The 288,358-nt window shown below is 37.8% G+C and overlaps 2 protein-coding genes across 3 annotated transcripts; both read left to right on the top strand.

Annotated features, from left to right (window-relative positions):
• The first annotated feature begins 66,054 nt into the window (after positions 1–66,054).
• LOC128863470 (prolyl endopeptidase FAP) lies at positions 66,055–266,863 on the top strand. 2 transcript variants are annotated; one of them, XR_008454605.1, is made up of 16 exons: positions 66,055–67,224; positions 164,449–165,319; positions 204,046–204,141; positions 209,286–209,400; positions 214,298–214,392; positions 220,476–220,603; positions 227,021–227,271; positions 227,594–227,762; positions 243,688–243,801; positions 244,120–244,243; positions 248,343–248,457; positions 248,597–248,711; positions 248,789–249,780; positions 253,427–253,731; positions 254,196–254,390; positions 259,228–266,863. XR_008454605.1 is itself a non-coding variant. In XM_054102636.1 (15 exons), exons 2-15 carry the CDS (start codon positions 165,290–165,292, stop codon positions 259,288–259,290), a joined length of 2,712 nt encoding a protein of 903 aa, XP_053958611.1. In that variant the 5' UTR covers positions 66,055–67,224; positions 164,449–165,289; the 3' UTR covers positions 259,291–266,863. The 2 variants fall into 2 exon arrangements, 1 of the variants encoding a protein (XP_053958611.1); XM_054102636.1 differs by lacking the exon at positions 254,196–254,390.
• A 15,746-nt stretch (positions 266,864–282,609) lies between these two features.
• On the top strand, positions 282,610–284,508 carry LOC128863131 (uncharacterized). The gene is made up of 2 exons (XM_054102089.1): positions 282,610–283,905; positions 283,977–284,508. The coding sequence occupies exons 1-2, from the start codon at positions 282,907–282,909 to the stop codon at positions 284,100–284,102; spliced, it is 1,125 nt and encodes a 374-aa protein (XP_053958064.1). The 5' UTR covers positions 282,610–282,906; the 3' UTR covers positions 284,103–284,508.
• The last annotated feature ends 3,850 nt before the right edge of the window (positions 284,509–288,358 follow it).

The following is a 288,358-nucleotide window of genomic DNA, read 5'->3' as shown; positions in this document are numbered from 1 at the left end:
TCATCATGACCTTTATTTCTGAACGACTTTGACGTGCTCTTTTCGGTCTGGCCTCGCTTTAGCACGATATTTGCTTGACGGGCCGGTTGTTTCTGGATCGCAAGCATTAATCCAAGTCTCATCTCCCGTAATGATGCATTGGAGCTTGTTCTGATACTCTGAAAGCATTGTTTCACACACATCAACGCGACGACTTTTTTCCAAAAAATTGAGAGTTTTCGGTACCAAACGAGATTTGACTTTTCGTAGGCCCAAATGGTCGTTCAAAATGATTTTCACAGATCCTTCTGATATTGCGATCATATCAGTAGGGTCTTTAACAGTCAACCGACGATTTTTGAGCACTAACTCCTTCACTTTATTGACGTGTTGGTCATCTGTTGACGTCGATGGTCGTCCGGAGCGCTCCAAGTCACCAACACATCGACCCTCCCTGAAGTTTTTGTACCACTTATAAACATTTTTCTGCGACATGGTCGAATCACCAAATGCCTTCTGCATGCTAAACGTTTCCGCAGCCGAAATTTCATTCCGCAAACAAAATTTGATGGCACTTCTCTGCTCAATCAAATCAGACATTGTAAAAATCGAAAAATTCACTCTTGGTCGTTGGGTAAACACAAGCGTAAACATATTACTGATAACGACATTCACATGAAAGTTGGTCCAGATGTTATTAACAGTGCTGGCAACTCATGAAAAAAATAATCCCGCGAAGTTTGGCAAATAAATTCACCTTACTTTTTGCCCACAGTATATAAGAGCGAATTTAGCCATCCGTACCTATTTGTCCTTTGAGTAGGTTATGAACGAATATTTTAAAATATTCAAGGAAAACATTCTACTACCTAAAAGCTTTCTCAAGACAATACTAGCGCTCTAATTTTTGAAAATTAAGTCAATTTATTAAAATGCCACATTTTATAAAATTTAAGCCGTGAAATTTGCGAAAATACTGGAATAGTATATTAGGCCTAGTGCATTTATACTTTAAAAAAGTTGTCATTTGGTGTGGATTTTATTCAGATGGTATCATTAAATTTTATTTCCTCGCAGATGTTAACCGAAGTGGTCTGCAAAATATGATGGACTACCTAAAGCTTTACGCTCCAATAGGAGATAAAGGAAGGGATGATGATGGCCTACAACATAACTTCACTTTAAGTTCAAAGTTCGATAATACATCTACAACAAATCTACCAAGTACCCTATGATCAAAAAGTACCATGAAGGTGATGTTGTTCATCGATTGCCAAGGCGTACTCATGGTGAACGAGTACCTTCAATCGGGCCAGACAGCCAATAAGGAATATTTTTTATCCATTTTGAAGCGTTTGAGAGATACTGTACATCGCAGACGGCGGGAAATGTGGGCAAACAATTCTTGGATTTTGCATGACCAAACACCAAGTAAATACCATCATGCAATCATTTTTGTGATTCCCAAATTGAAGTTACCACCTCGTGAAAGGAGATTTCAGTCAATAGAGGAGATCAAAGAGAATGCGACGAAGGAGCTGAAGGCCATCACTTCGTCGGCCAACCAGGGATACACGGAGAACTGGGTTAAACGTTGGCACATGTGTGTTGCTCATATTTTGAAGGAGATAAAATAAATTTGCCTGAAATTTAACTCTGTTTTGTTTTATTTAAACATTCCCGGTACTTTTTGATCATAGGTTTCCGATTTTCTGAAAGTCTTAAACTAGCCAGAGGAAGAGATTTCATTTATAATATTGCGAAAAGTCTTTCAAGTCAGACCTAGCGCTGTCTTTGTGAAACTTTTAACTAACTTATTTCTGCAAGCCACCTTAAATATCAAATTGATTTTAAATATTCCACTAGCAAAATTGAATAATCAACCAACAAATTAACTACTAAATAAAAATAAATCAAATACAAAAATAAACAAAAACTTTGATGGAATCACCATAAAAGGGTTGAGTGTTTGCTTCAATGCACTTACATCATTTGTTATGCAGAAATATTGTAAAAAAAGTGACAGTTTTGCTTGGCAAACTGTTAAATGACAAAAAGGCCACCAAAAAAAGATTGGATATAATACAAAAATGGGGTGACAAAAAAGGATACAAAAATAGGGCGCTCTGATCGAGTGTGAAAAGATTTCAAAGTAAAGCCCATGAACGCCCGTGCAAAGGACGAAAGGATTGCATAATAAATTATTTTAAAGTTGATGGATTAAGCAAAAAGGAGCTCTTCTTGTGCTAAGTATAATAAAATGAAGATTGCTTCTGAAAAGGGGTAAACTAAAATTAATAGCAGAAGCAGATACATGGAAGTTCATTTGAGTCTTTTATATGGAAATATATTTAGTGGAATTTATATATGCATAGGTATATATATTAGGGCGGGACAATTTGTATGGAACGTTTTTTACGACATCGCTCCTAGCGATTTCAGCTGCCACGTGAAGTGCTAAGGAAAAAAGCATTGTAAAGCATAGCTCACCTGTAAAGCACAGAAACCCAAAATTTTAAAGGCAACTACTATCTTTAATTAGTATGAAAATTGTACAGAATTTGTATGGAATGCATCGTTCCCAGCGCATTCCGATTTCACACGAAATGATAAGTGAAAAATTTCATTAAAACATGACTGTCCAGCTATCATTAATTACTATGAAAATTGAGAAGGAGTTATGGCAATGAATAATCGTATAGCTCTTGTTGAAAGCATAAAGGATCTAAAATTAAAGTAATTTTAAATTAAAAAATTTATTTTTGAAGTTTTGTAAAATTTTACTGTTTCTTGTTTTTTTCCATTTAGTTCGGTTTTAGTTCGATTTATATAAATACATAAAAATAAATTACAGGATCCAGCCCTTGAATTGTAACCAATTAAAAAGGCCATAAATTTAGTTAAGAAAATTACTTTTCTCAATTAAAATAAAAAATGTGTGAAAATAATACAAAATTAAGGATCAATTTATTTTTGCTCGATTTGATCACCTTTTGCCTTGACTATGACCTTGACACGGTCCAGCAACGAATCGCAAGCTGCCCTAATGTGACTTGCAGGTATTTTGGACCACTCGCGGTCAATGGCTTTTTTCAGCACCTCGAGACTGGTGAACCTTTCAGTTCGGACCTTACGCTCCAAAACGGCTCAAAGATACTAATTCATAGAATTTGCGACTGGTGAATTTGAAAGCCATTCTTGGTTCACTCCAGCTTTGTGAGACGCTGCCGAGTCCTGTTGAAACGTCCATGATCTGCCACCGAAATGTTTGTCTACCCACGGCTTCAAAGCAACCTCCAGAATACTTTTCGGATAATATTTCACATTTACCTTGACGCCAGGCTCGATGAAAATGATTGGACAGCGCTCATCTGCGGATGCTATGGTGGATGCTACCTCTTGGTGACCAATCGATGACTCAAATTGGGAGTTTACGAACTGCCCAATTTGAAAAATTAGTTCGTCAGAAAACATGATGTTCGGAAATTGACCGCTTTCAGTCAAGCGAAGCAACTCCTTCGCTCTCTCAAGTCGGTCTCGTTGCTGCTGTGGTGTGAGATCATACGCCTTTTGGATCTTGTAAGGTTTGACTCTGAGATCATACTACGATCAGATATTTTTAATTCTTTCGTCATTGGATTGGCAATTCGTCGGGGATTTTGCTCAAGTTGGTTCTTGACTTTTTGAACCATTTCACGTGACGTTGCAGTCTTTTGATGACCACCTCCATGACGTTCCGCGGTGCTAGCAGTATCGAGTAACGAGTAATATTGCGATAATCAAAAACTTTATTTACTTTAAGCTGCTCAAGCCCACGAACCAGCTAAATATAATGCAATCACCCTATTAAGTTTGAAATCCATTACTGATGTTCTTTTTTCTCGTGCACTCTCGGCGAAATGCCTCCGCGCGCTTGTAAAAAATACTCTGAACTGTCATTTAGCCAATTAACAATCAGCCGATGCCCGTGCATCTCGTTGGTTACACTTCGTTTGGCGGACCCTGTACATTCCTTACCTTTTCCTATTACATTACTAAAAAATTCCATATAATTTGCTTTGTAGTGTTGTTGTGTAAATAAGAAAAACAAATTATTTGAACTAGAAAATTTGCAAGACCAGCTTTGTTTAAAAAAAAATAGTATTAATATTACTTTACATATTTTTTTCTTCCGCTCCATAACGAAGCACAAGGCCACTGCGGTTCCAGTAATCAGTAAATTTTATTTAGGCAGCTGATTAAGCTACACATCCGATCCTGCTGCTACGGCAGTCAGTTGAGGCCTCCGGACGAGCCGTACTGTTTTAAAGGCTGCTCGTAACCCGGAGGCGGATGCCTACCTGGGAGTTTTTCGGTTGCCAAAAATGCTACAGGATTTTGAGTAGTCGCGGTTTTTGAAGGTTACACCGTTGGCCTGTTGGTTCGTCTGTTGCAGTCCATTTTTGTACAATCCTGCTCCATCATCGTTTCTCTGTTTGATTTTAGAACGAACGTAATTTGTGGTGGCTAAGAACAGATACCCTTTGCCAGGTTTATCCCATGAGTTAACAAGGTTTTCCAGAATGTACGGGTTTGATACAGAGGCGGAAAGTTATTCTTTGGGCGACAAGCTGATCCTTTCAGTGTGAGTAGAGGGTATATAAGGTGCTATCTCTACCTTCTTGGTCAATATTAACTTCGTTTTAATTAAATAAGGCCTATTTCGAAGTGCTGCAAATTCACTTTACAGCTTCGCTCTATTAGACTTGTATTAGAATTCCATGTAGAATACGAAACTGCTAGTAATGATGTCGACAAAAATTTACCCGCCCTAATATACATACAAGGTGGCACAAAATTAATCATCCATTTTTGTTTTTGAATCGCTTGGTTTGTTGGTTTAATTGGTGACTCTGCAAGAATTAAACTAGCGCTTCCGTATCATTTTGTTTTCACATCCTCGCTACCAACACGCTATACGGGTATCTGCTTCACGATTATATCCAGTCTGTGTGATTGAGAAACCTTATAAGTTGTTTACGCCTATAACATCCAGCTCTTCATGGTTTTCAAAAAACGGAAAATGGTTTCCTTTTTCTCCGATTGATTATAACTATGAAGGTATATTTAGCAAGGGATGCCCCTATTGTCTGCTTGCTGTCCTATAGACCAGCAGCCAGTTATCACTGCCGTGAGTCTTCGGGTATCCCTTAGTTTCATATTTTAAATGGTGATGATTATTTGTGGTTATAGGAGGCCAGTGTCTTGTTGAAGGATGATTAGTTTCGGCGTAGAGGTTTCCTTAATTCTCTGAAAACTTCTGGCAACAAATGCTTTTGTACCACTCATAATTGACTGTTTTAAGTAACTCTATGGGCAGAGTTGCGACGTTGCCAGCTTTTCTTGAAAAACCAGATGACGCTTTCAAGTGCTTTTTCCGGGAAAAAACTTTTGTCAGATTAAGTTTTTCTTGGAACATCCATACCGTCGATTACTGTTATGTTTCCGGCTTATATGTATAAATCGAAGATTCGTCGCCTTTTACGATATCATAGCCGTACTTTGAACTACCGCGACTGAATTTCTTCCACATTTCTTTGCACCAATCGAGACGAGCCCAACGCAAACAAATATTCTTGACGACCAGATGCTCATGCCGTATAGATTGTATGCTGGGCCCAAGCAAAGCCCGAGGATACCTCTATCTCACGATATGTCACATGACGATCTTGCCTTATCAATTGACGCACAACATCGACTACTGCTTGCACGACAATCGTTTTTGCGCTCTCCTCACGAAATTTACCCTGCGAGGATCGTCGACTATTTTGGATCTCGTTGTAGCCGTGCTTCATAGTGGCTAAGTGTGGTGCTTCAATGCCAAAAGTGAAGTAAGTCGATGAAAGCATTCCAACTTCGATAGTCCAAGCCAAAAAACGTAATAAATCATCGCACGAAAATTTTCACGAGCTAATTTCATATTTTGAGTGAGATGAATTGTTCACCTCATTGAAAAAAGAAAAAATTAAGAGGTTAGTGGTAGTCAGAATTTTGAAAAAATTTGATTTTTTTCTTTGCATTTGCTTAAAGTATCTTTGTTTTCACTGACGGAGCCAAGATGGAAACTGGAGTGGGAACGCGGGTTTACTCTAAATCAGCCAGCATTTCGGTCTCCTTTAAACTGCCGGAAACAAGCAGCGTTTTTCAAACAGAGGCCTTTGAGATCCTGCAAGCGTACAAAATGCTTCGGGATCGCTGTTGGGAGGGAGACATTAATATACTCAAGCTTCGATCAAGACCCTGTCGTCGCCGTATTGCACCTCTCTTCTGGTGAACTTCTGTAAGGAGGAACGCAAACGTCTCGAACGTGCAGGAAACATTTCCCTAATCTGGGTTCCTGGGCACAGGAATATAGAGGGAAATGAAATTGCCGATGAGCTTGCCAGAAAGAGGTCGACACAACCGGTTTCAGCTGTCCACTTCTCAGACATCGATGTCCCCTTGACAGTTGTTAAAGGGAAACTACACAATTTCTTTCTAAAAATCGCAAGACAGATGGAGGTCTGTCTCATCGTGTGATATTTCAAAAGCACTATGGCCTCAATACGATATAAACAGAACGCTTAAGGTGTTGGGAATCCCCCGTCATTCATTTTCCAAATTCATTGCGGTGTTCATGGGTGATCGGTACTCATGCGGAGAAGCTTGGAATTCCGTACAACCCCTATTGCAGAAGCTGTGGGGATCCTGCAGAGAAAGATACTGTTGAACACTTTCTCTACAAATGTCCGGCTCTGGCGGCTAGGCGCTTGAGTTTCCCTGGCGTACCCTTTGGGGATGACTTGAAGAAATTCTCCAGCCTAGATCTCTTTTCTCTCCTCCACTACATCAACAGCACTGGATGGCTGTAAACGATTTTCTCTTTTCTAAATCTTTTCACAGGTAGTAGTCCACATTATGGTATTGAAACGACTTGATGTGTACCTGGAGTGGTGCTCTTGCCATCTTACCTACCTACCTAATATTTTACAAATATTGTGTGAAAATTTTAAGTGAATCCGACAAATACTTTTCGAGTTATTCCACAATTAACAAAGGGCGCTCGTGGGCTTCTCGGGCGATAGCAAAACTTTAAATGCGTTTTTCTCAAAACTATGTTTTTTGAACTGATGATCACTGTAACTTAAAAACCGCTGGATAGATTGCAATAAAATTTATATTGCTTTTGAAAAACATAAAAAATTCTTGCCAGATCAAAGAATTTTTTTTCAAAAATTTCGATTTTTTTAACAATTTTTTTAACGATTTTTTCTTGAAAATCTGTAAAAAATTTCCTAAGGCCGCTTTATTGCTAATTTTGAAAAAAAGCTTTGATCAGGCACAAGATTATCTATTAATAAAACTATGTTCTCTTGTCCGATTGATTTTAGATGAATCTGCAAGGACTTGTGATGATCACTGCAAGAGACTTCTGGAGAAACGGACTCCACACAAACAGCGATAACTTTTACAATTATGAATTCTTTTTTAATTCAAAGTCAAGTCTATTTTTGTAAAATTAAGCAATTGACTAGCAAAAAAATATGATTCAATTAAAATCATAATAGGACTATGAATAAGTTCGTGCGGTTTTTTCGAAATTTGAAACTTTATTGACGTAAAATGGTTACAAATTTAATATTCAAAATATTGTCCATCGCTTACTACTACTTTTTCCCATCTTTCTGGCAATTCACGGATTCCCTTTGTGAAAAATTCGGTCGGTTTTGCCGCAATCCACGAATCGATCCATTTTTTGACTTCATCGTAATTACGGAAGTGCTGGTCAGCCAGGCCATGTTGCATCGATCGGAAGAGATAGTAATCGGATGGCGCAAGGTCTGGACTATACGGCGGGTGGGGTAGGACATCCCATTTGAGCGTTTCTAAGTATGTTTTGACCACTTGTGCAACATGTGGCCGAGCATTGTCATGTTGCAAAATAACTTTGTCGTGTCTATCGGCGTATTGCGGCCGTTTTTCTCGCAGTGCTCGGCTCAAACGCATCAATTGTCGTCGGTAGACATCCCCCGTAATCGTTTCATTCGGTTTCAGTAGCTCATAATACACAACACCCAGCTGGTCCCACCAGATACACAGCATAACCTTCAGGCCATGAATATTCTGCGCCGACGTCGATGTTGAAGCATGGCCAGGGTATCCATACGTTGCCCGACGTTTTGGATTGTCGTAATGGACCCACTTTTCATCGCCAGTCACAATTCGATGCAAAAAACCCTTTCTTTTGTGCCGTTGAAGCAGTTGTTCGCATGCCATAAAACGGCGTTCAACGTCTCTTGGCTTCAATTCATACGGCACCCAATGGCCTACCTTTCGGATCATTCCCATGGCTTTTAAACGTTTGGAAATGGTTGATTGATCAACTCCCAAAGTTTTTGCAACCTCTTCTTGCGTTTGAGCCGGATCTTGATCGAGCAATTCCTCCAATTCGGTATCCATGAACTTTGGCGGCGCACCCTCGCGTTCTTCGTCTTCCAAGCCAAAATCACCACTTTTAAAGCGTGCAAACCACTTCTGGCACGTTCGCTCAGATAGAGCATGCTCACCATAAACTTCCACCAAGATACGATGACTTTCGGCTGCTTTTTTCTTCATATTAAAATAATGAAGAAGAATTCCCCGCAAAAACACATTATTTGGCACGAAATTCGACATTTTCAAGTGTGGTAAAAATATTGTTGTTTACGCTTCAAATAAAAAACTTATACTGACGTTTGTGCCTTACGACAGTAGCTCTCCAATGAATGTTTGGAAATGTGGATCGATGGAATAATAATCAAGTTACGCCATCTGTTGTAAAACCGCACGAACTTATAAATAGACCTATTAATTTTTTCGGGCCTTTGACCATCCGTAATCACGTAAGTTCATATGGGAAAACTTTATATGCTAGAAAATAACGAAATTTTTATGAAAATATCGAATTACAGCTTATCACTCGTAGTGTTGCATAGGCGCAAAATATAAAAGATAGCCCTAGTAATAATACCCTAGGATGACTCGGTCTCACGGTATGTGGTATGATGATCTTGTTCAAACATTTCGCGCACAGCATCGATATTTGCTGGCACAAAAGCTGACGTTGGAAGACCCTACCGGAGTCTATCGGTGAGCGAATAGTTCATTTTAGTTCATCGAAACATTTTTAATCTACTTACCAATGCAAGCGTTAGATGGCGCCTGACAATACCAAAAGTGCCCAGAGCCAGAAAAAGAAAGAGCAACCCTCGTAAAAGCTAAGTTTTTGTGCATATAGTAGGAAAAGGTTGCAATAGGTATCATCACAAATAGGTATAAAAATAAATGAAAAATTATACGATAGTTGGAATCGGGCGACCTATAAAAGCTCGTTTGCCTGCCCTCTACGTCGAACTGCGTAAATATTTGTGTAAGTGCACACACCAACACGTGTACTAATGAAACATTTTTGTCACAGCTAAATACGTATAGACACTCGTAAGCTTTCAGATTGGATTCCACAAATTCGTAAATAAAATCTATCCACATACGCGTGTGAGTGTGCGTTTGCACACAAATTATATTAAATTTTGCATAATTTTCTGCACGACTGGCATTTGCTAAATTGACAATGTGTCATTTTAACTTATTCACAAATTGTATTTGGTTGTGTGACTGCATTAAATTATGACAATATTTCTTTTGCCTTTGGTTGTAGTAAAAACCTAATATCATTTACTCAGCTTTTAGAGCAAATGTGAGGCTGGAAATGGGCGGCTATTTGTCAATCGATATGCGAATAAAAACGTGTATGTGTATGCATATGTGTGTGTGTTTGTGTTTTAGTATAACAGATACGAATTCATAGCACTTGTGGGCGTTAAAAAAGAAAACTTTGTCAGCCTTCTCATCTGCACTTAACATTTGAAAATTTGCCTCCACGTCTAGTGATTGCTGTCGCTTAAGTAAAATATGTCATCGTTATGCAGCATGAAATTGAGTACTTTGAGTAGCATAACTGCATGGACTACATATACATACACACAAACATACATACATATATCATAGACCCTGGTTATTTATATCTCCGAAAATACAATTGAATGTGTGAAACAGCGCAGATGTACATACATACATATGTATGTGTGCCTGTGTGTTTATGTATGTATGCTTGCGTTGACTTTTAAGCACATGCAAATATGTGGTTGGTTAAAAGCATGATTGATACGCTTGTCAAAATCTAATGACATCTATTTGTTTAGCCTAAGTGAGTGTTTTTATTAACTCGTTTTTATTTGAGATGCTTCCTCTCTTCTGTCATAGACACTTCAATCTTCTAAGTGACTTTGTCCTACAGTTAAAACCGGCACATCATCGGTTTTTGCTCTGCGTAGTTGGTGGAAAGGCACACAAGCTAAACTAATCCATTTACTCTTTTATTTTAAGCTTATCAATCACAAAAAGCGTACAGTTTTCGGATGGCTCCAAAATACACTGATGTCCCTACGAAAACTCAGGATGGGCCACTTGCATATTAATTTGAGTGAAAATTTCTTCCTCAAGCACGAGAATGCCGCATAATAATTTTATTTACTTTTCCTCATTTAGATAAAGGCGGTCTTCATGTATTGCAATTAACTAAAACCTCAGGGAAGTACGTTCTGACTAAAAGGTATAACAACGAATAGAGGTAAATTATGATGACAAACCCATGTTAAACTAACTACTCTTGCAGGCATTATGACGTGTTCTCTAAACTAAAAAAAGTTTTGCTTGAATGTTTCGCAAAAAAAAAAAATCAAAAGTCTATTTATAAGTTCGTGCGGTTTTACAACAGATGGCGTAACTTGATTATTATTCCATCGATCCACATTTCCAAACATTCATTGGAGAGCTACTGTCGTAAGGCACAAACGTCAGTATAAGTTTTTTATTTGAAGCGTAAACAACAATATTTTTACCACACTTGAAAATGTCGAATTTCGTGCCAAATAATGTGTTTTTGCGGGGAATTCTTCTTCATTATTTTAATATGAAGAAAAAAGCAGCCGAAAGTCATCGTATCTTGGTGGAAGTTTATGGTGAGCATGCTCTATCTGAGCGAACGTGCCAGAAGTGGTTTGCACGCTTTAAAAGTGGTGATTTTGGCTTGGAAGACGAAGAACGCGAGGGTGCGCCGCCAAAGTTCATGGATACCGAATTGGAGGAATTGCTCGATCAAGATCCGGCTCAAACGCAAGAAGAGGTTGCAAAAACTTTGGGAGTTGATCAATCAACCATTTCCAAACGTTTAAAAGCCATGGGAATGATCCGAAAGGTAGGCCATTGGGTGCCGTATGAATTGAAGCCAAGAGACGTTGAACGCCGTTTTATGGCATGCGAACAACTGCTTCAACGGCACAAAAGAAAGGGTTTTTTGCATCGAATTGTGACTGGCGATGAAAAGTGGGTCCATTACGACAATCCAAAACGTCGGGCAACGTATGGATACCCTGGCCTTGCTTCAACATCGACGTCGGCGCAGAATATTCATGGCCTGAAGGTTATGCTGTGTATCTGGTGGGACCAGCTGGGTGTTGTGTATTATGAGCTACTGAAACCGAATGAAACGATTACGGGGGATGTCTACCGACGACAATTGATGCGTTTGAGCCGAGCACTGCGAGAAAAACGGCCGCAATACGCCGATAGACACGACAAAGTTATTTTGCAACATGACAATGCTCGGCCACATGTTGCACAAGTGGTCAAAACATACTTAGAAACGCTCAAATGGGATGTCCTACCCCACCCGCCGTATAGTCCAGACCTTGCGCCATCCGATTACTATCTCTTCCGATCGATGCAACATGGCCTGGCTGACCAGCACTTCCGTAATTACGATGAAGTCAAAAAATGGATCGATTCGTGGATTGCGGCAAAACCGACCGAATTTTTCACAAAGGGAATCCGTGAATTGCCAGAAAGATGGGAAAAAGTAGTAGTAAGCGATGGACAATATTTTGAATATTAAATTTGTAACCATTTTACGTCAATAAAGTTTCAAATTTCGAAAAAAAACCGCACGAACTTATTCATAGTCCTATTAATATAAAATATTGCTATCTGAATGGCTCCAATTGAAGCAGCCGATAACACTTGATGATGATTTCGGTCTGACACTGTCTAAGAAGTAATCAAGCACTCGTTTGACAGCGAACTAATGCCATTGTTGAGTTCACGTAGGCAATCGCTTCAGTTTAAATTAAGTTTATAAGTTTACTTAAGGATTAATGTCACGCGTACTGATTTCGACATTTCTTATTATCTACTTTTGTTATTGTATACTGCATTCTATTTGCGCATTCTATTCTTAAGTGAAGCTTTACAACTCTATCTGGTTCGTTAGTTCTTTTTGGCAATTACCGCGAGCTCTTTTCGCAACGTATTTTTTCGTAGAAGCACCATTTAAAAAGCACGGCAAAAAGGAAACCATCCTACTGCATGCCATGTTTTATCCTGCTTATACTTATAATTCCGGCATATATTGTATGACCCAAGTAGGCTCTTTTTCTGTGTTTAATACACCGTAAAGTGTTCTATCGCTATTTACTCTTCGAAGTACTTCAGAGTTGGAGACACGGTCGGTCGATGGAATTTTAAGTAGTATTCTTAGCATCTACAACTCGAAGCTTCTATCCGATTCATACCAGAAACTTTCGTCGTCCAAGTTTCCATGCCATAAAACAAAACTGACAAAACTTATTTTTAGATTAAAATTGAAATCGTGCCTTCTTAGAACACTGCTGCATTTATAAAAAACCATTGAACCATCGCATTTATCACTCATAAAGCGGCCTAGGTACTCTAATTTATTAACTCGTTCAATCGGCTTGCTATTACTTGTCAGTGTGAGATTATTGAAGACATTCCTCTGAGTGAGTGGTATGAATTGTCTCTTATTGACATTGATTTTTAAGCCATATATTTGGCTTTATTTTGGCGTATCTTATGTTGTTTATAAAGACGCCATTAACTTTAATACTCTCAAAATGCTGCTTAAACAAAATCTCAGCCAAATAGCTAATTTGTCTCCGCAGGCGAGTAAGTTATTCGTTTATTCTTATCGAAATTCACTTCTATATTCCTTGAAAGTGAACTCGATTTCGCGGTTTTGCAGTACTAAGTGCTCTGTAACCAGCTTTAGACAGAGCCAAGTTTGGGAATATGTAGAAGAATATACCAAAATCACCTAAATGAGCACCATTAATGTCTATTACTAATCTTCGTAAGAGCATTAGCTTTCTTTCAAAGGATGGATCTTTGACCAAAAATAGCGGCTAGTAAACAGAGAAAGTAGATTTCAGTAGAGAAAATAGAATTGAACTTCAAAATCAACATGTGGGTCAAGTATGTGCGTGAGTGTGTGCGTCATAATCATCATCATCTATTAGCATTACAGCCCGGGTGAGCTCTCAACATTCGTCCTGCATTTAACACGATCCACTGCTAGAGAATTCCAGTTTTTGACGCCTAATTTATTCCGGTCAACGGTGACGTTATGCAGCCAAGTTGCTTTTGGTCCACCCCGGACTCTTGAGCGTAAAGGATTGCAGCCCAGCACAAGTTTTTGTAGATGTTTTGCTGCTTGCTAAATCCAAAATATGTATATTCGTCATTCCATAGGCTTAACAGCTTCTTATTTTGCCTGATTCTGTACTCGCCATCTCGTATGCACGATTCACCGTCATTATCCTACCAGTTATACAGTCCTGCATGCTGTTAGCGTTAGTACGCTGAGATATGTAAATTTGGACGCGCGCTCAAAACTGACGTCTTCTATGTCAATTGCGCCAGACGCTTTCCTTTTGACTTTTGAGATTCTCATGTATTTGGTTTTGTTTATGTTTATTACCAGCCTTATCAATCTCTGAGTTTTTTCCATCGCTAAGAAGATGTCGTCTAGGTAGCGTCCACTACGGGCAACAATGTCTATATCGTCAGCGTGTGCTATAGTCAGAGCGGATCTGTAAAATGGATGCCCCGATCTCATGAAGTCTTTAATAGCATAATACGAAACTAGATTGAAGATGGTTGTTAAAAGGGCATCACCTTGTTCTACACCGCTGTTTATATTATATGAGTTGGTCATATTTTGTTGTACAGAAACACTTCCTTTCGTGCCTTTTATCATAGGCATCGTCAAACGAACCAGCTTTGATGGATTCCCTATGATGATGTCGAGCGCTTGTTTAAAGACATTGAATAGGAGGTGAACGTCGAAACCGATTCAAGCCATTTGTCGATATTTTCAAACTTATTATTCAGAATTTTTAGACAATTTTTGGTTTAAGTTTTAAGTAGCTTAAAAATGACCATGATCTTTTTGAATTTTTTCGGTCGCGGTCTTGTGCATTTTCTCCACATCTACTCCACATATCTTTTATATAAAAACAAGAAAAACTAAACATCAAATATACAAAAGTAAATTTTAAACGTGAAGGGCTTTCATCAGCAGCATCTTAGAAAAGCGAAAAAGAAATAAGGCAACAATAACTCGTTAAACTCACATTCCCTTCCTTACACACTGACATATTGAATTTGTGCCTGCTTTGTATTCCTTAGTCATTGTCCACTCAGCTTAAGCACTTCAGACATGATTCCAATGACCACACATATATACATGGGCACAAGTAAGCGTGATTGTGCGCATGGGTGTTGCATATGTGTATTTAACACAAATGTAGCCAATAGAGGATGCAAGGAAAATGTGTGCCAACACGACCGATGTGAGTTAAGACCTCGAAATCCTCGCACAAATAGACACAAGCAAGTAGAGAGCCATGTTGGACAAGCAAAAGCAAAAGCTTTGAATGACAGTGAAAAGGATCATTACATGGGCCGCTGAGGATAGCCATTTAGCTGTCTAACGCTACATTCGGACATTCAAGCAGGCAATTGGAAATGTAAGCAAAGAGTTCGAACATAGAAATAAACGCAAAGTTTTCGCCTCTTCTTCTTATTGCGCATATAAACACCTACATACATACACACAGTCATGTGCGCAAACATATGTAAGACATACGAGTGCTAATGGATTAATGGATGACACTGCCAGTGTACGTACACACCTACAAATGTGCACTTAGTAGGCGAGTTTTTCTACACAAAGCATCGACATCGATTGGTTGTGTTTTTCTGGGAGATACAAACTTTTTGCAAATAATAATAATAATGCCAACAATTGTCATCTTGCTGATGTTTGTAGCAGAGCGAATTGTACTGACGTTTAGGTGAAGGATGCTTAGGTGCTAGAAAGGGATGTTTTAAGAAGCGTGTGAATAATCCTTTTTTAAATAAAATAAAATTGAAATATTTTTTTTTTCATAGTAAATAAGACATGAATTTAATTTTAGACAGCCAAAGGATAATTTTGTCGGTATTTTGATAGACAGGAATTTAAATTTCTAGCAAAACTGTTATTAATATTTGGATAACCAACTGTATAAAAATAAATAAATCAAGTTGTGGTCTGCTCTGCAAAAAAAGGTTTCCCAGATAAGCTAATTGCACTGATAAAGACGCTAGCTACAACGTCCTGCACAAGGGATTGCTTTGGGAGCCTTTCCAGGTGATGCGCAGTGTACGACAAGGATGCATATGTCGCCATGTATTTTCTTCTTGCCCTTGAGGACGTCATGTGCGCTGCTTTCAGTAATGAACACCAGTATAAAGGCATTTAGTGGCAGATAAAAAACAAGTTTATCAGGTACCTGGCATGCGGATGATATCTGCTTTCTAGCTTATAAACTTTGCGACCTGAAACTACTCATTCAAGCCATGCAAGAAAAGCTTCAAGGCACTGGCAACGGTCCAAGGTCATCTCTATAAAAACGAAATCACTGCATCTGAATGAGATGACATGAGATCCAGTTACAGTGGGCTCACAACGGTAAGAAAGTGTAGATAAATTTTGCTACCTTGGCTGCATGGTCATCCCCGAAGGCGGCTCTGAGGCGCCCCTGTAGTGCAGAGCACACCATGACGTTGAATCCATAGGTATTTTGTATGTCGTTTTCCTTAGCGTGGTTCACCACAATAGATCACCGTAGAGTATTATTGGCCTTAATATAGCTGAATAGCATGCTTACATTATAGAAAGAGATATATCTCAGCATCCTTTTACTTGCATATAGTGCGTTACTGGCATTTTTCTTAGTCTCTAATATATTGTACTTCCATGATTGTTTGCTATCCAAAATTACCCCGAGGCACTTCCCATTGTCTCTAAGGGTCAGTTCTCTGCTGTACAGCTTGGGAGGGAGCCAATTCGGTATCATGTACTTTCTAGTAAAAAGTATCCTGTCCGTTTTGTCAGCGTTTATTCTCAGGCATGCTTATATTGTCCATTGATGCACTGTTGCCAGAGTCGGAGCATTAGTTCCCAGCGCCCCAGAAAATATCATAATTTAGTAAGCTTACCTGAAGAATATTAAAATGAATTTTCTCGAGTAGCGATGGGGAATTAATCGCCTCACTTATCAAATTGAAAACGAAAGTGAGGGAGGGAATAGTCCTTCTACTATCTATTATAGAATAATCAATTTGTAACAAATTTTCTTATATGAAAGCTTACAACTAAAATTGCGAAGCCATTGTTATTAGAAGTTTGCAAACTTGGGTTCATAGTGAACAGATTTTTGTATTTGTAGGCGCGGAACAAAAAATAATAGAAATTCAAACACGTAGTCAGAAAGGGGCTTCTAAAATTCTTATTCTTAATTAATTCCCGATGATTCAGTGCTTACAGTGAAAAATGTTGGTTCTTAGAAAATTTTCGTTTTAGATTAAATTACTTCGAGTTGTTTCCATAGGTATTTTGATGTTGATGTTTCTGATCCAATTTTTTTTTCTCTCATTCTACTAAGCTAAGGCATTTGTCTAGTTTGAGGTGTTAATTAGATATAGTTTTTGAACTAAAGGTCATTGTTTGTGAGGATTGCCTGTAAGAGGATATGAAGATATTCATGGCCAAGTTTGCTCTCGAACGTATCAAAATGTACGAATCAAAATCGAACGTATAAGCTTCTAAGCGGAAATGGTTTGTTCTTTCAGTAAAATTCAGACCTAAATGGGCGGTTATACCAATGACTAACGCCAGTTCATTTCCTCCAAATGTTTACATATTGTAGATATTAACAAAATAAGGCGACTTAAAAACAAGTAAAAATTTTTAAATACTTTTTTTCTTCAAAAATATTTTAAATTTTTTCTTTTCAGAAATAAATAAATTTTAATAATTAAATTTTTTTCGTCTAAAATAAATACTTTTTTTTTTCAGAAATAAATAAACTTTTTTCTTCAAAAATAAATAATTTTATTCTTCCTCTAAACGTTTACATGTTACAGATATCAACAGAATAAGGCCACTTTAAAAAAATTAAAATTTTTCAATTATTATTTTTTCTTCATAAATATATATATTATATATTTTTATTTAAAAATAAACATTTGTTTTTCTTCCGCCAAACGTTTACATATGATAGAAAAACGTAAACATTTTTAAACAATTTTTTTTTTACAAAAAAAAATATTTTTTTTTTTTGAAATAAATAATTTTTGTTTTCAAAAATAAATTTTTTTTTCTTCAAAAATAAATGACTTTTTTCTTCGTCCAAGCGTTTGCATATTATAAATAGCAACAGAATAAAATTATTTAAGAGAAAGTAAAAATTTTTTAATAATTTTTTTCTTCAAAAAAAAATAATTTTTTTATTCAAAAATAAATAAATTTTCTCTTCGAAAATAAATAATTTTTTTTTCTTCCACCAGATTTTTAGATATATTTATGATAGATATATACAGAATAAGACCATTTAAGATAAAAGTAAAAAAATTTAAATAATTTTTTTCTTCAAAAAGTAAGTAATTTTTTATTCAAAAATAAAAAAAGTATTTTTTCTTCCGCCAAACGTTTGCATATAACAGATATGAACAAAATAAGGCCACTCGAAAATAAATAATTTTTTTCTTTAAAAATAAATATCTAATTGTTTTTCTTCAAAAATAAATATATATTTTTCTTCCGCCAAACGTTTGCCTATTAGAGATATCAACAGAAAAAGGTCATTTAAGAAAAAAGTGCTTAATTTTTTTCTTCAAACATAAATCATTTTTTGTCTTCAAAAATAAATGTTTTTTTCCTCGAAACGTTTACATTTACAGATATTAACAGAATAAGTCCACTTAAAAGAACGCAAAAATGTTTAAATCATTTTTTGTCTTCAAAAATATTCAAAAATTCAACAATTCTTCTGCTCAATTGTTCTCTCTCCCGCTTTCAACACTTCTCAATGCCTCATTAAACATTTCTAATTGCAACCATTTAAAGTTTCATATTCTTCCAATTTATTTGCATACAATTCAAATGTTATTACACAAAAATTCGCCTGCGTCGAGGATGCCTGACAAGCGCATGAAAATGGAAATTGCTCGTTAGGCGCAGCAAGTAAAAAGTTTTTCCACAAAAAACTTGTGGATTTATGTGTATTGCACATTGTGTGCTGTGAGGCTGTTGTACGTCGTAGTTATGCAAGAAGGCCCTTGGAAATTGAATTCGTCAAAAGCAAATAAGTTTTGGCAAAAATACTTAAAACAGGAGTCACGCCGAGAAAAAGTATCAGGTTCGTGGCGTTGTGTGTAGTTTCATATAATAATTTATAAAATATATTCATGTAGTTTAAAAAGCGTAAAGAAATAAACAAACCATGCATGCAAATAATTCCAGCGAATTTAGTACAATTAAAAATTTCAAATAATTAAAAGTTTGGCGAAAAACTCGTAGTAAAATACAGACGACAAGGAAATTTATACTCGTATTGCACCAAATTTCTTTTGCATGTCTTTAGGCAACTATATATCTCCTTTTCCATAATACTCGTATATGAATATCCGAAAACTTATTTTCAGGCTAATTTAAATAACTATCGCATTGCGTTTCTCACTTTTTTCTTCTTGCGCTGTTAATTAAGACCAATAAAGTTTGTGCCAATTACATTTACAACCGCAATTCCAGCTACACTCAACGGCTCTAAATGAATTTCCACCATAACAGAAATGGGGAAAAATATAACAATAAAATTGCTCACTTTTAAGAGTAGAGTATATTTTTCGGCACGAAAGGCAACCCATAAAAACAAAACTTCTTTTTAGTGGCACCATAACCACAAAGGGGGGAAAAGCGCTTGTGATGGTGATAATGCATTTTACTGTTTCTGCTTTTTTCTCCTTAACGCTTTATCAAGTTGATCAAACTAATGAAATTTACCGAATACAATTTGCCACAAACTGAGTTGATTTAGATCAGAACCGTAATTAGATTAGGCTACTTGCACAATTTAGTATCAGCTTTATTTGGTTAAGCAGGGAATTGCAAGAATATTGGCAGGAAATACTTAAGCTGACTGAGTACTCATCGTACAGTGCGCTTTAAAAGTTGTTGTTAGTCAGAATGGGACATTGAAATTGAAGCTGCTAAAACTCCACAGTATTGTAGATTTTTCAACTATGATTAACAAATCCTAACCAGTGTTAAAATAAATCTAAGAACCACTTAATCTCTGTGATGCCTTGGCAGTTCCAAGATGTATAGAATGCAGAGGTGTGCTCAACATCAGACCCTTAACCGCCTCCCAGCGATTTTGAAGAACTCCGCTGATTTGCTGGCGGAGCATGACATGGATTATGCCAGCTGTCTGTTCACGAAAAACTGAGATTGTATTGGTGATAGACGAAAATAGTCAACGCAGCCAACGGTCATGTTACTTGGCTGTCGTCTGAACAACGACTGAAAGGTAGAACCTAAGAATATATGAGAAATGGGCGGGCAAAATCTGCTGGCAACTCCCCTGCGATGTGCCAGCCGAAGTTACTCTCGCAATTTTACTTCGGTTGACCACACCTTGTAATCTATAATTCTTGGTCAGTTTCGTGCTGCTAATCAAGTTTTCCGTAACTATGCGCGCTACTGCACCTCTTCACACAAATCAGAATAAGACTGCGCGCACGAGCTAATTCCGTGACTGCTTTCTACGGTTTGGTGCCTCTGATACAATAAATTTAGAAATAATAGAATTTTTAATATGAGGTTCATTCAGTAGATTCTGTTACTTGCTCCACTGTTCCACAGAACAATACAAAATATGATCCAGATTGCACTTATCCAACGGAGGATATTCTAGTCGGAACATTTTTTTTTCGTATGAAATTATGTTTGAGTTGGTTTGCGGGAGAAACAGTTTACTTTCCTTCACTGTGATGACTTAAAAAAAAAATTTCAGGATATTACATAACCTCAGATATAGACAAAAATCATAACAGATGCACTTTTAGCTCGAATATCTAGAAAACATGACATATCGGGGCAAATCTGAACTGTTCCGAACTCAGCATACGAAGAACCTTCGAGTAGTCTAGTTCTTGGATCTAAAAGACACTCAAATTTTGTCGACCTATGAAATTATTATACAAATCAGCTTCTTGTACATACAGGTTCTGAGTTCCAGTAGTGTAATATTATTATTACTATTATCAACCAGCGCTTTGAGGGGCCTCTACTTAGGTGTCCACTACCCTAGTTTCGCAAATGTGATCCCTATTTGTAGAACTGACTAAATTTCGTTTACGATGAAGCTCTCAATCCCGAGATTAATAAGATACTTGGCTCTGAGAAAACATTGTTGAAAGCTTCAAGTGCGTGCTATCTTTACTTTGTGAACGCCCTTTTGCAGTGCGAATTCCATAGAATCTCCTACGAAATGGGTATATGCGTGGTGGGTGGAAGACAATTCTACATAGCCCAGCTCTTGTGCGAATATGCCTAATAGATTTTCGGAGGTTTCAAAGATAAATGGGTTCAAAACTCTTAGGCAACTCAGGGTTCTTCCTTTTTATTTTACTAATTAAATCCACCTTCCGTTAGAGGGGAGTTAGTAAAAAATTAGCCATGTTTTAGAAATACTTTCCCGTCATGGAATCAAATCATAAGTTGCATGTGAGGGCTTCTTGTCTAAAAGTGAAGGTTAATGAAGCTGAAGAAGTTGAAAAGAGGCACAGTCCGATGAGACCCCAAGCGATTAGACTAAGTAACATCGCACATAATACGAAAATAGTGCGGTGCATTCCGGGGAATGAATGGTTGGAAGAAAAAGGTCGCGTAATACGTGAACTATTATGACAATGAGTGAATCTCAGTTTTTCGCCTACTAGCGCAATCAAATCTTCAATCTCACCTCATTCTCAAATGGTGCCTGCGTGATTTTTTGAACTTTACTTGGCGAAAATACACGAACTGTTACTAGTTACCTGTCAGTACACTGCTTTACCCACTCTGACTGCTTTAGAAAAAGAAGTCATCATAATTCCACAGCAGAATAAAAATGTTTTTGCTAAGGCAGCAAAATAAAATTAAAAAGCAAATTTTATTAAAGCAACATAAGGTAGACCCAAAAGTTAAAAATGGTAAAGAAATTTCAAAAATAACAACAATAAAGTAATAACAATAAAGCAGCGTCACTAACACAAAGTGTTTCACGTTTGTGGTTGACCAAAATGATAGTTACGACAGAGAATTCCCTCTCCCCACAGACTCCACCAACTCCCTGCTACTCCTGCCAGTTAACTCCAAATACGCAGCACCACTGGGCTACACTAAAGCGAACGTCTTGACCAGATTGCCGCCGAACATTTGTCAGTGCTGGAATTACTTAAGTGTGGTAACGCTGTTATGCCAATGATTTATTACCGACAATTATGGCCTGCTGAATACTTTGCGGCTTAGCAAAGAGAAAGCATGGATGGGGACGGTGCGAAGAAGCGGCAGATTTTGGAGAAATTTTTAATGAAACATGCTTGTTGCACAACAAAGTATTGCCAAATAAATCATGCCCCTATTGGTTTCATTTTTCCACTGTAACATTTTTGCGCTGCAATACTTGGCTGTCCGGCGCATTTTTTAAGTTATTTATTATTGGTGAAAATACGGTAATGACTGTAATTTGTAGGTAAATTGAATTTGAGTGAAATGGTAAAGGTGAAAATAATTTTCTAGAGATGATTAAATGTTTGAAAAATTATGTGAATATATTTAAAATGAATACATTTTTCAAACTTAAGTTGAAGTGATTTGTTTTCTGTCACTTTTCTGTTGAAGTAATTTTGTTTTGAAAATTTTCTCATGGTGTGCTAGTAGGGGGGAAGAGAAAAAGAGAAGAGAAGGAACCAGTCAGGTGGAAGAAAAGGAAGAAGGGGTTTTGGATTAGAGGATAACGATCAACAGTGGCGATTTACGTTCGTAGTAACTGTTTCAAGCTTCTGATGAATTTCACCAGATGTATGATATTTAAACCCGCAATATCCGCAAGTGTAACGAAAATGTGAGAGCACAGATGTCTAAATCTCTGCCCAACGAGAGCAGCGCAGGTGTTGAGATGATTCCACCTCGTCCTCCAGACAGCTTCTGCAGAAAGGACATGAAGCAATCTCAAGCCTCACCGCATGGACAGCTAACGGACAGTGTCAGGTAAGAATACTGACCAAATTTGGGAGCTGCGGTTTGGTTAGCCTTAGAAGTTCTCTCAAGCATCCCCAATCTACCCGTGTCCATAAAGATCTCACGACTTTGCACAGTTTTACACTAGCCCAGCGCTCGCTGAGTTGACGTGAAGTTCATCTTTCCAGCAGTATACCACCGGCTCTCAAGGGAACTCCAATCCTCCCGATTTGCAATGAAGCCGTCTCCAGGGTCCTCTGTCTAGCCAGCTCATCGGCCCAGCAGTTCCGTCTATGCTGCTGTGACCGGGAACGCATATGAGCCGAATATCAAAGTATTCCGTTGCAATCGAGAGAGAAATCAGGCATTCCCCGACTACAAACAACGAGTCCTCTTTTAGGCATATTTGAGGCTCTCTAAGTAGGCAATTTCGCGTAGAGTCGAATCTTTCAAATATGCATATAGATTCTATTTTGCAATGGCCTTACATAAAGTAGTTTAAATCACCGGTTTTTTGGCTGCCAAGTTGTTTGTAATAACTGATTTTTTAATTGATTTTTTAATTGACGGCTGTTGTTGTTGTTGTTGTAGCAGCATAAACATTTCCCATATTTAAATACGGGGAATGCTGCTGGAGTGACAGTCCTTGGACCGACTGTCGTGGAAACGTTTTCATTGACGGTCACACCATCTTGCTGAAACAACCTATCTTCATTGTAATGTATCTCATCGAGTAATCTCATCAAAACGCCTCGTATGTAAGCAAAATTAAACACCCTGAAGGGCCTGCGATGTTATGGTTTTTTTTCTGACACACAAAGTTTTAACCCAGACCAGATGACCAACTGCAAAACTAACCAGAATGACAAATGGTTATGTTCCAGAAGGTTCCGTGTTTCCGGTGGTTCCTCTTGTCATGCACACGAGGTTTCCAGCCACTGTTTTGGTTTTAGATGACAAGTCTCTAAAGGCAATTGTGAAACCCTGGATTGATAGTGTACGCAGTGACAATCCATACATCTGCCAACAAAACTCTGCTTCACACAGAGCGATGGCGACACTAAAGTGGGTGACTGAAATTTTCCAAGACTACATAATACCGAACTTATGACCGCCTAACTCTCCAGACCTTAATCCCCTGGATTACTTCGTATGTGACACAGTTGAGCGTGAAGCCAGTAACCATCCTCATGACACCATTTCTTCTCTGAAGACTGCAATTAATGCCATTATGGTCAATATGAATGAGAAGCATTTGGTTCGGGCATGCAACCGTTTTCGGACCCGGATCGAGGAGGTTATTTCAGCTAATAGAAATTTTATCGAATGATTTTAAATTTTTTATTTTTTAAACAATCTGGAAAGAAGAATACTGAGGAGAACACTGGATCCAGTACGAGAACGACATGGGGTATATCGCATCAGATATAACAGCGAGATAGAGGAATTCCTACAAGACGAAAACGTTTGGCAAATCGCAGCGCATGCGATGGCTAGGGCACGTTAGCAGAATGCAAGATGAAAGAATACCTCGTACAGCTCTGGATGTGCGCATGCTTGGTGAGAAGCGAAGAGGACAGCCGCGCAAACTGTGGTAAGAAAACGTTAAGGACGACCTCAGAAGCATAGGAGTGACCAACTATAATAGTCTGGCTATGGACCGAGATGCATGGAGAAGAATTGTGGAGGAAGCTAAGGCTCACAACGAGCTGGAATGCTATGAATGATGATGATGATGATTTTATAGATATATAAAAAGTTAATGTTGTGTAAAAAATTAGTAAAATTTCATTAAAATCTGATTCGAAATAGAAGCTAAATTAGTCTGAAGTTGTCTTCAACTACCGTACGCACCCTGTATATAGCATTTGAAATGAAATGATAAAGTACATATCGCTCATTTACTGCAAGAGTGTCATAATCGAAAAGCCCAAAGTGTTGAGAAAAAGGCTTTAAAGTTTTGAATTTACTGTGACTTCTTAAGTAAAAGTTGAGCCATATTTTCACCCAATGACGTACTCTTATCACCAGACATTTTTTGTGCATGTGTCTACTTATTTAAAAACAATTTTTGTTTCTTGCATTATCAGACTATTGAGGTACATAAATAAGTGATATGAGGCTGCAATAGCATGAGGAGATGTGATGTATGACATGAAGTTATAAAAAGGTTAAGTTTCATGGGCCGGTGTTGATTTTGAATAAAACATAATTTTTTTTAGGAAATCATTGTCATTTCTCTTTATTATGATAATATTAGTATGGTTCAATTACGTATGGAATGAAATATTGGCCAAATGGCCGCCGCGGCCTCGGCGGCACACCTCCAAAGACACCAAATGCAAATAGTTCCTTATCTAAAGGGTGGTTAAGTTTTAAGGGCCGGTGTTAATTTAAAAAAATACAATTATTTTAGGAAATTATTATCATTTCTCTTTACTATCATCATATTGGTATGGCTCAATTACGTATGAAACAAAATATTGGCCAAATGGCTCCCGCGGCCTCGGCGGCACACCTCCATCCGAAGGTCCAAATTTTCGATGACGCTGAGGCATAATTGGGGTTCTATGCCATTAATGTGCCGAATTATCTCATCCTTTAGCTCTTGAACTGTTGCTGGCTTATCGTCGCACACGTTTTCTTTTAAATAACCCCAAAGAAAGAAGTCCAACGTTGTCGTTGACGTTTAGGTGTGGTTTACATTCAACATCGGCCCTTGAAATTTAACCACCCTTTATAAAGGATCTTTCTAAAGAGACGCTTAGATGTCAGTGGTGAATATCTCCTATACGGTAACTTTTTTATGTCACTTTTGACATTTTTCAAGTAGACAAATGTAGAATTTTACACAATCGATCAACGCGTTAAAATTATTGAAACTTACTATGAAAATGGTCGGTCCTTAAGAACAACGTATCGCGAAATTCGTCATTTGTTTGCTGGAAATAATCGTCCGAATGAATCGACAATTCATAGATTAGTTGAAAAATTCCAGAAAACTTGTTCTGTTAGGGACAGAAAAGCGACTGGTAGACCAAGCACTGCACATTCTGTTGAGAATATTGCTGCTGTAGCGCAAAGTGTAGCTGAACAACCTTCAACATCGATATATGGACGAGAGAGTGGACTCTATGGCATTCATGCATCGGCTGTATGGCGGATTTTACCTGTAGACGTGCCACTGGTAGACATTTTAATCAGCATCATCATCTTTTGGCACTACTACTCAATCTGTATTGTGTCAATCAATCAAAAGTGAGTTAATCTATATTATATTAAAAATTGAAGAGCTCCAAGGTATTCTACATACCTTAAATACCTTTGGGTATACCTCGAAATTTCGCACTTTTAAACTAACACTGGTTCATCAATTCATCTTAGTAAATTAATTTCATCTTTTTGGACACGAAAACTGTTTGCGTGCACAAGTTGAAATATATTTACTAGTCATTAGTCATCTTCCAACCAGCTGCTGCTGACAACTTGCTTGCTGCCTTACCCCTCCAACTGCATGCTCGCAATAGCTTCGAGCACATTTCAATCCCCCGTTTCAGAAATGCCAGAATGAGTAACATCACTAAACTGAAATGCCAACAAACTTAACGCATCCAAAGTCATTAAGCACTTGCTTGCCAATGTCAGGAAGTCTTTATCATCGCACGCTTAGCGTATATTGGAGTCAGCAGTGAGTTTGTGTATATGCTTGCATGTATGAGTGGGATGCGAATGAAGGAATTGCGTGCAGTTGCTGGCATTAAAAATCAATTTAGCAAATCTGCTATAGCCAAATGCAACGAAATCGCGCCAGCAGTACTTAGCGAATTTTGTGGTTGCAAGTTTGTGTGCTTTAGCGAAGCATTTCTTTTTATAGGAAAATGGATAACATTTTAAGATAGCAAATGGCAATCTAAAATGCACAAAAACCGATGAGATGTATTTGTTTTCATACGAGTAACACAATTCTGTTCAATTTTTCTATTATACAGCAGTTGAATTTAGCTGTTCAAAAATTTGTTGTATTTTGGTTTCGGTAAATAAATTGGTTTTGCCATTACTCTTATTTTGAGTGCATAGTTGATGACTTATTTTCGTATATTTGCGTGACTTCTCTATTGTCACGTTCGCTTGAAGTCGTCTTGTCATTTTGGTTTTGTTCTTAGCTGGATAAAATTGTCAAATATTAGCTGCATTATTCACAAAATCATTGAACCGCAAATGCTGATAATTGGTTTTTTGAGCTTTCGTAACTGTAAATATATTTAGACAGCAAATGAATGTTGAATATTTATTAAACTTTATTCATGTCACATAAATAACAAGAGATTGGCTGCTCCTTCACTTGGCATTCAACGAATTGGGAAATTAATTCATATATATTTAAGGATTGTGCCAATGTCAAAATGGAATTGAAATGGATTTGAGTGGGCCAGGAAATCATTAGTGAGGACTTAAGCACTCAGGCATTGATAGCCATTACACTTAAAAACCTGAAAGGAAAAACAAGAAGTTAATCAGAACTAAAAGCGGGAGAGAGGACAGATATTACTTGGCTCACTTCTCTTCATACTTACATGACTGCTATATGAAAATGAGAAGATTGTCTAGGGATAGATAATAGAAATGTAGCACTTTCAACATATTTTACTCAGCTTGTCGAACGATGAGTCAAAACGGAGAAAATGCTCGGCATTACCAACTTCCGCTGAAAAAGAGACTTTATTTGGTTTTCGATGCTACCTACTGTAGTCATATATTAGCTCTATAGATCAATCTAATCAGCATTCGTAGCTCATTCCTTCCTTCTCAGCTAATCAAAAAATCCGTTTTTATTCATACTCTGGCCGTATATATGTCGAACTTTTCAACAAGCACTTGGTTATGATTGAGATGACACTACTGATACTGCTTTTCATAACAAATGGGCTAAAAAGTCCCGGGCCCAACGCATAGATGGCACTAGTTTTAATGCACTCACCTGTTTTTCAGTTAGTACTAACCTTAAGAAGGCAGCTGCTAAAATTTCATGGTATCAGAAACAACAATAAAATGATGGTTTGTTGACATTAAAAGCGGTCGTAGAGACATCGATGATGCCCAACGCAGTGGATGGCCAAATGAGGCGATAACACCAGAAAATATCAAAGAAAATTTTCAAAATCATTTTGAATGATCGACAAGTAAGTAGCGTGAGTTAGCTGGCATTGTAAAGATATCAAAAGAACGTCTGAGTTTTGTATTGCATGAGCATTTGACTATGAGAAAACTCCATTCAAAGTGGGTGCCGCGTTTGCTCACTTTTTTCTTTCTTCAAGACAACGCACCGTATTAAAAGTCACTCAAAACAATAACAAAACTACATGAAATGAAGTTTGCATTGCTCTCACATCCACCGCATTCGCCAAATTCGGCTACCAGCGACGACTGGCTGTTCGCTGACCAAAAAAAAAAAAGCTCGCCGGTAATAAATTTCGCTCGAATGAAGTGGTTGTCGCTGAAACTGAGGCCTTTGAGGTTTTTGAGGCAAAAGATAAATCGTTTAACAAAAATGGTATATTATTTAAATATTAGAGCGGCGCTGGAATGATTGCGTTGTTCTTGATGGAAATTACGTTGATGAATGAAGCTAATTTTTAACAAAGAAAAAGTGTTTTCTTTGTTAGGCCCGGGACTTTTCAGCCCATTTGTTCTTTAAGGTGGGTATGGGAATAAGTTTCTGTCCTCATAAAAGAGGTGTATATGTGAGGTCTCGATCGCAGTAGTTGGCATTCGTTTGAAGCGTAAAGATCCTTTTTTATCTGACGTCAGAAATGTCTACGTTCGTCCCGAAAAAACAGCATTTGCGGGAAGTTATGCTTCATTATTACCTTTTAAAGAAATGTTCAGCTGAAACGTGTCATACATTGATTTACGGTAATCACGCTCCATAAAAAACAACTTGTAAGGAGTGGCTTCGACGATTCTAGAGTGACAATTTCGACGTGAGTGATAAAGCTCGCGAAAAGGAAACGAAAAAAATCTGAGGTGAAATGAATTTGAACTTTAAAAAGGTCGAGCCAAGGAGCACCAGGAGATTTGGTGGCTCCTAAAACACTCAGGCTAAAGAGCCCATTGTATTTAAAGCTCTGGAAAGGGGGTAGATAGTCAAGGAGGGAGGGAGAAAAGTATCAGAGAAAGAGATAGGAAAGAATAGAGACAGAGATAAAGGTAGTTAGCCCTGTGAGAATTTTCCAGATTCTTTGACAAATCTATAAATATCCTCCAGTTTTAGAGAACGAATATTACTCATTCTCACAACATCGAAACCCAAAACTCGTAGCCGTGCTCTCGTAAAGGCATGACTCTCACAGAGAAAGTGCTCAGTGCTATCCGCCTCCTCCAAAAGCATGACAGGCACACTGGGCCCTCAATGATTCCAATGGTGGTCATATGGTGACCCCATGGGTTGTGTCCTGTAATAATACCGACCATCAACCGAATGTCTTTCCTTCTAAGTTTTAGTAGAAAGTTTGACAGTTTTCTGTTCGGACTTATCACAAAACACTTTGCAGTTCTGCAGCCTTCTAGACCGATCCTACATCCAATTCAGGATTCCTGCGGAACTAATTCCGATTATTGACTCTGGTCCCTGTGGGGGCACCGCTGATCCATGGTTCCCCAATTCGTCGACGATTTCGTTTCCTTGAACACCGGAGTGTCCCGGAACCCATATAAGTACAAGCCTGTTTTGTCTTGCAACAGAATTGAGCTTCTTCTTACATTCTTGAACAATCTCTCAGGTTTGCTTCGCGTTCTCCAGGGCCATCAGTGCAGCCTGACTGTCACTGACAACTCCAATCTGTTTCCCGCTCTATCTCCTCTCGATTATATATTCGGCTACTTTCACGATGGCAAAAACATATGTTTAGAAAGCAGTTGCCATTTCTCCCATAGCATAGTGATCGAAGGTACTCAACCACAAAAACTATTGGATGAAGACGCATGTCGAACTCTTGATGATATGTCTAAAGAGTGGGACATTGACAGATCAACCGTCGGTAAACGTTTGCACGCGATGGGAATGGTCCAGAAATCAGTTAACTGAGTGCCACATCAATTGAAGGATGGCGGAGAGGGATATCGAGAGACGTTTGGTGACGTGTGAGATGTTTGTGCTTCTTGAACGGCAGAGAAGAAAAGGTTTTCTGCATCGCATCGTCACTGGCGATGAAAAATGGATCTATAATGATAACGCTAAGCGTCGAAAATGTTGGAGCCTGCCAGGTGAACCAGGTCCGTCAACAGAGAAAAAAATGTTCATGCTTCAAAGGTTATGTTGTGCATCTGGTGGTATCAGCAGAGTGTCATCTATTATGAACTCCTTAAAGCATCTGAAACTATCACTGGCCATCGTTACCGACTGCAGTTAATGCGTTTGAATCGAGCTCTCAAAAAAAAGTGGCCCATGTCTACGGGCCAAACTGATTTTGCTCCATGCCAACGCCAGGTCACAGGTTGCTTAATCGGTCCAGAAATATTTAGAGGAACTGTCTTGGGAAATCTTCCCCCACCCGCCGTATTTCCCAGACACTGCATCTTCGGATTACCATCTGTTTCGATCAATGCAGTCAGCTCTTATTGGAGAGCGGTTCACTTCTTACGAGAGCATCGCAAACTGGCTCAATGAATGGATCAAGTCAAAAGAACTCGAATTGTTCGTCAGAAGAATCCGTGTGCTGCCTGAAAGATGGAGTAATTCTTAACTTTGGCTAAGAAAGAACGGAAACTTATTCCCATACCCAATAACTAATTTGGTGTCTTGGCGAGATGTCCAAAACTTAACCATTTTCGAGATATTTGATTTTAAAGATTATTTAAAACAAAAGTTTATTTTTCTTTTGTTTCTGCAACCATTTCATTTCATGTTAGCTCAAAGTCTCATTTTTTTGCTGTTTGTTTCTAGGATTACTTTAGCGGTGATTCTGTAAATAAAGGGTGGTTAAATTTTTAGGGCCGATGTTGAGTGTGAACCACACCTAAACCTCAAGCTTTTTTCTGCATTTCATTTGACATTTTTCAATTTCAGACTAATTCATGGAAAATTTTGGAAAGATACACAATTGAGCAACCCACCAAAGTTATTCAGGCTTATTATGAAGACGGGCGTTCAAATCAAAATGCATATCGCGCACTTCGTGATTTTTTCGGTCAATTTAATCGTCCAAATGTGCGTACAATCGGAGAAATTGTGCAAAAGTTTGAGCAAACCGGGTCTGTAGGCGATGTTAAAACACCAGTGCATGCTCGTACAGCTCGTACTGCAGAAAATATTGCTGCTGTTCGCGATAGTGTGGTTGAAGAGCCGTCCACCTCAACTCGTCCTCGTGCCCAACAATTGCACCTTTCTCGCTCGTCGTTGATGAACATTATGCATAAAAACTTGCATTTGCACGCTTACAAGGTGCAACTGACTTAAGAACTAAAGCCTCCTGACCATTTCAAACGTCGTCAATGGACAGAATGGTAGCAGGAAATGGCAACAGTGAATGACCAATTTTCGAAGAAAATCATCTTCAGTGATGAGGCACATTTTCACCTTAGTGGATTCGTCAATAAGCAGAATTGCCGCATTTGGGCGAATGATAATCCAAGAGTGATTGCCGAAAAACCAATGCACCCACAAAGAGTGACTGTTTGGTGCGGTTTATGGGCCGGCGGCATCATTGGGCCGTATTTTTTCCAAAATGAGGTCGGTCAGGCAGTTACTGTGAATAGTTTCCGCTATCGTAAGATAATAACGAACTTTTTATGGCCCAAATTGGAAGATATGGATGTGGACGATATGTGGTTTCAACAGGACGGTGCCACTTGTCACACAGTTAACGAAACAATGGCTCTTTTGCGCGAAAAATTTGATGGCCGAATAATCTCACGTCGCGGCGATGTCAATTGGCCGCCAAGATCATTTGTTTTGACACCGTTGGACTTCTTTCTTTGGAGTTATTTGAAAGAAAAGGTGTACTTCGTTAAGCCAGCAACAATTCAAGAGCTAAAGGATGAGATAATTCGGCACATTCAGGGCATAGAACCTCAATTATGCCTCAGCGTCATCGAAAATGTGGATCATCGGATAGAGGTGTGCCGCCGAGGTCGCGGCGGTCATTTGGCGGATATTTTGTTCTATACGTAATTCAGCCATACCAATATTATCATAATAAAGAAAAATTACAATAATTTCCTAAAAAAATTGTATTTTATTCAAAATCAACACCGGCCCTTGAAACTTAACCACCCCTTATATAAATTAATAATTTTAGTAAAACACCAATTTATTTTTGATGTAATTTTTATTAACCTTGCTATGCAAGGGCAGCCGTAACGCTGAGCGAGTTAACATAAACTAACTAATTTGGTGACTGCACCTGAATACCTAACTTTGAAATTTAGCTATTGCATGTGGACAACGCGTGACTTGAAGTTGCTGATAGAGCGTCTGCCGTATGTTGGTGATATCGGCTTACGCTCGCTGCTTGAACGTGGGATCGCTGCCTAACTGCCTGCTGCAATGTTGGTGATATCGGCTTACGCTCGCTGCTTGAACGTGGGATCGCTGCCTAACTGCCTGCTGCATTGCTTGCTCTGCGGATATGGTGGATATTGTTACATTTATTGTTGCGACTACTTTGTTATTAGAGCCGCAACATGGGTTATTGCTGGTGTTGTTGTCATGTGCCAAAAATTATTATGTGTTAACTTATACCATATACATGGCATATTTGGGTATTTTAGTTCAACAAAATTTACTTCGAATTTCAAACTTGTAGGTCGCTTAATTTTGTTGATTCGTATGCTGCAAGATGGTCATTAACGAATTTGAGCTCGTTCCAGAATAGAAGTGGTACTCTTTCACTTTACTTTATCTCTGATATCATCAGTTGTGTAATGGACTGACGTCTTCTTCTAGAGCCTATTTATTTCCACATTTTACAAAAAAAAGAGGTTGTCTGTAAAGTCGGTTTACTGACGATAGTTTAACGTGACAACATCATAAGAAAATATTGATGGAATGGTTGCAATTTTCAAAACAAAATTTTAATTTTATTTGTTTGATAGATATTTTGTATGGATATAGAGGAGGTGGTAAATGGAATTGCAATGGAATAGGTCAAGTTACATTTACACAAACGTGAAAAATGACGAAACATTTATCAAATTCATGAAAGATATCTTCAATTTCGATTGTGCATCAGACGTTAAGAAGTCAACAACACTAAGAGGCAACATCATCGATTTGCCTTTTTCAAGACGCTTTACACTCGAAACACTCCCTTTCATTTCGTACTTTTTCTATCATCGTCCTATTCTCAACAGAGAAATGGTTCATTACCATGCACACAGGAAGAAGGCATATGCAATACAAGCATATACAGGTATCCCTTGTATAACGCGGTCTTATACAACGCGGCTTCGATATAACGCGATTTGGAAAAATTAGGTTTCAGTACAATGCGAAATTTAGGCTTATATACCGCGAAGGGGAAAATACATAATTATAAAATCTGGTAACACTAATTTGCGTACCACATATTTATAATATGTAATGTATTTTTAATGTAAACCGGGAATTACCCTTTTTTGCCTTAGATAGATAGAATAGATATTAATGTAGCACCTTATTACGAAATTGATAAGGAGCTTAAAAAAACCACCCACCAAAAACTGATAACAGATTTTGCAATTATAAAACCAGTAGAAGAACCACAAGGTCCCACAACTAGTTTCTTATCCAATAGCGAAAACTATGTTGAAGAAATATCTTCTGACGAAGCTATTGCTCCCCCAAAACGCCCACGTGCAAAGATCTTTGAAGACAGTGAAACAGATTAATTACCATATGAAGTTTGAAGAATAACAATAAAGTTTTTAATAAACCTTTAATTTGTTTTAGTTTGTTTTTAAATTTTTTGTTTTTAATTGTATAAGAAAGTCTGAACTTTAGTATTGAGTTGAAATATATGTGCATCAGTTATTTTGTATTTATTTTATTTAAAAAAAACCTATTGGAACATAACCCCCAAATTTATATGAAAACTATGTTTTAGATAACGCGGAATTACATAACGCGCAATTCTTCTGGAACGTAACTATCGCGTTATACGAGGGATACCTGTACATACATATATATGCTCACTCAAGTAGGACAGAGCCAGATGGCGAACGTTGCCGAACGCGGGGGCCGATTGTGCTCTTTGTCGTTCGTCCCGCGCTCTCGCTTGCAGCTCAAGCACATTAGCTTACATTTGCTTGCGTACGGAATAGATTCGTATATTTGATATGTCCACATGACTTGTATGCATCTTTACATATAGATTTGTTCTTTTTGAAAATTGCGCGAAATTGTATATGTATATGCATGTTTATATACATATATTAGTATACAACATATCTTATAAGATATATGGTAAATATTACCATACATTTTTTCCTTCATATATAATAAAAAAATTAATAATAATAACATTAAAACAACAGGTATTATTAACAAACTTGGTTTTATTTTAAATTCTTCAAGTAAATCAAATTAATAATAATCAATAAGAAGGCATATGCAAATACAAATACGTGAATTTATATATGTATATTACATATGCGCATATACATACATATATGCGCTCACTTAAGTAGGAGAGAGCAAGATGTCGAACGTTGACGTTCGTTTGCTTTGTTCGTTCCGCGCTTTCGCTTGCAGTTCATTCAAGGTAACGGCAATGAGCAAGGTAACGACACATTTTTTCGTGCGTACAGCCGGCTAAATCGAATGATAAGACGTTATCACGTCAAAAAAACTGTTGAGTAATGACTGATTCTTTCTGGAGGCTGTTAGAGCGATTTAAGCCTCTCATGCACCGTTAGATAGAACATTAAATCAATTTACAATAATAAAACTTAAAATTCGTTGGCTTTAGACTTTTCGTCTTCTCAGCAAACTTTTACTTTGTCAGTGAATATATTTTATGTTCCCAGAGGCTTAAAAAGGTTTTTTTATAAGCTTTATAAGCATTCTCACATAAGCTAGAGGCCACCTGCAAAATCGCCCGTCAACTGTGACCGACTCTAAATGCTAAACGTACAGAATCTCTGCTAAGCCAAAATAAACTCAGTGTTAACACATTGATCTCAGTCATAACGGGGCACTGCCTTATAGGTAGACACGCCCAAAGGATGGGCTTCACATGACTCCTGTAGAAGTTGTCTAGATGAGGACGAGGAAGAGACAATCTCACACCGACTGTGCCACTGTTCTGCTCTATCCAGACGCAGGTTTACTATTATGGGTAGACAATTTTTTAAAGAGTTGGAAGCTCACAGTTCTACGGAAATCAGAGACATTTTAAAAATTTTGAAAAGCACACACTGGTTTTAGGACTGATAGGACAAGCTCCCCACGCGGTATCACAATGAGCTATGAGCCTGAGTGTGGTCCACAAAACAACCGCTTCAACCTTACCTAACCTAAATACTTAAGCTTGCGTGATCAAATTCCGTATCTTCGGATTAAAACCTCTTTTGATTATTATCTTCGCCGCAAGCTCACCTACACCGGCCATTTTCACCAAAGTACCCTTAATAACTCTGTTGGGTGCCTATTTCGTGTATGAAGTCTTAATAACTGACAGTAAAAAAACCAATTCACGGCAAATTCTTAACCCTTCCTGCATAATATGAGTTTTATTATCCTAATTTACCCAAAAGTGCAGATATACTCGTATCTTCCATTAAATTCATTGCGCCCGAACGCACATTAACATACACACACACACACACACATTCAATCAATTTTATGGCGTTAAATACCTTAAATTTTATTGAACTCATCAGCCAGCAGCTGGAGTTAATGTAAATTTGTTATATCTGCACAACCAGCCGGCAGCACTTAACCAATGACTTGCCATTTTACCGAAATATCAAACCATGAACCGGAAAAGGAAGCGGTGGCGGATGTAAATGTGCGCATTTTAATCGTAATAATATTTTGTAACGGATATGCGCATATAGTGATAGTGGTTTTAAAATATCGAAAAATGTATACTCGCGTAAGTAATAATATTTGCATTTCTACGAAATTTTATTAATTTAAGTTATGATTTTTTCAGGGCGCTGATGCAGCAAAGTGAATCCGCTTGTGTGGTCTCCGTTTATGTATTTATTTTTTGTTTTTTGTTTTTTTGTTGGTTAAATACCACTAGTCTATGTACTGTATTGTTCATGATTCTATTCAAATTAAATCAAATGCCCATTAAATGCAATATGAGAATGTTGTTGAAGCAAATAACGTAACAATGGCAGCGCTTAATGCAGCCAATCGAATATTTGTTTTCCCACTATTTTAAAAGCTACCAAGTGTCACACACATTCATACATACAAGTTTGTTAGTATATGTTAGCGGATAATTGCTAAATGCTCTAAAGTCACTTCATTGCCTGAATTTGCATTTTGGATTTCCAAAATTTTCATATTTTACGATTTGGGATTTGCGGTTGAGGCTTACGCTACAGCTGTCGATTTAAAATCCGGCAAATGATGAGGGATGAAATTCAACAAATGCCTAGCAATTGTTGAAATGTAGAGTTACATAGACAGTTAAATTGTAAATTACTTATATTTCAAAAACACGTAGCTTTAATAGATGAATACAAATACATGCACTTATGTGGCTTACCTTGAAACGGTGAGAGAAAAAGCCACTAGAGTTATGTGGAAGCCTTTATAGCAAATCATTGGGTCTACACTCTAAAAGAATTAAGGTATGAGGGGTGCCTTTTATATGTCGGGATTAGAGAACAAAAACAAATTTTAATCATCGAAAATCACTTTATTGTTTTTCAAAATTTTCTCCATGAAGATCTATACACTTTTGCATGCATTTGAACCAATTGTCGAAGCACTTTTGCCATTCTGAATGAGGTACCTCCAAAACATGCATTCTGAATGCCGCAACCGCTTCTTCAGGTGTCGAAAAACGTTGACCTCTCAGTTTGTTTTTTACGTACGGGAATAAAAAGAAGTCATTCGGTGCTAAGTCAGGACTACGAGTATACGGCGGATGACCCATTAATTCGATGTTTTGGGTGCTCGAAAATGCAGTTGTTTAAGCCGATGTGTGAGAGCTCGCATTGTCCTGGTGAAGAGTGATCCGACTTTGGCGATTGGTTTTCCTAATTTCTTGGAAGGCAACTGGCAAACAAATGGTTGGGTACCACTCAGAATTTACTGTTCTGCGTTGCTCTAGTGGTACGACCCATACAGTCGACTGCTGTTTACTTTCGGGCTCATACGCGTAAATCCATGATTCATCACCTGTCACGATGTCATAGACGTGTTTCGAAGCCTCGCGATCGTATTTTTTGAGCATTTCCTGCGACCAATCGACACGAGCCTTTTTTTGAGCGATTGACAAATTGTGTGGGATCCAACGCGAACAATTTTTTTTGACAGTCAAATATTTATGCAATATTGAATGTATGCTGGTCCCACTAATGCCTAAGATTGTCTCAATCTCACGATAGGTCACATGACGATCTTGCAATATCAGTTCGCGCACAGCATCAATGGTTTTCGGAACAACAACTGATTTTGGACGACCTTCACGAAATTCGTCTTGGAGTGAACTACGACCACGATTGAATTCACATTACCATCGATAAACACTGGTCCTTGATGGAGCTTCGTCACCAAAAAATGAATTAAGTTTATCCATGCAATGTTGCTGAGTTAATCCACGTCGAAAGTTGTAAAAAATAATCGCACGAAAATGTTCACGATTTAATTCCATTTTTGAACCGACATGAATCTTTTAAGTTACTGTAAACAACACAAATAGCGCTGGTATTTCAAAACGTTCTGAGTACGTAAAAGCCAAAAAATGTCAAACTTTGCGATACAGCTGTCAGTTGCCAGATTGCAACACCAGGGTTTAAACGCGTTTTTCTCAAAACCATGCTTTCGAAATTTCGGGGAATCTCTGACTCAAAACTATTCAACCGATATATATATAATTTTTTTAATAATAAACTACTTTATTTAAACAATTTATGAAGAAAAAAAATTAGATTTTGAGAACTTTTTTCACAAGCCCGCCATTCTGTTTTTTTTAATGTATATTTTAGGTTCGGAACCTAAAATAAAGTCTACAGAATAATAATCTCTTTGAATTTTTTATTTCAGATGACTTTGGAAGGCTGTGTGTTTCCCCGAGCCACCTCATCTTTTTTTTAAGGACTCCACTGTTTGACGTCACACATTTTAAACAAATTAATATAAAATTAACTTAAAAAAAAAATTTGTTATATACTTCAAAACACCAATAAAAACTTGTAAAAACTTTAAAACGATCGCATTTTATTTTTTTTTTTAAAGATTAATGAAAAAACGTCGAAATTTCGGTCTTTACACCGACTACTATCTGAATGTATCTCAATATGATTAGACCGCCCTTATTCGGTGGCCGAAAGTCGATTAAGCAACCAGCAAACAACTATTTGATAGTTGTCAAAGGCATGCCTGCTTGGCAATAACTGGCGCCATGAAAAACTGCCCCACTGTTGCTATGAAGCGATAGTAGGACTAATCCCACTGCATAGAACAGATATTCCTTGGCTCACTTCTCTCTATACTTTCTTGGCTGCGATATGAAAATGAGAAGTTTTTGACGAGGGATAGATAATATAATTCTGGCACTTTCAACATATCCTACTCAGCTTATCGAATGATGCGCCAAAACGGAGAAAATGCTCTGTATAACCAACTTCCGCTGAAAAAGAGACTTTATTTGGATTTAGATACTACCTACTGTAGTCATATGGTAGCTCTATCGATCCATCTAATCAGCATTCGTAGCTCCTTCCTTCCTTCTCAGGTAATAAAAAAATCCGCTCTTATTCGTACTCTGGCCGGATATTTCGAGCTTTTCAACAAGCCTTTGGTTACTAGGAAGTTATTGAGATTGCAATACTGATACCTGTGCTTTTCATAACAAATGGGCTGAACGCATAGAAGACACTAGTTTTAATGCATTCACCTCTCTGTCAGTTAGTACTAACCTTGAGAAGGCGGTTGTGAAAATTTCATGGCATCGAAAACAACAATGATGGTTTGTTGACTTTAAAAGTGGCTGTTGCTATGAAGCGATAGTAGGACTATCCCCACTGCATACTTTCCTCAAAAAATGTTCAGCCAGAAGGGCATTAAAAGTGCAAATTTTACTTGGTCATAAAAGTATCATAACAGAGATAACTTATGAAAACATAATCTGTTCATTAACAATTCAATTAAATTTATTTTTAACCGTAGGTTTGAAACCAGGGTTTCACACCACGATGAATGAGAACTGAGAGGGCCTTAGGTCGATTCCAAACGTTCGAGAAAGGTTCGAGATGGTTCGATAACAAATATTGTAGTCGGTGCGGGGAGACTAAGGTCCAACCACGAAAATCTCCTACCCAATAGGCAAATGGCTTAGCGTCTTTCAGGCTAACATTCAATCTGTGCGAGAATATTTCATAGGAGGGGCAACAAGCTCGTATCTATATCCTCGGACAGTCAAGCTGTATTAAGGGGGGAGCCTGGTTTATAAAGTCAAAAAAATTAATTTCTTTTTTCGTTTTAAGCGGTTCCTGATATATTTCAGAATATTCACACAAAGTTACAGAGCCTAATTCTCAATATTTCCGTAGATATAAAGCTAAAAGTAGGCGAGCGTTAGGTAGTTACGCTGTGACCGCACAGCTATAGTACAAACTTTATCTTCTTTTCTCGACTTTTCATTTTTATGATTTCTTTGAATTGGCACACATGAATGAAAAAAACTAATGAACCTTTTGAAATGGATCATAACTTGTTCCCTTCAGTATTAAATTCTCTTCTATTTGAACTAACAAAATAGATAAAAAAAAATTTTCAAGATTTTTATACCAAGTTGAAGTGAATTTTTTTTTATAGAAAGGCATTTTTTTCTTTAAAACCTCCAAAAAGTTGAAATTTTGGAATTTCTCTCAGTTTTCTTAGTTCATTTAGAATAAAAAATCATGATAATTAGAAATCCATTTGAATTTTTTGCTTTAGATAATAATTACGAGCTGTATCTTGTACGCCAGTTGGAAACTCCAGCGTTGCAGCGCTCTACTAATTTCTATGTTAAACATTTTTTCAACTTATTTTAACCAGTAGAAAAATTTTTTATACTTTTTAAATGTTCATTAAAAGATAGAACAAACTTTGCAGTGCTAAATTAATTTTACATTTACATTAACTTTACATTCTGTAGCCTCTAAACTAGTTTACGCATGGCCTAACTACTTTAACCAACTTAGTGGAACAAATAAAATTGTACTTTTTAGGGGATTTGAGTATTTGACACATAACAGAACATAGCGTAACAAACATAACATAACAAAACATAGCATAACGGAAAAAGCAGAGCAAAACATAACATAACATTTAACGTAACAAAACTGACATAAACTAACAGCATATACTAATTAGTGGTTTATTCAAATACATATAAAAAAATTTAAAATTTTGAATTAACATATGTAACTTTTTTATAAAAAAAAGGGCGTGCAGCGTACTACACATAACAGAAGTGAAACTTTCAAGGCAGACAAAGAAAGAGGGAGAGGCCCGAGAGAGAATGAGAGAGAGAGAGAGAGAGAGAGAGAGAGAAAGAATATATATCTAAATAAATTCACAACATTTGCAGAGAATACAAAGAGACAAAATTTACAAAAAACGGAGAAGGGTCGACCGGTGTAGGTAAACGCCGGACACAAACCGTGGCAAGAACGCGCACTACTCCGAGCGTTTATCACCCGCACAAACGCAGTGATTCCAGCACCGCAGCAACGGCACAAATTACGGCAAGGCAATACCAATAAATTCGACGCCGGAATGATTAACACTATATGGCGTACTATAACGCACAAGCACTAGCCAGGAAACGGAAATAAGCGCCTAAAAGCAGGCACCAAAAAAAAAAAAAAATCCAAACAAATTGCGACCAAACAACGCCCCAAACAGTAGGCGCCAAGGAAATACAATATAACGCCAAAAAGTAGGCACCAAAAATATATTTCCCACAAGTTAGCACCAACAGACAAGCGCCAAAGAGTAGGAAGTGTTATTTCTCTCTAGAAATTAGCAACCACAAGGAAAAACTCAGGAAAAATAGCCTAAAGTGTATCTAAGATATATATAAGATATAGCTCACTCTCTCTCTTTTTCCTCTACGTTATACCTTTTTTTTCTCTCGCGGAACGAAAATGCCCAAAACGTTGCATGGCCTTGAAATTTTACTCTGAATTCTCGCTCGTCCATCGACGCCTAAGAAGTTTCACTTCAAAAAACCGGCCGCCGTTGCCGAATGGGTTGGTGCGTGATTGCCATTCGGAATTCACAGAGAGGTCGTTGGTTCGAATCTCGGTGAAAGCAAAATTAATAAAAACATTTTTCTAATAGCGGTCGCCCCTCAGCAGGCAATGGCAAACCTCCGAGTGTATTTATGCCATGAAAAAGCCCCTCATAAAAATATCTGCCGTTCGGAGTCGGCTTGAAACTGTAGGTCCCTCCATTTGTGGAACAACATCAAGACGCACACCACAAATAGGAGGAGGAGCTCGGCCAAACACCTAACAGAAGTGTACGCGCCAATTATTTATTTTTTTTTATTTTTATTTACTAAAATGGGTTTAATAGCTTAAAACTAGGCTGAACGATAACGTTTTGGGGTTTAAAGAAAATTGAGTGATCTACAAAATTTTCATAAAAACAACCAGTAAGAAATTTTTGGCCATTTAAGTTAAAATTGCAAAAAATAGTTACGTGCCTTTGTTTATCTTTATAGAAGACATTGAAGTTTCGCAGGTCTGTGGTATTAGTGAGAGATAGTACCACGGAGTCTCATTATGTTGCACGTAACAAAGAGTTCAACATCTGTTTATACAAAAATTGAAGAACACTAAAACAAAACATGGTTCGTCATTTGTTAGGTGCTTTAGGGTGCTTGAAGGGGAACTACAAATTTGTACTACTTCTCAATAATAAGCAAATAAGTTTGCCATCGAATGATAGTCACAATCGTTACAAGGAAAAAAAAAAAGAATTTCCTTTTTCATACTTGAAGACAAATTAATGCTGGGAAAATAGTCAAATAACAAGTCATATACTTGTAAAATTAACGTCCGGTTAATCAACAAATAATGACAAGGTCAGCATAAGCCAAAGTTGGAGAGAAAAAAGTACTACACAAAGCAAAAGAATGTCAGAAGGACAATGAGAAGGCAGAAAAAGAGTAAACCACAACATTAACAACTTTAGTTCCGAAACAAAACTGAAAATAAACAAGGAAACAAACATTATTTCAAGCCTTCGAGTTGGCTAACGACTTCTGCTTTAATTTATGTACGAGTATTTATTCACATTAATTTGCGCATTTGGATACAAAAACACATTAGCCCTATGCACTGAGCAGTATGCCGCTTACTCGTATACGAATGTTTATATGTACGTATAAGCGTACTTTTGGTATGTCATTCCAAAGTGGAAAGTGGTCGATGTGAAGTTTTCAAATTTTCTATTTCCACATTTATTTTCAGACCACTCAGAGAGGGGTGCTTGCTCCGCACAAACACATACATTTAGAGCTCATTTAATTTAAATTTTTTCGTGAAAGGGAAATTTGGGAAAATTCCAAGGTTGGTAAAGTGAAGACTTTGAAAAAATCCGTATATTCTTAGCAAAATAGTCTGTAACTAAATTAAATTCATTTCTATTTAAAGTTCAAATGAGGCATTGATCATTTGATTTCACAGTTAAAAATTATCAAAGTAATGCAACAACAAAATTTATATATTTGCCATTACAATTTGCAAATGTCACGATGCTGGTGGGCGGATGTGTTGCATCCACAGAAATTTTATTCATAATTTATTTCTATTAGCTTTTCGTTATGCGAAGGAAAGCAATAATTTTCAAAGCTTAATAAATTTTAGTTATTTCAGATGTGATAAAAATTTTATTAAATATTAGTATTAAATTTTAAAGGCCGATGCTGAATGAGAACCACACCTAATCGTCAAGTTTTTTTCTGCATTTGATTTGACGTTTTTCAATTTCAAACTTATTGAATTTGAATCATGAAAAGATACACAATCGAGCAACGCGTTAAAGTTATTCAGGCTGAAAACAGGCGTTCAAATCAAAATGCATATCGCGCACTTCGTGATTTTTTCGGTCAATTTAATCGTCCAAATGTGCGTACAATCGGAAAAATTGTGCAAAAGTTTGAGCAAACCGGGTCAGTAGTAGGTGTGAAAACACCAGTGCATGCTCGTACAGCTCGTACTGCAGAAAATATTGCTACTGTTCGCGATTGTATGGTTGGAGAGCCATCCACCTGCCCAACAATTGCACCTCTCGTCGTTGATGAACATTATGCATAAAGACTTGCATTTACACGCTTACAAGGTGCAATTGACTCAAGAACTAAAGCCTCCTGACCATTTCAAGCATCGTCAATGGTCAGAAAGATGGCAGAAAATGGCAACAGTGAATGACCGATTTTCGAAGAAAATCATCTTCAGTGATGAGGCACATTTTCACCTCCGTGGATTCGTCAATAAGCAGAATTGCCGCATTTGGGCGAATGATAATCCAAGAGTGATTGCCGAAAAACCAATGCACTCACAAAGAGTGACTATTTGGTGCGGTTTATGAGCCGGCGGCATCATTGCGCCGTATTTTTTCCAAAATGAGGCCGGTCAGGCAGTTACTGTGAATAGTGTTCGCTATCGCGAGATGATAACGAACTTTTTATGTCCCGAATTGGAAGATATGGATGTGGACGATATGTTGTTTCAACAGGGCGGTGCCACTTGTCACACAGCTACCGAAACAATGCCTCTTTTACGCGAAAAATTTGATGGCCGAATAATCTCACGTCGCGGCGATGTCAATTGACCACCAAGATCATATGATTTGACACCGTTGGACTTCTTTCTTTGGGGCTATTTGGAAGAAAAGGTGTACGTCGTGTAAGCCAGCAACAATTCAAGAGTTAAAGGATGAGATAATTCGGCACATTAACGGCATAGAACCTCAATTATGCCTCAACGTCATTGGAAAGTTGGACCATCGGATGGAGGTGTGTCGCCGCAGCCACGGCAGTAATTTGACCATTTGGTAATTGAACCATGCCAATATTATCATAATAAAGAGAAATGACAATAATTTCCTAAAAACAATGTATTTTATTCAAAATCAACACCGGGCCTTGAGACTTAACCACCCTTTATAAATATATATAACAGGCGTACACCCTTTTTGGGTGTTTGGCCGAGCTCCTCCTCCTATTTGTGGTGTGCATCTTGATGTTGTTCCGCAAATGGAGGGACCTACAGTTTCAAGCCGACTCCGAACGGCAGATATTTTTTTATGAGGAGCTTTTTCATGGCAGAAATACACTCGGAGGTTTGCCATTGCCTGCCGGGGGGCGACCGCTATTAGAAAAATGTTTTTCTTAATTTTGGTGTTTTCACCGAGATTCGAACGTTTATTAACAAAAAATGGTTACAAATATAATCTTCAAAATAATAGACATCGCTAGCGACACATTTTGCCCATCTCTCAGGTAATTTGTGGATGCCGCGCCAAAAAAATTGGCCGTCTTTGGCCGCAAACCAATTATCGAGCAATTTTTTGGCTTCTTCGTGAGAATTGAAGCGCTGCTCGGAAAGTGCGTGGCCCATCGATTCAAACCAATGATAATCGGAAGGCACCAAGTCTGGTGAGTAAGCCACATGCACCAGCGGTTCCCAATCGTACGTCTCCACCAATTCCCGGGTCGCTCTTGATCGATGTGGCGGTGCATTGTCACATTGTCAGTTCATGCGGCACCCATCTTCCGACCTTTAAAATCATCCCCATGTCTTTCAAACGTTTGGAAATGGTTTTTTGGGTCACTCTCAACTGCTTTGCCATCATTTCATGCGTTTGACCATCATCTTCATCCAACAATGCTTGCAATTCGCCGTCCTCAAGCTTTTTCGGTGGGCGGCCACGGTCCTCGTTATCCACGCTAAAATCACCACTTCGGAATTTTTCAAACCACCTGAAGCACTATGCTCTACTTAGAGCATGTCCACCATAAGCTTCTAGAAGCATTTGATGAGCTTGAGAAGCGTTTTTCTTCAATTGATAACAGAAAATCAACGATGTTCGCAAATCGTAGTTTGAAGGCACGAAATTCGAGAGCGACAAAAATGCATTGTTGCATGAAACGTAACTAACAATGAACTGAATATTGTTGACAGATGACAGACGAAAAAAAGCAGAAAGTCTCATTTCATAGGTATATAGTACACCTGGTAAGCACTTGACTCTTATTTCTTTAACTGGAATATACCACATAGATGTATGCATGTACTTATGTTAGCACATCCGTCTAAGCGTTAAATAAATTTGTATTTGCCTATCATCTGCACCAACACTTTTACAGTCCAAAAATGCCCAATTGGGTGCATCTCCGCTTTTTGTTATTCAAAATCGATTTCCGCTATACTCGCTAAAATGTGCTCTGAGCACAAAAAGCCGCAATGTCCACCAACATCACAAATGTTAATGAGCATAAGTTAAATGCATGCGAGAGCCACCGAAAGCATATGTGTGTGTGTGTGTCAATATGCAAATACATTTGCAATTGTTGGTGTTAATGAGGGGGAATGCTATGTAGAAGAGATGTGTGTGTGTGTGTGTAGCTTTCTCAAATATGGTGCATGCAATGCCTCACTTGACCCAGACGCCAGATGTCTGCTTGCTTTTTTGCTGTTACGCTGCGATACGCTGGCAAAAACACACAGTAAATTTGCAAATGAACACAAACGCATACATACGCATATATATGTATATATGACTAGTTATGTACTCGTATGATTATAAAATATCCATCTGCATGGATGCTATAAAACTCAACATGGTTGGACTGATTAGTGCCATTTGCCACATTTGCCAAGCTATCTGTGTACTATGTATTTACCCCCTCAAGCCACTAATTTGCATTGCTCTTGCATTAGTGGAAATAACATTCCACATGGTACAATTGCATACATACAAACGCATGAAGATATTTGCTGCAAGTCAGCATGACTGCTGTGGCATCTCTGCTTGTTGCTAATCTCATGAAAATAACATTCTAATGTGTAGCGGAAATTAGATTGCTCGTAGTAGATGAGTTTGATGTGTTTTAATTCCAAATTTAAAAGCGTTCTGTGAGAGAATTTACTAGGATGGATCGTTCAAATATGAAATTGTTCGAAAATAATCTGAAAATAAATTTAAAAAGTTTATAATTTTTTTAACCACTTTTTTACTTTTTCAAAACAAAAAAAAAAAATTGGAGGGGAATGAAAAATGTAGCGGACCATTTTTTAGGCGCTTAAGATCTTAAAATGATAATACAAGTCAGAAAAATTGTTGGAATCAATTTTATTTTCATTATTTCACAAAATATAGCATTTTATTCTAGTACAAATTTGCATGTCATTTAGTTTTTGAAAATTATACCTGGCTTATGTCCGTCGCGGCTACGAGTTACATGTTCCATTCGATCAGCTCAATTTTTGTCTACTTTTTTCAATAAGCCTGGCCGTATGACAACAATGGTGACTTCAATATTGTCTTCCAATGATTTCAGAGTTGCTGGTTAGTCGGCATAAGCCAATGACTGACCAAAGCCTAATACAAAGTAGTCCACATGCATTAAATTGCACAAGCGATATAATTTGTCTGGTCTGGTAGTCTGATAAAGGTAGCTGTAAAACACAAACTAACTGACGCAGAACGTTCAAATTTTGACAGGAGTCAACTGATAGATGCCTGTTGACAGGAGCAGTATTTCTTTTTCAGTAAAGAGGTCAGAAATACAAAAAGTCACGGACTTATTTACCCGCCCTCGTACATACCTGGAATTTTCAAAAACCTGATGCGGATGCAGAGTGAAAGCTCAAAATTCCAAATTATTCGTACTTAATTATGTCTCGTAAAGTCACCCATCTCATAGTATGATGATAATATTTAAGTAGGTGGAAAGATATATGCTTGGACTGCTCATACAAGCCAAATACTGCCATCGTGCTTGATACCTAAGAAAAATAGTAGAAAGTAGAAATCTTATAAGGCTATTTCCACTCCAAGCTCTTGACATTTTAATGAATTCAAGAAATCTGTTGATCTATGGATAATATAGCAGTTCCATTTTCATAGATTTGATCTAAATCTCCTTCAACTAAGGAATGCAGGACAAAAACAAAGGTGAACCGCATATTCACAGTTCGCCAATTACTCAGCCAGTTCGTTGCCTTGTATGTACTGTAGTACACTCACAAGTATAATCTTGTTCCTCTTCCCGAATGATAATATTTCTTATATCCAGAAAAATAAAATCTTCAAAATAAAATCTTTATATATAAAAATGAATGTTTGTCTGTATGTCATCGATGACCTCAAAAACTAGTTGACCGATTATTATAAAAATTGGTATATATATGTATTTTTCCACGGAGAAGGTTTGTAGAATATACTCATTGCTGCCACTCGCCACCAGGTGGCGCTGCATAGTAGCAACTTCTGCCCCGTTCAACCGATTGTCATAAAAATTAGTATGACCATGTATTTTTACATAGAGGAAACGAATATGACATGTTCATAGATGTAATTATCTGTTTAATGATTCTGACGAACTGGGGTCATTCGTTAGAACAAACTTCGCAGTTGATTCCAGAACAACGCATTGCGTTTGACAAAATTATGCATGCAATCACAGAACAAAGCGGTGGATTGTTTTTCATAGATGAACCGGTGGTACAAGCAAGACTTTTCTTCTTTCACTAATTTTGGCAACCATACGATCACAAATTAATATTGCACTGGCTATTGTATCATCTGGAATTGCGCCAACTCTTTTAGATGGTGGCCGAACAATGCATTCAGCATTGATACTGCCGTTGAATTTGCAAAACACTGAGGCACAAAAATGCAACATCAGCAAAAACTCTGGAATGGGAAAAGTATCATATGGGACAAATGTACAATGTATCGCAAGAAAGCATTGGAAGCGCTTGATCGTACACTGCGAGATTTGAGAGGAAACAGACGGATCTTCGGTGGTGCGCTCATTTTATTGTCTGGTGATTTTCGACAAACACTGCGCATTATACCACGTTCAACACCCGCTGATGAACTTAATGCATGTCTTAAATCATCACTTCTATAGCGTCATTTACAGAAATTTACAATACTTTGAAAAGTAACATGCGTGTACAACTACAACGGGATGCATCAGCTGGAAATTTTGCAAAACAATTATTGGATATTGGAAATGGGCGAATAGAAATTGATAAATCTAAACAATGTATCACCCTGCCAGCAAACTTTTGTAAGATCACAGAAAGAATCGACGAATTGGAGCAAAAAGTTTTCCCAAACATTGCACAAAACTACAAAAACCATCGGTGACTCAGTACGCGAGCTATAAAAGCAGCCAAAAACATCGATGTCAATACCATCAACTTCACAATTCAGCAGGGAATACCCAGTGAAACGACAACATACAGGGTGGCGCACGAATCGTGCTACAAAAACAAAACGTAATAACTTTTTTTCTAATCAATGTATTTAACTTTTTGTTTTTTTATTGTATAGATAATTCAATTTTATTTTATGTATATTAACTAATTAGTTTTGAAAATAATAGAACGTAAATGACCTCCATGCTCATTCACGCATATGCGACACCTGATGAGAAAATTGTTCATTGCGCACTGAAGGGTTGAAGTCGGGATCGCCTCAATTATTGTTGTGATGGACTGCTTCAATTCAGTCAAATTACTTGGTTTTGCTTTATACACCTCTTGTTTGAGATAACCCCATAAAAAAAAATCTGGTTCAGTGAGGTCAGGTGACCTTGGGGGCCAGCGGAAAGTGGAATTTCTGGATATCAATTTATTTCTAAATTTTCGTTGGAGCTCCTCCATAACCGGTCTGGCTATATGTGCAGTTGCTCCATCTTGCTGGAACCAAATGCTGTTAAAAGGGATACGTCTTCGCCGCAGTTCTGGATAAAAAAACTCCTCCAACATGTTTAAATAACGGTCCCCATTTACAGTCGCTGTTACACCGTTTTCTTCGAAGAAGTATGGCCCGACAATGCACCTTGATGAAACTGCGCACCACACTGTGACTCGTTCTGGGTGCAGTTCCATCTCATGGAGTATTTGCGGATTTGATTGACTCCATATACGGCAATTTTGCTTGTTTACATTGCCGTTTAGATCAAAATGGGCCTCATCAGACATAAACAAGCAATTTATGAAGTTGTTGTCTTCTTCGCCCATTTCAATAATTTTTTGGCAAAATTCCAGGCGAATAGGCAAATCCAGAGGGTTTAATTTGCTTGTGATTTGAACTTTGTACGGAAACAAGTTTAAGTCATCATGAACTATCCGCTGCAATGACCGTCTGCTAACTCCAATTTGCGCCGACAAGTTACGAGTCGAAACTCTTGGATTTGCCTGAATTGACGATGCTACAGCCGCGATTGTGGCTTCGACCCGAACATGGGGATCTCGATGGTACGGTCTCCGTGCGATGCTTCCAGATTCAGCAAACATGTTCACCAGCCTCATAATGGTCCATCTGCTCGGGGGAGTGCCGCCAAACTCCCGCCTAAATTCCCTTTGGACGGAAATGATGGACTGCAAAGCATGGTACCGCTGCACTATCCAAATCCTCTTTTCGGTATCCTAAGCCTCCATTTTTTGTAAATCTAAATACTAATCTGCAAAATAAAAAAAAAAAAGCCGATTACTCACACAGAAAAAAAATTATTACGTTTTGTTTTTGTAGCACGATTCGTGCGCCACCCTGTATAAGTCCATCGATACTGTGGAGAATCAAAATGAGGTTGTCAACTATCCAACTGAATTCTTGAATTCGCTTGATTTGCCAGGCTTGCCGCCGCACGTTCTTACATTGAAAATTGGCGTACTCATCATTCTTCTTCGAAACAAAAATCCACCACGACTTTGTAACGGAACCAGACTCTCAGTCAAGAAAATGATGAACAATGTTATCGAGGCAACAATTTTGACTGGAAAATTCAAAGGTGAAGACGTACTGTTGCCACGTATCCCAATGATCCCGACAGATATGCCATTCGAATTCAAACGTTTACAGTTCCCGGTGCGATTCGCTTTCGCAATGACTGTTAACAAAGCGCAAGGACAATCGTTACAAGTGTGTGGATTAAATTTAGCGAATCCATGCTTCTCACATGGACAGCTCTATGTAGCTTGCTCACGTGGTGGTAAACCTTCTGATTTATTTGTCTAAGCATCAGATGGAAAAACAAGAAATATTGTGTATCCCACAGTACTTCAATAAACATCGAATTGAAACGAAACTTTGTAATGTCACATTTTTTTCGAAAGAAACAAAATCAATAAATCGGTTTAGAATGAATTGAGTATTTGTGTACTGATTTTTCTTTAAAGTTATTTGTCTTAAATTTATTTTAGTTGTTGGCGTAGCAACGCGCGCCGGGTACTGGTAGTATATACATATATAAATAAAATGAAACAAACCAATTTTATAATATTTATTCTAAAAAAGCTGCATAATATTTTGTTGAATTGTCTTATAAGGTATATAAATGTGTGTATTTTGCCTCAAGACTCTTTACGTTTGAGCGCCGTTTGAAATTTGAATTTCTTGAAGGAAATAATTATAAGGAGCAAGTGGTTTCGTTAAGACTTTATTTCTTGTTGTCGCAATTGCGTGATATTTTTATAAACATTTCAACGTTTAAAAAAATCCTTACCGTTTAAAAAATTCCACTTTATTCTATCCATGATGTAATCTCTCCAGTACTTTCATTTCCTTAAGGTGTGATTCGACGTCATCTAACCATCTCTTTCATGGGAGCCATCCTTTTCTTCCTCTAATGGGTATTAAAATAAAAGCGTTCACGGTGACTAGTACCAGCTACAATAAATAACGGAGGACATCTAGGCTATTAAATTTTTTTTTATTATTTTCTTAGGTTCAATATTAGTTTTGTCCCATATACCTATTTCCTTTGACGTCCTTGAAAATTATTAAGTTTTATTTTTACAATAAAATCCCTTATTCTTACTCTTGGTTTCTTCCCTTTTGCCGAGAGGTAAAAAGATTTAACCTCTGATTATTTTATCACAAAAAAATTGTTTGATCAGTATTCAATATAAATTTGTCGCTTAGTGTATGACATCGCGAGTGGCAGTCGAGCAGTGACTGGAATTTATAACCGACCAAGTATTATAGACTTAAGCTACGGACACTCTAGCATTCTCAAAAATTTTGAGTTCATCTCCATGGTGCTGGATCATTGTACACCTACGCTAAGTCCGAGCGGAACTTTTTCCACTCATATTCCTTCAAGGGATGAGTGAGTGAGGTGTAACATTTGGCGGCAAGGCATGGCAAATATGTTCACGGATGGGTCAAAGTTAGACGGAAGGGTCGGGAGTATTCTGTGAGCAGCTCCCCATAAAGCTCAAATTTAGGCTTCCAATGTATTGGTTGCTCTCTTCGGTAATTACCGTTAAGGAAGTAAATATTTACGCCGACAACCAAACGGCAAATACGGCCTTGGGTTCGTTGTTTGTGCGTTCGTGATTGGCCGAGGAATGTCTGGCTTCTCTCTCGATTGCATCCGAATACTTCGATATCAGGCTCATTTGGGTTCCCAGTTACAATGGCATAGAGGAAACTGCTGGGGTGATAAACTGACTAGACAGGGATCTTTAGAGACAGTTTCGTCGCAGAATGAGACGATTGGGGTTCCCTCGGGAGCCTGTGGTCTGCTACTGGAAAGATGGGCCTCGTGCCAACTCAGGGAGATCCTTCTGGTCACGTGTAGATTGGAAACGCTCGAAGGAATTCCTAAGGCTAACAAAGCCGCAGCTCTTGAATTTGGTGGATATCCTTACCGGACATTGCTCGTTAGGTGTTCATGCGGTGAGACTTGGGATTGCCTCTAGTCCATTCTGCAGAAGCTGCCTGAAGGACGAGGTATAATCAAGGTATAACTCATAAGAAATCAGCAAAACGCCCAAATGCAAAACACCCTACTCGCTTATTTACTCTATTTAGAGCGAAAACTCTTATTCCAATATCATATTCAGGTTATCGGGACTCACTCTGACTCCTTGAGTACTTTGTGAAGAGTCTCGCTCGTTATTCTAATATGCAGGCATTGTGCACACTTCTTATGTACTAATTTGATAAGGCAGTTGTAGGGTGGGTTCATACTAGTGTTAGGCAAATGAAATCATAAGCAAGTGGCTCGCAGAGAACTACATACCTACGAGTACATTTGAGAAAAGTAACAAGCACAAGCAAACAAGCTTAAATAATTGCTTTAAAAACAGAATACATTTTCCTACTTACCACCCAAAGTGCATCCCTTTTTGTTGCATTTTTTCTGCAGAATTTTAATTAAGATTTTAGAAATGAAATGCATATTTTCACATGCACTGACCTACCTAAAGTCGCAATCATTTATAAAAACTAAAATTTACACATACTTTACTGAAAGTGCTGAAAACAACTGCATACAAAAAACTCCTTCGAGTGCCCTAAAGTGGCACTTCCATAAAAGCTTAGCTTCGCCTAAAAATGTATTGTAACTACCATCGATAGTGTCGGCACTTTTTCGTTTAATTGCTTTCTGGTACATTTCTATTTATTTTTAACTACAAGTATTGGCGTGCACAAGAAATTTCTAATTTAATTTGCACTTAGATAAGTGCGAATGGAGTTTTCACTTCCTCTCAGCAGCAGTTGTAAATTTAATTAAAAACACAAATTAAAAGTTGTTGCTATTTTTGTTTTCAAAGTGTGAAGTGCGCTTTTATACATACATATACTCACATATACAAAACTGGCAAGGAGAATTGCTTTTGTTGCATTAGTATTGGAGTTTAGCTATTTTCTTTTATGTATGGTGCTTTAAATTTTGGTCCGCTCAAGCGACGGGTGGCTTATTTTAGAACTTTTTAGATTTTTTAATAATTTAATACATTTCTAGCTTCATTAAAATATTCTGATTGTTCAAAAACAAAAATGTGTATGTATTCTTTCAAGAGTGCATAAGTAAGCATAAATAAATATTACATTTTCGTCAATAAACTACATAAAACTAGGTATATAAGATTGATCACATAAACAACTGGTAAATTGTGGATTAAAGTAAGTTTTTTGTTTTCTCCTTTCTTAAGGGGGAAGTCTACTGTGACAAGGGAAAGAACAGGCTTATTTTCCGGATTTTATTTCTAACAAAATATTGCTCGTACATAAAATTTATTTACTCTTATCTTTATTATATATTTAAGTTTTTGAAAAAAAAATTTTAAGTCAAAATATTCAAAATGGCCGCTGTGGCACTTCTGCAAGCGCAGGTCCGCTTTTCTTAGGTGCCTAAACGGTGTACATGAAATCTTACGTTTCGGTGATCTAAATCAAAAAAACAAAATATTGTTATCATATACATAGTATTGACTCTTGTCTGACGTAGGATTATGTCGACAAAAAATTTTGGCGTTGAAAAAAAAATTCTTGACATTTTTTTCTTTTTTTTTGCCTAAAATTGATGTTACTATTGTTTATAACAATTTAACAAATAACGATATCAAAAAAATCCTATGTCAGACGAGAGACACTATTACAGAGAATATATAATTAAATTTTTAAGCTGATTCATTTATCAGAACTCGAGATATCGTGTACACCGTATACAAAAACTTATATTAGTTTCGAGAAAAATGCGTTTAAAGTTTCAGTATAGCAGGTACGCGCTTTGGAGCGCTTCGGGAAAAGGTCGAAATTTCAACGAAGAAAAATTTAGCCAGCTGTAACACATATTGTACCTTATTTAAGAGGGTTCAAAGTATTTTTTAAGCTAATAAAAAAAAAATCGATTTTTTGAAAAATTCACAGTAGACTTCCTTAAGCATTCGAAAGCGGTAAAGTCATCACTGCAAAATCGCTTTAAGTTCAAAACTACATTCAAAGATTAGAAAATTTCTTAGGTTCTTCGGTAATACCCTCAGTATCAGTACTATTATCGTCAATAGTTTGCACGTTTCCGTCAGTAACAAAATCCAATCCGAAATCTAGGTTTTCGGTCCAAGTCATCATAATCTGAATTATATCCCTCAAAGGTTTTTTCATAATTCAAATAACGAACGCTGGCTAGGCACAAGTCATCTTCCGAGTTCGGTTGACATCTTTATATTTTTGTCAAACTCTGCTTTTTGGAAACAGTTTTTCATGAGCTCTAAGATATTTATAATTTTTTAGCCGGGCCAATCTCTAAGCTTACTTAGATATGCCTATCTTTTTATTCTGCCATATTTGCACAAAATAGGACAGTAAGCCTTTCCTTTCGTGGAATAGCGTCTATTTCCTCACGGATGTTGTTCTTGAGCTCTTCTATGGCCTTTGGCTTATTAATATAAACCTTTGATTTTAAATATTCACACAAGAAGAAGTCAGGTGGCGTTAAATCGAGCGAACGCGGCGGCCAGTCAAAATCCCCATTTTTCGACATCAAACGACGAGGAAACAATTTTTTCAAAAAATCGATTGTGGTGCGAGCTGTGTGTGGTGGAGCGCCGTCTTGTTGAAACCAGAACTGCCTCATACGCTTTCGATGAATAATTGGCATCCCAAAAGTGGTTATCATATCGCGATAACGCTCTTTCTTCTCCTTCTTCTTCTTCTGACTTCTTTTGTTGAATGTAAATTTCAACAATTTGGGAGCGCTCGCGTGGCATGTACTGTTCCATGGTAAAAATCTGCTTAGACTGACGCTTCCGACGCGGTATGTCATTAAGCGATCTGACGTCTCTGTCAAGAGATACAGGGTTGCCATATGGGTCCGTCGAATATGGGCCACCCTGAAAGTAGATATATGTAAGCCGATAGCCGATGCAGCTAGTGGTCTCGGCAGCCTAGCGTAAGTGCACTAGCCTGCCATCCCAGAGGTTGTGGGTTCGAATCCCACGTAAAGCATGGTCCTCGCACTTTTCCAAACTTACCTACTTTCCTAGTTTCTATAAAAAAAAACTAACTCCTTATCCTTCCAATCCTTACTCCCGCACAAAAGTCAGCGCATTTTTTTCATTGCGGCTGCTAAAACAAGCAAAAAACAAAGAAAAAGACACAGTTACACATTGCATCAGTGGCGCTAGCAAGAGGAAGCGAGCAATCGCGGTAATACCGCAGACACACCAAAACTTAGCGAAGTCCTCTACCATCTGTGTGATCCTTCTGACAAAAAAATGTCAAACACAGATGGCGCGCTAAACAGTTAGAAGGCGTTGTTCCTAAACAACGCCAGGTGGGGCATACCCATTATTTAGGACTGGTAGCGGCAGACTAATCACCTACCCTGCTAGGAAGCAAAATAGATTAAGGAAACCAACCCAAGACTGAGTCTTGTCGGGGCCCTATGTTCTCGAGTGGAGTGAACAAGGAAAAACAAAAAAAAAAAACATAGCCGATACTGAACAAATTGCATTTCCACAGCGGCGCTTTGAACGGTGACTGTTTATGCAATCTGCGTAATAACTAGGAAGATTCCTCTGGACCTCGTGGCAGATGAACTGTATCAGCTCTATAACGTGCAAGGAGCCCGGCCCACACTAGTACAAAAATCAGCTGAACAACTGTTGACAATAAGCCGGTGGCAGCAGCAGCGGTATCAGTCACAAAACGGACGTTGGATCTTCAAACTCATACCTCGTGTTGATGAGTGGTTAATGAGAAAACATAGAGACACCGACTATCATCTCTCGCAGTTGCTTAGCGGACATGGCTGTTTTCAGGAATACCTGCATCGTTTTAAGCTGACAGATAGCCCTTTCTGTCCAAACTGCCCGAATACTGACGAAAACGCAGAACACGTCATGTTTTATTGCGACCGCTTCAGAGAGGAACGAATTACGCTCGAACAAGCCCTGGGTCATCAACCACTCCCCCAGCACCATCATATGAGATATGTGCGCAACCAGCAGTACGTGGGAGGCAGCCTAAATGTTCGCAGGCAAGATCATGACGCGACTTCGCCAAATTGATTGGGAACACAAAGCGTTGCAGCAGCAGAGAAGGCGGACAGTTTCTGACGAACCGACGACAAGCACAGACATTTGAGTGAAACACTCAACACAGTATCGTACAGAAGATAAGATGGAAGTGAGTTAATATAACACTACTGCAACATTTCCGATGTCCCTTTTGGAACCACCTATTATAACAGTGGGAGTAATTGGGACCATTGACGGTGTACAGCCTTCATATGCCTGCAGGAGAGAAATCTGGACGCAGGCACCTGCTGTGTCTGCGGACATAAACGCGGCTATACCCAGAGGTTATACCTTTGTGGTCCCAGGAGAGAATTAGCCACCAGTCGATTGTTATGGTATTTGTGGGAGCGTGCACTACATACCCATATACCATTGGTGGGACGGCACTGGCTATTGCCCGCATTTTTCTCATAAGAGTTAATAATTAGAATTATTTCTTTCGCACTAAGGTTCAATCTCTCCATCGTATTACGTTTATCCGCTGCAACTAAACGCAATTCATTGCGCAAGCCAAACTAAATACCTGCATAAAATAATATCACGCTTTATCCGGGAAGTCCCTTTTATCCATTTAGTAAGTATGTTTACTTACAGTAACTACACTAACTTCCCCTATGAGGAGTTCGCGTACGTTCAATAGAGACTTTTGTGCCAGTTTTATGAATAATAACTGTCCTCGCCCGACCAAGAGAGTGCCCGCTTAAGAAAGAGTAATTTGTTCCGAAACTTATGCTAAAAACTCGGTATAGGAAAAAGTTCTGCCCAAGAGAGTTGTTCGTCCAATAGATGTGTCCATTAGGAGAGGTTTTACTGTATTAATGTTTTAAAATCAGCTATATATGATCAAATAGGGTTAAGCTTAATTCAGTGAATTTGAGACTTCCCTACTTTTTTTTTATCGACACTTGTACACAAGACTTATTCACTTTAAACTTTTCACTATTTTTCTCCAAGAAATAAATTATTTATGCAGAGACACAATCACTTCAAAAATAACAAAAATTTACCTAAAAATGTTCACTTTACCAATAATATGTTTATTAATGTTCAACCCATATGTCTCACATTTTTGGTAAACTCTCCCTGATTGTGGCCAAAGATATAACAGTCCCTCTCTTTGCTCTTAAGCATTTGAATACTTTAACTGCAAGAAGAAGTCATTCCCAGAGTTGGCCACTGCTAGGAGATGCTGAAGGAATGCTTTAACTCGTACATCATCTCTCGTAAAATACATAAATTATTGGCGAACTGAGGTTAGAAGGTTTTGTAGGCACTTTCTTTTGGCTACTAGAAAGGTAGCCAACCCAGGCCATACAATCAACTCCACTTCACATTTCATTAGACTATGTGACGCACCTGAACTATAAAGTGCTATCTAAGTGTAATCTATTTGAGTACATTTTCTACATAAAATTCCTTTGCTGATTGTTAAAACAAAAATAAAGGCTGGAAAAATAGGCTGCAGGCCGGTAGCTACCCACGCATAGTAGAATTTGGGGGAAAAACAAAAACACGAAACACACAGCAACATAAAGCTGAGTACGTACACTCATTTCCGCTGGCTCGACTATAATACTGTACAAGTCGCCCTTCACCTTCGTTTCCTGTTTTTAAGAGGCTCAACTTTTACACACTTAACCGCTGAGTAAGCCAACAGTTTGCTATCAACATGCGCCGGTATGTGTATGTGAGCATCACCTGCGGTAGGCGGCACCTATGAAATGCGGTGAATGGAGGAGAGCTATTTTTTGCTAAACAAACAAAAAGTGACAGACTGTATGTGTGAAGTGTTGGGCAATAAGGATAACATTGATGCTAAAGGATATAACGAAAGGATTAGTAAAGGGATTAGCAAAAGGCTTAGTGAAGAAGAAATGCAAAAAGTAAACGGAGGGAGAAATAAGAAAAACAGTAGAAGAAAAGTTTGTGTAAAGTTATGCACATGCGAGCATGTCAAATACTTGGAAACATATAATATAATATTAAATATGAAAAAAATTAGGTGAAGTAAAAGATTTTTCTAATAGCGGCAAGCAATGGTAAACTTCCTTTTGTGTTTTGCTATGAAAGAAAAAGATTCTCATAAAGAAATTACCTTTCGTTCGGAGGCGATATAAAACTATGGTCCAACTATGATAGTACCAGCCACAGTACAAATGGAAGATTAGTCAAGATAGCTCAAAGACCTAGTTCCGGGTCAGACCTGTATAGTTACCTGCCTAGTTACCTCTCAAGTGCGCCTTTTGAAACATCTGTTGTTGCACTCTTTTACAGAAACTCACCAAATGTTCCAAATATTGTTCGAAGTTTAAGGACCGCTAATTCACAGAGTTTATTATCCCCAGCAATTTTCAAAAAAAAGATATAATTTTATTAAAGGTAATAAGATAATGTCAGTGAAATTCATTCGAACATATTATTAGATTGTTTGGCCAATTATGTATAGCAGTTTGGCAGAGTATTTCAGTCTTCGTAATCTAAACTCAATGCTTAAATGTGCCAGACAAACAGACAGTCCGATAAAAAATCGATTGTGAATAAATTTCTGGTAAGAACAATTTGATTATTTCATGGCACCATTGACCACGTTCATCTAGTTCCACACACTGCAACTTTCCAGTACTCCAGAAACTGCATTACGCATTACGAATCGATTGAAGTCACTCAAGCCTCTATAGTTTTTTTTCCTTATTCACTCCACTGGGGAGCATAGGGCCTCGACAAACTCGTTGGTTTCGTAAATCTATTTTGATTTCTGTAGGTGATTAGACTACCGCTACCAGTCCTAAGTACTTACGTACTGATGGGAGCGCCATCTGTGTTTCACATTTTGCTCGCAATAGGAACGCACAGATGGTTGAGGACTTCGCTAAAGTTCTATTACCGCGGCTGCCCGCAATGCTATTGAGTTTACTTGTTTTATCACTCACAATGCAAATAATGCGCTGATTATTGTGCGGGAGTAAGGATGAAAAGGATACGTTTTTGGGGTTGAGGGATGAATTGTTTTTTTTTTTTTTTTTTTTAGAAACAAGAAAAGTAGGTAAATTTGAAGTGCGAGGACCATACTTTACGTGGGATGGCAGGCTAGTACACTTACGCTAGACTCCCGAGGCCGCTATAGTTATTATCTATTATGGTTACTATCTCTATAGACACTATCCTCAAATCATGTCCAGCAAGGCATAGGCTATGTTAGGTTATATGGTTCCTCAAAAAGGATCCACACGGACGATAAATTAATTTCCTCCATTTCAATGGAAATTGGAGTCAGGAAAAGAAAAATCGGTGGAGTGAAAGATGGAATGATGACACGACAGTCGGTTCTACGTTACCGGAATAGCCTACATTTATATCCGGCCAATGACTACTACAGCACCATTCCCAGCAGATATAAGGGTTTCCAATAAGAGATGTTATTTCCGTAAAAGATCAATGGTTTCGTTGCTTGTGTGGCACGTAGCGCCGTCTTGTTTGAAAAAACATTGTCCAGATCAATACCATCCAGTTCCGGCCATACAAAATCGTTAATCATCTCTCGAGAGCGCAATCCATTCACCGTAACTGTTGCTCCAGCTTCATTTTCGCAAAACTAAGGTCGAATGATGCCGCCGGACCATAAACCAAACAGTCACACGTTGAGGATGGAGAGGTTTTTCAACAATAACTCTTGGATTATTTGGGCCTCAGATCCGACAAGTTTGCTTTTTGACGAAGCCACAGAGATGGAAATGGGCCTCATCACTCAAGATGATTTTTCGATGGAATTCCGGATCATTTTCATGCATTTCAACGACCCAATCAGCAAAGACACGACGTTGTTGATGATCGGCCGGCTTGAGTTCTTTTGTTAACTGGGCTTCATAAGCCTTAAGACTTATGCAAAATACGGTGTAATGACGTTTATGGAATGCCTAATTCCAAGAACGACGGCGAATGGACAAACCTGGGTTTTCTTCAACACTTTCGGCTACAACAGCAATATTTTCGGCTGTTCTCGAGCTACGTGTACGGGTTTTATTCTTTACATCACTAACTTGTCCCAACAACTCGAACTTTTTCACCTATTTTTTCCGATAGCGTAATAAATTTTACGCCACCTTGCATAATCACATATCTTCGTCTATTGAATATCTTTGAATGGGCATAAGTGCAGAAATGTGTGATTCGATATACCCAGTTTTAATATTTTTACATGCCTACGCACCTTCTCATATCTGTACGCCTGCACACAGATATAATATAAAAGTAATACCACACTTTATCTAAAAACCATTTGGAAAATTCTCGGTCCACTACTTCTTTCACCTTTTTCTATTAAACTTTATGGAATCTACCTAACTTAAGTTTATCAGCAACCGAACAGTTGCCAAAATGAACGAGCAACACGTGGCAAAAGTTTTGTTTCGCATACCGACACTAGTCACTATGTACTTGTACATACACGCACATATACATACATGTATGCTGGGATGTAGATACAGCATTACAAGGATGAGTATTGAAGGTAGCTCACTTAAAATTTCAAAGGCTGCCATAAATATTCACGCAGCTAAAGGAGAAGAGTGCATGTGGCATATGTGTGTATGTGTATATTTAAGCATGTGTGTTTTTATTATTTAATATTTAGAAATATATGCAAATGAGAAGATACCGCATACGCACACAACTCATCAAACTAAAATGTGGTCAGATTTTTTCAAAGTATCCCAAGCGTCGCTAGTGAGTACCAATTATTTATATATGCGTCTATAGCAATGTATTGTATGTATGAGTGCGGTTGTAGAAGTTTCGTAAATAAATTTGGTTTACTAAAATATGAAAATATCAAATATATGTCTGCACTTATTAGCCGCCGTGTATTTTCTTCAACTCACTTACTCTCCCATCACTTAAGGCCTTAATGCTTCTTTCATGTCCTGATTTTTACGATATCTGATTTTTGGTTTGTGTGTGCTTTTTGTCTCATTTTTTGTTTATCAACAATGGGTCACCTGGGATTGGTGTCGAACATAACAAACCTGAAATGTGAATGCATACTTCCAAACTCTTCCCCACTTTCGTCTTTATAAGCAGCCACCTGCTATGCCATAAGTCTCCACTCTCTCTCTCTTTCTCTTTCTCTTGGCGGCAATAAATATTACGACAGCACTGAAAGCAGATGAAACAATTCAATGTCCGCGCGTGAGTGGGTATATGAATGTAAGTAGAAGAAGCATACAAATGACGGCTCTGTGAAAAAGCCAAACGGAGAGTGATTTTGGATAGCAAGAGAGCTTATGTGGTTTGCGTGCAATGCGGAGCGTTAAAAAGGGTTGTGAGAAAAAATTAAGCATTATTTAGAAAATCTTTAGTGTGCAATCATTTTTTAGAAAATCTTTAGTGTGAGATTCTAATAGTAAAATTTAAACGAGAAATTTCAAAAAATCGATTTCTTGTTTTTTCGATATTTCGCGAGCATAGTATCTTAAGAATCTTTATTCGCTCCGCGGAGCGAATAAAGATCCAGCGGCTTCGTTGGCTGGGTCATGTCGTCCGAATGGATACAAACGCTCCGGCTTTGAAAGTATTCGATGCGGTACCAGCTGGTGGTAGTAGAGGAAGAGGAAGGCCTCCTCTGCGTTGGAAAGATCAGGTGGAGAAGGACTTGGCTTCACTTGGTGTGTCCAATTGGCGCCGGTTAGCACGAGAAAGAAACGACTGGCGCGCTTTATTAAACTCGGCCAAAATCGCGTAAGCGGTTATCGCGCCAATTAAGAAGAGAAGAAGAGTATCTTAAGAATATACTGCGAAATTTTCATGCGGAGATTCCCAATATTATAGCTTTTACAGCTCATTAGCTAAGTAGAGAGCGGTCCGCGCGTCCCTGTACCTCAAACTTTAAATTCATGTATCTCGAAATGACTTTTTTCGGTCTGATGTTGTCAAAAAAAAAGCCGAATCGTCTGAAATTTTATTACGTTGTTCACAATATTAATGGCTATTGCCCGTACTAGACCGAATCATATCATTATTTGAACTATTTCGCATTTTTTTTATTAAAAAACTGACAACCCCCGATTTTTAGAGTCAAAACCGCAGAATCAAATTCGAAATCGCGGAATTTTGTCAATGTTTATTTTTTTATACTAGTACGGGACATAGCTACGGTTATACTGATTAATAACTTTCTTGATTTTTGTGTTTCTGATAAATAGAAGAGCCCAAATGGACAACACCGACCGGGTCCAATTTTTCGGGAGGGTCAATCTCAGCGGCATTTTTAAAATTATTAAAATAAAAAAAAAAATTTTTTTTTTTCATTTTTGTATGTAAAAGAAGTTAAATAAAAATTTGAACATCGTTTTTAATTTTTTTTATTTAAAAAAAAAGTTCCTAAAAATACCCTAAATTTCGAGCTCTAGATCACCAGGACCCCTTAAGAACTTAAAACTCAAAAATATTGTTTTTCGAATGAACGCGAACGCACAAATTATTTTATAGAATTTCGTCTTATCAAGATTTTTTTTAACTAATACAATTGTGTAGCTGATTCCGTAAATTCAGCTAAATACTAATAGGACTATGAATAAGTTCGTTTCGGTTTTACAACAGATGGCGTAACTTGATTATTATTCCATCGATCCACATTTCCAAACATTCATTGGAGAGCTACTGTCGTAAGGCACAAACGTCAGTATAAGTTTTTTATTTGAAGCGTAAACAACAATATTTTTACCACACTTGAAAATGTCGAATTTCGTGCCAAATAATGTGTTTTTGCGGGGAATTCTTCTTCATTATTTTAATATGAAGAAAAAAGCAGCCGAAAGTCATCGTATCTTGGTGGAAGTTTATGGTGAGCATGCTCTATCTGAGCGAACGTGCCAGAAGTGGTTTGCACGCTTTAAAAGTGGTGATTTTGGCTTGGAAGACGAAGAACGCGAGGGTGCGCCGCCAAAGTTCATGGATACCGAATTGGAGGAATTGCTCGATCAAGATCCGGCTCAAACGCAAGAAGAGGTTGCAAAAACTTTGGGAGTTGATCAATCAACCATTTCCAAACGTTTAAAAGCCATGGGAATGATCCGAAAGGTAGGCCATTGGGTGCCGTATGAATTGAAGCCAAGAGACGTTGAACGCCGTTTTATGGCATGCGAACAACTGCTTCAACGGCACAAAAGAAAGGGTTTTTTGCATCGAATTGTGACTGGCGATGAAAAGTGGGTCCATTACGACAATCCAAAACGTCGGGCAACGTATGGATACCCTGGCCATGCTTCAACATCGACGTCGGCGCAGAATATTCATGGCCTGAAGGTTATGCTGTGTATCTGGTGGGACCAGCTGGGTGTTGTGTATTATGAGCTACTGAAACCGAATGAAACGATTACGGGGGATGTCTACCGACGACAATTGATGCGTTTGAGCCGAGCACTGCGAGAAAAACGGCCGCAATACGCCGATAGACACGACAAAGTTATTTTGCAACATGACAATGCTCGGCCACATGTTGCACAAGTGGTCAAAACATACTTAGAAACGCTCAAATGGGATGTCCTACCCCACCCGCCGTATAGTCCAGACCTTGCGCCATCCGATTACTATCTCTTCCGATCGATGCAACATGGCCTGGCTGACCAGCACTTCCGTAATTACGATGAAGTCAAAAAATGGATCGATTCGTGGATTGCGGCAAAACCGACCGAATTTTTCACAAAGGGAATCCGTGAATTGCCAGAAAGATGGGAAAAAGTAGTAGTAAGCGATGGACAATATTTTGAATATTAAATTTGTAACCATTTTACGTCAATAAAGTTTCAAATTTCGAAAAAAAACCGCACGAACTTATTCATAGTCCATTAGTCCAGTATATAATCACGGAAACAGGTACATAAATATATAAAATATCCTTAAAAAAATATTTGTGGAGTGAAAAATAATATTTTTTCGAAATTTTGTTCCACATTTTGTAATATTTCTGGAATATTTATTATCACTTGATATGACCTGTTTTGGGATAAAATATCCTTACAAACATGTTTATGGAGACAAAAGTTTTATTAAAAAAAAGATGTTTTATTGTAATTCTTGAAATTTTGGTTCCGGTTCCGGTTTTTGTTTAGACCGGTTCGATTCATAGCGGTACTAGATGGATCTCGTTAGCTAAGCATTTTAGAATCGTCCACCCGCATGGTGTCTGTTTCTATCGCGAATTTAAGTAGACATTTCCAACCCACTGCTGAAACGTCTTCCAATCCGTCAAATTGTCATGGGCACCAATTATTTTGAGCGAGCTCCTCGGGGGACATCCGTAAAGGAGGTGCTCTACCGTTTCCGCTTGATCCCTGCTTCCTACGTTTCCTAGTTTCCTCGCTGCCCGAGTTTCCTGTCTTATAAGCTCACGCTGCTACTGAGCTATGTTCCGTCAGCATGCCTATCACAGTTCTACAATCTCTTCGTGCTGGTGATAGTATAAGTTGAGTGCGACTATGATCGTCTTTTTTATACAATACATGAACTTTGCATTCCTCAAATGGACAGACCATCATTCGGCTAGGGACCCTAGGCTAACAACTTATCTCTCCTGATTAAAATTTGTTACTGAAACCGAACGAAGTACAAGAAAATGGAATCAAGGCCTGGCGGACGAATTGGAATATTCCGGCACAATGCGCTCAAACTCCAACTGAAATTTTCTGACAAATACTTCCGTGGAATATTTTAGTCCGATTTAAGATGACTTTCTGAATTTTTCTTAAAATAGGAGTCGACTCATAAAAGCAGAAAGAAACAAAAGCTAGGTACCAAAAAAATTTAATAATAATATACTATTTATATTATATAAAAGAATCCACTTTTCATAACAAAAAAGAATTTTTAGAATAAAAAATTAGGCATTTAGAAACAGAACCTAAGTTCTAAAAAACTAGTAATAATATTTATATTCAAAATAGAATTTTTATAACAAAAAAGAATTTTTAGAACAAAAAAATTAGACATTTAGGAATAGAACCTAGGTACTAAATAACATTAATAATAATATTTATATCAAAAATCGGCTTTTTAGAACAAAAAAAGAAGACATTTAGACATTTGCAAATAGAAGCTGGAACATAGAACATTTATAATAATATTTATACCAAAAATCGACTTTTTATAACAAAAAATAATTTTTAAAACAAAAAAATTTTGATATTTAGAAACAGAACCTAAGTACTAAAAAACATTTATAATAATATTTATACCAAAAATCGGCATTTTGTAACAAAAAATAATTTTTAGAACAAAAAAAATTTGATATTTATTATATACATTTATTATAATATTTATACCAAAAATCGATTTATTATAACAAAAAATATTTTTTAGAACAAAAAAAATTTTGATATTTAGAAACAGAACCTAAGTACTAAAAAACATTTATAATAATATTTAGACCAAAAATCGACTTTTTATAACAAAAAATAATTTTTAGAACAAAAAAAATTTTGATATTTAGAAACAGAAACTAGGTACTAAAAAACATTTATAATAATATTTATACCAAACATCGACTTTTTATAACAGAAAATAATTTTTAGAACAAAAAAATTTTTTATATAATATAGAAACAGAAGCTAGGTACTAAAAAACATTTATAATAATATTTATACCAAAAACCGACTTTTTATTGTATAACAAAAAATAATTTTTAGAACAAAAAAAATTTTGATATTTAGAAACAGAAATTAGGTACTAAAAAACATTTATAATAATATTTATACCAAAAATCGACTTTTTATAACAAAAAAGAACTTTCACAACAAAAAAAACCAACATTCAGACATTTAGAAATAGAAGCTAGGTGATAAAAAACTTTAGTAATAATATTTATGTGAAAATTCGACCTTTTATAACAAAGAATAGTTTTAGACCATAACTTTAATCTTTAAAAATGGTTTGCTTATAAAGCACTCTCAGCATAACTTTGCCGCTTTTCTGTTCCCAAAATCCTGTTGTGTTATTCTACATAGAGAACACCTTTAGAATGAAATTGAGTTAATTATCATCAATCATCTTTTTAGTTACAGCAGCGAAATTTTTGGTAACAAACAATACCAAAATTCTGTACAGTTGGCCACACTACTCAGCTGCGCTACTCTGTCACACAACTCTCCATACTCCTTGCGCAGTCGCTTTTGCACACTCTCTCTTTCACACACACACACTACTAATTCGATACTGTTACACGCTCACTGGCTCCACAACGAATGTGCTGGTGAACTTTTTGCCTATTTTCACTTTTCCCGGAGTATTTTATCTCCAGCAAATCGCACAGCTGGCTCAGTTTCTATTGAGACGTGCGACAAAGCGGTCGATAAAAGGAAAATAAGCCAAACGGAAAAGCGCGTGCCTGGGAAAAAAAACCAACGGCTAGAAAAGGATATTTTTGAGAACAATTAAGGAATTGAGGCAAAGCAAACAAAAGTTTTAAATGAATATTTATGTGCGTGTCAAGAGTGGAGTGGTTTTTGCGGTGAAAATTGTATTCGATTGCTATTTCGACAGCTTCTTCGCTAACTGTGACGTATTTTTGTGCGAACTTTTGCGCTAATTAAATACGGTGTAGAGAAATTTGTGCACATACATATCGAGTAGAGTAACTGTCACTTACGGACATATGTGTATGTGTGTCTGTGTGTGCCCGAAAGGAAAAGTATTTCAGGCCGTCATGCGTTTGTGAAATTCTTTGGCTTACGCTTTTTGTTTGGGATTCCCTCAACAGCTGCAGCGCAGTCAAAGGCGCACAAACGTACTTATATTTACAGTGACAGCATACATTTATGATATTTGTAGTGTTATATATGTATATATGTATGTATGCATGCACATTGTGTTTCATTAACGTTCGCACAGCTTTTGGCGCAGCTAAGTGGTTTTGAAGTGTAATTCGCAAGCGATTTCCGTGCATCCGTTTCCGGCGGTGTTTTGTGTTTTAGCCCGTAGTGTGCAACTGTATGTGCGTGCGTGTTTATGTGCGCTTGCTATTTGTGGCAAACGCGTGTTACAAGTGTACTAAATACCACTACTACACCACGGACTAAAAGCAAAAACGTGTTCCATCGAGTTGGCGCAATCCGCATAAAAGGCGTTTGAGCCAAAGCGGGGCGTGCTATTGTTTTCCCAACGTTTGTGTCGCCAACGTGATTTCCGGTCGCCCATTGAGTGGCCGCGTTGCACTGCTTTTGATATACTTTGCAAGCATTTTACTTATTTGTGTTCTTTTATTTTATGCTCAATGGCCGGCGTACATGGCGTATGAGTGATTTACTTACTTTTCCACCCCAATGCATTAGAAGCGCTGCAGTGAGCAGCAAGAATTTTTTTGCTTGTAAAGCAAAGCAACAAGCAATAGATAAAAGTAAGTGACAAAAGCGTGTCGGAAAGTGTTCCGGTCTTTTGGATTGTTATCGCATAACTGTAAACGGCGGAAGTGATCAGCGACAAGTAGGACGGACAATATGACACGCGTGCGTCGAATTGTGGTAAGTTTAGCGGACTTGAAAATTTATTTTCTTTCTATTTTTATTCTTTGTGTAAATATGTGAAATATAGACTAAAATTTGTCATCTAACTATTTACCATTTGTATTGCGAAAAATGTTTGCTTTTTGTTTTTTAATGTTTTATTGTTTGTGTCTGTTTTTTTTTTGTATTTATATTTTATTTTCATCAATTTTGTTCTCATTGCTGTGCACTGCAAATATCTTCAAAGTTTCTGTTTAATCAAGACTATTTTATTGACCAGCTTTGCATTCACATTTCGAGCTTCTTTGTACAGCTGATTGTGTGCGTTTTCCATATCCGTCCTGACAGTTCAGAAAGCCTCTACAAAGCGCATGTTGATAGCATTTCACCACTGTTTCAAAGTGGAATTCCGATAGTTAATTTCTTGTCTAGCGTGATTTTAATTTAGACAATATTGCATGGTCGCAACCTTATACTGACACTAATCTTGTCCCCAGTCAAGTAAACTCTAGTAGTGGATTATTTCTTGTTCATAGCGTTTTGAGTTTGAACCTCAAAAAAAAAAAGCGAATACAAATATTTTAAATAAACTTATAGTCCACTCATTTGGTAAAAAAAGGGAGTTACCTGGAAAGTTTTGTGGAGTTTTGAAACTGAATAATTTGTTTAGGTTTTGGGATGCTCTTTTCGAATTTCAACTTTGCCACCTCGTATCTGCGAGGCTAGCGCCGCCATATTGAAAAAATGACGCCTAAAAACCGATTTTTTACAATATCTCGCATTTTATGAGAAAAAAAGTATGTATGCAAAATTAAACTAGAGATCATTTCCTACATTTTATGTTAATACGATTTTTTTATAAAATCGATAGTTTTTGGCGTACGAGCGCCACAAAGTAATATTCACCTACACCACCAGGTTTTTTCGTATATTTCCACTTTCGCTCTACAATCTCTGAGACAAAGCATTATCCTCCATTCGATATTCATTATCCTCCATGCTCCATTTCCTTTATCGCTTTTCAATAATGAAGGCATGCGTACATGTGTTGCATCTTCAATGTACAAGGCATTTAAGCAACATTCTGGAGACATAAATGTTGGCGATGCAATGTATATCATCGACGGAGGGAGGGAACTTATTACACCGAGTCATTTGGCATCGTGGTGAACCATTTTCATCTATTTGCAGTAGCTACATCACGTACGTTCGATCTAAATATAAATCCAATGCCATAATCGTATTCGATGGATATCTTGAAAATATAGCAAACTGTAGTACTAAATTTGCGGAGCGATCCCGACGATCACGAATAACTGCTTCAGTAGACATACTTTTTGATAAGACAATGATTCCAACTGTGCCACAAGATAAATTTCTGGGAAATGATGCGAACAAGAACTGCCTCATTAAAATATTGAAAACAAAATTTGAAGCTTAGAATTTCATGGTCTTACAAGCCACGGAAAATGCGGATACGCTAATCATCAATACCGCAATACGTGTTTCACCAGCGTTCGACACCGTAATAGTGGTCGGCGAAGATATAGATCTTCTTATTCTTTTGACAGCTCTATGTACGCGATCAAACGTGTACTTTCTCAAACCAGGAAAATGGTAAAATTACCCAACAAATATATTCCACTGAAAGTATTATAGGTAGATCAAACAGCTGCCGATCATATTCTATTTCTGCATGCATTCAGTGGCTGTGATACAACATGTGCACTCTTTTATCAAGGAAAAATGAAATTCTTTAATGTATTCCGAAAAAATCCTAATTTAAACCAGGTTATTCAGGTATTTAAAAATCCAAACGTCGATCCAGAGATTATTGCTAAAGCAGGAGAACGTTTTCTTCTTGAATTATACGGTTACAGTGATGTGAAAAGTAAGAAAATCATGTCTTTAAATGAGTACAAGTATGCAGGCTTCACAAAATCAGCATATAAAAAAAAATTTAATATTCCGTCCCTACCACCAACAGAGGCAGCAGCACGACAGCATTCATTCCGAACCTATCACCAGATTCAGCAGTGGTACGGGAATGAACAAAATGCAGAACAATGGGGATGGAACAGAAACGAAAATGGGTTAGTTCCTGCTACGACACTCGAGCCCGCAGCGCCAGAATCCGTGTTAAAACTTATTTCTTGTAAATGTAAAAAGGGATGTCAGAAGGCCTGTGGTTACAGAAAAGCTGGGTTAAAATGCTCCGTTATATGCACAAATTGTAGTGGTGCTTGTAAAAATTCGCAAGTGCAATTGGATTACGATGAAGAAGAAAAAAGTGCGACTATTATAGAGCAAACGTTTGATGAAACGGACAACGAAGAGGATTGTGATGAGTCTAATAATCGTATCTCAGATGATGCGGACAAGATTTCAGTCTGCGACGTCTTGATCGGTGCCCAAGACGAACTCGCAACGCCTGGTCCATCAGGAACGGTAAAACGTAGAAGATTGCGCTAAATTTTCGAAAGTGTGCATCACATGGGGATTAGGGCTACAAGGGACTCCGCGATAAAAACAACGCGCCGCTTACTCTACCTCCAGGTGATGTGTAAATGAATTTTTTTTCGAAAACGCTTATTAAAATGTACTTTGCAGCGCGCATACGCCAAAAACTATTGATTTTACAAAAAAATTATAATAACATGAAATGTAGGAAATTATCTCTAGTTTAATTTTGTATAAATACGTTTTTCTCATAAAATGCGAGATATAGTAAAAAAAACTGTTTTTAGGCGCCATTTTTTTCAATATGGCGGCGCTAGCGTCGCAGATACGAGATGGCAAAGTTGAAATTCGAAAGGAGCATCCCAAAATCTATAAAAATTATACAGTTTCAAAACTCCCGCAAAACTTTCCAGGTCAAACTACCAGATAACTGGACTATTAATAGAATCTCGGATCTTATATTTACAAGCAATAATGTGAATTATGCTCTCATTGAAAATTTTTCTCCGATTTCTTCTTCGAACCCTCACTATGTTCCCAACTTTCTTAAAATTGAATTTTATGAGTTCTTTCGGTTACCTGCGAAAATGAAAATCTCTATTTTATTATCTACTATTTATTGGGACAAGTATTAGATGTCGCAAGTTGCAGTCCTGCAGTCAGGGATCACATCAATGCCACCAACAAAACGTATTATGCCTACCTTAACTTGTTCAAGTCCCGGCTCTTGTTTAAAACTCAAATCTTACTGTACGAATGTGAGGTATGCACTCTTAAAGTAATCGATTGTACGCTGATTGCTAGCATGGAAAGACAAATTTTAAGAATGATGTTTGGCCCAAATTGAATGGATGATGGCATAATCACATCCTGTACAACTCAAAACTAAACGATTTCACTCAGCCCGAAACAGCTGTGCCTTTTGTTAAAGCTCAACGTACAAAATGGCTGGGTCTTCTTACCGGTATGCCGGCTGACTGTGCCGTGAAGAATGTCATGACAGGAAAGGTATTGATCGTAAAGGCCAAATGCAGACCGAGGAAGCGTTGGATAGACGCAGTGGAAAACGATCTTAAGGATTTGGGAAAGAAGAAGCGTGATCTGTTGGGTTCAATTCTTGTGGTGATTGCTTTTTATAAGGGGCCAAATGTGAATCTTTATGTAAAATCCGCCAAATAGACGATTCATGAATGCCATAGAGAGAGTGGAAATCGTTCAGATATCGATGTTGCAGGCTGTTCAGCAAAGATTATCGCTACAGCAACAAAATTTTCAAAAGAACGTCTAGTTTTTGGTCTGCCAGTCTCTTCTTTATCCTCGCTAAAACCAGTTTCTTCAAATTTTTTCAGCAACCTTTGAATTGTTGACTGATTTGGTCAATTAGTTCTACCAAGAAAAGAATAAATTTTGCGCTATGTTGATCGACTATTCCCATAATAAGTTGTAATAATTTTAAAGCGTTGTTTTTTCGAGTAAAATTATATATCTGCCTACTTGACAAATGTCAAAGATGACCTTCAAAAAGGTACCATCTAGAAAATATTCACTACTGTCAACTAAGCATTACGTTTGAAAGACCAATTATTTCTCTTGCTGCTACTTCTTCTAACCGCAGCTGTGTACGAAAATGTACCCATTTGCTGGCTTTATTTATTTGAATAGCGGCGATTACGACAATCAACCAAAGGTGCTTTGTAATGCTTACTGGCATAATAATTTTTGTTTCTTATTCATATTACAATTTTTTATTCATAAAAATACTTTATATGTGAATGTATTGCCCCGTGTATAAGTACACTAATGTTAGAATTACTACTATTTACATCTACAAATAAATATAAAATATGATAATACTGAAATTGCATGTCATGTCATTGCGACGTGGATAACTTTGTGTGATGGTGCGGTATTTACTTTGAGTGCCTGTATTTTGCTAAAAACAGATTTGTGTGCTCTCTATAAATTTCACATACACCCAAATGGTTATGGAAATAAAGTTGGCGTCGTTTATTCTTTTTTATATGAAGAAAACTAAATTTAATGTCAGTTTTTATTTCATCCGATTAAATTTTATGAATTTATTTATTTTTCCTATAAATTCGGTTTAACTCTGGTTTAACTAAAGAAGTTTTTTACCACATTTTCTTCAACTTGCTTACTTGTTTATGGGAAATTTCAGTAGATAAATTGCACTCAATAAATATAAAAAAAAACTTTCAATATACAGAGTCCGGCACGCGAAGTGTAACCAATTAAAGGCCATTGAATCTATTTACTTTTGCTCGATATGACCACCTTTTGCCTTGACTATGGCCTTGAGACGGACCAGAAACGAATCGCAAGCTGCCCGAATGTGACTTGCAGGTATTTTGGCACACTCGCGGACAATGGCTTTTTACAGCACCTTGAGACTGGTGAAACTTTTAGTTCGGACCTTGCTCTCCAAAACGGTCCAAAGAAAATAATCCATCGGATTCGCCTCTGGTGAATTTGAGTGCCATTGTGTGGACGTTATAAAGTTCCGAGCGTTGTTGTTTAGCCATTCTTGGTTCACTCGCCTTGTGTGAGACGGTGCCATGTCTTGTTAAAACGTCCATTGGTCTACCTCCGAAATGTTTGTCTGCCCGAGGCTTCGAAGCAACCTCCAGAACACTTTTCTGATAATATTTCGCATTTACCTTGACGCGAGGCTCAATGAAAACGATTGGAGAGGGCCCAACTGCGCTTACATCGGCCCAAACTATTACCTATGGCGGGTGCTGCCTCCTGGTGGCCAATCGATGACTCAAATTCTCGTTTGAACGGTGGGTCAAATAAACTCTAACGTTTTGGGAGTTTACCAATTGCTCAATTTGGAAAATTTTCTCGTCAGAAAACACAATGTTCGAAAATTTACCGCTTTCGGTTCTCTCAAGTCTGACTTGTTGCTGCTTTGGTGTGAGATCATGCGCCTTTTGGATCTGTGAGGCTTGACTCTGAGATCATTTTTGATTATGCGCCGGACCCTGCACCATAGTTCAAATGCTGGCTGCAATTCAATATTTAACAGTTTGTTCCAGGTTTCATGGAATTTTGGAAGACATTATAAACGATTTCGATTTCACAATTATTTGAAATATAGTTGAATCATATGTTGAAATATGTTTGAATTTGGTACAGGGTGATTCGATGAAAAAATAATTTCTGCTGCTGCTGTTGAATAGCGTTGTGCTCAATATCTGCATCACCAATACTGCAGAAACCTTATTTCAAATGCTCTACAGACGTCAACTGTGAAGGCTCATGTATACAAAAATTGTTTAAGCAAATTAATGAGGCAAACATATAAAAACAAGGTGGCGCAAAATTAATCACCCTATCGGAAGTTTTTTAATTTTTGCAAGTGGCATCGTACGACAATTCTATTTAAAAATTTGTGAGCTGAACAGCTGCAGTATACAAAGAGCCAAGCAGTGGAGCGTGTAGAAGCCAAAATAAAGGTTTCCATCACTTAAAATCATTTATTTTTTTATAATTTTTAATTCTGAAAAAGTTATGCAGGAACCGAATTGTATTTCCTACTCGTAAAACATGGACTAGTGTTTAGACAAGACTAAGAAGTAGAAAATAAAAATACAAAAATTGTTCGCTAATATTCCACATTTCTATAAATGGGCTAAAAGGTAAAGAATAGTTTTTTATAAATTTTGTTTATTCAAAAAAAAGAAACATTTCTGCATTGTCCTTTCGCTTTTCAGAATTTAACAGGACAATGCAGGAATGTGTTTGTTTGGAATAAACAAAATTTATGAAGAACTATTATTTACTTTTTCAGAATTTAAGATTACAATGCAGGAATGAATAACCGCGCCAACATCGCTACAAAGTCTTTAGTTTTTAATAAATAACGGCCCAAAAAAAAGTATCTGGGAGGAATATATTGAGACAAATTCAACAGCCAGAATAAATTTCGACAGGTTTATTTCATTATTTGTGTTTTTAATATTAAGTTTTTTTTTTCGTATTTAAAAAAAAACAATTTTTTTTTAATTTTTCTTAAATTTTTTTTTTTATTTTTATTTATATATTTTTTTAAGGTTCATTTCATTATTTGTGTTTTTTTAATATTTAGTTCTTTTCGTATTTAAAAAAGAAATTTTTTTAATTTTTTTTTTAATTTTTATTTATATATTTTTTTAATGCATACAAACACTACACACACCGTAATACATAAATAAATTCATAACGAATTGAAACTCATCCTATTTTTCATTTATTCGGAATCGGCCACATATCGTCGACATACATTGACAATTTTCATGCCAGAGAATAGAAGTGATATAATTCATTGGCAATCTCATTAGATTTAATTGATAATAAGTCTGTATATGATGATTTGATACGAACGATTTCATTCAACATTCAAACAATTAAAATTTTCTAACTTCTACTTAGACTAAAAATATCTACTGCATGACCACCACTTTGAGATCGATTTTAAGCGAACGGCATTGCGCATATACCCTAAGATCAGGTACCGAAAATGTTTAAATAAAACAAGATGGAGTTAAATTTCAGGCAAATTTATTTTATTTCCTTCAAAGTATTACCCGTCTAAAGCAACACACATGTGCGAACGTTTAACCCAGTCCTCCATGCACCCCTGGCAGGCCGACGAAGGGATGGCCTTCGCATTCTCTCTATCGACTGAAATCTCCTTTCAAGAAGTGGTAACTTCAACTTGGGAAACAAAAAGAAGTCGCATGAGGCCATATCAGGTGAATACGGTGCTTGCGCGATGGTATTTACTTGGTTTTTTGTCAAATAATCCAGCTCTAATTGGGCTCGGGGCGATGGCGCGTTATCATCATGCAAAATCCAAGAATTGTTTTCCCACATTTCTGACCGTTTGGGAAGTAGAGCATCTCTCAAACGCTTCAAAACGGATAAATAATATCCTTTATTAACTGTCTGGCCCGATGGAAGTTACTCATGGTACACTACGCCTTGGCAATCGCCGAAAACAGTCAATTAAATATTCCCGGTACTTTTTGATCATAGGGTATTGCTTTTCATATCAATTGTAGTGTACCTATTACATAAATCTCAGATTTTTCATTTTAAATTTCACAAATTGTTTGTAATAACTTTTCTTGAAATTTTAAAATTAAAGCTTATCCCGACGAATTTCACGTCTACGGGTCTCAGAGTTTTTCATTCGACTCATTCAATGTGCGTTTATTGGTATAAATACAATAATTTGTATAAATTATTGACTCGCAGCAATTGGTCCAATATACTACAGTAATGATTGAAAAAAATATATATATAATATATAAAAACACCCCAATTTGGGATTTTTATTTCAGGTTAGCAAAGATGATATTTGTAGAAAACAAGGCATTGAAAAACGAAATAGTACAATACAAAACCAACTTTGTGCCACCTGCGAGATTTACGATGCTGCTGTTGAATTAGGAGTTTCTAAAAAAGTGGCTCAAAATTAATCTTTCGTAAGGGAGCTAATGCGTTAAAATGTCATAAAAATTATTCCTCGTAAAATTTTACTATATGCACCTCAATAACATACTTCTCTCTCATATACGTTTTGGCTCTTTTTTCATTTATTCTAAAAACACATAGGCTAAATATTGCAAATTCAAAATGGCCGCAGCATAGAAATTTGAGCAATGAATGTAAAACGACTTAGAGTTTTTACTAAGTAGGTTTAGGTCTTTTAGCCTGCTTTCGAGTTATTGCGCACCCAAAAAATACTATTGCACATTGTAATTCAATCAACACTCAATCACTTCGAAACAAAATCACACTAAGTGTCAAATCTTTAGGTTAGGTTAGTTAGTGGTGGCTGATCTGTAAAAAAAATCTCACTTAGAGCGCTAGGCTCCATTGTGTTGCCAGTGCTATGTATCTGGAGCCGAAGATATCATTTTATAATGCAGCCGTTAGCAAGCCGTTCAGCCTTTTGTCAGTACTATCCTTCAAGGAGGAGAAATATGCTGATCCTAGGCACATTTTTTGAGCCGTACAGCCGTACAGGGGCAAAGTAGGTATTCCAAAGTACCCCAACATTCACTTCGTTGCACGTGTTCTACGCATCGCTCTGGAGTAATCCCATTTTGGCTGCGTAATGTGTGAGGAGACAGTGCCCCGTCAGTATTCCAATCAGTATTTTGTAATAAAGTTTGCAGTTTGGGTATTCCAAGTCCTTAACATAATTTTTGTAGTTTCTATTTATTTTCTACTCCTTTATGTACTGGTATCCAATAAATAGTGGCCGGTCCATAGCGGCAGAGTTCTTCTGTTTTGGATCTACTTTGTTTAATACATTCAGAGTTAGTGCAAGGAGATTTAATAGTCGCTTGAGTATCAAAGAAAATGTTTGTCTGAGTATTAAAAGGTATTAATTTCAGAGCTAATTCAGCTACTTCTGTGGCATGGATTTCAGCTTGAAATATACGACAGTAATTTTGAAGTCTGAAGGACTTTTGGAGACGGAATTACGGTCGAATCTCTTAAAACAAATTTAGTTTTATAGAATTTTCCTCAATATATTTGTGGCGATAAGTAGCTCTTTAATCAGTTCTCTGAGCCATAATTGAATGCTTTATGGTCATTTCCAGGAGGAGAAACTTTTTTTCTAACCAACAGTGATAAGAATTCAGAGGTGGTCTTTCCAATGGTTTGCAAATTTTTAATTCTTTTTTTTCTAATTTTTTTATATAGAATTAATCGAAGGGCATCGATGTGTGCAGTAAATTTTTCTGCCTAGTGTTTCCTGGAAAAATTGAAAAAATTACATTAAACTTTTTATAACAGTTTTGGCATTCATGCATTGGAAAGCACGGAAAGAAATTTTTATGTTGAATCCAAAAAGAAAACTGAACTTGAACTCGCTTTGGGTCGCAAAATGGCGTAAAGAGAGTTAGACTTCTAAGGATTAGAGTGCTCCTAAACATCATGCCTGCATTGAAAATTAGACATTTTCCTGAACTAACTGTAAGCCCATTGCAAAATCAGCAAAAGTAATTTTAAAAAATGTAAACTTAGAAATTTCCTTGAGTTCTTTCTTTAGTACGGAAAAAGCAAATAAGGCAAGAAAGATACACAATTTGAATAGCAGTACATACAAAAAGACAGTACTTAAGCCCGAACGTACCAAATGCACAAACATACATACACACATACACACATACATATATGCATACATGCCGTCATATGTGCACAAGTGCGAGTAAAACTCGTTATTGTCAAGGACGACATGCCGTCGTTTAATGTTGCCACTCAAAAGTAAGGCTAAGGTTAAGGATAACGTAAGACATGACTGTTGCTGCATACATATGCACACACCCACTCACACACATCCAGACTCAAGCAAACACACTCGTTTAAAGTGAAAAAAAAAATAAATAAAAAAAGCATACAAAAAACGATGTCATTAGCATACGAGCAAGTAAATGACTGAGCAAGGAGGACCTGTGCCAAGGAATAGTGACTCAAGTGAATGTCAGAAATTGTCGATGGTGTTGTTGTTGTAATGTCATGTCACATTTTTGATTGCTGCTCGGCTGCTTATTTATGCAACTGAAAGTTTGATTGAAATATTGTAATTGCCGGTATTTCTCAGCGAAATTGCATAAATAGGCAGAAAATGGAAATGAAGAGATTCTTGTGTACATAGAAATCTTTACACTTTAAGGTTCTAGCTCATTTTAAGCTTGCAGTTCACAATAGAAGTTGGTAAGAGACAAGAAAAGCCAATAGTAAAAAAAGAAAAATATTATAGTAGTTTTCATCATTTTCACTCTACTACATTTTTTTAAATTAATTTATTTTATTTATAAAATGACTTATAATTTATTTAATTTCTTCACTTTACTCTATTCTCTTATTCACATTTGATAATCATCTGCTGTGCAAATTTGAGCAAAATACATTTACTCAGTAGATTATCTGTACACACAACTATTCGCCGTAGTTGGCGTAGGCGTATGAGTGACTTCGTTCGCCGGCAATGCGCCGCCTCTGTTTCTTAATGTGCGCTTGTAAGTGTAGTTCTTACACTGAATATCTCTCAGAATTATCTTGTGGCGCTCATATTATGAATATGAATTGCTCCTTCAGTTTTATTAAAATTTCTTTTTGCTGTGATATTGGCAGAGACAGCAAGTAGTTATCATACTTAAATTCATTCCTTCGGGCTGTTCTTCCTCTGTCAACTCGGGCTGAGAACAGCTTCCAGTTTTCCAGTTCTTTATAAATTTTTGCACCCTAATTTTTTTTAAATGAAGGAACGTTTGATGGACTCACCATGAAATTCGATTTATTTTATAGACGGCCGATTGGTATTTTGATATAGCCGGTATTTACCACCAATGTGGAGCGAGAAAAGAAAAATAAGGTATAAAATCTATAGAAATGTTAAAAACAGCAAAATATCAATTTGTATTGAGGTACAGATAAATTCAAGCAATCAAGTTCACTTTCGTTTCCTGTGTTCGCACGCCTCGGAAAAAATTAGAAAGGCTACAAACAGCTTTTCGAAAGACCTGGGCATTATTTTATAACAAAATATACTACATATTTGAATCTATTGAAAAGCAATTTGTGGCGTCAATAAAACTCTAAAAAGTAACTCAATAGTGGGAACTTCAAACAATAAACAATATCTTATTTTAGGCATATAATATCTCTTATCACCGGCCACTGCCTTTTGGGCACTCACGCACGTCGGCTCGGGGTTCCTCAAACCGACCTGTGCAGATACTGCGAGGACGAAGATGAGGAAGTATCGAACAGGCATTTGCTGTGCAGTTGTCTCGGCCTAGCCAGAAGTCGACTCGCTCTTCTAGGCTCTCCAACAATTGACAATCTTTCAGTACTCTGAAAATCGAATCTCTCATTAAATTCTCGAAATGAATTCATATCTTGGACCAAAATCTATAGTAAAAATCTCGTTTAGGTGGGGAAATCATATAATATAATGAGCTCTAGGGCAACACAACGGACCCAACTTGCGGTCTATGTGGGACTCCGATACGGGGTCACCCTTAACCAACCAACCAACCAAGATTCTAGAATACTTCACTTTGGTAAGTAATTTTTTTGTTCAATTTGAAAGTAAAATTTTGTTTACATATTTGTGCAGATTGAAAAAAAAAATGTGTGTCGCCAATAAAACTCTACAAAATAACACAATAAAAAAATGTTATAAATTTAAAAATTTTATAAATTAAAAAAAAAATTCATAATATTAAAAATTTTTTTTTTAATATATTTAAAAATTATAAATTTTTTTAAGATTATTGTTTACTTCACTTTTATTATGGTCAACAATTTTCAATTTAAAAACAAAAAAAAAATTTATTTAAAAAATGTAAGAAAGAAAATTTTTGGAAAAAAAACGTTGACAAAAAAAAATTTTACAAAAAAAAAATGAGTTGCTTGAACTGAAAAAAATTTTGAAAAAAAAATGTTTATTGTATACTTCACTTTTATTTTGGTAAACAATTTTCTGTTCAATTTAAAAGTAAAATAAAAAATTTACTTAAAAAATTTAACTAAAAAAATTTTGGGGGGAAAAAAATTTACAAAAAAAAAAAATGAATTATTTGAATTATATAAAAACAAAGTTATGTATTTAAATAGAGGCACGATACATCATAAGGATTAAACTTTTTGAAATTATTAACATTAGTATTGACAATAGAAAATAATAAATAAATTTCATTAGTGCAAAGTGAGCAAAAGCTGCAGAGAAAGAACTTACAGATCCTTTCAAAAACCTTTTAAAGAGCCGCAACCGTACTTAGAATGACGGCAATACTTTGACTAAGTATATTATATTTCAAATGTGGGATAGTTAAAGCTAAAACTGCGTCCATTATCGAACACATAATCAGCCAGAGGAAGAAATAGAAATATAAAAAAAATAAAATAATGTTAATCTCAGTAATATTTCAGCACGAGCTCTATTTGGTAGAAAATTTCTCTTTCTCTCTCTCTCTTAGCTTCATTGTCTGTGGTGAATCATAGCTTCAACAACAATCCTCCTCCAATTCAGTCGCTCTCTTGCCTCGTTTCTCCAATTACGAACGTTCATCGCTTTTAAGTCAACTTCTACGTCATTAAGCCATTTCTTTCTTAGTGGGCCTCTCTTTCTTCCTTAGCAAAGTAAACACCCTTTCCTGAATTCTTTCGTTGGGCATTCTTATGATGTGGCCCATCCATCTAATCCGCTGCGCTTTAATAAAACGTATTACATTTTCACCACCTATAAGGTTTTCAATTTCGTTGTTGTAACGGCTGCGATACGTGCCGTTTTCAAGCTGAATAGGACCGTAGATGTTTCTCATTATGGATCTTTCAAATCGCAATAGCTGGTTTATATCATTAGCTTTCAGTGTTCAGATATCAGCAACATAAGTAAGAACCGGACGTAGCAAAGTTTTATACATCTTGATTTTCTGCACTCGTGATAAAACCTTTGATCTGAACAATTTTATATTTGCATAGTAGGTTTTATTAGCAGATTTAATTCTTTCATCTATTTCAATTGATGTGTCTTTACTCGCTGATAGAACGAATCCTAAGTATTTGAATTCATTTACACTTTCAAAAACAAAATTATCTATGGCTAGATTGTTGGCATCCATATTAGTAGAAAGTTTAGTAGAACATAAAGTTTAGTTACTTTAACAGATTTACTCCATTTTCTCATACGAAACTGAATATTTTTGCTTTTACTTTGGCAAAGCTTTTCTGAGCTGATTTCTTTTTGATTAGAATCATGACAAACTTGAATTGTAAAAAGCAATTTGGCGCTATTCAACACCAAAAAAAAATGCAAGTCAGCTATGTTGAGCCCTGAAAATCCTTGCACGTTTGTTGTTGATATCAATTCCGCGAATTTTCAGTTGCAAAAAATGTCTGTTTGGAAATCTACCTCTAATCTGTTCACTACCTAACAATGTTGTGAAAAGTGAAAATACCGTTGTAAGCCCGCACTGATATTCTTAGTGTGTATTCTACCTGAACAGCGTGTCCGATTTCCACTGAATTCTTGTTCTTGCCTTCTCAGTGGCAGCCCGTCAATCTATTTGCTTTTTCTATAATCTAGCACCGTTTTTTCTCTCACTACTTCTTCTTGCATTCTTGGCTTGACTTTGCAATTTCTTGCACTTCCATTGTATGTATTTTCTCCTCCTTCGCTTTAATCTTTTTGAAACTTTTATGAAACCAGAAATTTTCAAATGGCATGGCAAGTCACTGAAGTGGTTAGTTGCCTTAGCGCTTTCTGCTATTTTTTTTCCACGTTTTATTGCGCGCAATTTTAATTTCGTTGTCTTTCTTCTTTCTATTGTGGCGCACTGAAATGAAATTTCTTACACAAATTTCAAAATCTTCTTTTAATATTGCCCTGTTTCCATTGCTGCAGTTGGAAGTTGAGAACTTTATTGTTATTCTATTCTCCTCTCTGCTCCTCGCTTTCTCAGCTTTTCTATTTCTTTCATACTTTGATTGCTGTTGTTGGTTGGTTTCATTATTCCTTGGCTTCTGTTTAGTTAGAATTGTTTACGCGACTGGTGGTAAATTTATTTCGCATAAGTTTTTCGATTAAATAATTTTGCTGTTGTATAGTTTTCACTTTCAATTAAAGTGCTTTGTTTGTGCTGCTTTCATCAACGGCAAAAGGAATTCCGATTGTTATATTCGTAATGAAAGTCGGTTATACGTTTTGATGAAATTCGACTTCTTGTACATTTATTGGATATGTCAGATAGTAACTGAGACCACTTTCGTCAATTGTCGGAAGGTATCGATAATTACACGACTTATTTTCCATTTTATTTGAAATTCAAGTGATGCCAATATTAACGTCAATGCTTGATAGGGGCATTTCAGGATAATCTCGGTATTTCATTTATTCCAGGTTTAAAATATGATTACAATTTTATAGATCACTTAGAGCTAAATTACTACAGACAATTATTAAATAAATGTAAAAACAATTTAGAAATTCATGTAATTCATTCTTTGAAACCGAAAAGTCAAGGTTAATTGAACGCGAGATCTCATTGAATTATCTAATTATTATTTGAGATTAAATGGGTAAGTATTGCGTAGAAATCTAGTAGAAATATGAAAGTGAATGATCCGCAATAGGGATGAACAACCAATTTCTTCTTTAATCAATTTCTTTCACTACAAAAAAACAAAAAACAATGTGAGTATAGACCTTCTATTCTCAAGAGGTTTTAAGTTGATTAAAATCAAACGAGAGTTATAGGAAGGGATAGGATTTGAGAATTTTATGGACCTAAGGAACAACATCTGTACATATTTAATTCTCTCAATTGGAAAATGATGGCAGGGTCCCCAGAGAAATCTAGATCGAACAAAGGAAGAAAAAAGTAATTTGACAGTGCAGGGGTCCGAGAACATCGAGCTGTTACGCCGTACGAAACCTATATTTGAGTAAGAAGTGGATAAAATTAAAGTTAATGTGACTATTAAATGAAAAATGTATGTCAAAGATCACACCTAGATCTTCGAATTCATGAACGGATTGAGGTAAATGCTATAAGATGACTGGAAAACATTTTGAGATTTGGCGAAAGTTATATGAAAAAATATTTTAATATAGGGTGGGCCATGTAAAATTTGCTTTTTGAATCGGCTATTAAAAAAGACTAATTAATATTTTTTGAAACTTTTTTTTTTTATTTTGAAGATTGAACACTGTCATTTATGAATGAAAAATAGTATCGTTCAAATGACTGCCACGACTGACTTTACAGTAGGCCATTTGATCAACCCAATTTTTAAGCACATTTTCGATTGTTTGGGCTCCAATTTCATGAATGGCAACTTCGATTTCGTGTTTTAAAGTATCAAACGTCTCTGGACGGTTCGCCTAGCATTTGCCCTTAACGGCTCCCCACAAAAAATAGTCCAACGGGCTTAAATCACAGCTCCGAGGCGACCAATTGATATCGGAATTTCGGCTGATTATTCGGTTTTCAAAAACTTTGGCAGTGTGACATGTTGCACCGTCCTGTTGAAACCAAATGTCGCCCATGTCATCCTCTTAAACTTTTGGAAACAAAAACTCGTTGAGCATGTCACGGTAACGCTCGCCATTTACTGTAACCGCGGCTCCTCGCTCTTTTTCGAAAAAAAAATGGCCCGATGATGCCGCTAGAACAAAACCCGCACCAAACTGTGACTCGTTGTGGATGCATTTGCTTCTCTGCAGTAACGTGTGGATTTTCTGAGCTCCAAATCTGGCAATTTTGCTTATTGACGTAGCCACCGATGTGAAAATCAGAAAAGAAGAAGGAGACTCACCACTTTGGAAATAGGATTTCAATATTTCCCAATTTAGTTCAAGCGTATGACGTCCCATTTCGTAAATGTGAAACCTTTAGGTAAATTATGAACACATTTGACATGTCATTTGTGTCACCATTCTCAAAAAAATAGGTGGTTCAAAGCAAACGCTATATGACCCACCCACAATATCTTCATATCTCCATGGTACACCATTTGTAAAATGAGTAAAAATTCAATAGATGGTGTTTCCAGATCCCGACATTTTCGGTATTAGTGTTAGTTAGTCCCGAAATCCTGAAAAATTACAAGTAGCGAATACAATACAAAAAGAGGACCAAGAAAGTGATGGCTTGATGATGTCGAAGCAGACTTATAAGCGTTGAACGTTCGTAAGAAATGAGGCCAGAGAGAGACTGAATTGGAGGAGGATTGTTGATGAAGCCATAGTCCACCACAGACTGTGAAGCTAAGTGAGAGAGAGAATGCAATAAAATACACTGAAAGTTTTTCAATTTCGAAGAAACTTGTTCCATTTTACTTATATATATGCCAATCCTACATTCCTAGTATACAGTTTTAACGATTCTCTTCTCAAAACATATAAATGCCGTGAAATTATCTACGAGATTATATTAGAAAAAGAAATCATTCCAACAATATTTCTGCTTTTTATTATCATTTTAAGTTCCCAAGGTCTTAAAAAAATCCGATATTAGCAGAATCGCCAAAATTACCTGCATTTATTTCAACCTCACTTGCTTTCTATGGTCTAATTTGTGATATCTTCCTATTCTAAAAGAAATTCTAAAAGACTTTTGCTTTGTATCTGGAGATGTTAACATAACAGGTGTTCTCTCATACATAAATCATTCGCGATTTAAAATATTCAATTAATTGAAGTGTCTGTTTTACCCAATGAAAAACAGACTGTCTATGAGTTATGTTCGCCTTCTCCTTATGGTATCCCTTTTAAGACGTATTAAAACTTTTAAAAGGTGCACGTCTTGCCAGGCTTTGTACCAGGGAATGTCTTCGTACAGGTACGCGTGGTGTCAATACCAACATTTCCTCTGACAGTCAATCAGCTCTAAAATCGCTGGATAGCTTCTCATTTCAATCGAGGTGGGTCAAGGAATGTTTTAAAATCCTCGAAACCCTAGCATCAAGAAACTTTGATACTCTGATGTGTGTACCGAGACATGAGACAAAGGGAATGAAAGTGCGGACATTTTAGCGAAAAAAGGTGCAAAGGTAGGTAGGTAGGGTGGTTGTCATAAAGACGCACTTAGACCTTTCACAGGTCCATGCATTTACCTTTTTGATGGTTTCCCTGTCTATAAGTAATTTACAAGTGGCTATAGGCATGCGTATCAGCGCCTTATCCGGCTCGAGATCGAGCGTTGTACCGCTTCGTGCAAGTTCATCCGCCTTGCAGTTTCCTGAAATGTTCCTGTGGCCTGGCACCCAGATAAGGTGCAACTTGTAGCACTTAGATACGTCATTTAGTAGTTTAAAACATGCTAGAACTGTTTTTGACGAGTGCGTTTTTGATTCAAGCGCTTTTATTGCCGCTTGACTGTCCGAGTAAATGAAGGCTTCATTTGTGGATAATACGCTCGTTTTTATTTCTGTAAGTCCCTCTTTTATGGCAGTGACTACCGTCTGAAATACACTGCAATGGTCAGGTAGGCGAAATGATTGGCATACTCCGAGTTTATCGGAGTAAACCCCTCCACCTACTTTGTTGCCCAGTTTTGAGCCATCTGTGTAGATGCTTAAATAATTTTTCTTAACAATAAGCCCGTTATCCCATTCCTCTTTGGAAGGAAATACAGTGACAAAGGGTTTATTTAACTTGATGACCTTGGTTTTACAGAAATCCGTTGTGCCAGGAATGCAAGGGAATTTTTCTAAAATTGAAGAGTGTCCTCTTTGGTTCGTTCTGACTAGAAAGCTGCTTTGGCAGCTGTTTGCTTACCGAATCGCTCTATTGGTAAAATATTAAGCATAATATTTAGTGCATCTGTGGGTGTGGTCCTAAGGACCCCGCAGATGCAAAGACTGGCCATTCTTTTTACATGTACCATTGTTCAAATACTTTAAGGTGCAAATATTCCCTTCAGTGGTCTTGAACCTTTCGAGTTTGTATCTGGAAAATCGGGTAAACAACAGTTTTAGAAGTGCCTTTTTACGTGAGCGCGAACTACGATTCTAAATCGAGTACTGGAGAGCCCAAACGGGCATGCGGCAATCGAAAAGACTCATAGATCCAGAACTTATCAAGGTATAGGCAATCCTTAACCTCAGCAGAAAGAACATAAAATTCTACACTGAACTGCTAGTCACCAAGCGATATGAATGATCAACTATGCATATCTTCGCCAGAACTTCGGTAACATGCATACATTATGAATTTGCACCAAAATGAAGCACGAATATAATTTTTAGAAATATCTTATATTCTGATAATTTGAACTAAAACGGCGCCGAAATACGAATTCTCGAAATATTTCGATTCCAGCGCATCCAAGCCAGATATATAACATTTTTTAGAAAAGCATTTGCTTTCAGAAATAAGTATTAATTTATATCTACATACAACCCACTGGTTTCCACGTAAGCTTTCTGTAGAGCTATGCATTTTCAAATAACTTCACTCGTACTGCTCATTCTCACCGTGAAACAGATGTTACTCATGCGCAGTGTTGTTCATGTAAATCCCATGCGTTCTGTTTATTTTATTAACAAAATCATCATTACAATGAAATTATTAAGCTTGGTTTAACACGAAAGAACAAAAAAAAAAAAAACACGAAAAAAAAAACAAATAGCAGTTAAAAAAATGTAGCTAACAAGCATGGACTTATCCTCTAACGATACCCATTACTCTCAAAAGTGTTTAGTACTAGACATGTATTTTTCGCATACGAGTACTTCAAGTATTTAAAATATTCAGAATACGTTATGTGGTGGGCGGATGAGCAACAAAAATAACAGTCAGCGGAAATGACAAGCAAAAATGGCTCACTCAGAGGCATACAAATGCTTTAAAATGCCACGCCAGCGGAGCGTTTTGCATGCATGTATCTCGTTATGTAAAAGTGTATGTATGTATTGGTATAGACACAAGTTAAACACGTAAAAAAGTCAGTATGTGACAAGCATTTGCTTCACGCTAAAATAGCGGAAGTAGAAGTACACAGATAGTGAAACGGAACAGCAGGCGGATGTGTTGCTAAAAGGCAGAGATAAAAAACAAATTTGTACGTACACATAAAAATATTTATTATATAAGTATGTATGTTTATATGTACTGGCTACGCACGGTAAGGTGTGGACATTTTTTTTTGTCTGGCAAAAAGGTAATCCATCAAGAATTCGGAATAAAATTGCTAAAGAGACCAAAGGTGCAATTCGGTTTGGAGCTCACACAATTTTCAATATACCTAGTGCGAGCTTGTTTGTTATGCGTTAACAGGTTTCCTTTCCCCAAATAATATTTTATTCATGTCTTCCAGTTTGCACCTGCGTCTAGTATGCTCATAGATTATAAAATTAGGTGAAGTAGAAAGTTCTGAATGTTCTCCACTAGATGTCTGCAGTGAGCCTTATCGCAAGATGTATAAATTGTGAAGTACCACACTATGATTTAAAAGTGGCATTAAGCTTGAAGAAAACTTCTTAAACTCTTTCACATTTAGTGTACTCAGTTGTGTGTTACTGCATGCTGAAATAAAGTCAAAAAAGAGAAAGTTTGATACGTTCTTCAGTACCTCTACGACTTAGGGGAAAACCGGAGAGAGTACCCGACATTTTTTGTTTTTTTGTTACATAGAGAAAGTGCGAAACACCGTCTGAAAACAAAATTATCAAACATTTATTTATTAAACTAAAATTCAGTGGGCTATAAAAGCGCAGTCTGACTAAAAAGTTCGCAAATTTGATGAACATTTTGCGAATTTTTATAAACCTTGTACAAACTTTGAGGCGTGGATTAACGTAATCTTAGATAAAGGATAATTCATAGAAAAAATTACTATAATTAATTTGACATCACACGAAGGCATTAAAGTAAATGGTGTGCTTATTAATAACATTAGATACGCCGACGACACCACACTTTTAGCAAGTAACTTGAACGATTTGCAAACGATATTAAAAAAAGTTGTTCATCACAGCAAAAATTACGGTCTTAAAATTAACATTAATGAAACGAAATTCATGCATGTCAGCAGGAGTCACGCAGGAGCAGGCACTAATCAAACACCGATGGTTCATAATGTAAAAATAAAAAAGGTTTCAAATTTTCAGTTCCTCAGATGCTGGTTGAATGAAAATTGCGACACATCAGCCGAAATAAAAACCAGAATAGAAATGACTAGATCTACATTTTGCAAACTTAGAAAGGTCTTAAGCTACCATGACTTCGATATAAATCTTAAAATTCGTTTTGTGAAGTATTATGTGTGGTCTATGCTCTTATATGGCATGGAATGTTGGACACTCAAAGTCTCTGATATGAACAGACTCGACGCCTCCGAAATGCAGATTTTTAGACGAATTTTGAAAATTCCGTGGATCGAACTGGTTTCAAACTTAAATGTTCTACGACGAGTTAATCGAGAACGTGCACTTCTGCAAACAATAAAACGACGCAAGACAGCTTATCTTGGACATATCATGGGAAGCACCAAATACCAAATGTTACACTTAATACTGGAATGAAAAATTGAAGGGAAATGATGCATTGAAGGAAATGAGCATGGTTATGAAATATATGGCATTGGATGAGTATATGCCATGTTGCAGATTTATGAGATGCAGCTAAAAATAGAGATATTTATAAATAATATGTTCTGAGTAATGTAGTTAAAAAGCAAAAAGATATAAAATATTGTATGATCGCTATACATGCGTAAGCGATTAAGCAACACAGAAGAAGAAGAATTAATTTGGAAAAATATAGCCAAAACTTATTACTATGAAGTGATTCTATTATTATGTCACGAAAAATGGTTGAGCACTTTTTATTGTCCCTAATATTTGCCTCATTTTGTATATAAATAAATATATACCAGAAGAGTTATATTTAGTTAATTTAGGTTTTTGAAGCAACAAAAAAATTTTGTTTCCTTAATATTAGAAAAAAAATAGAATAAATCCATTATTTTTGCGTACAATTTTTGCGCAAATGGCTTAAAACTTGTTTATCATGGATATTTAGCTTCTGGGCGATGCCACAAAAATGCTACGACTACAAAAATGCTGGTCAATTTTGAATATATCTTAAATTTTTCGACATTATCGACATTTTCTTTAACATCAAAAATGTCTGAACGGAATCGGCAAAAGCAAAATTGCACGCCATTGGCTGTAACAGTAACGAGACCAGAAACTCCCTTCAAATTTTCCGAGGCCTGGTTTATCAAAGAAAAACTGTGAAATGTACCGAATTTTCTCTTTGTTGACTTCCATTGTTAACACCCTGTAACACACAACTGAATGGAACAAAAAAAAAAAGAACAGCATAAGAAGTTTTTAGTGTGAAACGTCAACTTGGTAATGAGCATAAACTTTAAATTGTTTGATCGGTATTTCACGAAATATCGATCATTACAGCCATCTACTGAGAAAGTAATGAATGTTTTCCCCCAAATTAATATTTTATCGTATATGGGACATTTTTTTATAAATTTTCGTTTATTGAGTCACTGAATTCTCGCAAAAAGCTGTTTATGCGCCGACATTTTTTTGTATTACTTTCAAGCGATAATGGGAGATGGCCATTCCATCATTAAAATCAGCCTCTGTATCGACCTAACCTAATATTCCTTTAATTTCATTCCACGAACAGTGTAGTTCACCTGGTATATGGAACTATTTTGATTCAGCTTTTCACGTAGGCCATTATGCGAAGAAGAAAGGTGTACGTTAGAACACCCTTTGCCACTATCCTGTTCTATGAAGAACTCGTTACAAATGCTCGGCATCGGTATGCTTTTCATCTCTGAAGGATGTTGCTATCAAAAGTTTACTCTGTCTACTAAAACTCGTCAAGAGATGAACTCGCCAGAACATGTATCACAAACTATGTTTAGTACGACTTCAACAACACTGGTAAAACTACGGTCTAGGGAAGGTAACTTAACCTTCTGACGTAACCAAGAAAGTTTGTACGTGGCTATCATTCGATTGCCGCGGGTTCGAAGACCAATGTTGGCATGAAACATCAAATGTTGAAGTGATAAAATGAAAAAGTTCTCCTAATAACAGTCGCTTTCAGCAAAAGGAGGCTTAAAACTGCAGGTCGCTCCATTTATATCATCTGGAGTTCAAACCAAAGATTGTCGAAACAACTAATAAGGGATGTATATTACCTATCAAGAAATTGTTTTTTCTGAAAGTGTAAACCTTGCCATGGAAATACTTACAATACTGCGAATTAGTATAAAGTCGGGCTTGGTTGTAGCCTGTTTTATCAATCTAATTTTTCCGTATTTTTTCTCGGGTTTCGACACGGGCTATTTAGATTTTATGGTTCAACTTTTAAAGTGTCTCTGGTAGATTTGCAATACATTTATTTTTAACGGTGTCCTGCTTAACATAAGTAAGTCTCAGCTTTTAAGTTGTTCACTGCTCTCAAAGTTTAGTGTGAGTATTCGGTTTTCGAGGATTTTTAAATTTTTTTAACAGTCCCCAACTAGATTCAAATGAATATTAGGGATTTTTTGTAAATTCTAGCAAATCACGGATGCTATTAGAGCTGTAAAAAAAGTGGTAAAAGTAAAAAAAGGCTCATTCAAATTTCAATTGAACCAAAACGAATCATAAATTTAAATCTTGAAATAACTTTTTTCTGCAGCAATCATCACAAATTAAAGCGCATAGAAAAATATAATTAAAATAAGTAAAAATAAGTTACATTTCATTAACTTCTTCTATATGATCGGACCGTTACTCTCCTAATAATTTTGTAAATGAAAATAAAAAAATCAGAAGATATTTCAGTGATAAACAAAAAAAAAAATGTACATATCCAAAGGAAGAGTTGTACTCTGAGTTACAGTTCTTTCTCTTTTATCAACTTTATAGCAATCTCTGCTCCGGGTGGGCCAGTGCTTCCATCACAATCACACTCCATACGGATCGATTCATTGCGTCGCTTCTCCTAGCATTTATAAGGCGTAAATCGGCATCAAAATCGTCTGCTTATCTTCTTGGCGATTTTTCACGTTTTTTGCTGCCCATAATAAGAGAGTTGAAGGTATTTTTCGTCATTCTGCTGTTGTCCATCCTGAGTAGTTGCACAAACTCAGTCGCTGAGCTTTAGCGAAACGCACAATGCTTTCACCTGATATCAGCTGTTCGATCTCTTCACTTCATCTGATTCTATAAGATCTATCAGCTTCCCTCATTGGTACAAATATCATTCCTAGGGTTTTGCGCTCAAAGCGGAGAAGGCCAATCTTTATGTTAATGTCAGTACCCACGAATTGCAGTCATTTGTTGCTACTGATCTTATTAGCATCCTGTAGATTTGTAGCTCACACGACCGTGATAGTAATTTATTTTTGAAAAGTTGCAGGTGAGCAAAAAAACTTCTATTGGCAGCCTGTAGTCTACCATTCACGCTAATTAGGGGGTCTCAACGCTGCTAAGATTTACACCCAGGTGCTTAGAACTCTGCACTTTGTGAAAAATATATGTGCCGACCTCCAGATTGCTATAGCGTATGACTTTTAAAAACCCAAAGAGGTATTTTGTCATATTGACATTAATTTCAAGGTTTTAGTTATCAGCTTCAGCGTACAGTCAGCAAGTGCGCATTGGTTTCTCGCAGTAAGGTCGTCAGCATAGCAGCAGAGCTGGGCGCTTTTCGTGTAAATGGTAGCTCCAAAGTCGATATCGCCTATTAAAAAATTTAAAACGAGGTTAAATATGACGGGAGAAAGTGTGTTGGCTTGTTTCACATCTGTGACAACATCAAAGGAGTCTGAAGTTTTTCCTTGTATTACCATCGTGGATGTTCTTCATGCCAGAGTCATTGATACTAAAGACGCGAGTTTCTTCGGCGCTCCTTGTCGACGAAGTGTTAAAGGCAGTTTGTTTCTATCGATCCTTTTTTTTCAAATCCACAAATATACAGTGAATGTTCACAAAATTTCTCAAAAATTTGCCGCATTACAAAACATTGATCAGTAGTTGGTCTGTTCTCTCTCCTTTACATAAAAAAAATGTCATATATCATTAAACTCAGTCACTTTTTTCGCACTTTTAAGCTGGAATATCTCCCAAACCTGACTTGCTGCATCTCAATCTGAACTCAGAATGGCTTCTTGCTTCTTGCTCTAAAATTTGTGTGAACCTGTATTATTCCCTATAATTCGAGGCACCCTAATGCATATATGTATGTATGTATATATCCACAATAACTATGCACACGAAGTTAAGCCATGTACTTCTGGTTTTCCGTTTCGTTCAACCCACTTTTATGCATATCAAATTTCATTTTTGTTATGCAAATTTTTCGGTTGCAATTCATGTCGACGACGATGACAACGACGATGAGACTGTCAGCCGGTTGGCTGCCTCTGCGCCAGCTACTTTGTAGCAAATCATTTCATATTTTCGTTTTGCTGCCTAAACGAGATGTTGCAGTCAATTAGGTTGCAAGTAGTGTGCACATAAACGCAGACATGCAAAGGAAAATTATTCTCCATTTCTATTTATTTATTTTATTTTTATTTTGCCTCATATGTAAAGTGTCAGTCAATCACCCGGCTGACAGCTGCTGTGGTTCTCCGCAAGCCAAACGGGCAACCAGCCAAGTCGTGTGTGTGTGTGTGTGTGTGAAACATGGCAAGCGCCTGAAAAGCGACAATCAAAATTTTATTTACTACATTTTGCATGAAATTTGGACTAAAAATTAAAACAAACAAATGCTGTGAAAGTACGCCAAATACCTACATAAAAGTTGAACGCAAGCTGGTGATATGAATTACAAAAAGTGCGAACTAGTTTTTTATGGCTGCTGAAATAAAATTTTTAACTTTGCAATTATACTTTCGAGTTGAAGTGCATTTTTATACTTTCAACTGCCATTGGCAATTCAATTGAGGGTCTTGTAAAAAATTTGCAAAATTCTCATAGTGGCAGGTTTTTTGTACTCAGTTGAAAGCAGCTACATGCATTTCATGGTTTAGTGAAGTTGTATCTACGCGGTAGGTGCCAACTTTTTTTAGTCTTCAGTAGATAGTCTGAGGTTTCTTTTACATATTTTTATTATTAATTTTATTGTTAAGTGGACTTCTGTGAGCATAGAAGATATTACCGACTAGCCAGTCGTACCTCAGAAGGGTTAAACTATAGCTCAGTACAGCCAATTCTGTGTAGATACTTTAGAAGCCGTTAACTTTATTTCAGAAAATGTCAAATATAGTTCAGGGAACGTAGGTTGATATTCAGAATATATCTAATGTACCAGATATATACCTATCAAATGAGACTTTCAGCTATTAGTTCATAGATGTCGCTAGGAGTACTTTTAAACCTTCCCAAATATCTTATTTCTTTCGTCTGTCATCTGTAAACAATATTCAGTTCATTGTTTCATTGTTTGTTACGTTTCATATAACAATGCATTTTTGTCGCTCTTAAAAATGTCGAATTTCGTGCCTTCAAACTACGATTTGCGGACATCGTTGATTTTCTATTATCAATTGAAAAAGCGCTTCTCAAGCTCATCAAATGCTTATAGAAGCTTATGGGGGACATGCTCTAGTAGAGCACTCTGCTTCAGGTGGTCTGAAAATTTCCGAAGTGGTGATTTTAGCGTGTAGGACGAGGACCGTGGCCGGCCACCGAAAAAGTTTGAGGACGCCGAATTGTAAGCATTGTTGGATGAAGATGATGATCAAACGCAAGAAATGATGGCAGATCAGTTGAGAGTGACCCAAAAAACCATTTCCAAACGTTTGAAAGACATGGGCGTGATTTTAATGGTCGGAAGATGGGTGCCGCATGAACTGATAATGTGACAATGCACCGCCACATCGAACAAGAGCGACCCGGAAATTGGCGGAGACGTACCGCTGGTGCATGCGGCCTACTCACCAGACTTGGCCCCTTCCGATTATCATTGGTTTGCATCGATGGGCCACGCACTTTCCGAGCAGCGCTTCAATTCTCACGAAGAAGCCAAAAAATGGCTTGATGATTGGTTTGCGGCCAAAGACGGCCAATTTTTTTGGCGCGGCATCCACAAATTGTCTGAGAGATGGGAAAAATGTGTCGCTAGCGATGGCTATTGTTTTGAAGATTAAATTTTTAACCATTTTTTGTTAAGGCCGGCGGGCCAATTAAAAGGTAAAAAAAAATCGATTTTTTGTTTTTCCTGAAATCAATAGCTTAGATATTCAAGAACATGAGACACAAATTTTCAGAGTTAAATTCCAAGTATTTGCAGAGCTACAAAGCCGAGCGTAGTGCGGCGTCGAGCAACCGTGCGCTTATTGTTGTAGTTTGAAGCGCGTTTTCTCGGCTTTTCATTTTCACGATTTTACCTAATTTATGTACACGATTGCAAAAAAACTAAACGAGCTATCCATTTCATTGAAAATGCGTTATCTTCAGTATTGTTTTCTCTTCTATGTGAACTAAAAAAAACATCCAAAAACTTTTTTTAAGCGACTTTTTTACCCAGTTGAAGAGTTTTTTTTTTCCTTGAAAAACCACTTTTTTTCTACCTTCCCCAAAAATTCGAATTTTACGTGTTTCTCCCAATTTTCTTAGTTCACATCGAAGATAATTACATCAAAATTAATAATCTTTTTTTTTTTTTTGTTTTCAGATGAAAATTGCAAGTTGTATCTTGTACAGAAGTTGGATACTTCAGTGGCAAGGCGCTCTGGGAATCTATTGATAACTCGGCTTACAATATATTGTTGGAGATTGTACACTTTTTTTTTTTTAGTTCAAATATATATTAAACTATCCCCAAAACTTCATTTGGCTAATTGTTTTTTTTCTCATCCTACAACGCTTCGCGAAAACTACTGAATTTAGGACATCTAATTGGCCCGCCGGCCTTAATAAACGTTTGAAATTGAAAAAAATGTCTCATGTGTTATGAGATACAAGGTGGCATAAAGCTAGTCCCCCTATCGAAAAATGCATAGTTCTTGCAATTAGCGTCGTTCGTCAATCATATTTGACACCTGTGAACTAGACAGCTGCAATATACAAAAGCTCCGCAATAGCGCGAAATAATTGTGTCGATTTTTTTGGCCAATAATCGGTGTGTGGTATTGGCGCAGTGCCAATATTGACGTCGATTTCCTAATCGTTTCGTGCCAACTGGGAAAACGGTCCGGCGCTTAGCGGCTCGACTCAAATACACGTGAAACAGCACGAGACTTTACAGGACGTACCTGCTAACGGACTGGATGTTCAGCCAAGAATATCGCGGCTGTGACTGCCAATGTCGCTGAGAACGAAAAAATATATGACCAGACGATGGGACATGTAATTGAGCACCATCAGACAGATTCTACAGCGAATTTTAGTGAAGGACTTGCACATGTTGCTCAATCTCGCTTTTTTGAGGATCATTACGGATGTTGCGTATCTCAAACTTGCTGGTATAGCCAGCTTTTTAAAGGCCACACAATGGTTTAGAGAGAACCCAGTAGCCTTCAACTGGCCTAGGTGCTTCAAAGGATAGCTGCTTCACCTAATCTAACCCAACCCCCATAAAGTGCAACAATGCATCAGTTGTCGCCTGCTGACCGGCAGTCGCGTGTGAATTACTGTAAAGCCCTTCTCAATCTCAACAACAGCATCGAAGGTTGTTTGTCGAAAATCATCATAAGCGACGAGGTGCATTTTCACTTAAGCGGTTACGACAATAAGCAAGATCCTCGGTTGTGGGGCACTAAAGAGCCATTACCTCCACTCTAAGTCACAGTGTGATACGGAAGAAGTGACTGGAACATATTTTTTTGAGGATGTCATCGGGAGTACTGCCACTATTGCTCGCGAACGCTACAGGGCCATGATAAATGGTTTCTTACTGCCGGAATTGGATGAACGAGGCCTGGTGGAAATGCGATTTCAACGAGATAGTGCAACCGTACACACAAAAGGGGACACATTGGATACTACATTATGAAGGAAGCGCCTTTTGGTCGCGTAATCTCCCGTTTAGCTGATTTAGCATGACCAGCAAGTTCGCCCGATTTAACCATCACAGACTGCTTCCTTTGCTGCTACTCGAAGTCGCGGGTTTATGCCAACAAGCCTCAGACAATCGCAGCTCACAAGGAGAATATTTGATAGGAATGCGAGCAGTTATTACCGAAAATCTTGCAAAAAGTCATGGAAAATGTGATAAAACGGGCAGAATCGTTTATCAATACTAGAAGCAGCCACTTGACGGTTCCCATCTTTCCCACTTAAAAAAAAATTTGTAAAAGACCAAATAAGAGTTTACATTACTCAAAATTACTTTTTTTATTAAGTAAAAAAGTTATTTTAAATTAAAATTGGGTGCACTATTTTGCATAGAACACATTTCATGTTCTCTGAAGTTAAACATTTCGGCTCGTTTAATCCTCTTGCATCATTCGACGGAGTAATCCGCAAACAAAAACTCTCGCTTATCACCAAGAACGGAATAATCTTCAATAAATTATTTTTTTATTAAAATTTCAGGAACATTTTTTTTTCTGCGAGTTCCGGATGGTAGTCACGCACCAACCAATTCGACTACGTCGGCCGCCGTATTTAATTTTCTAATTACATTAGAATAAACAGCATTTCGATGTAAAAGGATTAAGAACATCTTCCAAAGGACTCTGAAGTATCACTGAACATTTTTGAGTGTCTTTAAAGCTCTCTGAAGTTAGCTCTCTGAAGAAGCCCCCTAAAGTAGCATTAGCAAAATCGTTAGCCTTTATATGAGCTGAGGATGCCAGTCTTGGTATCCTGTACAACTAAAATCCCGAAATTTTCGGCTCCGAAGTTTACAAGTACGGAAAATTATAGGAGTTCATGTGTTAGGAATGAAAATCTCGATATCCCGATCCCGATGTTTATTAAGTATGGAAAAATACTTACTACTTCCAAATTCTTCCTATAGGTCAGTGCTGGTCTGCCTCTACGACGGCTGTGTTGAGGGTTCCAGTCGATTGCGCTACGGGTGATGTCAGTTTGGTCTCTTCTCAACACGTGTCCGAGCCAGCCCCATTTTCTTTTGAGGATTTCCAGGCGCATTGGTGTCTGGTTACAACGATTCCACAGGTCAGCTTTCGAGATCGCGTCGGGCCAGAAACTTCTTCATATTTTGTGGAGCCAATGGTGAAAATCTGCAGCGTTTGAAGGTCAGAGGATTCCGTGATCCCGAAATACCGATCCCGATGTTTATTTAGAATGGAAAAATACGGGATTACTTTATATAAATCTTGTCATCATCAATTGCTAGCGTGCCAAGATGGAGCATAGGGCCAAATCTCTTGATAATCTGAAGCTTATGGGTGATTCAAAATAAAATCTTATTGAAAGAAAGTTCACATTAATCCAAATTCTGAAGTTTTCTCCTTTTGTAGGGCAAAAATTGGGTATGCGTATATAATATTGGCAATATCAGAACAAATTTAAAATTTTAATGAATCATCAGTACCCAAGTTTTCAGACTACTGTTGCTGTTTTTATTTGAAAGAGGAACTTAAAAATAAAATAAAATCTTTTGTACCCATAAATATGACTTTTCTCCAAATGTGATGTATTTTTTTATAGAATGGAAAATTTTTGTTCATTCAAGTTTATATTTATTTATTTTTTTATATTACATTTTTAAAAGGAACGTTTTTACTGTACTTAATTTGAATTATTATTTTGAAAAGCACTTATGTCTTTCCTCTGCCTATTATCTCTAAACTTAGAAAAAATTCATTAAAAATCTGCTAGTGAATTTATAAAGTTATTTCCCGAAATAAATCCCGTAATTTGGTGACTACAAAAAATATCCCGAAAATACAGGAACAAATAATTACTGGCATCTCTATTAAGCAAACATCCTGACAATGATTTTTCTTCAACACCCAACAGCCAACCCATTGTACGGACGTTAGTCAAAGAGCCAGAAATGCAAATTAAATTCACCATCGATGCGCAATCATTTGATAGCCGACCTCTCCTGTGACTTCCGCATTCCCCAACTCATTCGCCTTTACAGCTAAGTAACCGGCTTGTTCACGCCTAAAATGCTAAAAATGCTAACGAAACTCAATGAAGTTAACACACAAAGAGCGAACATAACTCGACCAACGTCAAAGGCATTCATTGCATGGGCAGTGCAGTTACAAAACAATTTCCGCATTCATTTTTAGCGCTTTTTGTGAAATTTTTTATTCAACAATTTTTTACTATCGCTTTGGTACAACGGCTGTCCTCGAGAAGAATTGAATTTTTTATCTGCGTTTTTATTGCACTCAGTTGAACAGAGATGCTCTGCGCGTGCATAGATACACACATACACATACACAACACAGTTACGTATATAAGTAAGTTTATATATATATTTGGTGTACTATGCAGTTTATAGCTTTAGCCATATCTCACTTGGCGCTTTAATATTATTTGCGTTTTTATTTTAAACCATCAGGCATTCGATGGTAGAAAAGCAACTTTTTACATTACAGATAAAAAACGAGATATTCATTTATTAGAGATAAAAGAGTTTATCGCACTTTCAGTTTCGTAACTTTTCAGTTTCGTAATTTCGAGCTCGTAATGGACTAACCATGGAAATACTCGCATTCACGAAATGGGTGAGGAAAAAACTGAGGTTTTAACAGCTCTTTTTTATAACAAATCTTGAGAAAAACCTTCGATGGTAGTACATTTTTTGTTATTTGCGTTCTTTAACTTATCCTTGGCGCTTTCTAATGCTTACGAGTGTTGCCTTTAATACATCTCTCGCCTATAAGTATGCAATTTTAACCAGCAAGCTGCATTGTTTCGTTCGCTAAACACTCGCCTGTAACTCTCAACCGGTTTATAAAGTATAAAGCGGATCCTGCTTCAATACTTCAACCAAGCCGAAATATATTGATCTCCCTTAACGTGTTAACGCCAGATAGCATCTAGTCAACTGCCTCCTTAAAGAAGGCTGCCTTTGCTTCAACCTCTGCTCAATACGAGAGCCAAAATTTAAGAATATTGCAGGCATTTTGACGCATAATTCTCTCTCAAAATTTTACATTAAACTTAGGACCATCTTTAAATAAGTAACCCGCTCCTTGGTTGCATTTGTAATAACTCCGAACTCACCCAGTCCTCCTTTGAAGGTGTTTAGGAGAAGACGTATTCCCTGAGTTTTCAAATTTGGTTAGGTTTTGATTGCGAAATTTTGCTAGAAATGTCTATAGGTGCGATATTTAATGTAACAGTAGAAGTAAGAGCGGTCTGATGCCAACAAGGAAAGCTCTTTTCACTAACAAACTAAGCAAACAAAGGCAAAGTTTCTTATTTTGGTCCCTAGAATATGATTTTCACAGAGCAATGGGCGATTTTTTTGCCTCCCCACAAAAGCCACTAAAAGCTCGACCCAAATTGGGGGACATCAGAATTCGTTTTAGAGGTATGGTTCCTTAGGCAAAGTTTCTTATTTTGATCCCCAGAATATGATTTTCACAGAGCAATGGGCGATTTTTTTGCCTCCCACAAATCGACCCGGCCTAATGAGTACCGTTCACAATATACTTACAGCTGCGATTAACAGCAATGAATACCGCCTTCAGAATAAAAGAAGATGGTTTTTAGAATGCTAGGATGTTTGGTCATAGTGTGATTTTAGACAGTCAAAGGCTTACTAACAACTCATCAGATTTTACTACTTCTGCTCTAGACTTTTGAATAGAACTTAAGGTAAAGTTTCCCACGTGAAAGACATGGAATTTGAAGTCAGTAGTCAAAGAAAATACAACTACACTTTACACGGAAGGATCCCAAATGGATTGCGGTATCCCTGACGATGTATATTCGCAAGATCTCGAAGCTCACAAATATTTTTGCCTGGGAAATTGGAATAGTATTTTTCAAGTAGCAGTTTTCGGGATAGGGAAGCTTGCAGGAAGTATGTATTTTTTCAGGCAGTCAAGCTTAGCTCTTAGCTTTAGAGTCATCTACAACTACTTCAAAAATCGTCCGACAATGCCAAGAAAAACGACGTTCATACCACTTTCATTTGTGTATCTGAAACATAGAAAGACAAGTCAAAGCTGATAAACTGGCAAGACAGGCGTCCTCCTATAGGGAAAACGAAGCGGTATGAATAGGCTATCCCTAAAGAGTTCGCAAATGGGAGATCTTCTCGCTATTCGAGAAGCAGGCCGGTGACAGATGGACTAACACGGATACCTGCAAAATAACTAAACAAACGTTGCCCAACTTCAACGAATTCAGAAGAGAGGAGTTGTTAAGAAAACCATGAGCAGATATATTCGGAATGCCACGAAGATAGAGTGACTGTACAACAATAGATGTAGAAGATGCAATCAAGAAGAATCAAAGGAAACAGTCCTTCACTATACATATATGTGAGTGCCCAAATCAGGGTGATTTACGACATAGAATACTGGAGGGATTCTCGGTGATGAACTCGAAAGAAATTGTAGAAAAGAAAATAGACGACATAGGCAGATTCATAGTCAAATCAAGATAGTTCAACTAATAAAAAGCGGTGGTGCATGAATATTGCAACTTTTGTGCTAATTGGGTACGGGCTGTGTCACTCAGACAACTCCACCACCACTACCACCACAACCATGGGTAATTTAGGGAATCGCTTTGCAACAGAGGTAGTTTGAACTGATTTTTCACTAATACTGTGTGCGTATTAGAATATAACTCGAAAAGTTATGACACTAAAAAACATTCAGGGATTACTAAGCATAGTTCCCAGCAAAGGAACTAAAGATATTCATTTCATTTCAAAAATCTCACCCTACGCCAAAATTTTGAACATTGCATTAATTTCAAAATAACTAATGCTTTCCAAAATTTTTTTAGCATACTTATAATAAATTCTCAATTTTTAGAAAAATCTGCGACAATATCGAAAGTACGTGGCTACGTGGATCACTTGACACGGTATCGCTCTTAGTAATAGACATTCAGTAAAGTTTTCCGCTTAGAATAGCTTGTCGCTGTCAGAAAACCTTAACAAAATATCGCCAATTGCGGAATGCAACTAAGCTCAGCGACTAGAACCAGCTTTCTATACTACTACTACGACTAACGGCAGCTCCTGCTTCATTTCGAAAGAAATAAGGACCGATGATGCCGCCAAAGTTCTATGAACTCCGCAAATAGATTTATTTTTTTCTTTTCTTTTCAAATTTCCTCAAATCTTTTCAAATTTCACGTTGGCTGCCAAACCTTACTGAACAGAGATGTTAACACAATTTGTTGTCAAATCACAGTTATCAATATCGATAGTTCTCATGTTCTTCTCTACTTCTTTACTATAGAATTAAGTCCTGTTCTTCAACTATTTTTGTACAAGAGATAAAATTTGTTTGGATTATATTGTGTGTGAAAAAATATTCGTTACCGATAGAACTGGATGTCTCATTCCAGCGTTTGAGAGGACTACGAACGGAAATCAGCCACCGTCGGCGTCGTCGTAAAATGTATGGTCATCATCGTCTCTAATCCCAAGGCTCCTTCTTCCTTCCCATCTCCTTTCTCCTCTCCCATGTATGGCACCACAACGGACGAATTTCTTAATATTTGTCCAAGTGGGTCCTTAGCTAGGGCAGCCATTTAACCTAACCTTGAGAGGGCATCCGGGTAGCCTCTTCGTCATCGGCTTTACCGTCTTTACTGTCATTACCAACGTATTGTCCGCCATGCGTAGCATTTGATTTTCCCACTCCCTTCTTCGCCTTCGGCTCTACCTAACAATGTTTTGCGTGTCGCATATTCTCCTAATCTCTTCGTTTCGCATAAAATCACTGCAAGCATGTCCTGTATTTGATCGTAATGCTGCCATCTCAACCCTATTCGTTGTTTGTTGTGTTGCTGTTGTATCGGCTCGGGTTTCAAAGGTATAGGTGAGCACTGGTTGAACGCATGTTTTATAAATTCGGACTTTGCCTTTTAAAATTAGTTGCCACATTATATCGCGTAAGCATCCAGAGACTTGTGCTGCTTTATTTATATGGTTGCTTACTCCAGCTGTTAACTCTTTCTATGATTAGATTATGGCACCCAAGTAGCAGATCCTATAGCCTGCTTGATACTATTTCTATATACTGCGAGTTCACACCTGAGAATTCACACCTGCTCTACGTCTTGACTACCGATATCTGCATATTAAATCCGGAAGCGTCTTTATCGAAGGCATACACCAACCGCAGAAGGTCGTCTTCGTTGTCCGACATTATAACTTCGTCATCGGCGTAGCACATTAGCTTGGCTTCATTTCTTTGCTGTGTACTCTTTCTCGTATAGATTTTATTTAGCAAATATTATTTCATCCATAAGCAGATTGAATAGGTTAGGATTTAAGCCTTGTCGCCTTGTCTTATCTCTGTTGCCACCAGCATTTCGGTTGATATTTCATTATTAGTCTGGACGGAAGTGGAGTTTTAGGTATCGATATTTCTAATATATATATTTTTTTCTTTCCTTCTTTACTTCTCCCGGGAGCATAGGGTCTCGACAAGACTCATTCTTGTGTTGGTTTCGTTAATCTATTTTGCTTTCTGGCAGGGTAGGTGATTAGCCTGCCGCTATCAGTCCTAAGTAGTGGGAATGCCCACCTTTCGTTGCTTAGGAACAATACTTTCATACTGCTTGGAGCGCCATCTGTGTTTCACATTTTTCTACCAGAAAGATCACACAGATGGTTGAGGACTTCCCTAAATTTAGGTGTGTCTGCGCTATTCCCGCTGCTGCCCGCTTCCTCTAGCTGGCGCTACTGATGCAATGTGTAACTGTGTGTTTTTCTTTATTTTTTTCTTGTTTTCCCGTTTATTATTAGTGCGTATCTCCTTGCTTAATATTTGACTATAACTTTAACGGTGGTGAATACGCGTTACTTAATCCTGCTTTACATCTCTGTGCGCCGTAAAGTGTGCTTTGGAAATTGTATAGTACTTTATACAGGTATATAAATGCATTCAAATGTGTGTGTAAACATAAGCGTCCCGCTGGGAAAATTAAGTAGTTAAACACCAACTGTTCAGCTAGCGCTCGGTGAATGTGCAATAATAGGAAATATCGGTGTTTAATTTAAAGTTGAATTAGCTCATATTACGGCGCTAAAAATTGCCCATTACTGAACTTTGTAGTTATCTTAAGTAGGTGGGTAGAAAATGGTAAGAAATGGTTGAAGAGCCAGCCTGGCACTCCTCAAGTAGCACTGAAGCGCCGTTTTGATACCATTATGAGACCTCCAACAGGCAGATATCTGCAGCCAGTCAGAGCTGTTGATGTAATGGAGAAGATTGATGGAATTTAGGTTGGCGCACTGCCCCAGGCTGTCGAAGAAAGGAGCAACCAGTGACCTTAATCGTCTAACTGCAAAACCCAGACATTTACAGAGAATATCCTAAAAGTCTCTTTCTCTGAAAGGTCTCTATGGCTTCTACAACGGGGGTTAAATGGTAGCCCTAGCTTTTCCGCGTTAGTGCCCATCGTCCAGCGACCGGTAAACACAGTTTACGAGTTTGGAAATTGAATGGCGAGGAGTTCAAAGCACTTTCTGAGTCCTCCGTACATTATACTGCGGCCAAAGGGTTTTCGAAATAGCACATGAAGAAATGGAGCTCCATCTTTTCTGCGCTTTACTGAGAAATAATTTATGCAGTTTCCCTTTAACAACTGTCAGGGGGATGCCGATGACCGGGTAGGAGGTATTTGAGCCCAATTCGGTCCCCTTCTTAACAACCTCATTAGCTATATCATTCCCCTCTATGTTCCTATGTCCGAGAACCCAGATCAGAGAAATGTTACCTGCGCACCCAAGAGAATTGATCTCCTCCTTACAGGAGTTGACTATCTTGGATCTGCACCATGGTGTCGTCAGAGCCTTGATTGCGGCTTGACTATCAGAAAAAATATTAATATCTCCCTCGCTTCAGCGCTCCCTAAGCATTTTGCATAGCAGCAGGATCGCAAAGACTTCTGCTTGAAAAACATTAGCAATATTCGACAGTTTAAATGAGATGGGTAAATTGAAGCTCTCTTAGTGCAACTAATGTAATTAGAACCAAAACTGCGATTATTGTTGAGATTGTGGTTGGAGAATTCCTGCAAAAAATTGTACTCAAGCACACTCAGATTTGGTATTTCTCTTCTACATCTACCCAAATGGAAGTTATTTCGAATCTACCTAAGTATAATTAATCTAATTCAGCATAATTCGTTGAAAACATTACATATTTGTAAACATTTGTTTGCCATACAAATAAAGCTAGTTTATTCCATATAAAGACGCAGCCCCAGCAGAATATATTTCTAAAATTTCATTGTGAAGAAATGAAAATTTAACGAGTGACATTGGATCTACAGAACTGTTTTACGATGCCCATCATAACTTCCAATAAATAAACTTGAAGCTAAAAACAAAAATGATTTGATGAAGGAGATGTTTTTCGGGGTATCCCTGGTAGATTTTTTTTACCTTTAAAATTTTTCGCAACATTTTGTTATTTTCATAATTTCTATGACTGCTAGATGTGATGTGAGCTAAGTCACGTTTTGGCAAGAGCCCTAAACCTGTGATGAACGTCACTAGAGGGATGATCCATATGCTTCCTATGTGTTCCCACTAGGCAGTGGCCAGTGATGATACCAACTACTCTACTCATAGAAGGTCAGTCAAGATAGATGAGGAACATAGATATGTTTGCCGCCCGCATCTGCCTAGTTATCTCACAATTTATCTCCGCGGTCCATCTATTATTGGCCTATGCGATGTATACCTATTTAATCCAGAGATTTACAGAGGATAAAGGGATGCCCACCTACTTACTTACTTACTTACGGCTATCCTGATCTCCTCGTGGAGCATAGGACCTATAGAGAGGGGATGGTTGTAGCCTCTAGAGAGCCCGTCGCAAGTGGCGGATAACGAATGCTTCCCATATATGGGTCATAGGAGAGAAATGAAATATCTCACGCGGCCCAAACAAGCCCGAAGAAGGAAAACTTCATTAAAAAACTTGCTAAGCCTCAGTGAACAAGCTCACAATGTTAGGTGTGGCTGGAGCGTGTGTCTGTCTTGAATCAAGCGGCTCGCTACATAAATGTGCTCAACGGTCCTTGAACTCATCAAACATTGACTGCTTACCCAATACTGGTGTTTAGGCATGGATCCAAACCCTTAATGGAAATATGTCTCCATAGAATAACAAATTTATGCAAAAATGTCCGCATGATGATCGAAACCCACCTACAGGACAAGGTTAACTGATTTTAAGAGCTTGATTTTCCTGCCAGCCAGTTCAACTGCGCTGCAAATTCCAGAAACGTGGCTGCGTCCAGAGATCCAGCAAATATCCATAGGCAAGACTTGGCTAGCGGTGACGAGACTTCAGATTTCCGAAACGATTAAATAATGGACAAGGGAACAGCAACTCTCACTGAGAGAAACATTCCCACTTGCAGGCTATTCAATGTTTCCCCAGCCGATATTAGTATCCTGTAATCATGATAGACCTACGTCCTTCACAACTTGGTTTCTTTGTAGATAAGCCGGGGTGTGGTCAGCATACTTAGATGGGTAACATGAAATGTTTTAAAGAATATCTAATAAAAAATAAATAAATACTTGACGCGTACACTTCTATTAATTAGTTACAAAAAACTTGTTCTATTATTTGTTGCTCATGCGTGGAGATTGGAACCTACGCACTCCCGAATGGTGTCTTGCACTAACTCATCCGGCTACGGCGGCCGCCCTAGAATGTCGAATATATATATTTTTCCATAGTTCCTAGATGAAACTTAGGTCCTCAATAAACAAGTTATAATTTCGTTTGTTTAGAGCTAGATGTTCATTTTTAATTCCAGGAATGGCCTGCTCTGTCCGCTTCTGCTGCTACTTGTCGCCTCCATGTGTTGGCTGGTCACCCGCACCTACAGCTTCCTTGGGGATTCCAGTCTAGCGCTTTCCTTGCGATGTCATTATGTGGTTTGCGCAATGTGTGTCCGATCCATTTCCACTTGCGACGCTTAATTTCTATGTGAACTGGTGTTTGCCCGGTAGCCGCCCAAAGATCATCGTTGCTCATAATATCAGGCTAGAATATCCGTATTATCTTTCCAAGGTAACGGATTAGGAAGGATTGCAATGATTGTGATATGCTTGTTGTTAAGTTTCATGTTTCACATCTATACAGAACTACCGACTTCAGGTTGGCATCACTTCACGTTTCCAGTTTTGTGGGCCTGGAGATGTGAGTTGATCTCCATACCTTGTCTTGCATGCCAAATGCAACGCGGTCCTTAGATATTCGATTGCGTATGCCAGTTGTTGATCCGCCGTTTTTTGAAATTATTTTTAAATTCATTTACATCTTCAAGCGGCGTGTTGGCAATTTGAAAGACTGCGTTTCGGTGGTGTTAATCCGCATTACTTTGGTTTTTACTATGTTAATTTTAAGACCTGTTTGTGCTGCTGCATGGCATACCGCTTGTAGTTTAGCTGATGCATCTGAGTATTTGTGCGATAGTAAACAAATGTCTAGGTCTTCAAGCCGGCTGCACAAACCCTAAGGAATACCCCTGCTAACCGCGCACGCTTTTCGCATTGCCAGGTGCAGGACTAGGTTGGACAAGAGTGAAGAGAATACATACCCTTGTCTACCAGCGGCTTGAACTCCGATGCTACCAATTAGACTATTTTCTTATTTCACGCGGCATGAAGCGCCCGAATACAATTCTTTTATGATGGTGACAATTTTCTCAGGTACTCCTTTGCATTCAAGAGCTTTCCAGATTGCTTCATGACTGAGAGTGGCGAACGCTTTCTCGAAGTTGATGAAGCAGAGGTAAAGAAGCGATTGCCGACTGCTCCACGATCATCAGTTTACATCGACGCAAGAGCAGTGGGGTCGAAAGCCTGCTTGTTCTTTGCGTAGTCCCTGATTCAAATAGTTGGACAACCTTTTGTGAATTACGTGTGCTATTACTTTGTTCACCATGCTCAGCAATGTGCTTCCTCGCCAATTTTTGCACTCAGATAAGTTACCCTTCTTCGGGAGCAGGATGATAACCCCCTCTTTTAACTCAGGTGGTATTCTTTTAGACTTCCACATGTTTTTCAATAAGGGCAGAAGGATCCGAGCGCCTATCTTGGGGCCAGCTTTTAGTAGTTCCGGATTGATGTTAACGGACTCGGGAGCTTTGCAGTTTTTTAGTGACTTTATCGCACTTTTATCTTACTCTCATCCGGATATATCGTGGGGATGTCACGTCTTGCAATGTGACGTTGGAAGCTACACGACAGAATGGGCTGCAAGGGCGGGACTGACTGTAGCTTCTTTTAATAGCGCTCCCTGATGTTGAATTGCTTGTCCTTAGATGTTGTTGGCTCACCGTCCTCATCTTTGAGCGGCTTGTTCGTTTTAAAATTGGTGTTTGTTAATTGTCGTATCGTGCGATAAAGTTCTTGGGCACGGTTCGTTTCCGCAGCGTATCCATATGTGATTAGTACTCCTATGAAGGGTGGTTCTATATCGATCAACTTTCGATAATCTAATATGATTTAGGGAAACGTTAAGAACTACACCAATTCAAGCTTTAATCGATATTTGTAATCACGTACTTAAAACCTGCTGGGTTACTCTTGAGTGAAAGTTTCAGTGGGCTCGTGAAACCCTGAGATACTCGAGTATCCTGCACCTGTCAGGGATCACATTTTCTGAATTAACTCTAAATTTAGCACGAAGCTCATCCATTTCATCTCACTCGCCCGACCATTTGGCTCCCTTCCATGCTGGCAAGGAAAATGCGGCAGGTGAATTTGCATGACAGGTTATTATTTTCTTGAAAAGAGCTTTTAGCAGCTAGGAAAAGATGAAACCAGAATCCGACTTTCCAAATCTCGCGAGTATGTTTTATCTACTCGGTGCCCTTAAAGAGCGCTGCCTAATGCGGAAACCCGGAAAATCAGAGTGTATAAGATTTGACACAACAAACATTTCAAGCGAATGTGGGCATTTAAATCGTACCATCTCTGATGCCACTTGCTGGTATTTCAGTCGATGTAATAAACTATTATCCTTTCATGCTGTCCGAAGGAAGAGATTTACAGTGCAAAAACACTGATTGATGATGGCCCATTTTTTTAGTCTTTATGCATTTTTATCGTCGTCCAAAGCTGCTTTCGCTTTGTTTCTGACAAGTGCATGCACACTCCACAAGCAATACCCTCACCTCGATTATTAAACCAGCAGTTAGTACAAAGAGACACCATGCACAACTACAGTGCAACAGCGACTCACCCACATACACATCCGAGTACAACTGCATGCACTTCTATGGATAAACAAAAATGAATGGAATGAACATAAAATACAACAGAACAACTGAATGTAACGAGAGTGCCACCATCAGACTGCGCTCGAGTGCATCTGGGTGCCAGCAACACCAACACCAGCTGCGACTAAATGAAAGCGCAATTCTTCTTCTTTCATGCCAACAAAAAGATGTAAAAAAATTGCGAAATAAGAAATAGTATGCAAAGCCTAAAAGAAAACAGAGACATGGCAACAATTTGTGCAAAAGACAACTCGCTACGTGGCATAACAAATAAGAATAACAACAAAGAGGTGTTTTCGATGCTGGTGTTGGTGTTGGTGCTGGTGATGGCTGTGTCCGGGGCGTAGCACATCAGCGACCCAGCAGCATGGGTTGGAGCTTTTGCCCCAAAGCATGCCAAGGTGGTGTAGGAGGAGAGGCAACAGTAGTTCAACAGCTCAACTGGAAATTGTGTTGCATGCCCGCTTCGGCAGTTGGAAATAAATTAAAACTATCAAGAAAACAATGTAGGGGGATGGGCGAGGCGGAGCACAGGTTTTGTTGCAGTAAATCATGGCGGAGCATTATTGGCACAGTAATAGCAGAGACAGATGCGGCAGATTGTGGAGTAAAGCGTTAGCGCCGCAACTGGTTACTGCATATTAAATTTTTGTATTTCCTGATGTAAATAAATTACTTTCATTCAAGATTTGGACACCAAAAAATATACTCAAATGTAAGTTGAGTATTCCGTTTGGTATTTACAATGATTTTTGAAGCATTCGAAATAGACAGAATTAATATTTTTTAAATATTTAATATCTCGCAATAATCCGCATCAAAGCCCGTTTTTTTTAACATCTTTCATCCCACATCTCAAACAATTCCTTCTTTGAACCCCTGGGACGTTCCTAAGAGCGCTGCCCCCGCCATTACATAAAAATCGAGCTTGGCGACTTCAACGCCAGGGTGGGCAAGGAGGGAATTTTTGGTCCCACAGTCGGAAAATTCAGCCTGCACAACGAAACATCCGGTAACGGACAGAGGCTGATCGACTTCGCCGGGGCCCGAAACATGGTAGTCTACAGCACCAGTTTCCAGCATAAAAAGATACATCAAGCTATTTGGCTGTCTCCTGATCGAAAAACACGAAACCAGATCGATTATGTTGTGATAGATGGAAGACACGCTTCTAGTGTATTAGATGTACGTACGATCCGAGGACCCAACATTGACTCGGATCACTACCTTGTTGCAGCCAAACTGCGCACACGCCTCTGTGCAGCAAAAAACGTGCATCTAACTACGCAAAGAATGTTCGACATCGAAAAGCTGCAATCACAACAGACAGCCAGAAGATTCGCCACTCGACTCTCACTCTTGCTCTCAGAGAGTACTGCCCAACAAACCGGCATGCACGAACAATGGAGTAACATTTCTACTTCCCTACGTATCGTCGCCGAAGAAGAAATCGGATTCCGGCAAGCCCGAACAGTTGGTATGACGAGGCGCTATAGAACCACCAGCGATCGGGCGCAACGAGAGCCATGTGGGATCACTACCGAGAGCTAAGAAAGGAAGAGAGACGTATTATCCGAAAGAAGAAACGAGAGTCCGAAATACGTGAGTGCGAGGAGCTTAAGATGCTGGCCAACAGGAACAACGCCCGAAACGTCTACCAGAAAGTTCGGCGGCTTACAGAAGGTTTCACGACCGGGGGAGATGGTAAGGTGCATGCATCAGCTTCTATGCAAAATATGGACGGATGCAAGCATGCCTGCCGATCGGTTACCGCGCCAATTAAGAAGAAGAAGAATATTTGTTTAAATTTAAATGTGTCCATCTGCAAACTTTCTACCCCTGGCAATCTAACATTAATTCGTTGTTGATATTAAAATTTGAAAATTTAACATCTTATCCGAAATATATTCAGTGAATTCAAGATACTAGTTCATTCCTCAAAAGTGATATTATCGCCTTCAAAGTACTGCCTATGAACTGCAACGCACTTATTCTTGCCTTTGATCCAGCTCGCGAAACATTTCTGGAGCTCTATTTTCGGTATAGTCATCAGAGCCGTCTTCGATTTCTCCATTACTTCCTTTCGGCTCTTAAAACGCAACCACTACGAGGTTTTTTGACTCGATCAAACGGAAAACAAAACGCAGGGAAATCGATGACAGTTTGATAGCATTCCTTTCGTTCTTGGTCAAATATTCCCGGATAATGATGACTCTGCGCGACGGAGTGTTTTCATGGTGCAAAATCCACGAGTTGTTTTCCCACAATTTTTTTCTTTTTTGGCGAATTGCTTCATTTCAACGTCTCATAACACCCAAATAATAGTCCTTATTAAACGTCTGACCTTTTGACAAAAATGTGTGGTGTACAATAATGCAACCAGTCCATAAAAACCGTGAACATCTTTTTTAACTTAAAACGACGTGGTTTTTTTTTCTTCCATTAACCTACGTCTCGTTTCCAGTAGTGCTGTGTTTAATGAATGTTGGGTCGGTTTCAGCCTTGCAAATCATGTATGTATTTGGCGATACCAACGCGGTCCTTCTATTGCATGGAATATTCAGGTCCACTGGCACCAACTTCGCAGCAACACGGCACAACTCCAAACCATTAACTACAATGTCATGAAGGGATCCATAAGTAATGTTCAAGCTCTCTGCCCGGACTCTGATGGTTAATTTGGGATTATTGATGAACTTTTCTTTCACTTTACTGATGTTTTCATCAGTTTGCGCTGTTCACGGCCTGTCACTATGTTTATCATCTTCGTAAACGACTGTCAGCTGTTTTCTTTAGAACATCGCTATCGACGCAGTTTCCCAACATTTCTACGGTTTTCGCATCATTGCTTGGTATGCAAAATGCTTAGGGATTGCGGAAACGAGAAAGGTATTCACATTTTTTCCGACAGTCAGGCTGCGATCAAGGCACTGATGAGCCCATGATGCAGATTCAAGCTGGTCAACTCCTGCAAATAAGTAAGTAAGTAGTAGATCAAATATCTTGGGTGTGCAGGTAACATTTCTCTGACCTGGGTTCCAGGACATAGGAGCATAGAGGAAAACGAAATTGATGTGGTTGCCAAGAAGGGTCGACTGAACTGATTTCAGTGGTCTCCCACCCAGTCCCGGTCATCGGCATCCCACTGACTGTTGTTAAAGGGAAATTGCACAACTTGTCTCAGGAAAGCGCAGATCAGATGGAGCTTTATTTCTTCGCAAGCTATTTCGAAAATTCTATGTACAATAGACGCAGGATGCAGATAGTTTCGAAAACTCCACGCCATTAAATTTCTAAACTATAGCTGTGCTTACCGGTCATAAGACGATCGGCACTCCCGCAGAAAAGCTGAGTTTCCCATTTAATCCGCATTGCAGGAGCTGTGGGAACCTTTCAGGCAAGATGACTGTTGAGCACTTTCTCTGTAAATATCCGTGTTTGACAGCTAGTTGATTAAGGCCACTGAGTGCTCCTTTCTTCGACAACCTGAAGCAGTGTTCCAACCCATATCCCCCACCTTCTCTGTTACATCAACAGCTCTGGTTTGCTGTAGATATTTGCCCATTGGAGGACTCAAACTAGTATCAATACGGTGCTTTAGGCTAATTGGGGAGTGTCAGTCTGGTATTTCGAAAATTTCACCTACCTACTACCATCATTGCCAGTCAACAGTTCCTTTTAGAGGTCCATGTCTGCGCAGGCCAAATTCATTTCCAAACCTACTTTGCACAAATCCAGTATTTGCTTATTTTATTTACTGGAGTTTTTACTGACTTATTTTTGAGCGCAAGATTGTAAGAAATATGCAAAATAGTTTATATTAATCTAATCCAGGCATGGAGTGTGGGAAGGCCGTATTGGAAGGCGTCTTCGGTTTCGGGTTTAGAACAAATTTTGTTCAGATTAATCGTCTCTAAAGGTCGAGCTCCGCATATGCTAAACACAGAGTTCAAGCTACCAGTTAGTATTTGGACAATTTTTCCATCAAACCTGGTCATAACTAGTTCAGATTTGACACAACTACAGCGCCATCTTTGCTTATCAGTGATGCCGCAAGCTTTGCTATTTGTCTCTTGGTATTGTAAACAGTTCCTTTGGTCTGATGTGAAGTTTCCTCGATAAGTTTTATGGAGCAGAAGAGAATGCGGTATTTTGCTTGCAAGGTTTGTTGATAAGGTAAGCAGTTTCCTAGCAATGAATAACCTGACACCTGAGATATTAATTACCTGGCAAGAGCTCTTTATATTCGTTCTGACTAAATGATCCATCACAACCCAATTTAAGTTATAACTTCATATTTCTCCATCCTAGTTTGTATAATGAATTAATTTAAGGAATCCGAGCTGTAGTATTGGGCTTCAAGATAGAAGCTCCAATTTCATTAATTTCAATACTTCAACTTGTGGGATGACACATCTTTTTTGCAACGAATATCACGTAATATGACGAAAAGTTAAACACTTTCCCTAGTAGAAGTTATAAATCTTACCCTGGGGTTATGTGTAGCCATCTTCGTTACTTTAGTGACTTCAACAGTAGGCCACCAGAGGATGTAGACTAATGGGAGCTAGTCGCCGTATTGAGCCATAAATCGTCAAAAAGGTACAGGAAAACTTCAGTGAAAATATGAGCTTCTGTGCAATTAGCTGAGTCAATCATACAAGTAAACTCATCTTTTATAATTGACAGGAAAGTACGCCCCGCAATACAACTAAATTGAAACATATTGGAATTTTATTTTTAGAACTAACAAAGTACATATTCACATATCTTATGATATCTCAGCTGTGTGAAAAACTCCAAGCCAAGTATATAAATACTCATCTCGGCAGTCTTCTGAAAATGTATTTGTATTTTTTTTTTTCTTTTTTTGTCTTCATCACAACCATATTCCCTCTTAACTTTTACGTCTGTTCAAGATTGAAAAATTCTTTAGACCTAACACAATTTTTTCGGCCGGCAACATTTTGCTCATTGCCTTCATTAATTCTCATTTATTCAGTTAACTTGAAGTTTCTTGACTTCAGCGCCCTGCTTAGGCCCACACCAAATTAACGAAGTGTGTCATGGCGCCTTGGCCCTGATTGCCATGGTCGAGTGAGTGTCAATTTTACGTAAGTACAACAAGCATTCAATAACGAACAGCCTAGATAAATGAGTGGGTACATAACAACTGCGCCTGCAAGCAGACAACGAATTTTATAGGCGTAGTTAACCGAATCAAGGCTCATTGTTGGATGTTCGTTGTTGAATTTACTGTCATTGTGTTGTTTGTTTTTTTTTTCTCTAGGAAAGACTTCTATTTACTTCTTATTGTTCGTGTATGTGTATATATTAGTCTGTTCTGATTTTTCAACATTTATTGCCTTCAATTTGTTTACTTCGTAAATTTTTATAGATTTTTCTCACAGCGCTGCTCTTGCCGTTACTCGACAAATGTTCGTAAGGTTGGCCTTGGTAACACTGATTTCGACAATGGCCATGTTGTTGACACTGATTCAAATGGTGGCAATGTCATGAGCCACAGATATCGGGTGGAAATTAAATTTGCCGTTATTGAAAGAAAAATAAATAAGCAAACGAATGAAGTGTAAGCAATGCGATGCCAAATTGGCTGCGCGGGTGTATGGGTGATGAAATTAAATGCGAAATTTGGTAGCGCAAATGGTGGAGCGGAAAAGGATGTGAGGGAGTGCAAATTCAGATGTTAACATTTGATTCAAAATAAGCGGAAGGGAAACTTGATAATTTTTTTTTACTTGACATAAAATTTATTGCTGGTAGTAATACCAAAAATAATAGTTTTTTTTATTATTAATATTAATTCTTTACGACATCTATAGAAATAAACTCTTGAATGACAGCAATGTGAGCAAATGACCAGAAAACAAGCACGAAATATTTAAACCCACATATTTTCTGTTTACCATAAATATCCGTAAAACCGTGAACCCTATGATGTAGTGAAGTCAGTTGGAAATTTCTTGAATACAGTGAAATCTACATCCTCGTTTGCTCATATGAGCCAAGCATGAAGTTATAATAAGTGACAGTACGTGAATGGAGTAGCAGAGTAGGGGGAAAAAGCTTATCGCTGTTTATGACATGACGAAAATTACAGGATTGTTAATCTGAAAAATTACAGGATTGTTAATCTGAAAAATTACAACAAAAAAATATGATTTATAAAATAATTTGTGCACGAAGTCTATTTACCAAAGCAACATCGTGAAGCAAAGTTAGTTTGAGTTCAGTTGGGCCAGGTTGAATTAAATTTGTTTAAATTAAGTGGGGTTAAGTTAGGTAGTTGAGAGGGTGTGAAAAGTTTCGATTTCGGTTGGTCGGTTAGGTTAAGTTAAGCTAAAAGAAGTCGGATTAGTTGATGTTAAGTTGGTCAGACTTAAGTCAAGTTATGTTAAGTCAAGTTATGTTAAGTTAAGTTAAGTTAAGTTAAGTTAAGTTAAGTTAAGTAAGTTAAGTTAAGTTAAGTTAAGTTAAGTTAAGTTAAGTTAAGTTAAGTTAAGTTAAGTTAAGTTAAGTTAAGTTAAGTTAAGTTAAGTTAAGTTAAGTTAAGTTAAGTTAAGTTAAGTTAAGTTAAGTTAAGTTAAGTTAAGTTAAGTTAAGTTAAGTTAAGTTAAGTTAAGTTAAGTTAAGTTAAGTTAAGTTAAGTTAAGTTAAGTTAAGTTAAGTTAAGTTAAGTTAAGTTAAGTTAAGTTAAGTTAAGTTAAGTTAAGTTAAGTTAAGTTAAGTTAAGTTAAGTTAAGTTAAGTTAAGTTAAGTTAAATTAAGTTATGTTAAGTTAAGTTTAATTAGGCTGCATTTGTTTAGGGTAACACATGCTAGTTGCGTTGTTGTTGTTGTATTGTTTGAGTATTACTGCTGAAAAATTCGTAATTAGCGACTAGCACCGTTTTACTACCACTGTAGTTTTTTATTGTTTGGCGCTAATTAGACACACCAAGTGACACCAAGTCCTTCTCACCTGATCTTTCTAACGCAGAGGAGGCCTTTCTCTTTCTCTACTCCCACCAGCTGGTACCGCATCAAATACTTTCAAATACTATTTTTATTGTGAATATTTGGTCGATGGTAGACTTTTCAGGTCTAAAGCCACACTAATAAGGTCCAATCATTTGGTTGACAGTGGGCTTCAGCCTTTCACACAATACGCTCCCTACAACCTTATAGGCGATATTTAGAAGACTAATCCCGCGGTAATTGACACAGATTGCAGGATCGCCCTTCTTATGGATTGGGCAGGGCACACTGGAATTCCAATCGGCAGGCATGCTTTCATCCGACCATATTTTGCATAGAAGCTGATGCATGCACCTTACCAGCTCCTCGCTGCCATGTTTGAATAGCTCAGCCGGCAGTCCGTCGGCGCCCGCGGCTTTGTTGTTCTTTAGCCGCTTTATCGCTATTCTCACCTCGTCATGGTCGGGTAGCGGAACGACAATTCCGTCGTCAACGGTTGGGGTATCGAGATCTTCACATTCTCTGTGACATGCGCAGCTGTCACTATTTAGCGTGTTTGAGAAGTGTGTTCCCTCCAAAATTCAAACACGCCCGAGATGTCAGTCATCAGATCGCCGTCTTTGTTTTTACAGGAAAATGCCCCGCTGTTAAAACCTTCTACAATAAAAACCTTAAAATTTTCGGTCGTTGTTCCTATTGGCCAGCATCTCAAGCTCCTCGCACTCACCTATTTCGACCTGTCGTTTCTTCTGTCGGATAATACGTCTCCATTTCATTAGATCTAGGTATAACAGCGAACTTTTTATCTCTATGCCTGAGATTTCATTAATTTGCTGTAAAAAGGGGTTGCCGAAAAAGCGAAGTCTTGCTCTAGCTGTACCTGGACATTCGCATAAATAGTGGGAGAGACGTTCTTTCAGCCCTTCCGCTTCACAGCTTCTGCATATGGGATTGAAAGGGAGTTAAGTTTGTCTTCATGATCGCTTACTTTCCAGTGCCATGTAAGAGTTGTAGCTATATGTGAAATTTTTGACCGAGAGCATCCTAACATATCGCACCCTAAATACAAAAGGGTCACAACTCAAAATGTACTGTCCGCGGATGACATATGGCAAAAATAATTTTTTTGTTTTTTGGTAGGACTGTTATAAGCTTACATGGCAAATTTCAGCGTGATATGTCACATAGTTTGTTTTCTGTGCTACTGTAAACAAGTCAAGCTCGAGTGTGGAAAATTTTGAGTTGTGCCCCTTTTGTATTTAGGGTGCGATATAATTCGCCCTCTGGATGTTGTACGATGGCAATGTTTTTCTTGTAGTACTACTACAGTTAAGTTAAATTAAATTAAGTCAGCTTAGGTGATGTTAAGCTGGGTAGACTTTGTTAGTCCAAGTTACGTTAGGTTGTCGTTTTACTTCATTGCATCTTAAGATAGCCGGGGTATCCATAATTGACAACGTCAAAGTAAGTAGGCAATTTACACCACTTCTATGGAAGGTCCTGCAGCTTCTTCAATTACATCCGCCGAATTTTCAATCTGTCAAATACGGTACGATGAACTCACAGCAACAATTGAGTAGCGTAGCAGCGACGAATTCAACTTGAAATGGTTTTTAAATGTTCCAATACTTAATTTGAAAAAATAATTTAAACAAAACTGCAGTAAAGGGTTAACTGGGTAGAAATTTTGGTGGGACTCAAAATATTTGAAGAATGACGGGCGAAACCTTATGCTCTGTGCTCCTCTATCCTTACATAAGTCACAAATTGAGTTCAGAAAGCCAGATTTTAGGGTACTCCCGAGAGATAGAGATAGAGAAAGAGAGAGAGAGAGAGAGAGAGAGAACATTATCAATCAGTAGGTTTTGCAGCAGACAAAATACGTCGAGAAATGATTCTTCCATAAGAAGGTAACATAGAATTATCGAATAAAATTAAAATACACAAAGAGTGTGAATGAGTAAAGGAACTACCGTAGTAACGGTACAGGCAAAAAGAAGCTGCCGTAATAACACATAGAACAGGCGAGTACAATTTTATGATAGAGAAATAAAAAAAGTGGAGTAAGTTGGCATTTTGTGGGTTTCCATTCCTCCATTAAATTATAATCCAAAAACAAAAAAGTAGATAAATATTGTTTTTTATTATTTGTTCTTTCGCAGCTTAAAATAAGTTGCTCCATATAATATGCATGGGTGGCACAAAATTAATCATTCAGTTTGGTTTTTGAACAACTTTTTCACTAAATAAAAAAATATATATACATATTGAGTCAACCACGTCAAGTGGGCACCGAATTTTCCATCAAATTCCCGATTTTAAAATCAAATGCATTTTTGGATAGAGAATTTGTCACATAATAATTGCTGTGAATAGTTTTTTTTTATTTCGCTTTTTGTTTATGTTATTAACAATTGAATTTTTTTGCATGATATTCTTGTAAAATCAATATCTCAGAAACTGAAGTTGATAATTTGATGAAATTTATATCGGTTACCGAAAAATGTTTACTCTACCGATTTAACGTCCAAAGAGTGTGTATTTGTTGAAACAATAATTTTTAACAATAAGTTTTATAAAAAATCGCAATTATTTTTGCGTTCTTCACGCTCTAAATGGACAATATTACAGTCAGATTAAGCGCACAATGCTCACCTTTAATAATCTGTAAAAAAAACTTTGTTCATCCAATCCGTTCTGAAGATATCGAATTTTTTGTCAGTCGAGGCGCTACGTACGAAAACGAACTTGCATGAACATGGCTTTAGACTGCAGCTGTCCAGTTCTCAAGTGCCAGCTATGATTGGCGTACGACCACATTTGCAAAAATTATGAATCTTCCAATGGGGTGATTAATTTTTGATTAATTCTTGTATAATCAGAACAATGAGAAATGGAATTTTTTACAATTTTTATACACTCTTCACAAATTGTACATAACAGTATCTCGTAAATATGTATTATGTGCTGAAGTAATCAAACCGACATTTGTGCAATTCGAATTTAATTCAGCTCTTTCCACACTTTTTACGCGCAACTCCCTCCTTTAGCAGTGCGATGAATCGTTTATTCTGCTCGAAAATAAATGGCGCTTTTGCAAAAAAAACAAAAACCAAAACAAAAATCGTTCGCCATTAAAAGCCTGGGAAAATGAATGCAATTATTTATAGAAATACGTGCACATCGATACAAATTTAGTAAATGCAAAAGCAAAATGTAAATAATTGTCAACTATTTATTGTTATTGTTGGGCAGAGAAAATATTCCTTTTAATGGCTGATTTATTACGCGACTTTCGATGTGCGATTGTTGAATGGCAATGACGTGCTGACATGCAAGGATTGCGTTGACACATTGTTCTGGGTCTATGTTGACATTACACATGCATACTATGTACATACCTATGTACCTACACCTGTATTGTATGTGATTTTTATAACCTCCTCAAATGGCAATAAAGCTTAAGTTAATTTAACACAAATTGCAAAGGTAGTGGCATTAATGCGCCACAATTTCATTGTATGTATGTTCAATTGGGAATTACGCGCATTTATTTTCTCTCTAAAGCAATTTATTTATTTATTTAATTTTGCACTCTTTTGTAGCAGGACACGTGACTAATTAAAAATTCCAAAAATATTAAGTGTAAGTTAGCAAAAGCGGCATAAAGTCTACTATATAAGAGAAAAATAATTGCTGCACAGCTGGATATATTCTAAAGGGTGGTTAAGTTTCAAGGGCCGGTATTGATCTTGATTAAAATACAATTTTTTTAGGAAATTATTTTAATTTTTCTTTATTATAATAATATTGGTATAGCTCAATTACGCATGGAACAAAATATCGGCCAAATGGCCTCGGCGGCTCACCTCCATCCGATGGTCCAAATTTTCGATGACGCTGAGGCATAATTGAGGTTCTATGCCGTTAATGTGCCGAATTATCTCATCCTTTAGCTCTTGAATTATCGACGTACACCTTTTTTTTAAATAAGATGATTTTCTTCACGAAGTGCGCGATATGCATTTTGATTTGAACGCCCGTTCTCATAATAAGCCTAAATAACTTTAACGCGTTGCTCGATTGTGTACCTTTCCATGATTCAAATTGAGTTAGTCTGAAATGAAAAATGTCAAATGAAGTGCAGAAAACAACTTGACGTTTAGGTGTGGTTCACATTCAACATCGGCCCTTGAAATTTAACCACCCTTCATTATCCATTCATTAAAGTCATAATTTGCAACACTTGTCGTTGCTTGGACTACTCGAATATTTCTAAAACTGTGTGAAAGTTTATGTGCTTAAAAAATTCGCTATTTTAACACAATTAACTTTACCATTGTTGAAAAGCATGCAACAGAGAAGCACATGCCCTTCTATCGTCTAGCTATTATCGACCAAGAATAGTTTTCGAGTTCAAATACTTAGGAAAGCACAAGCTTTGTGCTTACTTTTGTATAATACTTTCTGCACTTTATTAACCCCCTGAAGGCTGACTACATTAAAAAGCATTCCAGGCTAAAGAGCAGTACTCTAAGTGGCTTCTTACTAGAGAAGTGTACGGACTTTTGAAATCACCAAGAAAGCGACTTCCGTAAAACAAAATAAAATTTCCAGCCATTCTGCTGAGAAAAGTGAAAAAAGCTTGCAAATTTATCCAACCTTCGTTTCCTTTTCAGTATTTGTAGTTGAGGTGAAATTATTCTAAGATCACAGTTAGGTCTCTGTATGTGCAACCACTCCGTTTGGTTTTAAAAGGATTTTCTCAACAAATTAGAAAAAAAGCAATGACGAACCACTGAGTGCAGTGCTGCCTAACTGACATCATGGGTAGTTAGATTATTGCATGGACAGTGACCGTTGTCAATAATTTTGAAGCATTGCAGGTATTCTTTGAGGAACCCATGTCCTGTCAGCAATTGAGTCATCTCAAAAGTGGTGGTCGAATGACTCTCGATATATTTTGGCATCTTCTGGAGGTCGAAAGAGAACTTTCGTTGACGAGCCAGTGCAAACTTCCAAGCCACTACAACTTCTGTTTGTATTAGACGCTTCGCGTAGCTTATTGGAAGATCTGCAAACTCTATCTCTTCATTATCAGTTGCTGGTTCTTTGGTGTAAGTGTCGCCAAGCTCATTCCCCTCAATTCCCGCATATGCTCTTATCCAGAAAAATTCGACCGGGCACCGTTGATAAGCCCGTAACAGACATTTATGGATAGATATGACTAAGGGCATTGCGTTGACTCGATATCTCGAAAATAACTGAAGCTTACAGTTAAGGGGACAGATTCCTGTAAAATTTCGAAAATAATTTTTTTTTTCATAAAATGTTAATTCATATAGAAATTATGATATTGATAAACCAAAAAATTTTTGGTTTTTTGTATTCAAGTCACTGATGCCGATGCTACAATGCCCGCCCAGTACAAGCCACGAACGATGGCAAGTGTTTCAGTTTGAAATACTGTGCTAACTTCACGAAGCTTGATTTTGTGATGCATCCAGCTTTTATTTGGGTAAAAAATTCCAAAAGCAGCGGCGCATCCTCCAGCCTCCAGTTTACTACCATTTGTGCAGATTTAATCCACCAAATAAAATTTAGCAGTAATAAAAAGCAAACAAATTTTCTATGATTTTGTGACATTTCGATATAACCTCACTTTTGTGCAAGTGGGTGAAAAAGCAGAATTGAGGGGTGATAACATTCTTATTTTCATAAAACGATAACAGAGTAAAACGTAAATGCTTCTTGGCAAAACAAATATTTTCATTTAGTCGATATACTCATAATCCACAAAATAAAGGGCAGCATTAGGAATTCTACAGACTTAACCGCCCATACCAAAACTTCTCTCGTTAGCAAGAATTATTTAAATCCTTGACAAGGGATCTTAACATCGCATTGTTCTATCGCCAACAACAATAATAACAGCTGCTTGAATAATTTATATGCATTTGTACTTTTAGTTTCCACGAAAATATTTCGCACACAGGCGTATATTGATTGCGGCATAAACGTCTGATTTTCCACTTAAACCAGCCATAAATGCCAGAGATTATGATAAATATAGCATTAACTTTTTACACGAAAGGCTCATAAAACTAGAATTTTATAATCGAATAGAGAACACAATCGATTGCGCAAAGAAATCAAGTGAATCTATGTGTGTATGAACGAGGGGCGTTCAATATATTCTTGGTATTATTACGAAAAGCTACTCGAACTAAGCTCAATCATCCATACCCTCAAAATACTTTTCATACTTTGAAATTAATTTTTCAATACCCTCTAAAAAATTTCTTTACTCTTTGTGCCAAAAACTTGCATTTATTGGCGCCATGAGACGATGAAGAAACTGAAAATTTTTCCATGAAGATCTTTGTTTTCCATGAAGATGTTTTGTTGTTTTAGATTTGGAAACAAAAAGTAATCACTAAAGTCTCGAACTGGGCTATACGGTGGGCGATTGATTTCTGCGAAGTCACAATCTCGTACAGCTACCGTCGAAACATACACTGTGTGAACTGGAGGCTTGTCGTAAAGAAGCTATATACCGGCAGTCAGTTTTCTTGTATTTTTTCTGTAGTTACTTGCCTTAAATTATGCGAAGTGATAGCGTAGGATGCTGCATTAATAGTTTCATTCTTTCTCATGAATCAATGTATCAATAGAATTTCCTTCGCATACCAAAACACTGAGCGCGTGATCTCTCTGGCGAGATGACTGATTCATTATGCCCAAATGTCATTGTGAGATCGAGATGCGTTTTAGGGTCCATTAACTAGCAAGGCTCACTAAACATCCTTACGAGTACATCATCATCATATAGGCATTACAGTCTGGGGTGGACCAGCGCCTCCTCTCATATAGGTCTCCATTCGTCTTGACAGCCCGCCTTCGCTCTATGTTTTGAGACCATCATCGCCTTGCTCCTTCAGGATTTGCTCCAAAAACTTGTATGCCGCTCAGTTTTAGGATGTGCCCATACCACCGTAATCTTTGCGACTTTATAAAACGCGTTACATTTCGTTCCGCGATCAAGTCACTGACCTCGTGGTTATACCGTATACGGTATCAACCATCTTCTAGTCATATAGAGCCGAATATTTTTCTGAGATTTTTTCTTTCAAATCGCATCAGTAAATTCACGTCATTAACTTGAAGGAACCATGATTCACAGCCGTAGTGAGAACCGGTCTTATTATAGTTTCGTACATCTGAAACTTTTGTTCCTTTGATATCAATGCAGACTTCATTAGTTTGATATGGCCTGAATACGGTCTTGTATTGATAAGGACGGAGCCTTATTTATGTCGGTTTCATTTCGAATTCGTTAGTTATTTCGCCATTCATTATTACTTTATCTTTGAGTGTATAAGAGTCATATTGATGAAATTTATGTATTTTTGTGGTATACCCAGTATTTTTAGGTGATAATCGATATATTGGGTTGTTTGGAAAGTAATTTCGTTTTTTTGTGGATATATCGATGTTAAACCCAGGCCTTTCAGGTGGTCATAAACAATTGAATTCGATAAATTTAATCTTTCACTCATCTCACGTGTTGTTATTCACCGGTTTGCATCAACGAATGCCTTTATCGCGCCTTTATCCGCTTCGACCGCCCTTCCAGAACGTTGTGCATCTTCGACATCAAAATTGCCAGATCGAAATTTTGCAAACCAGTTCTGGCACTGGCGGTATTCTCAACGGATCTTCTCCATACACAACGGTCAATTTCTTTCTAGCTTGAACAGCATTTTTACCTTTTCTATGGGAAAAAAAAAAATATGACGAAAATGCTGCTTATTGCTCTCTATATTTAAGAGGACACCGACCAAAAACTACTGCGTAAGATTAATTGAACTTATTCACACACAAGCCTTGCTATATCAGCTGTCAAAACATATAATGACAATGCCACTTAAGTGCGAAGTTAGCTGTGAAAAAATACAATTAAATCCTCTGTCGGGAAAAAACGAAATTACTTTCCGAACAACACAATATTTTTTGTTGAGTTTATCAAACGCTTGTTTAAAGTCTATAAAGAGGAGGTGTAGGTTAATGTTGACATAACATTTTTCGAATATCTGCGACAAAATACATTCATCTGTTGTCGAGCGTCCGGTTCCAAAACGAGTGCAGAGACAATCATAAAGTTATAGCCTAGCATTGCTACTTATTTTTGAGAAATTTGCAAGAACAGCGAACGAAATCGTCCGGCAATTGCAAAGATGTTTACCTACTTTCAGGATCATACTGATAAACCTTTTTCTCATCTCCAGTAACAATATGGTAGAAAAAATTCGTTGACTTTTCCTCACAAAGCTCTATGAACTCTACAGCACTTCACTCGCACTTGTTTCTGAGTTTCCGTGAGCATTCACGGTAGCCACCGTGCACTAACTTTTGAGAGATTAAAATGAGCATAAAGAATAGTGCGGATGGTAGCAACAGATAGGTTAGTCTTCTTTGCTAATAATTTTACTTTTAGTCATGCGTTCTCCAGTAGAAGTTTCTGATTTTTTTTCCACATTTTCTTTTGTAGCGGCCGTAACGGGGCCACCTGTGCGTGAGTCAACTTCAACACTCTCAATGTCCCTTTTAAACTCTCTTTGCCGCTTTTGAATTCCAGATAATGAAGCAGCAAAACCGTGGTAATCAGCCACTATTTCTTCGACAATAGTTTTTTGACTTTTTCCTTGTTTTTTGGAGTAATGTAATCACAGCGTGCTGTTCCATTTCCTTCAACATTGGCACGTCAGTCTTTACGATATTTTTCCCCGAGGATTACTAGATAACTGATGACAATAATTAGTATATATTTCCTACTTCCACCGTCAAGTAATGCAACTATTAATTGCAATTACTAAACTAGCCACCTTCCTAGTAGATGTCCTCGCTACCAAGCATACATTGAACGCCCCTCGTGCGCAGTGCAACAGCAACAGATATTTCACTGGATGTAAATTTATTTATGCATCTAATAATAATGCAAATTTAGGTATGTTTATTTACTTTGATGTGCATATCTTGTGTGTTTGTATGATTGTATGCATATATGTATGTTTATTTGTATACGTTTCCTCAACTTCACCTTGTAAAATTATAGCAGCTGCGTAAATTTTGCTCACGATTTACGTACAACCAACACAAATCGAAAAAGCAGCGAAAGCCAGTCCAGAAAATCAAGCATACATGTAAACATATTACAAATGTGTATGTATGTATGAAGATATACCCCTGCAGGAAAAATCCAAACTATTATGAAAACATAGCAGTGCAGATACTGGTATTTAATAGATGAAATCATACTTGTTCGTCACTGACTAGAATAATACCAGCAGCAAATTATGAATTTTTTTGCAAATCAGGTGGTTTGTTTCTTCCAATTTGTTCGTAAAGGTTGCTTAAATTTTGTTTTCCTCTAAACTGTTTTCCTAAAATTTCGTTTTCCTAAACAGTTGTGCCGAAAAACTGTACTATGATGATCTGTATTACCTTCGATCACGACAAAAATACATAGTGTAAAGTATTAAGTCTATTTTTGACACATTTCTGCAAAAGGGCATCTGGTGCATTATTACCAGCTTTAATAGTACCGATGAACCAGAAATACAATTAAGAAAATTACTTTAATAGAAATGGTCTTGGCAAAGCAATTGTGAGCGTATTCACGAAGTAATTTGCCATGGCACCATAAGCGGCGATTAAAAATGCATGTCAATGATGCTGCATCCAGCTTACTATGGCTGAATCCTTCTGGAAGACGATTAAAACGCACAGCGTAGCAGACCTTATGGAGGGCAAATAGCGATTATTTTGTAAAACTCATCATACAATGAGTGAAATTATCAAATGAAAATTGTGTTTACATCGCTTCTAAAAAATATCTAAAAATCGTTAGAAAAAACGAAAAAATTAAAACAAATTGAATAAACAACTTTTTTTCTAAAAAAAAGTGCCACACAGAAACCGGACACATAAAATTTACAACCGAAATTTAACTAGCATTAATTTCATTTTTAAAAACTCTAAATGGTACGATGACGATTGCCTAAACGCGATAGCAACCAAAAACCAAGCAAGAAAAAATGGGCTGGATAAAAAAACCCGCGCTGCCGAAGAAAGCTACATCGAAAAAAGAAGGATTTGTAGCAATCTCTGAAAAAAAGCCACGGAGAAGAACGTAGAGAACATATGCGAAGACTTTATCTCTAATAAAAGTCGAAAGATCTACAGCCAAGTCAAAGTGGGAAAACGTGAATATCAACCCCAGATAAATATTAGCAAATCCAAAAGCGGTAAAGTACTTACAGAGCAGCATAAAATTATTGAAAGATGGGTTAAAAACTTTAAGGAACTACTTAATGTGGAAAGTGCAGAAGGAGTAAACCAGGAAGAGATGACTATTACTGTAATATTGTGGAAAAATCCCAGGAACAACTACCTCCAACATTAAATTAAATTGAAGACTAAACATATGAATAAACTATATGAAAAATTACAAACTACCGGGGGGGGATAAGATCACAGTTGAAGTTTTAAAACACGCAAGCGGCATGTTTATCGAAAGAATAAAACATTTAACATCGCTATTAGGGGACGCTGCCAAAGGATTAAAATGTAGCGCTTAAAATACCACTCCATGAGAAAAGTGAAAGAGGGAACTGTAAAAACTATTGCGGTGTTTGGGTGTTTGGCCGAGCTCCTCTTCCTATTTGTGGTGTGCGTCTTGATGTTGTTCCACAAATGGAGAGACCTACAGCTTTAAGCCGACTCCGAACGGCAGATAATTTTATGAGGAGCTTTTTCATGGCAGAAATACAGTCGGAGGTGCCTTTTATATTTCGGGATTTGGCAACCCTGGTGTTGCAATCTGGCAACTGACATCTGTATCGCAAAGTTTGACATTTTTTGGCTTTTACGTACTCAGAACGTTTTGAAATACCAGCGCTATTTGTGTTCTTTACAGTAACTTAAAAGATTCATCTCGGTCCAAAAATGGAATTAAATCGTGAACATTTTCGTACGATTATTTTTTACAACTTTCGACGTAGATTAACTCAGCAACATTGCATGGATGAACTTAATTCATTTTTTGGCGATGAAGCTCCATCAAGGACCAGTGTTTATCGATGGTATGGTGAATTCAATCGTGGTCGTAGTTCACTCCAAGACGAATTTCGTGAAGGTCGTCCAAAATCAGTTGTTGTTCCGAAAACCATTGATGCTGTGCGCGAACTGATATTGCAAGATCGTCATGTGATCTATCGTGAGATTGAGACAATCTTAGGCATTAGTGGGACCAGCATACATTCAATATTGCATAAATATTTGACTGTCAAAAAAAATTGTTCGCGTTGGATCCCACACAATTTGTCAATCGCTCAAAAAAAGGCTCGTGTCGATTGGTCGAAGGAAATGCTCAAAAAATATCGCGGGGCTTCGAAACACGTCTATGACATCGTGACAGGTGATGAATCATGGAGTTACGCGTATGAGCCCGAAAGAAAACAGCAGTCGACTGTATGGGTGTTTCAAGATGAGCCAAATCCAGCAAAAGTTGTTCGCGCACGAAGCACTTCCAAGCAAATGGTCGCCTGTTTTTTCGGAAAAACTGGACATGTCGCAAGTGTACCACTAGAACAACGCAGAACAGTAAATTCTGAGTGGTACACAACCATTTGTTTGCTAGTTGTCTTCCAAGAAATTAGGAAAACCAATCGCCAAAGACGGATCACTCTTCACCAGGACAATGCGAACTCTCACACATCGGCTCAAACAACTGCATTTTTGAGCACCCAAAACATCGAATTAATGGGTCATCCGCCGAATAGTCCTGACTTGGCACCGAATGACTTCTTTTTATTCCCGTACGTAGAAAACAAACTGAGAGGTCAACGTTTTTCGACACCTGAAGAAGCGGTTGCGGCATTCAGAATGCATGTTTTGGAGGTACCTCATTCAGAGTGGCAAAAGTGCTTCGACAATTGGTTCAAACGCATGCAAAAGTGTATAGATCTTCATGAAGAATATTTTGAAAAACAATAAAGTGATTTTCGATGATTAAAATTTGTTTTTGTTCTCTAATCCCGACATATAAAAGGCACCCCTTCAACCTTAACTCGCAATAAACTTATCTGCCCCAGTAATATCACTCATCTACAAGCAACCATTTTCACACGTCTAAGGATCGGCCATACGCAAAGAACTCACCAACATCTTCTCACCGGCAGTCCAAAACCAACATACCCTTTTTCAACAATATTGTGTCCGTCGATCATATATTCAACACTTGTTTGGTTTTAGAGAGTATTAGGCAAAAACATTTAATTACTTCTCACTATAAATATTTTGAGAATATTTAATTTTTAGTAGAATTTAACTTGCGTAATTTAATATAATTTCAATATTAAGAACTTAGGCTAGGCCACGTTACACAACTCATATTTTTCCCTGCAGGGCATTCCACAAGCAGACAAGTGCAAGTTGTGCAGCGTCTAAATAATGTAAGTTTGTTTGTTTTCGCTTCCAAACGAAACACTGCAAATACATGAATATTAAGTAAGTCAAGACACTTTGAAAGTCTTGTGAATATTTATGAATTTTTCCGAATAATGCAGTTGCATGCCAAAGACAACTCAGCAGAATACAAAGAAAAATAAATAAATTGCCGATATGAACTAGTATGTATGTATGTATGTGTGTATGTATGTATAGGAAAGTGCTTGTGCGCCAAATGGCGAGGAAAAACCAAAGAAGAAAAGTATGAAAAGTAAAAGTTTACATTAGCAGGAAATATTGTGGAAAAGTTTAGCGTTTACATTTTACTTTTTCTTGGTTTTACTTTTTGCCTTTTTCTTGCTTACAATAAATCAATAAATCAATCTGGCTGCAACTTGATGGGCTTATTGCAACGACCAGCAGCGAAATAGCAAACTGGCGCGGGTTATTATTAATTTTACCTACGTAGACAGTTATAGGTTATGGCAGTTGTAGGTAAGCGAAATTTCAATAAGTAGGCAGATGGGCATACAAACTTACAGAAAAGAACGTAAACACACTTGGATGCATATGTATAAATGTATATATGTACATACAAAAGCAACGGCACTTTAAAAAATTAAAGGAAAACGCCGTACCCCTACATCTGCACCTTCTACTAAATGGGTCCTAACAACTGTCAAATTCCTGTTATGTCTTGGTCCCTTTTCTCATGTGGGCTCCAAGCTGTCTTACCATTTCATTTTCTTAATTGCATCAAGCAAATTGGACGGTTGAACTCAAGCATGCAAATGGCGGGAAAATGAAAATTGAGCTGTCAAACTGCGAAATGACAGCGGATGTTGAAACAGTGATGGCCAGAAAGACGGCCAGTAAGACAGATATGTTTTAACAGTGAAATACCTAGTCTCCATCTGACAACAGAGTGTTTTTAGATTAATAAAAATTGATTGATTAGAAAAGTCAAATTCTCATAAAAAAAGTGAGCTCTATAATATTGCCAGCATATTAGAAAAATAAATAATTTGAGTAAGAAAAGGTTATCTAAAAAGTTGACTTCATAAGGATACTTTACATTGAAAGGACTTATTACACTTACATTGGTCACTTACACTCTTTCTTCGGTGTCTGACAGAGCTTCTCCCCCATTTGTGGTGCGAGTCTTCATGTTTTGCCACAGTTTCATGCCGCCTCCGAATGGCAGATGATTTTTTATTAGGAGCTTTTTTGTTGGCAGAAATAAACTCGGAGGTTTGCCATTGCCTGCCGAGGGGCGACCGCTATTAGAAATCCATATTCCATCATTAGTTGTTGCATGCCCGCTACTACAGAATGGGAGTAATTCATCAACCCATTTGTCTATGGCTCCCGCCACGTATAGGCCCCCAAAAAAGCAATTTACCATAGGCTACACAATATGGGGAAAAGAGATCCACTGGTTTTATATAAAATGTTTTCGCAAATGGTTTAAAATTATTTTATAGTCGATCTTTAGCTCCTGGACGACGCTGCGACTACGAACATTTCGGTCAACTTCGATTATTTCTGTGACTTTATCAACATTTTGCACATTATCGACATTTTTTTTTAAGGCCCTCGCCTCATTTGAAATGGTGTTCTGGCTGTGTAAAAGCGTGTAAAATGGGAACGGAAAAAGATTTTTTATTTATGTTTTAAGTATTTTATTTTTTGATTCATTCAAAAAGTCTTCAGCCTTCAAAAAATGGTATTCTAAAAAAAGGTATGTCGTTGGCGACACAGATTCCGGGACTCACAGGTATCTGATAATAAAAAGGTTGTTGTTCAGTATGAAATGATGTTATTGCATGAACTTAGATCTTTAACAAAAAAAAAATTGACAAAACGGCGGACGCTCAAAGATGAAAAATCGGTTTTTGACCCTTTTTTACTTTAAAGTTCCGAATAAAATACTAAACATTTTTTTCCAAATGAACCTACGGATGACCGCACGATAGCGACATCAATTCTACGTCATTTAAATTTTATTTCATCAAATTCAGTTCAGCAGAACTGGCTATATCTGTGTCCATTGCCTACCCAAATTGCCTAACGCAATCGACGAAACCAAAATTGCACTTAATTTTCTGCTACAGTAATACATACCATAAAAGACCATCACGATTTCAACGGCCTTGGCATTTTTGCCTTTATTAAAGAAAAACTGTAAAATGTAATTACCAAATTTCTCTTTGTTGACTTCCCTGTAATTCACAACTGAATGGAGCAAACAAAAAACAGCAACAGAATTTTTTTAGTATGAAACCTCACCTTGGTAACGAGCATAAACTTTAAATTGTTTGATCCTTCAAATTGAAATTGCAATTTGAAAATGTCGAGCCAAGGAGCACCAGGAGATTTGGTGGCTCCTAAAACACTCAAGCTAAAAAGCCCATTGTTTAAAGCTCTGGAAAGGGGGTGGATAGTCAAGGGGAGAAGGAGAAAAGTATCAGAGAAGGAGATAGGAAGGAATAGAGACAGAGCACATTGGGTCCTCAATGATTCGAATGGTAGTCATATGCTGACCCCATTTGTTGTGTCCTGTAATAATACCAACCCCTGTAATAATTCCAAGTTTTAGTAGAAAGTTTGACAGTTTTCTGTTCGGACTTGTCACAAAACACTATGCAATTCTGCAGCGTTCTAGGCCGGACCGTCGCTCTTTATATAGATTGCCTACATAATCGCTGATCCAATTCATGATTCCTGCGAAACTGCTTCCGATTATTGGCTCTGGCTCTTGTGGGGGAACCGCTGATCCACGGTTGGCCAATTCGTCGACAATTTCGTTTCTTTGAATACCGGAGTGTCCTGGAACCCATATAAGTACAAGCCTGTTTTGTCTTGCGACGTAATTACATACTTGAACAATCTTTGAGGTTTGCTTCGCGATATCCACGGCCTTCATTGCATCGTGACTGTCACTGAAAACTCCAATCTGTTTCCCGCTCCATCTCCACTCGATTATCCATTCGGCTACTTTCAGGATGACAAAAACTTCCGTTCGGAAAACAGTTGCCATTTCGCGCATAGCGTAGTGATACTTATTACTATATCTTAAGTACCATCCGGCTCCAGACCCTATTTCATTCTTGGACCCATCGGTAAAGAAAATATCCGTCAAACCTCCCTGCATGTATTCTGGATTGCTCCATTGCTCACGCAATGAAAATCTGACAGCAAATTTCCTTCCAAATGAAACTGTGGATATCAGATACTGCTCAGATAGCTTCTTAAAGATTTCTCTGTGCCCCGAAGTTCCGTCTTCGTGCCAGAAACCATATTTATGGAGCTTTTATTGCTTCCTGTTGTATCTTAAGATCCAGGGGGAGCAAATCGAGCATAACATTTAGGGCATCACCAGAGGTTGTACTCATGTCACCCGTGATGCATAAACATACACTTCTTTGCATCCTGTATAGTTCCCGTAATGTGGACTTAACCATGCTCCGTCGCCACCAGACCACAGAGGCGTAAATGGTGATTGGTCTGATAAGTGCTGTGTATATCCATAGGACCACAGCAGGTTTCAGGCCCCAGGTTTTACCAAAGGCTCTGCGGCATTGCTGAAAAATCTTTAATGCGCGATTCACCTTCAGTGAAACGTATGTCTCCCATGTCAGCTTCTTATCCAAGATTACTCCTATATATTTAACTTCATCGGAAAAACCAAGTGTCACACCTTTCCGTGTTGGAAGACTGAGTCCATCCAATTTCCGTTTACTCGTAAACAAGACTATGGTTGTTTTGTTCGGATTTGTTTGATCGTTACTTTATGAGATATCGACCACTCCAGCCAAATGTAATGGATTTCTTTTCCCCAAACTAATAAAAACTCGAAATCTTCGGTACTCTGATCCGTCCACATAAACATAAATTCATGATTCGCCGATTCCAACTGGCATACTTCGCTCTTTATGCTTCTGCGCTCGCACCTTTCACATATAACTACTAAGTAGTCCACATAGATTTAGATAAATTAAAAGCTTCTAAGAAACTCCAAGTACCCCTACCCCGAGCTAAACCTACGCCTAGTACCTATCAATTAACCTAACAGTCAGTCAGGCTGCAATATACATATTTCCTTGTTATGTGTTGTGCACAATACTACTTATATATACATATAAATATGTTTACTTAGGTACACAAACTGTTTTGGAGTTCGAATGTCGGGTGAGGTGTTTCGTGTCAACCCACTAATTCCAATAATAGCAATTGTTTTCACGCTCTCTAACGGCCGACCTATGACAGTCAGAAAATGTTTATTCCGCATGAATACGCACAACAGAACACAGGCATTTCGGTTCGAATATGTGCAAGTCTTTAGGTAAATGAATGTGTGGATGTCCACGCCTAATGGATTTCCACGGCTGTCGAGGAGGTATGCATTTGTACCTACAACAATTTACATTACTGCAGAATACTTATAAATTTCTAATATATTTATATGTGCACGTGCTCTATTTGCATATGTCTGTATATGTGTGTATATTAGGGCTGGTCAACTTGTAGGACCATTCCGTTAAGAGCGACTATTTTTTAATTCGCAGAACAAGTTTAGAGTTAAACGGCAGATATACTGCTTTTTATGGAGTTGTAATACAAAAAAAATATATATTTTTTTTTATATCCTTGTTCACTACGCTCGGGAGCATAAGGTCTCGACAAGACTCTTCCATCGTACACGGTTCTGGGCTGTTGGTTTTCCAATGTAATAGCGGCATCTGCTAGTTCGCGCAACATTGACCTTCCCCAAGTGATCTGGGGCCGACCTGTTCCCTTGCGGGTTCCAATCAAGTACCATTCTCATGATGCTTTCAAGTGGTTTTCTAAGCGTGTGACCTATCCATCGCCAGTTTCTGCGTTAGATTTGCCGTAGGACGGGCTCGTCATTCGTTGATCTCCACATTGCGTAGTTGTTGATACTGTTTGGCCAGAATATTCTACAGATCGTGCGGAAGCATTTGTTGACGAAAGATTGTACCGCTGTTGAAGACCAGCCATGTTTTAACTTGCGTACAACAATACGGACTTCACGTATCAGCTTAATATTCGCAGTTTAGTGCACTTGAAGATTTGCGAACTCGCCCCTACTCTAGGCATTCGCCTGAAAGTCGCCCTTGCTTTGTTTAGCCTGCAGTTGACATCTTCATCTGCTTTGCCGACTGTCGTGATAGTGCAGCCGAGGCGGCAGAAGCTTTCGATAAATTCCATCGAGCACCCGTCAACCTTTACATGTCTTGATGTATTGTGAGTGACTCATTTAGCCTTCGTCGTCTTAGCGATGCTGACCGCCAGCCCGACAGAGCGTGCCAGCGTGACTAGTCTGTCTGCCTTCGCTTGTATGTCAAAGGAGGCAGATGTCATCGGCGAAATCCAGTTACTCAAGATGTCTGGTGAAAATCCATACGATGCCTTTTTTGTGCAGGGTCAATTGGCTCATAACGCTGTCTAGGACGATGGCGAAGAGAAGAGGGGACAGGAACAAGCTTGCCTCACGTTTGTGTTGGTGGAGAACGGGTCGCTGATGCTGCCGTTGTGGAGTACGGCCAGTTCAGATTTCTTGCAAAGGGTTCTGATGAGGCGGATTATCTTAACCGGAACTCTCTTTCTACTCAACGCCAGCTATATTGAGTCCCGTGTGATTGTGTCGAATGTCTTCTTGAAGTCCATGAACAGCATATAAAGCAGGGAGTGCCACTCAATTGATTGTTCTACTATGACGCGAAGAGTGTTGGCTTGGTCAACACAGCTTCGATGAGGACGAAATCCAGCTTGTTCGTCCCTTAATGAGCATTCGGTACATTGGAGTCTGACTTGCATGATCGTAAAGAGAATTTTGTAGGTTGAGTTGAGCAGGGTTAGTCCTCGCCAGTTGTTTTCATGGCATTCCCTATTGCAGGCGATCGCTTTTACATGAGAAGCAAGAATTGATCTCTCAGTATCCGTCTATACTGACTTACTTATGTAGCGCTACAACCTTGTGTCGGTTTTGGCCGGACCCAAAAGGCGCGCTAGCTGTTTCTGTCCTGCGCTCGTTGGTGCCAGTTGGAAACCTCGAGTGAAGACAGGTTCTGCAGCACTTAGTCTTTCCAACGGAGATGTGATCTTCCCCTTCCACGCCTTCCTTTTTGAGATACCGAGTCGTAAATTCGCCTTGCTGGAGCGTCTTCTTTCATACGGGTGACATGGCCTAGATAGCGTAACGGCTGTTTTCTTACACGCTTAACTATGTCCATGTCCCTATATAGTTAATACAATTCGCTTATCCACCGTACGCGGTACTCCTCACTAACGCGGAGAGGGCCAAAGGTCTTTTGTATAATTTTTCTCTCGAAGGCTTCCAAAACATTTGCATCCGCTGTTGACATTATCCATCGTCCGTTTATAGGCTCGAATATTTCGTTAAGATGACCGGTTCAGCTGTCATGACGCAGATCTGCCCTAATGTAGGTTTTGTGCGCAAATGGTGTTGCATGCCGCCGTTGCATGCCACTTGTTAAACCAAATGTATTTATCGATTGTCTGCAGCAACCATTACGGTGTTTACCGCAGGCAATCTATTCAATATTAAGCTGTACAAATCCATTTACGCATCCACAGGGTGCACTTAAAACTGAGTTCTATTTTCAAATTTTATTTATACCGAATATCATTAACATTGGGGGGTGGAAGTTGGGGTGTTTCCAATTTAAAGCGTGGATATGGAATAAATATTTTGCTAGGAAGAATTTTCTAATTTTTTAAAAGTGTTTCCTATTTTTTTCCAAGAGACGAAGAGGTTTCATCACATTTGGAATTAGATAGGGCACTCGGGTCCAAACTAGGGGTATCTACTTATAGTAAGTGGGCCACCTCTATACATTGGTGACATTTACCCTGTGAATGTATGTACATTTGCTCCCCTTTAGCTCTCAATGAAAATAACGTAGCTTTTCTTTAAAATAAAGTGAACTTCTAAAAGCTCATAGATTAAGAAAACCGCTGAGTAATGCAAATTGCAAAATGAACCCTTCGGCTACGACATGAAAAGGGCATAAAATCAAATAAAGAGGATGGGTGCGGCAGGCAGCAGTATTGAACAGGCATTATAATTTCACGGCAAAATGGCTTTTCGTTGAACAAGCGTCAAAAAGTTTCACTGAAGTTCGGCATACAAAAGTTTTCTGAAAGTCATTTGGTAGTTATTATAATTTACGTAAATGCGCAACGAACTGAAATAGTTGCGTTAAGGTGATAGCATAAAGCAAAAACTAAGGAGGTGAAGCGGTTAGAAGAAGAAGGTAAGAAGTGAGCCTGAGGAAAATACTGGTAGAAATGCAGGATATCTGCCGATGATTTGACTTTTGTAAGCAACTCGACAATTAGGAAAAGGCGGAAATTATGAAAGTGAGCTTCTAATAAGGCAATAATGATGATATTTGAAAATCATAAATCCATAATAAATTTTGCGAGCTGCGTATTCTGCCGAAAAGGTAGCGGAGACTAGTTCATCCATTGTATTCACTGGATTAATAAATAAAATATTTAAATAAGAAATAAATAAATAAAACACATTATATCAATTATTAATTTATTTATTTATTTTAATAATCTACAGTATAAATTACCTTCCAGGCTAGACCGAATGTAAAGAAAAGCTACTCAAATTCGGCTGCTGTAATATTATCAATCAATATACGAGGGCGGGTCAATAAGTCCGTGACTTTTGGAATAAAACATAGACTTCTTGATAAATAAATCATTTTATTTTTCAACGTAGTCTCCTTTCAGTTTTATACACTTTGTCCAACGCTTCTCCAATTTTTATATCCCTTCCAAAAAATATGATTTATCGAGGTCCTCAAAATAGGCTTTTCTTTGCGAGATGACATCATCATTGGAGTCAAATCTTTTTCCACCAAGCCATTTCTTCAGGTTTGGGAATAAAAAGTAGTCACTCGGAGCCAAATCTGGAGAATAGGGCCGATGAGGGAGCAATTCATAGCCCGATTCATGGATTTTTGCCATGGCAACTGCACAAGTGTGCACCCTTGCATTGTCTTGGTGGAAAAGAACTTTTTTCTTGGCCAAATGAGGTCGGTTTTTTTTTCAAATCGTTATTGAATCGGTCCAATAAGTTGGCATAATATTCCCCATTGATTGTTTTTCCCCTTTTGAAGGTAGTCAATGTGGATTATCCCGCGTGCATCCCAAAAAACAGTTGCCATAATTTTATTGGCTGACAAACCCAGCTTGGCCTTCTTTGGCGCCGATTCACCCTTAGAAACCCACTGTTTCGACTGTTGTTTGGTCTCTGGTGTGTGATGATGGATCCATGTTTCGTCCACGGTTACAAAATGGTGCAAAAACTCCTCCATATTCCTATTAAACAACGCCAAACCTTCCTGTGAAGTTGTTACACGATTGCGTTTGTGGTCGACTGTGAGCAAATGCGGCACCCATCTTGCGGAAAGCTTTCTCATGCCCAAGTGATCATTCAAAATTGAAACCACTGAACCATGCGAGATCCCTACGGCTTCCACAATCTCTCGCACTTTCAATCTTCGGTCGGACAACACAATATCGTGAATTTTTTCGATTGTTTCGGGTGTAGAGACCTCAATTGGACGTCCAGGACGTTCGGTATCTTCAGTGCTTGTACGGCCACAACGAAATTCAGTAAACCACTTTTTTACCATTGAAATCGATGGTGTAGAGCCCCTATAGTATTTGCCAAGCTTAGCTTTGGTCTCGGTTAAGGTTTTTTTTCGCAAAAGATAATGCTTAATAAGCACACGAAATTCAGTTTTTTCCACTTTCTCCTCAAATTACTGGGTAGTCTGATAAAGGTAGCTGTAAAACACAAACTAACTGACGCAGCACGTTCAAATTTTGACAGGAGTCAACTGACAGATGCCTTTTGACAGGAGCAGTATTTCTTTTTTAGTAAAGAGGTCAGAAATGTAAAAATTCACGGACTTATTGATCCGCCCTCGTAAATACAATATTTAGTAACTAAATTTAATTATTTTACAAAGTTAGATCTGGATTAGGCAAAATCTCAGATTCATACTGGTATTACTTAAGAATTATAGTCTCGAAGTGCGCGAGCCATGGGTGCATTACTCGCAAATTTAGTCTTAACAGGTTCCCTGTCCCCATATAACAACGGCACTGAAACGCTCCACGCTCAGTGATTTTTTTCAATATTCTTTTATCGTTGGAACTAATATGGCAGATATGGGCTTTTGAAAGATGTTAGAAAAAACAATTTATACAAAAACAACAACAACAAAATTGCTCACATGTGATTCACGAACGTACGCGACCAAGTTCAACGCTATACGTTTTATGAATCATACCTATATGCGTCTAAGAAAATGTGCTCACATGTGATTCATGTCAACGTACCCGAACAGTTTCCGCGTTTAAGTTTTATCAAATAACATTTATGTACATCACATGAACTTACAAACCAATTAATATCAGATCAGGACCAGGTAGAATTTTGCCTTGTAACTTTCCTCGGCTAAGTTTTAGTAGAAAATTAAACTGAATTGACGCTTATCTAGTTCATACTTTACAACTAAAACTGGTCAGTCTGGCAGCATAGTAAAACAGACTTTAGTGAGTGGTCCGTTAGAAATACTTGTCATAGTAGAAAAATAACAACTGATATCGATGTTACAAAACCGAACGGTACAGAAATTCTGTGATCAAAGTTGTAGAAAAATTAAAATAAATTGACCTCAACTTAGCGTGTATTTTAGTTCAAGTTGTTAATTAAATACAAAAATATGGCTTCAGGCTCCAAATTTTCGGTAGAAGAAATCGAAAAAATGCTAGAAGAAAGTGATAGTGATTGGGATTTCAGCTATAGTGATGAATATTTACTACATGAAAGTGACGAAGATAGCTCAAACACCTCTGGAAGTGAGTCAGAAAACATAAGTTGGAACGAAAATGAAGAGGAAATTTTGTAGGAAGACGAAAATTCAGATGGAGTGGAAGCTACGGCAGAACCCGAACCTAGGGCAGAACCTGAATTATTGTGGTTGGAAGATGTTCTGGCTATTGGACGAGAAAAATTTACCGGAAGATCACGTGTTCAGGACATTGAGTCCATTACTGATGAAAAAGGAGACCCCCCCATGGCAACCGAATACGGCAGTTCTCTGATTGTAGCCTTTTCCAATGTTACTAATATATGCTTATTTATTCCAGTCGCTTCATCTATTTTCCACTTGCCTCTAGAAAAGCCCTAAAGTGTGCTAGGTAGCACTGGCATTCTCTTTCAGTACACATTCTCTTATTTTTCCGCGAACATTTTTTAGCTTAAAAATTTGCGCTTTATTTCAAAAATTTCTCACCCTTCCCAAAAAAGTGCTTACGCAGTTCCACCACTCGGAAAAAAACATTCAAAAATAAATTTTGCGTATCACGCTTTTTTATTTTCTATTTTTACCCCACTTTGCAATTTTTTAGATTTTTCGTTGCACGTCTGCTGTGTACACACATTCGTAGCCTACCTTGCGGCGTACTACAACTTGTGGCTTAACTTAAAATACGTACAAGCGAAACTTTACGCTTTTTTTTACGCAAGTGAATGCGTTGGCGCGCTTAGCAAGAACTTTGTTTAGCAAGAACCCCATTTTGCTGCAAAAATTTGTCGAGTTACTTAGCGCTTAAACTTTTCAAAACCTCTGCAATAACTTGTGTTATGCACCTAGTGGTATGCATTGTACGCTGCAGGAAAAAGTTAAATTTTTTTGTTTAAATACTCTGCCGTAAAAATTGGAGCATTCTTCTAAAAGGTAACAAAAGTGGAAGGCTGGCAAAGTGAAACAGTTGACGTAGTTGAAAATTAAAAGCGCCCAGTGGCATTTCTCCCACATGGCGAACGAAGTCATAAGTTGACTAATGGTTTGTAGCAGAATAAGGCTGATTATTAACATCCAAAAAAATGTATACTCTTACGTGCACAAAAACGCGTCAAAACTTTTACATAAAGGAATTCTACACAGAAATTAATTTAACTAATTTCTAAATCATCTCTAGCATTTTTTGGATTAGCAATTCTGATAGGACAGCAATCGCGAATACTTACCTTTAGGTGAACAATTAAAAAAAGCGAAAGGGGCATGTTTGAAATAATTCACTTAAACGATCAGTTTGTAAATATTTATATATATTATATATATGTATTATATGTTTGTAAGGAGCAGGCAGTTTTTTAGCAAAATATTTACCTTTACATTTTTATTTTTAATGAAAATATTCGAAAAGGCTTCAGGCGACTTTCCATTCACACCAAGTTTATAATTTTTTATTATACTTCAAAATATGCAGACATTATTAAAATAACGAATTTAATTCAACTATAAATAGGAATTTTTACTGTACAGGATGTCCATTCTTAAATCTGGAGAAATCCTCACAGTGGCAGAGAAAATGCTCCATGCTATCCTCATCCTCCAAACAAGACGTACACAGTAGCTTGTCGATAATAACTAAGGTATCAGGATCGTAGCACACTTCTCCTCCATTTGAGGTGGAATTCCCTTGCCACCCTATCGAACCTTCTCAGGAAACACTTGATAGTCTTTCAGGTATCACTTCTGCACCAACGGTTCTCAAGAGAATTATTGATGCGAGTTTTAATGCACTCGACTGTTTCCGCTATACTTAGTATAAACATTGGCTCCGGTCTAATTGCACACTCCAAGGAATCGCAGTTTGCTAATTCTTCAGTCAGTTCGTGTTCACAGTGTCCTTGTACCCACATAGGTTTAAGTTGATTCCACCTTGCAAAAGAGTTTAGCCTCACCTAATATTCTTGAACAATGCTTGAAGAATTGCGAGCAGTTTCTAAGACATTTAAAGCAGCTCGGATTTCACTACACACCCAGATTTTAATTCCTTCCACCGTTCGCTAATTATCCAATCTCCTCCTTTAAATATTGTAAATATGTCCGATTGAAAGATCGTTTTCATCATACCTGGATCAATAACGCATCTTAAGATACTGTCCAATTGTCATCTCGCTGCAACATCATTTTCAGACATGGAGTGGTTAATGTAAAAAGTTTTTACCGAGCTTCACATGACAATGTGAATCCTACATCGCTCCTTTGTAAGAAGAGTAATGACATATTTTCTGCCAAAGCAGATCTCAGGTATCACTTTGCCATTAGATGCCAAATACGGAAGGTACTGCTCTGATACTCTTTTAAACTACTCCTTCTGCTTGGAAATTCGATCAACAACATATGTACTGTATTTCTTTGCCTCCTCTTGCATTGTTAAGCTCTGGCGAAGTAAAATAATGGTATATCAGAAAAGATATTAATATAAAAAAATGTCTCTGATATGAGGTAAAATGAAAAGAAATACCTTATTTTTGCATGAGTTAGAAGACTTTATTTAGCATACTTAGTGATTCGATTTAGATCAAGTATGCAACACTAGAAACTGTGACAGTCAATTTTCACAAGCTTGATGCGAATTTTTCGTCAGAAAAATCTTAGGCTATAGCCACATATCGAACTTTGCCAGGACTATTAGGTGAATGAGCAAGTAGCTCGCAACCAAGTTCCTAATCAAGCCCCAACAACGATGACGTCTTGAAGCATAATTCTTATTCTATTGCCTAAAACTTGCTACAATTACTTTTCTTCGGAAGGGTCAGTCTGAATTGCTTCCTTGGCAAGAGGGAGACACTTTGTCAGCGTACAATGGGAGAGTATCTAAAATTCCTGTCACTTTGAGTTCGAGAATGACTATGACTGTGAGCCACTCTCAATCTCTAAATTAGATACAAAAAACAAAAATAAAAAACACTGTGCGGAAGAATGGGACCAAGAGCTCTTGATAAACTCTGACACCAAACTAAAATCTGTTTTGTTATTAGATCTGGCACCCGCTTCAGTTCAAAGTTATATGGAGCTGATACAAGACCATAAACGATGGTGAAAATAATTCAGAAGGTGTCCAATTAAAGGTGGTCAATAACCGTTAGCCGGCTGTCAGTGAATTTGACAGAATCAGCTGAGGGGCTGACGTAACTGGAGTCACGAAGCGGTTTGTCTACAAAAAAATAATATCACTTCGTTGCCGTCTGGACGAGTGTGTTAATACATGTGAAATGATCGTGCAGAATTCGGCTGGTTAATTCCCTTTGACGTGGCAGTCGAAGCTCCCCTCACAATTTCGTTTTTCACCATAGTTATTGGCCAAACCTGGTAAATCTATCATGCTGGACCATAAGCCATAAACCATATTTAGGTATTACACCACAACTATCTCGAAACTCCCCGTAGAGCTGTTCGTAACAAAAATTTATAGCTAACTTTTAAAGCTCTTGCTTTTCGTGATATGATAATTATGTCTTCGGTCCGACCTCGTAGTAAAATTACTATCAGTTGAACTTCGATACCCCTTAGAGCTTTTGGACATCTACCTGTGCTCCCTTCTTAGTTAGTCTTAGTTTTATTGGGCCACAGTGACCTGCAGACTCTGATTTGGTTATTGTGTTTCACTGCGAGCCCATAATTGCAAGTTTCTAATGAATTTGAGAATTTCTCTCTCTTTAACTCATCGAACCAACTGCATCTAGAAGAAGCCACTAGAACACCCCTCATTCTAATCGCCCCGAAATTTCTGCATTTTCAATCAAAGCAGTCGTCGGCCTTGTAATTTTTGCACTCCCCAAAAATTCATATGTTCGAATACATCAAACAATATTTTTCTTCTTGATTGGCGCGATAACCACCTACGCGATTTTGGCCGAGTTTAACAAAACTAGCCAGCCATTCCTTTTTTAGTGCTAACCGGCACATTCAAATTCGCTTCAGTGAAAAAAAACACGTATTGAAACTCCAAACTTAGATGGAATCCAAAATTCCGATTTTTTTCAACAGACCTAACATTCCAGATGGACAGTCTATATCGATTGCTCTCTTCAAATTAAAAATTCCCACTAAACCTTTCTAAACTCCCATCGCGACCTCGCATCCTCTTCTCTGCTACCCATTCACTCTTGCAGCAAAGCTTAAATAGAAAGCGATAGCGCCAACAGCGCACACCCTACACGCCTTTATATACATATTTGCTCACTTTCCATATTGACAATTTCCAATCCATATTGCCCAGCAACAATTCATTGGCCACAAAAGAACCGCCGAATGTTGGCCACATAACGGCCTAATTGTTGGGCGGTCTGGACTGCATTCGAATCGCCTGACTTTGACTGATATTTGTGTGAGGCAAAACAGAAATGTACGCACATGAGGGCAATTACAAATACACCAATAACAAAAACTCAAATTTTAGCGAAAGTTTGCCGCTGCATTAATGCTCGCTCGCATGTAAAGACTTTCAGCTCTGCATTCATTTTTAACTGCGGCCACTGTAACGGCATGCGCATTTACGCGTTGATTGTTGCAAATGTTTGCGAATGTGTTTTTTTAATGACTTTAGCTGTTTCAATATTCAGCAGACGGCCATTCAGCGCCATCGCTGATCAATGGTTTTCATGGCAATTTTTCGGTATTTGCCTGCGGTTTTTTCGGTGTCACTTTAGGCAATAAATTTGCAGCAGAATGGAAGTTTTTCTGCTTCATCATCGCCGTGATAAGAATTTTTGTGGAAAAAGTTGCGCCGGAAAGCCTCCTTCGCAGAGTACGACTGGCTGAGGTGCAGACATCCGTTAAGTCATTCATCGCATTTTCCGAAACTGAGGATAATTTTTTCAATTAAAATTGGAGCTTTACCACGTCAAATAACTAATTCTAGCTATCTTAAATGTTTATTAAAGCCTCAGCCAGATATTTTATATTTAGAGGGGATGTAAATAAAGAACAGCTGTTTTTTCTTTTGCTTGCAAATAGTTGAACAAATTCATGAATTTTGCTTTCTTCCAATAGCTTCAGAACCAGAAAATGTATCTTTGTTAAGCTGATGATAAAATCAATAGAGCTAACGGGTGTTTTAATTCATTATCGCCAAGGGAGCATACTAACGTTTATCCGCGTGGTGTTGAGTTTTTGTTATTATTAATAGTTATTTTCCATGATAATTTAAAATTTGTGTTATATCTAAAAGCTTCTAAGATACAGCAGCGCGTATTGAAATAAAAGTTGCCATATTAAAATAAAACTGCAATTCCTTTATTAGGTAATAATTTGTTATAGTTTTTTTTTATTTTTCGTTTCTTGTTTTTTTTCTCTTTTTTTTAAACTCAGTATAATGGAATAAAACACAATAAACGCAAATACAATTTTTAGTATCATTTTGGGCGTGAATTGGTTAAAGTTAGAAATAACACAAACATCAATTTTTCTCATGTTTTTTACATAATATAATAAATCCAAATTTGAACTCAGAACAAACCCAGCTGATCAGAATTTCGGGATATTCTGGCTTAAAAATGCCAAAAAAAATATGAAGGGACCACGAAAAACCAATGTAACATTAAATATGTAACCACTGCAAGTTCAACAGTGAATATCTCAGAGCCAAATACATATTTTGTTTCATAAGAGAATTGGCTTAAAATGGAAGAAGTTGTACTTTCAGATACTGTTGCGGCCTTTTAGAAGAATAACTCGCGACGTTGCTTTACTGAGATATAAACGAAAGTCATGCCTTTGCATTTGAAAGGGGTTAGGGGTAAGCAGAGGACCGAAAAAATGATGATTTTCAACAACTTTTTTGTAGTCAATTGCTTTATTTTACATAAGTAAAAACATACCATTAATACCTGCAACATGTTTCGATTTGATTTCAAAATTTCAAAAATAATTTTAATAATAAAAATTATCGCTGTTTATGTGGAACCCGTTTCTCCAGAAGTCTCTTGCGATGCTCGTCACAAGTCCTTGGAGATTCATCTAAAATCAATCAATCAGGAAATAGTTATACTAAGATGTTTTTAAGTTACAGTGATCCCCAGTTCAAAAAACAATGTTTTGAGAAAAACGCAATTAGGTCCCAGGCTGATGTTAATGAACTAGTTTCTTGCCGTACATATTCACATAACTCTTTAGATTTAAAAGAGGAAAAAACGTTTTCAAGTCACTTATCGCGATCTTAAATTTCTCTGTCCCATTTTCTTCTCATAGCTCCCTTGCTATTAATTGGATTAAAGTCGCTTGAGTGCAGAAGGTAGATTCTATTGCTTTCTTTTATGTTCAATTTAATTTAATTCTGCGTTTCTTTTGCAATGCATTAAATATCTTATTCCGGCGAGAACTTTACGAAGCTCCTACCTTTTTTACCTCAAGTTATTCAAAACAAATTTTGAGTCCAATGAGATCTCGACTTCCATATCGTTAAATTTTACAATAACTAAAAATCAATTATCTTCTTTGTTGGATGCATAAATTGATTCGCGAATACAATTGTTATTATTTTGATGAAGTTGTATTTTAGTTTTAGCTCGTTTTATTTGCTATTTACTTATTAAAGGGATTATATTAGCACAAAGTCAGCTTTTGTGTTTTTTAGCTAAATAAATAAAAAAAAAATATAAAGTTTTAAGTTGATGCCATGAGTTTAAAACATATTTTTTATAATTTTCGGCACATAATAAATTTCCACATGTGAAGAATTTTTTTAATCAATACCTATTCTGGCAGTGAACCACCCATATACGGCACGCAACAAACGATAGCTCATCAATATTTTGAAATAATTTTTGACTATTTTTTTTAGATGGTTCATTGCCTAACAAAAGATATATCAATTCAATTCTAAAATTGTAAAAAAAAAATTAGAAAAATTCCTCAAACTTTCCACCCGAACTCCACGGTTTTTAACCATTTCGACGTCATTCGATCGAATATTCCGCATGAACACAAACTCTCTCTTATTACCAAGAATGGGATAATCTGAAATAAACTATTTTTATGTTAAAGTATGAGGAAAGTAAATAATTTTGGTAGTTCTATGACATTCTTTTCCATTAGAGCAAACAGTAAAAGTCTTGCTGGCGTAGGATATTAAGGACGCAAGGTATTATTAGTAATATTAGTACATCGCGCATTTTGATGCAAAAGGATTAACTAGAATTTCTGGAAAGATTTTTGGTATGCAGACTTATAGCCTCAAGTTACTACAAAATATGTTTGATTTTTTATAGTTTTTTCCTAGACGGTGTTGAGTATTTTCTGCAGTAAAAAACAATTTTTTTTTTGCATTTTTCTAACTTGCGTATAAATTTTTTAGTTTGTGTTTATATAGTTTTTGTTAGGCAATAAGCTATTCTTAAAATAAACAAAAAAAATTATGAGCATTAAAAAAAAGAAATATAATCAAAATTGGACAAAATGTTGAGTTGATATTGTTTTGTCGTGATGTGTACAGATACATATATATTTACTTCTAGATAGATCATTGAGCCTCTAGACCTGGCAGCTAGTGCTCCTTTTATTGTAAAATAATAATTTATTGTTATTTTCCATATATTATATTAAATAAAATATATTTTTTAATTTTTCCTGCTCCCCTTTCAAATTCATTACCGTTCATTTAAATGAAATAAAAAATATTGAAATAGTTTTGTAAGAGTTTTTGTGAAAAATGAATGAATCTATCTATCTATCTACCTACCTACTACATCTATATTTGTAGTTAATATCCCTCTCAAGATCTCTGCCTTAAGGTTCCATTATTCTACAAGCGGCCTTTTACTTTTGTTTACTCAAGAAAATATTCATTTTTATTGAAATGCCATACAAACTATTATTTTAATGGCAATCATCTTAATGAATTTACAAACAGAACTACGCTTCACTTCCACACTTACATACATATCTCCAGGTCTCTTGCTATGCATATCGTCAAACTTGGCATGTATGCTTGTATACGAGGTGTGTGCAAAAAGTAAGGTGACATTTTATTTTTCTCAAAAATTTTAAATTTATTAAACTCTCATCAAAGTAATCCACTTCAATTATATGTAATATTTATACTTACCAACGCTCTATGCAATCTCCAACTCATATCTGATCAAAATTAACTTTGGTATGGCCTGAGCTCTTGCAACGGTGCGTATTTCATCTTCACAATTGTGCCAAATCTCTATGTTTTCATAAGTATTCTCTGCTTTTGGAATAATAAATAGTCGCAAGGGCCCAAGTTCGATGAGTACGGGGTTGAGACAAGATTATGTTGTTTTTTTGGCCAAAAAGTTCAAATTGTTTGGTAGATTTTTTTCGATAGCAAAAAATCGCCGAGCGCACCAAAACACTTCCGCCCTTTATATTCGTACATATGTAAGTATATATAATATAATTGATGCTCTCGGCCTTTACTGAGTGTTAGATCGAGCTCTTTCCTCTATTTCTAGTGTGCGTCTTAATGTTTTTCCCCAAATGGAAACTTTATGCCGCTTCCGAATGGTGGATAGTTTATAATTAGCAGGTTTCTCATGGGATCTTATCTTTGTAGCTGCCGAAAACTAACTAAATATGCTATAAATAATACATACAGGGTCTCCGGTAGCAGAATTACGTTTTAAGTTTAAGTTTTCTGCCTAAACCTTGAGCGTATGAGCCGGGAGGGGACCCGTTAGTAGGCGGGTGAATAACGTGAATTCTCAATCGAAGCGTATTTCAAGGTCCATGACTGTTTGTGACTGGTTTGTTCTCGCTACACTATTCGACATTTACGAGATGCCCCAAGCGAAGATGTGATTCGTTCATAGGTGCGAAAGTTCCGGGCAACAAGTTCAGAGACAAACAGTTCATGGCCGCGGTCCAACCGGATATCGAGAACAAATGAAAATTTCGCAGGATAATCCGCTTCAGTCTGTGGGCAATATTTTGTGCATGAAATTTTGAGGAATGATTTTAGACTTCATTCCTACAAAATTCGAAACGAGCAAGCTCTTACGCCTAACGATTACAATTTGCGTAATTGCATGGTAATAGTGGAGCGTTGTCGCACAGTAAATACTATATTTTGGAGCGATGAGGCCCAGTTTCATATATATTAAATGGGAATTGAAATAAGAAAAATTGCCTTTACTGGTCACCTAAAGAACAGATCATCATCATCAGTTACAGTTTCTCCCATTGGAGCATAGAGCCTCAATAAAATATCTCTATCTGAAGCCAGTAGCCACGTCTTTCCAGACTCTTCGACTTCCTTCTGAACTGTTCTCCTCCATGGCATTCTTGGGCGACCAACCTTGCGAGCACTTTGTGGGTTCCATCCAGGGCTTGGCGAGAAATTTTACTTGCGTATTTGCGAAGCGTTTCTTAGCTTCATCAAGTCAGCTATCGATTTAGTTTTACACCTCTCGTACAGCTTGTCATTGTTTATCGTATTGGGCTACCATATCTTTAGTATCCTGCCCAGACAGCTGTTTACGCAGATTTGAATATTTTTCACAATCCAGATGTTTGTAAATCAGGTTTCTGAATCGGATATGAGCACCGACGATACATTTGACTTGAACGTTCAAAGTTTTGTGTTCAAGCTGATGACACTCGATGACCATTGGAACTAAGTTGTGCAGCAGTTAATTTTGCTCTGTCAGTGTAGTGTAAATCATCGGTCGTCTTCGTTTAGCTCATCCAACGGTAGGCCCAGGAAACTTGCTGTTTCGACAGGTTGGGTCCAGAAGAAGAGGGATGTTAGATGGGTGGGTTTGATGGGGCATGTGAAAAGGTGGTTAGTGTCGTGCGGGGTGTCTTCACATGCCGGACATATGTTTAGTATGTCGGAGTCAATTCTGGATAGGTAGAAGTTTAACCTGCTACAATATCCAGAACGTAATTGTACCAAGGTTACGCTGAACTCTTGGGAAGTTAGAGTTCTTCGTATCCATTGCAGACGTATCCTGGACTCCGATGGCGTCATTCGGTGGTCGGGAGCTTAAGAAGGTAGGAAGAGTCTCCCGATGAATGTTGATGTACGAACGCGCCGTTGCCTTGCTTGTTCTGGCAGTAGCGTCTAACTTAGCACTATCTTCAGTGAATGTGATACTGCTAAAGTACGAAAAAGTGTCTACGCTCGCAATTCGATCAGTATTCATTATGCGTAGACCAAATCTTCATTGCTTTAGTTGAGAATAAGTCGTATATTTGGTGTTGTATATCGTCCTGTTTGACGGATAAGAGGCAGATATCATCGGCGTAAGCGAGATGTTCAAGGTGCTCATGGAAGATCCAATGAATACCTCTCCTTTTCAGGAAATCATTAATCACATTCAGGAATAACAACGGCGACAAAAGGCATGCTTGTCGTACTGAAGTTGTCATTATGCAAAATTCGGGATCTAAAAGTTGTTATAGTGAGCACGAATGAGAGTAACCCATTTCGTTGTTAAGCTATCAAAAGCCATTCTTGTGCTTATTCCACAATGATACGCAGAGTGCTCATTTGGTCGACGCAGGATCGGTTGCTTCTGAAGCCTTTTTTCTGTTTCTCCAACGAGTTGTCAATGGTGATTTTGATGCGATTTAACAGCGCACTTGACAGGATCTTTGACGCTATTGACAGCAACATTATTCTCCGATAATTTTTGCAGAGCGACACCATCCAGAGGTCACCTTTCTTTGGCAGTACCACCATGATGCCTTGTAACCGATCTTCGAAAAACTTCTCTTCATGCTAGGAAGCAGTAAAAATAGGCTGAAGAAGATTTGCAGATGCCACTATGTAAATATCAAAAGCCACTTCACAGCCACAAAGTGACGGTTTGGTGTGCATTGTCAAGCAGTGGAATAATTGAATCATATTTTTTCGGAAAATCTTCTTTCATAGCGTTACAACGCGGGGTGCGTCAAAGCTTCCTTCAAAATGCTCCTCCAAAGCGGTCTATCTTAAGCTGTTGCTCGTAGTTACGTATTCCCGGCTTCTTAAGATCGTATTCCACTGCATCTATCCAACGGTTCCCCGGTTTGCCTTTGGCCTTTACGCCCATTAGCTTTCCTGTCAAGGCTTTCTTCACAGTACAGTCAGCAGGCATACGGATCACATGACCTAGCCATCTTATGCGCTGCGCTTTAAAAAAACGCACAGCTCTCTCGTTCTGAGTTAGATCGTTCAGTTCCGAGTTCAATCGGATTCTATAGGTACGATCATCCATTCTAATTGGGCCAAATATCTTTCTTAAAATTTGTCTTTCCATGCGAGCAATCTGAGCACAATCATCAGCCTTAAGAGTCCACACCTCGAAACCATATGTTAGGATTGGTCGAATAGGGGTCTTGTACATAGTGAAGTTTGTAGCTTTAGGCAAAAGTCGGGACTTGAATAAATTAAAGTGGGCGTAATACCCTTTGTTGGCGGCGTTGATGCGATCCCTGACGGCGGAAGTTGAACCACCGCTACATGCGAACATAACTCCTATGTACTTAAAATGCTGCACTGCTTCAAAAGTATAGGCTCCCACATGAAAATTTGGCATCTGTGCAGGCCGCCTCGATTTCAACAGATATTTGGATTTGCCTCGTTTACGTTTTGTTAATTTTGAAGAAAATTTCGTTTAAGTCATTCCTATTTCTTGAGAAAATAGCGATATCATCTGCATAAGCACATATTTGGGTTGTTTTAGTTATCAAGGTACCACCTTTGTTGACTTCCCTTACGATAAAGTGCAGCATCAAATTGAATATGACTGTTGATAAGGCATCACCTTTTTCTACACCTGTTTCAATAGGCAACGTCTCTGTGAGCTTCCCTTGAATGATCACTTTTGCTTGTGTATTTGAGAGCGTTCGCTAACGAGCCTTATTCGTTTGGCAGGTATTCCAAGAATGGAAAATCATTGAGTGCAAGCACTTTTAAGGGACGGTTTCTCTTATCGGCGCATGCTGGATGGTTATTTTCTGCCAATGAAATAATATCTTTTCTTCAGTACCTCTTAATTTCAGTTCTCCCTGACGGGACATAGGGCCTTTACAATATGCTTTCAACGGTCCCGATACTTCGCGAGGACTTTGACTTCTTTGAAAGATTTTCCTGCAGCCTTAAGTTCTTTTTCGGGAGTTCTCTTCCATGTGAACTTAGGCGCCCTTTTTTGCTACCGCCTTGCGGACTCCAATCGAGTGCTTCCCTGCATATTTCTGTGGGATCCTTTCGAAAAGTACGGCCACTGCTTGCAATTCGCCCAAAGCTCTCTGTTGGTGATTATGCTGGGCAACCAAATCCGCAATAAACGTCATAAATATTTGTTGACAAAAAATTACAGCTTATTTGCGAGCAGGTCTGTCATGGGCCAAATCTCACACCCATACAAAAGGACTTAGGCAAATTTGCTGAACACCAGATATAGAGTCAAAGGTGGACGATAGACTTCCGATAGACATTATGTTGAACTCTGCATTTGAAGCTATCGTACTGGACTTTAATAAGCTGGATGATTTTCGGCGCAATGCCTCGACGATATTGAGCGAGGTGTAACGTCGTTCCATGTACGTTTTACCGACTGCTCAACAATTATTCTGAATGTGTTGATTTGGTCGGCACAAGCACGGTATGGCCGGAACCCCGCTTTTTGTCTGCTCATTGCGGTGTCGAGCTTCTTGTTTATGCGGTCCAGGAGTACTCTTGTAAAAACCTTCGACGGAATAGATAGCAACATAATTTCCCTATAGTTTCGCCACTCACTTGTGTAGGTCTCCCATTTTTGGGACAGTAACTAAGACTGCCTTCAGTACATACACTTGGGTTCAGCAACATATGTTTAGCATATATGTATGTTGCCCGCGAAGCTTTAAAGTTACCCCTCGTATGCTATAGGTATGTTTGTTTGCTTATATTTATGCATTGAAGAGTAGGTGGCTTACACCGGCCTCATGCGATATTTTATTTATTATTGGAATTAAAGTGGTGCCCATGAAGACCCAAACACACATACACGCACACAAAAGAATAAATTAAGTGTATGAGTGTGAGCATAAAAATATGAAAACAAACAAAGGTTGCCACAGAGCAACGCCACATCACAGCAACGCCGTAAAGTATGCTATATAGCATAAAATGTAACGCACCGGAACGGACAACGTATTACATAATCTCCCCAGAGCAGCAATGAGAATAAACAATGGCTGAATATTAATGCTGAGAGATGAAGAAGAACAGAAAAAATTCGAGAAATTTTTACCATTTTTCATTGCGAATGAGGAGAGAAATATTTTGTGCTGAGAGATTTAAATATTTTTTTTTTATTTGTATCGCATTTTGCATGCGAGTGAATTTGAGGGCAGCAGTTGATCTGTGTGTGTTTTTTTTTTTTTTTTTGAATTTTTGTTTGTTTTTGTACTTATACGCGCACAATAAAGGCGCTTTTCATGCTTCACTGCCCAAGACGTGCGGGTCACTGCAAAGCGCTGCGCGAAGTTCAAGCGGCAGTTTTCGTGTTTTCGTGTCACCAAACGGTTGGGGAAGCAGACGCCACGTGCCACCCTAAGTACACAGATGTGTGAAGGACAAACAGCATTCGTGGGTGAGGGCGAGTGCGACTATGAGTTAACAAGCTTCTGGCTACACGCAAGTTAGCGCTTATTGATTTTAAACCTTTGCCCGTAGGCGTTGGAAAAGTTATTTGCAGGAAGTGCAAATTTAATTATAGCCAAAGAGATTAAGCGCATAGTTGTGTTAATAATAATGCAATAATAACAATAACAGCAGTCGAGCACCTGTGCGAAATTAATCAGCGTAGCGTGGCAAGCAATTAGTTAGCCATTAAATTGAAGGATATTAGTTTAATAATAGCGCAAGTGCTAGCAATTGATACTCATACATACAAGGTGGCGCAAAAGTAGCCTTGCGATGTTTTTTGGCTGTAATTAAAAAAAAAATTTAAAACTTTAATTATTCTTGTTTTTTATTTTTATTTGGTCTTTTAATTTTTTTTTTACATCAAGTCGAGAATATGATGTCATGTAAATGGCCGCCGCCACAGTTGATTGCCATTTGAGCCCTTTTTATGGCATTTACCATCACTTTGGCCAAAACTTCCGGCGATAGGTCCACACATTCTTGACGGATATTGTCTTTAAGAGCTGCAAGAGTCTGAGGCTTGTTGACATAAACCAGTGACATCAAAAATCCCTACAAAAAGAAGTCTGGACCGGTCAAATCAGGCGATCTTGCTGGCCAGTGCAAATCGCCAAAACGGGAGATTAGGCACCCGGGAAATGCATCTTTCAGCATATCGGTTGTGGCACACGCAGTGTGTGCCGTTGCACCGTCCTGTTGGAACCACATGTTTTCCAATCCCAATTCATCAAGTTACGGCAAAATGAACTCGTTGATCATTGCTCTGTAGCGCTCACCATTCACAGTAACCGTTTGGCCCGCCCGCGACGTCTTCGAAGAAAAAATGTCCGATGACTCCTCCAGCGAAGACAGCACACCATGCAGTAACTTTGAGCGGGTGTAATGGCTCTTCGTGGGTTACACGCGGATTTTCAGTGCCCCAGAAGTGTAAATTTTGCTTATTTACGTACCCGCTAAGATGGAAATGGGCCTCATCGCTCATGATTATTTTTGATGAAAAATCATCGTCCCCTTGGTGGTGATTAAGGATGGCTTGAGCGTATGTTAGACGCGATTGGCGGTCAGCAGCTAACAGCTGATGCACCTTCTGGACTTTGTACGGAAACATCTTCAAATCTTGTAAAGACCGTCGACTGATACCCATTTGCGTGGCACGTCGTCTGGTCGATGTCGACGGCACTTCCATGACAACCTCGGCTACAGCAGCAATATTCTCTGCACAACGGCTACTCCGGGGTCTGCCACGCCTGGCAGCATCTCGTGTTGTGCCAGTCTCTTCGAGGCGAGCGGCTAAACGTCGCAGTGTTTCACCAGTAGGCGTTGGACGGCGAGGAAATCTGCGACGAAATTCACGTTGTGCCAAAGTCACCGACCGATTATTGGTCAAATAAATAGTCAGCAATATTCCGCGTTCTGGAGCAGTGTAGCGTAACATTGTTTATTAACGTGTATTTCGCATGTGTTTACTACACAAATGTCGAAACAGAACTGACATTAGGGGCCAATCGCAAAATTTATAGGATTTTCTGATAGGAGGATTACTTTAGCGCCACCTGTTATTAAGGCCGGATCATCGGCTAGTTTTCAAATCACATTCTCTTTGAGATTTCTGTATATATTGGGCTAAATAAGCAATAATTTAAATTGCTTCCGAATTTTCTTAACTGCCTACGCTTTTGCAAAGCCATCAACTGCCTTGCATTTTGCAATAATCGCCCATGCGCCAGCTAGCAATTTACGTTCGCAGCGCTCAAAACTTCTCAAGCAGAAAATTACCCGTTGAAATGTTCATATGAAATGATAAATTGCACTTTCAAACAGGCAGTCATTGATATTCCAACCAGTTTCAACACAACGCATTTCATCCACTTCAGCGCTTAACTGGCGCTTTCAACAGTCGCAGAAGTGACAACAGCGGCAAATTGCAATGAGCGCAATTTTTGTTGCATACTTAGAAGCGCCACACCGACTGGTTGGCATTCATGTCCATGCTGCGCATATATTTTTCATCATACTAAACTTTGAAGAATTGCATGCGAAGTGCATGCGTAGTAAATTTGTTGCTTTCCAGAAAGTCGTAGGGGTACAATAGCACTAACAGTGTGGAGAGCAGCAACTGTTAGTGCTGTTAAATGTTATGTTGTGCGTTAACATGAGACTGGTGAGACTGGCTGATGTGCCGCTATAAAGCGGATTAGCAGTAAGCCGAAATTGCTTTAGTTTTAAAAGTGTCTCATGCTATGTGACCTTGAGAATTTGAACTCAATGTGAGAAAAAAAAATGTTGGAGAATGTATTTGGATATACTTTGCTTTATATTATGGGGATTATGGGTGGTACTATTTAAAATTCCTTTTGGTCTAAGTAAAAATAAAATTTATATATTGGGAGGTTGAATTAGTTTTAAAGGTGACACACAGATGGCGCTATTTATCACTTTATCGCGTTGGCAATACTGAATATATATTCATGACAAAGCCTCATCCCTAGGCTTTGTTTATCAGTATCTGTCATTTCGCTGAAGTATAAACAACGCAGTGTTTTCGTGCTCCGAGTATGTCAACTTTCGTGCCGTCGAAACGCAATTTGCGGGAAGCTTTGCTTTTCTGCTTCAATTTGAAAAAAAATACAGCCCAAGCCCGTGAATTGCTGCAGGAGGCCTACCCAGACCATACTCCGTCGATTTCAACATGTGAGTACTGGTTTCGGCGATTCAAAAGTGGTGATTTTCACACCGAAGACAAGGAGCGTCTTGGCCAGCCCAAAAAGTTCGAGGACGCGGAATTGGGGGAATTGGTAAACGAGGACTCGTGCCAAACCCAAGAAGAGCTTGCTGAATCATTGGGCGTTGATAAATCAACCGTTTGCAAGCGTCTAAAAGCGATTGGAATGATCCAAAAGCAAGGACATTGGGTCCCGTACGAGTTGAAGCTGCGCGACGTCGAACGGCGACTTTTTACGTGCGAATTGCTGATCGAGCGGCAAAATCGGAAGGGTTTTTTGCATCGGGTGGTGACTGGCGACGAAAAATGGATCCACTACGATAACCCAAAACGCAAAAAATCATGGGGTTTGCCCGGCCACGCATCAACGTCGACGGCCAAGCAGAATATTCACGGCAAGAAAATCACGTTCTGCATTTGGTGGGATCAGGTCGGCGTCGTATATTTTGAGCTGCTCCAACCGGGCGAAACAATCACGGGGGATCGTTACCGACTGCAATTGATGCGTTTAAGCCGGGCATTGAAAGAAAAACGGCCGGAAACGGTAAAAAGGCACGACAAGGTTATTTTGCAACATGACAACGCTCGGCCGCATGTTGCTCAACCTGTCAAAAAATACCTTGGAACACTTGGCTGGGAAGTGTTACCCCACCCGCCGTATAGTCCAGACATAGCTCCCTCCGATTATCATTTGTTCCGGCATATGAGTCTCGATTTGGCGGACCAGCGGTTCTCCTCGTACGAGGCTACCAAAATATGGGTTGAGTCATGGATAGCCAAGCAGAGGCCAGAATTTTGGAGAAACGGCATCCGGAAATTGCCCGAAAGATGGGCGAAAGTTGTAGCTAGCGATGGCCAATACTTCAAATAAAATATTTTGTACCGTTTTTTCACAATAAAGCCCCAAATCTTCGAAAAAAACCTTTAAAACTAATTCAACCTCCCAATAATTTCTTGATATTTCATAAATTTTACGCACTCGATTTTCTACAATAATAAAAAAATAATGAAAGATACTTTGAATATAAGCAAACTATTAAGCAAGTTATTTTCAAATACAAAAAAATCAAATCAACAAACCCACATTTCAAAGCAAAAATAAACAAATTATTCTAAGATTACTTTTTACACTTAAAAAGGGTCAAAGCGGCTGAAAGCTAAGAAAATTCACTCATTAATCACCTACTCGCAATCAGAAAAACCAAAAATTGAAATAAATTACTTATGAGACACCAAAAAAAACACCAGTTATTCACTACTAATTTGTGTTCCATGAAACAAAAATGGTTCTCTTTTCCAGTCAGACTTATTTTATTCCCTTAAAAGTAATCTCTATGCAACTAATACCGGATAACAAAACAGAGTCTGGAGTAGAGGTCAGGCTGGTCTAAAGTTACTGACAAATGTTCGTAAAATAAAATAAATGATTGGTACACTTCTGTTAGCTGTTTGGCCGAGCTCCATCTTCTATTTATGGCGTGCGTCTTGTTATTCCACAAAACGCAGGAGCTACAGTTTTAAGCCGACTTCGAACGGCAAAAGGGTTTTTATGAGGAGCTTTTTCATACCATTGCCATTTTTCATTGCTATTGTCTGCCGAGGGACGGCCGCTATTAGAAAACCGTTTTTCTTCATTTTGGAGTTTCATGCACGGAGATTCGAGTCCACGCACCAACCCATTCGGTTATGGCTGCCTCAGTATATTTGTAAAAGTTCGTACTTAAATTTTGCCGGCAATGTAAGCTGAGACTAAGCTCCGAGGTGAAGTGGATCAAACTTCAACACTGCGGTATTCAGGATAATGAACAAACAGATGAAATGGCAAACTGTAATTTGGTTCAGGTATTGCAACAACCTCTGTGGTCTAGCGTAAGTGCACTAGGCGGCCATCCCACAGGTTGTGATTTCGAATCTCACGTAAAGCACGGTCCTCGCACTTTTCCAAATTTACCTAATTATAAAATAATATAAAAAAAAAAAATTCATCAAATCCAAAAACGTATCCCTTCCTTTCTTACACCCGCACAATAGTCAGCGCATTATTTGCATTCTGGCTGCTAAAACAAGCAAAAACAAAAAAAAAACACACAGTTACATATTGCATCAGGTGCGCCAGCAAGAGGAAGCCAGCAGCCGCGGTAATAGTGCAGACACACCACTTTAGTGAAGTCCGCCACCATCTGTGTGATCTTTCTGGTAGAAAAATGTGACACAGAGATGACGCTCCATGCAGTAAGAAGGCGTTGTTCCTAAGCAACGACAGGTGGGCATTCCCACCACTTAGACTGGGACCCGAAACCAAATAAATTAAGGAAACCAACGCAATCCAAGTCTTGTCGAGGCCCTACGCTCCCGAGGAGTAAACAAGGAAAAAAAACAATTGCAACAACCATTAGTTGATTTCGGATCCACATACACAAAAGACACAAGTTCCATTGCATATGCTTAAAAAGTCTTTAAAAAGCTGAACAGAGCAGTAGTGGAAGCCCTTATAAATCTGAGAAGGAATGAGCTACGATTCGTGAATGAATTGATAGTGAGTCGCAAATTATGAAACCAACGTATGGCTGCTCTAGGCAGCATTGGCAACCTACTATGGGACTCCTGCTGGAAAGAGGATGGTAACTAAGAGTGCTTTCACCCGGTTTTCGCTCAGGAAGTGCATTTCGGGTCAGTTGTATTGGCGATGAACGGACTACATTTTCTCTATTCCTCTACAAACATCTCAGATTCTTATCAAATTCAGAGAAGTTGAAAGAAGAGTAAAATGTGTTTTGTGTCTTCCCTCTGAAGTCTGAAGTGCAATGGTCATCTATGCCGGAGAGTTTCAGTCTTGGTCAATAACAGGGTTGAACATTTTGCTCTACCACTAAATTGCACTATCACTAATTTTTTGGTGGTAGTTAGAATTAGGGTTTCATTATCACTAAATCTTCAAATCACTAAATTCGCTCATTTCACAATTTTCTTGGTGCATTATGCCCAACCCTGGTCAATAATTATGCTTCTTAAATCCAGCCTATCATTTACAATTATTCCGAAATTTCTTCCAGTTTTCAAAACACTTTTTGCGAGATGGGTTTCGAATTACTTTCAGGACTTTCTGAATACTCTCTTTCATCACCAATTCGCCTCAAAACGCTCTCCGCGAAGTGTAAATTCCAGCACAGGAAACTGGCACAAAGCACGCCACCTCATGTCAGGTGGAACCTGAAGCTATTGGAGTGATATTATTGTTATTTTTTGTCAAATAGCAGACTTACAACTGTTATTTTCTATCAAGCGCTTCAATGCGCACACACAATGCTCCCTACTTGGGAAGGCGAAAGGAGTTTGAAGTAAGCCAAAGCAGGGCAATAACAAAAAAGAAAACGATTTACAGATCCACTTGTTTATGGATTGATTTTCTCGTAATTTTTCGGTTTTGGTTCGTGTGAGAATCGCCAGCTCAGCAATTGCTGACTCGCTTCTTAGACTAATATTACTAGATTGATATATCGGCACCGTTTTATGGCTTTCCAAATTGTCATTTGTATACAATACTATTTCACCTAAGACATTTTCATGAGACATATTTTGACTATGATAACAGATTGTCACGTAAATTTTCAAAAATTAAGCTACAAAGGCAAATCTTTTTGGCAAAGGAAGTTCAGGAAAATTAAATCTAAATCTAGCTTACGATATTCCTCTCTCTCTCTCTCTTGGCATAATCCGCACATCAACTAATCTCATCACTAAAAACAAAGCATCGATCAATATGAGAGCAAGAGTTAGCTGCTTAGCAGAAAATGTTTTTTTTTTCATTCGAATTAGTTTTTTTGATTGTTTTGTTTTGCCCGAAAAGTCTTAATTTGAATCTAAAGGAAGCCTAAATTTTTTATGTTTAAAGAACCAAAAGCTTGGATAGACTGACATGTGGAATGCCATTGAAAATCAGCCATATTCTTTGGAACGAATTTTAAAACTAATGGTTTTTTCTCATGATTCTGAAAGAGCGCCATTACATCGGGAGCCGAAAACGCAGGAATGACCAAATCAAATTTCAGAACAATGACGATTTTTTTTTTATATTAATCGGAGTGTGCACCTTAATGGCTTGTTGAAGATCAAATTATTAGTTAGCATTAGTATCTGCACATCCCTGCTTAATTCGATTTCTATTGAATTTCGGGAACAAAAAGTCGAAAACCAACTCGAATTTTGTTTTGTTTGTTGGTTGCTTGGTTATAGTGGTTTCCCTAGTAATTATCCGGGACTAAATTAGCGCGTAGAGACGCCACTTTATTGCTTTTCTACTGGATGATGATAACGCATCCTAAGTTAAGTTAGCTTAGGATAAATGGCTGCCCTTGCGAGGCGCCCACTTGGACAAACTTTCAAAATATGTCCGTTGTGATACCATCAGAGGGGAGGGGAGAAGAAGAAGGGAAGGAACCAGACAGGTGGAAAAAAGGAAGAAGGGTCTTTGGATTAGAGTATGATGACCAACAGTGGCGATTTACGTTCGTATTAACCACTTCAAGCTACTGATGAATTTCACCAGATGTGCGATATTTAAACGAGCAATATCCGCAGTTGTAGTGAAAAAGTGAGAGCGCAGATGTCCAAACTTTTGCCCGATGAGTGCAGGGCAGCTGAGAAGAAGGTGTTGGGATGATTCCACCTCGTACTCCAGACAGCTTCTGCGGAAAGGACTTGAAGCAATCCCAAACCTCATCGCATGGACACCTAACGAATAGTGTCAGATAAGGATATCTACCAAATTCGCGAGCTGCGGCTTTGTTAGTCTTAGAAGCCAGAGCGCGAGGCCCATCTTTCCAAGAGTAGACCACATATATCGCATCCTAATTAGTTGAACCATTTCAAACTTTTCATTGTCCTAATTTATTGAGATTGCCCATTAGGACGCCTAATGAGTTCATTGGATCTCCCTTTGCATACCTTTTATGCATCTCATATCACATGAACCTCAAAGCTGGATATTTACGGCATGGTTTTCTATAGCCCTGTGGAAATTGGGTCAGCAGCAGTTTTCTGTGGAAAAACAAGTCACAGATGGTTCGCAACCCATATGAATCGTAATGCGCCAAAGAGTTGCCTGTCAAGAAGTTTCTAGCCATGTGCAACATGCCAAAGTTGGATCATTCAGCTCATTCGGCAGATCTTACACCGTGCAAGTTTCATCTAATGTCCAAGGGAAAACTTTGTCTTCAAAAATAAGAAATTAGTGCATTGCGACTATGAAGAAGACATCAGCACTCGCGCTGAAGGAGGAAGATTTCCAGCACTGTTTTGAAGATAGAAGATTCGCATGGAGGTGTTAGAGATAGGAGAGGGATATGTTTAATACACACAGCCACATTTATTAAATATACTAACATCAGTATTCGCCAAAATTTGCCATTTATTCTTACCTCCCCAAAATCTCTTTTACAGTCACAAACTCATCCTTACGGCCACATCTGGCCAGAGTGTTGTGTAAAAATGTGAATAAAAGCAAACAGTGCGAAAAAAATAAATGCCAACAAACAAAAACCAAGCTTCTTTTCTGTACACACACACGAGTACAGATAAGTATAACAACACAGACATATACGTGCACGTGCACGCAGTTAAGTCGCTTATAATTAGCGCAGTAATTAAGCGAAAAAATAACAACAACAAGGAATTCAGTGCGAAACTGAAAATTTCACACAAAATACTTACTAGAACAAATTGCTTGTTTGGAAAGCCCCACATGGCACGGCATTAAAAACATAAATGTAAGTGTGTGAGATACCGAAAGTAGCCCTGTGGGGATTTTCACTAGTACCGAACTATGTAGTTTAGTTCTAGTGAGTTTAGCACTGTTACTGGTTTGCATTACTTCCCTTTTTTCATACAAGCAGCTGGTGAGATTTACACGAAGAGAAGTGCTAAGAAGGGAACATTTTTCGGTAACTCGGACCTAATACTGAGTGCAACTGATACGTTCGCGAGAAAACAATTTTTAATTTAAAATTTTTAATATTTTTTTTTTCTTCTTTTTGGGTCCGGTAAAGGATGTATAATTTCTGCAAAAAAAAAAATTGATTTCCATAAATTTGAACACTGTTTGTCATAAATATATACAAAGAGTGAGCATTTTTAAGCCCAATTAAAGGGGGGGGGCCTGCTTTAGTGGCTTCAAAAGATCGATTTTTTCGTGTATTTTTTTGGGAAGGAAAGAAATATTCGATTGAAACGAAACTTTCAGGTTTTATTTTTATATATTTTAACAGTCTTTTCAAATTTCTTCATTAAAATATATGTCATATTATGCCTGGTACAAGCATTTTGCCGAGGCGCCTCGAGTGTGCATGTGTCGTGCAGCGGGAAAGATGCAGGCCGCCATTTTCATCTGAAACCAAAAACCCAAGAAGTTTTTATTTTGGTATAGTATAGCTTCTAGTTAAACCAAGCAAATTAAACAAAAAGTGAGAAATTCAACAATTTTTCACTAATTAAAACAAAAATTAATTTTTTTGGAAAAACAAATTCACTTTAGATTGTTTAAAAAGTGGGTTAGTCACAACTTTCTTAAGGTTTTTAGGTTCAACTAGAAGATAATTTAATTCCGAATACAACCAATGTTATCTCATTTCGATAAGACGTTTAACGTTTTCCCTATCTTTCCCGCCAATTAGGGAAAATCGCAAAAATAAAAACACCGAGAAATCGCACTTCGGGCGATCCGGCCGCACGTACACCTGCTCGACGCTTGCTCACAATTTCTTCTGTTACTCCGAAAATATTCTAAATTTGCTTCTGAAATTTGGAGGACACATTCTTGGTTAGTTTGGGAAGACATTTATGCAAAAAAAAAATCGATTTTCTGAAGCCTCTAAAGCAGGCTCCCCACTTAAATCTTTTGCAAATTCTCTCATATGAAAAAAAACACCACGTTGAATAAACTTGAAGGTTCATAAGGGTTATGTGGGTATATTGAGCTCAAAAAAGGTTTCAATTTATCGGCAGATTTTTCAAAAAAAAAACACACATCAAACATTATTTTTGCTTTTCTAAATTTAAGCCAAGCATGGCCTTTTTTGACAAATTTCAGATAATATTCTTCATTTACTTTATGCCTTCTTTGCATATTGACAATTTCTGTAATTTTTGACCTTGACGAGTGGTAGTTAAGAGTGAGGAGCACTCTTCATTTTCGTGCTCTTTCTTTTTTGTTTGCATAGAAAATGCTGCTGAAACGCAAAATTTTTCAGAGAAAATCAAAATTTTTTACTTTACTCAATTGGAATTAATTTAAATGCGTTTGCTGAAATATTCAAACATTACAGCAAAAATGGTAATTTAATTAAAAGAAACAAAATAGTGCAAAATTTATTGCCTCCTCTACGGATACATTAAAAAATTTCCATTTTGAAAAATGTTAATGGAAATGAATAAACCAAGACCCTTGGCAGTTTTTTTTTTTAAGTATTTCTGAGGAGTGAGGAAATTGGGCTGAGATAGATAGAGTAAAGTCAGGTAATATGGGCACCATTTTACCTTGATATTAATTTCTGCCAAAATAACCGTAATGAAAACGCGATCTTTTTTTCTTTCTTACAGATATTGAAATCTATTTACATTTTATTGCAAAATATACTTTAATATAATCGTTTTCGTTTGATAATATATAGAAAAACTGAAACTATTTTAAAAGTTGATGAAATGAAAAATGGTGGGTAATGTGACCCAGGGTATTCGGGTAACGTGGGCCACTATATAAAATCACCAAAAACCATTGTAAAAGTTAATAATAAGTCAATGAATTTATTATTGGGAGGTTGAATTAGTTTTAAAGGTGACACACAGATGGCGCTATTTATCACTTTGTCGCGTTGGCAATACTGAATATATATTCATGACAAAGCCTCATCCCTAGGCTTTGTTTATCAGTATCTGTCATTTCGCTGAAGTATGAACAACGCAGTGTTTTCGTGCTCCGAGTATGTCAACTTTCGTGCCGTCGAAACGCAATTTGCGGGAAGCTTTGCTTTTCTGCTTCAATTTGAAAAAAAATACAGCCCAAGCCCGTGAATTGCTGCAGGAGGCCTACCCAGACCATACTCCGTCGATTTCAACATGTGAGTACTGGTTTCGACGATTCAAAAGTGGTGATTTTCACACCGAAGACAAGGAGCGTCTTGGCCAGCCCAAAAAGTTCGAGGACGCGGAATTGGGGGAATTGGTAAACGAGGACTCGTGCCAAACCCAAGAAGAGCTTGCTGAATCATTGGGCGTTGATAAATCAACCGTTTGCAAGCGTCTAAAAGCGATGGGAATGATCCAAAAGTAAGGACATTGGGTCCCGTACGAGTTGAAGCTGCGCGACGTCGAACGGCGACTTTTTATGTGCGAATTGCTGATTGAGCGACAAAATCGGAAGGGTTTTTTGCATCGGGTGGTGACTGGCGACGAAAAATGGATCCACTACGATAACCCAAAACGCAAAAAATCATGGGGTTTGCCCGGCCACGCATCAACGTCGACGGCTAAGCAGAATATTCACGGCAAGAAAATCATGCTCTGCATTTGGTGGGATCAGGTCGGCGTCGTATATTTTGAGCTGCTCCAACCGGGCGAAGCAATCACGGGGGATCGTTATCGACTGCAATTGATGCGTTTAAGCCGGGCATTGAAAGAAAAACGGCCGGAAACGGTAAAAAGGCTCGACAAGGTTATTTTGCAACATGACAACGCTCGGCCGCATGTTGCTCAACCTGTCCAAAAATACCTTGGAACGCTTGGCTGGGAAGTGTTACCCCACCCGCCGTATAGTCCAGACATAGCTCCCTCCGATTATCATTTGTTCCGGCATATGAGTCTCGATTTGGCGGACCAGCGGTTCTCCTCGTACGAGGCTACCAAAATATGGATTGAGTCATGGATAGCCAAGCAGCGGCCAGAATTTTGGAGAAACGGCATCCGGAAATTGCCCGAAAGATGGGCGAAAGTTGTAGCTAGCGATGTCCAATACTTCGAATAAAATATTTTGTACCGTTTTTTCACAATAAAGCCCCAAATCTTCGAAAAAAAAAACTAATTCAACCTCCCAATATATTTTTTTAATTTTAATTAATGAGCTTCTTGGTTGACTATTTGAAAAAAAAAAAATCAACCTTAGGTAAATATAAATCCACATTCTGTATAACGGATGGTGGAAACTTGTATTCCTCATACTCTTGCTCAAGTAAATCATAAAAAACATCTTTAAATTTTTTTTTGTGAAACCCATTGCTCTATTAAAAGACGTTGCCGTTGGAGAGCGAAAACTAAACTCATTTTTTGTGCCAGCACAGGAATCCATGCTGCCAACCTTTCCCTACACATTGCTTAAGGACCGAAAATTGTTTGGCACTTTATTTCTTTCCGCCAATTGAAGCTCCAGGGAACGAATATCGTGCCCTGTGAGGCCGCAAAGTCTTGATTCGATTTCTAAAGTATATTTTACAAGGTGTTTTTCTGTGGCTTCGTCCAGAATTGGCTTTTGGGGTTTTTAAAAGCAGGATATGGAATGCATCACTCCTTGCCATTCCTTGCAATGTAAAACGCGGCACATCAAAAGTCTTTGATGCAAAAAGTGTGCCCATCTCCTCATTCCTAACAGCTACAATGGCTTTTTTCATCATACCGGAGTCCTATTTCCGTATTTCTCCATTTTTGGCGTATCTAATTATATATAGTTGAGAAATACAAAACAGGAAAATTAACGAGAATTAGGAAAATTCTAATGGAATAATGTGGGCTACTAGTTCACAATACCCGACGCTGACTAGCCCACATTAGCCAGTGTACCATTTACAAGAAAAAAGTATTACAAACTGTTGTTTAAATAATTTAAAAATAGTTTCTTACCGCATTAAAAAATGCAGTATTGTTTAATAATTTTATCTCAACTTTTACACTCTAAAAATAAGCACTTGCTAAAAAATACCTTTAATATTCCACGCCACTCAAAAACAAATCGACTGCACTTCACAAAATAGTTTGATCAACTGCTCGTCAGTAAAGAGTCCAATTGAAAAGGCGAGCAGCGTAAAACATCAACATTTGAAGTTCATAAACAATCTTTCTAGTGCATGTTCGTTATTATTAAAAAAAAAAAAAGTAGGCCACATTACCCGAATAGCCCACAATACCCGATCTTGCTCTACTCCTTTTCTTAAATTTTTGAGGAATTATTCGATTGAATTTTTTTTAAGAGAAGACCCATAATAGAATTTTACAGGGAATATATTTGTAGAAAAGCTTAACCCTCTAAGTGTTTTAAGAGTACTTATCATATAAAGGGTCAAAAAGACCCACTTTGAGAGACAAGAATGGGTTAAAATGTTTTACGAAAAAATTGCCACCGAAATTTTTTTTCAGGTGCTCGAACATTTCTCTTGATGATGACTAAAATATTACGCGTTCTTTCTTATTATTCGGTACGACTCTGGTCGCAAGTAAAAAAATTAAATTTAAACACCCAAACACCATTTTACTTTCATGGATCGCACCCTTTGGGGGCTTGGATATGCTCACCGAACACCATCGTTCGGTAAGGTAATTTCTCGCCACTCACACCTTGACCTTCAATTTGCCGCACAGTGTCATTAAAGTGTCGACTATTCCAAGTTTTTTCTCTCTATTTTTCTTCATCTAAATGTTTGTAACTAGATTTCCTACTGAGCGTGTGAGCGCAAATACATTTATTTAAATCGTTTTATATATGTACATATATTAAAAAAAAAAAAAAATCCTCTAATAATTTGTATTGTCGCATGCAAGTCACACTCCCATCTGCACTCCTAAATACTAAAGTGTAAGCATGTATGTAAAACAAAAACAAAAACAACACAACTTAACAGCATGTCCGCAAGCAACAATAAATTCAACAATCATTTATGTAAATCGCTACACAAGAAAATTTACACGCACGCACTAATTACCACCGCACAGCTCATATTACCCATACACGCAGACACGTCACATGCATACATATGTGTATACAATAATTGGATGCGCACAAACGTGGACTACAAGAGCAGCATGAACAAAGCGAAAAATTCACAAAAACAAATAAAATTAACACACACATACATACACACATTTGGAAAAATTCTCGAAAGAACTAACAAGAACTTATAATTCTTCTTCTGCAGCGTGCGCAACATTAACCGTAAAACAATTTATAATGACAGCGCTTAAAAGTATGCAACATTTCAAGCACTAAAACGTAAAGCGCCTAAATGTATGCGTCATTTAAATAAATTACATGGAAAAACTGCAAAAGCTTTAAAAATATTGACCTAACAAAATTGGGAAAGGAAAATTCAGAGAACTCAAAAAACAAAGCAATTACAAAAAATGTATATTTATGATGCTGAAAGCGAACATTACTAAGAGTTTTATTTATAAGTGTAATTACCACAACATTGCGATTACATGAAATTACGACAAGGAAAAATATCCTATCGAAGTTAACTAAATTAAAGCGCGGCAAAACGGGAAAAATTGCAGTCAGCAACTGAAGCGCAGATTCCCAGAATTAATGAGAACTAAAGAATTACAGCAGAGGCAGCAAACTTACACACACACACCAACAAAGCGAATCAACTGCAGCAAAAACGTGGCTAAGTTCACTGCATAAAAATACGTAGAAAGCCAATTTGAGGCAATAATTGCGGCACACTGAAGCCCATAAAACAAAGTCAAGAATACGAAGCCACTCCACAGGTCCTGCGAAAGTCCACTACCACCTGCTTACAAATACAAAGAACTGAAAAAGGAATTGAGAAATTTAATACAAGTATTAATTACAAAGCGTTGTAATGCCTATGCAATGACTGGAGCAAAATCGACAACTGTAAAGAGTCAGTCCAAGCCAAGCATAGAACATCAAGATTAAGGGGCTCTAAGGAAGGCAGTGGCTTTTGACATAGAAAACTTTAATTTAAGATTCCCGAAAGTCGTTTTTGAGCAGTAAAAAGTAGCGTTGCAGACATGGCAGAAGGCGATAATTACGACGATGAGGTAAATTTATTTTTTAGTTTTTATGAAAATTTGTAGATTTCAATGAATTGTGTACAGTGGCTTATAGAGGTATTGAAACATAATTTAGAATGATACTCGCGGTCTACTGCCCATACATTTTTGCAAAAAAAAAAAAATTAAATGTCCTGCCTTTGCCTCAAAATAGGGTGACTAGCTGAGAACGATAAGCACACAAATCTCAATAAAACAATAACGATATTAGATATCAAATTCAGTTATGTGTAGAATAGTAAGTCACTTAAGTAGCCACATCGGCTTCCCCGGTCGGTGCCATTTTTGATGAATTTTTGAATTATCAATAAAAAAGTGGTTCTACGCATTTTTTGTTTAATATTAGTGAATAAAATGTCTTACATATCTAATTTATTTTTGCGTAGATGGCAACCATACTCAAAAATTTTTTCTGATTTAAATTTTCTCAAACACTTTACTGCTAAAACTGATCTTCCTTTATAAATTCTAACACTCACAATATAATATTCAGACATTTTTAATAAAAAGTGGCAACCTTACTAAATGGTTTTTCAAAAATAAATTACTTAAACTCATCTTTCGCTGGATATAAGATATTAAATTTATTGATATTTCAATGAATTTAATTTCACGTAGGTGGCAACCATGCTCAAAAACTTTTCTTGTTTAAATTTTCTCAAGCAGTTTACTTCTAATACTTTTCTTTTTTTATCAATTTTTTTTCTCCAAATTTAATACTTAAAACATTTTTTATAAAAAGTGGCAACCCTATTTAATAACTTTTCAATAAAAAAGTACTTCTATACATTTGATATAAGGCATTAATATGTCGTCTGTATATAATTAAATTTTACATCGGTGGCAACCAAATTAAAAAAAAAATGTTCATTTAAATTTTCTCAAACAGTTTACTTGGAAAAATATTTTTTTATAAATTTTAATGCCCACAATATACAATAGTACTTAGAGTTTTTTATAAAAAAAGGTGGCACCTTACTCAATATTTTGTTTTAATAATAATGTGCTCACAAGTTTCGTTTGATATTAGATATTAAAATGTATTCTGTATCTAATTTCTTTTTACATAGGTGGCAGCCATGGTCAAGAAACTGTTCTGACTTGAATTTTCTTCTAAAACTAATGTTCTTTTATAAATTTTAATACTCACAATATAATATTTAGACATTTTTAATAAAAAGGTGGCAACCCTAGTCAAATTTTTCCAATAATAAATTACTTCTACTCATCTTTCGTTGGATATGAGATATTAAATTTATTAATATTAATATTAATTTATTTTAAATTTCCTAAAAGTAGACTTCGTTTTTCTAATTTTGCTAATTTTAAACTTTATCCTTTTGGCATTTTTAATTAATCATTTGTGCTTAGTCTGTAAGAATTTAATAATCAAGCGACAACAAAATTAAATATGGAATTAAATAAATAAGTATTATCTACAAAGATTATAATGTTTTAATTATCTTACATATTTAATTCCTTTAATTATCTATAATAGGTGGCAACCCTATAAATACATTTTTATATATAATATTAAAGTCTCTTAAGCAGTTTTCGTTTATTAGAAACATTAGTAAACGTTCTATTAATTATATTATTTATTTCATTCGTTTGAATATTCATGAGAGGCGGCAACTCTACCCAAAAATGTTATGCAATTCAACAACTTTCGTTTACTAGTGAAAATGTATTTTGTATTTTATTAATGAGCTTATGTATTTTACTCATTTAAATAATTCAAATAGGTGGCAACTCTGCTCAGAAATATGCTTGCATTAAAGCTTTCTCAAAAATATTTCGTTGATACCAACACTTTAATATATTGCTTAACCACTCTATAAGATATTTTAAAATTTTTGCTAAACGGCAACCCTGCCTAAAACAAATTCTCGTTTGTAACTTTTTTGTTTGCTGCCACTATAATCATATTTTTTCTGTTCAACTTTCGAATCTGTAGCCATAGTTCCAAATTCATGTTTCTCAGTTTTCCACCAAAATTTCCAATTTTCTGGGCAACTACACTAATTTAAAAGTATCGGGTGTATCGAACGCGCCTGCTAGAAAAATAATAATAAAAATAGTCTATAAGCAAAATAATTGTGGGTCGCCAAAATCACAAATGATGTGCGGTCTTTTTTTTCAAAAAATGGACTTCAAAATGGTTTCGGAGTAATTTATTTGGGGTCTTATAATATTTAATATTATACTTAACATTACCAATCGACATAATCGGCCTATTTTGCAAAGGTATTAATGAAGAATAATCGAATAGGAGAGACATTTTCGCCAGTTTTCGTGTTTACCCAGCTAAAATTTCCTTAGAATTTTTTTTTGCGAGTTCATTGAATTTGTGTGTTGTTTAAATTTTTTTAAAGTCCTTAACTGAACTCGCAACCAAATAAGTCACTTTTTGTACACAAAATATTCTTAATAGTATTTCATCATTTTCATCACTCACTCGTTGCCTTCGCATCCCCAGCAAATATGCCCAAATACGATTTGCAAAAACGTTATTCAATAAAATTGTTTTAAAGCAATAGATAACTTTCCAAATTCACTAACTATTTTCAACTTACGATCACTTAAGTGACTTTAGAACATTATAATATTCAATTCAAAATAAACACTCAACTTCTTTCACACTTTTCCAGCTGTTACGCCCACAAATATGCTACAAACTTTTTTAAATCGATTGCTGATATGTTGCTTCAGTTTTTTCTACGCTCGCCTGACATTTTATAGCCTACTTTTGGCTAACAATTTTACAGCTCTTTAACGAAATCAACAAAGAAAACTTTTCAATGCGCGAAAAAAATTTTGAAGACACATAGCTGTCGATTTGCTGCTGCTACACCAGCGTCACAAAAAAGAAATAAATTGCATTCACTGGAACTCAGTTCAACTCTCACAAACTTTGTTTGCTAACAAATGTGTGGCTTAGTGGGAAGATTCATGAATTTTGCAGTGCCCCCAAATACGAGTGGAATGGTACGAACTTTGTGCAAAGAAAATCTCTGTAAGAAGTAGAATTATTCAATAAAATAATTCGGTGATAGTTTAGTTTTCGATTATCAACATTCGTGAGAATATTAATTTTTAGCAACAGTTGTTGCAAGGCATCAAACAAAAACATTTTGGTGGTAATGTATAGCGTGTACTTTTTGACGCTTGATTTTATACTTGGCAAAATTGCGGAAAATTTCTAGTGGCGGAAACACTAGTTCTTATATTTCTTTCAAAAGATTAGCCTGGATGTTGTTTTAAAATAAAATATGCAAAAATTTGGATTATGTTATTTCGGGTTTCCCTAGGTAGGCAGGTAAGTGAAATAGTTGAAGTACCAGTCTCAAACTCCCGAAGTAGCACTAAAACGACGTTTTGATTCCATTATGAGATCTCCAACAGGCAGATATCTGCATCTAACCAGAGCTGTTGATGTAATAAAGAAGATTGATGGGATTTAGATTAGCGACTGTCACAGGCTGTTGAAGTAGGAGCACCCTGTGACCTTGATCGTCTAGCTGCCAAACACGGATATTTAAAGATAAAGTGTTCAATAGTCTCCTTCTCTGAAAGGTCCCCACAGTTTCTGCAATGAGCTTGTATGGTAAACTTAGCTTTTCTGCTACGAGTTTGAATATTGAATGGCTGGGAGTCTCCAGAACTTCTGAGTCCTCCGCCTTTGTACGGGGGGCAAAGAGTTTTCGAAACAGCGCATGAAGAAATAGAGTTCCATCTTTTCTGCACTTTGAAAAATTAATTATGCAATTCCCCTTTAACAACAGTCAGGGGGATGCCGATGACCGAGTAGGAGGTCTCTGAGACCAATTTAGTTGACCGCTGCCTAGTAAGCTCATCAACAATTTCATTTTCCTCTATGTTCCTATGCCCTGGAATGCAGGTCCGAGAAATGTCACCTGCACACCCAAGAGATTTTATCACCTCCTTACAGGGGTTGACTGGTTTGGATCTGCCACATCAGAGCGTCATCAGAGTTTTGATCGCGGCTTGACTATCGGAGAAAATGTTAATATCTTCTCTCACTTTCACGTTTTCTAAACATTTTGTATGCCTGCCAGGTCCCAAACATTAGCAGCCGTCTGAATTCGGTAATTTTAAGGAGAGAGGGGCTGATTTAGTGAAAACCCCTGCTCCGACTCCTGATTCCATATTGGTGCCATCAGTGAGACAGAGGTAGCAGCTTCGGTGCAGATTTTCTCCTTGTTTCAATTCTGCATACTTGGAAAGATTCCTCTGGCACAACGCTCAAACTTCAGTTTGCGGATCGAGAGATTTGCCCGAAGGAGAAATACGTTGTTAACTGTCCAAAAAGGCTACCATGTCCCTTGAAAGATTGCCTCCACAGGCCAACCTCCTTTAACTTGATTGCACTTTGAGCAGTGAACTTATTCAAAATACGACTTTTAACAATTAAAAGTGAAAATTAGCGGAAGTCTTCAGGTAAAATCCGCCAAACAGTCGATTTATGAATGCCATAGAGAGAATTGAGAACGTTGATATATCGATATTGAAAATTGTTCAGCAAAAACTTGCGCTACAGCAGCAATATTCTCAACATAACGTTCGGTTTTTGATCTGCCAGTCGTTGCGGATAGCAACAACAGAACCAGTTTTCTGAAATTTTTCACCAACCTTTGAATTTTCGACTCATTAGGACTCCTTTGCACCATATACAATAACTTACGAATTTTGTAGCTCAAGCGTTCGACAGAATATGGCACGAGGGCTTGTCTACAAAATCCAACGCGCACTGCCACAAAGCTCACACAAAATATTATAATCTTATCTTACAAATCGGGTGTTTATGATAAGACATAAAAACTGCCTAACTGATGAAGTCGATATTAAAGCCGGCGTATCCCAAGGCAGTGGTATGGGTCCGCTTTTATATGTAACTAGCAAACCCGGCCCCCTTCGCTGGGCACACTAAAATAGAATAGATATGGTTTAGAACAGAAAATATATGATTTTCATATTATTTATTTCTTTATTCTTTATTCAAGCGCTTTGGCATAAGCAATATTTTTTGTTTTTCTATTTGTTTTTGAGTAAATATAAAATATAAATTGAAAATCAGGAAAAAAGAAGATTGTTTTTAAATTTCAAATCATCGCATATGAATAAACAATCGCCTTTTTTTCCTGATCATCCATGAATTTTTCGTTTCAATTTATATGTTATATTAAGCATTGGAGCTTTTTTAACCATTACCCATTTATATTTTTCAAAAAAAAAAAACGAAAAAAAATTTTTTTTCCACGAACACGTAATTTCATTCGGATTTCACATTAAATTCTCAAATTTCGTAAGAAATTATTCACTGTTCCAAAATCCACTCCAAAAAAATTCACAAACAATTTTTACATGTTGCACTTACGTTTTTTCCTTATGGCATCCAAATCAGAAAGAAATATTGACACATTGGAACTCACACTGTCAATTTGACAGTTCAGTTCCGCCCCAAGCGTTAAAAAAGTAAGCGACATTATGGCTGGTTCAAAAGAACGCTGTACCCGTTGCCACTGCTCCGAATTACAACCAAACTTTACGAAACCCATTTTCAATACTTACTTAACAATGTGCGTAAGTTTTGTTTAATTCGGTGCAAAGACACGGCGGGTCCACGGTTTGGCATATATTTCGAGACCCTAGTCATCAATAAGTATGAAAATTACCCCGTATTAAAGCACTTATCAACAGCTTTCATTTGATATCCATATTGTACAAACACATTCTAGGGTCCACGTTTTGGTTTCTATCTGGAGACCCTAGTCACGGAGCGGATGGAAATACTCTGAACTAAAGCATTCACCAACAGCTTCCATTTGATACCCATATTGTACATACACAACCAAAGGTTACCCGGGTCCACGTTTTGACCTATATCTCGAGACCCCAGTCACGGAGCGGCGTGAAAAATACTCTGTACTAAAGCATTCACCAACAGCTTCAATTTGATATCCATATTGTACAAACACATTCTAGGGTCCACGTTTTGGTCTCTATCTCGAGACCCTAGTCACGGAGCGGCTTGAAAAATACTCTGGACTAAAGCATTCACCAACAGCTTCCATTTGATACCCATATTGTACATACACATCCGAAGGTTACCCGGGTCCACGTTTTGACCTATATCTCGAGCCCTATTTCCAAAATAAAATATAATCTATGTTACTCGTGGATGATGTAGCTTTCGAATGGTGAAAGAATTTTTAAAATCGGTCCAGTAGTTTTTGAGCCTATTCATTACAAACAAACAAACAAACAAACAAAGTTTTCCTCTTTATAATTAAAAAAAACGGATGTAGGGTATTTCTACCTGAAACACATATGGTCCATGAGCGTAGAGGGACATTTTTGCTTCTGCACGTTCATGAAACACATGTGGTTTATATACCCCCTGACGCACATATGGCTCAGGAACGTATCAGTGCTTATCAGGCGCACGTTTCCTGAACCATATGTGGCTCAGCAGACAGGGAACGTGTTAATTATGTGGGAATTACTAATATAGAACGTGAAAATAGCATTTTATTTCGCTGTAAAATTGTATGTACATATAATTACATGGAATTCAGTACATACATAGATACATATGTATGTACATATGTCCGAAATGAAATAATGCGAGCGATTCGTAAATACATATGTACATACATACGTCACCATACGATGTAATTCAACATTAATGAGGTGTGGTGAGATTATCGGTTAACGCCTGTTGCTTCATTCGGTTGACAGCGAACAAACACACAAACAGCTTTTTTTGGAAAAAGAGCTGCTTTTGTTTAAACAATTTTGGTTAAATAACAAATATATCAATTTTTTTTTTGATGCAGAACGAAAGTAAATATTTCAAAGTTAAACTCTAAGAAAGTTTAATTTTAATTGGTTGATTCGTTTATGATTTATGGCCGTGAAAACAAAAAAATTATGTTTTTTTGCCACATTTTGACCGATTGCCACGCCCCTTTTATATATTTCTTCACATTATATAGATATAAACCTTCCTCTTCAATCAATCTATCTTTAAAAAAAAACCGCATCAAAATCCGTAGCGTAGTTTTAAAGATTTAAGCGTATACGGGGACATAGGGACAGAAAAAGCGACTTTGTTTTATAATATGTAGTGATATACACAGCTAACCTTCCAATAAACCCGCAAATATTTACATCCATTGAGACCGTCCAATAAAACCGTCGGGTGAACTTAACTGTCATCTGAAACACATAGTAAAGTGGTTGGCAAACTGGCGCTTCAAAGTGAATGAGCAAAAGTGTAAGCATGTGACTTTTACGCTAAATAGAAGCGACAGTGTATATCTAAACTCCACAGTCAAACCTCATTCTAAAGAAGTTATCACCTTGATCAAAAACTTCCCAGATTCCTCATCATCATCACAGCAAGTACAGCTTAAATATATACTTCTGCTGTCGTCCGTCCGGACATCAGAACTCGTTTTAGAGGTATGGTTCCTTCGGCAAAGTTTCTTATTTTTATCCTTAGAATACGATTTTCACAGAGCAATGGGCGATTTTTTTGCCTCCCCACAAATCGACCCGGCCTAATACTCAGTATATCGCAACCCAATATCCTACATCTCATTCTGGAAAACGCCGGACAGCTACAGAGAAAATGCTCTGCAGTGTCGTCATCCTCATGACAGGATAGGCATATCGGGCTGTCTACGACCCCCATGGCAGCTATATGCTGATCACAAGCGTTGTGCCCCGTGATTACACCCACCAGTACTCTCAGGTCCTCAGACCAGTTTTAGGAGAAAGGTCGCTGTTTGGTTCTTTCACAAAGCACTTGGCTGCTCTGCACGAGTTCAACCCAGACTAAAGTCCTCTATGGGTAGACGTCATGAAGTCGTCAATCCATAGTTGAATCGATGCGGAATTGACACCTAACATACTTGCAGAGCTTCATTGGCTAGTTTATCAGCTAACTCGTTCCCTATAATACAACAATGTCCGTGCACCCAAATAAGACTAACTTTGTTGTGTTTCGCAACACTGTTTAGTTTTGTCTTACATTCACCGACTAACTTCGAAGAACAGCCTGGGTTAGCAATGGCAAAGTGCAGCTTGACTACTAATTCGAATACTGCTCCCCGCCACTTTTTCCAAATTAGCCAGTATGCCACATTTAAGATGGCATAGACTTCCGTAAGCAATCCTATGGCATAGGAGTACTTACTGTATTCGTCTAAGTACCATCCGCTACCATCACTGATTTTGCATCCGTCGGTGTATCCCGTTGATAGGTTTTCTGAATATCCCGTTAATAGGTTCTCTGGATTCTGGATTGATTTCTATCTGGATGAAATATATAAAGGTTGGTTCAATTTCAAGGGCCGATGTTGAATGGGAACCACACCTAAGCGTGAAGCTTTTTCTCCATTTCATTTGACATTTTTCAATGTCAGATTAACTCAACCATGGAAAGATACATAATAGAGGAATCGTGATTTTTTCGGTCAATTTAATCGTCCAAATGTGCGTACAATCGGGAAAATTGTGCAAAAGTTTGAGCAAACCGGATCTGTAGGAGATGTGAAAACACCAGTGCATGCTCGTACAGCTCGTACTGCAAAAAATATTTCTGCTGTTGTTGGGATAGTGTGGTTGAAGAGCCGTCCACCTCAACTCGTCGTCGTACCCAACAATTACACCTCTCACGCTCGTCGTCGATGAACATTATGCATAAAGACTTGCATTTACACGCTTACAAGGTGCAATTGACTCAAGAACTAAAGCCTCCTGACCATTTCAAGCGTCGTCAATGGTGAGAATGGTAGCAGGAAATGGCAACAGTGAATGACCAATTTTCGAAGAAAATCATCTTCAGTGATGGGGCACATTTTCACCTCAGTGGATTCGTCAATAAGCAGAATTGCCGCATTTGGGTAAAGTATAATCCAAGAGTGATTGCCGAAAAAGAAATGCACCCACAAAGAGTGACTTTTTGGTGCGGTTTATGGGCTGGCGGCATCATTGGGCCGTATTTTTTCCAAAATGAGGTCGGTCAGGCAGTTACTGTGAATAGTGTTCGCTATCGTGAGATGATAACGAACTTTTTATGCCCCGAATTGGAAAATATGGATGTGGGCGATATGTGATTTCAACAGGACGGTGCCACTTGTCACACAGCTAACGAAACAATGGCTCTTTTGCGCGAAAAATTTGATGGCGAATAGTCTCACGTCGCGGCGATGTCAATTGGCCGCCAAGATCATGTGATTTGACACCGTTTGACTTCTTTCTTTGGAGTTATTTGAAAGGAAAGGTGTACGTCGATAAGCCAGCAACAATTCAAGAGCTAAAGGATGTGATAATTCGGCACAATAACGGCATAGAACCTCAATTATGCCTCAGCGTCATCGAAAATTTGAACCATCGGATAGAGGTGTGCCGCCGAGGCGCGGGAGCTATTTGGCCGATATATTACTCCATACGTAATTGAGCCATACCAATATTATCATAATAAAGAGAAAGGACAATAATTTTCTAAAAAAATTGTATTTTATACAAAATTAACACCGTCCCTTGAAACTTAACCGCCCTTATATTTTTATTATTTCAATCTCCCGAGAATAATCAATACTCGTATTTTTTCTTTAACAACATGGCAATACTAATTTTATAATCAGCGCTGAAGTGGCTTCTTCAAATACTATCCTTAACTTCAGCTCTCAAAACTTAACCTAACATTCACTTCCTAAACGTACAAAAGACAATATTTTTCAAGCAACGAAACATTTTCTTAAGCGAAGTAATATTAATAATATAAACCAATGATGTGTAACATATTTTTATACGCTTAAGACTCATTGATGCAAAAAATAAGAGTTTTCTCCGGACAAGGAATTAATAGTCAAAGTCAATCGTGAGGAAAGTATGGTTTTCAATACTATGAAGATTAACGAAAATAGCAGCAACGTCATGCACAGCGGCGTGAAGAAAGTTGACAGAAGTAATCATGAAAGGCAAACTTCGTATAAATATTGTGAACACAGTTACACGCGATTTGAGCATAAAAATTCAATTAACTGCAGTCTCAATTAATTTGTCAAAGTATTGTGACATTTTGTGCTTGAATTGAAGCCTAATTAGGTGGAAACGCATAGATGGGACACAGCGAACGGAAAAGGATAAACACAAAAGGCAGACGCCCGAGTTGAATGGAGCGGAATTGCAGAAAAAGCACGAAGTAGACCTTAATGAAGGATATTTGTATGATATTTACTTATGCAGAAAATAGTTTAGAATTTTGGTTTATTTTGCAAGCCAGGTCTTTGAAATATACGAAAAAACAAAATAGATTAAAAATGTTCTTAAGAATTTTAAAGCAGTAAAATTTCATAAAAACTGAATTAAAACTCGCAGCAACAACTGAAATTCATTTTCATTTCCTTTCAACATTTCTCTGAACTAACTTTACTGTTACTTTCTACTCGTAAATAGGAAAATTCCCAAATTAAACACCTTCACTGCGCAGGCAACGAAGCGCATACATTCGCCTATTCAACAAATCTCACCCATTGAAAAATTTCCATTGTAGAAAACTTTGCACACTATCTGCGCCTGCACTTGCACTTCCTCTATTATTTTCTATTCATTTAACTGGCAACACGACGCACAACCTGCGCATCACTATCGGCATGGCTGAGATGAGTCAAGTTGAAAGGATCAACTTTCCAATGCTCATTCATTAGTTATAATTTAATAAAATTAAGTGTATGTGTGGTTGCTGGTGTTGGTGTTGGTGTACAGGTTGTAAACTTTATACGGCACTACCTCTACTGCTACTCTTATATGTAAGTAAGTAATACCTTTATACAGTTATTTGAACCGTTTTCTCAGCTGCTGCTACTTTTACTTCATTATTTCACATTCTTATTTTCCACATCAATGCGTTTTGTGAATTTGTATAGGCGGCGTGGCGTAAAAGTGAAGAGTTATTTACCCGAAGCTCATTAATTTACGCGCGATTCTATTGAAGTTAATTCAAGAATTCTAAGATTTTGTTGAGCGAATAGTGAGTTTGCATATCAGAACAGTTGATAAGAAATTCATGCATACAGGGTGGCGAAAATAGAACTAATTTTTTTAAATTATATATTATTAGTTTGGGGAAAAAGATATCCTTTATTTTCTCGGTAGATGGCTGTAATAATCGATATCTCGTAAAATATCAATCAAACAATTTAAAGTTCAGACATTTTTGATGTTAAAAAAAATGTCGATAACGTCGAAAGTGTCGATAAAATCACATAAATAATCGAAGTTAAGCGGCATCTTAGTAGTCGTAGCATCGCCCACGAGCTAAAGATCGACCATAAAATAAATTTAAATAATTTGCACAGGGCTGGAATCAAAAAGATGCACAATGTTTCGGTACAACACCAATAAACAACAAGAAATATGATAGATTGAATTTCCATCTGCGAAGCCTCGGAGGCCATGAAGCCTTGGAGTTAAATCGACCCATTTCTTGAACGGATGGTTACTAGGGATGAAAAATATGTCACATACGACAATTGGTGCGAAAACGATAGAGGTAAAAGCGTGATGAAGGAGCTCAAATGGTGGACAAACCAAACTAACGGTCAGGAAGATTCAACTGTGTATTTGGTGGAACTTGAAAGGTATCATTTATGGGGTTAGGTGTGGTCAGAATTTTCAAAAAATATGATTTTTTTTGCATTTTCTTAAAGTATAATGTCTTATAAATATTGTGTGAAAATTTGAAGTCTATCAGACAAATAATTTTCGAGTTATTCAACAATTAACAAAGGGCACTCGGGCGTTCGATAGCAACACTTTAACTGCGTTGTTCTCAAAACTATGTTTTTTGAATTGGTGATCACTGTAACTTAAAAGCCGTTTAGTAGATTTCAATAAAATGTATTCTGCTTTTGTAAAACAAAAAACTCGTGCCTGAGCGAAAGATTTTTTTTTTTTAAATTCAATTTTTTTTTAAACAAATAATGGTCGGTTTTTTCTCGAATATCTGAAAAATATTACTAAGGCCGCTTTATTGTTAATTTTGATAAAAACAGCTTTGATCAGGCACAAGATTATCCATTAATACAACTGATTTCTCTTGTCCGATTGATTTTAAATGAATCTCCGAGGACTTGTGATGATCACCGCAAGGGACTTCTGGAGAAACGGGTTCCACACAAACAGCGAAAACTTTTACAATAATTTTTTTTTTTAAATTTTGCTAAAGTCAAGTCGAAACATGATGTATTAATGCTCTGTTTTTATTTTTGTAAAATAAAGCAATTGACTAGCAAAAACAAAATTACTGAAAATCATAATTTTTTCGGGCCTCTGACTGCCCCTAACCCCTTATGTAATGAATTGCTTCCGTATGGCCAAACAGTAAACTCAGATCTCTACTCTCAACAACTGGACAGTTTGAAACTAGCGATTGACTAGAAATGGCCAGAATTGGCCAACAGAAGAGGTGTTGCGTTCCATCAGAACAATACAAGGCCACACACATCTGTAGTGACTCGCCAAAAACTACAGGCGCACCAAATAGACCGGACTTGACACCAAGCGGATACCTCCTTTTTCTGTCATTGCAAGACTTCCTGAATGATAAGAAATTGGTATCAATTGGTATTTTATAAAATATTTTCAACTGAGCCAGGTTTATTATTATTAATATCCTCTTTTGTAAATTGTGTAAGCCTGCCCATATCGTTTCTGAGGTTGTTGATCTTGTTCTCATTTCTGATTTGCCATTTTGGCTTTCTTGAAAAGGCTGAGGTTTTGTTTTATGTTTAATAACTTCGATCATTCAATTCTATTGTTGCTATTGCAGATACATAAACAAGGATGTGTAAATCTTCTAGTGTTGATTTACCGTGAATTAAGGTAGGTAGTATTTGATTATTTTTATGTCTATGTGGTTGATGGTTTGCTTTTTGAAAATAAGTTTAGGTATATAAGGACGAGTTTTCGGGTCAGTTCTTTCCGATTTGCTTTTGTTTGCTTGACGAGCAGTTTTTACTTTTTGGAAGAGTTGATATTCTTTACTATCGGGCGTTGGAGTTGTGCTGTCTACATTGATAATGAGGTTGGTGGCTGTATTGGTGTTTCCATCTATTTGGCAGTTATTTTTTTAAGTGTTTGTTGTAGTAAAGTTGAAGTATTACAGTTGTCTGTTGAGTTCAATGTTTTGTTGGGATATTGCATTTATTTCTACTGCTACTTGTTCTTTATTATTTTGGATGTCTAAACTGGTTAGTCTGTTATTTGTAATTGTGCTTCTTTTTTTCTCCATGAGTCCTTCCTGTGTTATTTCACTGTATTGGGGATATATTTCCGTAAATAGTCGATGAAACTCTTCTCTATAGCCAGTTTTAATAGTTTAGGTAGTACAAGGTGAAGTCCAAAATAGACAAGACTGAGTTAAAATATGAGCGGCAGGAGCTTTGCTTTGATAACTTCGAGCTTATTTACTCAAAATAGTCCCCACTGGCCTCGATACACTGTTTTGCGCGACCTAAAAACTTTTCGAAAGGGTGCTTCAGGTCATTGACCGAGATGTTCTTAAGGATATCGGTACAAGACTTCTTTCTTTGCGGTATTCAGGCCGAATTTGACGAAAGCGATGCAACAAATGCTTCAAAATGCCAAGATAGAAAATTGCATTGACGGTTTGGCCCATTGGGGTGACCTCCTTGTGGACAATGCCCTTGGAATCGTAAAAACAAATTAGTATCGACTTGATTTTTGACTTCTCTAAATGCAATTTTTTGGGTGGTGGCTCGTCTGGGGCCTTACATTCGGCACTTTTACGCTTAGTTTCATCTTCATATTGGAAATACCACTTTCATCACCAGTCACAATGTTGTGGACGAAGTTCTCGTCTTTTCTCGCCTCTTTAATGAGGTCTTTCGAATGTCGAATTCTGAAGAATTTTTGGTCCTCAGTTAACTCGCGCGGAATGAATGAATGGTGCACAGATCTTTCGTAAACCCAAATAATCAGTTAAAATGCGATAAATCGGTGTTTTAGAGATATTCAACTCCGATTCCATGAATTTCAATGATGGTTTCGATTAATTTTTGATAAAATTACTACAATTTCGATGAAGTTTTTGGTAATAACTGATTTTGTGCGGCCCGTATGTTCATTGTCATTTATGCCACTCATGAACTCTAGCACGAGATAGACAATAAATCTTATCTTTTCATCTCCATAAGCTTTTTCCATCAATTCAAATGTTTCGGTAAATGTTTTATCGATTTTAAAACAAAATTTGATATTAGCATACTGCATACTGACACTTTAGACGCAATAACTTCGCTTCCACTGAACCGAATGCCACCAAGCTTTTTCTGGAAGTCAGCTAGAGAAGTAACTTCCAACGCACTAACTCGTTAAAAAGTTGGCGCCTTCAAACACATTTTTATGACGCCAGTCTTGATTATTTTGAACTTCACCTTGTAGCATGCATGACGTTTTTATTCATTTCATTTGTCCATATCATGCGTTTTCTGGGTTTTCCAGCTTTAGTGATTGCAGGTTGGTCTGACGAAGTGCTAATTGCTGATCCTTATTGAGTATTCCGGTCGGTATCTTGATCGAGCTGTGTATTCCCGCGTCGTTCTCGACCAAAACGACGCTCGGCCGAGACTTGGTTTCTATCACTTAGCACCATTTTGCACATCAAGAGGAAGGTTAGTCCTTATAAATGCTTAGCTAGGGCCGCGTGGTCGCCCCTTTCCGTCATATTTCTTGCGGTGACTGGTTGTCAGTTTTTCTTCTGGGTTAACAGCTTCCTTCAGACATGCATTTTACATTTGACCGGCATGTTAGGCCGTTGGCGGTATTTTTCGTGCCTTCGCCGGTAACTAGGGTCTCGCGGAGTTGTTAGACTCGTCATCATCCAACAGAGGATGCCCTGCGATTTCATTATTATTATTATTGCGAAATAATAAAAATACCTCTTATGCGCCTTCATGGATTCAGAGCATTTCTTTATACTCAATTTGCTCAAAAACCTTTGGTACTATCATGACAGTGTCCCCATTGTCACCGTTTCTTCTCTGTCTTTATCGTTGTGGTGGTAAAGGTTTGCATATTGGAGGTGAAGGACTCGTTATTTAATAGCCACATCTCGTTTGTTAATAACAATCACATTTTTCATATGAACGAATATCAAATTGCGAGAATAACTAAATTGCCAAAAGTTTCTCTCCTACTACACAGAAATCTGTAGCCAAATATGTATACTTCTAAATATACTTTCATATTTTATATAATACGCACTAACTATTATTGTGTTTGCAAATAGTTTCATATTCGACAAGGAAAATGATATTTCACGTGCAGCATAGAAAATTGCATATTCTTCAGTTCCGTGACATGCACTCGAAAATACAATAGAACTGTACACGCACCTACACATTTCTATGTAAATATGTGGTATGAATATACCCTGTAGGAAAATTGAGTGGTACCTAACTGCTAAGTATGCATTCTGAACTGCAAGTAGGATATGCCATCCGGCTTCTAGTACCCTCTGCTTCTAGTACCGATCGGACTCCATCCCAAAGCTATATGAGCAATGTTGTTTGCGTCCTTTCTTAACGTGTGACCGATCCACCCGTATTTCTTGCACTTAATGTTGTTATCTATGACTTTTTGCTTCGTTATTTTCCTTTACCTTTTGCGTTTCGAATTATCATACAGGACCCATTTTTCAATGCTCAAGCAATCAAAAAACGGTTCTGTTTAGTACTGTTGAAGCAATAAGTTACATATCGTGGATCGGTTGGCTCAGTTTTCTTCAGACAGATTATGCAGTACCCAAGCACCTGCTCTATTTGTTTTACCAATTTCTTGCAAATATTCTTGGATAGTCGACCAGGGATAGTTAAAAGTATTTAACAGGTCCTCGATTACCTGACATGGATTTGCTTCCAGTTCCGCCATTAATACATCATCGTTTACAGTGGTTTGATCGATGTGAGCCCAGAAAATTCCCAAATTACGGATCTGAACTTAGAAAACCACCTTTGGCGTTTACGAACATCTAAGGCTTTTGGGTGAATATCGCAAATGTTTTTGGTAGCAATTGTTGCATTCTTACACTTGTGAAACTCCAAAAGCTGGAAATGCTGGATAAGAATCTCTTCTGGTATTTGGCTAGTCATTTCACTCAAGAAAATTGAATGTTTGACTTTTCACAACTGAACAAGTAAAGGAGCATTGACAAGCGCAGTCAAGCGTCATTACTTTTCGGTTCCCCTAATACAAATGTGTTTTTCAAAAGGAATGTATGGCTATCGATATACGTACATAGCCAGGGAAGCTAAGTCAAAAATAACGCTTTTTATTATAGACGTTCAGGACTAGCTATAATTTTTTGCCTTATTGAAAGATTGAGAGTTTTTGCTCGCACAGCTGTTCAATATTCATTACTCGAAAATTTTCTATCATAGGCTCAAGTATATCCAGTTTTTCCAAATAATTCCAGCAACGCCTTTGATTATTTTGACTTTTTCGTCAGCACATTTTTCTTTGAGTTTTACAAATTATTTACACTCAGTGCTAATATCGTCGCAAAACTAAAGAAATGCTGAGAAATAAAATTAACAATTCATGATTGAATTCATTCTCCTTAAGCTCAAAAATCTCAAGCAAATATTTGAGCAGTTGAACAACAAAAGAGTTTCATGCGAGTATCGAGCAACTCGCAATGCTGCATAATCGGGCACCTGCAGTTCTAGTACAACCATTTTGGATCGCCTTGTAAAAAGTAACTATAACAAACAAGGCTGAAAAGAAGTTCCTCCGGGCTAACAATCAGAAGCGTTTTGCTAGACTAGCAGCTAGTGACTGCCTCGCTTCAAAGAGAGGAGAATGAAATTCTGCGGGCTTCGTAGTTCGGTACAGAGCTACTTCCTGACAAATTTCTTGTCTTACCTTGCCTATAACCGTTTCAGAAGGAGTGATTGTGGAGTGTAGAGCTTAGAAGATCCTAAATTACGGTTTATAGGGTGATCCAAGTAAGTAAGAAAACAAGGATATGTAATACGGTAGAGGATTGATATATTGCCACATCTACCTTTCCTGTGTACCTACCCTTCCTACAGTACATCAAAGACCGGAAAAAAAAGTTAAAATAAGAAGTAGCGTTCCACAGGACTCGGTTCTCGGACCATTGCTGTGGGATACAATGTATGACGGTGTTCTCCGTGCCATGATTCTAGTGGGAACTAAGGTAATTGGTTTGCCGACGACATTGCCCTTGTGGTAACGGCTAAAAATTTAGGCGATATCCGCACAACGCGATCCATGCGGTCCTAAGCGTGCAATCTTGGCTAGCTCAACCGAAAAAGGCAGAAGAGGCATCTTTTAAAATCGAAGACGTCAACCTATAGACCGCTCTCGCTATCAAATACTTAGGAATATTGGTAGATAAAAGGATGTCTTTCAAAGCGCACGGTGTCCAGCGATGTAGTCTTAGTAATATCTGCAATGGAAACTGCCCAAATAACGAGAACACAGAGGCCTATAACCTCGACTACTCGTGCGGCGTTACGAGGGAATTGCATCGATGAGTGGCAAATATGATGGGATAAATCCGCAAAGGGGCCTTGGACGTACAAATGCACCCCCAATCTAAAGTCTTGGTTAACGAGGCCCCATGGAGCAGTGGACTTTTATCTGAAGTTTCAGAGTGGACATGGATGCTTCAAAGCATATTTATACAGGTTTCACCACGGCGACAATCCCTATTGCGACTACTGCGACGGAAACGAGAGGACGTTCACCACATATTCTTCACATGCTCGCGCTTACGTTCTGCAAAAGAAAAACTGCGTAGAACCTTTGGAGATGATCCTTTACTGGAAACAGTAGGAAGTCGAAGGAAAAGTGGAATGCGGCATGCGACTTAATGGCCGCGATTTTAGAAGAGATGAGGCGTCTAGAAAGAGTGCGACACAGCAGCGTTGGGAGAGCATTTCCTAGGAGACAACAGTGTCGTATCATTGTCGCATTCAGCATTTTGGCGTCAGTGAAACCACAAAGCGGCACATTTTAAAGGATGAATTAAATTTGTTTCCGTATAAAGTGCAATTGACACAGAGAATACTGACGACAGAGCATTCACCTCGCTTGGAATACGGCCTAACAGTCGCTCGAATGGTTGATACTGAGCCTAATTTTTGGAAACAAATTTTAATGACTGACGAGGCACATTTGAACCTCTCCGGCAGCGTGAATAAACAAAATTGCCGTACTTGGTTAACTGAGAATCCGCACGAGATCCATGAAACGCCATTGCATGACTGGAAAGTAACTGTTTGGGTCGACATTTGTGCCAAAACCATCATTGGGCCATATTGGCTCATTATGTCTGCCCGTGAATGCGTGAGAAAGGTTTATACGGTTACTGGTTTCAACAAGACGGTGCACCATGCCACACTGCGAATGCAACAATCGAATTTCTGCAACGAAAACTCCCGGGTCGCCTAGTATAAAAAAGAGGCGGCATCGACTGGCCCCCCAGATCACCTGACTTAACCCCCCGGACTTCTTTTTCTGAGGTTATCTGAAAGGTAAGGTTGGCGCCAACAAGCCGCAGACTATTGACTAGCTTAAGCCAAACATTCGTGCCGAAATCGACGCTATAAAACCCGAAATGCTTGACAAGGTGATGACAAACGCAGAAAAAAGATCGCAGTTTGTGATTGCTAATAAAGGTGGCCACTTAATTGATATTGTATTCAAAAAATAGTTTTAATAAAAATAAAAATAACCAAACTAAATAAAAATAACTCACTTATACCAATCAGTTTTTTTTTTTTCAAATTTATTCAATGTTTTCTTACCAACATAAAAGAAGGCGCACCCTGTAGTTTGAGAAGTCCACTTGAGAGAAGCCTTAAACCAAGCCACTTGAGAGAAGCCAATAAAAACCCTTTACTTTATGAGATTGTATTTACCTAGAAAATAATAAATCTTAGATTGAAGAAGATGGCTAACCATTTTGATCAAACAGTTCCCTGAATATATTCAGAAAATTTATTCCTCAAAAGTGATATTTCGCCTTCCAACTGCAACGCACTTATGCCAGTGTTTGATCCCGCTCTCGAAGACTGTCCGAAATTCTATTTTCGTTGTAGCCATCAGAGTCGTCTTTGATTTTTCCTTTACTTCATTTCGGCTGTGAAAACGCATTCTTCGTAGTGGTTTTTTGACTCGATAAAAAAGAAAAAAAATCAGAGGGAGCCATATCAAGTGAATTTGATGGTTGTTGGGTGGTATTCGTTTCGTTCCTGATCAAAACTTCACAGATAATGAAGGCACTGTGCGCTATCATGGTGCAAAATGCACGAGTTAATTTCTCACAAATCCTTTCTTTTTTGAATGTGCGAGATGTATAAGCAAATACATATAGAATCAAGATAAAAATAAATTTCCCTATTTTCAGTAGGGGCCCAGAGAGGGGCGAATAGAGCTAAATCCTTTCACCAATTTTTTTTTTTCAAACTAGTAGCCACCATTCAAAAGCATATAACAGAAGAAAAGCTATTGTAAATCGGAAATCAGTTCCACTTGTCAAGGTTTTTCCACAGGGTGTGTCCGGGTATTCATATGTACTTATGTATGTATGCACATTTTTGCTCCCACACATGGATACTCATACAGGGGCGCCCACACATGCGACCCTTCATTTAAATTCTTATATATATATATAAATGATATTGTTCGTCGCTACATACATGCACACATTCGCTCGTATATATGTGTGTGTGTGTGCAATTCCTATGAACCCGTATCAAGTGCGTTACGCTTCAAAGCATCAATTTAAAATGCAATGACAGTTCGCACTTGAGCTGTCATCACTTTGGCAACCAATCGTATTCGCATTTTCATAAGCTGCATCATTTACGAGTATTTCCGCTGTTGACCTTCAATTCTTCTAAATGTTTCACGTTCACATTTTTTCCAGCTCAGCGCATATATGTATGCATGTGTGCCTACAGAGAATGGCTATAAAGTGTTTTTTAAAATGAATTCCCAAATGGAAAAGGGTCTCTATTCATTTACGCTTTTTTAATATTCTTTTGTCGTATCGTCGAATTGACATTTGAGAATGCGTTATGAATTGCGTGTGGATTTTTGATATACCAAATATGCATGTGTGGGTACACACAGTAGTTGAAAAAACCAACAACATTGCGTTTAAAAAATAATAACGTTTTAAAATGAAAAAAATCAATGCTTGAGTGAGTCGTTGGCAAAAAATAAAATATTGAAGTGATTTTTCATTTCACGTCATGAACTTTATGCCATGATTCGCAGAAATTATTTAGCGAATGGCAAAAGACTTGTTGGGAAATACACGCCGTATGTGAAACTTTTTTTTGTTTTTTTGAATGTTTAAAATTTTTAAAACAAAAGGTTTAAGTTAAGCTCACAAAAGATACATTCAGGGTATTCTAAGCAACACTCTACAATCACTCCTTTTAGAACGGTTACGGGAATACAAGAAATTGAACAGGAAGTAGCACTGCAGCGAACTACTAACAGCACAATGAAGAGTGTTCTATTCTCCTCTCTTTAAAGCGAGGCAGTCACTAGCTGCTAGTCCAGCAAAATAAACTTCCTCAAAAACTACCCGTGCGCAAAGAAGCTTCTGATTATAAGCCCGGAAGAATTTTCATTCAGCCTCGCAAGGTTTGTTATAGTCATTTTTTACAGGGTGATCCAAAAACGTATAGCTCTTTACATAAGATTTATTTACACCGACAGCTTTTCCATAGTCGCATGTTTGAACAAACTGGACAATTATAAATATAGCAAACTTATTTCGAAAGTTTTGTCCTAAGAATTTTCCAACAAGAACTCAAACTATTCACTTGCAAGATCCAAATGACTCAGTAAATAAATCGGAGCTATTTTCAAAGTGGGTGCTGTGTTGTCTTTAGAATTTTGCCCGAAGGTCTCCAACTAACTATTCTCTTACATCGCCCAATTGCCTCAGAAACTGAAGGCAAATGATCAACCGATCCTAATCGTTTTCCAGTTTTGGTACACAGGTGGCGTAAAATTAATCATCCATTTGTGTTTTTCAATAAAATTTTTACTAACAAAAAAAATTTATTTTGAGTGATGGAAATTTTTATTTAGACCTTTACGCGCTCCATTGCTTTTCTGTTTGTATACTGCAATTGTCTAGTTCACAAATGTCAAATATGATTGACGTACGAAACTATTTACATTTCCGGCAGGGTGATTAATTTTGCGCCACCTTCAATGAGGTCAATTTGAAGGGTGAGTCAAATTTGACCGAAATTCCTTTTCATGATACGTCTTGATACTGAAATTGAGGGCATGGCTTTGGATGATCTATTAACTTAAGACGGATGGTGGGTCCTGCCGTCCCTATTCCTCTAAACAAACGAATTCATTTACCACCGTAGCCGATGAGGTTTTCTCACCATTTTTTTTTTTGCACTTAATTGTGAACTGCCCCATTGAGAGCCGAACCGAATTCTTATTAGACTTATGAAGCGATGAGTTGACTTGGCGTGGGCTAAAGAATGTTATGGACTCATTATTTTATTATTGAAGGGAAACTTCTTAAGCGTCGATGGACGAGCGAGAATGGAGAGTAAAATTTCAAGGCCATGTAACGTTTTGGGCATTTTCGTTCCGCGAGAGAGAAAAAAGATGTAACATAGAGGGAAAGGAAAGAGGGAGCTATACCTTATATATATCTTAAATACAATCTAGGCTATTTTTCCAGAGTTTTTCCTTGTGGTTGCTAATTTCTAGTGAGAAATAACTAAACTAACAAAATAACTAATAATAATATTGAGATATATATTTTTGGTGCCTACTGTTTGGGGCGTTTTTTGGTCCGAATCTTTTGCCGTTGTTTTTTGGGGCCTACTTTTTTGCGCTTATTTCCGTTTCCTGGTTAGTGCTTGTGCGTACTATAAAGTGCTATCCATTTAGGTTTCGGATTTATTGGTATTGCCTTGCGTTTGTGCGGGTGATTGGTTGGAACACCATTATGAAACTCGCAAAGATTACTGAGCAGAATCTTAGCTATTAATGGAAACATTTGAGGGGGCTGACAAAACAATTTTTTTTTATATAAATTTAATTATTTTTAGAAAATATATGCTATTGCCAAAAATAAAATAAAAATACAATTTAAAAAAAAATATGTAAATAAGTTTAATAGAACCAGAAACATTTCACTTCAAAAGTTCTTTACCATAATTTTCAACATTGATTAAGTCTCAAAATTAAGAAAAAAATTGAGAAGATGAAAAAAGGTTTTTTTATAATTTTTGCAAAAAAATAGATTTTTTTCTTACATAATTAATTTTATAAAATATATTTTATCGGAAAAAATCAAAAACAAAAAAACTATTGTAAATAAATAATCATAAATATAAAATAAATCTCAAATCCCAAAATTAAGAAAAAAAATTCTGAGTGGATGAAAAAACATGTTTTTTGGAAATTAAATTCAATTTTTCTTACATAATTATTTTTATAAAATATATTTTATCGCAAAAAAACAAAAGAAAAACAATCATTGATAAAATCTCAAAACAAAAAAAAATTGAGGAAATGAAAAAAAAAATTTTTTTTACTTTTAACAAAAAATATAATTTTTTTACGTAATTATTTTTATGAAATATGTTTTATCACGAAAAACTGAATAAAAAAAATTCAAGACTGTATAAAAAAGATAAAAATATTTGAAGATTATAATTTTCAGCTTCGAATAAATTTCAAAGTTGCAATTAAGCGAAATAAAATTGTTTTTCCAAAAATTAAAACTAATTCTTACATAATTGTTTTTATATAAAATATTTTATCACAAGAATCAAAAACAAAATATATATATATATAAATGTCCAACAGAACCAAGAATAGTTTATATTAAAAAACTTCTATAACATAATTTCCTATATTGAATAAAATTAAGAAAAAGTCTGAGGTGCTCAACAAAAACAAGTTTTTTCGAAAATTTTAACAAATAATTAGAATTTTTTTTCTTACACAATTACTTTCAAAAAAAAAAAAAAATTGATCACAAAAAAAACTAAATTAAACACAAATATGTTAAAATTTAAAAGAAATTCTGCATGTACCATAATTTTTAACATTGAGTACGTCGCAAAATCAAGAACAAAATATAAGGGGGGCAAAAATATAATTTTTTGGTAAAAAATTTAAACAAAATAACAGAATTGTTACTTACATAATTATTTTTACAAAATATGTTTTATCAAAACAAAAAAATATATATGTGTATAAATATTATAGTTAAAAAGAACCGAAAATATTTCACTTAGTAAAAAAAGTTAAAAGAACCACAAGGGTTTAAATATATATATTATATAATTTATACAAAAAAATTAAATTTTTTTCTTACACAATTATTTTTATAAAATATGTTTTACAGCAAACAATTAAAAAAAAATTAAGGAAAACATCTAAGCGGAAAAAAAAATTTTTTTTTTGAAAATTGTGACCAAAAAAATTCTTACAAAATTAATTTTATAAAATATTTTTTATTTCCAAAAATTAACAGAAGTTGAAATATAATAAAAAAATTAAAAAGAATCAAAAATATTTCAAATCGGAAAAGTGTACACCATAACTTTCAACATTGAATAAATCTCAAAATTATAAATTTTTTTTAGGAAAATTTTTTAAATTTACTTCTTATTATACTCAAGCCTACAAACCAGTTTTTAGTAGAGTAAAAACAAATTCCAGAATACTTGGATTACTTGACAACGAATAGCTCAGGTGTATTCAAGCTTCAGATCAATAACAACTTTTCCGGGATATTTTATAAAAGGCATTTATTTGTTCTAAGTCTCAAGTTTTGATTACTAAATTTAAGTTCTTTTCACTTTATTCATTTCGGTTTCTTTTCAATCACGCTCTAACTATAATTCCTACCTCTTTTCATTGTTCGAGCAAATGTTTTCTTTCACCTCGCCACTCTTGAAAGTATTTCATTTTATTTCCACCGAAACGACTTGATTACAATCTGCTAGCCCAATGATATTATCACTTGAATAGTTTGGTTTATATGCATTACTTTTTGAAGTATGATTGCGCCACACACACACACTCCGCATGCAGCATCACCAAGCGCACTTTTGGGTCACTGCCAAGTTTATTACACAAATTCCACGTTGTGCGTTCACTTTTTCTCACCAACAGTCAAGTTGATTGCTTTTCGGTTTCTGTTGGCAGCCACAACCACAAAAGTATTATGTCAACACTATCCTTTACTTTTCATTTACTTTTCCTATCGCGTTTGTTAGCTTTGTCAGCTTAACTGATCCTTGCACAAGTTGTCCTTTCTTGTCCGCCCACAATTTACAATCCACAACTGCAACAATCACCAACAACTAACAAATCTAAAGCAAATCTAAGAAATCCCCGGCATCCACAAGCAAGCAAAGCGTAAGTGAAACAAAGGAATACTCGGAGCTGCAAGTGTTGACTTGAGCAGCACCGGCAACAGCAAATGGCACCGTCAACGTGGCAAGTGTGCGACTTTGCCTTATTTGAAGATTCTTAGTGCGCTGAATTGTTGGTATTGTGAGGCTGTTAGTAATCTTATCGGTGCTTGTGTGTCCTTGGTGTCGGTTGTCGTTACATAAATAGTTTAAGTGAAACAATTAAGCCACAAAATAAATTACCAGCAAATACGCAGAATACGCAGAATACAAGTTTGCTGGAGGCGATTCCATTAAACCTCTCAGTCTCTGGCTTCTGAAAACAATATGAAACAAATTTGGCTTTAGTCCTTGCTGGCTGAGTTAGGTGGGCTAACATTATTTGTTAATGGAATTCTGTGTGCCACGTTTTGGCGAAATTGATGTTTTCTGATGGCCTTTGCCGATAACGATAACTATTGAACGCGGCTTAGTTATGTGTAAACAAGAGAGCAACAACAAGTAAGGGCACTCAAGTGTCTGAAAAGTGTTCAGCGTGCGATGGCATCTATGCAGTTGGATTTTCAGTGTATTGGCTGTGGGGCAATTGTTTATTGAAAATAAATAAACCTGAGGTAAATAATAAATAAATTGATTTTATTGCCGAAAAAGTAAATATAAAAAATTAAATTAAATATTTGCCTTGTTCATGCTTCGCTGCCACTTTAACTAATATGAGTGAATTGGACATATCTTAATATTTTATTGGCTGAAGCAGCAACTGAATGTCATCCTTAGCTAAGCGGAGTACCACGAACATTGTCTGGGTTCTGATTATAGAAACATTCCTGGAAATTGCAACGCGTATGCGCTGGCTAGGGTGGAACTTATCTTAACTCCGTCAATTTTGTCCAATGTGTGCCTTCACCTTCATGCAAGCTCTGGATTAAGTCGATTAAGCCAAATGCAAATAAATCATGTAGATGAAAGCGCAGCAAATAGTTGAATAACGAAGCCCACTTGAGAGATAACTGTACAAGTTTGGCCTAGAAGAAATGAGCACAGAACTACAACTGGTCGCTCATAAATCTACACCGGCCTTCCATTAGTACAGTGGTTGGTATCACCACCGGGCACTGCTTCATGGCAACACACAATAAATATGTGGGCTTTCACTCAAGTAAGTTCTGTTGCAGCGGCAGTAACGAGGAACAGGTGAAGAGCATTAAACCCTTTATCTGCCACTGCTCTTGCCTGAACGAGATATTGCAATCTGAATTCATTCACAATATTTCATTGTTTATACGAGAGACGAAGTGATTTTACCAAAATGTGAATTAAAGTGGGAACTTTAGTTCAAACTAGTGAATCACAATGGACCCCAGGCCTAAGTAGGCCCCCCTCTACACCAGTGGGTTAGGCAACTATCATTTATTTAGTCAGTCTGACATTACACTATTCCATACTAGAGTGCAAAATTTAACGAGGGTAATGTGCGAGATATGGTGTAAACCGCATATTTCATTCACTTTTAATGGATGCAATGGTGGTTCAGCTATTTAATCAGAAATGAGCTTTATCACTAAACAGAATTATTCGACAAAAGTGCGGTATGAACTTCGCGAACCGATTTTTTTTTTCAAAGTAAATTTCCACAATTTGGAAGCGGTGTTCTGGCGTTAAGCGATTGATGGCTCGCCAAACGTTACAGAACCTAACAGAAATGTTAAGACAGTTTGCCATTCTCAACTGTCAAACCATAGTTATCGATATGAAAAGTTCTCATGTATCCAAAAAACACCCTTTATTTGTAATTAATACAACAATAGTTGATTGCTGACAAGATAAGATAATTATTTAATAAATTACGCAATGTTCCCTCTGGAAGCCCGAAATATTATTTCATAATATAACTCCGAAAGAGTTCTCATTAAAGAAGCATTATTGGATTGGGTAGCCCCACATAAAGCATTGAAAAGTGTTTAAGGTTACGAATCAGAACATTTACATGTAACATTTCTGAGAGAGATGGATTACAGAGAGTTGTATACTAGAATTTTCATACAGAAGGGCAGTGCTACTTTTCAACATCTTGGCAGGGACATTTAAAAGAGAGCAGAGGTTCGCAAATTTATTGAACTAGAAAATTTATTAAAAACTTTTTGTATGCCTTCTATTCCGTTGATAAAGTAAGGGAAGCATGCTGGAAGTTTGATCTCACTTAGGTTGTGTAAGGAAGCTTGAACGTCTAGAGATCTTAAAATGGTAAACTTTTACGCCAAACGAAGGCTAACAGTATGTGGACATTATAACTCTTATGTGACAAAAAAAAATTTGACTTTTTTTTTATTCCTTGATAATAAATACGTTTAGATGACCGAAAAATGTTAAGCGACGAGGAATTTAATTTTGTGTAAAAAGAAAGACCTAACTATTTAACTTCAGTGACTTGTGTGAGCCTTGAATTCAAGATGAAATACCACGAAAGTACTGGATTGTGCTTTCTAGTAAAGGTACAATTTAAAGGCACCATTCAATATGCAAGAACAGTTGATTTCGAGTACTTCAAGACTTAAATTTATCAAGCACAGACTGATGCGCTTGAGAGTCTCAAAAATTCCTTATTAAATCATATACTTTATATCTTAAGTTCTTAAGACCGTCTGCAAATAAATGAAATTTAGAAGATGAAAAGCCGAATTCAATATCATTAGTAAATAATAAAAGAGTGAAGGACCTAGAATGCTACTCTACAAAAGGTTGAGAAAATGCATTATCAAATTCTACCACAGAACGTTTGTTGCAAAAATTCGACTTGACCCACTTAAAAAAGTATGCATTGACACATTTCAAGATTAGGTTAACAAATCTACTCCAAATGGACCACTCTATTTAGTGGTTTCTTTTTAAAAATAAAAAAGAGTTAAAACAATCAAATATTCCCATTACCTATGGAACGCTATTTCGCCTTGCATAGCTTCGCAGTAGCCCATCAGTTTAACTCAGTTTTTAAAGCTTTGGAAATGGGTTTTACCTGGATTACTTGATACACACTTTAAAGGTCGGGATTGTTAATGGATTGTTCGCGTAATATTGCTCCTTCACCACACCTCACAAAAACAAGTCTAACGGAGTCCAAGCGCAACTCCAACCGACTTCAATGGCAGCTTAACCCGATTACCGAATTTCGCACGCAAAATACCGATTATAGCATGAGCTGTGTGACATGGCGCATCATCTTGGTGAAGCCAAAGATTTCACAAGTCTGTATATTTATATCCACAGCTACAGAAAATCATTTTGCCATGCCTCTAGAGCTCTCACCGCTGTCCGAAATGATGTTTTTAGCAGCATTTTCAAAGAGAAACGGGTCAATGAAGCCACCACTGCAAGGTTTTCCAATCGCCAGATACGACCGTTTTGCTTGTTAACATTAGCCAGATATGATAGATAGATTAGACATAGATTAGTTATGATAGATTATTTAGAGTTTTCAATAAACGCAAGGTTTGGGTTACACAACAGTGGCTTGGGCAATATTTTGCAACTTTGTTCAAGCATAAAGCGATTAATTTCGTTCCGCGGTGATTTGATATTGACTTCAGGTCGGTATCGATTTAAGTATTTACTTGCTGTTATTTCAGGAATTTTCGATTTTAAATTGAAAGAATCATTACACTGCGTTACAAAAACGAACTTTTTTCCTGTCCTATGAACCAAATATACTTTTTCGGAAAGGGGAGAAAAAATAAAAATACACGTATATCGGCGATTTTTATGTACACGTCAGAATTTTTGTTTTTTATGTATAAAATACCGTGATCCAATCGCGCTGAATTTCTGCAGGCAGACTCGTGGAAATGTTTATATTATGTAAAATTAAAAAAAAAAATATTATTAATTCTCAGATTTTCTTGAATTTTTTTTTTCTAAAAAAAAAATTGTTTTCTAAATTTACGGCATAACTGGAAGGGACTCCAAATTTTTAAACAACTTATTAACCTTTAATTTATTGTTTCATACAACACACTCTGTGCCGTTTGTGTGTTTGTTACAGTTCCGGAAGTTCCGATCATCTGACAGTTGCGCTACTAGGAGACGTATACTTTGACAATTGTTTTAAGTTCTGTTGCGCGAAAACGTCTTTCTGTATATTTCATCTTACGAAAAATGCAGTGCCCGACTCGAAATAACTTTTGTTACGTTTGTGGCTTATTCGCATCAAGTAAAAATTTTAAAAATATTACGAAAACAGTGGTTACTTCGTTTCAGAAAATATTCAAGTCTGCTTATGTTCCTTTCTTGTGGTATACTCCGGAAGTCGTGTGCGACTATTGCTATAGAAATTTATGCAAGTTTACTGATGGAAGGTCAACAATAAAGTACTCTGTACCAACAATTTGGCTACCACGTACGGAGCACTGCAGTGAACTGTGCTACTTTTGCGTAACTTTTACTCAAACTAAAGGGTACCAATACTTTCGCCGCAACAAAATTCGCAACGCTAATGTAGAATCGGTTATTCCAGCGGTTCTGTACTCACCAGAAGAACGTATAGCGGCTTCAATGGAGATTTTTGATGATGTTCCCGAATCAAGGGATGGAGAACCAACAGTAGCACCAACAATGCTATCAACATTTCTTGCATCGAATGCGAGATGCGGGGAACCAGAAGTATCGGAATTTGTACCAACACCCAGTGAACTTGGGACTGCAGTGCCGCATTTAGTAACGCAAGCCGACTTCAATGGCCTTGTACGAGAAGGAAATTTGTCAAAGAGAACAGCCGAACTCTTTGCATCACGCTTTAAGCAGTGGAATATAGTGGCGGCTGATTTTAAAATAACAGCCGCTCGTGATCGACGTAGCAGTATTCCATATGACGAATTTTTTAAATTGCATGAAGATCGGGGAAAAAACCTGGCTTATTGTTGTGATATTGATTCGATGTTTGAAAAAATTGGTTACCCTCATTGTTCAGAGGAGTGGCAACTTTTCATCGATGCATCGGTCAACAGCCTTAAAGTAGTGCTGCTTCATATCGGTAACAAACATCCAGCTGTCCCGATCGCATATGCCACCAACCTCAAAGAAACATACGAAGGCATGTAATTAATATTACAGCTGATAAACTGCCAAGAGCATAATTGGAAAATATGCTGCGATCTAAAAGACGCAAAAATAAAAGGCCTATTTTTTATCCCCTTTCCGAAAAAGTATATTTGATTCATAGGACAGAATGTGTGTAAAGCGGTGTTATGTATTTTTTGATGTATGACAATACTCGCATAACGGAGCTTGATAAACGATTCGGCCAAGTAGAGTTCCATAGAACCACTGCTACAGCTAAAACTTTGGACCTTAGATTCAAATGGGTTCACCTCAAAAACCCAATTGCTTTTCCAAAAGGAAAATTTAAATTGTTTCGGTATGAGTGATAGATTCAATAGATTTAGTAGATTCTGATTAAGAGTTTCATAGATATAAATATTTGCTCAAAAGTAGGCGGGATCACAATAACTTTTCCGAACTTTTTTAAATATTGAAACGTCAAAGATATCTTTTTGAATTTTTGAAAATTACCGTTATGTGAAACGTAGTTGTAGTTGAAATCCAATTTAGACCATTTTCAGAAACAACCTACCGAAAAGCTGTGAAAATATTTTGAGCATTTTTGTTGCAATTTCTCAATTTTCGCAAAATTCAGTATATCAACTGGTAAATTTCTATAGAGACGGTTGAACTTTATGATAAATATTTTTTTATTATGAATGGGATCGTTTTAGCATACAAAAGTCTATAAATATCTCCATTCCGTTTGCCTGTTATGTGGCGGAATGTGAAAAAACTCCATTTCAATACAATACGAAAGTTACTCAGATTTTGCACAATACTGTAGACACTCCTTTGGGATGCCACAACTTGAATGAACACACATTGTGCTTATAAAATATTCCATTAAATTGAGAATATGCATTGGAGGGGTTGTAGCAGTTGCGCACTGAATTTGAACTCTGAGTGAAGCTGCAAGCAAAGGGAACTAAAAATATTTACCTTTTGCAAATGCACCAGAGGAGCACCTTTAAGGTGTTGTAACTCTAAAAGCAATAATCTAGCTGGATTTGGACACCTGACTAGTTAAATTGAATTTATTATTTCTTAAAATTGTTGGTATTACCGGCTGTACCTAGGTCTACTTTAGACGCCTGAAAAGTGTTAAATTTCAAATACCACAAAAATTTGTTTAAGTTCAGAAAATAGGAAATTTTAAAAAGACTACAAAGATTGTACTTAATGGAGGTAATATTATACAGCAGTGTCTAGGCAGTTCCATTTGCCGAGAAGAATGATTTAATTGGTGCTAAAATACCCAATAAGAAACCCAGTTGAATTACAGGTATGAGCGACTGTTGGGAGGTTGAGATAAATGACTTTGCGAATTCCTTTTGGCCACACCCAAATTGATTGAACAATCATTATTATTTTTGTGTAGAACCATTCATGACAGTTATTTTTCAAAAATAATCCCTCTCAGAAATTAACCGCAACTGCGACGTAATTCAGTCATCTCTAAACACCAATTTTGAATGACTCAGTGCAGGACTTCGGTCGGTATCTCGTGAATAACTTTAGTAATGTTGGCTACCAATGCTTCACGGATCTATTCTCGATCCCCGATCTCTGGAATCTGAGCTACCATGAGATATTGAGCATAGAAATGCCAGAGGATACATATTTGGTGGGATACGCGGACGATATAGTAGCGGTCATACCAGCACGGGACACTGAGGACGCTAGAAGGAAGCTGAACCAAGTCATGATAAGGACGCAAATATGGCTTCAGGACCACGGCCTGGAACTCGCCAAACATAAAATCAAAGTTATCCTTATGACACGCGGTCACATGCCACTCGAGGTCAGCATGCAAATAGGCGACACGTCCTTAGTGACCCAAAAAGTAGTAAAATACTTGGCTTTAAACTTGACTGCAGGCTTACTTTCCGCGCCCAGCTACGGCATGCGGCTACCAAAGCAGCAAAGGTCACGGGTATGCTAAATAGATTAATGGCAAACATCGATGGGCCAACATAGAGCAAAATAAAGCTAATTATGGCGGTCACAAGCTCAATGCTCCTGTACGGCAGCGAAGTATGGGGGATTGTGCTAAACTGCAAAGCCAAGCGCAAAGCACTGGAATCTGTGCAACGAACAGCGGCACTCAGAGTTTCCTCAGCCTACCGCACTGCTTCAGGCGCTGCAATTTTCATAATCAGCGGTCAGATACCCATCGGCCTCATGTTCCTGAAACGAATGGATGCGTCTGACTCCAACAAGAAACACGTCACCATTAGCTTCCCAGAACGGAGACGCCAAACCATGCTGCGGTGGCAAAACCGATGCGACACTGAACCGAGTGGCAGATGGACGGCGAAATTTATTCCATCAATTGACAAATGGGTCCAAAGGAACTTCGGAGTAGTGAACTACTTCTTAACTCAGTTCCTCTCGGGCCACGGATACTTCCGGAGTTACCTATACCGTATGGCCAAGGTAACCGATTCCAAGTGCAAATAGCACCGAGCGATGACGCTGAACACACGTTTTTTAGTTGAGACAGATGGCTCCCGGAAAGAAATGCTCTTAGGGAGCAGATTGCCCTGAGCATAATCAGCAAAATGTTCGAGGGCAAGGACAGCTGGAACGCGGTAAAGAAATACATCGAGAACGTACTACGAAAAAAAAAGATTAACCTCGACACAGTGCAACAAAGTGAAGCCGCACAGATAGAGACACAAGAAAACGAGCCTATAGCATGAAAGCTGGCTACAAATATGGTGGACCCAGACGTGGGTGAATAGATCTGGTCCTTTATGGATGCCGTTCTGGGCCCTCCCGAAGTAATATAGAAAGCAGTTCCGGAAAGGGTGTCTCCCCAGAAGGAGAGGAGGGATCGTTTTAGTGACCACACCACGCGACGCAGTAGACGACGGTCGCTGTAAGTGCAAAGGCATTTTGAACGCTACTTCACCCACCAAAAACAAAAATCAAAATGCCTCAATCGGAGCTAGTTTATCCACAAAACATTTAGACTTTATATACCTCACCAAATGAAAGTCAAAGGTGTGATATCATACGATCTTGGAGGCCAATCCACTGGACCGACGGGCTGTATCGCGAGTAGCGTCGTCTTGGTGGATCCAAATGTTGTGATGTTGTGGAGATTATGGGCTTCAAATTTCGGCATCAAAAAGTCGTTTATCATAGCGCGATAGCATTCGCCGTTCACTGTTACATTGAAGCCAGCCTTGTCTTTGAAAAAATATCGGCTGATGATTCTTCCAGCCAAATGGCTCCCGCGGCCTCAGCGGCACACCTCCATTCGATGGTCCAAAACTTCGATGACGATGAGGCATAATTGAGGTTCTATGCCGTTAATGTGCCCAATTCTCTCATCCTTTAGCTCTTGAATTGTTGCTGACTTATCGAAGTACATCTTTTTTTTCAAATAACCCCAAAGAAAGAAGTCCAACGATGTCAAATCACATGATCTTGGCGGAAAATTGACATCGCCGCGACGTGAGATTATTCGGCCATCAAATTTTTCGCGCAAAAGAACCATTGTTTCCATTAGCTGTGTGACAAGTGGCACCGTCCTGTTGAAACCACATATCGTCCACATCCATATCTTCCAATTCGGGCCATAAAAAGTTCGCTATCATCTCAAGATAGCGAACACTATTCACAGTAACTGCCTGACCAGCCTCATTTCGGACAAAATACGGCCCAATGATGCCGCCGGCTCATAAACCGCACCAAACAGTCACTCTTTGTGGGTGCATTGGTTTTTCGGCAGTCACTCTTGGATTATCATTCGCCCAAATGCGGCAATTCTGCTTATTGACGAATCCACTGAGGGGAAAATGTGCCTCATTACTGAAGATGAAGTGCGCGATATGCATTTTGATTTGGACGCCCGTTTGCATAATAAGCCTGATTAACTTTAACGAGTTGCTCGATTGTGTGTCTTTCCATAGTTCAAATTGAATTAGTCTAAAATTGAAAAATGTCAAATGAAATGCAGAAAATGTAGTTCACAATCAACATTGGCCCTTGAAATTTAACCGCCCTTTATATTAGCATCAAAAATAATATTTATAAAGTCATTCAAGTCAGAACACAATTTCATAATTTTTTGAATAAACCACTTTTTTCGTTAATGAAAATTCTAAATATGAAATAATAAATTATGATAAATTAAATAAATATTTTCCTCTTCAATGATAAAAGACTTTTCTGTAAATTGTTTTCTAAATATAATAAATTATTTTCTTACAAAAACAAATTGTAAAAAAATATAGAATACTCGTAATAACAAAAGCAAACAAATCTTCACAAATACAGTGTGATTTGAGGCGCACACGCTTGTCGGCCAACAAAGCCAATTGCACACAAGCTTCCCATTTTTCACTTGTAACACATTTGTTGATTGTTACCAGCACCGCCCTTTCGTATACGATACGTTTTCGGAAGGCAGGCGTTATAATATTGGCATAATGGTGGCCAAAATAATGGCCACAAATGATGCCAAAGAAAAGCAAATAAATGAATGCACAAAGACCCAAACACAAAATATATGAGTCCATAAGAAGCATGCAAAGCACAAAAAAAAATGGCAGACGAAAACGAGATTAGAGTAGAAAATGAAAAACCTCGAAAAAGGTAGCGAGAGCGAAAACTAAATATAATATATGCGGTTATAAGGGAGCTCGTGCACGCATGAAAAATTACACAATAGCCAAGTGGCACAACATCTTGCTGCACTCGCCGCTAGTGGTGCTCGAAAAACGAAAATAAAAGTTAAAAATAAAAAACAAAAGAAAAAAATATTTGCCAATAAAACGCAAGCTTAGCTGAGTGGAAGTTTTATGCGCGTGTAAGTATAATTTTGTTATTGGTGCCCTTTCAGAAACGCCTTTATAATCAATTTGGCAATTTAGACAAACAACGAAAGATGTAGTGAATGGCCGTCACTATTTATTTAAATATATTTTTTAAACCTTTTGCCTTTTTAAACTCGTTATTTATTCATTTGCTGGTCATTGGTTATGGATTTTACGTAGTTACGTGTAGTTGTATGGAAAAAAAATGTAAAAACTTTTTACTTTTTTAACTGCTTATTATCATTCTCAATATACACCATGCCTCTGTCGCTTGATATGTATCCTTAACAGGAAATATTCGAAACAGTGCTGGGAGTATTCTTCTGTTAACTTCCATAGCCCACATGCGGATTTCTCTTTTAGAGCTTTAACAACATCAAATCTTATTCATTTTTAATGTAGATTTGAGGATTTCGCCTAAGGAAGCACTGAACTTCATTTAAATATTTTTACCTCTAGAGTCTAGACCATGCAAGTCTTCAGGCGTCAGCGTATGCTACTCTCTGTGTGAGAGAGACCCTCGTGGGAGCATGAAACACAGGAAGACTAGTGCATTTTAAAATTGCTTAGCTTTCTTACGGGCAACACATATCATTTTATTCTGATTTCGATTCCAGAAAGCAACTGCGTATGTAGGTATATCACGCAAATTACAGACAACGAAAAATGGAGAGAAAATCACCTGAACCCGCGCTGTAGAATAGGGGGCTTCAGATAGTATTATGGAGCGGAAGGTGATATTTTGTTTTAATCTAATTCTTGCAGATTATTTCGCTGTAAGAGGACTGATTTTTTATGGTGGTTTCGGCCAAACTAAGTTAGCGTAATTAACCCCTGAATGCACGATCAAGATGTCAAACCAATAAAAGTGTTAGCTTCGAGTTTAAAACTCATGTTCGACCAAAAAGTCTTATGTTGAGCCACAAGGCTTCTGTGGGCGTATTACAATATGTAAAGGAAACCCGATTATATTGGACGAAAAAGTCGTGGAAATGAAAAAAAGACATTTGATATTTAAAATACCTAAAAAATGAAAAAATATTTCACTACAACAATCTCCATCCGAAATTCATGATATATATAATCCAATGCATCCAAATGTAATTATATATAATCCAATGCATTTATTATTTCTTCCATAAAATATTACACCTGTCGTTAGACAATAAGTAATTTGATTTACAAAAAGATGGAATGAGAGTGATATTGAAGGGCCAATGCCCCCAAGCTCATTTAGAAGAAATATATACATATTATTTAAAAACAAGTGGTTAACAAACAATGACATATACGATTAGTTGACAATTGATTACATGGATTTTGCAAGATCTGTTGGTGTTTGACGGTTAAGACGACTTTGGGTAGATTTTTCTTTATTTGGTAGTCTTCTCATCATATCCAATGCATGAAACAGAAAAATTGATAGTGGGAGGCGCCGCTAAGTAGGCAATGGCAAGCCTCCGAGTGTATTTCTGCCATGAAAAAGGTTCTCATAAAAAATATCTGCCGTTCGGAGTCGACTTAAGGTGTCCAGCAGCGCCAAAAATGCGCTAAAATGAAAAAGGTTGCTCTTTGAAATGTTGATGGATCTGTAAAAAGTAAACAATTCTTGTAAAATAAAGTTGCAGTTATAGTCGGTCGAGCCGGATTTTTGAATTTCGAAAAATTTGGTATTTTACGGCATTTTAAAAAGTATGCGTTTTACGTCATAAATGTCACATTTTAATTATATTTATAAATTTTTTTTAATAAAAATATCAAAAATCAAGTCTATAGAGAAAAAACTTTCGAATATTAAAAAAAGCACATCAAAAAATATTATAGACTTTAAGAGTTATCATGCAGACCGTGCCGGACAAAAGTAGTTTCGAGAAAAACGAGTTTAAAGTTTGAAGTACAGGAGCGCGTGAACCGCTCCCTACTTAGTTAATAGGCTGTAGAAGCTATAACATTGGGAATTTCCGCAAGAATTTCACAGTATATTCTTAAGATAGGATAAGAAAATAATCGATTTTTTGAAAATTCTGGACGTATGTAAACCCTTAAAATTGTAAGTCCCTCCATTCGTGGAATAAAATCAAGACGCACGCCACAAATATATTAGTAGAACGAGCTCGACCAGGCCACCTAACAGAAGGGAGGGCGCTAATTAGTATTATTTTATTTACTACTATAAAAGGGTATGTAAAAGAGTGGAATGGATTCCGATACAATTGCATCTTCTTCTTCTTCTTTCATAGCGTTACAATGGGGGGTGCGTCAAAGCTTCCTTCAAAATGCTCCTCCAAAGCGGTCTGTCTTGAGCTGTTGGTTCGTAGTTACGTATTCCCAGCTTCTTAATATCGTGTTCCACTGCGTCTATCTAACGGTTCCTCGGTCTGCCCTTGGCCTTCACGCCCATTAGCTTTCCTGTCAAGGCTTTCTTCACGGTACAGTCAACAGGCATACGGATCACATTACCTAGCCATCTTATGCGCTACGGTTTAACAAAACGCACAGCTGTCTCGTTTTGAGTTAGATGGTTCAGTTCAAAGTTCAATCGGATTCTATAAGTACCATCATCCATTCTCATTGGGCCAAAGATCTTTCTTAAAATTTTTCTTTCCATGTGAGCAATCTGAGCACAATCATCAACCTTAAGAGTCCATACCTCACAACCATATGTTAGGATTGGTCGAATAAGAGTCTGGTACATAGTTAACTTTGTAGCTTTAGACAAAAGTCGGGACTTGAACAAGTTAAGGTGGGCGTAATACGCTTTGTTGGCGGCGTTGATGCGATCCCTGACGGCGGAAGTTGAATCACCGCTACATGCGAACATAACTCCTAGGTACTTAAAATGCTGCACTGCTTCAAAAGTGTAAGCTCTCATATGGAAATTTGGCATTTGTGCAGGCCGCCTCGATTTCAACAGATATTTGGTTTTGCCCTCGTGTACAAAAAGGCCAATATCGTTGGCAATTTTGTTAATTTTTAAAAAATTTTCTTTTAAGTCATTCCTATTTCTTGAGAGAAAAGCGATATCATCTGCATAAGCACATATTTGGGTTGTTTTAGTTATCAAGGTACCACCTTTGTTGACTTCCCTTACGACAAAGTGCAGCATCAAATTGAATATGACTGTTGATAAGGCATCACCTTGTTTTACACCTGCTTCAATAGGGAACGGCTCTGTGAGCTTTCCTTGAATGATCACTTTTGCTTGTGTATTTGTGAGCGTTACGCTAACGAGCCTTATTAGTTTGACAAGTATTCCAAAAATAAGCAATATGTGCTGGATCCTATCTCTTTTAACACTGTCGAAGGCTTTTTGAAGTCAATGAACAGGCAGTGAACATCTAGCCCGTATTCATAGCGTTTTTCGAACATTTGGCTGAGAACAAAACATTGGTCGATTGTAGACTTGCCACTACGAAATCCGCATTGGTAGTCTTCAATTATTCTTTCAACATATTCGTTGATTCGTTCATAGAGAACATTTGTAAAGAGCTTGTAGGCCGTGTTAAGCAGTGAGATACCACGATAATTATCGCATACTCTCTTATCACCTTTTTTGTGTACTGGGAAGATTATGCATCCTAGCCAATCAGATGGTATGGATTCTTTTTCCCATACATCTATTATTAAATGGTGGAGGCACTTATGTAACCTTCTTTCAAAAGTTCAGCCGCTATAGAGTCTCCGCCGCTTGCCTTTCCATTTCGAAGCTTTTTAAGAGCCACGATAATTTTGTCAAATTCAGCTGGAGGGATGATGTTTTCAGCTGTAGCTATAGGCACCAAGGAGAATGGTCTTTTTGATGCTTATTATTTAGAAGATTGTCAAAATGTTGCCGCCATCTTTCTAAGATTTCTTGGTCAGTTTGTAATATATCACCATTTCCAGATAAGCAAATTTTTATTCTAGGCTGAAATACTATCATTTGGTTTTTAATTTTCTGATAAAACTGAGCCGTGTTACACTTTGCATTTAGTTCTATTTAATTAATTTTATTTTTGATGGATCCTTTTTTCTTTTTATTTATAACTTTTCTAGCTGCCGATCTTTTTGAAACATATTCCGCTCGCGCTCTGCGGGTGCCGCTCGTTATAAAGTTGCGCCAGCTTTCATTTTTGGCGCTAATAGACAATTGCGTCTATATATAATTAAATGAGCTCATGTTTTATTCCTGCTCAATAGTTACTTTTATTTCTTGCTTACAAATATTTATCAATATATTACAAAATAAATAAATATATATATTATATTAAATTCCACATTTTCTTCCCTTGTCTGTTTGCAGTTGGTCTCCAGCAATCCAAATCAGCGGAATTGGCGCGGCATTTTCATTGCGCTGTTGGTTATAATAATTGTGCTGGCGTTAATTGTCACTTCAGTGGTAAATACTATGGCATTTATGAATATTTTACGTAGATAACTGTAAATTAATGGGAAAACTTTCTTTGATTTGTATTTAAAATGCATGTAACCGAAGTATTTTTGAAATAAGTGTAAAAAATACTTGTATGTTTGTGTATGTGGATGTAAAAATGTATAACAAATATCTGTGTCGTGTATCCACATTCAATAAAATCCACGAAAATCTATTATATGTATGTAAAAAAATAACGTAAATTCCTCATGAGTCTCATTTTATACTTTCTAAAAAAAAAATTCTGCTTTTTTTAAGTTTTAAGTTTTTAATTTTTAATAAGCTTTACGTCTGTAAATAAATTGCTTTCATAAGTTAACGCCCAAAAGCATTCCAATAGTCAACCCATCACATTCCAAAACAAAGCACACCCCCTTTGTATGTATATATGTGCATTAGAGCGGGTCGGTTGATTGACTGCCTGCTGTGTTAAGTAGATTATTAAAAAAATTCTTTAGATACTCAAAAGATTCTACTTACACTTCAAAAGCAGATAGGAAAGCAAATTTTTGAGATCTAGAAAAATGAATTTTTGTTTGTGTGAGTAATTCAGTATTTGAAGTTCTTTAGTTCACCTAAGAAGGTTTTAGAGACATTTCAAAACTTTATAAAATCTTCATGCACTTAGCTTTTTTTATTTATAACTGGCGCATACATCCTTTTTGGGTGTTTGGCCGAGCTTCTCCTCGTATTTGTGGTGTGCGTCTTAATGTTGTTCCACAAATGGAGGGGCCTACAGTTTCAAGTCGACTCCGAACGGCAGATATTTTTGTGAGGAGCTTTTTCATGGCAGCCATACACTCGGAGGTTTGCCATTGCCTGCCGGGGGGCGACCGCTATTAGAAAAATGTTTTTCTTAATTTTGGTGTTTTCACCGAGATTCGAACCGACATTCTCTCTGTGAATTCCGAATGATAGTCGCGCACTTAGCTGCTCAACTGTAATTCCTGAATATTCAACGGATTAGTTGGAACTACTACACCTACTACAAAAAGGACGTATACACTTAAATTAGCAAAGAGTGTTTAAGCCAGCTACGGCTATTTATTTTATTACTTCCTTCGCTTAGCACAGCCTCTCAAATTTTTAACAGGCTTATGAAGTCCATTTGTGTCTGAAAACAGTAAGCCGTCTCCTCTCCAAGGTAGTAAGATGACTCTTCATACACAAAGCCCTTAAAACTTAACCACTCTTTACATTCACGCTGCTGACTTCTCTCTACCAAAGCTAAGCAAGCAGTATACAGGTTGCCTTAAATTCTTAAAAAAGGTTGCGAGAACGAAAAAAGCAGCATATTTTGAAGAAAATATAATAATAATCTCGTCAAAATCTAAACTGCTGATGAGATGACTTCATTTCGATGTTGTCCGAACAACTTCTCTTGCCCTATGATCAGAAAGTACCGGAAATGTTTAAATAAAACAAAACAGAGTTAAATTTCAGGCAAATTTATTTTACCTCCTTTAAAATATGACCCGTCTGAAGCAAGACACATGTGCCAACGTTTAACCCAGTGCTCCATGCACCCCTGGTAGGTCGACGAAGGGATGACCTTCGCATTCTCTTTGATCTCTCTATCGACTGAAATCTCCTTCCACGAAGTGGTAACTTAAACTAGGGAAGCAAAAAGAAGTCCCACGAGGCCATATCAGGTGAATACGGTGCTTCCACGATGGTATTTACTTGGTGTTTGGTCAAATAATCTAGCGCAATTTGGGATCGGCGCGATGGCGCGTTATCATCATGCAAAATCCAAGAATTGTTTCTGGCCGTTTGCGAGGTACGGCATCTCTCAAATGTTTCAAAAAGGATAACAGTCCTACCAACATAAGAAAAAAATATGGACCGGTTCACACGTGCGCGGTTCGTTTCAATTAAACATTCCCGGTACTTTTTGATCATAGGGTACAAAAGTTAGTGCTGATTTAAGATCACACCGTAGAAATTACAATAGAAAGAGTGTACCTTGAATTCCACGTCGCATCCTTAAACCACACTTCAGACAGAACATGGCTATAAATACTAGTACGTATTCACAAAGGGCCCTGCACTACAGCTGATAAAACATTCTGTAATTACGCTGGCGTTTTCCAATTACCCACTTCAGTTTGATGCAAAATTATTGAGAAGCATTGAAACAAAAAGTCTAGCGTCAACTTCATACCTTCACTCAAGGTCATTGCGCAGCCAATCGACTACATTATTCATTGATGAATTCGAATATCTCTAGTCGGAACAGGGGTTTTCTCTAATTCAGCCAATTTATCTATTTCCTTAAAATTGCCGAGTACTGCTTTTGTCTTTCAGGCAGAAGTCTCTGCGGTCCTGCAGATATGCAAAATGCTTAGGTAACGTGGGAGCGAGGGAGGTATTAACATTTTCTCCGATAGACAAGCCGTGTTCAAGGTTCTGGTGCAGATACAAACTAGTCAACTCTTGTAGAAGGTGATCAAATCTCTTGGGTATGCAGGTAACATTTCTCTGATCTGGGTTCCAGGACATAGCAACATAGAGGGATATGGAACCGCTGAAGAGTTTGCCAGGAAGGGGACTGAATTGGTCTCAGAGACCTCCTAGCCGCTCATCGGCATCGCCTGACTGTTGTTAAAGAAGAATTGCGCAACTTATTACTCAGGAAAGCACAAGAAAGATGGAACTCCATATCTTCATGTGCTATTTCGAAAACACTTTGGCCTCAATACAAAAGACGGAGAACTCAGAAACTCCCGGAGACTCCCGGAGACTCCCAGCCATAAATATCGAAAGTCGTAGCTGTATGTCCCGGCTTTGGACGATCGGCACACACGCGGAAAAGCTGGATTTACCATTTAGTCCTCAATGCAGAAGTTGTGGGGACCTTTCACAGAAGAGATTGTTGAGCACTTTCTCTGTAAATGCCCAGGTTTGGCAGTTAGACGATTAAGATCGCCATTCCATCAACAACTCTGGCTGGTTGTAGATATCGGCACGTTGGTGGTCTCATCATAGTATCCATAGGCGCTTGGTGAGTGCCAGAGTGGTACTTCAACTATTTCACCTATCTATTTAGGAGTATCTCTGCCTAAATCACGCTGCAGTAATTAAATAGCCTAAAGTTATAGTTGATGTAAAGTTCATAAGGATCCCATAATACTTGTAGCAACTTACATCCATGTATTAACATATGACCTGCTTCTATACCATTCTCACTTAATCTCTACTACTTAGTAGTAAAAAGTAGAATATGACTTTAATTAATCTCAGTCATTTGTGATAGCTTCGAAAAAACTTTACATCACCACCATACGAATTATTTTCAGGAAGTGTTAGGCAAAAGTTCGGATCTTGGTAGAAAAATTTTTTTCTAATAGCGGTCGATTCGCGGCAGGCAATGACAAACCTCCGATTGTAATTGTGCCATAAAAACCACTTGCCGTTCGGAGTCTGCTTGAAATTGTAGGCCCCTCCATTTGTAGCACAACATCAGGACGTACACCCAAAAGGAGCTCGGCTGTGACTAGAAATCACATTTTAACCATCAATCACTCAACGTATTCGCCTGATGTGGCTCCCTGTGACTTTCACCTATTCGGGGAAATTGCATTTGGCAATGAAAGGAAAAGGTTTTGAGGTCTTCCAAAAGTCTTGTACCGACATCCTGAAGAACATTCCGGTCAATGACCTGAAACACTCTTTCGAAAAACTTTTAGACCGCGCAAAACAGTGTATCGAGGCCAGAGGGGATATTTTTAATAAATAAACTCCAAGTTATCAGAACAAAGCTCCTGTCGTTTCTATTTTAGCTCAGTCTTGTTTATTTTGGACCCCACCTTATATATATATGTATATGCCCGAGCACTGCGATGTTGACTTGAATAACTTTGCAGATAATACCGTTATTGAAAATATTAAACAAATACTCAGCTCGAATAATCCTGCCTAGTGAGTCCCATCAATTTCAGTAGTCAGAGATCTTTGATTTTTTTCAGCTGTTTATACCGCAATAACTTTTTTGGTGAATCATAGCAAACAAGGGTTCATTAAGAATCTACATATGGATTACTATACATTAGAGTCTTCTCTCAATTACCAAGAAAAAAGAACTGCATTACTCTTCTCTCTCTCTTTACCGGAAAGTTCAAGGTAAACTTCATCAACTGTACCCAACCGCGTTGACTTAGATTTCTCATTTGCGCAAAAATGAAAAGTTTCGCTGAGGTGGTTCGTACTTTCATGAAACCACTTTTAAAAACTTCTTACGTTGCCTTTAAGCATGTCGAACTTATGGCAGATGCAATTCCCTTATTAGCCATTCAAACCCCTTCAAAAGAAACAATTTAATCGAAAAGGTCTTATAAGCAACTTAAGCTATAAATTCCTTTGCTGGACAAGGGCTGGACAATTCTTAGCTAAAATCAGAGCAGGTTGTCTAGGTAAACACTATCTGGCGCGGAGATTAGACCAATCCTGAGTTTCATAAGAGCCTCAAAATGGTTTCATGAAAGTAAAAAAACAAGGTTCCCGTGTCGCACAGTGGTATCACAACGGACCTGTAAGGTCTAAGTGAGTTGGTCATACGGACCGGCTACCACCATAACCTAACCTAACCTAGCTATGAACCCCACTCTCACAGGTTTCAGAGTGAAACTTCAACCACACATTTTTGCTCAGGTCGACCCACCCTAATGCACATGCTTATGTAAATATTTATGTGTCTTTAACATTCCTTAACTTTAACCCAATATTCTATGCATTTTATTTAGTCTACAACTTATTTCATAGTCCTTTTTGTAATTTGTTGCATACTTCACGGCTGCTGTACTTTTATATTATCACTTTCTTCTTTTTCTATTTATGTACATTATTATTTCTCCCATATTCCATGTGCACAAGAATGTACATATGTATGTTTGTGTGTTTACTTTGCCTCATGCATTTATATTTTTTCGCAATTGTTGTGCCATCCCGCCAATTTTGTGTAAATTTTATGTCATATATTTTCCCATTTTTTCCTATTTTTTTGTGTCTCGTGGTGGTCGTGTATCCCCCGGTTTTTTGTGCTTTTTTCTTTCTCTTTGTCTGGTTTTCTTTATAGAAAACAACATATAAAATTTCTGCATTTATCAAAAAAGGTACTCCTCACACCACCCGATGAGGGGCCGCGAGTCAAGGGGCAACGCATCAAATTGCAAGACATTGTGGATGGACTATTTATGCCACAGCGGTCGAATGGCACATGGATTAGTGGTAAGTGTGAACTGTAAGTTTATTTTGTATATGTAAATATGTATTTAGAATAGAGAAAGCGTTTACATTTGGTTACCTGATTAGTTGATTGATGGGTTCGAGTGGAAGAAGGCATTTAGTAGACATTAGAGTCTCTTTAGATGGATACTTTGGAATTGAGTCAGCACAAAGAGAAAAAGGTCAAAAATTTAGTTTGTTTTCGTTGCTTATTCATATACTTGCTCCACTTGTTTAATAAATCTAAGAAATCAGTAGAGATGTGGAGGGTATGAAATATTTATTATTTAGGGCAGAACCTGTCGCTAATGGCACTCGGATGTTTTTCTCTTATTTGTTGTGTGATTATTCGGACAGTGAATCTGTACATCCTTAAGCCTTAGAAGGTTAGAGAGTTATGTGGTGCAACAATTCAGGGACTTATTCACATTAGCGGAGTATTTTCCTCTTCTTCTTCTTGATTGACGCGATAACCGCTTACGTGATTTTGTCCGAGTCATTTCTTTCTCGTGATAACTGGCGCCAGTTGGAAGCATAAAGTGAAGTCAAGTCCTTCTCCACCTGATCTCTTCAACGCAGAGGTGGTCTTCCTCTTGCTCTACTACCACCAGCTGATACCGCATCGAAAACTTTCAGAGCCGGAGTGTTTGCATCCATTCGGACGACATGACCCAGCCCACGTTGCCACTGGATCTTTATTCGCTACGCTATGTCTATGCCGTCGTAAAGCTCATACAGCTCATCGTTCCATCGTCTGCGATACTCGCCATGCGATACTAACGTGCAAACGTCCAAAAATCTTCCGCAAAGTCGTTCTCTCAAACACTCCAAGGGAGTCACTTAGAAAGTCAATATTGTTTGTCTATTTCGGCTACAGTAGAAAATCAGAACTAAACAAGAGAAAATAGGAATTGAAATTTGAAATTTGAAAAGGTCGAGCCAAGGAGCACCAGGAGATTTGGAGGCTCCTAAAACACTCAGGCTAAGAAGCCATTGTATTTAAAGCTCTGGAAAAAGGGTAGATAGTCAAGGAGAAAAGGAAAAAAGTATCAAAGAAAGAGATAGGAAAGAATAGGGACAGAGATAGTAATAGTTAGTCCTGTGAGAATTTTCCAGATTCTTTGGCAAATCTGTAGATATACTCCAGTTTTAGAGAACGAATATTACTCGAAGCCGTGCTCTAGCAAAGGCAGGACACTCACAGAGAAAGTTCTCAGTGCTATCCGCCTCCTCCAAGTACGACAGGCACATTAGGTCCCTTAGGAAGCTCTACAACCAATTCACCAGAACATTGACTTTGAAAATGCTATCGGTTGTGCTTCTTTTTCAAATAAGAGATGTATGTTCGGCTACCAAAGATGTCTGTAAAGTCCACTTGAATTTCTTTTTTCTTTCTTAGGATCACAAAACCTTTCTTTCTTAGCCTTAACAAGAGTTTTGGGAACTTTCTTGTAACATGCGTTATACTTTAATCTCTGATCGCTGTGTGCCTGATGTCAATTCAGAAACTCGTGAGGTGATTTATTACCGTTTTTGTTTTTTGTTTTGGTGGGTGAGGTAGGGTTCAAAATGCCCTCACACTGACAGCGACCGTGGTCAACTACGTCGAATAGTGGGGCCACAAAACAACGCCTCCTTCTCTTCTGAGGAACCTCTCTTCCCGGAACTACTTTATGCATTACTTTGGTAGAGCCCAGAACGGCATCTATAAAATAAACCAATACCATTTACACATTTGCAGAGAGCTTATACTATAGGCTCGCCTTCTAATATCTCTGTCATACCAGTGGTATTTGGGACATGATCCCAGGTTCCTCTCACATGGATGTATGAGGTATAAGTGTAAGTGAGTCTAACTATGTTCATGTGCAAGTTTTTTTGGCCTCAACTTAATCTAATTATGCAAATATCTCCGATTACCAGCCAGTTGGCGTAATATCATGAGCAAAGAGTAGTTTGGACTTTCCTTCAGGTCCGACCACATTTATAATGGAGTCACCAGCTAAGAAAGCTCTGAATAATGCCCCGAAGAAGTATTCCTTGTGCGGGCTTTAAAACTAACTGTGTGTTCCCGGGGCATTTCACACCTCGTCACAATTTATTGGAATTGGATAGATAAAATACATATATATGAGAACCTTTAACTCCTAGTTGGAGCATAGGGCATCCTTACCATTCAAAATGTTTTGAGCAAGGGCTATAAATTCATTCAAAGTCTTATTCAAATAAATCATTTCCGCCTGCGTTTAAAGGTGCGAGTTGGGTCATAATCTGCTTGTATTTCACCCTGTCTGTTGGAAGGATTCCCATTGCAGTGCCTGTTTGGCGATGTTATCATCACTCTTCTTTAGGGTGTGGCCGCACCATTGCCGTTTCCTTTTGTCATTTATTCATTTCGTTCTGCCTTCATTTAGTAACCACAACAAATTGATTAACCTTCTTCAGTAATTCCGTGTTAGATATAGTTCGACGCCCAAAAATCCAGATTTTGTGGCATAAGCAGCGATTAATTGGCGTTTGGACTCCTTGTAATCATTGCGTTGATCTCCCAGCCGGATAGGGGGACGAACTTGATGCATACGTTAAAAATTCGCAGTTTGGTATGCGAAATTTTGTTATTATTTTGCCCGAGCGGTGCAAGAGTGCCGAAAGGCGCTCCGGCTTTGGTAATTCTGTTTACAACGTCAGTCTCATTTCCTCTTTCTGCAGCGGTCATACATCCCAAGTAGCAAAAATTATCCGCCAATTGCAAAATCATACGCACCCACTCCCACTCTTAAAGAATCTGATGAGGAGTAGTTCAGGTTTGTCTTTCTTATATTGATTTTAAGTCCCGCTCTTTGCAAAATAAGCTTAAAGAACGTCTTTAATTACCAGCAGGAAAGGATTGGGGACAGAATGCAACATGTGTATGAAGACCAAATTAGGAATAAACCTCCAGAATGAGTACATTGCTACAGTCAGACTGCATTCAAGGCAGCGGATGTATTGGCTAGAGAGGTTGCGACAACGAAACTAATGGGTCTTGAGACCTTTCTTTAAAGGCATGGGACAACTTGCCTTTAAAGAAAAGCTTAGAAATGAAGATCTGGGGTACCCCAAGCTAAATCCTTATTGGGAGAGTATAATCAAAATAGATTTTATATTAGTATCTAATAAATCTTCTTATGGAAAAGGTGAAATTACTTACTGCCATTCTAAGAGGTCACTGCAGATTGCTCAGACTCTGGATATGGTCCAATAAATCCTGTCACTTTGAGGTCTACCCCCGGAAACACAACTACACTTACTTCCGGAATGCGATGTCATATCGAGAAGAAGAAGTAGACAACTCGGCCTGATACGGCGAGAAGAAGAGGGTGTACGGGCAGGCCAAGTCTGCTCTATTCTAAGAGATGTTTGAGAGATGGAGCGGGAAACAGATTGGGGTCTTCAGTGACAGTCAGGCTGCGCTGAAGGTCCTGGAGAACGCGAAGCAAACCTCAAAGATTGTTCAAGAATGCAAGAAGAAGCTTAATTCTGTCGCAAGACAAAACAGGCTTGTACTTATATGGGTTCCGGGACACTCCGGTGTTCAACGATACGAAATCGCCGAAGAATTGGCCAACCGTGGATCAGCGGTAATCAATTCCGCGGAATCATGAATTGGATCAGCGATTATGTAGGCAATCTACATAAAGAGCGATGGTCCGGTCTGGAACGCTGCAGAACTGCAAAGTGTTTTGTTACAAGTCCGAACAGAAAACTGTCAAACTTTCTACTAAAACTTAGAAGGAAAGACGTTCGTTTGATAGTCGGTATCATTACAGTACACAACCCATGGGATCAGCATATGACCCCCATTGGAATCATCGGATATCACTGAGCACTTTCTCTGTGAGTGTCCTGCCTTTGCTAGAGCAAGGCTACGAGTATTGGGTTCCGATGTCATGAGAATGAGTAATATTCGTTCTCTAAAACTGGAGGATATTTACAGATTTGCCAAGGAATCTGGAAAATTCTCACAGGACTAACTATCTCTATCTCTGTCTCTATTCTTTTCTATCTCTTTCTCTGATACTTTTCTCCTTCCGTCCTTAACTATCTACCCCCTTTCCAGAGCTTTAAATACAATGGGCTCTTTAGCCTGAGTGTTTTAGGAGCCACCAAATCTCCTAGTGCTCCTTGGCTCGACCTTTTCAAATTCAAACTCAATCAAGTTTGTTGAGTGCACTGGGTTGGAATGAGGTATTGTGGCGAGTAGAGGGCACAGAAGATCATAGCATCGAAGTCCAAACCTTCTTTTTATTCTATTTCTATTTTTATTAACGCATACATGAGCCCCGTAGAGAGAGTATTGGTGCTTAAAACCACGCAGATGCCTTCAGGATCGAAGACAAATAAATAGAAGATCTCACAGTGCTTTGAATGCCACGCCAAATTCCACAGTACATAGGTTATTAGGTTATTAGGTTGGACGTCATCCTTCAATCCAAAGCCCATTCTTCTGTTTCTCCCCTGTTTGGTTCTTTTCCCTCTGTATGCCATCACAATGGATAAATTTTGATTCTTTGCCCAAGTGGGTTCTAATAACCTAATAATTGTCCTATTGTAAATTTATATTTCCGCAGATTATGCAAAGAAAATCAGATCCCTAAGAACCTAAAGAAATTATTAATAATAAATACATGGATCGGTATATGTAACCAATTGGAGATTAGAATGTAGTCTAAGTACTTCATCGAATTTAAGAGATCTTTTATGCTTGTACTCTATGCGTACCAAAATAATTCTTGTATAATAAATTATTACACTCTATGTGCTTAGAAAAACTAATATTATTTTATTATTTAATATTACTTGTTATTAAACTACTATATTTCATTTTCTCCCTTTTCATTGTCAACAAATTCCATCATAGGCGAGGAATTTCTATACCAGGATCATTGGGGACGAATTGTGTTATTAAATGCACCCACTCTTACGGAGCGGGTACTCATGTCGAATGTGACGTATGTAAGTATGCAAGCATATACATAAACATATATGTTTTTTATTAAAAACCACTCAAATGATCTCAACTATGTACTGCCTTGCATTAAAGAAAGGGCGTTGAATAGTATTGCCATGTAATTTATTTTAAGATATGTATATAAATGGATATGGATATACTAAGTAGTACAAGGTGTAGGTATTTGGAAATAGTGTAAGGTTTTTATATTTGAACATACATACATTTAGGTATATGCATAAGATTATTACGATGATTCAGCCAAAACTTCTTACCAGTCTCCTTGTCAACCCCTAATAAATATCACTCAGTGGCCTCCATTGTAAGTTTAAGTTAAGATAAATACAATTTTCGAAATATCTAGACCCGAGCGTTTCCTAGTAGGTCAATTTTTAGCAGAGCTATACTTTTCTATGTAACCATTAAGTCGAATTATTTGAAATATTTCCGCACAGAGGCTCTTGGGGACTAGCTTTTTCACGACAAAAACAAGTTAAATTATGAAATGAAAATTACTTATTAGTATCCTTTTATATAGACTAGAGATTACAGGTCAACTCTTCTATACAATGTCTAGGAATCGTTAATAAAAAATAAACAAAAAAACATACAAAAGATAAAACTAACTTACTCAGAAAATTTCTTCACTTTTCATCGAAAATCTAGTTAAATTCGGTTCATCTACATCATTCACAATTAGTTTTCGATAATATTTTTAAAGTACATATATATATGTATACATCGAAACAAAATATATTATATATGTACATATAATTGGCGCGTACACCCTTTTTGGATATTTGGCCGAGCTCCTCCTCCTATTTGTGGTGTGCGTCTTAATGTTGTTCCACAAATGGAGTGACCTACAGTTTCAAGCCGACTTCGAACGGCAAATATTTTTTATAAGGAGATTTTCCTTGGCAGAAATACACTCGTAGGTTTGCCATTGCTTGCCGAGGGGCGACCACCATTAAAAGAATGCTTTTCTTAATTTCGGTGTTTCGCCGAAACCACTGAATTCCGAATGGTAGTCATGAACCAACCCATTCGGCTACGGCGGCCGCCGTATTAGATGAATATAAAAGAGCGTCCAATCGTTTTTTTACGGTAGATATTTACCTACATTGATAGTTGCGTATCGACTCGGATCACTACCTCGTTGCAGACAAACTGCACTCACGCCTGTACCTACGCAAAGAATGTTCCAAATCGAAAAGCTGCAATCACAAGCAGCAAGACAGCCAGAAGATTCGCCCGAATAATGAAGCAACATTTCTCTTTCTCTACGTACCGCCGCGAAGAAGAAATCGAATTCCGGCGAGCCCGAAAATACAGTTGGTATGACGAGGAATGTCATGCTACCGCAGAAAGAAAGGATGGCGCCCATAGAGTCACGCTGCGATCGGGCGCAACGCGAGCCATATGGGATTGCTACCGGGGGCTGAAAAAGGGAGAGAGACGTATTATCAGAGTGAGGAAACGAGAGAGCGAAATACATGAATGCGACGGGTTTTGGATGCTGGCCAACAGGAAAAACGCCCGAATTTTCTACTAGAAACTTGGGCGGCTTACAAAAGGTTTTAAGAGCGGGGCGTTTTCCTTTAAGAACAAAGACGGTGATCTGGTGACTGACGTACAGAGCAATCTTAAATTATGGAGGAAACACTTCTCGAACCTGTTAAACAGTGATAACTGCGCATGTCACAGAGAATGTGAAGATCTCGATACCCCAATCGTTGATAACGGAATTGTCGTTCCGCTACCCGACCATGACGAGGTGAGAATACCAATAACGAGTCTAAAAAACAACAACGCCGCGGGCGCCGACGGACTGCCGACTAAGCTATTCAAACATGGCGACGAGGAGCGGATAAGGTGCATGCATCAGCTTGGAATTTAAGTGTGCTCTGCCTAATCCATAATCTGCTTATTCTGCTATCTTTTGCTTGAAAATCCTCACTAGCCCCAGTGTCAGCGATAACCTCTTCATTCGAGAGAAATTTCTTACCGGCGAGCATTTTTTAGGTCTATGAACAGCCAATAGTCGCTGGGGAGTCCAGCGGAGGTGTATACTATCAAGAAGCGATGAACTTTGTTGTGGTAAGCAAATGGAGGGCAGATCTAAATATATGTGTCTGCAGCGGCAGCAAAGATTCGCTATGACCTTAGACAGCCCTCCAACCACTTCAAGGGTAGTTAAGCCCTGTAAGTCCAAGCTGAACTATGTCGGTAGGCATATATCCAGATGCTAACATGGGTTCCGAGACACGTGGTTAACGCGACTAACGAGATCTCTGACTCTTTAGCTAGGATGGGCTCTGTGGCCAACTTCTTTGGCAACCATCACTCCTTTTTGCAACCATCAAAGCCCCGGTTAGCAAACGGATAACTTTGACCCACAAGCGCGCTTGGCAGGTCGCAGATCCTCCTGTCATTAAGCAGAGGGGAGTGTAAGCAGCCGATTCCGATCCACTTTCGATGAGCTAAGCACATGGAAAAGATAAACATCTCAGAGAGTGTACTCTGCCTATCATGTGGATGCGTGGATCAGACGGCGAACCACTTTCCATGCGTCTGCCTGGCCTTCGCTCGATGCATTCTTTGACACTCATGTGTTAAGAAGCGACCACCTTGGTTCCTTGCCTCCACAAGATCTACTCAGATGTTTTCGGGTCGTTTAGTTTTAAAGAAAATTAAAAAGGGAATCCGAGTGCAGTACAATGGGCTTAATGTTGTCTGAGTGCTGTACATCTCATCTGTCACGACAAAAACAAAAAAAGAGCTGGGAACCAAATCTGGTGGATACCATGGATGTGGAGGCAATTCGAAGTTCAGTTCATGCAGTTTTGTAACTGCACATAATCCACAATACGTTGTTTTTTTTTGGTCGTCAGTGAGGAAACTCGGCACCCACTTATAGCTAAATGCTCATGCAATATAAAGCCAAGCCGCTCCTTTGATATCTTTGCGATGTTAACTAACTCACGCAACTTTACTTTTCGATAATTCAAACTGATTTTGTGAATTTGTTTGATGTTTTCTGGACACCTATTGCGTTTGGCCATTTCTGCGTTGTAGTGCCTGGGATATAGATTAGGTTAGGTTGTAATGGTTGTCCAGAAAGAAGTTTGATTCATCCTTTGTGATAGCATTGCAAAGGGGGAAAAAGAGATGAAGGAAAACGATAGGGTGAAAAGGAGAGGGATGGGGGGTTGAGAATTTGTGGACTATGAACGTTTACTAATGTGCGGTTGTGCTTGCCGTTTTATACTGCTAATGAAGTTAATCAGATTTTTGATATCAAGACCTCCTATGCTAAAAGGCGCAAAAAAGAAGTGAGAGCCAAGATGTTTAAATCTTAGTCGCGCGAGAGCGGGGCAGCTAAGGGGCAGCTGAGACGACTCCACCTCATCCTCTATAAAGCTGACGCAAAAAAGACTCGAAGTAATTCTGAGTCTCACGGCATGTATACCCCGCGGACACTGCCCCGTGAGGATGCCTGTGATAAATATAAACCTTTTTCATTTTTACTTGATCACACATGAGAAATTGAAATTTAAAAGAAATACGGGATTGAAATCGAATGATTCGAGGTTTTGTAAAATTTTGAATTTACTTGAAATGAAAAAAAATAATAATTAAAAAAATACCTTCATCACTTTGTGTAAAAAAACCTACGTTCTCGAAACGGTTTATTTAAATTTTTTAAAATAATATATATGTGGGTGCATACATATATTTAGCCATTAAAATCAAATTCACTGAATCCTCAGCCACTCTCTCTCTCTCTCTCGCCCTCTTGCTCGCTTAATGGCCCGAATTCACATTAACTGCAAGCCCAAAACAATTAAATTGCCACTTAGAACAAATTTATTATTCAACTTAATATTTGTATTGCACTTCACAGCTGATGTATGAATAATTTTTCAAACAAAATGTTGCATAATTAAACAATAAATATTCAGCATCCACGGCTGCTAATGCATTTCCATTTACTCAACCATCACCTGCCCACCTGCAATCAGATTCCCACAAACTGCAACCAATAAAAAAGAGCGAACAAAGTGAATGAAAAATAGTGAATTTATGAGCCACAAATCGTTTAAAAACGCATTAAAATGAAAATCATCAAATGTGAGAAATAAAAAGGAAATTAATTAAAAATAGCATTACAGAGAAAAACTATTAATTTTTGCCATAACTTGGTTTGTTGTAACAACAGAAACGTAAAACACGACACTGTGCACCTTAACGGAACAATAGGAATTTTTAAAAAGAAACATAAAACACTTAGTTTTGCTAGGACAATTGATTCCGCAATGCGTTCTAGGTGATTGTTTAAAAGGTCTATATTATAATTACCATAATTTGGCTGATATACTGAAGTACAAAAAGTTGGTCATCTTCTTTCAAGGCATTGTTTGCTATTTTGTTAATGTATGTTTCTACATATTTTATCCTGCTCCTTGTTTATATGAATAGTGACGTTTTGCAGTCTTTCCTGCATGATTGAATTTATTTGGTTCTAGTTATTCAGTATAGTCTCGATATGCGTTGTATTAGTTTTAATATCTTGAATTTGTTTATTTATGGAAAGTGCGTTATTGGCGTTCATATTCCCCGTGATTAATTTCACGGCTGTGCCTAGTCCGTTGATGATTCCACGTTTATATCGTTTATGTGGTGTAAGTGTCTGTACTTTATTTTCTAGCTCCTTGAGTTTTAACCTAGTAACTTTTATGAAATTTGTAGTTCTGTGGGTGTTCTCGAAGACTGAGACAATGTCGTGTGTTTTATAGACAGTTTTAATGTATTCGTCAAGGTTACCAATATGTATGAGGTTATTGTGATTAGTGATTATCCTTGCGGGTTCTAATCGGAATCTAAATACTTTCTGATGTTTGCTTATTTTTGTTATACCTATCTAACGTTTGAAGAAATGCTAGTGGTATCCAAATCAGGAGTATGGTTCTAAGCATGTTGTTCCTGGTGGTAAAGAGTTGAAACTCTCCGATTTTCTCTCCAGATTCCTCCGGTATTCGATATTCCCTTGAAGTTTGTTTTATTTTTTGCACTTTTTTAAGTGAAAACTTCTTTAGAATCGAAATCGCTAGTATAGTGAGTATTGTAGTATGTATACTACACTGCCTATTACTTGCTTTGGTGTTTAGTTCAAGCGTCATACGTATGTATGTTTGTGTGTATGTTAGTACGTCTGTGTAATATACGCGTTACGACGCTTATAATAGCAACCGCTGTATTGCGTCCGTATTTTTATATTCGTAAATATTTTCATTTTTAAATATTTACCGCAATTGCAGGCGGTGTTGCAATATACCACAATCAAGATGACGGAGCTTCTATTGTAACTCCACAGATAGATCTGAATGCACAGCAACTAGAATCACTGTCTGTTCAGCTCTCTAAAGTGGGAGAAATATGTGCATGCGAAACCAGATTGAGCAATGGATTGAGGATGAATAATAATAAAATGAAGAAAATAAAATATGAACTTTATAGCAGTATTATAATGAACCTATAATTATCCCGCTCCTAATGCTGCTTTCGTCTCATTCTCTCTCAGTTTGTTTTACGGAAGGTTTCACTTCTATCGCGTCTAACCGTTAGACTGGTATTTTTTTCAGTGATATTCCTTCACAGTCCTTCAGGAAGCGCTTTTACTGGAATTTGAAATCGTCCACCAGACCTAAGCCGACTGCGCCAGTTATGATTCTAACTCTCGAAAGATAGAAAAACAACAAGATACATCGTTCTTTCACCACTGAATTACAACTGATTTTTATTAACAAAAATATTTAAAATGAAACTTTACAATTACAAAATTTATTAATTACAAAATAGCTTATTCCATATTTTAATAATAATCCTTAGAACTCTACCTTTAGTTCATTGGCTTATGTAGCTATTTATGGTATGTTTAACCTTGGAAATTTGGTTGGTGGTTGAGTTGTTGTTAGTGTTATGGGGGTTTCGATAACAGGCGCATACACAAATTGTCATATGGATGTATTCACGGATGCGCACTGAATTACATCGTTAATTTTTCGAATTTTCTTTCTACTTTCAGAAAACACTTTCACCCTATACATTTACCCTCTCGGCTGACAAACGCTATATCCTACTGGCGCAGAATGTCGTGAAACTCTTCCGGCATTCATTTCTAGCTCAATACACAATATTCGATATACAAACGAGGTGAGTGACTAATAAAAGTACGTAGTGAAAGTTTACTCATTGTACTGGCATACGTGGGTATGAAAGAAAGTAAGTATGTGCAACCAATTATTAAAAAAAAACTAAAACGAGAACAAAATAATAACCGACACAACACTACGAACTTAGTTAAAGATAAAGGCCTTTCAAAAGACGCGCTTAGATGTTTCTTTAAAATAAAATATATAAAAATTTACATTCTTTCATGGAGTGCTTATTTGGTGAAACTCGCTGGAAAGGACTGCATTAGTTAGGAAGCTGGAGAGGGTCCAAAGGTCTGCCCCTATTGGAATCTCGCTCTTAAGAGGCTATATACAGTTAGACGCCAAAAACGCGAATTTGCCAGAATTATTTCGGAGAAAACTTATTCATTTAATAATCTAAAAATTTGTGCACATATTAAGTTATCTTTTAACTGCACTTTAAGACTTAGTATTAGTAAAAATATTTATAAGCAAAGGAGCTACAGCTGATCTCCGGGAGCTGCTCTCAAAAACGACGTTTTGCGGTGACCACTATATCTCTCAACTGGATCCTCTCAAATTAAACAATCTAGTAATTAATTGAAGTAATAAGCAAAATAAATTTTTTTTGACAAAATGGTGCTTTCTCAAAAACAAAAGAACTGATTTTTGCCCAAAATTTCGGCCTTCAATTGTTTATCAAGGCAGACAAAGAAAGAGGGAGAGACCCGAGAGAGAATGAGAGAGAGAGAGAGAGAAAGAATATGTATCTAAATAAATTCACAACATTTGCAGAGAATACAAATAGACAAAATTTTCAAAAAACGGAGAAGGGTCGACCGGTGCAGGTAAATGCCGGACACAAACCGTCGCAACAACGCGCACTACTCCGAGCGTTTATCACCCGAACAAACGCAGCGATTCCAGGACCGCGGCAACGGCACAAATTACCGCAAGGCAATACCAATAAATCCGACGCCGAAATGGTTAACACTTCATAGTACGCACAAGCAAACGGAAATAAGCGCCAAAAAGTAGGCACCAAAAAAAAAACGCCAAAAAAATTGGGAACAAAAACGCCCGAAACAGTAGGCGCCAAGGAAATATAACGCCAAAAAGTAGGCACCAAAAATATATTTCCTACAAGTTTGCACCAACAAGCAAGCGCCAAAAAGTAAGCAGTGTTATTTCTCACTAGAAATTAGCAACCACAAGGAAAAGCTCAGGAAAAATAGCCTAAAGTGTATCTAAGATATATATAAGGTATAGCTCTTTCTCTCCTTTTCCGCTACGTTATATCTTTTTTCTCTCTCGCGTAACGAAAATGCCCAAAACTTTGCATGACCTTGAAATTTTACTCTCCATTTTCTCTCGCTCATCGACACCTAAGAAGTTTCGGTTTAGCCGCTTTCTTGTAATGTTGGCCACTGCCTTTGAAAACACCATTTTGAGAAAAACGCATTTAAAGTTTGAAAATCACTTTACATAGGATACAATTTTTTTTTTAACTTGCATGGAGTTCTCTATTCCAAGACCATATAATACACCCTCCGCCGCCTCGGCAGCTCTAATAACTCGAGCTGATTTTATCTGCGGGTCATTCTTCCATCTCGGGTGCTCTCACGTGCTGCTCGTCTTCTTTTTCGGCATATGAATGCGCATTGGGCCCAAGCGTAATTCCTATTGCTTTCATATAATACAATGGTGATGCCATTCCTTCATTAAATATGCCGGCAGCTATGTATGCAGCGATTTCCACAGTTTTCGAACCGGCCGTAACAATTTTGGGAGAGATTTTCCAAATCATTTGTTTGTTTGGTTACAGTCACCTGCACATCATTCTAATAAACTCTCACTGCCGAGATCTGTATAAATCGGAAGTATGATCTCAGCAACATCTTCTGGAAATGGCTCTTAATCTGCTCAAAAGTGGATAATTCATTGGCAGTTACTGCCCTCTACCAGCTGCACCATGAGTCTGGTCCGCCCGGGCACTTATCGTGTTGAGGTTTTTCGTCAGTTGAACAATAATGATAATATGTGTCCCAGATAGCATTATACATTTTCTCAACGGAATCACAATTTCTCCTTATTGCTACGCCATAATAAACTGTCATCTTTCCAGTAAGTTTGCTTTTTCCACCGAGAGTTTTTTTTTGAAATTTTCTTTCTTTTTTGTTTTCAACTGTTTCAACATTTTTTTTACGCAATCTCGGAGTACCGCGCCCATCCCTTTCTGTACGTGTCCAATACATTATTTTTTCCCTACTTCTTGATCACCGTAAGGTGCCGCATTTAAAATTCCCCGAGTACGTTTTGGAGTCACCGTCTCCGATGTAATTTTTGTACATGACTCCAACTTTTTCCGATGAACGTTGGAACATTTCGACGACTAAATCTACTTCCATTTTTCCAGAAAGACCAGAATGATTTGCAGTGCACGTATTTTTATGTTCTGTATAGCATTCTTCGGTATCGAGCTTCTTCACCCAGGTTTCACACTATTTGCAGTAGGCACTTTTTACAAAAATATCAATGATTTTACCAGAATAGTCTGTGATCAATAATGTCACACCGTACAAGGAAGTAAACCCCCGTTTTCTTCATGTGGGCATCGCAGGGAAAACTATAGCTACACGCGCCGCCATCAGATTGAAGTGATCGGACTATATGCAAAACTTAAGCTACGGTCATTCTTATAATCTTAGAAACTTCGAGTTCATCCTCATGGTGCTTGATCAATGTACACCCTCGCTGGGTCTGAGCGGTACTTTTCCCTTTCATGTTCTCTCAATGGAAAAGTGGAAGGGGTGCAAAATTTGGAGACAGTGCATGGCAAACATGTTTACGGATGGCTCGAAGCTGGACGAAAGTGTTAGTGGGGGAGTATTCTGCGAAGAGCTCCCCATCAAGCTCAAATTCAGGCTTCTGGATCACGATAGTGGTTTCAAAGCGGACTAAGGAATCGCAATTAAGGAATCAGTGGACTGGTTGCTTACTTCTGCAGTTTGCTGTAAAGGAATTTAAATATCTACTGCGACAGCCAAACGGCAACTAGAGCTTTGCGCTCGTTGCTTGTGCGTTTGAAATTTATCGGGGAATGCCTGACTTCTCTCCCGACTGCATGGGTCTACTTTGATGTTAGGCTCACCTGGGTTCCCAGTCACAGCGGCATGGAGGGAAACTGCTTGCTTGATGAGGTGGCTAGACACGGGATATTTTTTTTATAATTTTTTTACCAATAAAAAAACTTAATTTTGAGTGATGGAAATCTTTATTTTGATCTCTACACACTGCATTGCATGTCTATTTTTATAGTACAGCTGTCTAGTTAACAAGTGGCAAACATAACTGACGTGCGACGCCATTTGTTATATAATATAATAAATCTTCCTATATATTATATATATAATTGGCGGGTGCACCCGTTTTGGGTGTTTGGCCGAGCTCCTCCTTCTATTTGTGGTGTGCGTCTTGATGTTGTTCCACAAATCTAGGGACCTACAGTTTCAAGCCGACTCCGAACGGCAGATATTTTTATGAGGAGCTTTTTTATGGCAGAAATACAATCGGAGGTTTGCCATTGACTGCCGAGGGGCGACCGCTATTAGAAAAATGTTTTTCTTAATTTTGGAGTGTCACCGAGATTCGAACCAACGTTCTCTCTAAGAATTCCGAATGGTAGTCGCGCACCAACCTATTCGGCTACGGCGGCCGCCTTCCTTCCACCTTAATCTTCCTATAGGGTGATTAATTTTTCACCACCTTTGAATATATCAAACTTGTATAATTTTGATGCGCATAAACTCACGTCTATTATTCGGAAATATTCGAAAATATATTTTTCACATTAATAATCATTGGTTTAACACCAAGAATATTTGCAAAAATAATAAATTTTCCGATAAGGTGATTAATTTTGCGCCACCCTGTTTATATGAAACTGGAATAATTTTGATATATGAAAAATTCACGTTTCTTATTCGAAAAAGGGTGCAAAAATATTATTCCATTAAAGGGAATATGAACCATTGGATTAACCCTAATAATAAAAGGACTCAATTGGACTAAAATCCTGAAGTCTTTTTCACGAAATGATATTTGTCCAACTTGGAATATATTGAAATTGTAATCATAGCCTTTATGAATATCTTGTACATATGGCTGATTTTTTTTTTATTTATTTGAATACTTTCTATAAATTTTTGCGGCATTTTTTTTATCCCTGAGAGGCTGTAGCTTATCCACCTAAGGTTAAGTTGCTATGTTTTTCCACTATGCGTTAAACCCGGCCTCCTGGTCTGACGCCACATGAAGAGGTTTTCTCGATCTCTTATAAAATCAATGTGTTATGATCAAAAACTGTAGAAGATTCATAACGTGGAGGTTTTCCAACTCATTCAAAAATGTTCTACCTAGAATTGTGAAGCTTCCTCTAGAAAGAGCAGGGCAATGGCACCCCGGTATTATTGAAGTCAGTGTATTAAGACTATATATATTTTACTTCAGTACGAATTATGCTCGTTTAGCATGAAGAGTAGACCACAGTACCTAGACGATTATTAGTTAGGGTCGTGTAGAGACCAAGTTTCAACCAAATCGGTATATTTCTTGGTGTTTGACATTCGTTTGAGTCGAGGAAGTTTCCTTTTCCATCACAACAACGCATCAGCCCACACTTCAGCAGGTCGTAGCGCTATTCTACGGTATATACCTATGAAATGCGACTTTTTTCAATTTCAAACGTTTATTAACAAAAAATGATTACAAATTTAATCTTCAAAATAATAGCCATCGCTAGCGACACATTTTCCCCATCTCTCGGGCAATTTGTGGATGCCGAGCCAAAAAAATTGGCCGTCTTTGGCCGCAAACCAATCATCGAGCCATTTTTTGGCTTCTTCGTGAAAATTGAAGCGTTGCTCGAAAAGCGCGTGGCCCATCGCTGTAAACAAATGATAATTGGAAGGCGCCAAGTCTGGTGAGTAAGCCGCGGTTCCCAATCGTACGTCTCCATCAACTCCCGGGTCGCTCTTGATCGATGTGGTGGTGCATTGTCATCAAGAAAAATTACTTTGTGACGCCGATCTGCACATTCTGGGCGTTTTCGGTGTATAGCGTTATTCAAATCGATCAATTGTCGTTGGTAGCGTGTGCCGCCAACTGTTTCACCTGGTTTTTATACCTCGTACCAAATCATACCACGCTGATCCCAGGAAACACACATCATTGCCTGGCGGCCGAAGCAATTTGGTTTGGCCCTTGTTTTTGGCTTGTGCCCGGGCGGACCATAGGGTTGTTTACGCTTGGGATTGGAGAAATGCACCCATTTGTCATCACCTGTAACGATTAGATGCAAAAAAGACTTCCTTTTGAACCGGGATAACAGCATTTCACAAGTGGTTTCACGATGTCTGCAAATCGTAGTTTGAAGGCACGAAATTCGACATTTTTAAGAGCGACAAAAATGCATTGTTGTATGAAACGTAACAAACAATGAACTGAATATTGTTAACAGATGACAGACGAAAAAAACAAGACATTTGGGAAGGTTTAAAAATACTCCTAGCGACATCTGTGGACTAATAGTTGAAAGTTTGTTGATCCGTTCCGAATAATAGGATTTGTTGAAGTCTGAAAAATAATCATTCGTTTCTGCAATCACCTCCTCGTTTGAATGAAATCTTTTTTCCGCCAGCCATTTCTTCAGATTCAGGAACAAATAGTAGTCCGAGAAATCCAAGCGAGCAAAATCTGAAGCATAGGGGGATGTCACACGATTTGGAGCCTTATTTCCATTAATTTTGCGACCATAATTGCTGAGGTGTGAACCAAAGACAAAGAAGTATACCGATCTGGCTGAAATTTGGTGTGTGTTCTGCCAAGAGATACTGCTAACTCAACGTAACTTCGATACGCGCCAGTAGTGCCATCTCTCTGACTAGTGCCATCTAAAGCTTTATTCAAACGACCCTCGTAGAGTCAACTACTGCGGCAGTTCTATTTATAAAAACTCATACCCGCATATATGCGCACAGACATGCATCCGCACATATACCTCATTCAAACTGTACTTATCCAAATATACCCAGCATGAATAGTGAATTTAGCCTAAGGTTTATCTCTTGAATTTTATTCAATTGCAATTCACTTCTACTATTCACCCGGAAAGTGGAGCACAGCAGCTGAATGCAACGGTCCGGCTACTGTCATTTCCTTTGCTTGTCTATTTCCGTACATTCGTTTTTGCCATCCATTTATTGCAACACACACACATACATACATACATACAGATGTGTATGGTTGCAGACTTACAATAACGAAAATACAAACTGTTGACTGCCAAACAATACCTTCAGCTGTTTTTTTTTTTTTTGTGTTCTCTCTCATTTCAATTTTTTCCCCCATTTCTCTATCTCTCGTTTTCTATCTTTAGTGAAAGCATCAAATTGAAAATCGATGCACATAGCGATGAGTGGCCATATCTACACTACGCTCGGTTCGTATCCACCCAAGCAGCTGGCAATGACAATGCAACCTCCTCTGCCGGAAATGCGCTAGTGCTGGTCTACAACTATGACATCTACTACTGCCAGGGGCCGCGCTCCACCCATCATGTGTACCGTATAACACGCGACGCTGTGCCCGGCATCGTCTATAATGGCATACCAGATTGGCTCTATGAAGGTGAGTATAAGATGATTTTGTTTGGTCAGTTGAGTTTCCAACTAAATACCTTCGTTCGTTGGCTCATTTCAATTCATTCATTCATTGATTGCGCATTCGATTAAATTGATTTAAATCCAAAATCGAATTTTCGTTCTTCATTTTCATTCTATTCTCACTATGCACACCTGCTGCCCATTTACCATTGGCTGGCTGGCTGTTTGGCATTCAAATCGCATATGTACCGAATGTATGAACTCGCTTATAAATCGTAATTGGAATTTCAAATATGTGGCATGACATCGCCACTATCCTCCACTTTGGAACTTTGCTGACTTTGTAGAGGAAATCCTGCACTCGAATAATGCAATTTGGCTCTCGAAGAATGGACATTTAATGCTTTACGGCGCGTTCAATGACTCGCTGGTGCAGGAGCAACATTTCGCTTGGTATGGCACGACAAGTGGTGGCAACCCGAATGCGTATCTGTATCCGGAAATCAGATCATTAAGGTGAGTAGAAATGTAACAAGATTGCAGCATTGAATTTCACATTTCATAGAAGGAAGAGGCCAGGTTGAAAGGGAAGTAAAAGCCATAGAAAATGGAAATGGAATTAAGAGCCGAATGCATTGAGGACTTCGAAGAGGTAGTGGTTTCATAATGAAAGGAGAAATCGAATTTTCTTTGAGCTGTAGAACTTATGAACACCAATAATTCTAAGAAAAAAAGCATCAATTTGAAACTCAGAAAATAGAATTACATTTATTAGAGCACTGGTCGAAAGAAAGTCAGTGATGAAAACCATGATGATTTGATTAGGTTGAATTGAGATGACGGCGAAAAGCCTCAACGCCCAAATACCAAATAAGTGAATAAGAAATTCACTATTATCAGGATAGTGATCGTATCGATCAGACAATTTAAAGCTTATGTTCATTGTCAAGATGACATTTCACACTAAAAACATGGTTTGCTGTTTTTTGTTTGTTCTATTCAATTGGCGGCCGCCGTAGCCGAATGGGTTGGTGCGCGACTACCATTCGGAATTCACAGAGAGAACGTCGGTTCGAATCTCGGTGAAAACCAAAATTAAGAAAAACATTTTTCTAATAGCGGTCGCCCCTCGGCAGGCAATGGCAAACCTCCGAGTGTATTTGTGGAACAACATTAAGGCGTACACCACAAATACGAGGAGGAGCTCGGCCAAACACCCAAAAAGGGTGTGCGTGCCAATTATACGAGTATATGTATATATTCAGTTACGAGTTACAGGGTGTCAACAATGGAAGTCAACAAAGTCATTTCGCAGTTTTTCTTTGATAAACGCGAAAATGCATGTCAGGCCGCTGAAATTGTGAATGGTGTTTATGGTGCTGATACTGTAACAGCTAATAACGTGCAATTTTGGTTTCGTCGATTCTGTTGAGGCATTTTTTATGTTGAAGAAAATTTTGATAAAGTCACAGTCTTTCTCCTTCAAATGGAAGAGAAACTTTTCCATGACAGAAATCCGTTCAAAAGTTTATCATTGCCTGCCGAGAGGCGACCGCTCTAAGAAAAAAATTTTACGCATTCGGCTACTGGCATCGCTAAAAAATTAGTGAGTTGTTAAAATTGTGCATATTATGGAAACTTTGATCAGACAAATCCTACAAAAAAACGCACTGCGATACTCCCATAGTAGTCCTCCATTTCCTTAATAAAACTGAGTATCCGCAAAGAAAGTGCTCAACTGGCTTGCGTGCCTTTTCATCTACGTCGAACGTTTTCCCAGTAACCATTGCAAACTTTAGCCAGCCTTTTGATACGACCACAAATCGCTTCGGTAGACCTGATCTTCGCTGCTTAAGTAAAGGGTGAGAAATTGAGAGGCACCAGATTTTAAATTAACAAAAAAACAACGAAAATTCAAATTGGTTGGGCTACCTTTGTTATTTCTGTGTAGAACCATTTATGATATTTATTTTTAAAGATAATCCCTTTGTAATGTTGTCCGCAACTGTGCCGGAATTCGGTCAACCGTAAACACTGATTTTGAATGCCTAGCTGGAGGACTTCGGTCGGTATCTCGGGAATAACTTTATTAATGCCTCAATCGAGGCTGGTTTATCCACAAAGCTGAGAGATGAGAGATAAACTGCTCACCGAAACGACGACCCAGTAAATCCATTGTTTCACGGGCTGTCCGGGTGTATGGCAAGTAGCGCCGATTTGTTGGAACCAAATGTTTTGGAGATTCAGAACTTCAATTTCCGGCATCAAAAAGTTATTTATCATAACGCAATAGTGTTCACCATTCACTTTTACATTAGCGCCAGCCTCGTCTTTGAAGAAATATGCGCCGATGATTCCTCCAGCTCATAGGCCACACGAAACGGTTGTTTTCAATCGAAATGGATGTTCTTGAATGGCTTCGGCTTGCTCTTCAGCACAAATACGGCAATTTTGCTTATTGACGTAACCGTTAAGCCAAAAATGGCCTGCATCGCAGTACACCATAAGTTAGCTTGAGCGGGCAATGTACACTTTTCACAGAGCGTACAACTGTGGGCAAAAAGTAAGGGGAATTTGGTTGTAAAATGAAAAATCTTTATTTATTCTTGTAAATCAATTTCATCCCCTTCAAAATAATCCCCTCTCAATGGAATACACTTATGCCAACGATTTTTCCAATCCCCGAAACATGCCAAATAGTCCATTTTCGGTATAGCCATCAGCACCTTCTTCGATTCAGCTTTTATCTCCTCAAAAAACGCTCTACGACTCGAAACGCGTTCCCTGGAGTGGTCTCTTCAGTTTTGGGAATATCCAGAAGTCACACGGAGCCAAATCAGGCGAATACGGTGGTTGCGGAACGATATGCGTGGAATTTTTGGCGAAATGGTCACGAAGAACGAGTGCAGTGTGAGACGAGAGTTGTTGGCCCATAATTCTGGTCTTTTCAGACGAATTGCTTCACGTAAACGACGCATAATGCCCAAATAATATTCCTTATTAACAGTTTGGCCAGGTGGAAGGAACTCATAGTGCACCACACCATGAAAATCGAAAAAAACTGTCATCATGACCTTTATTTTTGAACGACTTTGACGTGCTCTTTTCGGTCTGGCCTCGCCTTTAGCACGATATTCGCTTGATTGGTCGGTTGTTTCAGGGTCGTAAGCATAAATCCAAGTCTCATCTCCCGTAATGATGCATTTGAGCTTGTCCTGATAGTCTGAAAGCATTGTTTCACACACATCAACGCGACGACTTTTTTCCAAGAAATTGAGAGTTTTCGGTACCAAACGAGATTTGACTTTTCGTAGGCCCAAATGGTCTTTCAAAATGGTTTTCACAGATCCTTCTAATATTCCGATCATATCAGTAAGGTCTTTAACAGTCAACCGACGATTTTTGAGCACTAACTCCTTCACTTTATTGACGTGTTGGTCATCTGTTAACGTCGATGTTCGTCCGGAGCGCTCCAAGTCATCATCACGTTCTCGACCCTCTTTGAAGTCTTTGTACCACTTATAAACATTTTTCTGCGACATGGTCCAATCACCAAATGCCTTCTGCAACAAACAAACAAAACAAAATTTGTTGGCACTTCTCTGCTCAATCAAATCATACATTGTTAAAATCGCAAAATGTACTCTTGGTCGTTTGATAAACACAAGCGTAAATATATTACTGACAATGACATTCACATGAAAGTTGGCCCAGATGTTATTAACAGTGCTGCCAACTCATGAAAAAAATAACTAGAGCGAAATTTTAGTCCCGCGAAGTTTGACAACTAAATTCACCTTACTTTTTGCCCACAGTAGTAGATTTTCGTAATATTGTACAATTGTGTGGTTTGTAAACGTTGTTGGCGCGTAAGCCTTTCTATGATGAAATGTCAATGAATACTGAAAAAAATTATGTATTTAGTCACGCGAGATCTGTGAAAAAACTCCTACTGAAAAAAGTACCTCTAATGTAATCACCCTTTAGATTTTCTTTTAAGATAATAGCGAGGTCATAAGAGTTTAGCAACTCCGCAGCCCGATACCGCACCCCGTCCCCTACGAAAACCCGATTACTAGATCGAGGAATTAAATGCTCTTTTGTGTTAATTCTATGACTGCTGCAATCGAGTGGGGTAATCAAAAAATGCTCTACGGCTAGGTTATCAGCGAACTCGAAACTATAGTATTTCGACGACCTTTGAAATGGACGCAAATAATAATTGTACTACTTACAATCACTAATTGAATAAGTTCTCAATTGCTTAACAAGTCTCGATTTCCTATTGCAAGATTCTGTTAACCCGATTGTCTAAAAAAAATTGCAATCCACTCATCTAGAAGCTGAAACGACTTATTATGCTCCAAGGGGTGGCAAAGAAGGAAGCAATCTTCAAACATTCCTGCCTGTAAAATACTACCAAACTTCATTGGAGTCGGAAAGTATCTCAGCACTCTCCAAGGCAGGATCAGAAGATCACTGATTACTTTGTGACAATGCCGAACTTATAGTTGTGTCAAGCTGAAACAGAAAAAACCGTTACTCTCTTTATCACGCATTGAAGAAAGACTGCCTTGGGATAAGATAAATTCAGAACAGACTTGGGCAAACGTAATATTCACGGATAAATCTTCCTTTTGGGCAAATAGTTGCAGACGTCGGTACTGATGTACTGTTGATAAACGACAACTTCAATGAATTGTTAGGCATCCACTTAGGGTTCATATTTGAGGCGGCTTCTCAGTAAAAGGATTTGGCCGTTTATTTGTATTTACCGCCAATTTTAATGGAGTTGTGATGAATAAAATTTACTAAAACGCCTCATTGCCATCAACTGCGAAGATATTTGGAAGAACTAGCCAAGCTGGGAGTTTACATAAAGACAGCAAACGCAAGTATCGAAGCCGAAGATGTGCACAGTGAAAACAGCAAAATGGGATTGAAATGTTAGAGTGGCTCTCACATTCGCCTAATGCCAACTCTATTGAAAATGTTTGGGAAGTTTGGGAGTTAAGCAAAAATTCAAGGGAAAACAAATATGCAGGACTAAACAGTTATCAAAGCAAATTCGGCTGATTTGGAACCGTTTAACTCCATAACTCGCACAGAAATCAGCATCAGTATGAATCGGAGAGGTGAAGCCATTATAGCTTACGGTGCTGACTATACATTTCAGTGAAAATATTGCGCATTGTAAATATTGGTAGTTGAAAAAATATTTTCCTATTTCTAATCAAACTTCAACTCATTTTTTTTTATATTTATAATGAATTTTATTAAAAAAAATATGTACCATTTTGGTCGATCACCTTTTGCCATTTTTCTTCTAGAAACATTATTCCATCAGTGTAAAACTTTTTTGATTTCTCGGCGAAAAACTGCGACAAGTAATTTTTACAGGCTTCTCTTGAAGCCAACTTTACTCCATTAAGGGAGTTCTGCATTGACCGAAACAAATGGTGGATGCATCAAAACTTCCCAGCCAAGCTCCCCAGTTTTTGCCGAGTCATCAAAGATGTGTGTGGCCTAGCGTTGTCCTGACGGAAGACGACGCCCTTGCTGCTGATCAGTTCTGGCCGTTTTTTTTCGATTGCTTGCTTCAATCTCATCAGTTGTTGAGAGTAAAGTGTAGAATCAATCGCTCGAGCTGGCTGGAGCAGCTCATAGTGGATGATTCCTTTCCAATCCCACCAAACACACAGCATAACCTTTCGAGGCGTCGATCCTGGCTTTGCGACCATTTGTTGAGCTTCACCACCCTTGCACCATGATCTTTTTCGCACATTACTGTCGTATTTGGTCCACTTTTCGTCTCCTGTTACCATTCGCTTCAGAAATCGGTCGATTTCATTTCGTGTCAGCAAAGAATTGCAGATGTTACAATAATTCGGTCCATTAAATTTTTCACAGACAATTCATGTGGTACCCAAACATCGAGCTTCTTTTTGTAACCATCCTTTTTTAAATGGTTTAAAACCATTTGATGATGAATGGTTAGTGCCTTGGCGATGTCATGGCAGCTTATGTGACGGTCCTGGTCAATCTTTTCTATAATTCCATCGACTTTTTCAACAATAGATCGACCGAAGCGAGGTGCATCTTTCACATCGAAATTTCCAGAACGGAAGCGGGCGAACCATTGTTGTGCTACACGAACTGATACAGCATCGTCTTCGTAAACTTCACAAATTTCATTGGTGGCTTCCGTGGCATTCTTCCCTTTTTTATACAAAAATGTCAAAATATAGCGAATTTCTTCATTATTTTCACTCATTTTTGAACAGCTATAACTTTTTTTCAACTTCTCCGAATTTAATTTTTTTTGGTTAAATGAAGCTTAAAATGTCACCTTTCTAACACCATATGGTATGACACAATGTGATTGGTAGCACTGGAGATAGATGACTCCAACGACATCTATTGACAAAATACGAAAAGACTTTTTCGACTATCCAATAATATAAGCCCATAAAACGCCTTTTATTAAAATCAAATTCGTCAGCAGACTGTATTTACAACCATATTTAGTGATTATTTCTCAAAATCCGGCATAGTTTAGTAATCACTTTTAACAAAACACAAACACTAAATGATTGAAAAAGCCCCACATGGCCAGTATTTCTCCAAAAACAGAAGCATATTTGCTAAAGCTCAAACCATCTAAACACTAAAGCTCTTTAAATGCCAACTTACTGACTATCCGCACTTTTGTGTACGCAGCTGTATACGCAATCACATTAGACCGCGCACGTGTACTCACACTTAAGCTCATAATACATATGAATGGACGTAGATAAATATAATCACTAATACACATACACTTGCATATACCCCGTAGCTCAAATGCATTTGTAAGGATTTTTTACAGCTCTGCTATTCCTTTAGATTATAAGCAGCATTACGAGTGTGCCATAAAATATGGGAGCACCTTAGGTTGGCAATCCAGACAAATATGTACGCACACATATTGTACAAGGTGAAGTCCAAAATAAACATGATTGATGTCATAGAAATGTTTTTTGTGGCACCATCTTTTGGAAGTTACATCCCTAGCTGACTTATAGTGAATGCTTGGTGACATTCGGTTCAGTGAAAGCGAAATTATTGGGTCTAAAGTGTCAGTATGTTTGTGGCATCGGTACAAAAATGAGTTTCGAACAAAGGGCTAATAAAAAATTTGGTTTTAAATCGGTAAAACGTTTACCGAAACATTTAAATTGCTGAAAAAAGTTTATGGCGATGATTGTCTATCTCGTGCCACAGTTCATGAGTGGATTACACGTTTCAGAGATGGTTGTGAGGACATAAATGACAATGAACATACACCTTGATCAAAAAGTTCCAGGAATATGTTCAGAAAATTCAGAATACAAGTTTCTTCCTCAAAAGTGATATTATCGCCTTCAAAGTACTCCTCATCAACTACAACCTACTTCTGCCAGAGTTTGATCCAACTTTCGAATAATTTCTTGAACTCTATTTTCGGTAAACCCATCACATCCGCCTTCGATTTTTCCATTACTTCGTTTCAGATTTTAAAGCGCGTTCCCCGTAGTGGTGAAACGGTTTTGACTCGATCAAACAGAAAGAAATGCAGGGAGGCATATCAGGTGAGTTCGATGGCTGTTGGATGGTATTCGTTCGTTCTTGGTATAAAATTCACTGATAATGATGGCATTATGCGATTCAGTAGACTTTGAGCGTTGCCTGGCGGTTATTATGGGAACTTTTTGATCAAGGGCCGCCCAAAATAAGTAATCGCCGAAAACTCCATCGAAATTATTCGTAGATTTATGAAAAATGAACCGAATTCATCGTTGAAATTCATGGAGACGGAGCTGAATATCTCTAAAACATCTATTAATCGCATTTTAACTAATCGGTTGGGCTTCCGAAAGGTCTGTGCACGTTTCATTCCGCACAATTTAACTGAGAACCGAAAATTGCTCAGAATTCAACATTCGAAAGACCTCATTAAAGAGGCGAGAAAAGACGAAAACTTCCTTTACATAATTCTAACTGGTGATAGAACGTGGTTTTTCCAACATAAACCTGAAACTAAGCGTCAAAGTGTAGAATGGAAGGCCCCAGACGAGCCACCACCCAAAAAATCACGTTTGGAGAAGACAAAAATCAAGTCGATGAGCATTTGCTTTTACGATTCTAAGGGAATTGTCCACAAGAAATTAGTGCCAACAGGCCAAACCGTCAATGCAATTTTTATCTTGGCGTTTTGAAGCGTTTTTTGCATCGAATTTGTCGAATACGCCCTGAATACTGCGAAGGAGGAAGCTGTCGCTTATTGCATGATAATGTACCATCTTATCGATCCCCTCTTGTGAGTGATTTTTTGAATAGAAATCACATTTTAACCATCAATCACTCACCGTATTCGCCTGATATGGCTCCCTATGACTTCTACGTATACGGAAAATTGCATTTGGCCATGAATGGAAAACGTTTAGCGTCCGTAGAGGCCATCCAAAAGTCTTGTACCGACATCCCGAAGGACATTCCAGTGAATGAGCTGAAACACTCGTTCGAAAAGCTTTTAGATCGCGCAAAACAGTGTACCAAGGCCAGAGGGGGCTATTTTGTATACATAAACTCGAAGTTATCAGCAGAAAGTCTCCTATCGTTCCTATTTTAGCTCAGTCTTGTTTATTTTGGACTTCACCTTGTATCATATATTCCTGCTTACCTATGTAAGTGTGCAAAATATATTACATAAATAGCTACATAATTACTGCTGCCTATAGCCCGCGGCGCTTACATGCAACACCTGGTTGGTACTTCCCACCTTCGCACATCTAATAAATGCCAGCGCAGAAGCATTTGGCACCGTTATTGTTGGAGTCAACAGTTAAATGCTTTCCGTTTATCGTTTGCCAAAGGAAACTAATTCACATAGCATGGATAAATTTCTAAAGACCTACGTATACATTTGTACACACAGATTTACAGCACGTGACATTAGTTTAAGGACAAAGGATTTTGTATACATGAAAGAAACCTAAAATATATACTTGCATATGTTAACAATTCTGGCGTTTTTCTCACTGTTATTGTTGTTGTAGCAGCATAAACATTCCCCGGAATGCTGCTGGAGTGATAGTCCTAAACAAATCTGGGTCGTTCCGGTTACGTAGAACCCACTGTCGTCCGAACGTTTTCTCAATTTGAGCAGTACTCAACTATCTCCTTTTGGTGGGTTTGCAATTTTGACATTAACGGAATTGAGTTTATCTCCTCAATTATCAAATTTTAAACCGAAAATATTTTTTATTTTCGAAAGCCATCATCAAATCAAGCCGCCTTTGACGCTCGACAAATTTCTTCAATTTTTAAGAGCGCATTGAAGTTGTATGTATTTACAGAAGCGTGAGCAGTAGGGCGGGTCTATTTAAAAATCGCTCATTGCTCTGTGAAAATCGTATTCTAGGGATCAAAATAAGAAACTTTGCCGAAGGAACCATACCTCTAAAACGAATTCTGATGTCCCCCAATTTGGGTCGAACTTTTGGGTAGGGGCAAATTTTGAAAAATCCCACTTTGACCCATTTAGAGTGCTCCAATTCAGTTCAAATGTATGACCGACCCCCACTAACTTTGGACGGCCGATCCATCCATGCCAGTGGCACACCCCCTGGAACTCCTTTGGGGGGTTCCCCATACAATCATTTCAAAATATCACCATTTTTTTGCCTTTACATGAGAAAAAAAACTAAAAAGTTCGACCCAAATTAGGGGACATCAGAATTCGTTTTAGGGGTATGGTTCCTTCGGCAAAGTTTCTTATTTTGATCCCTAGAATATGATTTTCATAGAGCAATGGGCGTTTTTTTGCCTCCCCACAAATCGACCCGGCCTAGTGAGCAGGGACTTATGTACGTGGCGAAGAAGGGAGCTCTGCAGCTCAGTTATGTATATTAGTGAGACCCAAACACCAGAAAATTTTATCGACGATACCCTCTTAAAATTATTCTATACATAATTAAGGCTTAGGCTCCTCTCGAAATCATAGAGCCTCGGCAAGACTCTTCCATCCTACATGGTTCTGGGCTGTTGTTTTTGCGTCGTCCCATGTGCTTTCGGCATCTGCTAGCTCGCGCAACATCGATCTTCTCCAAATAATCTTCGGCCGACCGACAATACTGACTTCATGCAGTCTGTGTCAGAAGAAAGGAACCGGTTTTTTTTTATAACTTCAAGATATATTTCGCTCTGCTTTTTACTGCATAATAGTCTCACTCAAGACCTACGACACCAGGGCTAATTCAGGTTAGTGTCGTTCGAATCTTTCCCGTAAACGCAACCAAACCGAAATGAGTGAGAAGTACGCGAAGCGTTTTGAGACCGCATTTTCAAGCACGCATTTGAGTGCGTAAGATAATTCGCCGCGGCTGCAAAAGTAAATAGAAAATCAAAAAAGTTTGTTGTGATGTGGAATCAGCGGTATAAAGTGCACAAAAATGTTTTTGACTTTACCGAGCGCGACTTGAAGAGAGTGAAGACAGAAAAACAGAATAAAGTGATCCTCCAACTTTTTAAGCGGGACCCTTCTTTGTGACTGCGCCAAGATCGATCAGTTCTTGTTAAAAAGGGCTGAGATGTGAGTATAAACATCATCGAATGTCGGCTGAAGGAGACGAACATATCCTATCGTCTCACATCATCAAAACCACTGCTCCCACAAAAACACATTGAGAAACAGCAAAACAAGAAAATGGCATCACAGTATTGGACTGGCCTTCCGAGTCCCCAGACGCCAACCCCATTGAAAATGTGTGGGGAATTATGAAAACGCATCTTGCCGGAAAGCCAGCCTATGACTTAAAGCAACTCGTGCGTCATGTTCGCAAAATCTATGTAGTCCTGTTTGTCGACGAGTTAGGCAAAAAAGCTGGTTCAAATCATGAAGAAGATGCCAGGCTGTACTCGACAACGACGCAGAATACACGGTTTATTGAGTAATTGCGACTCGTGCTTTTGTGAATACTTTTATGTAAAAAAAATTTAAAATATTTCCTTTATACTTCATGACTAATCGCGGTTTAAAAATATTTCCTTTATACTTCATGACTAGTCGCGGTTTCTTTTTTCTGACGCAGACTGTACATGAGCTTAATGCGAGCTCGCCCTTACTGCTCGCTTCTTGCTTTATTGTGGTTCACTCTCATAGCTCTTGGCGATGTTTACCTCCAGTCTGATAGTGCATGCCAACCGCGAGATGCCGGGTGAAACTCTCTACGATGCCTCTGCTGCGAAGGGGCATACCGGGAACTACCTTGCCTTATGCTTCCCTGATGTTGCCGTTGTGTAGCACTGCCAGTTCGGACTTCTCGTAAAGGGATTATCCTAGGGATCGGATTATCTTAGCGGGAACTCCCTTTATACTCAACGCTAGCTGTATTGATTGTGTCGAATGCCTTCTTAAAGTCAACGAACAGCATTTAAAGTGAACAAAAGACAGCAAAGTAGTTTTTTATTGTGAAATGTCACCTTGACAATAAATATAAACTTTGAACTGTTTGGTCGACACTTTACGAGATATCGATCACTACAGCCATTTGCCGCGAAAATAATGGATTATTTACATTCAAATATTAGTTTAAATTAAGTTATGAAACTCTTCCCAGTTTGTTTCCGTTTTAGTAAACATCACTTTTTTGGCTACCATTTTTACCAAAAGAGAGTTAATTTTTCCACTTTTTTCACGCTTCTTAAATGCAACGTTTTGTCAGGGAATGTCAAAACTCTAATTTTACAAGTGAGCAAACATTTAATAATTGAATCATGGACTTGAGTATAATAAGAAGTAAACTGAAAAGTACTGAAATAAAATTGGACATTTATTAAATGTTTTGGTAGTGCTTTTTAAAGTAAAATATCTATGGTTCTTTTTAAGTTTTCTTAATTTTTCTGATAAAATATTTTTTTTTTTGTTTTTGTATTTTTCTTGTTTACTCTTCTCGGGAGCAGAGGGGACGAGACATTTGTCTTGCGTTGGCTACTAAATTAAAAAAAAAATTTTGAGATAAAATTTTTTTTTTTTGAAAATTGTCGGAATCACAAATTTTTTATTTCCTATTTTATTAAAAAAAATCTGAAAAAACATAAATTATTTAACAAATAATTATATAGCAGCGCTAGCAACAAAAGAATTCAGAATAAAATTAGGCCTACTCCCATATGATATTACATCCATTTGCAAATCTTACCAAGAGAGGCTTGCAACTACTGTAGTTATGCGCTTTGGAAGATATATATAAGATATAGTTCTCTCTCTCCTTTTCTTCTACGTTATATCTTTTTTCTCTCTCGCGGAACGAAAATGCCCAAAACGTTGCATGACCTTGAAATTTTACTCTCCATTCTCGCTCGCCCATCGACGCCTAAGAAGTTTCACTTCAAAAATTCACAAGATGTTAAGTCACAAGATCTCGGTGGCCAATTGAGATCACCTTTCCGAGAGATAACACGGTCCGGAAACTTTTCCCGTAAAAGATCAATGGTTTCGTTGGTTTTGTGGCACATAGCGCCGTCTTGTTGAAAATAAACGTTGTCCAGATCAATACCATCAAATTCCGGCCATAAAAAATCGTTGGTCATCTTTCGATAGCGCAATCCATTCACCAATAACACGTGTTATTGGAAAACCCTTTACTATCCCATCATACCACGAGAACAAATAAAACAAAAAGCCATTCATGAAGAACTTTGGCTACTGTCTTTTGGTTCCTTAGATGATTGAGGGATTGAAACCTGTCTAGAAATTTGAAGCATAAAATTATTGAAAGCGTGCCACAGAGGCAAGCATATACGCCTTTAAGCAAGAAAAAGTTGTGTCTGGACCAAAGAATTTGTGTGAATTTTTGTGAAACACATATTTTTGTATCTAATAAAATGTTATTTTACTTCAACCCATTTACTTTATTTAAATACCAAAATCACATTTTTGCAATTATACGTTTTTTGACGCTTTGCTAGTTATGAATCGACCGACCCATCTGGCAACCCTGTATCTTTTGACAGGGACGTCAGATCGCTTAATGACATACCGCGTTGGAAGCGTCAGTCCAAGCAGATTTTTACCATGGAACAGTACACGCCACGCGAGTGCTCCCAAATTGTTGAAATTCACATTCAACAAAAGAAGTCAATTGTGAAAACTCAACGTGCGTATCAAAAATTAAATAATGTGAAAAGAGACTGGCCACCGCGTTCGCCCGATTTAACGCCACCTGACTTTTTCTTGTGGGGATATTTAAAATCGGAGGTTTATATTAATAAGCCAAAGGCCATAGAAGAGCTCAAGAACAACATCCGTGAGGAAATAGACGCTATTCCAGCCGAAATGTTAGCTAAAACTATGGAAAATGCTGCAAAACGGTCACAATACGCCGTACAGGCTCAAGGCGGCCATTTGAGAGATATCATATTCAAAAAGTGATGTCAACAAATCTACTTGAACCAAATAAAATGATTAGTAGCGTCAACATCAAAAAAATTGTGTTTTTCTTTGATTTAAAAAAAAAAACACATGGGTCCGTCGAATATGGGCAACCCAGTATACGAACGTTGATAACGCCCAGATTATAACTTATGCATTTACGAAAAGACGCTGAATAATCTTCTCCCATTTATTATTTTAAAATTTATTTATTATTTATTGCTGACCAAGCAAGCGCAATTTTATATAAAAAAGTTTAATTTTTATGGAAAAAAATTTCTCGTGCAGCTAAAAAAGCACACGACTACCTAAAGTTACGCCATGCAGTGTATATCTACATCTATTATGTGTATGCACATATGTATATATACACATTCATGTACACATACAAAATATAGATTTGTGTATTTAAGTGATTACAGGAGGCCAAAGGCACGTGCTAAATGCAAATTTGTCCACATTTTGTGGTATTTGCTAAGTAGCACAATACTCATTATGGATTCACACACACAAACATATTTGCACATAATATTTTTCAAATGAGGCGTAGTACACCTTGAGTGTGCCCGATTGTGTGCGTAAGTATGTAATTATAGAATATTTGAAGTGGTGGCATTTTGCTGTCGAAAACATGAAATACTACAAAAGTATACAAACATTTATCTGCACTGCTTTGTACAAATAAATAATTATGAATATAACATAACTTTATACAAACTACTGCTCGTAAATATTTGCGGAATCTAAATACTAGAAACTAGCGAACAAATGTGCACCTGTTTATCTGATACGCAAACAAGCGACATATACATTTTCGTATGTACGAATAGCAACCATAACTTCACAATCGCTTATAGAAATGCAGACTTAACTGTTACTTAATTGTCGTTTATTTCATACCGAAAACCACTTACAGCCCCAACTGAGCCATTTGCACTGCTGCTAACATGCACTGACTTTGAAGTCACTCATCCGCCCTGGCGAACAACTACTTATTTACTACATACAGGTGCAGAGGTACACACATTTGTGTTTTCATAAAGTTAATTATAAACATATTCAGTTGTTAATATGTTTTCCTATACGCCAGCGGCAATTAGTGTCCCTCACTCATTACGCATTTCTGCTATTTCACCATTTAATATTGTATTTTGTGTATGAAGGAAATTCATGAAAGTTTTAGTTCCCCTCACCGGATGTAGCTGTATTTCAGAGTTAAACGAATTATATTTCATGCTTAGTTACGCATTGAAAACAATTTACTATACAGATTAAAGTTGCACAAATAAGTACGCATCTGCAGCTAATTAATGTGCGGCCAATTAGTGGCATCGAACTGACAGAGTAGAGTGAATGAATCTCAAAATAAAAAAAATAGTAAGTGAAACAAGTAAAGATGATTCGAGTTATTATAATTGTCTTCTATTAAGTTTGAAGACATTCTTCAAATATTTTATTTATTTTTTACTGAGAGTTGGATTAGCGTTTGGAACAGTATTCGGAGTAGGAAGAAAGTTCGTTATTAATATTAAAGTTACGCAAGGATTAGTAGAGTGCAGGCAAAATTTTACGGATTTGATATATGAGGTGTGTTCAAAAAATAAGGTGAGTTTTCACTTTTCTCCAAAAATATTTATTTATTCAACAATTTTATCTCCTTCAAAGTAGTCCCCCACAGATATAGTACACTTGTGCCAACGTTTTTTCCAATCCTCGTAGCAGTTCTAATATGCACTTTTTGGTACGTCCTTCAGCTCTCTCAGCGATTCGGTTTTTATGTTCTCAATCGTCGCGAAACGTCATCCCTTGATGAATCTCTTTAATCTTGGGAAAAGGAGAAAGTCACAGGGGGCCAAATCTGGTTAATACGGTGTACGAAGCATCGTAACGGTGTTGTTTTTGACCAAATAAACTCTCACAAGCAAAGATGAGTGAGCAGACGCATTATCATGATGCAAAAGCCATGATCTTTTTTCCACAATTCCGCGCTTTTTTTTCATACTGCTGCAAGCAAACGGCGTATAAATACAAGGTACGAATTCTTATTTACCGTACGCCTTTGTGGTAAGAACTCCTCAAGCACTACGTCATGGTAATCGAAGAAAACAGTGAGCAAAAGCTTGACATTTGATTGAACGTGGCGAGCTTTGTTTGGTCTTGGCTCTCCTGGACTCTTCCATTGGGACAATTGGGCTTTGGTTTCGACATCATAACCAAATATCCATGATTCGTCACCAGTTATGAACCTTTTAAGCAAATCTGGAGCATCATTGACGTCATTCAACAATTAACAAACTTTCAAGAGTGTCTTCAAATTATTGAAACTTAAATTTCTTAGGGGCTTCGTGCAAATATTCGCCAGCTGTGTATTTTTTGGCACATACTTGAGCGTGAAGCCTTTGGTCTTATACACATCTCTAATGAATCGAACTTTCACCTCAATATGTTCGGTCTTCTAGTGGGATTGTGGATTCTTCACTCATTTGATTGACCAAAAAAAGTTCTGGTACTGAGCGATTTCCGGACATTTCCACCAGCAGCCATGTACTCTGCTTCGGTTGTTGAGAGTGCAACTATTTGCTGAATTTTCGATGCCCAACCTCCAGTTAATTGCCTTGTCCCCAAATCACCAGCAAAGTCCGAATCACTGAAGCAGGTCAAATACAAATTATTAACTTTTTCGTATAAAATACATTTACTAAGAGTCAACCCGTGTCATTTTGCTTTGCATTTTGCAACTGATTATCAAATTCTCTGCGTATTTAAGGACGCAATGCAGTACTCGTATTAACAGGCATAAAAAACTAAATTGAGACTTTTTTAGAAAAAGTTGCCGTAGAGCATAGGGCAATAGTTTATAGGTTTCATTCAAGAAAGAGATTCGTGGTACCCCAATGGGCATTTCTTTTTGACCCAATCTACTTGCCTGCCTATTACTTCTCTGCCTTTATTCTCTAACAAATATTTTTACTTTCATTTTTTTTATAGATATCCCAAGCCAGGCACACAAAATCCTATAGTAAAGTTGCGCGTGGCCGACATTAAAAATCCGGAGGATATCCAAATAAGGGACATACAACCGCCGCATATACTGCTCAACGAGTAAGTATCGAGATAAATATTATATAATATAGTCAAATACATTTAAAGAAAAATGTCCATGCAAACTTATCTATTCGCATTCATCCACTCAAGTGTATGGATGATTTTATGCTCTTGCAAGTATGTGCAAATGCGTCATTAACTTATCGTCCCTAGATTTGTATGAGCGCAGAAGTATGGAGTAATCAAAATAAATTGCATAGACATTTCCTCATATCTCTTACTCCAACCAACACTTGCACACTTATTTCTAATATGGATATTCCTTCAATTCTTTCTTTTCATGCTTTTATCACAAACTGTGGCTGATTTTATCAGAGATCACTACTTCAGCAGCGCCGGCTGGGTGAGTGAAACGGAAATCTGTGTAGTTTGGTTAAATCGTCCACAAAACATTTCGGTGGTCAGCATCTGTAAGAGTCCATTGTTTATGTGCGTTGAGGTAAATATAATCGATAAAGAATGAAGTGTACACTAAAAGCATGCAGACATGCAAAGGTTCGAAAAAAAATTTAAGTGCAGTATCTGTACAATGAATTGCGAACGATAAGGAAATATTACAGAGTTTACTTTAGACTAAAAAGGCAAGTAAAGGGTTATGAAATAGTTGTTAGCCAAGCTGAGCTTATTTTATTTTTTAAGTCACTCGAGACAAATTTTTAATATAGTTCTTTATTGTCCCGCCTTTACTATGCGTAACAGTCCTTATAAAAGGTGGCGCAAAATTACTCACCCTATCGGAAGATGCTATAATTTTTGCAAACGGTTTCGTACGTAAATCATATTTGATACTAGAAAGCTACGCTCAAAGGTCAAAATGCAAATTTCAATCACTCAAAATCATATTTTGTTTTGGTATTAAGTATAAAATATAAACAAAAATGAAAAACAAACTTGGATGATTGGATTTCAATACTCGGATTGTCTCTAGATAATTGCCGTAGCATTCTTTAAAAATAATTAATTTAATTTTAATTCTTTAACGACGCCCCTCAAAAATTAGTCTAATGTGGTCAAATTCCAGCTTCTTTATCTAATTGGGTATTTGGCCGAGCTCCTTCTTGTTTGTAGTGCACGTCTTGATATTTTTCCACAAACCGAGCGTCCTACAGTTTTATGCCGCCTCCCAATGGCAGATGGTTTTTTAACTCTTTCATGGCGAAATGTTTGCAGAGGGGCGACCGTTTTAGAATTTTTTATTTTTTATTTTTTGCTGTTTCGTGCTCGGAGTTTTGAACCCATGAACTTCCGATTGATAATCATACATCATCAAGCCATTCGGCTTCTAGGAAACTAATTAACGGCACCGTTTCGTGCGGTTATTTGGTGTGCGAAGACTACGCGCAAAGGATCGCCGTCCTGTTTAAACCAAATGGCGTCTATAATGGTTAAAATGACAAATGGGTTTGGTTAAATGGTCGCCGGTAAGAAGGCCCACTTGGATGAGAAGTCAAAATTGTTCCTTGTGATACCATTGCACTGGAAAAAGAAGGGAAAAAATATGGCAGAGTGGATTGGTAGAGGAACTGAGATTTTAGGGTTGTGAGAAACAAACAAAGATAGACCAGAAGATGGCTAGTCTCGGTTGTATTAATCGCCTCAAGCTGCTGATAAAATTCATCTGGTGAGCCTGTTATATCAGCAGGCGTAGCAAAGAAGAGAGAGCCAGGATACCTAAATATTAGTCCCGCGAAAGCAGGATAACTACAAAGAAGGTGCTGAAATGGCTCCAATTCATTCTCCAAGGTTAGGTTAGGTTAAATGGCTGCCCTAGCTTAGGGCACACTTGGACAAATATTGAAATATTGGGATTAGTGACGATGATAACCATGCATTTTACGATTACACCGACGGTGGCTGATTTGCATTCGTAATTAGCCGCAACAAGCTACTGATGAATTTCGCCAAATTTGTGATAATTAGACCCGCTATATCCGCAGGCGTAGTGAAAAAATGAGAGCCTAGATGTCTAAATCTTTGCCAGACGAGAGCAGGGCAGCTGAGAAGAAGGTGTTGAGATGATTCCACCTCGTCTTCAAGACAGCTTCTGCAGAACGGACTTGAGGCAACCCCAAGTCTCCCCGCATGAACACCTAACGGGCAATGTTCGGTAAGGATACCCACCAGATTCGAGAGCTAGGGCTTTGTTAGCCTTAGGAGTTCCCTCGAGCGTCACCGATCTACCCGTGGCCAGAAGGATCTCGCGGCCTTGCACGTTTGTGCACTAGCCCAGCGCTCACTGAGTTGACTCGAGGCCCATCTTTCCAGGAGTAGACCACAGGTTCTTAAGGGAACCCCAATCCTCTCATTTCGCGACGAAACCGTCTTCAAAGTTCACGATTCATTCTCCAAACATTTACCGCAAAAATAACTTGCTGTAATGCTGAGCCTCACAACACGTTTACCTAGCGCGTAGTGTCCGGTTAGGACCCCTGGGGAGGTTAGGATAAGGTCGGTCCCCATACGATAGAAAATTATTTTCAATTATCCTCTCCCTAGTTTAAAAGCTTACTCTGAGAGGATTTTAGGGTCATCCAAGTTTTCATCCTTGTTGAGTCCTAAAAACAGCCAAAATAGAGTTATCGTCATAACTCTTTTATTTATAAATTGGTTCCAAAGTGTGAAAAGATAGTTTTGAATACTATATATTTTTTTCCATTTCTAGAGCTCCATTTTTCTCCTTCTTACATTTTTCTTCATGGGACAGTTGCAAACTTACTATTTTCGTGAGCCAGTCTAAAGGATACCCAAAAAAATCGAGAGCTAAGGCTTTGTTAGCATCAGAAACTCGTTTGGGAACCTCGGCTCCACACGTGGCGAGAAGTGTCTCGCAATTAAATAATTTGTGGACTTCGCCAGCGTTTCTTGAGTGCTCACATAGCCCACCTTTCCAGAAGTACACCACAGATAGTCAAGGAGATCCCAATCCTTTAATTCACCTTACAGACACCCAGTCTAGTTAGTTCATCCGCCTAGTAGTTTCTCGCAACGCCCCGGTTACTCCTGTTGCCAAGTATCCAAATGGGCTGAGTTTTAAAGGACTCGGACGCATTCGAAAGAAAAGCTACGCATTTCTCAACCAGTTTTGAGTGCAGGGTTCCTAATGCCGCTAAATTCTCAGATCAAATGTTGACTTCCCTGACAGTTGGTGCACAAGTCAGGAGCCAGTTTTCTGCTTCTTTGATTGCCGGTACCTCTGCTCGGGATACAATACAGTGGTTCAGTACCCTGAACTTGAGTTTGATGGGAGCTCCTTACACAATTCTCCTACACCTACCTTTCGAACCAACTTCGAGTAGCTCACCAGACTTTGTAAGCGCAATCTGCACTCCCTCCATTCTTCCTTTGAGGGAATCTGAACGGAGAATTTACGTTTCGGACCGGACAATCAGTCAAAAGGGCGGTGAATTCAAAGTTTCTTATGCAGGCTTTTTGCTCATTTTCGAAAAAAAACAAGGAAGAAATGGTCCAATGACGCCGTTCAGTCACTCGTTTTAGATGCTTTAAATTCTGCAAGACGTGTGGATTAGCCGATCCTCCAAAGCGAAAATTCTGTTTGAAAATGAACTTCCTCCGAAAAGATGGTTTTATGGTATGAATACTTCACTTCAACTATGCGTTTTTCAGACCATTTGCTCCCGCGACAAGCAACACATTTTTTGGCTATCTAACTGTAAATAAGCGTGTGTCTTGATGTTGTTCCACAAATGGAGGGGCCTAATCGTTTTTCAATGAGCTTTTTAGGAGCAGAAATATACTCGAAGGTTTGCCATTGCCAGCCTAAGGGCGACCGCTATTAGAAGACTTTTTCTATCAATTGACGTTTCGTGTTCGGGATTTCAAACCTCTGCACTTACGAATGGTAGTCACATTACTCAGCTATTCGGCTTCGGCGGCTGCAGCTTTTTTAGTTGAAAGCGAAAAAGTCGATAGTTAGATGCTCTCGAATATTCCTCAAACTTGGAGTGTCGACACAAAGACAAGGAACAATCTGATCAAGCCAAAAGACGGGACGCGAAAGCTTAAGTGCATAACTCAGTAAAGACTCACACCAGAAGCCGAGAAGCCATACAAAACCAGCTACCAAATAATTTGAGTGTTAAAAAGCAATAAAAATTATAATGAAGCCCACCCAACTGGGCAAACGGCATCCAATGCTGTGTGGCTTGTGATCCTGCATGGATGTGGTATACCACGAGCTATTTGAATCTGGCGAAATTTTCACACGGCACCGAAGCCTTTCCGCAGTTGAGCTCACATTTAGTGTCCTTGTCATAAGAAACTGTTAGTTTCGGTCTTGAAGCTGCTCCGTAAATGACAAATTTCATAAGAAATTCTTATCGTCCATAATTCATTGGACAGTTACTGTACCAGTTAGTAAACTAAGTACTTTTAGAACCACTCAATCTTCAGTGGAATTTATCAAAATATATTGCCACCGTTGCTTATCCCGGCGATTTCTTTTATTTATTACTTGAATTTTTGCTGCATTCCAATCGACTAATCTTGCACGCTTGACAATGTTCGTGACCACTGTGCAGACGCATCGCGTGAGCGGCGATGGACGCGGTTGGGTGGATACCATTTCGGTGCCATTGTTTGCAGCGAATGCAACGTCCTATGTTGCCATATCGCCATTGCGTGACGGCACATCCGGTAAGTTGAAACTATGTAGCAGCACAAGAGCGCTGTTTTTTTTCACACGCACACATACATACCAACACACTCACAATTTTCGCCACATTTATTTTCACCAAAAAAATTTACCAAAATTTGATTTATTTACATCGACAAGGCTACTTCCGGCACATTGTGCACGTGCACGTGGCCAAAAAGCGTGTGCTGCCACTAACACATGGACAATACGAGGTGAATGAGTTGCTACATTGGGACCAACTGAATAATTGGATGTAAGTACCTAGTCAATTTCAACTGCTCAATTACCACCTTCACTTTTACGCTACTCAAACTCTGCATCCTTCGACAGCTACTTTCTTGGCACACCGGAACGCATGCCGGGGCAACAGCACCTGTATCGCGTGTCCGCTTTGCCACCGCGTCACGGCTCACCGCTCCAGCTGCCCGATTGTCTAACGTGCCCCACGCAATTGCGTAGTAGCAGCCATGGCGCCGAGGTGCATACGAAACCGCCACCAAAATTAGTGACCGCCTGGGATGATGACTGGGAGGACTCGGAGGAGCGTCAAACTTTGCCACCACCAACGCTCACGCCGGAACACAAACGTCCGAAGTCATCACAGCTCCATACCGGCGCCAATGAATGTCTCTATCATACAGCCAAGTTTCCATGGGTACTTGAAGCTCGTTATGTGCTCATTGAGTGCCTGGGTCCAGTGATACCCACATCCAGTGTTTATGCGCTAGCTGGCGTTTATGGCGAAATGAGCGATAAGAAATCCATGCCAGAGAAACCCGGAGGAATGGAATTGCTCGTGACAATACAAAACAACACGCGTCTGAAGGAGAAAATGTTGCGCACTGCTCTGCCGCAGGTGAAAACATTCCCAGTCATGATATCGGGTGGTTACCATGCGCAGGTGCGTCTCTACCTGCCGCCAGTGTTACGCGAGGATGAGATCACGCGTTACCCTACGATTTTGCACGTGTACTCCGGTCCGGGCACGCAATTGGTGACGGAGAAATGGCACATCGATTGGAATACTTATTTGTCGGGGACGAAGGATTACATTGTGATTGAAATCGATGGGCGTGGTTCATCGGGACAGGGCTATCAATTGCTACATGAGATCTACAAGCGACTCGGCTCCGTTGAGGTGTCCGATCAGCTGGAAGTGAGTGAATACCTACGTGATAATCTGCATTTCATCGACGGACGTCGCATGGGTGTTTGGGGTTGGAGTTATGGTGGTTATACTGCCGCACTCGCGCTTGCCGGTACACAATCGATATTTCAGTGCGGCATAAGTGTATCGCCGGTGACGAATTGGAAACTTTATGGTAAGATATTTTAATATGGAAAGTAAGGAAGTTTAATTCAGACCCTGCTCAAGAGGAGATCAGAGTAATATTTATAGGGTTTATTTCTACCTGATTTCAGAGCATTTAAGTGTATTTTGGGAATTTTGTTAAGAAGCTTATTTTAACGTAATTCGATTTACACTGTGAAAACCTAGTCAAAGAAAACTCTTGATAACTAAGAGGTCAAAGTTCCTTTTAGAGTTCTTGCGATAGAACTTTGAGCTTATCTTTCAACTTAATAGTCTATCGACTTCGCTTCACAATTCTGTATCGCAAAATAGTTTAAGAGGTTCTGTATCCATGGACCTCATATTCATCGACGCTGCCCTGGATTTAGTAGGTCAGATCATAAGGGGAAGTTCTAAATTATACTTGAGTTCTAAAAAAGCATCCAAGGATAGAAAAACGGTGGGGAAGGAAACTTATCTGCACCTTTACTTCATCTGAAAACTCCGCTTTGAGTAGTTAATATAATTTGTCCTATTTTAGCAGTTTAGGGTTAAAGAGATCACTGTAACATAAGAAGTTCATGTACACAGCAGAGTAGAGTGCATAAGAGACTAATGACTACTCGGTCATGGGAACTAAATTGCCTCAAAATTAGTTGAATACTTTTCCAAATTTCCCTTTGCAAATTGATGAGCTTGGCATTGTTGCGTGTATTTGGCTTTATATATTTCCATAGCGAAGGAGTCCTTTTCAAAAACTTTGACTTTTCCTGAGCATTTAGCATGAAGAATTGGGCTGTGAAGTGCACGGATCAGACATAGCTGTAAAACAATAATACCATCAAAGTTGGAAGAGGGTGAAAGATGGGTATAGGGAAGATATTGAAAAGGGACGAATAGAAATAACAGATGCAAAAGACGCTTTATAGGAATGAGAAAGTTTCCTAGAAACCTAATACAAAAGCCTTAGGATTCATCAGACGTCAAAGAAAAAGTAAATAAAAATATGAGAGAAAATATCTGAGTCATGGTCTTACTAAAACGGCGCAATTGAGCAATAATTATGGGACGAGAAGATGCCACCTTATCACCACAAAAGCACTCGAAGTTATGTTAAGTCTCAGGGCATGGACAGTTTCCGATTAAGACACGCACCGCCATTGAGAGTTTGGCACTGCTAGCCCCAGGAGGCTGTCGACCTTCCAACTTCGCATGATAGAATTCTATTCCAAAGTTTGCTTAGCTGATCATAAGACCCTATATAGGGGTTTCCAATAAGAGGTGTTATTTTGATAAAAGATCAATGGTTTCGTTGCTTGTGTGGCACGTAGCGCCGTCTTGTTTAAAATAAACGTTGTCTAGATAAATACCATCCAATTCCGGTCATAAAAAATCGTTAATCATCTCTCGATAGCGCAATCCATTCCCCGTAACTGTTGTTCCAGCTTCATTTTCGAAAAAGTAAGGCCCAATGACTCCGTCGGACCATAAACCGCACCAATTAGTCACACGTTGAGGATAGAGAGACTTTTCAACAATAACTCTCGGATTTTCTAAGCCCTAGATCCGACAAGTTTGCTTTTTGAAGAAGCCACTGAGGTGGAAATGGGTCTCATCACTCAAGATGATTTTTCGTTGGAATTCCGGACCATTTCAAGATGATTTGTCGATGGAATTTCGGATCATTTTCATGCATTTCAACGACCCAAACAGCAAAGACACGACATTGTTGATGAGCGTCCGGCTTGAGTTCTTGTGTTAACTGGACTTTATAAGCTTTCAGACTAAAAACTTTATGCAAAATACAGTGTAATGACGTTTGTGGAATGCCTAATTCCAAAGAACGACGAGGAATGGACAAATCTGGGTTCTCTTCAACACTTTCGGCTACAACAGCAATATTTTCGGCTGTTCGGCTTGAGCGACGTGCACGGGTTTTATTCCTCACTACACTAACTTGTCCAAACAGCTCGAATTTGTTCACCAATTTCTGTATTGCGGTACGACAAGGTGCTTCACGATGACCGAAAAATGTGCCACTTGGTGCGTCCTACTCACGCCGGTTAGCACGAGAAAGAAACGACTGGCACGCTTTGTTAAACTCGGCCAAAATCGCATAAGCAGTTATCGCGCCAATCAAGAAGAAGAAGAATGTCCTTCCGGCTTCTTAACCATATAAGATTGATGGGTAAGCATTCAGATTCGGCCGAAAAGAAAATCTGGCATTCGCTTACTAATATCGGGCACAGCTTGGGTAAGCCTCGATAGCCGCCTAGCTATCAGAATAGACTTTGGTGTATCTCCTTGAACGCTTTCTTTAACCCTACCAACCTCTCTGTCCAATTTGAAGACATCCGCACGCAGGTTCCCTACGTCGTGTTTTGAGATTATTGCTCCACATCCATTCCTTTCTTGAGATATTGTGGGTGGAGAGAGGTCAACTTAGACCCCATAAATTACAGGGTTTGATTGAAAAGTAATGAGCCTTCCCGCGCGGAGCGTCTGCCAAGCGATCAAGCGAATCGGCTAGTGGGGGAAAATGATCGTTGCATCTTCCCCTTCCACTAGAAACCGGCCCCAATTCGCTGGCAACAGCGGTGCAGTCAACATCGCTCCGCGCGTGAAAGCTGTTTTAAAAGTGTGTTAGAATTTTGCAGTGACGAAAATGCAGCGATCGTTGGAGCAACGTTACTCGATCAAATTTTGCGTAAAGCTAAACAAAACGAGTACGTAAAGCTAACGAAACGCGGACCAATCTCTGTCCAGTGCCCAGGTAAAACGGTGGCACAAGTCGTTCAAGGAAGGCCGGGAGGACGTCGAAATGGAACAGCGATCTGGAAGGCCTTCGACGACGCAAACAGACGAAGATGTGGCATCGTCCACAAGGAGTTTGTACCTCCAGGAAGCACTGTAAATGCGGCATTTTACAAAGAAGTGCTCCTTCGGCTGAAAAACTGCGTCGCCCGGGTTCGGCCCGACCTCGTCAACAATTGGACCATTCATCGTGACAATGCGCCGGCGCTCACCGCCTTCCTCTGCACCTCTGCATTGGCTAAGAAGGGGGTTCCGGTGCTTCCCCAACCCTCCCTAGAACCCAGACCTGACCCTCCGGACTTCTTCTTCTTGTTCCCGCGCCTGAAAAGAAAGCTGAAGGGGAGGCGTTTCGACTCCATCGAGGCGATCCAAAAAACTGTGACAGCCGAATTGAACGCGATTCCGGCGGATGAGTTTAAAAAATGTTTCCTGCAGTGGAAGGACCGCTACCAGCGGTGTATTGACGCTCAAGGGTCCTATTTTGAAGAATATTAGTTGTATAAGCCAAATGGTTTAATAAAACTGCTTAAAAAAAATAAGGCTTGTTACTTTTCAATCAAACCCTGTACTCTTATCGCGAGACACCACCTTTTACCAATGGGCTGTCTCCAACCGTACAAGGCAGCTGATGCTTCCTTAATCCTCCACTTAGCTTTGGATTTCCCCAATAGCTTTCTGTCAGTATCACATTCAAGTACCTTACCTTGTCAGAGAGCTCTAGCAGAGCACGCCTCATATAGGAGCGTTGCGCTCTGAAGATCTTATATTTTTGCGTTAAAATAGCACGAGCTCCAACTACCAATGTTTTACAGATATGCCTTAAAATTATTTTATTTTTCTTTTCACTCTTCTCCCTTCGACAGATTCCACTTATGCTGAACGCTACTTGAGCTTCCCGAATGTGACTGATAACTACAAAGGCTACGAGGAGGGTGACCTTTCGAAGTATGTCGATAATCTGCGCGATCGTCAATTCCTATTGGTGCACGGCACCGCCGATGACAATGTGCACGTGCAACAATCTATGGTGTTGGCACGTGCGCTCACCAACAAGGGTGTACTCTATAAGCAACAAATTTACCCTGATGAAGGACACAGTCTGGCGGGCGTTAAAAGGCATCTCTATCGCTCAATGACGAGTTTCTTCGAGGATTGCTTTAAAAAGCTGGTAAGTCGGAAGTGCTAGTTTTCTTGGATCTTTGTAAAATATTGTAGTTTTCCATCAAACTTTGCTTTAGTTATGATGCGCCAATAGTTTTTTTTATACATACAAAAATAAATTCGGTTTTTGGCAACTTTTTCACAAATTTACATATCACAAATTTATTGCGAATTTTCTTAAAGAGCAAATACTTATTCTCTAACACTTTGAATTAATATTCTTTCTCCCTCTTTCTTAACACTCTACTACTTTCATTGAATTTGTCTTTTCGTCCGTATTTGTTTTTAACTTTATCTAATTGCCTTTCACATTTTTATATACACAAAAATCAATTGGTGCACGTTGTTTATTTTAATTTTTTTTTTTTAATTTTTTATTTTTATTTTTATTTATTTTTGGTTCTTTGAAATAAACTCTACTCACATTTATTTCTCCTCAACAATCGTTCCACCAACACCAACCAAACCCAGCTTGAGCAACAACTGAGCAACCAAACCGATTCCGCGGATTTCTTAGACTTCCACAGTCTTTATGTAAATATATAAGCGTAAATTTATTGAAGCTTCGGGAATGCGAGTGTGTTCAAAATTTCGGATATATAACTCCGTTCCACTAGATGCTTTCGCAGCAAATGCAAGTGGCTTCGTGAAAATTCAGTATTTAAGGTATTCAAAATTAAATCAGCGCTCATTTATTAATAAATGTCTCGTACTTGATGTTTTTGGTGTCAATCGATGTGTGTGTGTGTGTGTTTTTTTTATGTTATACATACTTATATATGTATGCTTAAATGTGATTTGCTGCGCTTAAATGTACGCACATATGTCTGTTGGTACACATTTGGCAAGAATATGGGCTTCAAAGTGTTTTTCAGCTGCCAAGTGAGGTCTAAATAATTTCATTTTTTAAGCCAGCCCAGAGCGTTTTGCAAACTTCAATGGAGCATATCGAGCAAATTGAGAGCAGGAAAGGAAATAAGTGAAGAATAGATGAATTTATTTTAAGATAGCTAAAATTTGTTTCAGAGTGGCCTTCCAATTTTTCTTTTGTATGATTAAAAATCATCTTAAGGGGTTAGTGCTAGTCAGAGGCCCGAAAAATTTACGATTATAAATAATTTTTTTTTTCTGCTAGTCAATTGCTTTAATTTACAAAAATAAAAACAGAGCATTAATACATCATATTTCGACTTGACTTAAGCAAAATTTCAAAAAAAAAAAAAAATTATTAATTGTAAAAGTTGTCGCTGTTTGTGTGGAGCCCGTTTCTCCAGAAGTCCCTTGCAGTGATCATCACAAGTGCTTGAAGATTCAACTAAAATCAATCGGACAAGAGAAATTAGTTTTATTAATAGATAATCTTGTGCCTAATCGCAGCTTTTTTTCTCAGAATTACCAATATGGCGACCTCAGGAAACATTTTTCAGATTTTCGAGAAAAAAACCGACCATTATTTATTTAAAAAAAATCGAAATTTTTGAAAAAAAAATAATCCTTCGATCAGGCACGAGTTTTTTATGTTTTTCAAAAGCAGCATAAATTTTACTGAAATCTGCTAAGCGGTTTTTAAGTTACAGTGATCACCAGTTCAAAAAACATAGTTTTGAAAAAAACGCATTTAAGGTTTTGCTATCTGCTCCGGAGCGTCCGAGTGCCTTTTGTTAATTGTTGAATAACTCGAAAAGTATTTGTCGGATTCACTTCAAATTTTCACCCAATATTTTTAAGATATTGTGCTTTAAGAAAATGCAAAAACATTTAAATTTTTTGAAAATTCTGACTACCCCTAACTCCTTAAACGAAGAAACGCCCTTTTGACTAGTTTTGACTATTCTCGGTTTTTTAAATTTTTTTTTAATATTTTTTTTTTAACTGTTTATTATTTTTTTATAAAAGTATAACGAAAAACATAAATTAAATTTCCAAATTTTATAAATAATGCAAGAAAATTCCACAAGCTTTCCATCCCAATTCCACTTTTATTTACTAGAATTTCTAGAAAGATTCTTGGTACGCAATTTTATAGCTTAATAAATTTTAGTATAAAAAAGTGCAACTTTCAAGTTGCTTTAAATCCCGCTAATTTGTTATAATTTTTTTCCTTGAGCTCAGCAAGAAAGTTATTAAAAATCAGAAAAAATTTTGAATGACTTCAAACCTGAACTAAAATTTTGTGGGCTTTAAAACTGCATACCGAAAATCTTTCATAGAATTCTAACTAAAAACCGCGGAATGGCGCTGTAAAATTTTTTTAGAATTTTTCAAATTTTTGGGTAATTTAATAACTTACCAAATTTATTTATTTAAAAACTTTTGATTAAAAATTTTGAAATGTTGGTAATTATTTTTTGTATTTTTTTAATAGTCTTGCGATTTCACTTCGCAATTCTGTATAGCAAAATATTTGAATACACTATGCTCGATTTAAGTAGGCTAGATTATAACGGTGATTTTCTCAGCACTCAGACATAGCTGTACTTATAAATATTGAAAGCAGAGCAAGTTTGCTAGGCAGAAAATAGTGTTAGCGAAGGTGATTAGAGATCGCTAGAGACAAGAGAAGCGTTTTTAAGCACCTCGCGGCCAGACGAAGTACTTATATAACTGCATTTTTAAAGAGCAGTAAAAGTAGAAGCATGTGGAATAAATTCTAATTTAGTAAAATTAAAATTGAATTTAAAAATTTAAATAAAATTTAAAATAATAAGCAGAACAAAATTAAAAATAATAAAAAAATTAAATTCAGTAAACAAAAAAATTTTTTTTTTGGTTTTGCCAAAAACGGTACTTTTTTATTAAGGGGCAACACCTCTGTGAACGCGTGAAAATTAAGTGATTTTCATGATTTTTTTTTTATAAGTCCGGATGATTATTTGAGGATCGGACAAATTATAATTTACTTAACATTTATTCAACTATACTTACACAACTTTTTATTAAAAAATATTAAAAATTACAATTGTTACTAATATTAATGCAATGACGTCATAAAAAACTGATGCACCCTGGTGGCCACGATACAGCGATGAAAAATCATCTCAAAGCAGAAACCAAACAAATTCTTAATGGCTATCGTCGTACGTGGCGGTTTTTTTTTATTTTTTTTTGTTTTTTGAGAAAATGGTGCAGGTTGAAAAATGAGAAAAATTTTACACGAAACCCAGACGAAGAAAATTTTTAAATAAAAGCTGATAAGATATACAAAAGAAATATAAAAAAAATTAAGCCAATTAAAGATACGAATGCCAGCACAACAAATCTCTTTTCAACTCTACAACTTAGGCTGTACTAGCGATTGGCGAGATCGGTTGCAGATCGGATGGGACTTACAAAATTCCAATTCTTCGATAAATATAATATTTAGAATAGCAAACCTAATATTGGCATGCGATTATTTCCAATGAATGTTATGAGAACTTTTTCGAATATTTTTTTATAAACCTTTTTATAATTAGATTTTTCTCAAGCTATGCTTAAATGTTGTTTAATGTCGTACTATGAATTAAATAAGGGTCTGTGTGACCTTAAAAAAGCTCCGTTTTTTTTTTGAAGGTATATAAACATACAAACATAAATACACACTCCTATTTGAAACTGGAATTTTGCTTTACATAAAAACTAATTAAAAACTTCCATGAAGTAATACAAATTATACAGGGTGTTTCTACAAAGTTATTTTATTTTAAATTGGTATGTATTTTCATGAGTCAAAGTGAAAAAATAAACTAAAATTACAAATGTAAGGAGTTCAACATGCTTGCCTTCAATCAGGTCAAAATGGAAATTTCGTTGTCGATCTCCTCCTCCAATTTAAGGTGAGAGCAAGCAGCACTCAGCGCTCTAGCATTACTTGAAATGAACCACTCATTAGTCCCAGTATGCCTAGGGAGATTAAATTCAACAAATATGCATAAGTAGCTTCAGCTTCTCTGGATACCTATTCTCTAAGGCATCAACGGTAACAAGGAGGCCGTTAGAGTAAACGAACGAAGCTGCTGTAACTTCTCCCTTTCAAACGAAGGAAAAATATAAAACTAAATATAAACATGGGAAAGCGAAGAAGAAGTGTAATAAATTGTGCGATGGTATAAAGGAAAGTCCCTACTGGCCACATGGTAGGTGGCTCTTCAATCTGGCACTCCCCAAGTAACACTAAAGCGCCATTTCGATAGCGTTATGAAACCTCCAACAGACAGATATCTCAACCAGCCAGAGCTGTTGATGAATGGAGAATATTGGTGAGATTTGATTGGCACACTGCCCCAAGCTGGCGAAGAAAAGAATACCCTTAATCGCCTGGTTGCCAAACCCAAGTATGTTGGGAAAGTGCTTAACAGTCCTCTTCTCTGAAAAGTCCCCACAACTTCTGCAATGGGGGATAAATGGTAGATCTAACTTTTCCATCCAATGACCGGTAAACACAGCTCCGAGTTTGGAAATTGAATGGTATGGAGTCCATAGGACTTTATGAATCCTCTGTGTATTCTATAGACACTAAAGGGTTTTCGAAATAGCACATGAAGCAATGGAGCTCCATCTCTTCTGCGCTTTCTGAGAAATAAGTTGTGCAACTCCTCTTTAAAAACAGTCAGGCGTAAGCCAATGACAAGGTAGGAAGTCTCTGAGATCAATCAGTAACATCCATTCGTACAAATCACTATTGATCGTGAAGTCATCTGCACAGGTACACGATATAGTCGACCAACTGGCTTGTGCGTCTCAATTCCAGTTATATCCACAAACATGTTGCTTGATTAGGATATCATACCGAGAAGACGATTCATATTCACTAGAACAAAAGTGTCGTATATGGGGCTCTTGCAACCAGAACAGGCACTCAACATATAGTGGATGGTAGTTTGCTCCAGTTTTTTTTTTGTTTTTGGTAGACTAAAATGTTTAGCACGCTTAAGTGCGAAGTGGGTACTGCACCTCTTCCACTTGTCATAAATGGTGAAACAATCGCCTCATTGCGAAGCATTCGCGAACGTCGACTATTGGGGCACACCCTTTTTGGAAGCGCTGCGTTGAGTCATCAAATGAGCGGCGTGACTTAAGGGCATAGAAGTGTAGGGCTAACGAAATCTTTTTTGAGCACCAGCGTGCACTTTTTTCGCCTAAAAGAGAACTCTTTTTAAAAGTAGCTCATTTCAACAAACCGCTTGCTGAAACACCCTGTATCTTGAACATTTTTTTGTATCTACAAGCTTTTAGTTTAGCTTGCTTTGTCTACTAACCACGACCACAACTTATTTTATCTGTTTCACTAACCTGCAATACTTTCAGTGTCATACTAATTTTTGTACGCCTAAATTTATGCTGGTTTATTTTATGTTTTTGCTGCCTGTGCACACGAAAGCGCTTTATACTCAAACAAGCTCTTTTGAATAAATATTTTTTATTGTACTATTTAAAAAAAAATTACATTTTTGTATTTATTTGAACATTTTCTTAGTTACATTTAAATTTTATAACATCTCCGTTGTTACTCTCTTCACCGCAGGTACCGCCCGAATCAAAAGCTGGCCTTGGAAACGGTGGTGGTAGTGATATACAACAGCAATAAAGTTACGAATATGCTTTAATATTGGTTAATTTAAATTGAACGCAGTGATGCCTGAAATTATGCTCAAATTCGTAATATTTTTTATTATTACAATTTTGCTTTCTTTTTTTTCTGATAAATAGAAATTTGAAATCAAAATTACTTGCAATAATACAAACAAGCCGAGAATTACAAATTTTAAATGGTTGTGAACTAAACACAAAAGCAACAGCAACTAAATGCCCGAGCGCCAAAACGTAGTCTATACTCGTGCCGAAGCGAAGAAGATAAATAAAATCAACACTGTTTGCTGTGCCCAAAATTTATATATTTTTTGAACGCAACAAAGTTAGAAAAAAATAAATAAATAAATAATTAAAAATAAAAATTTTGAAACAAAAAAAGTACAATCAGAAAATCAAACAAAGTCCATGTAGAGAACCGAAAATCAAAGCGTAATCAAGTGAAACTGACTTAAGCTAAAGAATTCGCCAAATTCGATTCGAAGCACCGAATTCGAAAATAATGCCCAAAACCACAAATGCAATAGACCAAATAAAGCGCGTACAAAATGAAAGTTAAAACTTAAATTCAAAAATGAAATGTAAGCTAAAAAGCTGAGAATAAAATAGCAGCTCATTTCAAAAGGTAGAAATAATGAAAATAGAAAACCGCCCGATCATGTATCGCGAGTGCTAATCTCATTTTCGTGTGAATGGCAAATGGCACACAATTAACGATTGCATACTTTCTGCCACTACCCACCAGTGTTGAGCTAATGCAAAAGCAACAATTAGCCGCTTGTTCATTGCCGCCCCTTTAATGCTACACACAAGGGCTAATTATTTTATATTCTCACGCGAATGTGACTGGCATGCGAGATACATAATTCGGTTGCTAAAAACCCCCTCGTATTGAGTAAGGCAATTACAAATTTCTTTTGCTTATCATTACAGTAACGCGTTTCCTTAATTTTCATTTTAGAAAATTTGCATAAAGCAAGAAATAATATTTTTTAATAAAAACTCGAAGATAATTAGTACTTTAAGTGTTGAATTAAGAATTGTGTAAATTTTAAAAATTGAGCAAATAGCATAAAAAGTACATTTCTAAAGTAGTAGTGAAAATATTGAATACTATATATTTAAAAGTTTTAAATGAAAAAGTGAAGTTTAAAAATAATATTTAGTAATAAAATATAAAATTTAAAATAGCGAAAATAAAAAAAAATTAATTAAAAAAAAAATAATTATTAAAAAAAATTAATTAATATATTAAAGCAAAATTATTTTAATTAAAATTCAGCAAATGCAATTGACTCAAAAAGTTAAGTTACACGAAAGGAAAGCTCAAAATTAGCTGCGATATTAAGATTGAAAATATACATACATACATACATACATACATATATGTATGTATATAGATACCTAAACAATGTATGCATACATACATACAAATATTATATAAATTTAGCTACAATAATAATACATGAAGGGACATTAGTTGAGAATTAAGCGCTTGAGTTTTGGAATTTCGCATGTATTTGTGTGTGTGTAAGTAGGTATCGCGCTTTTTTCTACTGTCGCATTTAGCGCTTGAATTTAATTAGTGGTAAAAGCACATAGCTTTACAAGCAAGTAACGCCCAAAAGTATGCAATTATCAAAATATTAGTAGTGCTAAATATTTCAGATATTTTAGAAATTCATTATATAAATTTTGAATTTTACAAAATTTATTTCGAGTTGTAGCAAAAGCTTGCGGTTAGTGAGAGGATTTTTTTTTTTGTAATTTTACGCAAAAAAGTATGCAATTTTTATTATGGTACTTAAAACTAATCTCTACAGACGATAAGGTTGCCTATGGAGTTTTCTCGAAGGAATTAGGCTGGAACTATACGTTCGACTACCAGACTATTGCAGCGTCTATCACGTAGAGGTGCTAGCTAAAAGGGAAGTGAAGGGAAGGGTGCTAACAAAAACGACTATAAATATATTCTCGGATAGCCAGGCGGCCATCAAATCAATGATTGCGGCTATACTAAGATCGAAGGTTGCACAGGAATGCCGGGCAGCTCTAAATGATAATAATGCCGTATTCAAAGTCAGCCTTATTTGGGTTCCGGGGCATAGAGATATTGAGGGAAACTGTAAAGCTGATGAGCTAGCCAGGAAAGGTACTGCTCTTCAACTGTTCCGTGATAAAAGTACCATTGGAATACCCATGGGCACGAGTAAGCTAATAATAAAAAAACACATTATCCAAGGAGCCAACGTGTCTAACAGCTAAGCTACTAGGGCCGCAAATAAACAAGAAAAGAACAAAGGAATTGATTAGTCTCTCAAGAGACAATATCTCGAAGGCCATGGCTTGTTTAACCGGTCATTGGCTATTTGGCAGGCATTCCTCGAGACTAAGGGTTTTCTCTCATGAATATTGCAGAAGTTGCCGAGATGAGGAAGCGGAAGAAACAGTTGAGCACTTCCTCTGCAATTGTCCAACCCCAACTAAAATTAAAGCAGGTTGTCTAGGTAAATACTTTTTTAATTTTCTTACAGAGCTGTCTGGCGTGGGGTTGGGATCAATACTACGTTTCATAAGAGCCACAAAATGGTTCCACGAAGGAACGTAAATGAGGTTCCCGTGTAGCACAGTGGTATCACAACGGACCTGTAAGGTCTAAGTGAGCTGGGCGTGCAGACCGACTACCACAATAATCTAACCTAAACTAACTAATCTCTCTTATTTAGTTTAATTTATTTGTAACCATTATTTTATTTAAAAATTCCATTGAAAAAATATACAGTGGTCTACATTTTCATGAGCGGCTTTATCAAATGAACTGTTTTTTGCACAAAGGGACTACTAAGCTGACGCCCAAAATAAAGAAAATAAATGCAACTATTTTTTTTTTCCTTGTTCACTCCTCTCGGGAGCATAGGGTCTCGACAAGATTCAGGCTTGCGTTGGTTTCGTTAAACTATTTGATTTCTGACAGGGTAGATGATCAACCTGCCGCTGTCAGTCCTAAGTAATGGGAATGCCCATCTGTCGTTACTTAGGAACAACGCCTTCTTACTGCTTAGAGCGCCATCTGTGTTTCGCATTTTTCTGCCAGAAGGATCGCACAGATGGTTGAGGTCTTCGCTAAATTTTGTGTGTCTGCGCTACTACCGCGGCTGCACGCTTCCTCTTGCTGACGCCACTGATGCAATGTGTAACTGTGTGTTTTTCTTTGTTTTTGCTTGTTTTAGCAGCCACAATGCAAATAATGCGCTGACTATTTTGCGGGCGTAAGGGTGGAAAGGATAAGTTTTTGGGTTTGAGAAAAGAGTTTTTGAAGTGAAACGTCTTAGGCATCGATGGACGAGCGAGAATGGAGAGTAAAATTTCAAGGCCATGCAACGTTTTGGGCATTTTCGTTCCGCGAGAGAAAAAAAGGATATATCGTAGAGGAAAAGGAGAGAAAGAGCTATACTTTATATATATCATAGATACACTTGAGGCTATTTTTCCTGAGTTTTTCCTTGTGCTTGCTAATTTCTAGAGAGAAATAACATTGCCTACTTTTTGGCGCTTGTTTGTTGATGCAAGCTTGTAGGAAATATATTTTGGTGCCTACTTTACGGCGTTATATTTCCTTGGTGCCTACTGTTTGGGGCGTTTTTTGGTCCTAATTTTTTGGGGTTTGTTTTTTTGGTGCCTACTTTATGGCGCTTAATTAGGAGTTGCCCGCCAATCCATTTCCAAGCGATTGCATACTTTGGAAATGATTCAGAAACAGGTGATTTAGGTTCCTTATGAGTCAAAACGCTCGGCCTCACGTTGCCAAGCCCGTTAAAACCTACCTGGAAACACTAAAATGGGAAATCCAACCCCACCCGCCATATCCTTCAGACATTTCGCCGTCCGATTATCACCTGTTCCGATCGATGGCGCATGGCCTAGCTCACCAGCAGTTCCATTCATATGAAGACATCAAAAAATGGCTTGATCCGTGGATAGCCTCAAAAGATAAACAGTTTTACCGCAACGTTATACGAGGTCTACCAGAAAGCTGGGTAAAAGTGTAAAAGTAATATAGTAGCCAGCGATGGGCAATACCTTCCATGATTCACTGGCAACGATTATTTCAGAATAAAGTTGTGTTTTCATCAAAAAAACAGCGAGAACTTAGTTGCGCACCTAATAAAAATAATTAAAATGTTTAAACTTTTAATGAACATTTTTCAAGTTCTTATTGATTCTGTACAAAGTTGGAAACTTTGACTTACATGGTATTTGTTGTGGCATGAACTACATTTTTATAAAGAACTAATGAAAATTAGCCGCCATTCGGCCGCCGTAGCCGAACGGGTTGGTGAGTTATTACCATTCGGAATTCACAGAGAGGTCGTTGGTTCAAATCTCGGTGAAAGCAAAATTAATAAAAAAAACATTTATGTAATAGCAATGGCAAACCTCCGAGTGTATTTCTGCCATGAAAAACTCCTCATAAAAATATCTGCCGTTCGGAGTCGGCTTGAAACTGTAGGTCCCTCCATTTGTGGAACAACATCAAGACGCACACCACAAATAGGAGGGAGGAGCTCGGCCAAACACCTAACAGAAGTGTACGCGCCAATTATTATTTTTTTTATTTTTTTAATGAAAATTAAAACAAAAAAAAATTTTTTTTTAATCTAAAAAAATAATAAAAATATACCAAAATATTGCAATGCGCCTAGATGTATGCAAGTAGTTTCCCATAAGTTTAGAATTTTTAAGTGTTTTGCAGCATAATTCGTTTCATACCTCTGCTATAAAGCACAAAATAAGGCCACCTTTTACCAGCCACATGCCGAAATGAACCTTAAAATGTTGAAAATTTAATAAAAACAATTCGTTCCTCTTCAAAATGTCACTCCTTTCATGACGCGAGTAGATATGCCAGAATCTACAATGTTACAGTGACAGTGAAAACTTTTCGTATTAAAATTGATTTTCGTTATTAAATCCAGCTATCACATTTAGAAGAGACTTGCACATACAATTTTCATATATTTAACCTTTTCGTTGGCATTGTCAGAGGATTATTTACAATTACAATTAAACTCGCTCGCGCCCAATGGATGTGACGTTGAAGAGTAAAGCCTTTGATGCCGCGTAATAAACGTAATAATAATTCAAAATAATTAATGAAAGCTGTACGCGCACCCGCGCCCACTCCTCCCCACTTCCCTGTGCCGTAATTATGTAAGCCACTCACTGTTGCGCCCAGGCGTAGCCCTCCACCATATGCACCTACGCCTGGCGTTAATAACATAAATGCAAAAGCGTGAAAAATTGGATTAATGTGTGCGTATTTTTGCGAGCCAACAAACAAAGCGAACAAAAGAAAAGAAGGGGCGGCATTTGAAAGCGGTGATGACAGTTAATTAAAAGAAGTACACTTTCTTTTGAGCGAATGAACAAAAGCCAAATGAGAACACATGAAACAGCAAACGGAAAAGGCCAAACGCGAGACACAAAGTACAATTTTTGGAAGCTTGCTTTTAGGCGCGCATTAACGGAAATGTTGCGTACATATACAAACAAAGGGCAATTATTATGCGAATTCTCACACTTGCACATGCAAATTTTTTTTTTTTTGTTTTTTTGCGCGCGTGAAACTTTTATCGCGCAGATGCATACCTACATTTGGATTTAATAAATTTTAGTGCCGCCATATGTATGTATGTGTATGTATGCTATGATTTCCGGCGTACAATTTGCAATATACCAAAGTGGCGTGCGTAAAGCGCACAGGGAAGGTGTCGAAAACGCGCGGAAATGCAGTGAAATGGTGTGGAATTTTTTTATGTGGCATTCATGTAGGTGTGGTAAAGTGTTAACACTCGCACTGATACTTTTCACTGTATAGGCATCTGTATATTTTATGCTTGGCAACAGCCGCAATATTAATAAATTTATGCTTGACATTTTTATTATGCGTATTCGCAAATAAATTTCGCATTAAATAAATCCTTTTCTACTTGTGTGTACTCGTGGTCATGTATGCAAATAAGCATATGTACATTCATGGTCATTAAAATAGGAACACCCCACACTCATATGGAAAATGCAGGTAACAGATATTCATTTGTAGGTGGTTTTTCTTCTTCTACGCTTTTATTTATTTACTCATTTAGTAAAGTTAGAAATTCAATGTTTCTTACAGACTACAAAGAATTAACAGCTTGTAAGAATTATATATAACACATTGACTGAAAAGTCCCGGACCTAAGAAAGAAAATTTTTTTTTTTTTTTGTTCAAAATTAGCTTTATTCAGCAACGTAATTTCCATCAAGAACAAAGCAACCATTCCAACTCAGCTCTAACATTTCAATACCACTTTTGTAGAACGATTTATCTTTTGCCTCAAAATCCTCAAAGGCCTTAGTTTCAGTGAACACCTCTTCATTCGATCGAAATTTCTTACCGGCGAGCATTTTTTTTTATTCTGCGAACAGCCAGTAGTCACTGAGAACCAAATCTCTCGAATACAGTGGATGTGGGATCAAATCGAAGTTCAATTCGTATAGATTTGCCATTATTTTTATTGGCTTGTAACACGGTGCGTTGTCTTGATGAAACAAAACAGTGAGCAAACGCGGCACGCTAGTGAATTGGATTCGTTCGATGCTAGCCCAAAGAATCGTCTCGGTGTGAGCAGTGGAAGATTTGCTGGTGTCATCCGTGGTTAATAGAGGTTGCCCCCAAGGCGGTGTGCTGTCTCCTTTCCTCTGGTGCATGGTGATCGATCATCTGCTTACCACCTTGAACGACTTTGGAGTCTACGCACGGCATATGCGGACGACGTTGTCTGTTTGCCTCTCGAGAGAGTCAGGAGGGCCTTATCGAGACTGCGTTGTAGTGACCACCTGTTGCATCGGAGCTTTTCCGACTACTTTGGGTCCGGCATTACCTAGATGCTCTGGTTGGTCTACTACCACTTTCTGTTTTCATCCAAGGAGAGGCCTTGAAGGTCATCTGCAGAAGCATTGGACACAGAAGCATTGGACAACAGAGCAGGCAGGGACTTCGATTCAACAATCCTCGTCATGCCCCTTGACTCCACGCCATCAAGAGTCGTGCTTGACAAGAGATACAGTGTGGTGCTGCCAGAGGCTCAACTGTGGTCAAACTTAGAAAATGAGCTGGGCAAACACTGTTTTCGCATTTTCACGGATGGCTGTAGGACCGAGCACGGATCCGGCTCTGGAGTCTACGTGGAATCAAGCGGAACGCAACTGCACTTACCTCTTGGAATTCCTGCATCTGTGTTTCAAGCGAAGGTGTATGCTGTTCAAGAAGCGACGAACTTTGTTGTGGAAAACAGGGGTAGGGGTAGGGAAGCCTTGTAAATCCAGGCTGAACAATGGCGGTAGATATAATAGCCTGATGCTAACATGGGTCCCGAGACACGTGGGTATCGCAGGTGACGTGATCTCTGCCTCTTTAGCCAGAATGGGCTCTGAGGCTAACTTCCTTGGCCCGGAGCCCGTTTTGCCACTCCCTTCTGCAGCCATCAAAGCCACGGTTAGCCAACGGGTTACTCTAACTCACAAGCGAGCTTGGCAGGCTGAAAAAGGCTGCAGATGAATAAAACTGATGTTACCTGTCATGCCCAACTGACTGTCGCAGTTCCTTCTGTGACTAAACAGAGGGGGCTGTAGGAGGCTGGTTGGACTAATGAAAGGCCACTTTCTATGGGCAAAGCTCATGGAGAAGGTGGGCATCTCAGACAGTGCACTCTGCCCAGCATCTGGAGAGTAGGATGAGACGGCAAAGCACTTTCTGTGCGTCTGCTGCGCCTTCGCTAGAATCAGGCTTAAGGTCTTTGGCACTGATGTATTAAGAAACGACCACCTTGGCTCCTTGGCACCACAAGATCTACTCAGATTTCTTCAGGTTGTTTAGTTTAAAGAAAATTAAAAAGGGAATCCGATTGCAGTACAATGGACTTAATTGCGTCTAAGTGCTGTACTTACTAGTTTGTCCCGACAAAAAAAAAAAGAAAAAAAAAGCGGCACGCACTTTAAAGAGAGGTTTTTCGTAGTCAAATGCCTATGCAATATAAAGCTAACATTTTCTTTGGATAGCTGTACGATGTCATGTTTTTTTTGTTTGGGTGAGGTAGGGTTCAAAATTTCTTCGCACTTACAGCGATCGTCGTCTACTGCGTACTACTCGACGCTAAACAATCCCTCCTCCTCTTCTGGGGAGGCTCCCTTCCTATCACTACTTTCTGCATTACTTTGGGAGGGCCCAAAACGAAGTCCATGAAATGGACTAATTCTGTTCACCCACGTCTGGGTCCACCATGCTTGTAGCCAGCTTCATGCTATAGGCTCGTCTTCTTATACTGCGTCGAGGTCTATCTTTTTTCTCCGTAATACGCCCTAAACGTTCTTCTAACTTCATTCCAGTTATACTCGCGTTCAGGCATCTTTCCGATCACATTAGTCGGCGCGATGTCACCAATCTGCTGCCCCAGGGCATCTCTTTCCACGATCCTTCTGTCGCAATAAAAGAAGGTGTGTTCGGTATAAGTATTTTCAGAAGTATCCGTGGCCCGAGAGGAACTGAGTCTTGAAATAGCCCACTTCCCCGAAGCTCCTTTGAACCCATTTACCTATTGTAGGAATGAACTTCACCGTCCATCTGCCAATCGATTCAGTGTCTCATTGGCTTTGCCAGCGATGCATGGTCTCGCATCTCCTTTCCGCGGCTTTAGTAGTGGTGATTGCTTGTTCCATCGTCTTTCGCGATTGTCTAAGATCGTCAGCTTCCTGCTGTGTCTCTCTGTTTCGTCTGACTCTGGTTTACCTTCTTCTATTGCGGAAACAGGCTTGTCTAAGCTCTGCGATTTCTGGTGTCCACCAGTACACAGGCGGTCTTCTTGAGCGTAGCCTTACTTGGGGCGCCGATCGTCGCAGCTTTGGTCAATGCGCTGTATCATGGCGCTTTCAAGGGAATTTGCGTCACTACTATGTAGTTTGCGGCATGGGATTTGCAGCAAAGTGAACTAGGAAAACTTCGATGTTTAGTTTGGCTATGCTCCATTTGCGAGTGTCCTTTAGTTTTGGGGTTGTGGCCGGGTTAGTTCTCATTGTGACCTAATTAATTTTGGATTATCTAAGTAAATGAAGGCACTCAAACTGATCAAGCATGAAAGTTCTGGGACTGAAAACGGGATTTCGAGACGGTGATTTTTATTTTATTTATTGCTATCTTAAATTAAGATTTGACAAGTTATCTGAAGACATTCAAACGGATCCAGCACAGAAATTTCGGGATTGAAAACGGGATTTCAAGACTGTAGTTTTTATACTTAATTCCCTATATTTTTTTCCTTGTTCACTCCTCTCGGGAGCATAGGTCCTCGACAAGACTCAGTCTTGCGTTGGTTTCTTTAATCTATTTTGATTTCTGACAGGGTAGGTGATTAGCCTGCTGTTACCAGTCCTAAGTACTGGAAATACCCACCCGTCGTTCCTTAGGAACAACGCCTTCTTACTGCTTGGAGCGCCATCTGTGTTTCACATTTGTCTGCCAGAAGGATCGCACCAATGGTTGAGGACTTCGCTAAATTTGGTGTGTCTGCGCTATTACCGCGGTCGCCTGCTTCCTATTGTTGGCGCCACTGATCTAACTGTGTGCTTTTCTTTGTTTTTGCTTGTTTTAGCAGCCATAATGTAAATAATGCGTTGACTATTATGCGGGAGTAAGGTTGAGTTTTTGGGGTTGAGGAATGAGATTTTTTTTTTGTTTTAGAAACAGGGGAAATAGGTAAATTTGGAAAACTGCGAGGACCGTGTTTTACATGAAAATCGAACCCACAGCCTTTGGGAGGGCTGGCTAATGCACTTACGCTATACTACCTAGGCCAAGTCCATGTAGAAAAATCTTTTATTGATGCCGCTAGTAGACGGTTTTTGAAAACAAACAAATCGGGAGCGCTATTACGAGGATGGATTGATAAATATCTAAAATTTAAAAGAGATGGATATTATTACAAAGTACTAATTTCGTGCATAGTTACGTACATTTCGATGTACCTGACGAAAAAAAATTGATTCCACATTAACAAAAAGTTTGAAAATTGTTCTCAAATTGATTTCATTTTTTTTTTTTTAATTAATGTAATAAATTTTTGCATTAATTTTTTGACGATGCAGTAATCAATTTCCAATAACAGTTTTCAGTATTTTCAGCACTCCTGGGCCCAAATCGCATAAAAACCCAAATGCTTGAACTTTTGTTAATTTTCAATATGCCATTACTTGAGAATATAGCGAATTACACCTGATTATTTTTATAAGAAGATTAGCTTTGGCTTACCAAATTATATGCCATAAACTTAACTCAAGCTGAATGAAAAATTGTAACAAAAAAAGAAACAAATATGTCAGCCTTCAAAAATCTTAGGCAAATTTAAAATTTTGAGTAATGACAAAATTAAATCTTACCTACATATAAAAAAAAAATCGCCCCATGCTTGCCACCAAGAAATGTTATGAGGTAGAAGCTCGGACTTCAATAAAATTAATGCAATTCACATAATTGACTACAACTCGTAAATAGCAAACTAAAAATCTGAACTCGGAAGGTTTGAAATCTGAAGGTTTGAAATACCTGCATACTTAAACACTCAAAAAAAAAAAAACTAATATAGTTATATAGTAAATTAAGCATTTGTTCAAAGTAGTTACTGTATCATACACCGCATACTTTTATACGAGTACCAACGGAGAGATTAGAAGTTCGTAGAAGTTTGTAAGAAAATGAAAAAATACAAGAAATTATAAATTAACTCTGTAACTATGACAAAAAAAACAGAATAATGTTAAAACTTATTTTCCTACCTACTTGTTAATATACGAACCAATGTACGTAAATTGAAAAACTTAACTAAAACGCCTTAAACTCAAACTTTAACTAACAAAGTAAAACCTAAAAATCTGTACATATAGATAAAAATTTCTATTCACTTTTTTCGACCCAAAGATAAAATTGTTGCTTTAAAATGACTAGTGTAGTTACTTATACCTATACAAATGTATACTGAAATATGTTTGTAAATATAAACAGAAAAGAAAGAGCTTAAAAGCTTTGCAAAGAAAGTGATTGAGATTTAAAATATTGCATTAAAGAGTCTAGTTTCAAATAAGAAAGAACAATTTTGTTTAAAAAAAAATTAAAGTTATGAAAGCTGCAGTTTGAAAAACCTTTTTCTTTCGATACGAAAATTAATACTATGAAAGCTATGCATGCTTTGGGCTTTTACTGCACGGAAGCTTAAAGCAAGATATAACGTTTTTTGAACAATGAAAGCTCATCTCCCAGACAACTTATGTTTCCAATTGCGAGGTAGAAAGTTTGGTCAAGGAATACTCACATGGCTTGCTCCAATAACTGTCAAAAAAGAATAGAAATGTAATGTAGTGTATGAGAATTAGCAGCTTTATTTCAAGTGGAGATTGGATTCCAGAATCCAACTAGTCCTTCCGCACCATTTTGTTGTCACATCCTCGTTACCAACTTGTTTAACGGTTATTTACAGCATGCCCATATCCAGCCTGTGCGGTTTAAGAACCTTATTAGGTTGTTGACATCTAAGCCAGACAGTTGTTCGAGACTCTCAAACAGCGGTTGGCCCATGGTTAACATTCTGTCCTTCCATAGGGCAGGGCATTCACAGATGAAATGGAAGATTGTTTCCTTTTTTTCCGGTTGTTTCCAACTATGACAATATGTGTTGTGAGGGAGGCCCATTTTGGCTGCTTGTTCTACGACAGACCAAAAGCCAGTTATGACTGCCGTTAGTCTCCAGGCGTCCCGTCGTTTCATGTTTACCAATGTTGACAATTGCTTCAGGTTGCAGGTGGGCCATAACGTTCTGATAATTTTGCATTTCGTCTGGTCTCTCCAACTACAATACGCTACTCGGATGTAGTTTAGGAAAATTATATTCTTGACTGCACCTAATAATGTGAACACCGATTTTGCAAGAGCTTTATTCATAGCAGATCCCCCTCTTGCCAGTTCATCTGCTTTTTCGTTACCTTCAATGTTCCGATGTCCCGGGGCCCAGATTAAAGTTACTTTATTGTTTTCACTCAAGGTGGTAAAGCTATTCCTACTGTGTTCCACCATTTTAGAGGTTGTTGTAGCCGAACCCAGTGCCTGGATTGCAGCTTGGCTATCCGAAAGAATAGCGATACTGCCCAATTGCCAGTACTTCTGCCTGGAAGACACTGCTGGTATTAGGCAGACGCACAGATTTCTCAATTTTAAGTCTGGGAGAAAGTATACCAACTCCAGCGCCACAATCCATTTTACTGCCATCTGTATAGACTGTATTGCCGAAGTTGTTTAGAGAGAATCCTTTATTCCATTCTCCCTTAGATGGAAGGAAAGTGGCAAAATTCCTAATGAATGTAACCGTCGGGACGATGTAATCAGTCCTCACTGAGGTTAACTGATTTTGTTTCAATATTACTGATATTTCAATTTCACTTAACGGTTGGCTTTTTGTCATTGGCCATTGAAGTTTTTAAAGTAAAGCAAGTCTGCATTGACAAAGCCCCTTGAGAACTTCTAGATAGAAAATTCACTAGATAAAAAATACTCTACCAAGGAGTTTTTCACAGTACGAAAAAATTTACCACAGTAGCCAGACCTCTTTCACAGCAGCTAAGGTACTTAAATGTTCTATGGTGCTAGCTCGATAAACTTTTCAGCGATGAAAGCTCACCCTAAAGATGATATTTTATGTAACTGAACTTTCAATACAGATTTTTTCAGAGTAAACAGAAAATCTGCCGCACCTTTTGTGTCATTGTCCTGCTCTATCCATACATAGCTTTACTATTCTAAGCCCCTTCGAAATGTAAGCGAAGCACAAAGCTTTAAAGGCCAAAGTATTACAAACAAAGCAATGATAATTCAGTAACTGGTGACGTTTCAAAAGCACCGAATTGAAAGTTTTACATGCATGAAAACAAAGTTGGAAAGCAATGAAAGCTCAGAGCAATTGATTGAGCCTTCTTAGCTTTAAAGCTGAAAGCTTAATTTAGTAAAGGTAGTTCTAGCTGATATGTAAAAAGATCTCACTTGGACCCCTAGGATCCATTGTGTTGCCAGCGCTATGTATCCGTAGGTGAAGATATCATTTTACGTAATTCTTAATGCACGTCATCGCGAGCTTAAACAAGCCATTCAATCTTTTGTCAGCAGTATTCTTCAAGTATGAAAACTACGAGTATGTTGCTCCTAGGCACATTTGTTGAGTCTTACAAAGAGCAGGGCAGTGGCTAAACAGGCATTCCAAAATATCCCAAGCATTCGCTTTGTTGCATGTGTTAAACGCATCGTTCTGGACTAAAGCTTAAATTAGCTTTCATGAAATTTGTACACTTCAGCGAAATAAGCTTAACTCAAAGCTTAAACTCTCTTTATGATTTCATCAAATTAAGTAGCTCAAAATACTTTCGTGTGTTTGCAATGTAATAAAAATTTGCAGTTTTGGCACTTCCTTGCGAAAGTTTAGAGATAAAAAAAAAATGCTTTTTCTTTAAAAAATAAAGCTTGAACCAAAGCTCAGACAATTTCATGATTCACTAAAACTGAAGGTATAAAATTTGCTCCTCATTTGTTGTTCGACCAGAATAATTTACAGACGATTTTTTCGCATTTGTTGACGGAAGATTCTAGCCTCTGTATGATGGTGTTAGAGACCAGCAATGTTTGGCTTCCGTGCGAAAATACTGTCTTCACACGTCAGCTGAATATTCGCAATTGAGAGGGCCTGGAGATTTGAGAGCTCGCTCATACTGTAAGCATTCGTCCTAACGTCACCCTTGCTTTGCTAAGCCAGCAGTTGACTTCTTCACCTGCTCCGCCGTCTATCGTGATAGTGCAGCCGAGGTAGCAGAGCTTTCGACAAATTCCACCGGGCATCCGTCAACCATTATATGTCTTGCTTTATTGTGGTTGACTCTCATAGCCTTCGTCTTAGTGATGTTGACCTCCAGCTCGACAATGCCTGCCAGCGTGACTAGTCTAGACAGGCAGACGCCTTCGCTTGCATGTCAGAGGAGGCAGATGCCATCGGCGAAATCCAGAGCCTCAAGATGTCTGGTGAAACTCCATACGATGCCTCTTTGGTGCAGCGTCAATTGGCTCATAACGCCGTCTAGGATGATGGCGAAGAGAAGAGGCGACAGGGGACAACCTTGTGTAGAACTTAGTTATTCATTTTTAAAACGCTTTCACTTCAGCAAAAATAGCTTTTCACAAAACTTAGGCACTTTGGGCCACCATATAACTTTTTATATTACCTTCGCTGTCATTTCATATTTGTAACTTTTAACAATTAGAAATAATTCTGAATATTTATGCGAAGTATTTGAAATGTAGGAAAAACAAAAATGGGCAGCTTTAGTGTAAGCTTTCAAGTGAAAGCGAGTAAAGTTAATATGTTTTGTTTGCGCAAAAGCTTTATTGAGGATATTTGCCAGTGAATTGGATAGCAAATGTTTTTAAATGCAATATAAAATAAGTAGTAAATGTGAATGAGAATAAAGTTAAAGTTATTATTGACCATTTCTAATTTTTGTTATTGTCAAATTGTTACCTTTAAAACAAGCGAATTGACTAAGCTCGATTTGAAAAGTTTTAACTGAAATTAATTGAAATTGAATAGTTCTAGTTCTTATATTAGACTAAACTAAAAGAAAAACTCAAACCTTGTGATCCAAAAATTTTTTCTCTTCCATGAAAAGGATAATTAGTTACCTACATAAATACATGAATACTCGTAGTAAATATAAAAATAATTTGTTACTTCAATGCTGAATATGACTAATTAGTGAATTTAATACAACTGAAAACGAATTGACGAATATGAAGTGAAATAAATGGAAGAATAAAAAGTCGCCTACCATACTAAAGTATTGAAGATTTATATAGTATGTAGATAAAAAAAATATATAAAAATATATATACATTTAGTGGAGCATGTTGAGAGTTCGATTACTAAACAAAAATAATTGATAACTATTATTGAATAAATTACGATTATAAATATTGCAATATCAAAACAAACCAAAAAAGAAAACTAAATAAAACTAATTAGTGCATTTACTTCCAGGAATTAATTGAAAAACTAATAATTGATACACAAGAAACTCTTAACTGTAGAATGTATACCAAAGACCATACCTAGAAATGAGATGAATAATAGAAAAATTACGAAACTTATGATTCGAAACTTATAAAACATTCTTAATTGAGAATGTAGTACATAAAAACTCTAATAAACACATAATAAACTATGCAACGCATCAAAAGATATAATTATTAAATAAATACATTAATATATAAAATATAATAATTTAAAGTATGACTTTTTACTTACAAAAAAAACAGAAACAAAATGTTTATAAGGTAAGCTAAAGACCTACTTCCTACTTGTTTACCAATCTCTCCACAGATTACCTGACAGTGGTGATTATTCAGGTCTGCATTAATGAAATATTACAGAGAACTGCACCGGTTGAGTGTAAAACATTCATACGCTTCGCTTGAACAAAAAAACAGGCCTTTGCGTTCAAACGATCGAACTTGTTCAAATAAGTTATTGTCATTGTTTATTTCAGCTCAATCAAATCATGTGCTGCGTTTTAGCTCTCCGATGTTATCACCAATCGTCTTCATAGCAGCCGTTTCGGTTATTTGCTCGTTCGGCTGTACATTAATTTTTTTGAACAAGAATAAAAGGGCTATAGAGCCAAATGAGCCGGTTTGAACACGTATGATCCCGCATGAGTTTTTGCATGTAAAGATAGCAAAGACCAAGCAAAATTTTAAAGCAAAAACAGTATATTTTCATATTTGTTTTTTTTTCTTAAAACTTATAATAATCGTTTGACATTATTTTACAACGGCTGAAACCAACTAATCCTTTCAAATACGAAACGCAATTTACAGCGTACATTGTACGCCAACGCTCGTTTGCTCGAACATGTGCTATTTACAATAATGACAATTACTTCTTTGAACAAGTTTGATCGTTTGAACGCAAAGGCCGATGCTAATTTCATTCAATGCTGTTTTTTGTTCAATGATTAGATTTGAGCCGAAGACATTAGATCATACGTGTTGACTGAGCCGAACTACGCGTTCGCCTGCATGAGCTGACTGCACTTGACCAAATATTTTGGTTCAATTGACTGAATGTGAGCAAGAAGTTTAGCGCATGAACAACTCTAGAAAACAGTGAGCCATGCAGGTCTCTGAAATATTACTTCTTGGGTCCTGCTATGTATATGTCACACGAGAGGGAAGCACCGCCGGATGAGCTTCGTAGGCTGGTTAAGGCAACCGAGCGAAGCAAGCTAGCTCTATTTGTAAGCTCCGATGCTAACTCTCATCACACTCTCCAGGAGAGCTCCGACATAAACGATAGAGGTGAGTACCTACTTAACTTTATTTTACAAACTAGCCTAGAAATAACAAACCGGGGGAGGAACGAACATTTATTGACCTCACCTCCGAAAATGTTCTAGACTTAACTCTCTTTACGAATAACTCTACGATTGTGGAAGATTGGAGAGTATTAAAAACGCCATCTTTCTCCGACCACAATTACATACAATTCAAAATAACATTCTCACCCAAGCTAAAGAGCAAAACCTTAACAAATCCTAGAAATACAAACTGGAATCTGTTTAGGAAAGCGCTATTGCAGCAAAAACCATTGAGACCTCGCAGGTTCAGCTCATGGCTTGAACTGGAAGAGAGTGTTAGAACGGTAACAAGGGCACTTAATAAAGCATATCACGCAGCATGCACTCCCCTACGCTTAAAACGCAGATCAAACTCACCTTGGTGGAACAAGGATGACCCTAGCTCCCCACCCCAACTAAGGGCGCAACGTAATAGAATTTTATAAGCCGGCTCGAGTAGCCGATAATGAATCCTGCTGGAAAGAGTATAATCATCTACGACGAACATACAAGAAAAAGGTGCGTAGAGCCAAGTGAGAGTCATTGGCAAGACTTCTGTGGCAGTATAGAAAGTCCAAACGAAACTATTATCAAAACACCCGACTATGCCCAGCTTAATACGTAAAGCCAACGTAGACTGTACTGATAATTGTGAAGAATCACTACAAGAATTGTTCAGTACGCAGGATACATAGACTACTTAGGTCAGGAGCCTATTAGAAATAACGTAGTAAACATCCCGAAAGACATTATTGCAATGCTAAAAAAAAACGAATGGCACTTTTGACCTATTTAAATCACCAGGTTTAGACAGATTTTTCCAGCCATGCCATCCATTTTTGTTGGGCAATCTGTTGGTACCATGGCTAAAAGCGATATACACAGGATGCCTGAGGTTTAACTATGTGCCACTACTCTGGAGAGAAGCAAGGGTTGTCTTTATACCGAAAGCAGGTAAAAGTAACCCCATACTCTCAAAGGAATATAGGCCCACCAATTTCACCTCATTTCGTCTAAAAACGCTTGAGAGTCGAGGATTTTCTCAGAGAGAAAAGAGGATGTCAGACTTTATGTCTAAGGCACAGGAGACTGCGTTACACTAGTGTTAGTTATAGGGAAAGCTCTAGAGTACAAAGAATACAGTTTATGAATATTTCTAGACATTAGTGGTGCATTCAACAATGTGTCGACGGAAGCCATCCTAAGGGGCTTAAATACAACAAAGACAAAACCCACTGTTTATTCACGGGTAAAGAACCTTTTGGAATGGAACAAAGCTTAACTCACTAAACTAGCATATGACGGTACGACACAAGGTGGCGTTCTATCGCCACTTCTCTGGTAACTCGCAGCTAATGAGCTATTAACGAAGTTTGAAGGCACGGCATCTAAACTAATAGCATATGCAGATGACATATCCATTGTAGTAACAGGGAAATACCTAGATACCTGAGCGACAGTGCATCAATGGGTAACTCAGACAGGCTTGGGGTTAAGCGCCGATATAACAGATATGATACTTTTTACTAGAAGGTACAGGATCCCGAGTTGGCACACCCCGCAAAGTAAATTGAAGTAATTTTGGATAGCAAACTATCATGGAAGCATCTTCGCACCCTTTATCGCTCACGTCGAAATTGCCACTTTGGAAGCGTGAAAACCACTCTTTACAACACGTTTCAGCTGCAATCTTCTTTAAAAGGTAATAATGAAGCATGACTTCCCACAAATGCTGTTTTTTTAGGGACGAAGGTAGACATTTTTGAAGTCAGATAAGAAAGGATCTTTACGCTTCAAACGAATATCAACTACTGCGATCGAGACCTCACATATACACCTTCAAATCACCAGTATATTACTTGAGCAAACACAAAAATAATATCAGCAGCGACACCTCTTTAACGAGGGCGGAAGCTTTTTACCATAACTTCCTTTAAATCCGATTGCAGCATAGGGCCTCGAGGGTTGTCATCTTGTCGTGATAAGGGGCTAAGTAAGTGCAATGATTCCGAGAGGGACAAGGGCTCCCAAGTCGTTAAGGTCGAAGGTGTGCGCTGAAGCTAAGGCAGAATGTAGCGCCATTCACAGGATAGTGGTGGTTACAGAGGGCATCTGTCTTGTATCAAGCGGCCCGATAGATAAACGTGGATCGATGTCATGTCTATAAGCCAAATACTAGCTATCTGCTATAAAAAGTAGCAGCCCTATCATTGTACTAGAAAACCTAGGCTAATCGCCCATCTTTCCGAAATAAATCGATTACTAAAACCATAGAGTAAGATCAGGTATTGTGGGCTATTCGGGTAATGTAGTCAACGTCTATATTTTTCATAATAACGAACATGCACTAGAAAGATTTCTTATGAACTTAAAAATTCATATAACGGAGCATGACGCATTCATATAAATGAGGATGACGATTTTGCTCATTGATATTTTCTTTCACCACAACTGATTTTGGAAGACCTTCTCGGAATTCGTCGATGAGTGAACAGGGGCAACCAGGAAAGTTTCATTTTACAAATTTTTTACGGTGCTAAGAGGATGGCGCTTGCTCGCCGTTTAATGATTTTAGTTCATCAGTGAATTTTTGTCTTGTTAATCCACGTCGAATCTCTCTTGCCAACAAGTGCTACTTTGGACTAAGTAGGCAACTGAGCAGTAAAGTCCTCCCTCGACGAATAAACCTAACACTCTACAAGGCTCCCATCATGCCCGTCCTAACGTATGGCGCAGAAGCGTGGACGATGACAACATCCGATGAAGCGACGCTTGAAGTGTTCGAGAGAAAGATTCTGCGCAAGATTTTTAGACCTTTGCATGTTGGCAACGGCGAATATCGCAGGGGATGGAACGATGAGCTGTATGAGCTTTACGACGACATAGACATAGCGCAGCGAATAAAGATCCAACGGCTAAGTTGGGTGGTCATGTCGTCGGTATGGATACAAACGCTCCGACTCTGAAAGTATTTGATACGATTCCAGCTGGTGGTAGCAGAGGAAGAGGAAGGCCTTCTTTGCGTTGGAAATGTCAGGTGCAGAAGGGCTTGGCCTCACTTGGTGTGTCCAACTGACGCCGGTTAGCACGAGAAGGAAACGACTGGCGCGCTTTGTTAAATTCGGCCAAAATCGCGAAAGCGCTTATCGCGCCAATTAAGAAGAAGAAGAATAAACCACGTCAGCAATTGTGAAAAATAATCACACAAAAATGTTTTTTTTACAGTTGTTGTAAACAATTATGGAAATCTATAACTGCGCAAAGTTGTAGGCGAGATTGGAATCCGCACTTGACGAACTTGGTACTCTTAACAAACAACCACCAAATCTTGTGGCAAGTTTTGATCTAGTATCGTCAAAAACTACCAAATATATGGATTTCTAACACCCAAAACCTCTTTGCTCATTGCTCAGGCGCACTAAACAACAACCGATTCATTTGGAAATCCGAGCGCGCAAATGGAGATGGATAGGCCATTCACCACCGGACTTAATGCGATGTCGGCTCAAGTAAAGGCAAAGACTGAAAACCGAAGCGATTTTAAAACATTTCTGAAGGCACTATGCTCCGCCAGATGGCGCTTTAGCAACTAAAAACAACAAAATAATTGGGGCATTCTGTTAGGTGTTCGGCCGAGCTGCTCCTCCTTGTTGCAACAAATGGAGGAGCCTACAGTTTTATGCTGACTCCGACCGGCAAATGATTTTTATGAGGAGATTTTTCATGGCAGAGATACACTCGGAGGTTTGCCATTGCCTGCCAAGGCGCGATCGCTATTCGGAAAATCTTTCTCTTCATTTTGGTGTTTCACAGAGATTCGAACCTACGTTGACTTAAATGCTTAAGTGAATACCATAGCTTTTACAAGCACTTTGACGTCGCAAAAAAAAAAATGTTTTATAACAATATTTTTTCGCTCTTAATAATTAATTTTCAAAGCAATAAAACAAACTAATGTGAATACAAAAAAGAGGTTGTCTGTAAAGTCGGTTTACTAACGATAGTTTAACGTGATAACGTCATAAGAAAATACTGATTGAATGGTTGCATTTTTCAAAAGAAAATTTTAATTTTATTTGTTTGATAGATATTTTGTATGGATATAGAGAATGAGTTAGCATTAACATAATATAACATAACATAACATAACATAACATAACATAACATAACATAACATAACATAACATAACATAACATAACATAACATAACATAACATAACACAACACAACACAACACAACACAACACAACATAACATAACATAACATAACATAACATAACATAACATAACATAACATAACATAACATAACATAACATAACATAACATAACATAACATAACATAACATAACATAACATAACATAACATAACATAACATAACATAACATAACATAACATAACATAACATAACATAACATAACATAACATAACATTACATAACATAACATAACATAACATAACATAACATTACATAACATAACATAACATAACATAAGATAACATAACATAACATAACATAACATAACATAACATAACATAACATAACATAACATAACATAACATAACATAACATAACATAACATAACATAACATAACATTACATAACATAACATAACATAACATAACATAACATAACATAACATAACATAACATAACATAACATAACATAACATAACATAACATAACATAACATAACATAACATATCATAAAGCATTCACCAACAGCTTTCATTTGATACCCATATTGTACAGACACGTCCGAAGGTTACCCGGGTCTACGTTTTGACCTATATCTCGAGACCCTATCTACCAATAGGTATTCAAACTATACGGAAATCATCTTCAATACCTACTTAACAATGTGTGTAAGTTTGGTTTAATTCGGTTCAAAGACACGGCGGGTCCACGTTTTGGCATATATTTCGAGACCCTAGTCATCAATAGGTATGAAAATTACCCCGTATTAAAGCACTTATCAACAGCTTCCATTTGATATCCATATTGTACAAACACATTCTAGGGTCCACGTTTTGGTCTCTATCTCGAGACCCTAGTCACGGAGCGGATGGAAATACTCTGAACTAAAGCATTCACCAACAGCTTCCATTTGATACCCATATTGTACATACACATCCGAAGGTTACCCCGGTCCACGTTTTGACCTATATCTCGAGACCCTATCTACCAATAGGTATCCAAACTATACGGAAACCATCTTCAATACCTCCTTAACAATGTGTGTAAGTTTGGTTTAATTCGGTGCAAAGACACGGCGGGTCCACGTTTTGGCATATATTTCCAGACCCTAGTCATCAATAGGTATGAAAATTACCCCGTATTAAAGCACTTATCAACAGCTTTCATTTGATACCCATATTGTACATACACAACCAAAGGTTACCCGGGTCCACGTTTTGTTCTATATCTCGAGACCCCAGTCACGGAGCGGCATGAAAAATACTCTGTACTAAAGCATTCACCAACAGCTTCAATTTGATATCCATATTGTACAAACACATTCTAGGGTCCACGTTTTGGTCTCTATCTCGAGACCCTAGTCACGGAGCGGCATGAAAAATACTCTGGACTAAAGCATTCACCAATAGCTTCCATTTGATACCCATATTGTACATACACATCCGAAGGTTACCCGGGTCCACGTTTTGACCTATATCTCGAGCCCTATTTCCAAAATAAAATATAATCCATGCTACTCGTGAATGATGTAGCTTTCGAATGGTGAAAGAATTTTTAAAATCGGTCCAGTAGTTTTGAGCCTATTGATTACAAACAAACAAAGTTTTCCTCTTTATAATATTAGTATAACCAACATATCTTATAAGGTATATGGTAAATATTACCATACATTTTTTCCTTCATACATAATAAAAAATTAATAATAATAACATTAAAACAACAGGTATTATTAACAAACTTGGTTTTATTTTAAATTCTTCAAGTGAATCAAATTAATAATAATCAATAAGAAGGCATATGCAAATACAAATACGTGAATTTATATATGTACATATGCGCATATACATACATATATACGCTCACTTAAGTAGGAGAGAGCAAGATGTCGAACGTTGCCGTTCGTTTGCTTTGTTTGCTTTGTCGTTCGTTCCGCCCTTTCGCTTGCAGTTCATGCAATGCAATGAGCAAGGTAACGTCAAATGAGCAAGGTAACACTAATGAGCAAGGTAACACTAAAGAGCAAGGTAACACTAATGAGCAAGGTAACACTAAAGAGCAAGGTAACACTAATGAGCAAGGTAACACTAAAGAGCAAGGTAACACTAATGAGCAAGGTAACTACATATGAGCAAGGTAACACTAAAGAGCAAGGTAACACTAATGAGCAAGGTAACTACATATGAGCAAGGTAACACTAAAGAGCAAGGTAACACTAATGAGCAAGGTAACGACACATTTTTTCGTGCGTACAGCCTGTTAAATCGAATTATAAGACGTTATCACGTCAAAAACTAAGAACTCTAGTTGGACATAATGAATAATCCGTATGCTATGAACTGCCCTTGCACTAATTAGTTCACTTCGCGCAGTTAACACTGTATTAGCATTTTAATAATTGTATTTAACCTCCACAAAAGCTCAGTTTTTACTTATCACAGCAAAAGTATTGCACTAATACACATCTATGCCACCAGATGGCGCGTGCACTGCGCACCGAAAGGTGGAGCTTTTTGCGTGCATTTGTATGTAGGTGGCGAGTTAAGAAGGCTCCAGCACGCATCAGGTACTCCAGCGAGAAAGCTTTTTCACAGACGCCAGTAGCGACATGTTGTTATTGCTTTTGCTGTTGCAGTAGCGACGTTTTGTTTATCAAATACAGTCAAATCTATGACTTGGCTTTTTTGCACAGTTTATATATTTACTCACAATGAAGTGAACGCTTATGGCGAGCTAAATGCCGTCCGCGAAAAAACATAACAAACGATAAGCTTTTGGAAAAATAATAGGCAGTTGTGTGAGCTTGAGTGGAACAGTGAAAAAAGCAGAATTACAAAATTGAACAATAAACACTAATGATACAATAACAAAGTAGTAGTGAATTATTGCATTTGGAAAATACTACACAAATGATTGAATACTTGAACGATGACTGCTTAAGCGAGATATTCCGATATCTAAACGTCAAAGAACAGCTGATGCTGACAGCTATCAATGAACGCTTTCGCAGTATAATCGTTGAACGCTTTTGGCGCCTTAAATTCAACAAATTCACCACCAAAGGCGATACGAGTTGTGATGAACTCAACTTAACGGAATTTCAAATATTCTACCACCTAATAGCGCCACACATAAGTGAACTAACAGTGCACAGCACAGCGAATGTGGCATTCACCAGCTACTTGGGACGCTACACCAAACGACCAGATCTCGCTTTTTACTTCCATTTCCAGTATCCATCTTTGCGCGTGCTGCGCTGTTACGACGAACAGTTTCATGCTGGCTATTTAGCGACTTTGATACGCAAGTGTCCGCAACTGGAGGTGCTCAAGTTGGTCAGTTCATATATGACGGGTGAACATTTGGCAGGCTTGCGACAACTGCGTGAACTCTATGTGACCAGCAATAAATTGGAACCCAGATATTTTGCTGACATTTTCCACAACACAAAATTGACACGCGTGCATTTGACTGGCGAGGCAACAAATAGACAGGACATGAATGTTGTGCTTGAGGCGATTTTGCCAAAAATAACGGAGCTACGTTACTACGATGAGGAGGAGCATTTGACAACAAAAGATTTCTTTGCGAAATCAGCGCAATTATTTCGAAATCTAGAAATATTATATTGTAAATATCTCATGAACTTCGTCTACTCGCTGCAAACGCTACGAGAGCTGCATTTCGAAAGTCATGTGCAGCTTGACGATTTATTTGTATTAGTCACCAACAACATGCACTTGGAGCATCTCTATCTGGGGCTGAATTTAAGTGTGCTCTCAAAGTCGCGCGAATGGATTTGTGAACTATCCGATGTGGTGCGTGGGCAGCCACAACGCAAGCGAGTATTCACCATACACTTGGACTTGGTGCAGAGGTCCGTGCAGCAACTGCAACAGGTGCTGGAGGTGAGGTTGATTTTTGAGATGTGTACAAAATAAAATTTCCCTAAACTAAATCCACTTTCATTCACTTTCAGGCTCACGATTCACGACATGGCTTTCTCAAACCCGCTATAAAGATACGAAAATTGCCCATCGATGCGTCCCAATTTCCGATTTTGATTAGTAAAACCGGCATTGAATTTGCGCTTAAATCCAAATGATTTACATTTAAGTCTGCAAAAGATGTTTGCTTTTAAAATAAATGATTAAGAACGATTTTCGATAAAAGTGATGCGCAAAAACAAATATTAATAATGTTTCTTTTAACCTTCATTCAACCTTTAAATGTAACTTTCTTTAACGTAGTTTTCTACATCACCTGTTATTTGTATAGATTTAAATGAATTACACGATTTTTTGTGTTGAATTTCTAATTATTTTTATATATTTATTCGAGTTGTTTAGTTATTCAACTGAATAGGCGATAAGTAGATTATATCGGGTGTTTTTTAACTACATGAAAACTATCGATATCGATAACTGTGGTTTAACAGCAGAGAATGGTAAACTGTGTTGACATTTCTCTTTAGTAAGTAAGATTTGGCAAGTCATCATGAATCGTTTAACGCTTCCAAATTGTGGAATTTTACTTTGAAAAAACAATAAATCTATTTTTGAAGTTCATAGAGCACTTCGTCTATTTTACGGTCAATATAATCAGTCTAGCAAGTGGCGAATAGTTGAAGCAACTGGCATAAATTAACTGCCTAGAGCTGCCTTAAATTACATTTTCTTGTAAGATAGTGATTTATACCAGTTTAATGAGGTAAAACCTAACTCGCTAGCGGCGAATCTTACTCGATAACTTTGTGGTTGCTTTTGCATGCAAATTTTTCATTAAGTGAGCAGAGCAAAGAAATAGCGAGCAGAAAAGTGACGAATAGAAGAAGCGTGTGAAATGAATGGACAGAATTCGGCTGTCGAGCACCCCAAGACATGCCAGCCGAAGTTGCTGGTACAATTTTATTTTTCACCAAAGCAGATTGGCCAATCCATATTCCTTGTTTCGGAAGTGATATGAGATTCTTCGTACGCACCATGCTTTGGCCTTAAGTCGGCATTATTGGCGCCGTACCTTAGCCATACCCGTAACCATAGCAATGAGCTAACCTATAAGCACCACTGTAAGCGATTATAGGTGCCGCACCATAACGCTGTAACCATAACCGTAGCTGTATGCATCTATTGAATTTTGTTTTTTCCAGTAACCGTTGGCAGCATTATTTTGCTTTAATATTTGTGATAAAAATTGTAATATTAGAAATGAACGACCTAAAATTAATTGACTTAGTAGAAAATGCTCCGATGATAAAATGGATATGTTGCTATTAGTTCTACGTCAATATCACTTGCTTATGGTTACGGTATGACTAATCGACAAATGCTGTAATTTGTGATTATGGTTATGGTTCCGGCTAAGGCGTTATGGCTAGACCACTGAGACCACTAATTGCGACACCAAGAATATAATGGAGGTGGATAAAAATGGTATCAAGTGATAATCTAATAATTTCAGCGATTTATTTCTTTTCAAAACGGGCATCTTCTAAAAAAGCTTTTAGACTGGCCAGCCCGAACGCTAATCGACTTCAATTGACTCTTTACCTAGGTTGATTGGACTATGCTATTTATAAGTCTTTATTTTTCGGTTCAAGAGCCCGCATAAAAAGATGTAATCTCTTAGCCCTTTACCGCATATGAGCCCATATGCAATACCATAGCAACTTTGACTTAATTTTATTTCCAAATTAAGTATTATTATTATTTTTTTTTAGGGTAAGGCGGTGGAAAATGCTTAATGCATCATCAAAGCTATATTTAGATAGAGAGATATATTTATCAATAACACTGTGTGACAAAAAAACAAAAATTAAATATACTTTTATGGAGACCTAGCACAACTTGTGGCTATAGAAAAACTAAAAAAATGGTATAGGAGAAATTTCCAATACACCCCCAAAATCTCATTTTATGGCCATAAAACCGTTTTTCAGTAGGTTGATGTGAATAATCACTCCTAACTTCGCCAATTTCCATCCGATTTCGAATTTGTTTTTTTAGTTCGAAAGAAGAAAAACAAGCCTTTTTGACAGTGTGTTGACAATTTTTCAGAAATGACAACTGACGAGACTGTAGACGGAAGTATTTGAAATTTTTTTAGTTTTTCTCTATTTTTTAAACTTTGACATAATTTTTACGATATTATCCGATATTGAGGATTTTTTTTAGTATACTACTGTTATAGTAAATTTAATTTTGCGTCGAATGAGCTATATTTGACTGTAATTGAATTAAAATTAATAGAGGTGTGTGAGTTTTAAGATTTTATTTTTTTTTTTACTAATTTGGTATGTAGGTATAGCTTACGCTAAATGGGAATAAGGACGTGTTTTGATGCGTTATTATAGATACGTAATATTTATTGGAGTGTATATGTATACATAAGAGTACACTGTACTGCATACAACAGAACTGGTTAGAACTTACGAAAATATCTGACATATTATAGCACATTTTTTTTCCAAGTGTACCAAAGTTCACACTGTACATTGATTAACAAAAGAAGTTTGTTATTATAATTTAACCTTATTAAAACGTCAAAGTTTTATTGTTTGTTTCATTGAAATTCAAGAGATATAAATCAAAACGTTGCCAGAAAAGTCGAATTTCTCAATACTCTCCGATGATGTGGCATCATCAGCCTTATCATAAACCAGATGATTGTTATTTTTGTAAAACGGACGTAAACGGTCATCATTATAAAACTCGAAATCACATAAAGTATGCTGATGTTGCAACTGTTAAGAACCTCGTAGTCTTGGATGATATGATTGACTCAACTGCAGGAACTGAAGGAAGTTCAACTCATTGCTGATGACGATCAAACTGATAACAATAAACCTGGTGATGAAGCATACTTTCCGTCTGGTTCTAAGTCTTCAGAACGACACATTGTATCAAATTCAGATTTTCAGGACCTTTCTCGTGATTTACTTCTATCGGGAAGGCAATTTGAAACGTTCGCTTCTCGATTTAAACAATATAATTTAGTTGATGACGACTTCAGATGAATGATGATGATCGAATTTCATACAGAGAAGTATTCAAAACTGATGAAGAGAATGACAAATGTACCGTACCATACTAAACTCCAAAGGGCCGTTTCCAATGCATTTTTAAGTTTGGAACCAGTTCCGTTGTGTACTGCACCATACCATACCGTACAGTGCTGCACTGCACAATACTCCAATAAATATTATGTGTTTATAATGACACTTGTTATCATTTTCATGCTTCGATGCCTACATACCAAATTAGTAAAAAAAAAAATGAAATCTTAAAACTCACACAACTCTATTAATTTTAAATCAAGTACAGTCAAATATAGCTCATTCAACGCAAAATTAAATTTACTATAACAGTAGTGTACTAAAAAACATCCTCACTAACGGATAATATCGTAAAAATTATGTCAAAGTTGAAAAAATAGAGAAAAAATAAAAAAATTCCAAATACTTCCGCCTACAGTCTCGTCAGTTGTCATTTCTGAAAAATTGTCAACACACTGTCAAAAAGGCTTGTTTTTGTTCTTTCGAACTAAAAAAACAAATTTGAAATCGGATGGAAATTGGCGAAGTTAGGAGTGATTCTTCACATCAACCTACTGAAAAACGGTTTTATGGCCATAAAATGAGATTTTGGGGGTGTATTGGAAATTTCACCTATACCATTTTGTTTAGTTTTTCTATAGCCACAAGTTGTGCTAGGTCTCCATAAAAGTTTATTTAATTTTTTTTTTTTTTGTCACACAGTGTAATGAAATGCAAACAAATTATGACATTTCCTTCTATCACAAAAGAGGTGTTGCTGCTGATACTATTTTTGTGTTCGCTCAAGTAATATACTGGTGATTTAAGGTGTATATGTCTAAAGAGTTGGATGTTGACAGATCAACCATCGGTAAACATCTGCACGCGATGGGAATGGTCCAGAAAGCAAGTAGTTGGGTGCCACATCAATGGAAGGAGAGGGATATTGAGAGACGTTTGGTGTCGTGTGAGATTCTTCTTGAACGGCAGAAAAGAAAAGGTTCTCTGCACCGGATTGTCACTGACGATGAAAAATGGATCTATTATGATAACCCTAAGCATCGAAAATGTTGGACCCTGCCAGGTGAACCAGGTCTATCGACAGTGAAAAACAATATTCATACTTCAAAGGTTATGTTGAGTATCTGGTGAGATCACAAGGGTGCCATCTATTATGAACTCCTTAAACCATCTGAAACTATCACTGACGATGGTTGCCGACTGCAGCTAATGAGTTTGAATCGAACTCTCACAGAAAAGCGGCCGGAATGGAACGGTAGACATGACAAACTGATTTTTTTGCCACAAGACAACGCCAGGTCAGAAAT

The sequence above is a fragment of the Anastrepha ludens genome, chromosome 5 (assembly GCF_028408465.1).
Source record: "Anastrepha ludens isolate Willacy chromosome 5, idAnaLude1.1, whole genome shotgun sequence".
NCBI classification, from domain to species: domain Eukaryota; kingdom Metazoa; phylum Arthropoda; class Insecta; order Diptera; family Tephritidae; genus Anastrepha; species Anastrepha ludens.
Note: the sequence above shows the minus strand (reverse complement) of the source record. Positions and strands in the feature narration are given on the sequence as shown.

Excerpts from the sequence above, each read along its gene's own strand:
- LOC128863470 (XM_054102636.1), top strand. The coding sequence starts at position 165,290 with ATGGCAGAAGGCGATAATTACGACGATGAG. Across the intron at positions 204,142-209,285 it reads CGTTAATTGTCACTTCAGTG|GTACTCCTCACACCACCCGA; the intron begins GTAAATACTATG and ends TTATCAAAAAAG. Across the intron at positions 249,781-253,426 it reads GACGAATTGGAAACTTTATG|ATTCCACTTATGCTGAACGC; the intron begins GTAAGATATTTT and ends TCCCTTCGACAG.
- LOC128863131 (XM_054102089.1), top strand. The coding sequence starts at position 282,907 with ATGATTGAATACTTGAACGATGACTGCTTAAGCGAGATATTCCGATAT. Across the intron at positions 283,906-283,976 it reads AACTGCAACAGGTGCTGGAG|GCTCACGATTCACGACATGG; the intron begins GTGAGGTTGATT and ends ATTCACTTTCAG.